Source organism: Equus asinus, chromosome 3, assembly GCF_041296235.1.
Source record: "Equus asinus isolate D_3611 breed Donkey chromosome 3, EquAss-T2T_v2, whole genome shotgun sequence".
Lineage (NCBI taxonomy): Eukaryota > Metazoa > Chordata > Mammalia > Perissodactyla > Equidae > Equus > Equus asinus.
The window spans coordinates 119,378,633-119,666,990 of NC_091792.1; the positions used below are offsets into that span (position 1 = coordinate 119,378,633).

Below are 288,358 nucleotides of genomic sequence, written 5' to 3' on the forward strand. Positions count from 1 at the left end.
TGAAATATTATGGCTGGTTCTGCAGCTTAAATACTTGGTTAATTTTTAAAAAATGTATATATATATTTTTTTAACTTTTAATTTTTTTCACATTTTATTATGAATATTTCAAACACACAGGATTAGAGAGAAAGGTTCAGTGAACACCCAGGCATTCATCCCTCAGCTATAAAGCCATCAATTCATGGCCTCTTGTTTCCTTTAACTCAACCTCACTCCCTGCCCCTCACCCCACTGGATTATTATGAATCGAATTCCAGATGACATTTAATTTCATTTATAAAAATTTCAGCATCATCTCTAAAATATAAGGACATCTAAAAAAATGTATAACTCCAATGCCATTATCACCTTAAAGAGTAATAATTTTAGGAAAGCTAAAATAAAAAAAGATTGATACTAAAAGTTGGTGAGAATGTGGAGCAACTGAAGTCTCATGCATTGCTGTTGAAAGTGTAAAATAGCATAATTACTTTACAGCTTCTTATAAAGTTAAATAGACATCTACACTATCACCTAGCAATTTCACTCCTAGGAGTTTACCCCGAAAGAAACCAAAATATACAGGCACAAAAAGACTTGTGCAAGAATGTTTATATGATTTATTAATAATGTCTCAGACTGGAAATTACTCAAGTGTTCATAAATAGGAGAATGGATTTTTAAAAAGTGGAATATTCTTAAATAGAATGCTAACGAGAAGTAAATAGGAAAGAACTACTAATATATGCAAGAACATAGATCTCAAAAACATTTTGATATATACCCATTAGAGTGGCTATAATCAAAAAGAAAATAACAAATGTTGGAAAAATTAAAACCCTCATACACTATTGGTGGGAATGTAAAATGATGTAGCCACTTTGGAAAATAATTTGTTTCTTAAAAAGTTAAACATAAATTTACAACATGACTTAGTAATTCATCTCCTACTTATCTACTCAAGAAAAATGAAAATATGTGAGGACAAAGACTCACATATGAATGTTCACAGAGGAATTTTCATACTAGCCAAAATATAGAAACAACGCAAAATGCTCATCAACAGATTAATGGATAAACAAATTGGTATATCCATACAATGGAATATTATTCAACCAATAAAAGGGAATATGGTAAAGATGTATGCTACAACATGGATAAGCCTCAAAAATATTATGCTAAGTGAAAGAAGTCAGACACAATAGGCCACATATTGTATGGTTCAATTTACATGAATTGTCCAGAAAAGGCAAATGTGTGGAGACAGAAAACAGATTAGTAATTGCCTAGCTTGGGCATGGGGATGGGGATTGCTTGAATATGAGCATGTGGGATTTTATTGGGGTGATGAAGATATTCTAAAACTGGATTATATGATCGTTGCACATCTTGGTAAACTTAACAAAATTCAATTGTACACTTAGAATGGATGAATTTAACAATATATAATGACATGTAAAAAAGACAGATACAAAAGAATACATTAGTGTATGATTCCTTTTATATGAAGTCTAAGAATAGGCAAAATTGGTCTATGGTGTTAGAAGCCAGAAATTGGTTGCCTTGAGGTAAGTGTAGGGGGTTACTGACTGGAAAGAAACAGGAGGGAACTTTCTGGGGTGATAGAAATGTTCTATATCTACAGCTATATCTATATCTTGTTTTGGGTGGTGGTTACCCAAATTGTTAAAGGGAATACAATTGTTAAAACTTGTCTTACTGAAAGAATGCTTAAGATCTGTGCATTTTATTGCATGCAAATTATCCAGTCATTAAAAATATAACAGTAATTTCTTAATACTCTCAAATATCCAGTTCTGAATCCCCTAATTGTTTATTTATATATAATTGACTTGCTTGAATAAGTATCTAAACAAATTCCACACATTGCCCTTAATGGATAAGTCTCTCAAGTCTTTTTTTTTCCTCAAGAAAAATAACAAAACTGATTTATAGGTAGCAAGTGTTTTGTGCATGCATTTCATTACTCCATTTTTTCAGTACTTTATTGAGAAACAATTTACATAAAATAAAATGAAAAGTGTTCCGTATATAGCTCGATGATCTTTTAAATATATACATGTATTTCTAACTAGAAAAGTAATTTAGCCACATTGCAAAACATGTGAAAATGAGAGAAAATAAAAACAACCACAATCACCATTTTGGTTTATTTCTTTTTCTCTTTTTTTTTGCAACTACCTCGTCTTCAGTGAAATAATATATGTAAAATATAGTATCTATTATTATTATTCCACAGGCATATATTGCTGAAGAAATGGTCATATTTGTAGCGATAAATCTTAGTAATGCAACCATATTGTTTTTGAAGCCCCCAGCACACTAGCTGATGCTGGTCTATCATGTCCACAGCTAAGTGATAAATGGGAAAAAGATTCATGTGTGCGTTAGCGTTATGTGCACTCACCTGTCTTCTGATGGATTTCTTTCTTTCTTGAGGGTATACACGAAGCTGCTTAAATTTTCCTGAGGATTGTAAAGGTCTTCCTGTTGAATTCAGGGGAAAAGATACTGTATCATTCCATCCACAGATCCACACTCCCTTTCCGGTATAGTTTTCCAGTTGACAGAAGGATCGCACAGGTCTTTGCTTTGACATGTCCAAGTTCAAAACTATGTTTTCTTGAAAATGAAGTCATGTCCTAGCATATGTTTCAGTTTACACTTGTTGTAAACTGACTTATACATGGGCTTTTGGGAAACAGTTTCCATGCAACACTTGAGGCATTGATTTTTCTGTGATCTCATTAACTCCCATGTAAATGCCAGGTTTTGTTGAGGAAGAAGAAACTATGGTAAATGATGGGGACATTGGCATTTGGACATTACTTTTACAAGCAGCACTTTTTTCTGGTCTGGAAAAGGTCACAGCATTTCTAAGAGTGTGCTCTTTTGAGGGGGGCTGCCATTCCTTCTCCTGAGATGTAATGAGATGCAATTGATCTGTCAACAAAGATGGCTTTCAGAGGCTGCAAATTCAGTAAAATCAAATCAATGCAAACAAGATTATCCTAAAGTGACTTTTGAATCAAAAGTGATTATCCTACTTTCTAAACAGCTTTGAAAATAATACCAAAAGGATGAAAGCACAATCCAAGTCCACTTAATATTCTTAAAGGTTTATCAGAGCCTTTTCATAAAATAGTACTGGAGCAATTGGACATCTATAGGCAAAACTTTGACTTAAACCTTATACCTTATGTAAAAATTAACTTAAAATTAAGCACAGACTTAAATAGAAAACATAAAAATATAAGACTTTTAGGAAAAAACATAGAAGAAAATCTTCAGAACCCAGGGGTAGGTGAAAAGCTTTCAGATGTGCTGAAAAAGCATAAGCCGAAAGGAAAAACTTGACATATTGGACCTCATCAAAATTAAAACTTTTGCTCTGTGAAAGATGTTGTGAAGAGGGTGAAAAGCCAAGCTACAGACTGGAAGAAAATATTTGTGAATCACATATTCAACATAAGACCTTGTGTCTAGAATATATAAACTCTCAAAAATCAACAGTAAAAAAGAACAATTAGAAAATGGGCAAAAGACATGAACATACATTTCACTGAAGAAGACATGCAGATGGCAACTAAGAAAATGAAAAGATGTCCAACATCAATAACCATTAGGGAAATGCACATTAAAATCACAACAAGATATCACTATACACCCATCAGAATGGCTAAAATAAAACATAATGATAACACCAAATTCTGGGGAGGATACAGAGAAACTGGATCACTCGTTGCTGATGGGAAAGTAATATGGTACAGCCAGTCTAGAAAATAGTTTGTCAATCTCTTATAAAATTAAATAAACACTTATGATATGACCCAGCAATTGCACTCTTGGGCATTTATCCCAGAGATGTGAAAACTTCTGTCAACACAAAAACCTGTACACAAAAGTTCACAGCAGCTTTATTCATAATAGCCAAAAACTGGATGCCTTTCAACAGGTGAATGGTTGAATGGAATGCAATAAAAAGGAACACGCTATTGATACACACAACTTAGATGGATCTCAAGGGAATTATCCTGAATGAAAAAAGCCATTCTCCAAAGGTAACACATTATATGATTCCACTTATATAACACTCTTAAAATAACAAAATAATAGAGAGGAAGAACAGATGGTTGCTAGGGTTAGGGCTGAGGAGAGGGGCCTGGGTATGGCTATAAAAAGAGTAATGTAAGTGAGCCTTGTGGTGATGGAATCGTTCTATGTCTTGTGGTGGTGGTTACAAGAATCTATGTATTTGATAAAATTGCATAGAACTATACGCATACACATAAGCACACATAAAACTAGTGAAATCTGAATAAGCTCTATGGATTGTACTAATGTGACTTTCGTGATTTTGATACTATACTGCAGTTATACAAGATACTATCTTTGGGGGAAAATAAGCAAAAGACACATAGGGCCTCTCTTTACATTTTTTGTGGCAACTTCTTGTGAGTCTATAATTATTTCAAAATAAAAAGTTTATGAGAGGTTGGGTTGTGTGCTTATTGAGAAGTCTGAATGATAAAGACCTCTGTAGTAATTTGTCCCATTTCCTCCCTCTCCCTTGCTGAAAAATTGGTGGGTCTAGGTCTTGAAAATTTCATGGAAGACAATGAATTCTCCTCTTTTTTATATCTGTTCTCCTGTTCCAGACATTGCCACTCCTCATTATGAAATACAAAAAAAAAAAAGGAGTAAAACTTTAGAAGTTTTCAAAACCCTCTCTTCTACCTGAAGACTTTTCTCCCTCCTTCATTTGCTTGTTATCATCACCAACCTAGTAAAACTTATTGTGCATTTATTTTGTGCCAATCGCTACTGCAAATTTCAGAAACTGAACTTAAAACAAAATAAAAATGGAAAATTTTGATTTACCTAACTCTGGACTCCAAAGGAGGGACCTGGCTTCAGGCATGGCTGAATGTCAGCACGTGTAACAATTTCAATCTCTTCTCTCTTTCTCTCTATCTCTCATTGCTACATGGTGTTATTGTAAGACAGCCTCCCTTCCTGTAACCCAAATGGTCCTTATATGTCAGACTCACAGAGAAAGAGGAAGCCTTCACCATGGCGCCTGCACAAATCAAAAGATTGATCCTTGAATTGTGTGAGATTCTTACAAAGGAGGGAAGGGTTGGTTTTCCAAAGGAAAGGGTGTTGTGCAGGCAAAAAACTATACATTCCCATTTCAAAATTAATCAAAACTGGATCTATCAAAGGTCAATTTTTATCCCAAGGTCTTCCATCTAGTAGATGGTGTTGCTATGACTCAAACCACATTGTGCAGCTCCACTGCTCAGGTTCTCAGTCGTGAGGTCATACTGCCTGCAAGAATTCTTGCTTTCTTGGTTGGATAATCCCAGTTCCTAACAATATTTCTTTCTTTCTTTTTTTTTAAAGATTGGCACCTGGGCTAACAACTGATGCCAATCTTTTTTTTTTTTTTTTCTGCTTTATTTCCCAACCCCCCCGGTGCATAGTTGTATATCTTAGTTGCAGATCCTTCTAGTTGTGGGATGTGGGACGCTGCCTCAACGTGGCCTGACGAGCGGTGCCATGTCCGCGCCCAGGATCCGAACCCTGGGCCACCGCAGCGGAGCGCGCGAACTTAACCACTCGGCCATGGAGCCGACCCCATTTTTTTTTTTTTTTTTTTAAAGATTGGCACCTGAGCTAACATCTGTTGCCAATCTTCTTTTTTTCTTCTTCTTCTCCCCAAAGCCCCTTGGTATACAGTAGTATAGTCTACCTGTGAGCACCTCTGGTTGTGCTATGTGGGACGCCACCTCAGCGTGGCCTGATAAGTGGTGCTAGGTGTGCGTCCAGGATCCAAACCAGCGAAACCCTGGGCCTCTGAAGCAGAGAGTGTGAACTTAAGCACTCGGCCAAGGGGCTGGCCCCAATATTTCTATATTTATTTCTATTTTCTACCATTTGGTTATTGATGCTCTTCTTTATCAATTCCAAGTTCTAAAAGTCTCCCAAACTGAGCAGAACAGAATAGGGAATAGAACCCAGGAAGATTCTAAGCAATGCTTTATACAGCAAAAGATCACTTCATCATTCACATATAATTTAAGGGTGTATCACCATTTATTAGTAGATATATGCTTAAAGGTTGTATATTATTATAAATGAAAGTTTTATAAAACAGGTTATTTATTTCCCTTATTCATTTGTATATACTTTTAGTGCCTGCTCTGTGCCAAGGACTCTTAACAACACCAAGAACTTGAAATACTAAAACAATATGAAAGTGAATATAAAATAAGTGTTTTTAAAATGATAAAAAAAAAAAGTCTGAAAACCTGACTTGGAGTTCTCTTTCTAGTAAAGGGAGGCAGATAATAAACAAAACAAGAACTATATAGATAGAGCTATCTAGCATGGGCTATCAGGTGGTAATAAGTGCTAAGGAGAAAAAATAAAGCTGTGTAAAGGAGACAGGAAGTGCTGAGAGGAAGAAAGGTGCAATTTATTATCAAGTGATCGGGGAAAGAAGATGTCATCTATAAAGTAACATATTATCTGCCTTGAATGCTTTGCCCAATATAGAATTAACTCAATACTTTTGAAGAGCTCTAGTATAAGATGGAATAGTAATGATGTGATGGGATAGGACAGGAGTTGGAGGCAATTCCTTAACATATTTTTAAAGAGAATAAACATACGGCAGGCTAAAAGGGTGAGTAAAAGAAGTTCAAGTTGATTTTGATACATCAATTACAATTGCCAGAAATCAGTTGTTGGCAGTTGAACCAACAGACATCAAACAAATGGATGTCATGATAGAGAGACCAGGAGTGAACTTGCTTGGGACCTGACTCAGTTAAGGCAGCAATTGCCTTAATTTTATTTTTCAGTTTTTTCTAAGAAGTAAACATGTTATCTTGTCTATTTCTACTTTTTCTCTTTAAGCTGTTTAAAAACTCTTAAATTAGGGTCAAAACTCAATAAGATTGAAAGTAGTTTACATCTGAAATTATACTAATGGGTGAAAACATAGAAAAAGGAGCTGATTAAGGAAAAGGAAGTGATTAATTTTTGAGAAAAAAGGGATTTAATTACTTTACAGATCAACAAAGACTCAACCTAAGCTAATTGTATTCTCAGAAATTTCTTAAATTTCTTAAAATAATATCACCTAGTATTTAATTTAGAGCAATATGACATACATATATACAACTTTCAGCATTTCATATTCGTATGGTCCACTTAAAAAAATCAGAGCTAAGATTATTTGAGACACTAGAGATAAAATGAGACATGATTACTCCTTTTACGATACTAACTGAATGTCGCTTATTTTTATATTCAGAAACTCATTCCAGGTCTCTTGATTATTTTAGCATTTTTAAAAGATCAAATTATACCAACTTTTTCTCATTTCTTCAATTACCTTTGACCAAATGCAATAAAAATTTTATCTCAATATGTCTATGTAAGGAAATTATGTATTTTTTCACAAATACCAGATGTCTTTAGAAAATATAGTGCTCTGACTCATTTTTAAATAGATTGAAAACCAGTCTAGCAATAAAAAATGGTTATGCAATTTACTGTGTAGAAATAATAAAATTTACTTTATCTGTCCTTGTGTTTTTATAGCTATCATTACATTTTAGGTTCTGTTTTTATAAAACCTCACACGTCTGGAAGTATTTGTTTTTCTGCCAGCTTTGCCCCAATGTGATTCATAAATATGTCAAGAAAATCTAATAAAACTTTCATTAGTATGTATCAATATTTTAATTGCGATTTAAAGAACAAAGAAAAGATTCCGCCTTCAGTGGACTGGAATTTTTTTAATGCCATGTTTCAAATTAGCTTTTCTATAATGGTTTTACCCTCAGAATATCTAACATGTGAAAATCTAGCCTTGCGGGCATTGATGTCACTGCAAAAAAGTTACTAACTTTTGCTTTTTAAAATATTCTCTTACTACTTTTCTCGAAAGGAATTTCTCTTGAAAGGCTCTCTGAGATAAACCTGTGCTGCTTTCAGGCTGCGTGTCAATCTTCCCTGGCCTGTGCTTAGAGAATTTACCGGCAGTATCTGCACTCACAGCGCCTCCTGACCTCAAGACATTGAAGGGATGAAACCTAGCTCCTTTTGCAAACACATTAGCAAGAATGTCTCTTGGACACACGAATCTTCTATTTGCCATCAGTCCTCATGACAGTCACTTTGTGCATTGGATGAACCTGAAAACAACCTCAAGGGCAAGGACTTTTAATCATGTTGATTTTATTCCCATAAATTGTTCAAAATTAATTTTATCAAGTAATTAGAGAAAATAAGAACAGCTTCCCTCTCCTGTAAAGGACGTTGTATTTCTTACAATTACATGAGCTGCTGTGTCATTATCAGGGCAAAGTTGATTGTCCTACAACAGGAAGTCCTAAGAAACATAGATGTATTTGATCTGTAGTCCTCCATCTCTTGTATTCATTGTTCTTTTGTTGTCTTTTAGAAGAGTATTTCTCCTGGGGTGATTTCTCAGTACGATGTAGTTCATCCAAAAGTTCTTCTGAGTCAAGAGATTTTCCAGAAGCAGAGAGATTGACATCTACATCATTTGAAAAGATAGGTGGGAAAAGGAAGAATTAGGATTATTGGAGTTACTATAAAACATAGGAAATAGTGTTCAAAGAGAAGGCAAACTCACTTATAAAACGGGAATTTCATCCAGATGCCAAAGATGTTTGTGGAGAGAGCTGACATGTATCCTTGTCACTAAATAATAGATACCCATTTTCTGAACTAACCAGACCCCTAGTCTTTTGGTCATTTTCCTGTAAGTGCCCCAAATGACCATCTCCTCTTGGGCCTCCGCTTGTAGCTCCACAACTAGCTTCCACCCTGGATTTTACTTAGAGACTATAGACTAAATTGGGTTGCTGGAGTAGTTTGCTTTTAACTTCCATAACCTCAGGAGAGCTTTTCAGTATTAGACGCTGTTAAGCAAAAACTTTTCTCTACATTTCAAGTTTGAAATTAGGGTGGTATTTCTAAATGCTTCATCCTGCATGAGCATAGGCAGTAAATAACAGGAAATTAAGAAGCTGCATGACAGGATGCAGGTGGTCTTAGAGAAGATAAAACAGGACAGAATTTTCAGCATTTTCTGAGTCTATAAATCTTACAGCTGATACTGGCTTAACAAATCCTCACTGAATGAATGAATGAGCATTGTATAAAGCATTTAGACATAACAGGTTATCATTATTCACAAATAGTATCTACTTTCCATTTTTTAGATAAGGATGCTATTCATAGTTATTTATATTAAAGAGACTATAAAGACCAACGTCCCCCATCTGGATTTTTATGAAGTATTTTCTGCCCTGAAAAAATTCAAGCTAGTGACTGTAGCATAGTCATTGGTACAGACATGTCTTAGGTGAATGCCTTCACAAAATAGGAGAGGAAGATTTCATGGTTACCAGGAACATCCAGGGACTAAATAGCAAAATTTGGATATTTCATGCCAAAAATAGACAAACTTTTCTTGCGCTAAATTGCAACGACTGCCACCCTCCAATCCCACAGGTTATCTTTGTCATATTGGACCCAGACTTCTTTCTTTTTTCTTAAATTGAGATGTAATTCACATAGTATAAAATTCATCCTATTAAAGTGTTGAATTCAATGGTTTTTAGTGTATTCACAAGAATGTGCAACCATCACCATTAAAGATTCCAGAACATTTTCATCATCCTAAAAGGAAACCTCTGTACTTATTAGCAATCACTCCCGCTCTTCCCCAGACCCTGGAAAACACTAACTTATTTTCTCTCTCTATAGAGTTGCCTATTCTGAGTATTACATATAGACAGAGTCATATAATATGCAGGCTTTTGTGTCTGGCTGCTTTCACTTAGCTTCGTGTTTTCAAGGTTCATCCATGTTGTAGCGTGTGTCAGTACTTTATTCCTTGTTATAGCTCTGATGTGGACTTCCACAACGTCCTCCCACCTGGTCTTCCCTGCATCTACTGGGGCCCCCCCATAGCTTGCTCACCAATGAAGCCAGAATGATCTTTTTCAACTGTAAATCAGATGATCTCACTCCTCTCCTTAAAATCCTCCCAAGGCTTCACATTCTATTTAGAGAAATATTTGAACTCCTTGCCATGGCCTCCAAGACCCTTCAGTGATCAGGACTCCACCTGTCTACTTCTCTGACCTCAGCTCCCCACATTCTACTCACTCTATGCCAGTTACACTGGCTTTCTTCTGCTCCTTGAACCTTTCAGGCTTGTTTCTACCTCAGGGCCTTTCCACTTGATGGTCCTCTTGCATGGGGCTCTTTTTTGACAGTTCTTCCCATGTCTGGTTTCTTCTCATCTTTCAGGCCTCCCATATCATCTCTTCAGGGAGGCAAGCCTAGATAATCCTGTGTCATGTATCACTCCCAGTCACTTTTTATTATTTCATTACCCTGTTTTAATTCCTTCATAGCATTTACTACTATCTGAAATTGTTTTATTTTGTTTACTTTTATTATCTGCCTCTCCTTAAAAATCTGTCAACTCCATGAAGGCAGAGTCTTTAACTGCCTGACTTGGTCACCGATGTACTCCAAGCTTCTAGAATGGAACCTAGAAAGTGCTCAATTAATATTTGAAGGGATGCATGACTATCTTGCCTAGAACTCCGAAATGTTCCAGATCTTGCCCCTATCCTCAGTTCCTAAAGCTGGGTCTCTTTACCTATTACTAGACTTTGCTATTGCCAAGTACTGCCTGACTGCATTGCTATCTATTGCTGACTCTCCCACTCTCCTGACATTCAACCATCCTCTCCTTCCTAAAGCCCTCCATGATGACTTTTCTGGGCCTCCCTATCACAAACTAGCGGGTCTTACTAATCCACAAGCCCATGATCTAACTGAGCCTTCATTTTTATAGGGTCTAAGCAGAAAGCAAAGTCCAGTTGCCAATTTACAGTCAGGAATGCAAGAGACAACAGGTGAGAGGCATCATCCAAGTCATATGATGGCACCACCATTAGTCCGTTAAGTCTTTTCTTAAGCATTTCTTCAAAAATAAAACTCATATACAGAGAGTAAAGGAAAAGCCATAAATAGTGAGGAAACATTTGCCACACACTTAGACAATAAGTTCTAGAATACATAAAGCATTCCTATAATGGGTGAGAAAAAAACCTAACAACACAATGGGGAAAAATGGGCAAAAGTGATAAATGGACATTCCACTGAAGAGAAAGCAATAATGGCCAATACATTTGTGAAAAGGCACTCAACGTCATTAGTACTGGGAAGTGCAAATTAAATCCACAATGAGATGCCACACCCACCAGATTAGCAAAGATTTTTGCAAGAATGTGCAGCAATGGAAATTTACGCACGGATGGTGGAGTGTAAATTGCTACAACACATGGGGAAACAAATAAGAGTTTAACTAGATTATCCCCTATGACCCAATAACTCTCTTCCTAGGTATATACCTCAGAAAACTCTTGCATATGTGCACCAAGGGACATGTAAAGAACATTCAGAGAAGGTTGGTTCATGCAGAAAAAAACTTGTAATGCATGAGTTGTCTCTTTTGCTGACCTGCTGGGGATGTAAAAAGCATTGAGCCCAGCATTTTCCAGGCTCCTCTGTTCTCACTGACATCTCACCCCACATAGCTGCTGAGACTAGCGATCTTTCAGTGCCCCTCCAGGAGACACAGGTAAGGCAATGGGGAACCAGAACCCCCTCTACCCACTGACATCCTTATTTCATTACATTCTTTGCACTAGTTTTTTACTACTTTGGGAATAAATCAAAGTACGAGCATTCTTGAATCAAATCTATTCCTTGACATCCTTGAACCTGAACCAGACTCTGTGATCTGGCCTTGCTCCCCGTGGTTCGGGTAGATAAAGAACTTAAAAATGGTAGCCATTATTTTCTCACTTGATCTGTCAGGGTTATCCTCCTGCCTCTCTCTGTATCTCTGACAGAGCACTATCCCAATCTACCTTGCAATACAGCTATTTGAGTATAACTTTGGGGTCCTTCACCAGATTGTAATTTCCCTTAGGAAACATCCTACAGTTACTAAATGTATCCTTAAGGGCATGCCTTGCCTACAATGGGTTGCACAATGCATGCCTGATACATTAAAAACCCCGATTTAGGGGAGAAGCATCTTCAAAGAGTAGGATAGTGAGTGGCTCTCTCACTTGCTGATATCCTTGGCCAGACTGTTTAATCTTTCTAAGCATCATCAAATGAGAATCATAAAACATTTGTTTACATCCCAGAGATGTCATGAATATTAAATGAAATAGCATAGGAAAAAGCGCCCAACTTAAAGGTGCTCCTTAAGAAATGTTAATGTACTTCTTTCCTATCTGTTCCTCAGCATGCCTTTCAAAAGGTGGTCCAATAAGATCAGTTTTCCCTCTTTTGAAGAAGGAAATTAAAACCGTATCAGCTAGTGTCTTAGAAGAGGCTGCTTCCAGGACGTTTCCACTTAGGAAGTAAGTATGGAGAGGGACAGTGGTCAGGTCACCCTCGAAATCAGAACGCAACAGCTAGGGTGTGACAGCAGCAGAAACGCACGGAAAAAGGAGTTACCTTAGGCTTGGAAATCCATAGGACAGCTAGAGGTCTTCTAGAGCCGTTAGACAAGCATGTGCGGTCAAGCCCCAGTAGTCCTTTCTTCTTGACCTTCATTAACAGACAAGTGCATTTCGCTAAATAGTCTCAGACCTTGTAGGAACGGGACGGGGAGGGGGGGCGACACACGGACATCACCATCACCGTTGACTCAGTACTGCTTTAACATTCACGGGGCGTTGAGCTAGGAGCTGGGGACAAACGAGTGAACAAACAGAGGTGCTTCGATAGAGGGGGCTCCTGGAGCTCCGGGAGAGGAGGCATCGCACAGTCCCGGGAGGGTGAAGAAGGCGGCGCGTCCCAGGCAGGCTTAAGATACAAAGGACCGTCGCCGCTACCGAGTTAAAAAACCTGGATCCCAGCCTCTTCGGACCGCCTGGTGTGCCATGCCCCCCTGGCTCCCACTCAAATCCTTCCAAAGAAAGAAATGGACCTGCATTGATTTAATTCCATTCTCCTTTATCCCAGAGCCCCTGGGAGAGGGAGAATGCGTGACAGCCTGAGTCAGAAACTCCGGCCAGGGGCGCGGGTCCCTCCGCGGGGAGGGACAGGGACGGGGACGGGGGCGGGGGCGAGCAGTGGGTCCCGAGTGACGCGAGGGAGGCCGGGGGCTGCGAGGTGACGCGCGCGGGCACCGCGCCGCCTCAGCCCACGTGTCCTCGAGATTTAAAAGTTGGTGGCGCGCGGGGCGGTCAGTTCGGCGGCTGGGCCCCGCGAGCGGCGCGCCAGGGACGCGAGGCACGGGCAGGGCACCGAGTGGAGCAGCGCAGAGCAGGGTCCCGAGCCCCGAGCCGCCCGTGGGCGCCGAGATGCTGCGAGCCGCGAGCCGGCGCCCCGGGCCGCCCCCCGGACAGGCGTCCCCGGCGTCCCCGCTCCTGCTGCTGCTGCTGCTCGCCTGTTGCGCGGGCGCCTGCCGAGGTAAGCCGGCCCCGCGCCCCCGGGCCCCCGCGCCGCTTCTCGCGCCTCCCCCGGCTCCACTCGCCGTGCTCTCGTCCCTCCCTTTCTCGCCTCGACTCTCGGCTCTGGCCGCGGGGCTCCCCAGGTCCTCGCCCTTGACTGCAGACGCGGGTTGTCGCCCCAGGGCAGCCGGCGGCACAGGTGCCAGTGGCCCGGCTCGAGCGCGTCCCCGGGCCGGCCGAATCTCCAGGCCTGGCGCGGGGCAGCCCGCCGTTGATGGAAATTTGCAGGGCTCCCCCAAGCTCAGGATGTCCAACCCGACTGGCCTGTGGGTAACGGGAGTGAAAACGGTGAGAATTAAAATGCTTTCCCTTTGATTGCAATTACTGGGGGGAATTGATGGCTGAAGCAAAACTAGAGTGAGTTTGATACATCACCTGCTGAGGCGAGGTAAACTTGGAGAGTGCTCAGTTTCTTTGGTGAGTGAGCTCTTGTTCTGTTCAGATAATCTCGAGCGGGAAAACAGGCCCCATTTTAGCCGTTCAGAAGGGTAAAAGGGTGGGCTCTGTGCCTTATAGGTTTTCAAGCCCCACGTCAGGAAAAGGAATAGAGACTTTTTGTTTATCATGAGAGTTGGCGAGGCAAGCGTGCAAACCGCGCTCTCTGAGTGCTCCTGCTAGAGCCAGTGAGGGCAGATGTGACATGATAGCAATAGGGACTTCCTGAGCTTGGCTTAGAGGAAAGAAGTGGGGCGGGCCAAGGCCAAGTCAGGGAGGGACGTCTGAAGCTTGGGAGATCAGGTAGAGCAGAGCACGACTCCTTGTAGTGGGGAGATCATGTCCTACTCTCTAAAGCTTACCTTTCCAGGTACTTTGAGGGGACTGTTCTTCATTCCCAGCTCTGAGGCAGGGGCCCTCTAGAGTCAGCCACTGCCCTGCTAAGACCACGAATTTTCCAGCTGGCAACAGGTTCTCTTAGCTTCCCTCTGCTCTCCGGTCAGTGAGATAAAGGTGGGCAGACTGTTTCACCATTGTTCAGAAGCTTGCAGACTTGAAACCATAACTGCAGGGACCTTTCAGAGCATAGCCCAGCCCTCAATTAGATGTGGGGGAACTGAAGCTGTTATTCTTTTCCTAATGTATTTATTTTTATTGCTGTCCTTTCATTGTTTTGATTTTCTCCTTTCCTTGAGGAATTGGAGATGCGGGGAGGGGTCCCCCTGCTTGAGAAGCAGGTAATTCGGCTTTGAAATCTAAGCAGGCAGAAGCCAGGAGACCTAAACCTTTTCCATCACACAGCCAGGAGTGATGGAACATGACTTATGCAAAGCAATGGTAATCGTTTTCAGTTTTCAATTTGTTACTGGTAAAGTTAGGATGGTAATCTTTATCTATCTTATTGAGGAAGGAGATAGTTTTAAAAATGGCTTTTACTCTGTAAAGCAAATGTACTTTGCGTGTATGTTATGTGCTATAGGCTGGCAGTGATTTTGGCATCAGTGGGAAATACCTCCTTTTTGGGGAGGCGGGGGAATTTTCAGGCTGCTGGTGATCGAGCAGAAACTATGGGAGGCAGCAGCTGGTTTCTAAAAAAGACAAGTCTTGGATTTTATTTCCAAAAGAGCATGTCTGCTGGCTGACCAGTCGTCTCATAAATATTCCCAATATTTCTCAAGTGAAGGGATGAGACCCCTCTCTTACTACACAGAGACCCCCCTAGGCTACCCTTCTGTGTCTTCTTTCCCCTTCAGACCTGCTTTTGGTACTAAAAATACTAATTTTATCTTTCTAAAAATGTGATGAGGTGAGGAGAGGGTGACTATACGGTGTGATCTGCCCCGGTCCTGAATCCCTAGAGATGGCACTGAAGGGGAAGCATGACGTACTTAAACAAAACTGGGAGATAATCTACCACGAGTAATCATTATGCAAGATGCATCTAAAAACAACAAAACAAATGTCACAAAGCCAGAGGAAAATAAATAGTGTCAATAAGTACAGCATCCTTGGTAAAAACGAGTTAGCAGAGCATGCAATAACAAGAAGAAGATAAAGGGCCAGCCACAGATTCAGCAGATGGAATCAGTTTACTATTCAGAGAACATTATTAAAATAAAGAAGGAAATTTCCTATAAGAGGGGAACATTTTAGATATCTGCAACAAACTGTCACTTGATTTGTCCCGTGACTATAAGTGATCAAGTGCCTAAGACTAAATTAAGAAGTGTCTTTTCCTACTCAGGCCCCTACTCACTGAATAAGGGTTAAAACTCACTCCTACTCCCAGCTCCAGGCAAGCACTAGTCTTTCTATCACTATAGATTTGCCTTTTCTGGACATTCCATATAAATGGAGTCATACAATATTTGGCCTTTTGCCTCTGGCTTATTTGACTTAGCATGTCTGAAGTTCATCAGTGTTGTAGCGTATATCAGTAGTTCATTCCTTTTTATGGCCGAATAGCATTCCATTCTGTGGATGTACCACATTTTGTTGATCTATTCACCAGATGATTGACATTCAGATTGTTTCTACCTTTGCATTCATCTACAGTTTCTTTTGTGTAGACGTGTAATTCATTCATTCTTGAAAGTAATGTCTTTGTAATGTTATTAAAATTGATTTAATAATTATGTCTCCTTATACTAAGTCAAATGCTGAAATAGGAGGGTAGAGATGTACAGTGAAAACTGAGAAATCATCCCCAAATGAACTATACATAAAGGTATAATTTTAGAAGAAATACTACAAAATTAACATGAGTATAACTTTACTTTTAGGTGCTCCAATATGGCCTCAAGGATTACGGCCTGAACAAGAACTACTGTTGTGGAATGAGGTAAAGAATTGTCCTCATAAAAATTCATGAAAACTCTACCCTTTTTCGAAATTATCGTGGTGAAATGAAATAATATAATTAAGCTTTGAGACAACTATGATTTTACTAACATTCTGACATCATAATATTCAGAATTATTATTTTTATCAAATGAAAGAAGGAAAGATGAAAAGAAAAAATGCAATAAATAGTAAAGTAAGATGTCAGAAATGAGCCCTAATAATAGAGTGATTACAATGAATGTGAATGTACTAAAATGCACCACTCAAAAGACAGGGATTCTCGGAATGGATTTTTAAAAAAGACCCAACATATGTTGTCTATAAGAGTCACACTTAAAACAGAAAACAAAAAAAGTCTAAGTGAAAGGAAGGAAAATGATGTACCAAGCAAATATGAACGGCAAAAGAATTGTGGTAGCCATCTTAAGATCTGACAAAGAGAATTCAAAGGAACCAACCATCATAACAAACAAAGTGGGATCTTATGTGCAAATAAAAGAACAAGCAAAAAGATACAAGCATCATTAATGTATGTTAACAAAACAACCTCAAAATTTATTTAACAATTGATAGAACTTCAGGAAAAAAAATAGGTAAAGGAACACCTGTAGCTGGAGATTTTAATACACCTCCCTCAAAACTAATAGTCAAAGCAGACAACACATAAGTAGATATATCAAAGATCTAACCATACAGTTAATAAATTTGAGCTACTAGAAATATTTTTAAAAACCTATACTAAATAGTATGCACATTCTTTTTGAGTATAATTGGAACATAAAAAAAATCATTGGAACATTAAAAAATTAGACCATGTGTAAGAATGCAAAGTTTCCATATGTTAGAGTCCATTAAAAATGTTTTCTGATCATAATGCAATAAAATTAGAAATTAATAGTAAAAGTTTAACTTGAATAGCCCATCTCTTTGGAAAGTAAATAGCATTTTGGTAAATAACCCTGGGCTAAAAAGGCAATTACAAAATACTTAGAACTGAATGACATAAAAACATTATAAATCAAAATTTGTAGGCTACAGCTAAAACCGTAGCTAGAGAGGAATTTTAGCTTCATACATATTTATCAGGAAAGAAGAAAATTTAAAAACAAGTAAGCTAAGCATTCAAATAAAAAAGGTGGGAAAAAGAATAACTGAGGAAATTCAAAGAAACATGAATGAAGTAAATATTAAAAATAAGGGCAGAAATGAATTTTAAAAAGAGAGAAGGGGAGAACAAGTCAACTATATCAACAAAACCATTTGTTTGTTCTCTCAAAATGTTAATAAGCACTGGCAGTACTGATTTTAAAAGGCAGAAGGAAGATAAAGATAAACAAGATATAGACTGAAGAAGAGTAGACCACCAAGAAAATGGGGTTTTAAAAATGTTTTTGAAACGTATTATGGACAATTCTATAAGTAACACTAAAAACCATTGAATTGTACACTTTAAATGGACCAATGGTGTGGTATATGAATTATATCTCAATAAAGCTGTTACCAAAAAAAAGTATTATGAACAGCTATATGGCAATAATTTTGAAAACTTAGATGAAATGGACAAATTCCTAGAAAAATATCTGATGCCGAAAAGGTGCAATAGTAACATAATAAGCACTGATGAAACAATTTCTTTTTTTCTTATATCATTGGCCAAGGCCTCCAGTACTATGTTGCACAGTAAATGTAACCAAAGTTTTTCCATAAAGTATATAAATTTGCTCTAGAATTTTGTTATATAGCCTTTACCTAGTTAAGGAATTTCTCTTCCTTTCCTATCATGCTAAAAGTTTTGTTAATCCTAACTTAAATTTGAACTTAATCAATACTTTATCTGCATCAATACTGAGATAAGCAATATGCCTTTTCTCCTTTAATCTATGATCATGGTGAATTACATTAATAAATCTCTTGCTCTTAAACTATTAGAGCTAAGATGAGAGTTCAGAAGATTTTTGGATGTAATATACAAGAATCAATAACATTTCTTTTCACTAGGAAAAAGTAACCTGAAAATAAAGTTAAAATATTATATCATTCACCATAGCAACAAAAACTATAAGTATTTAGGAACCAGCCTAACCAAAAATATGCCTTAGCTTTATGGAGAAAAATATTAAATTTAATAAAGGAAATCAAAGATGATGTGAATATGTGAAGAGACATTCTTTGCTCTTGGATGGAACTATTAATTTAATGTAATAAAAATGTCCATTATCTCCAAGTAAATCTCATAAAGCCAATGTAATCCTAATCAGAATTCCATTTAGTTTTTTTCAGAAACTTCATAAATCTAACCTAAAATTGATATGGAAAAACATAGGTCTGCAAATAGCTAAGGAAATTTTAAATATAAAGTGCTAAGAGTGAGAACTTGCTCTACCAAATATCAAGAAGTACTATAAAACTGTAGTAATAAAAAAGCTATGGTAATGGCACAAGGACAGATAAATGAACCCCTGGAACAGACACTTGAGTTCGGAGATTTTAGCAGACACTGTCAGAGTCCTGTCATATCCCTTTGTCACTCACCATTCCTGAGCACTCCAAACTTACTGTTTCTACTGCAGGCACCTGTGACTCTGCCTGCTTGGCTTGTGCTCAGGGCAGATCAGAAGTCCTTGAGAGTAAATGCCCTCACCACTGAGGACAGCCCTCAACTGGTGACCCAAGGGAGTTGGTGGGTAAATACCTTAGCTGCATCTCCCCTCTGCTCCCAGAGTTCTACACTGAGATAACTCTGAGTCCTACGTTGGCTCCCAGAGTTCCCCACTTCCCCATGGTGGTAATCTGCTTGATGACATCCCCTTTATTGGATTCCTTCTCTTCCCTGTTTTACCTCTCCACTCTTGTACTAGTGCTTCTTGGGTTGTCTCTCAAGTAATCCTCTTATATCCAAATCCTTATCTCCAGGGATGTTTCTGGGGGAATCTACCCTAAGACAGAAACACACATAGCCGTAAATTTAACTTACAATAAAAGTAACACTAAAGTTCAATGGGGAAAGGACAGCTTGTTTGGCAAATGAGGGTCGAGGAACTGGCTTGCTGTATGGAGAAAGATGACACTTAACACTCTATGCAAAGGTGGGCTCCAGGTGGATTAAAGATCTAAATATAAAGGGTAAAATTGTAGAGTTAATGGAAAATATTTTCTATTAGGAAAATGTCTTTGTGTGCTAGGAACAGGGAAAGACTTCTTCAATATAAATCATAAGGCCAAAAACACGATGAATTGGATTATTTGAAAAGTGAAGATTTCTTTCAACAAAAGACTCCATGGAAAAAGATAAGAGCCTTTGAAAGAAGATATTAACAATGTCTAAAACTGACAACAGATTAATTTCTAGAATACCCAAGAAAAACTATCAAATCCATTGGATAAAGACAGGAATCCAAAGTAAAAATAGTCAAAGGATAGAACAATTTAAAAGATGAAACCTAAAGGCCAACAAGCACCCAAAGAGATGCTTGAATTCGTTAGTAATAGTGAAGTGAAAGTTAAGATAACAGCAAACTGTCACTTTCCACTCATTAGACTGGCAAAAAATTGATATCTAGATAATGGCAAGTGTTAGCAAGGATGTGGGGTGTACAAACCCTCATGCCTTGCTGGTGAGAGTGTTAACTGGTAGAGCCATCTGGAAAGCAACCTAGATAGCCCCATGGTCTAGCATTCCCTCTCCTGGGTATATAGCCCAAAGATATTCTTCTACGGATCCATAGTGGAGGACAGATAGGAGGGAATGGAAGGAATCAGAGAGAACCTGGCTGTCCATTACTGGGGGGTGGGGGAGAATGGGTAAGCAACATGTGTTGGGTGCACATTATAGAGTACTCTACAGCCATTAGGAGCAACATACTAGATGTACCCATTAACATGGACAGATCTCAAAGTACAGAGTTAAGTAAAAAAAAAAGTGAAAATACCACACATGCACAGTCAACAGCAGTACAGATTTTACAAGAAGCTAAACAAATGGAAGATACACATCAAATACATTAGAAGAGTTGCCTATGGGAGGATGAAATAGGAGCAGGAAGCGGAAATATAAAAAGAATAAATAAGTAAAGCAAGTCCAATAATGATAGTGAGCTATGAATTGAGAACACCCTTTGTACCTAAGCCACCCCCAACAAAATACAGAAGGGAAAAGATAAATGATAAGTGCCAAGTACTGAACAGTCTTCAATAGCCCGGAAATCTATGAAGTCTATTCTGAGGGTCTCTGCCTTGGTATGCCAAAATACACACTAGAAATATATAAACAAGATGAAGAATAATTTAGACACAGATATTAATATATAATACAGAAACATTTATTTTAGCTTGAAATCATCTATATTGCGGTGGAAAATCTTTGAAAAAATATTTTAGATGATAATTCTGGGGAAAAGCTCACATAGAGTTGTAAAAGCACTATAAGTCCTTTTACAGAAAATGATATTTAAAGCAGTTGAGATACTCAGAACGTGTAGTTAAGTTTTCTTCTGGAGGTTTTACAAATTACAGAGCTATTCAGACACTGAAAGCACATAATTTTCAAACCGTATACGGAGACCTAATCATTTGCAAACAGCTTCATCAGTGGACGCTACACAGTTCTCAGAAGCAATTAGCGGCACTTAAAACCATTAGGGCCATAGCTGAGTAAAATGAACAAACGCTTACCCAAATAGAAAGTGGGTGAGCAATGTTGCTGGGCCTTTTAAGGAAAGACTGAAAAGCTTTGAAGTTATCTCCTGATTTGATTAGTTGGTGCTTTTTCTTATTCTGATGTTTTTATTCAAGCAATAATTGGTGCACTGATTTGTTAGCCCTGAGGTTCAAGGGCTCTCTGTTCTGGGACATGGCCACCTCACACAGGTGGGCAGCCTGGTTGGAGGGTAAACAGCTTTCCTCCTGAGCGTGGAATGTCTTCAGCTGTCTAAGCACCACAGAAATTTCAGGAGGACCCACTCCCTCCTGCCCTATGAAAGCATTTAACATTTGGAGGTGATATATTATGCTCTGGTCACAATGCACAGCTTAAAAGGGTATCTTTTGGCTTTCCCCTCACAACTGGCTTCTCTTTTTATTTTTTTCCCCACGTTTAATTTCTTTTAATTAAAGAATATTTATTGAACACTTATTCTGGGCAAGTTAGATATGGCACAGCCCCTGCCCTCAAGAAGTTTATCACTTATGTGTGTGTGTGTGTGTGTGTGTTTTCGTACCCATGATTCTGGGTTCATATGGCATGGAAGAGGGAGCAGGTGGGTGGGCACAAGGCACAAGTGGAATTAAGCAATTCCCCAAATATTTGTGATGTACAGAGAAGATGGCAAGTTCTGTGAGGATAAAAAGGAGAGAGACATAAACTTATACTTTTCTATAATATTGCCCACCTTTGTTATTCTCTAAATTAGAGAATCGTGTATTTTAGGACACGTTCAACTTGGAAGCAATAAGGAGCTTGAGAAATTATGACTGAAGAATATAACAATCCCCACTCAGTTTGATGTGAGAATGGAAATTGAATTAAATTGATCAACAAAGAATTTTGGGACTCGAAGGGGCCCCCTGAGATGTTATGCCATAAACAGGACTCAACCCAAATCATCCCAGACAGACAAGACTAGTACCATTTTTTCGAGTCTCATTTTAAAAGGCCACCAACGAAATAAATGCCATAAACAACTCCAGACATCTAGCTTAGTGCTTAACTTCTCAACACAGTTTTTTAATGATTAATATAAATCTCTTATACTACAGTGTAAAGTCTTTCAAGTTCTCTCTTTAGGATAAAGGCTGAGAACAGCTAGCTGCCAACTGTAGTTCAATGAGCCTTCATTGCAGAATAGAACCTTTTCTAACTAGCGATTTGCCCATGTTGTATAAGAGTTTTTACTGTATACTGTTTATCATTTAGCGCTTGTTATGCTATTATCCTGTTAACGTAGATGGTGTGATTAGACTTATATGTAATAAAGACAGACACAATAACAGGGTGCTCCTTGATTTCCAGGCCACTCTTTAGTCACCTCTCACCTTTCTCAGGCTGAATAATACTCGAAGTTCTTTCTCTCAATGTGTGAAGCATCTTTATACTCTCTGATGAGCCCTATCAACCATTCTTGGGGACGTACACTCCTGTGGCTGGGGGAAAATCCCAATTCTAGGACTTCCTCTCTCCCAGATCCAGAGTCCTAAGCTGTCACAGAACTTCAATTAATGTTACAAAGGTAACTTGACTTGGTAAAATCTGCTTTCCATTTTCTGCCCTTTTCTGTCTCTTTCCGAGATGTGACTGCCATTGTTGTTTTCTGCAGATAGATGCCGCTTGTTCTTCTCTCCTGTCCGTTGACTCCCAGCCTCAGGTAATTGCAGTTGTGGGTGTTTTGTAATGATGTAGACATTTGTGTAGTGCTGAGATACTCCATTTCTCCCTTTGGACCTGTCATCACTTTCTGGACTTGTAAAACTTGTCAACATATTAGAAATTATTACATTATCTGCAGGTAGTAATCAGTGCTGTGAACTTATGAGGTAAAGTGCTAGGACTTTTATCTCCTAAGTAAAATAGATTTGCAGATTATATATACACATTTTGGAAATTAAAATGTTAATTTCAAAATCAAATTCTGTGTCAGATTAAAAATAATGTCTCTTGCTGTATCTGGGGGCTAATATCCTGTACCCCAATTGAGTTTGAAACCCATGGAGAGAGAAACTTCGGAGTCAGACTTAACAGAGCTCGAAGTATCATCGTTAACTGAAAAGTTAATCTGTAAATGTGGCCTTAGATCTGATGCCAAGTGTATTTGCTAAAACTAGTCCCAAGAATTAAACAGGCTTAGACAGTGACTTGGGGACTTTGGCCAGAGTCAGGTTTTCTGCCACAAAGACCAGACAAGAACAGCTGACCAGAGAGCTGGTTCCAAAAGAGGAAAAGGCTGAAGGGAACATGCTAGATTTCCTCCTCCCAGTCATCTCTCGGGTAACTCGCTCCTCTTCCCATAGGAAAGACTTAAGAGAGAGTTGGGGAGAGAAGGGTGTTAGTCTAGCTCCTGCACATGGAAACGTGAGGAATGGGAAATAAGTGTGTCCTCCTTCCCGGGTTTCTCCTGGACGCTGCTGCTTGTGTCTGCAGCTCTATCTTTGAGTACAGGTATAGCGGAGTTAGCCTGAGTGTCTTGACTTTCTTAATCAGTGTCCCTAGTCTCCTGGACAGAAAAGAGGGCTCAGGAGAGGCTCTTGGCTCAACCTCTTTCGGAGCTATCAGCCGTGTGCCTGTGGTGTACCCCTATACGGTCTAGCCAAGGTGCCATGTCCTTCACCCAGTCCTTCCAGAATGTCATCCTGGCCAGGGTAGAGAAGCAGCCTTGCGTAGGGCTATTTCTCCTGCCTCAACCCATTCCTCAGTCTGCAGAGGATCACGTGAAAGAAGTTAGAGCATTAGATGGTAAAGCAAGACCAGGACCAAAATAGATGACATATATGAATAATATTTTAAATTACTGGAGGAGCATTGATGGATATGTAACGTGATGGATATTAATCAGCATACAATCTTTTGCATTGTATTTAAAATTCAGCAACACCCTCAGAATCACTTTTATTTCTGCAGTACTAAAAGGATGAATTTTCAAGTACTTATCTAAACACCATCGAGAAAAACTAAGCTTGGGGCCAGCCTGGTGGCGTCATCGTTAAGTTTGCCTGGTCCACTTTGGCGGCTCAGGGTTCACAGGTTCGGATCCTGGGCATGGACCTAGCATCACTCGTCAAGCCAGGCTGTGGTGGCATCCCACATAAAACAGAGGAAGACTGGCACAGATGTTAGCTCAGTGGCAATATTCCTCAAGCAAAAAGAGGAAGATTGGCAACAGATGTTAGCTGAGGGCCAATCTTCCTCAAAAAAAAAAAAAAAGAAGAAGAAGAAGAAAAAAGAAAGAAAGAAAAACTAAGCTTTTATTGGACTTGAATACTGTGTCCCTTTTGAGGAGAGTTTAGAATTTACTATGGAATCTTTTGTATTAACTGATACAATTTTTTTAACCTGTCAATTTCACATTAACTGTTATTTTATTATTTATGTGATTATCTGAACAGCACTTCAAAACATTTTTAGTAAATAGAAAATGAGGATCCTTAAGGTCCACAAATAAAATATTAAAATTTTAGTATGAAAAAATTCTTAAAGAATAGTTGTAGCTCACTGAATGATGGCTTTGTGTAAGGAATTACTGGAGAAAATGCAGTTTGTTTTGAAAATTTTTCTGTCGAACTTCAATCTTGTTGCCAGCCTCCTCCAGCTTAGCAGCTTTTTTCTGAGGAGACACTCATATATCTGAATTTCTTCTTCTTCGAGTTAAGAGCTACATCTTTGGCACATGGCATCACTAGCTATTTTCTTTTCATTGTTTTGTATTTTGCAGCATTTCTAGATGAGCCATAAAAGAAAGTTTCAGGGATTTCTTTCTAGATTTTTATGGAGTGACCTGTGTGCACTCATCCCTGAAGGGAAAAAGTGAGAAAGGATGTATTAGTGTCCACACTCTACTTTTTTTCTCATCTAGCTCCCAACCATAGGCGTAACAGTCAATACCAGTGTGACACAGGAATATCTAAAGGTCAGAAGACCTAGCTCCCAGGCAACAGTCTACAAACTACTAGCAATATGTGGTATTGGGCAACTGACAGTTTCTTAGAAGCTTACTTCCTTTATTCATGAGAATGACAGTTCCCGTTGTGTATACTACACAGCTATGTTTTAAGGACAGAATGTGAATTATATCTTTGAAAGTGTTCTGTAATTTATTGAAGCACTATATAAATATGAGCCATTAAATATTATTAATAAGTACCTCAACAATTTGCATGGCAGGCAAACACATGAAGGAGAACAAAGCAGACCTCTGATGCTAGGAAGGCTGCTCCAACTGTATCCTTAACTATAGTCAACCGTATTAAACACACACTGTTGTTCAAAGGTTGAGAATATTGCGGCCCCAAACGATTCTTTTGACATGTCTTCTAAATTAAAAGTAACTACAGCTGTAAATCAATGCTTTACACATTCTTTAATGCTACTATTAAATGTGTTTTTTAGTGCTACTATTTTTAAATGCTATTACTGTTAACTAATTGCTGTGTTCTGGCACTGTACTAAGACGTTTTATCTAAATTTAAGCCTTCCAAGAACTCTCTGCAGTGATGATGTCACCCTGATTCATGGCTGAAGAAACTGAAGTTTAGAGAGGTTAGGCAACCAGCCCAAGGTAACACAGCTAATAAAGAGTAGAAATGGAATTTGCACTGCTGTGGAATTGCAGGCTGCTCCACTCCATAGCCCATGTTTTTAACCACTAATTATATCACTCCCACCTCATACTGTTCCAGCTCCTCATTATTTCCAGTGTGCACATTTTCTTTTTAGTGAGGAAGATTTGCCCTGAGCTAACATCTGTTGCCAATCTTCCTCCTTTTGCTTGAGGAAGATTTGCCTTACACTAACATCTGTGCCAACCTTCCTCTCTTTTGTATGTGGGTAGCTGCCACAGCATGACCACCAATGAGTGGTGTAGGTCTGTGCCCGGGAACTGAACCCAGGCCACTGAAGTGGAGTGCACTGAACTTAACCACTAGGACATGGGGCCCGGCCCCCAGTGTGCATTTATTAAGTAATTAATTGTTAGTGGTACAACTGTGCTAAATTCTGTGCAAAGCAAGTTTTGCCCCAGCTTGTCCATTTGTGCTACTCCTCACCACACCCAGCTGGCTGCTCACCACAAGGAGCCCTGCCCTACTCCTGTGCTCAGATGCTTTGAAGAACCTGATCCTGGGTGTGCAGTCAGCAGCCTGGAAGGGTGGTAACTTGGATTAGGTGCACCACGCATGGCTTCTTCCCCTCCAACTCCCATTGTTTGAGAGCAATTACGGGATTTTTAAATTAGCCCATAATGAGTAATATTCAATGAGGTTCACAGCTTTGGCATGTAGAGTCAGACTTTGCTACCAGCTGGGAAGAATCCTCTCTCTTTTGGCACTGCCCTAATTACTCTCATAGAAGTCCGTGGAATCATAGCAAGTCCTGAGAACTATGAATCCAGACCACAGTGGAAGCCTCAATCAGTGCATATACACAATACATAACACTTTTTTTTTCCTGGTGGAAAGGAAGTTTTTACTTTTAGGAGACAAGTTTTATCATGAGAGAAATCGAGGGATTCCAAAAGAGTTTCAATGGGCCACAGGAAGGATTCTCTTCTGGATAGTTGAACTATCCTTGTGCTCCTAACCTTCTACAGTCTTATCTTCCATGCAAATGTTGTTAAAGCAGAAGCTTAGCCTGTACATCTTCGCATTTCCGTTAGGCATCGAATGCATTGGAGGAGCTTTGCTTCACAATTATGAGGAGTCTGCCAAAGGCCCAGGTAAGGTTGAAAGAGTGTTTTATTTGTAGGCAAAAAATTGCTCATTGGAATTCCTCCTGAAAGACAATATACCCGATTTAGGAAGCATGACAAGAGGAGTGAGAAGAGCATAAGCTGGTTTTGGATAAGAAACAAATACTTCAGTTTCTCTGATGTCTGAGAAGTTAGAATCTTATTAATGGAGTTTACAATCATCTAATTGGAAAATCATATGTCCCCCTCAGGTGTAAGATGTGTTCTAGTTCTGATGAGAGAAATCTGGGGTCATCTGGCTCTTGTTTTCTCCAACTCATACTACAATTGGAGAACACACGCATCTTTCTTTGTTAGAGAAAAAGACATTAAGAATGCCAAAAAAGCAAACTATATTGTCAATGTCAGCTTGAAAATTATATTCTTACTGTGATGTCTTGGTTTCATTTTAAAATTATTTGATTCTTCTGGGAGAACTTTTTGTCCTGAAGTGAGGATAGGTGGGAACTTGGAAAAATAGCAAGATGAATCATACTCATTGTATATTCTGTATCTTATAGATGAACTTATTTTAAAACTACCTTATCAAGGATAAGAGCCTCAGGTTTAGAATTACATTTTTCGTTAGCAGTTCTAATTTAATCTATGACCATTGGTACATTCTGACTTCTGTACCTTTCACATACAATAATTCAAAGAAATCTTGGTATTTTGAAAGGATAAATGTTTTCTGAAACTAATAAGTGTTCACAAACTAATAAGTTTATATCTTTCCAGTGTTTTTAATGGTGACATTTTCCAAAACACTTAATTGACTTTTTTTCCTAATTAACAGAAAAGAAATGTTTGTCCGTGAGTTTCCTTTTATATTAAAAGCAAATGAGAACAAAAGAGAACAACAAAAAAGGAATGATATGACTTGTTCTTGAAAAGATAGGTTTTTGGAGGGAGAGAGGAATATAAAGTTTATGGAAGAAAGCAAAAATAACACATATATAAAATAACTCACTTATTTAGTGATAATTACTAATATTTTGATCTGATTCCTTCTTGTCTTTTTCTCTGAAGATTTTCTCATGTGATCATGTCATAACTTCCCGTTCTACCACTGTTGAACATTTAGGATGTTTCCAGTTTTTTTCTCTTACGAATAATGCTGTAGTAAAGATCTTTATTCACACTTTTATTTATAAACAGTATTTAATTAATGTCTTGTTTATTTTTAGAGCAGTATTTGCTTAACCAATTTCAGTCGTATTTTGTATGTAACATATGTGTCATGTTTTTAAAAATTATATAATCTCATAATATATTGTAAATTTTGTACTACATATATTATAATAATATATACTATAATGATATTTATATAACTCTCTTGTCAATAGGAAACAGATGAAAAAGATAATACCAAAAGGGTAAGGTGATTTCCATAAATATATACATTAAAAAATAATAAAGAAACCACTAATTGTCTATAGTAAAGCTCACTACTTTTTTTTAACAGTTCTTATTTCATTATTCAAAGACACGGAAGTTGGGCAATTCAAATGTTGTGGTAAGTTTTAGAATGACTTTTTATTAGTAATCACTAGTATTTGCTTTTTTAGAAAAAACCTGTTTTTGCAGTTTATCTAATAAAGCTAGACCAAAATTCATGTTTTTTACTTTAAAAGTTTACATGTAGATGAACAAATGGAATTCAATATTTATTATACATTTAATTTCTTTTATATCTCAATAACTACATGTATATTAAATTCATTCATTCATTCATTCAACAGTTATTTACTGAATATCTACTATATGCCAAGCACAATTTTAGGTAGTAGAAATATAGCAGTAAATACAATAGGAAATTAAAAAAGAAATCCCTGCTCTCACGGAACTTACATTCAAAAGGCCAAAAAAGGAAATAAGTAAAACATATTGTTTTAGGTGGTGATTAATGCAAGGGAAAAACAGTTTTATCCAAAGGCATTTTAAGAATTACTTTAAAAGGTGAATGTCAAAAGTGTAATTAAATAGAACTAGAAATATCCACTTCTATTCCTAAGATCTTATGTATAATTAGGCATTTAATGGGAGAATTTACTCTCTAAGATTAGCTGGATACCAGTAACTTGAGTTCAGTTCACTTCTAAATTGTGTGGTTCTAGTGGTAGTTTTTCTTTTTCTATGCATGGATTTTAAAAATGCTAATTAACCTACCTTGGTGTTTCAATTTAGGATACTTAATAATTATTTGACTATCATATTCTTTCTAAGCTTGTGACTCACTACCATAGACCAGTTTAGGGAATGACGAGCACAGTGTATTTTAAACATCTGTGTACCTGGGGAAGGTAACTATAATCTTAAATTCAGTGTTAAACGTTTATGACACTGAATATTCTTACACATGAGGTGTTGAAAGTTAGGTTATACTGGCTTTAAACCAAATACAAGTTGAGTTGGTTAACAAATAACCACTATATAGGGCTTAAAGTAATCCATTTGATAAATGAATTTAATATTTGTGAGAAGGTTCAGTTCAAGCCATGCCTTTAAAATGAAACTTTGTCAGGTAGTCACATGTCTCAAGTGTGCTTTCATTTTCTTCTGCTTGGCATCTTTATATTTTGAGAAAATGTATCTTAGTCATGTTTTTCACGATCAACGACCTATTGCCATTTTTTTGGTGTCCCTTGTTGTCTTGTTCCATATGTTCAATTTTAAAAAATGTATTTTATAAAGGAGATTACTAGAGGCTGGCCCGGTGGCGCAGTGGTTAAGTTCACACGTTCTGCTTTGGTGGCCCGGGGTTCGCCAGTTTGGATCCCAGGTGTGGACCTACACACTGCTTGTCAAGCCATGCTGTGGCAGGCGTCCCACACATAAAGTAGAGGGAGATGGGCACGGGTGTTAGCTCAGGGCCAGTCGTCCTCAGCAAAAAGAGGAGGATTGGTGGCAGATGTTAGCTCAGGGCTAATCTTCCTCAAAAAATAAAATAAATAAATAAAGGGGATTACTAGATGTGTATGCAGTATAATCTTCCGGATAAACATTTTCATAATAGAAAACTTATTTTCACAGAGTTAGTTTCATCTGCCCCAAATCATTCTGAGTAAGTCTAGGAGCAGACGGCGTTTTGCCTCTCAAGGATGCAGGTGGGTGATGTACTTGTTGACAGCTGATGATGGAGCTGAGGCCCTCAGGAAAGTGCTTCTTCAACATAGTGACAAAGATCCTAGCATGGAGCTACCAAATTTAATCCCCTCTCTTGGCTTATCCTCTACAGTTCTTCGAAGTGCTCACAAAGGGCTGTCTTAGATAATGTCTTTCTTGTTCTGTTCTGTCTGGAGCAAGAATAGTGGGTAAAACCAAAACCAAAAACAAACCACTAGGAAACCATCTTTATGCCTAATGCCGAGAAGCCTTTGTGCTCATCATGTGTGTGTGTTCGTGTCTCTCAGTCGTCTGTCGTGCATCCGTTGCTGCAGCTCGTTCCTCAACTACATGAGAGAAGAATGAAGAGATTCAAAGTGGACGTACGTAACACGAACTGCATGCTGGCTTTGCCACTCTGTGTGGGGCAGCCCTTTCTGTTAATTTTCAGCTGTGCTGGTTTATAAAATACTCCTCTTCAGGATCAGCCCTACATAAACGCCCAGTTAGCCCACGGAAGAGCATCTGTTCACAGAAGTGTTTTCACAATCAGGAATAAGAGAAGGGTGCCCCCTTTGCATGTTATGTCCCTCCTAACTCAGGCTGTGGGCGATGAAGAAAGCTGAGAATAGGGTTTCCCTTCCAAGGCCATGACCCTCCCAGGAAGGAAGCCTGTTCTTGGTTTAAGAAAGGACATGACAAGTGCCTAGTTGTTAGGTAGGAATAGGAGAAAAGGTAAAGGACAGTTTACTGCCCCTCTGTATACACGTTGGCAGATGGCTAGGATGGCAAGCTTTCTATCGAAGTATTAAAATGTTGGTAAGAATAAGGCTCGTGAAATAAATACATCAGAAACTCAATGTAAGCATTTTGTTTTCTCCACAACTAACAAAAATATGGCCCAAATCCAGTGTCTATGTTTAAGATGAATATAAGGGAATTTTAACTAGAAGTTGTGGAGTTTTTATGTCATTAAAAAGAATCCTCAGTGACGAAAGTTTCTAGGTATTATCTTTAAGCATGCCTTATCTTCTTGTAATACATTACAGGGTTAAGTCTTATATTAGCTCACTTTATTCTTTTGGCAACTCTGATGGTACTTATACAAGTATTTTCATTCCCAGTTTAGAAAGGGGAAAACAACCCAGAATAGTTAAAGATGCTTTCCAAGATCATTCTAGTAAGTGATATTAGAGGTTACAACAGTATTCTGACTTCCGGTCTAGGCAAATATTTTGTTCACTGTGTTGTTCCTTTTATAATCTAATCTTGGATACTTCTATTATTTTAGTGTTAGGTTTTTCCTTAATTTAAATACCGTATTAATTTCACTCTTCTTAAAGTTCTACCAAAAGTCTTCAAATACTTTTTAAAATGCAAACAGCTTAGGCACATAAATTCCTCAAAATTTATTTTATGGTCACTATTTCCTCCCTAAATTCTTCACATGCTTAAACTAAGTTTCCATCAAGCGAGACAGCATCTGCTGCCAACCTAAATGAGAAATGTAAGAGGAACTGTAGTAGCCTCTTAAAAATTTTAGAATTTCCAGTATGAAAAAAAAATAAAGTCAGTTGTCATCAGGCTTTCTAGAAATAAGATATGCTTTTTCCGATTAACTTGTACTTTCTGGAGACTTTGCTTGACTTATGAATAGTATAAGATTTTGATGTAAAAATCCTGTTTCCTAAAATACACCAACAAATTATTAGTTTACTATATCACTTCAAGGTCATTATATATCAAAGCTAAGAACTCAGTATTGTGGCCAATTTGGTACTTTGTCTGAATCTTTCACCTTGAGTGAGACTATGTTTCCAGAAAACTAGCTGAATATGTGGACTCTGACATGGTAGTATATCCTGATGGACAAATGATAACTTCTAGAAGTACTTCGCAACAAGCCAAGTTTCCTAGGAACCTATGAAAGAAAAGAATATAAGACATGAATAGAAAAAAAAAATTACAGTAGAGTGTTAACTTTGCTGGCTTAAGTCACCTAATTTTAAAACATATTTTTGATAGCAAAATGTTTTGGGTTCTTAAAGAAAATGAGTTTTCAGACCTTAGTGCATTCAAATACTTTTCTTAAATTTTGTTTGCTAAACATCCTCACCTCCATCCCATCTTTTTTACCTCTACTTCCTAAATTCTTTTATCTTTCTGCAGTTCTATCTTCAATGATAAGACTAAAAAGACCTGTATGTTTGGGTTTGAAAGTTTTAAATTTTGGCACGTTTTAAGTAACATTTTGTCCTACATTTTTTTTCTGTTTAATATAATATACACACCTTCTTATATAAGCATATAAATATATAGTTTCTATGTGCACATTTTTAAATATTAAAATTTTCAATCTTCTAAGTAATTTGAGGGGTTTATGGTCAACATGAGAATTAGGTACAAAATATTGAGAATTTAAGGTATATTTCTTGTAAAGCAAGGATTTCAGAATTTTAATAGATATCAGAGCCATTTCTTAGAATTTAAAAATATGATTGTGGGGCCAGCCTGGTGGTGCAGCAGTTAAGTTCATACGTTCTGCTTTGGTGGCCCCCAGTTCACCGATTTGGATCCTGGGTGCAGACCTGCACACCTGTTGTCAAGCCATGCCGTGACAGGCATTCCACATACAAAGTAGAGGAAGATGGGCAAGGATGTTGGCTCAGGGCCAGGCTTCCTCAGCAAAAAGAGGAGGATTGGCAGCAGATGTTAGCTCAGGGCTAATCTTCCTCAAAAAAAGAAATATATATATATATATATATATATATATATATATATATATATAATTGTACTCATATTATGGAATAATTGAAAAAGGTTTTGATGACAAATGTCATAGTGATTGCCTTCCTGATACTTCTTTAAAAAGTAGTTGTTGAAAATAGGAAGCTACAAGAACCAATTTTATGGAAACCATAAAAAGTTATTTTTTTCCGTTATGTTTAAAATGAAATGTTTTAAGAAAACACTTCAAAATATATCCACTATGAATAATTGGTTTGTCCTACTTGGTATTTTTCATTAACATTCCTGTAAATATAATTATATTGGGAAAATCTCTTCTGAAGTCCCATTGAACAAATATAGTTTACCAAAGTTGTCCCTCAATTTCAATTTAAATTCCTATAGAAATATTGTGTATTTTAGCTCTGACACAATCCTGTTTTATATTTTTCCCAGGTCATGTGTTAACACATACAATATGTATTTTAAAGAAATTATTTCACTCTAACAAATGCTGAAAGGAGATTTTAAATATAGTTAATTATCTATGAAGTGTCTGTCTTTTCTTTCTACTTATTGATGACTATATGTACAACTGACAAACTTCCTGAAAATAGAATCTGTTATATTGATAAGAGAATTATTTTAAAATGCAACATTTTGATGATACTGCTAGTTATGGAAAATTCTTCAGGTATAAATACAAAGATTACTTATTGATATGAATTATATACTCAAGTCTTTGATTTCCATCTTTGTTTAATTATGATAGTTGAAAATAACTTTGAGCTTCACTATACCTTCAAGAAGAATTTGCACTTATTTTTACTGTTATTTGATTTGTAATACCCTCATTTTCTCTTCTAGGAAGAACTTCAAGGCCCTTTTGAAAGTCAAAGTCGAAGATATTTTCTATTCAGGGTATGCTCATTAAAAAAAATCATCAATATCAAAATTAAAAAATACTTTCACTGTGCATTTATTTATATTAGCTCATAAGTTTCAACTAAGTTTTGAAGTTTATTTATACATATTTGACATCAAGTGTTACAGTCTGAGATTCACTTCTTCTACTTCCTTATTGCTTTAATATTACGGCATCTCTGATCTCTTCTCTACTCCACTGCTTATGTTTGTAAATCCCCCTATGACATTCACCTTTTTCACAGTTGAGTTCCATACCATTTCATGTGCAGGCATTGAGTGTCTAAAAGATGCATTACTCCTTAAGTTCCAAAGAATCATTTACTAAATGTTTGATTCAGGAGATCGGAATAGGTATGACTATTTTCATAAGGTTTTAAAAATAAAAGAAGCAACTAAAAGAGAAGCTATGATAGACAAAGCTTTGTAATTGCATTTAGTATTTTGTATGTCCAAATTGTCTATGAAACGTGAATTTCTTTCTAAGCAACTATACTTTCTAAAATGTTTGTATCCTTAATACATTAGCAGAGACTTTTGTCTCAATTCATTGAGCAGCTATTTATTGAATTTCTACTGGGTGCTAGGCAATGTACCAAAGGCTGGGAATATAAAGACAGACAGGATTCCATTCTTACACTGTAGGTGTTTACAGCCAAAAACGGGAAATTGATACATTAACAAATACAAAATACTCTGGTAAATGCACCTTCAATCCAGGGGCTATGGTTTCTAGAAGTGAGGCACTTAACCAGGCCAGGGAGTGGACGAGGTACAGAGAAGGCTTTAAGGGCTGAATTTGAAGACTCAACAGGAATTAGCCAATGAAATATTTAGCTAAGGAATTTCAACTTTATTGTAAAGACTAAGGAGAACCACATGGTAATATTTGCATTTTCAAAACTATTGGAGAATGGGTTGAAGGAAGGAGGAAAACCAAAGGATGAAATAATACCACACATTGAGATCATTAGGCTGCTCTCTATGAAAATTAACTTCCCACCTTAGTTACACTGATTTGTTTCTAATTTATTTTTTCCAGCCACGCAATGGAAGAAGGTCGGAACGTTACCTTTAAAATGGTATGCGCTTCACAATTCAACCCAGTTTGAAAATTTTGTTTTCAGATATTCACAAATTAAACTGTGCTCAGTATATTTCCATTATTTGATTGCATGTGTACGTTAATGTTCTATATAAATACTACAATTATAGGGGCTGTGAAGGCTTTGTATGATGGGAAATGCCAGCATCATAGGGCCCGAATTGCATTGCCCATGTTGTGTGTCCCCCAATAGTCATCACTGATTTTGTAGACATTGACCTTATCATCGTTTATTGTGCAAGTAGTATATGGCAGGGATTGTGTTCTTATCATGGTAATCAGTGTCCACAATAATGGGCCAGAACTTAAAGACTGAATGCGTTGCTGTCTTCTAAATGACCTGTATTCCAAGATTCTTTATAAAAGCTATGGTTTACCATTTCTAGAGAACTAAGAAAATGTGGAAAGACATGATAGCATGACTTCTACTTTAGGACTCCCAGAGTTTCCACGTCAATGCTGGAGATGTGGTAGACACTTCATAGCTATTGAATGACCCTCCATGGTTTGTGTGTGTGTGTGTGTGTGTGTGTGTGTGTGAGGAAGATTGGCTCTGAGCTAACATCCGTGTCAGTCTTCCTCTATTTTTTTTTATGTGGGATGCCGCCAAGGTGTGGCTTGATGAGTGGTGCTAGGTCTGCACCCCGGATCCAAACCCATGAACTCCAGGCTGCCAAAGTGGAGCACATCAACCTAACCAGTATACCAGCAGGCGGGCCCCATGACTCTACATGTTTAATAAATATGTTAATCCTAATATCTTACTAGACTACGAATTTTGAAATTAAACCCAAATGAAGACTGATAAATTTACACCACAGAAATAAAAGTATGTTCTACTAACTTAAGGTAATCCTAAATCCTGTATGCTGAAAATATTTTTGCAAATATTTCATTCGTATCATTTATCTCAACCCTTACTTATTTAGCTTAAGAATGTTAAAATTCTTAATATTTTCTCATAGAAACAAAAATTAAAATGCACTATTTCTAACTAAAGAAGGTAACCGCAAAAGTATACAATATCTGGAAAATAAATATAATGAAAACACTGCATTATTAAAACTTAGGGGACTCTGCCAAAGCCATATTCAGTGGAAAATTCAAGGCTTTAAACACTGTGAAGCAAGAAAGAATGAGTGAATTAAGGATTTAACTTAATAAATTAAAAAAGAACAACAAGGTGAGCCTCAGGAAAGCAAAAGGAAGAAAATTATAAAATGAAAGATAAAATTCATGTTATAAATTAGTAATATAGAAGAATTGGTAAATAAAGCACAATCTGCTTCTTTGCAAAACATAAAATAAAATAGCCTAATTAGCCTACCCTAATCAAGAAAAAAGGGAGAAACCATAAATATACAAAAATACAAATGAAATGAGAATAGATATAGAAGAAATGGAAATCATAAAAAAGTACTTTGCAAATCTCTGTGCCTGTCAGTTTGAAACGGGGGTAAAATGGAGGATTGTCTAGGAAAGCAGGTGCTACCAAACTGACCTCAGAAGAAAGGAAAAAATTTAAACAGTCTAATAGCCATGGACAAAAATTAAAAATATTCTCTAGAAACTCTTCCCTCAAAAGTACTAGGCCAATAGATTTTGAATTTTTCCAGCTCAAAGAAGGAAGAAAATCTCAAAATACTTTTTATGAAGCCAACAAATATTAGTACCAAAACCTTATAAAAGTAGTGTAAAGAAGGAAACTGTAGGTCAATCCTATTTATAAATATCAATGCAGAAATTTTAAAGAAATATTAGTAAATTGTATTCAGCAGTATATTCAAAAAACTATATGACCCCATGAAATGAAGTGTATTCCAGCAACTCGGGATGGTTCAACATGAGGAAGGCTATTCAAATATTTTCATCGTTAGAAGAAAAATTATTTGATCATCTCAATAGATGCTTTTGCTAAAATTCCACATCAATTTCTGATGTTTTAAAAGAAGAGCCTGTAGAAAGAGATGAATCTTTATTAACGTCATTTATGGATGGTCTCAAAGTCAATAGCAGGCTTAATGGTGAAAAGCTTTGGAGCATTTCTATTAATGTCAGGAAGAAAACGAGGATGATCTGTCAACTTTTATTTAATGTAGTTTTATGCATTAGCCAATTCAGTTAGATAAGAAATAAATAAAAGATACAAATATTGAAAAAGTGAGGAAAAAAATTTAATATGCTCATGGGGCATAATTAGGAGCTTAAATTTTCACTCTGAGTTTGGCATTAACTCCTGTTTCAGCAAAAGCTTGTTATGTTCACATCAGGAATATGAGCAAACATATTCTTAATTTTTTCTTTTTTCAAGGAACTAAGAACAAAGAGTTAATGGAAAAGAAACTATCTTTTATAGTGTTAAAAATATAGAGTCATTTACAAAATGTAAACAAAAAATAGTTTAACCCTAAAATGGAAAAAATGTCTGCGATTGGAACACCAAACTGTGTTAGGGTCCTCACTAAAATGAAATGGAATTTAATTCATGATTTGATCAATTTAGTAAAAAATTCTCTTTGAAATTGAGAAAAATAGCTTTATTTGGATTATTTCCAAGATTAAGGGCTACATAGACTAATTCACTCAGGATTTCATTTTATTTTGTCAATAGAGAAATACTTAGTAATCATTTTTTTCTTTGTTTTTCTCATGTGGTTATCTGAGGTCTTACTCTGTCCAGATGACTTATATTTACTTAGAAAGTGGTTAGAGCTAAAATAGAATGATTTAATTGCAAATACACAGGAAATAAATACGTAAGGAATAACTGTGCAACTTTTGAAATATTTTATTTATAAAACTTACTGGCATTAATGAGCTTTAGGAAACTACTTTTTTGTAGGTAAATACAGTAAAATTTTGGAAAATACAGACAGAATAAGTGTTCCATCAGAGAGAAATTAAATGATAGCTAAAAATATACGGACTGAAGAATAGCTGAGAAATAGCTCCAATGTCAATTTTATCATCCATGACAAAGTATTTATAGAAATGTCTATATGCAAACATTATATACACATTCGCATACACATTTATACTTGAATCTAAATTCAATTTTTCTTTTTTTACAGGATACCAACTATTTTCCACAGAAACAACACCATGAAATACAAAATGTACTGATGTTTTGTTTTCTTCTCAAAAACAATCCTTGCTAAGTTTATCATGTTTGAGAATCCTTGTGTTGTAAACATTCTCAAAAAATTGACTGAGATTATAAATGTCTAATTTGTTGAAAATTTTTAAAAACCTTAAAATATTTTTTCCTAGTGTTGTAATGATAGTATGTAATAAAGCTGTAAATACTTATGTTCCTTAGATCTCCGAAGCTTTTGACAGTACTGGTCACTTGCTCTTTTATTTTTATTAAAGGCACTCAGTATAGAATTGAGTGTTAATGAACTATTTTAGTTTATCCTATTTGGATTTCATCAGTGACAAAATAACCAGCTCTTATAAATACCAGAATGTCCAGTAGCTAACAATCTTAGAATGTGAATACCAACTAAAACTACACTAGTTGGAGAATTTGGCCATGATCCATCCAGTAGTCCAGAAAGCAAGTTCTGATTTACATACTGTAAAATAGATGTCTGATTGCTACAAACATATCAGGAGGCTAGCTTTTTCTACCAACTGGTAGTATGCAGTTTATCTTAAAATAGGTTGGTTCACCCTGTAATAGCTAAAAGGCAACGAGTCTTGTCCGTTACCAGAAAAGAAACAGTATTACTAGTGGAGGATCATGAACACACTTAGAGAACTTTTTACATCAAATCAGTGTTTAGTGGACACAGAATTAAAGATGGATGTTGAGATGTCTTTCTTCAGGTTCCCCTGAGTTTTTTCCTTCTGACATCCCTCTTGGATAACCACCTGCTTACTCCACCAAGCAGGCTGCTGGCTGATTAGAGAAAGGCAGCTTTCTGGTAGGATTATGTCTTACATTCTTTATGGTATCTAACAAACTTTGTCTTACTAATGTTGATGACTGATTATAGCCTAAATTATGCCTTTTACTAACAAAGTCCCTGAATTTCACTTCTTGGCAACCATGTGAAGAACATAAGGAAAGAAGGAGCAGAAAAGGACAACAGGTACATTCTTCTTTAAAAAATGAATTGCCTTGACAAGATAAGGACTTGAGAGCAGACAGGACCTCCTACTCTAAAGCCACAGATGTATAGGGCAACATTAGCTAGTGTGACGTACAGTGATGCAACTAGCCTGGATTTTAAATTGTCGAAAAAAGAAAAGGGACCCAAATTCTAATTTAAGCAGTTCCCAGGGCCCCTCAGAAATCCAGAGACAGTTAGGCCACATACGTTTTTTAGGGCTCCCCATGATATTAAAAGAAGAAGAAGAAATACCCAAACATGGTTACAAAAATTGTGGGATATTTAAAAATATTTTATATTTAATGGATTAATATCTTATATGCAAACATAACAATATATAAGCTACTAAGAGTATAGCATTCATATCAAGTATTAACTGGGCACTAAAGATGGAGTGGTCCAATGCTGAACCCAAGTTTAAAATTGTGTCATTAAAACATTTTTTTCTTCTTTTCTAAATCCTATCAGTATATCTCTGTGACTATGTGTATAACTTTATTTGGCAGTAACGTCAAATGTTTTCCCCATGTTCCTGGCAGTTCTCAGTAAACATCCTTTCCTTAACCCAAACACCAAGGAAGCCAACTGTCTAGGTTTCCTACCTAAAGCCAGAGCTCCTGTCTCCTAAGGCAGTGGGTTTATAAGATGACAGTGGAAAGCCATTTGAAAATCTGATGAAAGCTCTGGTCCTTAACTTTCCCCCAAAATGTACACATCCAACAAAATTATGAGTAGAATTGAAGGCTTGGGCTAGGTATCCCCTAAAATCTATCCAAATACAGGCTATGGGCTCCAGGTTAAGAACTCCTCCTCTGAAAGGTTCTCTCCCCACTATTTTGTTATTTCTCCATGAAGACAGGACTCAGGGGTTGACGAGTGCCAGAGGCTCGGAAACAACGCGTTGATTTGGTGGTAGTGGAGGGAAAGATGGGAGGAACGCCAGCACCAGTACCACACGGCAAACCGGAATGGCACCGCTTGGGATAGATACCCCAAGACCTGGTGCGTCCGTGTTCACAGCCACGCCTCCGCGTTGCCTGGCAACAGAGCCGCGCCCGGTTCTTGTTCTCCCTCGCCCTCGGCGGGAGCGGTGGAAACCGCTAGGCTGGGCCAGGCTCCCTTCCCGGCTGGAGGAGGCCGGGTCAGAGTCGGGAGGCCCTCGCCAGGAGCCGGACGACGCAGGCGCGTGAGGGGCGAGGCGGGACAAACCATGCAGGTGGGGGTCGAGGCCCGCCGGCCACTCTGGGGTCCCCGCTGGGTTACCGGGCTGGGCCTGAGGGTGAGCACGAATGGGGAGGGCGGCCCACAGGAGTTGGGTTCTAACATCTTTTCGGGTTAAGAGCCAAATTTTGCGTGCGTCTCTGTCAAGATTTGAGAGAAATCCGAATTAACTGTAGGAGAACGCCATTTTTTCAACGCTCAAGACTTCGGTTTGTCGCCGGAGGAAGCGTTCAGAGTTGTTCGGGGTTGCGTTTCACGCCCGAATCCTGGAAATCTTATTGCTGCACCATTTCTGACTTAAGAAACAGACCAGCAACTTTAGCGCAAGTGTAATTCAATTTAAGTATCCTGCCCCACTACCTTAAAAAAAGAACAAAAGGGAAACCCTAGTAGTCGCATCTGTTGTGAGAAAGACCAGTTGTCCCTGGAGTGTCCCTACCTGATGGCAAAAGCTCTGTTAGACTTCCATTTATTGCTTTGAAGGTTGCTCCTCTGTCTAAAGCTACCTTATTAACCAGAGCCTTTTGTTTCTTTTTTTAGCAAGTAAAATGATCACTTTCCGACTTAGAGAAACAGCTTCTTCCCACTAGTTCTCCCAAATTAAAACCCCTGTGATTTTTCTTATTTTACATATTTAATTTTGGTATTCGTATACACTGTATAACTTATTAGGGTATTTTGAATGTAAGTTACATGTAATTTTTAATGGATGGACCTTTTGTATTAATAATAGGTTCCTAGGAAGTACATTTTATCCAGTGTGTAAAAACATTGCAGATTTGTCCCTGATTTGCACCTGCTTTTCAAGAAATTGGCCAAAATATAATTGAGAGTGAAGGCAACACCACATTAACATTTGCTCATTTGTTTATTCATTGATTTATTCAACAGCCAGTTACTCACTCAAGGCTTATATTTAGTTATGGACTTGTTCTAAAACAGCTTTAAAGAGATATAACTATTGATGGCATAATAAATACCATAATAGTTTTTACAAATAGATTGTGGTGCCTATTTCTGTTAGGTAAAATTTCTCAGATAATTTCTAAAAGTGAAGGGAAGAACAGAATATAGAGCGTTTACTCTTAAATCCCATTGCAGTGAATCAGTTAGGGAAGAGCAGTCAGAGAGATATGAATAAAACCATAAGAATGTGCTGCCATGAATATCAAGAAAGAGTATTTTAACAAGAAAAAAATGACAAACTCTCTCTAATTCTGCTTAAGGGATCAAATGCAATGACTATCCATTGATATTTGCAACATGGAGCTCATAGGTGACCTTAGCTAGAGCAGTTTTGAAAGGAATATTTGAGGCAGAAGCCACCTTTGGAGTGGTTTGAAGAGTGAATGGGAGGTGGCAGTGGTTACAGCATATATAGACAATTATTTTAAGAAGTTTGACTATGAGAGAAAAAAGAGAGAGAGGATGGTAGGGAGGGTTTTTTAAAAAGGTGATTGCTGGAATTTCTGATAATAGTGGGCTAGGTTATTTGGACCAGCTTTCCTGCTGAATACAAGTAAAAATGCTGGCTAGAGTGTAAAACTTCCGCCTTAAAAGCATCAAAGAGGTGACATGATAATAGTAACTATGAGACCAAAATTGAAGGAAAAATGGAAAACCAGGTGAATGGATTTCCAGAGCTCCAAAGCCACTTTTACCCTGAGGGCATTAGTAATTTGCATTTTGGTCTTAGGTATAATCTCCCGGTGAGGAGAAACCACAGCGTGTGGTCCACCAAAGGATGAGAGACTGATAGAAGTATGAACCAGAGATAAACTCATGTCTAGGGGAATTCAGGGAAGGTTGTCTTGATGTTTAGTGGAGCAGTGGAGAAAAAGAAGAGTAATAAAGCCTGTCCCCAAGAAGTAGTGGCCCAGGACAGCTCTTACATAGATTGCAACCTAGGCGTATTATCTGAGTGGTCCAGCAAACTTCAAACTACGAATTTGACATAAATTAGTTATATACCATGGTGCCCATAAATGCCTGGAAGAAATAACAAATCCTCCGTGGAGGAGGAAAATTTTATTTTAGGCTTCAAAGAATTCCCACAGATAAGTTCTCAAGGACAGCAAGCAGAAAGCAGTCAAAAGTAACCAAGCACACAAGGATACAGAGGGCCATGAGCATGAACCAACAAAAACAGACGTGCAGAGACTTCAGTTATCAGAATGATCAGAAACTGGTTATAAAATAACTACACTTAGTATGTTTGAAAAAATAAAAGACCAGATTGAAATTATCTGCAGGGAATAGGAGACTATAAAAAGTGACCTTAAAAATTTGATGAAGACATTTCTATACATTACAATAAATAATCCAAAAGGAAATTAAGAAAACAATTCCATATATAATAACATCAAAAAGAATAAAATACTTAGGAATAAATATAACCAAGGAGGCAAAAGACTTGTACACTGAAAACTACAAAACATTGCTGAAAGAAATTAAAGAAGACATAAACAGGTGTAAAACATCCAACATTCATGGATTGGAAGACTTAATATTGTTAAGATGTCAGTACTTCCCAAAGCAATGTACAGATTTAATGTAATCTCTATCAAAATCCCAGTGACATTTTCTGTAAAAATAGAAAAACTCATCCTAAAATTCATATGAAGTCTTGAGACCCCAATTAGCTAAAACTGTCTTGAAAAAGATGAACAAAGTTAGAGGACGCAAACTTTCCGATTTCAAAATATACCACAAAGCTGCAGTAATGAAAACAGTGTGGTGCTGACAGCCAGAACGCCCAAGGAAATAGAATGGAGAGCCCAGAAAGAAACAGTCATATGGTCAAATGACTTTCAGTAAGGGTGCTAAGACTGTTTAAGTGAAAGGATAGTCTTTTTGAAAATGGTTTTGGGAAAACTGGGTATCCGCATGCCAAAGAATGAAGTTGGACTCCTAACTCCAAAGGTAAACAAAAATTAACTGAAAAAGGATCAAAGACCTAGAAGAACTAAAACTATAAAACACTTAGAAGAAAACATAGGGGGAAATTGTCATGACATTCAGTTGGCAGTGATTTCTTGAATATGACACCAAAAACACAGGCAACAAGAAAAAAATAGATAAATTGGACTTTATCAAAATTTAAAACTTTTGTGCATCGAAGGTCACTATCAATAGAGTGAAAATGCAAACCACAGAATGGGAGAAAATATTTTCAGATTGCCTATTTGATAAAGGATTAATATCCAGAATATGTAAAGAACTCCTAAAATTTAACATTAAAAGACAAACCAATTAAAAATAAGCATATTAAAAGATGCTTCACATCTACATCAGAGAAATGCAAATTAAAACAAGAGACCACTACACGCCTTTGGAATGGCCATAATCTGGAACACTGACGACACTAAATACTGGAGAGGATGTAGAGCAATAGGAACTCTCATTCATTGCTAGTGGGAATGCAAAATGGTGCAGAACCTTTGGAAGATAACGTGGAAGTTTCTTATAAAACTAAACATACTCTTAGCATATAATCCAGCTATTGCTCTCCTTGGTATTTACCCAAGGGAGTTGAAAACAATGTCCACAGAAAAACTTGCACACAGGTGTCTATAGCAGCTTTATCCATCACTGCCAAAACTTGGAAGCAATCGAGATGTCCTTCCGTAGGTGTATGGATAAATAAACTTTGGTACATCCAGATAATGGAATATTATTCAGCACTAAAAAAGAAATGAACTATCAAGCTATGAAAAGACATGGAAGAACCTTAAATGCATATTACTAAGTGAAGGAAGCCAATCTGAGAATACTACATATTGTACAATCCCAAATATATGTCATTCTGGAAAAGGCAAAACTAAGGAGACAATAAAAAGATCAGTGGTTGGCAGGGGGAGGGCTGGCTGGCAGAGCATGGAGCATTTCTAGGGCAGTGAAAATACTCTGTATGATATCATAATGATGGATACATGCCATTATGCATTTTATTCAACTGGTAAAATGTGCATCGAGTTAACCATACTACACACTATGGACTTTGGATGATTATGATATGTCAGTGTACGTTCATCACTTGTAACATGTCATTCTGGTGGGGGATGTTGAAAATAGGGGAGGCTATGCATGTGTGGGGGCAGGTGGCATATTGGAAATCTCTGTATCTTCCCCTCAGTTTTGCTGGGAACCTAAAACTGCTTAAAACAATAAAGTCTTAATAAAAAAATTTTGCATTGTGGTTTTGTTTTGGCTTTAAATGAGGAGTTTGCTTTAAACAAAGGTATCACTCTGATGGGTGATGTTGATAATGGGGGAAGCTATTCATGTATGAGGACAGGGGTATATGGGACATCTCTGTACCCTCCCCTCAATTTTGCTGTGAACCTAAAACCACTCTAAAAAAAATGGGCAAAGAACTTGAATAGACATCTCTCCAAAGAAGATATACAAATGGCCAATAAGCACATAAAAAGATGCTCAATATCATCAATCATTACAGAAATATAAATCAAGATCACAATGAGAGACCACACTGATTATGATAACTATTATCAAAAACAGAAAATGACAAGTGTTGGTGAAGATGTGGAGAAAGTGGAACTTTCGTGCATTGGTGGGAATGTAAAATGGTGCAACTGTTGTGGAAAACATTAGGGCAGTTCCTCAAAAAGTTACATATAGAATTATCATATGATCTATCAATTCCCCTCCTAGGTGTATACTCAAAAGAATTGAAAGCAGGGACTCAAACACATATTTGTATACTTATTTTTGTGTGTGTGAGGAAGATCGGCCCTGAGCTAACATCTGTTGCCAATCTTCCTCTTTTTTTTCCCCCTAAGGCCCAGTACATAGTTGTGTATCCTCGTTGTAAGTCATTCCAGTTTCTCCATGTGAGATGCCACCACAGCATATCTTGATGAGCAGTGTATAGGTCTGTGCCCAGGATCCAAACTGGCAAACCCTGGGCCACTGAAGCAGAGCATGCAAACTTAACCACTTGGCCATAGGGCCAGCCCCTGTACACATATGTTCACAGCAGCATTATTCGCATCAGTCAGAAGGTGGAAACAACCCACAGTGGTTGAATGTCCAACAGTGGGTGAATGGACAAACAAACCATGGCATATACTTACAATGGTACATTATTCAGCTTTAAAATGGAAGGAAGTTCTAATCCATGCTTCAACATGGATGATCTTTGAAAACATTATGCCAAGTGAAATAAAGCAGTCACAAAAGGACAAATATTGTATGATTCTACTCACATGAGGTAGCTAGAATTGTCAAATACATAGAGACAGAAAGTAAAATAGTGGATACCAAGGCTAGGGGTACAGCTTGAGAATGAGGAGTTATTGTTTAATTGAGACAGAATTTCAGTTTGAGATGATAAAAAGTTCTGGAGATGGATGGTGGTGATGGTTGCACCACAGTGTGAACGTACTTAATGCCACTAGACTGTACACTTAAAAATGGTTAAAGTGGTAAATTTTATATTATTTTACCACAATAAAATTTTTCTTCTTTTTTTTATTAAGGTTATGAAAGTTAACATCCTTGTGAAATTACAGTTGTACATCATTATTAGTCATGTTGTAGGTACACCACTTCACCCCTAGTGCGCTCCCCTCACCCCCCTTTCCCCTGGCAACCACTGATCTGTTCTCTTTGTCCATATGTTAACTACCATCTATGAGTGGAGTCATACAGAGTTCGCCTTTCTCTGTCTGGCTTATTTCATTCAACATAATACTCTCAAGGTCTATCCATGTTGTTGTGAATGGGACAACTCTGTCCTTTTTTATGGCTGAGTAGTATTCCATTGTATATATATACCACATCTTCTTTATCCAATCATCAGTTGCTGGGCACTTAGGTTGGTTCCATGACTTGGCTATTGTGAATAATGCTGCGATGAACATAGGGGTGCATGGAACTTTTGGAATTGCTGATTTCAGGTTCTTAGGATAGATACCCAGTAGTGGGATGGCTGGGTCATAAGGTATTTCTATTCTTAACTTTTTGAGGAATCTCCATACTGTTTTCCATAGTGGCTGCACCAATTTGCATTCCCACCAACAGTGTATGAGGGTTCCCTTTTCTCCACAGCCTCTCCAACATTTGTCACTCTTGGTTTTGGATATTTTTGCCATTCTAACAGGTGTAACGTGATATCTTAGTGTAGTTTTGATTTGCATTTCCCTGATGATTAGTGATGATGAGCATCTTTTCATGTGTCTATTGGCCATCCGTATATCTTCTTTGGAGAAACATCTGTTCATGTCCCCTGCCCATTTTGTAATTGGGTTGTTTGATTTTTTTATTGTTGAGTTGTGTGAGTTCTTTGTATCACAATAAAATTTTTTGATAAAGAGCTAAATAGAACTTCTTGAAATGAAAAACTGCAATAAAAGAAACCAAAAATATCAATGGATAGGTTTATCAGGTAAATCAGTATGGAAATATGGAAAAATACCAAAAAGAGTAAGGAGAAATCTAGCATTTTAAGTTGGCATCTCAGATGCAGAGGTGAAAGAGAAAGAGATAAATGAATATTTGAAGAGATAATTGCTGTGAATTTTCCTGAACTGTTGAAAGGTACCATTTTACAGTTTCTAAAAGCCCAGTGAATCCACACAGGATAAATGAAAAGAAACACGCAGCTAAATTCATCATGCCAAAACTTCAGAAAGCTGCAGAGAAAAATCTCAAATACAGGTAGGCAAAAGACTGATTATCTTCAAAAGTCTAAGAGGTTGACAGCTGATTTCTCAACATTAACAGTGGATCCAAAAGGTAGTGAAACAATATAATCAATGTGTTGAAAGAAAAAAGCTATACTCAGAAAAATTATTTTTATAAAGAGAGCAAAATAAAAACATGCTTAAGGTAATTGAGAGAATAATGCCCTAGCAGGTCCTGACTAAGGAGAATTCTCAAGGTTGTACTCCAGGCTGAAAGATGTTTCCACATGGAAAATCTGAGATTCAATAAGGAATGAAGAAGAAAGTGGCAAATAATATGAGTAAATCTAAAGAAACATTGACTAAATATAATAACAATATTAATAATGATAATGTATTGCTGGGTTAAGAAAAAATATAGAAATAAAATATGAGTTACATAAGGGTAACTGTTATGGTCTGAATATTTGTTTCCCCCCCCAAATTCGTATGTTGAAATCTGATTCCCAATGTGATGGTATTTGGAGGTTGGGTCTTTGGGAGGTGATGAACTCATGAGGGTGGAGCCCTCATGAATGGGATTAGTGCTCTTTTAAGAAGAGGCCAGAGAGCTAGCTCACTCTCCTTCAGCCATGTAATGCTACAAGCAGAAGGCGGCCATTTGCAACTTAGAAGAGGCTTCTCCCTGGAACTCAACCATGCTGACACCCTGATCTCACTCTTCCAGCTTCCAGAACCGTGAGAAATAAATTTCTGGTTTTTTAAGCCACCCAGTCAGTGGTAATTTGTTACAGCATCCTGAACTGACAAAGATAGTAACATATAGTTGGAAACGGGGTAAATGGAGTTGATGTATTATAAACATAAAATAGGCAGGACGTACAGAGAGCACAAAATAAAAACGGTAGAATTAAATCTAATATGTCAGTATTTACATAGAATGTAAACGGACTATATGCTCTAGTTAAAAGACAAAGACTTTTAGACTGGATTAAAAACAAACAAAAACCCCTCTAACTATATGCTATTTATAAGATATGTCTAAAACATGTAGATACAGACAGTTGAACATAAGTGGATGGATAAACCACAAAAGAGAAAAGGAAGTTTTGCTTCTGAGTTACAAATAATTGTGAGCTTTGAGGAACTGTCATAATCTACAACAAATACTCACAATCCAAAAAAAAACAAACAAACACCTTCTGTGGAGCCTTGCTGGTTTCACAGAGGTCTTTGGGAGCACCCCCACCCCAACTCCAAACAAACAAATAAGAATTGAGCCCAGAATGGGAGACTGATCATGGTCTGGTTGGGAATATCCAGGGTCAGGATAAGGGATCACTAAGATCAGATGAACGGAAGCAGGACTCGTGGCTGGAGCAGCAAAGAGTTGAGGAGGTGGAGAGACCTTTCAGACACACAGGCAGCAAGGAAGGGTTCCCTGAGGCCTAAATACTAAGCAATACATTGACCTCTGGAAATGTATTAAGGAGTAGAAGTTGAGGGTGAAACTTTCTCTATAAGCAAAAGTCCTCTAGGGAGGCTTAAGAGGTTTGGTGACCGAGAAATAGTACTCCTGGCTGATAGCAGAGGCAAACCCTTTTTGGAGGAAATTCTCACTGCTTGACCCAGAAAACTCTCACATTTTAAAAGAAATAGGATCTTAAAAGGATTACACAAGAGGACTACTCTGAACGTTAAACAAAAGCAAGAAACAACAGATTTCGATTCCTAAGAATTGCGTAACTTGTGATTAACAAATACAGAATATAAAAATACCTGTTATGAAGTGTTCTAAGAAATAGAAATGACATTACAAAGATGAATTTATATAGGAAACCATCAAGAATGAACAGATAAAAAATGGAAAGGAACTTCTAGTAATGGAAACTATAAACACTGAAATAACAAACTGAATGGACTTCTAATTCCTTTGTTGAAACTAAAATTGTTTCTAAATTTTGCTATTATAAATACTGCTGCACTGAACATCTTTGAAGGGAAATATTTTTCTATATCTCTGATTATTTTTTTTAATAAAACTTCCTAAAAGAAAGAAAACACCTTGAATGGATAGGTATATTAGTTGTTTATTGCTATGTAACTAAATATCCTAAAATTTAGTAGCTTAATACAACAAATATTTATCATCTCATAGTTTCTGGGGTCAGGAATTTGTGAGAGGCTTAGCCAGGTGGTTCTGGTTCAGGGTCTCTAATGAGATTACAATCAAGGCATCAGCTGGGGCTGCAGGATTTACTTCCACCATGGCTCACTCACATGACTGTTGGCAAGAGGCTTCAGTTTACCACCACTTGGACTTTTCAATAGGGCTGTATTATGGAATGAATTTTGGTCCCCCTCCCCCCAAATGTGGCTATATTTGGATATAGGACATTTGAGAAGATAATTAAGGTTAAATGAGGTCATAAGGGTGGGATCCTAATCTGATAGGTCTGGTGTCCTTATAAGAAGAGGAAGAGACATTGGAGCATGCTCTTTCTCTGCACATGCACAGAGGAAAGGCCATATGAGGACATAGCAAGAAGGTGGCCACTTGCAACCCAGGAAAAGAGGTCTCACCAGAAACAAGCCCTGCTGGCACCTTGAGCTTGGACTTCCAGCCTCCAGAACGGTGAGAAGACAAATTTCTGTTTAAGCCACGCAGTCTGTGATATTCTGTTATGGCAGCCTCAGCAGACTAACATAGGCTTGAGTGTCCTAACAACGTGGCAACTGATTTCCCTCAGAGTAAGTGATGAGAGAGAGTAAGAGGAAGAAATAGCAGCAGTGCCTTTTATGACTTAGTCTCAGAAATCACAGTGTCACTTCCATCATATTTTCAGTTTATTAGAAGTGAGACACTGGGTCCAGTCTATACTCAATGAGAGGAAGACTAAGCTTCACCTCTCAAAAGAGTAGGGTGAAAGAATTTGTGAACATATTTTGAAACCATCACAATAGGTTAAAAGGAAGATTAGATGCAGTCGAGTGCCTGAGGGCATTTCACAATCACATGGTGCAAGGTGGCAGAAAACCATGTGCTAAAAGATAGAGATATTGGAGGGCAAAGTTCTGGCCTAGTAGAGTTGTGGGAGAATTGTGGGGAAGTCTCAGAAAGGAAAGTCATGCAGAAGGGATGATCCTTAAATTCTACTTATAAAATCCACTCAAATCCTTAATTGTCAGCTAAACTGCATATGTATATAGGAGACTCCAAGGAGCCTGGCAGAAAGCAGCCACTGGAAGGTGAAAGAACTGAGCTGACCTGAGATTTCAGCTGCTTCCCGTTTCAATAATAATAGTTTGGTGTTTGAACCTAGCCAAGTTAACTGCCTACAAGTATAAAAGTCAACACACTCCAGAGGAACATATAGAATCATGAATCTCTATGGTGTATCATCCTCAATATCTAGTATACAATAAAAAAATTAGACAAAGAGAAAAAAAGAGACAACACATGAAAATGTGACCCATATTCAAAAGCAAAGCAGTCAGTTGAAACTGATTCTAAGATTATCCAGATGTTGACACTAGCAAACAAAGAATTTAAAGCAGCTATTATAAATACATTCAAGGACTTAAAGGAAAATGAGCTAACAGATGGGGAAATCTTAGCAGAGAAATAGAAATGGTAATAATCAAATGGAAATCCTACAACCAAAAAGATCAGCAAATAAAAAAATTTAAAAATTCACTGAACAGGCTTGACAGCAGATTGGAGATGGCAGAAGAGTGAGGGAATTTGAAGATACCTCAGTAGAAAGTGTCCAATTTGAAGAACAGAGGAAAAACATTAAAGAAAAATGAATAGAGATTCAGGGAACTGGGGGGACATTATTAAATGGGTTAACATCCATGTAACTGGAATAGATGGTTAACACACATGCAACACGTGGTAACTGGAATCCTAGAAGGAGAGGAAGGATGGGGGCAGAAAAATTTGAAAGAAATAGTGCAAAAAATTGTCCAAATTTTGAGGGAAGACATAAACTAAGATCTAAGAAGTTCAGGGAACCCCAAACAGGATAAATACAAATAAAACCACACCAAGCACACATAGACAAACTGCTGAAATCCAAAGATAAAATTTTGAAAACATCCAGAGAAAAGATGTAATATTAAGATGTGTATATTATGTACATACATGAGAACAGTAATACGATTGATAGCTGACTTCTCATCAGAAATAATGGAGTCCAGGAGGCCTTTAAAATTCTTTAAATGCTGGAGGGGAAAACTGTCAAATGAACATTCTATATCCAGCTAAACTAACCATTAAAAAACTGGGGGGAAAAATAGGCATTTTCAGAAATATGAAAACTGAGAGAATTAGTTGTCAGCAAAAATGCTAAAGAGAGTTTCTTCAGGCTGAAGGGAAATGAGACCAGGTAGAAAATGATCTAAAGTAAGGAGTGAAGAGCACCATAAATGGTAAATATGTGGGTAAATACTAAACACTAAATATGCTTTATCTCTTAATTTCCTTTAAAACATAATTGCTTAAGCAGAAATTGTAACACTCTATTATGGGTATTTAAATATATGTGGATGTTAATACATATAACAGCAATAAGGCAAAGGATGGGATAGTGGTAAATGGAACTATTCTAGGCAAGGTTCCCATATTTTATGTAAAGTAGAACAATATTAATTCTAAGTAGACTGTAATTAATTAAAGAACCCACTATAATTTCTAGAGCAATTATTAAAACAATAATGCAAAGGTATATACCTAAAAAGCCAGTTGCAAAAAACGGACTTCTAAAAAATATTTAGTTTATCAAAAGAAGGCAAGAAAGGAACAGAGAAAAAAGTAAATGAGACTAATAGAAAACAGGAAAATAGTAGCTCAAAATCTAATATTAACAATTACATTAAATGCAAATGGACTAAACACTTCAATTAAAAAGTAGAGATTGTCAGAATAGATTAAAAAAGCAAGACAAAACAAAATATTGATAAAAGAGACACTTTAAATACAAAGACATAGATGGGTTAAAAGTAAAAGGATTAAAAAAGACATGCTATTTAAACTGTAGTTAGGAGTAAGCTAGAGAAACTGTATTAGTATCAAACAAAACACATCAAGTTGAGGATTACTACTAGAAATAAAAAGGAACGTTTTATAATGACAGAGAAATTCATCAGGAAGGTATCTATCACAAATATAGCTGTATTTGTGTATTCATGTATTTTCATAATAAGCTTCAAGCACATAAAGCAAAAACTGACAGAATTCAAGGGAGAAATAGACAAATCCACAATGATAATTTGAGATTTTAACACCCCTTCTCCTAGTAATTGGTAGAAAAACTAGGTACAAAAATCACTAACACAATAGGAGATCTGAACAAATCTGGTAACCGTCCATTGATTTGTACAGAAATATACCCATCAGTGGCAGAATACGCATTCTTTTCAAGCACACATGGGACAGTCAATAAGATAAACCATATGCTGGGTCATAAAACAAGTCAATACATTTCAAAAAATTGAAATTTTTAAAAAGTATGTTTCTGACCAAGCAGAATTAAATTAGAAATTATTAATAAGATATCTAGAAAGCCCAAATTATTTGAAAATTAAACAGCATCCTTCCAAGTAATAAAAATGTCAGTAAAAAATTACAAGTGAGAGGGTGGCCCAGTAGAGTAGTGGTTAAGTGTACATGCTCCACTTTGGCAGCCCAGGGGTCTCAGGTTTGGATCCCAGGTGCAGACCAATACGCCACTCATCCAGTCATGCTGTGGTGGCATCCCACGTACGAAACAGAGGAAGGTTGGCACAGATGTTAGCTCAGGGACAATTTTCCTCAAGCGAAAAAAGGAAGATTGGCAACAGATGTGAGCTCAGGGCCAATCTTCCTCACCAAAAAGAAAAAAAAAATTACAAGTGAGATTAGAAATATTTTGAATTGAATGATAATAAAAATACAGCATACCAAAATTTGTAGGATGCTGCTAAAGAATTTGTTAAAGGGAAATTTATAGCTTTAAGTGGTTATATTAGAGAAGAAAGGTTTATAGTCAATGATCTAAGCTTCCAACTTAAAGTAGAAAAAAATGAGCAAAATACAATAGAGAGGATCCTCTTTTTAAATGTTTGTATTACTTATCAGGAGCTCCTCTTTTTCATTTCTAATATTGGTTATTTGTGCCTTCTCACTCTTTTTTGGTCATTCTTGGCAAGTGTTCACCAATTTTATTAGTCTTCTCTAAGAACCAATTTGTGGCCTTGTTAAACCTCTCTGTTATATATTTATTTTTCATTTCATGAGTTTCTACCTTCACCTTTATTATTTCCTTACTTCTACCTTTGATTTATTTTGATATTCTTTTTCCAACTTTTTAGGTTGGATGCTTGTATCTTAATTTTTAACTGTTCTTCATTTTCTAATACGTTAAATTAGCATTATAAAATTCCTTTTATGAACTGCTTTAGTCGCAGCTCACGTATTTTTGATATGTGGCTTTATTGCTGTCATTCAATTCCTAATGCTTTTTAATTCCCATTATGATTTCTTCTTTGACCCATGGATTATTCAGAAAATTTTTTCTTTTCTTTTTTTGTGTGTTTGTTTTGTTTTTGCTGAGGAAGATTTGCCCTGAGCTAACGTCCATTGGCCATCTTCCTCTTTGTGTATGTGGGTCACCACCACAGCATGGCTGCTGACGAGTGGTGTAGGTCTGCACCTGGGAACTACACCTGGGCCACCAAAGCAGAGCACACCGAACTTAACCACTAGGCCACCGAGGCTGGCCCTAGAAAATTTTTTCTTAATTCCCAAATATATGATGATCTCCTAGTTACTGTTTTCTTATTGATTTCTGTCTTTGGTCACTGTGCTCAAATTTGTGGACTTTTATTCAATTTCTCAGCCTCTTGACCTCTTCCAGAGTTGGCAGTTGATCCAAGGGGGACAGCCCCAAATGCTCCTCTCTTTGGTTCTCCTTTTCATCCAGGATCTTCTCCCCATGATTCTCTTCACTGCCTTATTGATTCTCCACTTCCTTTAAATTGATTTTCATCCATTTCCTTCAGTTTTACTAGCTGTTCTCAGCAGGAGGCTTGATCCAAATTATCTAGTCTGCCATTATCAAGTGCAGAAGTCCTGCTGATGATAGTTTTTTAAATTGTTATAAGACATATAGAAAAAATGGGGACTGGAAGATCTCATGGATAGAGAGACCAGTAAAAAACTAGGTGTGGATAGAAAAACAAAAGTTTGGCCAAATAATAGAATGAAGAGGATAAATAAGATGATACTTGGGCCGGCCAGGTGGCTCAGTGGTTAAGTTTGCATGTTCCGCTTCTCGGCAGCCCAGGGTTCACTGGTTCAGATCCCAGGTGTGAATATGGCACCGCTTGGCAAAAGCCATGCTGTAGTAGGCGTCCCACATATAAAGTAGAGGAAGATGGGCATGGATGTTAGCTCAGGGCCAGTCTTCCTCAGCAAAAAGAGGAGGATTGGCAGTAGTTAGCTCAGGGCTAATCTTCCTCAAAAAAAAAAAAAAAAGATGATACTTACATTAGTTATCCGTTGTTGCATGACAAATTACCACAAACTTGGTGTCTTAAAACAACACATTTATTATCTCAGAATTTTTATGGATCAAGGATCCAGGCATTGCTTAGCTGGGCCCTCTGCTTCAGAGTCTCCCACAAGGTTGCAAGCAAAGTGTCAGCCAGAGTTGAGGTCTCATATGAAGGCACAACAGAGGAAGGATCCACTTCTAATTTCACTTACATGGTAGGGGGTGGAATTCAGTTCTTTTAAGGCTGTTTGGCTGAGGACTTCATTTCCTGGCTGATTGTTGGCTACATTTTCCTTGTCATGTAGTTCTTTCCATACAGCACCTCAGAATATGGCAGCTTGTTTCATCAATGCCTACAAATGAGAGAGAGTGCTGGCAAGATGGAAGTTACAAACGTACAGAATGTAATCACAGAAATTACATTCCTTCCCATTTGCCATATTCTGTTGGCTAGAGGCATGTCATAGTTCCCACTCATAAACAAGGAGAGGGGATTAAGAATGGATGTGAACACCAGAAAGTGCAGATCATTCAAGGCCATCTTATACTTTGCCACAGTATCCACTCGCGTATGCAATTAAGTTTTCCCTTCCTCTGGAAACGTCGGAGAAAGTGGATAGCAGGTTAGAAAGACAATAGTTAATATATGACAGACAACTTCTGGAAAAGCAGATACTAAAATATCAAAGTCTAAGTAACAAGGAAAACAAGGTTAACTTTCATAGAAAGAAATTATGATTAGATAGAAATTGAACTATGGAAAGATTCCTAACTTCTTCTAAGATTTAACCCGGGAGCAGGAGTCCTATGAAGCTAAATAGCTGGACAAGAAGCAAGCTCACCTGGAGGTCTTGGATACTTACGTAGAAAAAGCAACGAAACAGTATTTGTGCATGGTGTGAATTGGTTTTGTCTACTCTGGTCATCAGGGAATTTTCCATGACTTACGAGTTTATTTCATTAATATTTGATATATGTGTTCTAAATTGATTTTTATTAAATATCTCAGTGTAACTTTGAGGGTAGAGGGTGTATCCTGTTTATCAAAGTATGTAGTCCTGTTAGTGCTGGGAAATAGGGGAAAAGTAGACCACTTTGTTGTATTCTTTGAAACTAATCTATAGAGTTCATGAATAATTGCATAGTTAGAAATGCTATGTATCAATTTTACGCATACATGATAAAATGTACTACTATGTTAATAGATTTTCTATTTTTTATATAGGATCCAAATGAAGATACAGAATGGAATGAAATTTTAAGAAATTTTGGCATTCTTCCTCCAAAAGAAGAGCCAAAAGATGAAATTGAAGAAATGGTTTTACGTTTACAGAAAGAAGCAATGGGTACAGTTGTGCCCTTGGTGGGCTGGATGAAGGGGATAATACAGTTATAATAGTGATAGTGTATTTCATGAACTTAGAGGGAGAGGGGACGTTAGAAATCATTTAATATAAATCCCACCATACTTTTGAAATTAGCATGCTGACACCTAAAATTCCTAATTCGTGTGTTGAAAGTCACATACTAGTTAATAACAGAGCTGAAATGTCCTGGTATCTAACCTAGTGAGCTTTTCTTCTCTACCTTGTGATTACCTTCTATTTTGATCATTCTATATAGTATGTATTATTTGTCAAGATTTTGAGGTACTTGGAAAATCTACATTTATGGGGTCTAATTGATTTTCACATCTACTTTTAGTGGAGCCTGGTAATTCTGTGAACTCCGAGGGAGTAACAACGTTTTTAACAAACCTGAAGCATATCAGATCAGGCCACAAAATAGGTTTATATACTGGAGAAACTGCAACATTAAAGATATTCTTGAGCCAGCCCTGATAGCCTAGTGGTTAAAGTTTGGCGTGTTCTGCTTCAGCAGCCTGGGTTCACTTCCCAGGCACAGAACCACAACACTCATCTGTCAGTTGCCAAGCCATGGCAGCGTCTCACATAGAAGAACTAGAACAACTTCAACTAGGATATACAACTATGTTCTGGGGCTTTGGGGAGGAAAAAAAAGGATATTCTTGATCTCCATTTATCTAATATATTGGTTTTTTTAGACATGTGACTATAAAGTAAAAATAGTTTTTAAACAATTCAATTATCTATGATTTATTTTGTTTTAGTTAAACCATATGAAAAGATGACTCTTGCACAGTTGAAGGAAGCTGAAGATGAATTTGATGATGAAGATATGAAAGCTATTGAAATATATAGGTACAGTGATTCATTTGGGGAAATTAGGAGTTTTAGAACGAAGAAGTATTGTAAGGATGAATCTAAGAATAAGCCCTATTTTGTCTAAAGAATAGATTAAAAATAGAACACAACTAATTTTTAAACTAACTCACTTATATAAGATGGAATTTTTTTCCTGACTTTTTTGCATTTGCTTAAATAAAAAACTGTCCAATAATACGCAGCAAAACTTCATTAAGTTACATGTGAGTAAAGTGGAAAATATCAATAAAAGGCCATGCAAAAGAGGGCCATAAATTTCCTTCTAGCATGATGTCTGTCAAGGGTTTCTATCATTTAATGAATAATTACTAATTACAAACAAATTCTTTCAGAAATTAGAACAAGTGTATGTATTTCCCAACTTATCCTGATACTAAAATCAGACAAAGAAATTGAAAAAAAACAGAATGCTACAGAAAAATACCTTATATGAATGTAGGCACAAAAATTTTTCATAAAATATTAGCAAATGAAGTCCAGCAGTTTAAACAAAGAATACTACCACCTGATCAAGTAGGATTGGTCCCAGGAATGCCAGATTTTTTTTTAACATGAAAAAACAATGAGTTGGGGGGCTGGCCCCATGGTTGAGTGGTTAAGTTCACGCGCTCCGCTGCAGGCGGCCCAGTGTTTCTTTGGTTTGAATCCTGGGCGCGGACATGGCACTGCTCATCAAACCACGCTGAGGCAGCGTCCCACATGCCACAACTAGAAGGACCCACAACGAAGAATATGCAACTATGTACCGGGGGGCTTTGGGGAGAAAAAGGAAAAAATAAAATCTAAACAAACAAACAAACAAAAACCAATGCGTTGGGTTGGAAGCAGCAATACTCCAGAAGCAATGAGCACACTTAGCACTCAGCTCTTGTTTCATAAACACTATTCTCCAATAAAAGGAACCAGTGTTCCTTGGATAACCACTTTATTCCACACTGTGAGTTGAGAAAGTACAATATGAATCTGGAGCATCTTGTGGTTCCAGAAAGTAAGGAGCCAAACTATGAGACCTCACAAAGGCCAGAGTTGGAACAACTTGAACAACACAATAAATAATCATAATATTGGATTATAAAATAAATATCCATGAGGCCATAGTGATATAAATAAATAAATAGCTGAATACGTGAAGAAATTCAGAGGAAGCAACACCTCATCCTCACTGAAGAATTCCAATTAATAAGCGTAGATGGAATGAGGGAAATAGAAAAATAGAAAAGTCACCATCAGAACACCACAGTAATAATCCCCCATGGGCAAGATCTGCTGGTAGACGCTAAAGTAAGTGAGTGAAAATTTAAATGGAAACAGGATATTTGCGTAGTCTCAAAATATTTAGTAATCATAAAGGAGGAAATAGTAAGTTTACAGTGTAATTTTGGCAGACCCCATCTTCGGGAAGTGACCAAGGTTAACATCACCAATAATACATGTTGACATCAAGTATCTCCTGATATGATGCACTGAGGAAGACATATCACCTCTGTGGTCTCCTTCTCAATAGTGCATAACCTCAGTCTAATGATAAGAATATATTAGAGGAACTCAAATTTGAGGGACTTTCAAAAAACAACTGACTGGGTTGACATCAGGAAAGATGGCAGAGTAGAGAGCTCCAGGAATCCATCTCGCCATGTAGACAACAATTGTACTGGCAGAAACTGTCTAAAGTGACAACTTGGGAACTCTGGAGTCTCTCTGGACACTTGCAGCTTATAGAATAAAGCTTGACTGGTAAATTGCAGTTAGCATTGGTTGATTTCAGTCCTTGGTGTGTAACAGCTATCCATTTTCCACCTCCCAGCCCCACATCAGGCAGATGTTTGAAAAACCACCTTTGTTTCTGGCACAGCTTGCAGGAGCCATGGTGGGCAATAAAGACTTTGTCCTCAAATATCAAGGTTCTGTGTTCTGATTGCAGACTGCTACTTCTGAATGCAGAGGTACAGGCACAGAGACTGGCTGCCAGTGTGTCACCCCTCGCTGGCTCAGGTGGCTTCCAGGGGGTTTAAAGGAGTCACGTCTGGTTTGGTTTTGTTTTTGACCTTCAAAAACAACCATATATAAGGGAGAATTTAGAAAGCCTTGGAAAAGAAGAAGGCTCAGAAAAGACCTGAGAAGACTTCACACGTATACCTCAGGCTGATCTCTCGCACAGAGACCCTACAATAATAATAATAATTTAAAAAAACATGGAGAAGGAGGAGAATCTGATGTCCAGAGTTATCACATTATAAGAGTCACTTTTCAACAACAACAAAAAATCAAAAGGCATACAAAGAAATAGGAAAGTATAGCTCATTAAAAGGAACAAAATAAATCAATACAAAATATACCTAAGGAAGCTCAGATGTCAGACTTACTAGACAAAGATTTTAAGACAACTGAATTAAAGATGCTCAAAGAGGTAAATGAGGACATGGACAAAGACAGGAAAGCATCATATGAACAAAATGAGAACAGCAATAAAGAGATAGAAATTATAAAAAGAAACCCAAAAGATATTCTGAAACTAAAAAGTACAATAATTGAAGTAAAAAACATACTAGGAGCCTTTGAAAGCAGATTTGAACAAGCAGAAGAAAGAATTAGCAAATTTGAAGATAGGACAATTGAAATTATTGAGTCTGAGGAAGAGAAAAAGAATGAACAAAAGTGAACAGAGCCTAATTAGCCTTGAGGTATACTATTAGGTGAACCAACATATGTAGCATGTGAATCCCAGCAGAAAGAAAGAGAGAGAAAGGGGTAGAAAGAATATTTGAAGAAATAATGGCTGAAAACTTCCCAAATTTGACAAAATATATAAATCTACAAATCCGAGATGCTTAATGAACTCCAAGTAGGATAAATCAGAGAACCATACAAAGACACATGATAATCAACTAGCAAAAGACAAAGACAGAAGCTTGAAATCAGTGAGAGGGAAGCAATTTGTCACATACAAGGTACTCCTAATAAGACTTGTCAGCCCATTTCTCATTAGAAATCTTGGAGGCCAGAAGGCAGTGTGTTGATATATTTGAAGTGCTGCGAGAAAAAAAAAAACCTGTCAACCAAGAATTCTACATCTGGCAAAGCTGTGGTGCAAGAATGAAGGAGAAATTAAGACATTCCTAGATAAAAGCTAAGTGAGTTTCTTACTACTAGAATTGCCATTAAAAATTAGCTAAAGGAGTCCTTCAGGCTGAAATTAGAGGGCACTAGAGGGGCCAGCCTGGTGGCGTAGTGGTTAAGTTTATGCACTCCCCTTCAGTGGCCCAGGGTTTGCAGGTTTGGATCCTGGGTGTGGACCTATACACCATTCATCAGGCCATACTGTGACAGTGTCCCACATACAGAATAGAGGAAGATTGGCAATGAATGTTAGCTCAGGGCAAATCTTCCTCACCAAAAAAAAAAAAAAAAAAAGGGCACTAGACAGTAACTCAAAGCTATATGAAGAAATAAATAACATAGGTAAAGGTAACTACATAGGTAAATATAAAAGCCAGTTTCATTGTACTTTTGATTTTTAACTCCTTTTTTTCTGTATGATTCAAAAGGCAAATGCATAACACAATGATAAATTGGTGTTAATGGATGCACAGACAATGTAGTTTGTAACATTAACAACATAAAAGGCAAGGGATGAAGAGGTATAGGAGCAGTGTTGGTATGCTATTGAAACTACATTGGTATTATTCATAGTAGGTCATTAGAAGATATTAATTTTAATCCTTAAGGTAACCACTAAGAAAAAACTAAAAGAATACACAAAAGATGAGGGAAATCAAAATGGGACACCACAAAAATCAATGAAATAAAAAAGAAGCAGTGATGGAAAAATTGAGGAACAAAGAGCATATAAGAAATACAGAAAATAGCTAAATGGCAGAAGTGAGTCCTATTTTTTTGTTTTTGTTTTGTTTTTACTGAGGTTATGATAGTTTTCAACCTTGTGAAATTTCAGTTGTACGTTATTATTTGTCAGTCATATTATAGGTGCACCACTTCACCCTTTGTGCCCACCCCCCACCCCCTTTTCTCCTGGTAACCACTAATCTGTTCTCTTTGTCCATGTGTTTGTTTATCTTCCACATACAAGTGGAGTCATGCAGAGGTTGTCGTTCTCTAGCTGGCTTACTTCAGTTAACATAATGCCCTCAAGGTCCATCCATGTTGTTGTGAATGGGATGATTTTATCTTTTTTTATGGCTGAGTAGTATTCCAATGTGTGTGTGTGTATAGTATGTATATATATGTGTGTATATATATATATACACACACCATATCTTCTTTATCCAGTCATCAGTCAATGGGCACTTAGGTTGTTTCCACATCTTGGCTATTATGAATAAAGCCGCATTGAACATAGAGGTGCATGGGTCTCTTTGAATTACTGATTTCAATTTCTTTGAATATATACCCAGTAGTGGGATGGCTAGGTCATATGGTATTTCTATTTTTAACTTTTTGAGAAATCTCCATACTGTTTTCCATAGTGGCTGCACCAGTTTGCATTCCCACCAGCAGTGTATGCGGGGCCTTTTTCTCTACAACCTCTTCAACATTTGTTACTTTTTGTTTTGATTATTTTTGCCATTCTAATGGGTGTAAGGTGATATCTTGGTGTAGTTTTGATTTGCATTTCCCTGATGATCAGTGATGATGAGCATCTTTTCATGTGCCTATTGGCCATCTGTACATCTTCTTTGGAGAAATGTCTGTTCATGTCCCCTGCCCATTTTTTGATTGGGTTGTTTGATTTTTCATTGTTGAGTTGTGTGAGTTCTTGATATATTATGGAGATTAACCCTTTGTTGGATATATAATTTGCAAATATTTTTTCTCAGTTGGTGGGTTGTGTTTTTGTTTCAATCCTGTTTTCCCTTGCCTTGTAGAAGCTCTTTAGTCTGATGAAGTCCCATTTGTTTATTCTTCCTATTGTTTCCCCTGTCTGAGAAGACATGGTGTCCGAAAAGATCCTGTAAATACTGATGTCAAAGAGTGTACTGCCTACTTTTTCTTCCAGAAGTCTTGGTTTCAGGTCTCACCTTTAAGTCTTTGATCCATTTGGGGTTTATTTTTGTGAAAGGTGTAAAAGAATGGTCTATTTTCATTCTTTTACACGTGGCTGTCCAGTTTTCCCAACACCATTTGTTGAAGAGACTTTCTTTCTCCATTGTATGTTCTCAGCTCCTTTGTCAAAGATTAGCTGTCCATAGAGGTGTGGTTTTATTTCTGGGCTTTCAATTCTATTCCTTTGATCTTTGTACCTGTTTTTGTACCAGTACCATGCTGTTTTGATTATGATAGCTTTGTAGTATATTTTGAAGTCAGGGATTGTGATGCCTCCAGCTTTGTTCTTTTTTTCAGGATTGCTTTAGCAATTCGGGGTCTTTTGTTGCCCCCATATGAGTTTTAGGAGTCTTTGTTCTATTTCTGTGAAGAATATCATTGGGATTCTGATTGGGATTGCATTGAATCTGTAGATTGCTTTAGGTAGTATAGACATTCTAACTACGTTTATTCTTCCAATCCATGTGCATGGAATGTCTTTCCATCTCTTTATGTCATCAGCAATTTCTTTCAGGAAAGTCTTGTAGTTTTCATTGCATAGGTCTTTCACTTCCTTGGTTAAATTTATTCCTAGATATTTTATTCTTTTTGTTGTGATTGTGAATGGTATTGTGTTCTTGAGTTCTCTTTCTGTTAGTTCATTATTAGAGTATAGAAATGCTACTGATTTATGTAAGTTGATTTTGTATCCTGCAATTTTCCTGTAATTGTTGATTACTTCAAGTAGCTTTCCAATGGATTTTTTAGGGTTATCTATATATAAGATCATGTCATCCACAAACAAAGAGAGTTTCACTTCTTTATTGACTATTTGGCTTCCTTTTATTTCTTTTACCTGCCTAATTGCTCTGGCCAAAATCTCCAGTACTATATTGAATAAGAGTGGTGAGAGTGGGCACCCTTGTCTTGTTCTTGTTCTCAGAGGGATGGCTTTCAGTTTTTCCCCATTGAGTATGATGTTGGCTGTGGGTTTGTCATATATGGCCTTTATTATGCTGAGGTACTTTCCTTCTATACCCATTTTATTGAGAGTTTTTATCATAAATGATGTTGGATCTTGTTGAATGCTTTCTCTGCATCTATTGAGATGATCATGTGGTTTTTGTTTCTCATTTTGTTAATGTGGTGTATCACGTTGATTGACTTGTGGATGTTGAACCATCCCTGTGCCCCTGGTGTAAATCCCACTTGATGATGGTGTATGATCTTTCTAATGTATTGCTGTATTCGGTTTGACAATGTTTTGTTGAGGAGTTTTGCATCTATGTTCATCAGTGATATTGGCCTGTAGTTTTCCTACTTTGTGTTGTCCTTGACTGATTTTGGGATCAGGGTGATGTTGGCCTCATAGGATGCATTAGGAAGTGCTCCATGTTCCTCAATTTCCTGGAATAGTTTGAGAAAGATAGGTATTAAATCTTCTTTGAATGTTTGGTAGAATTCTCCAGAGAAGCTGTCTGGTCCTGGACTTTTGTTTTTGGGGAGGTTTTTGGTTACTGTTTCAATCTCTTTACTTGTGATTGGTCTATTCAGATTCTCTATTTCTTCCTGATTCAGTTTTGGGAGGTTTTAAGAGTCTAAGAATTTATCCATTTCTTCTGGGCTGTCCAATTTGTTGGCATATAGTTTTTCATAGTATTCTCTTGTAGTCTTTTGTATTTCTATGGTATCCATTGTGATTTATCCTCTTTCATTTCTTATTTTATTTATTTGAGTCTTCTCTCTTTTTTCCTTAGTGAGCCTGGCTAAGGGTTTGTCAATTTTGTTAATTTTCTCAAAGAGCCATCTCTTTGTTTCATTAATCCTTTCTACTGTCTTTTTTGTTTTGATTTCATTTATTTCTGCTCTAATTTTTATTATTTCCCTCCTTCTACTGACTTTGGGCTTTGTTAGTTCTTCTTTCTCTAATTCTTTTAGGTGTAGTTTGAGATTGCTTATTTGAGATTTTTCTTGTTTATTGAGGTGAGCCTGTATTGCAATGAATTTCCCTCTTAGGATGGCTTTTGCTGCATCCCAAATGAGTTGGTATGGTGTGTTTTCATTTTTGTTTGTCTCCAGATAATATTTGATTTCTCCTTTGATTTCTTCAATGATACATTGGTCATTCAGTAGCATGTTGTTTAATCTCCACGCCTTTGCCCCTTTCCCAGCTTTATTCTTGTAACTGATTTCTAGTTTCATAGCATTATGATTGGAAAAGGTGCTTGATATTATTTTCAATCCTTTTAAATTTGTTGAGGCTTTCTTTGTTTCCCAACATATGGTCTATCCTTGAGAATGTTCCATGCACGCTTGAGAAGAATGTGTAACCTGCGGTTTTTGGATGGAGTGTTCTATATATATCTATTAAGTTCATCTGGTCTAGTTTTTCATTTAATTCTACAATGTCCTTGTTGACTTTCTCTCTGGATGATCTATCCATTGGTGCTAGTACGGTGTTGAAGTTCCCTGCTGTTATTGTATTGTTGATATTTCCTTCTAGTTTTGTTAATAGTTGCTTTATGTACTTTGGTCCTCCTGTGTGGTCCTCCTATATATTTATAAGTATTGTGTCTTCTTGTTGGAGTGTCCCTTTTATCATTATAAACTGCCCCTCTTAGTCTCTCTTTACCTGTTTTGCCTTGAAGTCTACTTTGTCTGATATAAGTATGGTGACACTTGCTTTCTTATGTTCACTATTAGCTGGAGTACTGTCTTCCATCCCTTAACTCTGAGGCTATGTTTGTCTTTGGGGCTGAGGTGTGTTTCCTGGAGGCAGCATATTGTTGGGTCTTGTTTTTTAATCCATCCTGTCACTCTGTGCCTTTTGACTGGAGAATTCAATCCGTTTACATTTAGAGTGATTATTGAAATGTGGGGGCCTAATGCTGCCATTTTATCGCTCATTTTCCAGTTCTCTTGTTTTTCCTTGGTTTCTCGCCCCATGAATTTCAGACTACCAATTCAGTGAGGCAGTTTTCTATGTTGGTTCTCTTAGTTTTCTCCTTATTTGTAATTTGTGTCTCTGTTCTAATTATTTGTTTAGTGGTTACCACGTGGTTTGTATAGAACATGTCATAGATGAGATAGTCCATTTTCTGATAGCCTCTTATTTCCTTAGACTAAACTGGTTCCATCCTTTTCCTCTTCCCCTTCTAAGTTGTTATTGTCACATCTTTTTTTCTTCTTGTGTTGTGAGTTTGTGGTAAAATGACAAGATTATAGTTATTCCTGGTGTTGCCCTTCCCTTTCCCTTTAATGTTATGCTTAAGCGTTTGCTAACCTGTTCTGATGGAGAGCTGCAACTTTCTGATTTTGTCTTTCTACTTATCTCCTTTGCTCAGGGTTTTGTAACCTCTTTCCTTTTTAAATTTTTTTTCAGATATGAGTGCCTTCCTCATCATTTCTTGTAGGGGGCGGGTCTGTGGCAATGAACCCTCTTAACTTTGGTTTATCTGGGAAAGTTTTTATTTCTCCATCATATTTGAAAGATATTTTCAATGGATAGGGTATTCTTGGCTGAAAGTTTTTGTCTTTCAGAATTTTTAATATATCGTTCCATTCTCTCCTAGTCTGTAATGTATTTGCTGAGAAATCTGTTGACAGCCTGATAGGGGTTCCTTTGTAGATTATTTTCTTCTGCCTTGCTGCCCTTAATATTTTCTCTTTGTCATTGACTTTTCCAAGCTTCGCTGCTATATGCCTTTGGGTTGGCCTTTTTACATTGATAAAGTTTAGAGATCTATTGTCTTCTGTCACATGGATTTTCAGCTCTCTCCCCAGGTTTGGGAAATTCTCAGTTCTATTTCTTTGAACAAGCTTTCTGCTCCATTCTCCTTCTCTTCTCCCTCTGGGATACCTATAATCCTTATGTTGCATTTCTTAATGGCGTTGGATATTTCTTGGAGAGTTTCTTCATTTGTTTTTAGTCTTAGTTCTCTCCTCCTCCTCTATGTGAAACATTTCTATATTCCTATCCTCCTGACTGCAATTCTGTCCTCTGTGGATACTGAGGGACCACTGTATATTCATACAATGGAATATTATTCAGCCATGTAAACAAATTATATACTGATACATGCCACAACAGGATTGAATCTTGAAAATATTATGCTAAGTGACAGAAGCCAGTGACAAAAGGCCACATTTTATATGAAATGTCCAGAATAGGAAAATTCATAGAAACAGAAAGCAGATTATTAATTGACAGGGCCCGGGATGGGGGAATAAGGAATAACTGCCAATGGATATGAGGTTTCTTTGGGGCAATAAAAATAGTCTGGAATTAGATAGTGGTGATGGATGCCCAACTCTGTGAATATTTTAAAAGTCACTGAATTGTACACTTTAAATAGTTGACTTTCATTGTATATGAATTATATTACAATTAAAAACTAAAGATCTTAGAGGAACTGTAACTCACATATGACTACTTTGGAAAATAGTTTGGCAATTTCTTATAAAGTTACAAATACATTTAACATACAACCCAGCAATTACATTCCTGGATATTTACTTGAGAGAATTGAAGATACATGTCAATACAAAGACTTGTACATGAATATTCATAATAGCCAGAAACTGGTGACAACCCAAAAGTTCATCAATATGATGAATAAATGTGAGGTGAATGAATAAGCAAATTGTAATTCATTTATGAAATGGAATATTACTCTGTGAGAATAGTAAGCCCAGCCCTGGTGGTCTAGTGGTTAAGATTCAGTGCTCTCACTGCTGCTGCCTGGGTTTGTTTCCCAGTCAGGGAACCACACTACTTGTCTGTTGGTTATCATACTGTGGCTGCATGTTGCTCTGATGCTGAAAGCTATGCCACCAATATTTCAAATACTAGCAGGGTCACCCTCTGTGGATAGGTTTCAGTGGAGCTTCCAGACTCAGACAGACTAAAAAGAAGGACCTGGAGACTCACTTCCAAAAAAACTGGCCATGAAAACCCTATGCATCACAGAGGAGCATTGTCTGATATAGTTCTAGAAGGTGAGAGGATGGTGCAAAAAGACCAAAGACCAGGCAGAGTTCAGTTCTGATGTCCCCGGGGTAGCTAGGAGTCACTCAACTGGCACCAATAACAACAAGGAATAGTAAGCTACCTACTGATACACATGATCACCTTGGTGAAATTCATAAACATTATACTGTGTCTGAAGCCAGATGCAGGACATATGATCATATGCATCATTAAAAAAATATGATTTTAAATAAAAATATAAATTTCCAAAATTGACTCAATAAGGGATAGACAAGCATAATTGAGAAGATAGCCTGCTTCCTGAAATTTGTTCTACAGCGGATTTTCCTCTACTTTCAAGGCACAGATAATCCCTTTTTTATAGAGCTAGAAAGCTTACCAACTTATTGCAAAATTAGATTTCTTGTGTGAATTAACTTCCTAATAATGCAATCAGCAAAATTCAGACTGTGGGGAACTTTGGACAAGCGATCTAGTTTCCTTCAAGAAAGAAATTGCTAGGGGAAAGAATAGATGGAAAAGAATCTGTGGATTAAATGAGATTTAAGAGATATAACAACATTTGTATAAATCTAATTTGGATCCTCATTTGAATAAACAAACTTTAAAAAATGGAGACAGTACTGAATGACACAGAACTGTACATGTAAAAATGGTCAACATGATAAAGGTTCATGTATGTTTTACCACAATTAAATAAGTTTTTTAAATGGAGAGGATAGGATTATTTGAATAATATCTGAATATATTAAGGAATTATCATTGGTTTAGGTGTGATTATGCCATGTGAACTAAATTTTTTTTTTATGCTTTTCAGTGAGGAAGATTGGCCCTGAGCTAACGTCTGTTGCCAATCTTCCTCTTTTTTTTTTTCTCCCTAAAGCCCAAATATATAATTGTATATCCTAGTTGCAGGTCATTCTAGTTCCTCTATATGGGACGCTGCCACAGCATGGCCTGATGAGCAGTGTGTAGGTCCATGCCCAGGATCCGAACCGGCAAACCCTGGGCTGCCAAAGCAGAGCATGTGAACTTAACTGCTTGGCCATGGGCCTGGCCCTCAAACTAAATTTTTTAAAGTATTCTCATAGAGATATATAATGAAATATTTATAGATGAAATGACATGATGTCTTATATGCTTCAGAATAGCCTTTGAGATGGGGAGTTAATGGGGTTAGAGATGAAAGAAGATTGGCTATGAATAGAAATTATTGATGGAAGATGCAGACATCCGGGGCCTTTTTACTTTTGTACATATTAATTAGTGTCCATAATATAAAGTTAAAAATGCACATTCCTGAGGCCAGCACCAAGAGATAATATTCAGTAAATTTGAGTCAAGTCTCAGGAATATGCCCCTCTGTGGAACCCGCCATACCCAAGTGATGGATGTCTCATACAGGATGTCCACATGCCTCAACTTGAAAAATATTGCTTTAGACCAATCTCACTTTTAAAATGCAAATGCCAAAATCTTAAATAAAATGTTAGCAAATAAACCAGTGTACTAAAATAATCATATATAGTGAATAATTAGGGTTTATTCAAGGAATGCAGGGGTTGTTCAATGCTAGCAAACTTAATGTTATAATCATTTATGTCAGCAGAATTTATTAAGATAATTAATGCTAGCTCCTGTAACAAACAACTACAAAATCTCAGTGTTTTCACACAGGAAATTTCCTCACTCACAGATGGTGCACGTCCAGCTCTCCTCCAGGTGATGACTAGGGATCTGGGCTCTCTTCATTAGGGGCTCCATCATCTCAGAATCCTTTACCTCCAGGCTTGTGGACCAAGGAGACAGTGTGAAAAATGGCATGGGACATTTCAGAGATGAGTCATAGAAATGCACTTATCACTTTCACTCATGTTTCACTGGACATAATCCAGTCTTATGGCCCTAATCTAACTTCAAGGGAAGCTAGCAAATGCTGTCTTCCTGTAAGCCGTGGAAGAGGAAGCTATACTAATGACCACCCAATTAGTCTCTGCCACAGAGATAAAGAGATGCTATACATAGAAGTTCTTTTACTTGCATGCTCCACATCAAAAGTCCAAATCTAATGGCCACCAAATTATGGCATTATCTTCATATCTCTGCTGTCACTTTGGATGTAAGGAAAAAGGAAACTGTAGCCTTTCAAAATTTTACTTGTTCTTAAGAAAATAAAATTCTGTAGTCATCTTGATAGTGCTGATTTAAAGCAAATTCTTCATTTAAAGCCAAAGCAAAACAGCAGCTAAAAATTTAAGACTTTTTTTTCAAAAGCAGTTTTAGGTTCACAGCAAAATTGAGTGGCAAGTGTAGAGATTTCAAATATAGCTCCTGCTCCCACAAATGCAAAGCCTTCCCCATTATCAATATCTCCCACCAGAGTGATATATTTGTTGTAATTGATGAATCCACAGACATACATTATAATTGCCCAAAGTCAAGAGTGTACATTACAGTTCATTCTGGTGTTGTACATTCTACAGGTTTAGACAAATGAATAATGATATATATCCATCATTATAATATCATAAGAGTATTTTCACTGCCCTAAAAATCCTCTGTGCTCTGCCTATTCATCCTTCCCCCACTGCCAACCTCTGGCAACTACTGATCTTTTTATTGTCTCCATAGTTTGCCTTTTCCAGAATGTCATATAGTTGGAATCATACAGTATGTAGCCTTCTCAGATTGGCTTCTTTTACTTAGTAACATGCGTTTAAGGTTTCTCCATGTCTTTTCATGACTTGATAGCTCATTTCATTTTAGCACTGAGTAATATTCCGTTGTCTGGATGTACCACAGTTTATTTATCCATTCACCCACTGAAGGACATCTTGGTGGCTTCCAAGTTTTGGCAATGATGAATAAAGCTGCTATAAACACCCATGTGCAGTTTTTTACATGGACATGTTTTCGACTCCTTTGGGTAAATACCAAGGAGCCCGATAGCCAGATCATGTGGTAAGAGTATGTTTAGTTTTATAAGAAACCTCTAAACTTCCAAAAACCTTCCAAAAACCTTCCAAAAGCCTTCCAAAAAAAGCTGTGCCATTTTGCATGTCCACCAGCAGTGAGAGCTCCTATTGCTCCACATCCTCTCCAGCAGTTGGTGTTGTCAGTGTTCCAGATTTTGGTCATTCTAATAGATGTATAATGGTCTCTTGTTGTTTTAATTTGCATTTCCCTGATGATATATGTCGACGAAAGAACTGGCAATGAAAATAATCCATAACCAATCTATAAATGAAAATTTGGGAGAGTTTATTCTGAGCTGAAATCTGAGGACCATGGCCTGGGGCCTTTCTTCCCAAAGGAAGAAAGGGCACCAAAGAAGTGAGGTATACAGAGTGGTTATATACCCCCATACAGGACGTTTCACATATGATTGAAATGTCCCTCCCACAATAGTCACAAGATTGCCCTGTCAGCACAGCACTTGATGGACACAGCAGGTAGTGGGTCTGCTCTCTCAGAGGGTGTAGCAGGAGGCAAGCCTATTGTCTCGAGCTGGGCGGCCACAGGTGAGCGCAGCAATCGGTTTCTAGCCTAAGGAAAGATGCTTAATCCTTAAGGGAATACCAACATTGGGAGGGGGAGGGAAGTTGCACCTTTATCTCAAGGGCCTTTGTTCTTGCCGTAGGGAATATCTAAAGCAGATATACAAAGCATGCTCAACGGTCACGGTCAGGCCCTTTTGGGAAGACAAGGTCAGGCCAAATTAGGTTTACACCACATGGCTTCCTCATATTCTCTAATATATCCTATTACTTCCCATTTTTATTTGTCACATAGATGTGGGAGCATCTTTTCAGATGCTTATTTGTCACCTGTATATCTTCTTTGGTGAGGTGTCTGTTAAGGTCTTAGGTCCATTTTCTAATATAGTGATTTGTTTTCCTATGGTCGAGTTTTTACAGTTCTTTGTATAAATTTTGTATGACAGTCCTTTATCAGATGTGGGTTTTGCAAATATTTTCTCCCAGTCTTTGCTAAGGAGATAAGTTCCTAGAGACAAAAGTTGTTACAGCGGTTTTCTGATCTCCAGAGTAGTTTGATACTAGGGCATAAGTGCAACATTAGTTCCAGCTTCCCCAGTTTCTGGATTGCGGCAGATAAGGCTGTTTCGTTGGCAGACCAGTTTAGCAGTGTTGTTCTGGGAGTCGTTCCTGTTAGTTCGGTCTAGAGCCTCCTCCTTCCTCTTTCCACTGAGTTTGTAAAGGACTTAATTCCCCAGATTAAGTTTATTGCTGCTTAAAATAGCTAGAGGGCTTTCTGTTTATGCAACTGAATCTCAACTGATATGATTGTTAGGTGAAAAATGCAGGCCACTGAACACTATATCACTTCCTGATGGCAAAACTAATCCAGGTGTTTGTGTCTCTGCCTGCTCAATTCCTTTGAAATAACAAAGACAAATGAGGAGGAGAGGGTAGAGGAGGGGAGGAAGAAGAGAAGTAGTTGATAGTTGCACCATTAAGTGGGGCATGGTGCCCTCATCAGAACAAAAACTTTTTGAAACTTTTGAAAGATATTAAGCCAGTGAGATCAAATAGAGGGAAGTTAATGATGCTAAATACTCAAAGCAAGCAATATAGGGCTGAGAAAAGATCTTTGGAGTAACTGTAAATTCTGAATATCTGGGCCAGTAGAGGGAAAATTGAAGGACTTCAGTTTGAAAACTGTGGGGGTCCTAGACTTGGAGTACTATTCTTGGTGAAAAATAAAAATGGCAAGCAATAGGATATATTGGAGAATATGAGGAAGCCACTTGGTATAAACCTAATTCGGCCTGACCTTGTCTTTCCAAAAGGGCCTGACCGTGGCTGTTGAGCATGCATTGTATATCTGCTTTAGATATTCCTTCTGGCAAGAACAAAGGCCCTTGAGATTAAGGTGCAACTTCCCTCCCCATCCCAATGTTGGCTTCTCCTTAAGGATTAAGCATCTTTCCTTAGGCTAGAAACTGATTGCTGCGCTCACCTGTGGCCGCCCAGCTCGAGACAAATAGACTTGCCTCCTGCTACACCCTCAGAGATAGCAGATCCACTACCTGCTGTGTCCATCAAGTGCTGTGCTGACAGGGCAATCTTGTGACTATTGTGGGAGGGACATTTCAATCATATGTGAAACATCCTGTATGGGGGTATATAACCACTCTGTATACCTCACTTCTTTGGTGCCCTTTCTTCCTTTGGGAAGAAAGGCCCCAGGCCATGGTCCTCAGATTTCAGCTCAGAATAAACTCACCCAAATTTTCATTTGTAGATTGGTTATGGATTATTTTCGTCGACATTGGTCTTCCCCTCTAGGCTTCATTTTGCTTAGATTACTTGTTATGTAAAGTGATTGGTTTTACCCAACATGTTTCTAATAGGTGAAATAAGGACAAGGTGTTTTAAAATACACACAGGATTTTGTATTTATTCAGGTACAGTGAAGCCAACAGATCAGGAGATAATTGACTCTGAAAAGACTGTTTGTTACTCACAATTCTCAAGAGTAGGGGGCATGCCCCACAATGCAGGGCCACACGGGGAAGCACCAGAGCTGGCTAAGAGGCAGAAGGAGTGAGCGTATAGCATGGACATGAGCCTTTATTGCGGTTTCCACAGGAAATGCAAGCTAGGCAGAGTAAGGAGATTTAGGATTGGATAGTTTGAATAATTTTTCAGGCTCTGGATTATAGTGGCTGTCTCTAGTTGTCTGGTACCAGGCCCAGGGATGATTAAAGCAGGGGGATAATGGCTCAGCCCAGTAAAGGAGGTGGTTGAAGGATTGAGCTCTGGATCAGTTGGTTTGCATTTGAGGAATGTGCTCTTGGGCAAGTGTTTGCTATCTTTAGGAATTAGGTAACCCTGGGAGAAGCAGTCTCTCATGGATCAGCAAAGCCTCAGATGCCAGAGCATCCAAGAATACAGAAAATCAGAAAATATATTTAATACACAGACAAAGAAGGGGAGTAGGTTCTCCCAGATAACTTAGAGATATAGAATCAGTAACTTTAAAGAAATTTGCAGATGTGTCAGAAACCATTTGGATTTGCTTTATGAATCCAAGCATTCAACAATTAAAGTATGTAAATTTTGAGAGAGTTGTTTAACAAAGTTTTAAGGTTCTTATGGATGAATAACTAGGTAACATTTGCTGAATGCTCAGTTTGCTGGGCACCAGTCAAAGAAATTTACATGTGTTAGTTAATCCCCCACAATCCCATGCCAATAGGTATTAGTATTATTGCAGTTTGCACTTGGGGAAACTGAAGCTTAGAGAGATTAAATAACTTGCCCAAGTTCATGCTGCTAGTAAGTGGGAGCTGGCATTTAAAACCCAGTGCAGTCTGACCTTAGAGTCCAAACTCGTAATCATTCTTCTCTATGACCTCTCTGCCTGCAATAAATTTATAACAGGTAATTACACATACTTACAAAGGTTTTGGATTGAAGGTCAGTTTAGCATGATAGTTGAGGATGTAATGGGGATAATAACAGTACCAAGTTCATAATGTTTGTACAAGGAATAAATTAGTTAATGTAATGCATTTAAAATAGTGTCTGGCAATGTAGTAAGCACTCAAAAAATGTTAGCTATTATTATTATGCATATTCTCCCTTAATAAGTATTTAATCTTGTATGGAAATTTATTGGCCCAATGTCTAAATAAAGTCTCTATAATTATGATTAAGACCTAGTCGTTAATAAAAATAAATTTAAAAGTCAGTAGCTGACTTCTTACACTTTGTAATACCCACGATAACACAAATTCCCAAATAAAAAGAGAAATTTGCATTATAAGACCATTAATAATTATTTTAATATTCTTTAAAGTGTTTGACAGGCACAAGCATTACATTCATTGCCCTAAATTGTTACTGTATATGGGAATGAACTTAAGAATGTAATAATTTTCTTATGTGGTTTCATTTCATTTTTTTTTACTTAGAGAAAAACGGTTACAGGAATGGAAAGCTCTTAAGAAAAAACAAAAATTTGGGGAATTAAGAGAAATTTCTGGAAATCAGTATGTGAATGAAGTCACAAATGCAGAAAGAGATGTATGGGTTATAATTCATCTATACAGATCAAGGTAATTACCATAGCATTTTTATGAAATGTTAATATACTAATGTTTTAAGGTATGTATTTCTGGTGTTAAGGTTTTATAAAGCATAAAACAAAGACTACTCAAGAAAAATATGTGTATATATATGTACATGTATGTATAGAGTCATTTGGCTTCAGGGATTAAATAAAGTATTTTAATATATCTTCATGTCTAACTTAAAGGACTTGTCACACTTCTTAGAAAAATAAGTACTCTTTGGCAGTTAATTAAAAAAAAATACTTGTTATGGAAAATTTCAAAAATACAGAAAAGTAATGATAAAGTGAGTGTCCTAAATAGTGGCCAGGTAGATTGAACAATGAACATTTTGCCATATTTGTATCATTTTGTGTGTGTGTGTGAATTTGCAGAACCATTTCAAAGTAAATTACACACAGCATGATGCTTTACTTCTAAATATTTCAGCATGTATCATCAAAACATAAGGACTTTTTTCTACATAACCACTGTTAAAAACAAAACGCCACCGAGTAAACGTGAAGATCTAATTGGCTTTATTCAATGATTCAGGAATCGGGCAACATCTCCTCTAGCAAGCAGAGAGATACTCCTAGGAGTTAATGCAAAATGGAAGGGTTTTATAGGAAGGAGGGTGGGGCAAGGAAGTTATTAGCAAAAAAAAAGAAAGGATTATTTTGGGTCAGGACATCTCCTCTTTGAGGGGGAGGGAAAGTCAAGGATTTCATTGTGCAGATTACCTCTTCTTCGTCTGGGGCATGGAGAGGGCCCAAGCCACAGATTACCTCATTGGTACTTTCCAGAAAATTCCAGACTGGTTGATGAAGACTACATTTCTGGGGAAGGTCAAAACTGCTATTACGTAAAGATTTAAATCTAGGTTTGGTATCATGGGCTTTAGCACAAGTGTTGCCATTTTGGTCCTGCGGTTTTTCTTTTTAACATAATACCATTTTCTCACCTAAGAAAATTAACAATAATTCCTAATAGCATCTAATACCCATTCCTTACTCAAATTTCCCCAACTGACTTCAAAATGTCATTTATAAATACATATGTTTTTGAATAAGGATCCAGTCAAGCATTATGCTGTGGATTTGGATATATCATGCCACTTAAGTCTTTTTTAAGAGAATATTTCCCTCACAGCCTCTCCAACCCCCAAACAGTTAATTTTAGAGTGACAAGTTGTGCAAGGTATAACCCCAATCTCCCTAGGCCTCACCAGCCCGGTATAATAATTGGGAACAGTGGACCTTTCCCCAACTCTGTGCCATAAAGGAGCCGCGAGCTCCCAGAGTTTCGTAAATCCCTCATCGAAACAGCCCCTCTAGCTTTAGTTCCCAGCCCCTCTGCCTGGGCTCGAAGCCAAACCAGCAACAGAGGCCATGACAGCAGCCCTCAGTGTTCTTATCTCGTTCTCTGAATAAAGAATTTCTTTTCTCTTCGGGTCCTTAGAGAAATTCTGTACAGAGCAATTTATGCAAATTTGAGCCCTGCTGTTTATCAGCTTACCAGTTCCTCAGACAAATATTGATAGGCTACCATGCCCCATAAAAGAAGATATTACTAACCAAGAGTGACAAATGTTGGAGAGGTTGTGGAGGAAAAGGAACCCTCATACACGGTTGGTGGGAAAGCAAACTGGTGCAGCCACTGTGGAAAACAGTATGGAGATTTCTCAAAAAGTTAAAAGTAGAAATACCTTATGACCCAGCCATCCCACTACTGGGTATCTATCCAAAGAACTTGAAATCAGCAATTCCAAAAGTCCCATGCACCCCTATGTTCATTGCAGCATTATTTACAATAGCCAAGATGTGGAACCAACCTAAGTGCCCAGCAACTGATGATTGGATAAAGAAGATATGGTATACATATACAATGGAATACTACTCAGCCATAAAAAAGGACAAAATCGTCCCATTCACAACAACATGGATGGACCTTGAGGGTATTATGTTAAGTGAAATAAGCCAGACAGAGAAAGACGAACTCTGTATGACTCCACTCATAGGTGGAAGTTAACATATAGACAAAGAGAACTGATTGGTGGTTACTAGGGGAAAGGGTGGGGGGAGGGCACAAAGGGTGAAGTGGTGCACCTACAACGTGACTAACAATAATGTACAACTGAAATTTCACAAGGTTGTAAACTATCATAATCTTAATTAAAAAAAGACGTTACTTTTATTGTAATAAAATGCTTGGTAATTAATTTTTGAATAATTTAAAGCCTTAAAAAGAATCATTTCTCGTTTTTCCTATACCACTTATCTGGTTAAACCAGTTCGTAAATACTTCTGATTTGGGTTCTTCACAAACAAGTATGAGAAATCCAACATTTACACTCCCGGAATCTGTGTGTGACAAATGTTAAATACTGAAGTGGTTCACTGAATGTCTTTTCGGAGACTCATTATGATCAGCAGAATAGATGTTGGTTCTGAACGCCCACACCATGGTATAAAATTATTTACATTAATGGTTATTTCTAGGTAAATTACTAGTTTTGACAAATCGTTTTCAAAAATTCTTCAAAGAGGTTGAATGTGTTTTAGTCTCAGCTAGGCTGTTTTAAACTGTCATATGCTTTGATGGACTCAGAGTAAGGATCTGTTTTTATAACATGTTAGGTATTTGTTACCTTCTCAGAAGGCTTTTTGGGGGCAATCTACAATAGTTACATAAAATATTAGTTTTCTTGACATTAAGAAAATGCACTCATATGTCAATATAAAAGATACATTTTAAGAAAATTAATGGATATTTTTTGCAACTAGACTTTTGGTAGTGAACATGATACAGTCTATACAGAAGTTGAAATATAATGATGTACACCTGAAATTTATGTAATGTTATAAACCAATGTGATCTATTTTATTAGACTGACATGAGTAGTCTGTTTTTTAAAGATACTGTGTGTACTGTTTCTCTTTTTTAGCATCCCAATGTGTTTGTTGGTTAACCAGCATCTTAGTCTCCTAGCAAGAAAGTTTCCAGAAACTAAATTTGTTAAAGCCATCGTGAATAGCTGTATTCAACACTACCATGACAATTGTTTACCAACAATTTTTGCTTATAAAAATGGTCAGATAGAAGGCAAATTCATTGGAATTATAGAATGTGGAGGGATAAATCTCAAGCTAGAAGGTAATGACATTATTTTAAAAATTTGTTTATAAAAAAAATAGGTGAAAACTTCTACATGTTAACAAGTATTATGAAAGTCTATTTCCGTAAAACATAAGGTTTTCCCCCTTGATTCCAGTCTCTTCTTTTATGCCTCCAGATTAATTTTTTGACAATAATACTCTTATTATAACACCCACTTGCTTAAATCCTTAATGGTTCCTTGTCTCAAATAAGTTATTTATTTTATTTTGAGGAAGATAAGCCCTGAGCTAACTACTGCCAGTCCTCCTCTTTTTGCTGAGGAAGCCTGGCCCTGAGCTAACATCCGTGCCCATCTTCCTCTAGTTTATATGTGGGACGCCTACCACAGCATGGCGTGCCAAGCGGTGCCATGTCCGCACCCAGGATCCGAACCAGCGAACCCCGGGCCACCGAGAAGCCGAATGTGCGAACTTAACCGCTGCGCCACCGGGCCGGCCCCTCAATTAAGTTAACAATTCAGAATTTCTGCTTGAGAATTTCCGCCCATGTAGCCAAATATATTTCTGGATGCTTTCCAGTTTCTGCTCCAGCCAGGTTCGCCTTCAACCACTACCCCAGACATACATTACTCATTTGTGATTTTTTGTTTCATACTCTTTCCCTATACCCAAAATACCCTACCCTTCTCTACCCTCGCTTCCAAACCCGATTCCTTCATGGGTTTCCTAGATTTCCATTTATCCCATTATGTGATTCTGGACCAATTATAATCTATCTTCATCTTCTCTACTGAATTTCTATAGCATATATTCTCTATACAACTTATTTTTCACTTATCCATGTACAATCTGATTTTGTTGGTTAATCAATTCTCTTTGAGTTTTGTCTCCCTAACAAGTACAAGGACCATGCTTCCTATTATTTTTTTTCATAGTACATAGCACAGGACTTTGATAATTTTTACTTCCTAGCCTAATTCTAAGGCCATATCCTTGATCTAGTCATTTCCTGGAACTACTTTAATTCTATATTTTTTAAATCTTTTTCTCTTACCATTGTGTTAAAGCCATCGTGAATAGTTGTTTTTAACAGCCATTCTTTCACTCTATCATTCCGCTAAAGCTGTTTGTTCACTGAGACCTCCAATACTTTAATTGTTCCAGAATTACCCCCTTTTCCTTCTCCTAGTCTCTAAGGTTCCTCTTCGTTTTACCACCTTGTTTTTTCTGCTTGGATCTCATCCCTTTAACTAAAAAAAATTAACACGTAGGAGTACAACAATAATATAGCAAACATTCATGAAATCATTTACCAAAAATAACAAAGGTGAACATTTGTTCATGTTTGCTTCAGCTATTTCTTTGTTTATTGTTGAAATAAACATTACAGATATAGTTGAAGTTACTTATATTTCCATTTCTAGTCCCATTCCCCTCCCTGCCTCCTTAGAGGCAATCACTGTCATGAATAGCATGTTATCTGGTCCATGCTTTTTTCAAATTGATATATTAAAAAAATTTTTGTTTGTCGTAAAATACACATAACATGAAATTTACCATCTTAACCACGTTTTAAATATATAATACAGTATTTTTAACTATAGTTACTATGCTGTACATTACATACCTAGGACTTATTTATTTTATGTTACTTTATTTAACCATTTTTAATTATATAGTTCAGTGACATTAAGTACATTCACACCGTTGTGCTATCATCACCATTATCCATCTCTAAAACTCTTTTCATCTGGCGTAACTGCAACTCTCTACCCATTAAACAATAATTCCCCCATTCCTCTCTCCCTCCAGCCCCTGAAAATCACCATTCTAATTTCTGACTTTATACTACTCTCAGTACTTCATATAAGTGAATCATAATAGTGTTTGTCCTTTTGTGACTGACCTCTTTCACTTAGCATAATGTCCTCAAAGTTCATCCATGTTGTAGCATGTGTCAGAATTTCCTTCCTTTTTAAGACTGAATAATATTCCATTATATGTTTATACCACATTTCATTTACCCATTCATCTGTCGATGGACACTTGGGTTGCATCTACCTTTTAGCTATTGTGAACAATGCTCCTGTGAACATGGATGTACAAATAATCGTTCTAGTCCCTGTTTTCAATTTTTTTGGGTATATACTCAGATGTAGAATTGCTGTATCATATGGTAATTCTATTTTAATTTTTTGAGCAACACTATACTGTCTTCCATAGTGATTGCGCTGTTTCACATTCCCAATACTGCACAAGGGTTCCAATTTCTCCACATCCTCACCAACATCTGTTATTTTCTGTCTTTTTTTATAGTAACCATCCTGATGTGTGTGTGCGGTGTTTTCCCCATTGATTTTTGTTTCCTATGTCATTTTTCATGGTTCAAAAAATGCTTCAATTTGTTTCTGAAATCTCTATGTTCCACTGGTCTATTTGTCTGTCCCTGAATCAATATAGCACTATGTTAATCACTATAGCTTTATAACAATCTGTTGTCTCTAGTAGAGCAAGTTTTCAAAATTTCATATAAATGTTGGAATTAGTCAAATTCTGTGAAAAAGCCTGTTGATTATTTATTAGAATCCTATTTATAGATTAATTATTGGAGACTTGATATCTTAATAACAATGAATGTTCCTATCCATGAATGAGATATATTTTGTCATTTATTTTGGTCTTCTTTAATGGTTTTTGTAATTTTCCTCATAAATATAACATATATATTATGTTTTTTAATGTAATATATTTTGGAATTTTCCTCATAAAAGCATTTTGTAATTTTCTTCATAAATGTTCTATTCATCTATACCGTACTTAGGAATAAATTTAACAAAATGAATTTGCAGGCATGGGGAATTTTTGGTTATCAATTTAATTCTTTTTAGTTTCTCTCTTGGATATATTTTGGTAATTCATATTTTTGTTGAAATTTTTCCATTAAAGTTTTCAAATATACTGGGGTAAGTTTTTTCATACTATTCTCATAACTTTAAAATCTTTACCGTAGTTATGCCCCATGTAAATTCTGTGTCTTATTTGGTTTCTTTCGCTTACTTGTGATCATTTTTGCCTGAGGTATGTCTGCTAGCCTCTTCAAAGAACCAGCTTTTGATTTTGTTGGTCACCTCTTACTGATTTTGTTTTTCTCTTTTTGCTAAAGTCTTTTCTTCATTATAGCCCTCTTTCTGCTTTCCTTGGGTTTGCTTTATTGTTTTTTCCCAGCTTCTTGATTTGAACTTTTAAACCACTTATTTTCAGTCATTTTAAAATAAGCAGTTTAACCATAAAATTTCCCTTTAAGTATAACTTTGCTATGTCTAATGTGTATTTTGATGTTGTAGTACTTTCATTGTCATCCAGTTCTAAATACATCATCACTTCCACGTTAATTTTATTAGTCAACTTGTGTTTCATATAGATGAGAAATTCTTTTTCTCATTTTTCCGAGATTTTTATCTGATTTAATGATGGATTATTTATTGCAGAACTTGAATGGAAGCTAGCAGAAGTTGGAGCAATACAGACTGATTTGGAAGAAAACCCCAAAAAAGACATTGTAGATGTGATGGTATCTTCAATAAGAAACGCTTCTATTTATGATGACACTAACAGTTCAAACAGTGATAATGATGATACCAAATAGAAAGAACTATGTAATAAATAGCTTGAAAGTGTTTATATACTGAATGTTTTATTTGCCACTGCCTTTACAATCAGAGGTTAGAACATTTATAGATTTATTTTTATTTTTATATTAGAATTATAGCTTATATGTCATTTCAGAAACTTTTAAGCATTTCAGAATATTCATTGCCTCCAACAAAATCAGAATTTTTACTGAACCCTTAATATTTTTCTGTGGCTTATCCTTTTTCCGACCCATGTTGGACAAAAACACAAATATTACAAGTCCTCTGTGTTGCCAACTCACTTCCAGAGAGGCCTATGAATGAAAATGATGAAAGAGAACCATGAAATTTCATTTAATTTATGTCAATAGATTTTAAACTCTATTATTTAGAGGCCTTGAGTGAAAATACTTAAGTTTATGACCATAGGCTTTTTCTTTGAAATCTCTTATCTATTCAAAAAATTAACCACTCAATAGAAAAGTGCAATTTAAAGATTCTGAAAAGTACATAAGAAACATTTCCACTCTTTATTACTGTTTTTAATAGTTCTGTTATTAAGCTAGAAGATTATTACATACTCTTACTAATAGTCAGACCATAGAATCATTAGAACTGTATAACATAACATGAAAGTTTCTAAGTCACGAAGAGAAGTGAGAAAAATATATTGTGAAGCTTATCTATGTTTTAATAGTAATTGCAGAAGAATTCATCATGAGAAAACATACAATATTAGGACACTGCAAAAGACTTGCAGGATGTTTTCTCTTGGTTTAATAATGAATACCACTTTTAGAGAAAAGGGTGGTAAATCAGCATGTAATAGTTCAATTACAGATTTTATTCTTCTGCTTTGTATTGATGAGCCACCATTCTGACCATGGATATTCACTCATGTTTGTGAGAGAATCTAAACTAAATTTAAATGATTAGATTACAAAAATAAATTGGTGAGAATTGAGGAAGTTTAACATGGAGTCAGGAAAAGGCTCTTTGCCGCTCTTGGGAGTGGGGATCATAAAGCCTGCAGAGAATGATGACGTGGAAGGAAAGTTAAATATAGATTTGAGTAAGGTAGTGATAATTTATTTTATTAGACAAGGTAATATCAAATGATCTAACTTTGGAAAGGATTGGGAGGACTGTTTTCTTCTGAGAAAGCAAAGGGCTTCTGAAAATACACATCTTCAGACAAAGGGAAAGAAAGTCGGGAGTCGTGTACAATGGCTTTTATGATAGCACTATGTACACATCAAGAGAAATAATTACCTATACTGGTCCGAGTTCTGAAAGTCTCCTTAACAAATGGATGGATAAATTCCTACTTAGGATAAAACAGTTGTGGAAATGAAAGGAAAAGTCATATTATCATAAAGTTAAAATGTAACTTTAATGCCATCTAATGCATATAAATATGAACATTATTTTCCCCTCCAATTGAAACCAAATGTAAAAGGTTGCCCTAAATGTAATTTTTTTTAGTAAATACATATTTATCTTTTGTCCTTTTCAAGTTAAAATTAACAGAGGAAATACTAATAGTATTTAAGATATATAAATAAAAAGACATATTTTCCTTTTAACTTAACTCAGATCCACCAGGTGGCAGTAAGTTTTTATCCACAAGCACAGTTCCTGAAGACTTTAACATTTGTAAAAATCATAAAATTACAGCGTGTTAGAGGTAGCTGGTTGTGATTCTAGCCTCAATCTTTTTCAGATGCACACACACACACACATTCTTCTCGCCAGTGCTGATGCCTGCCAACACAGGTCGGTACTACTTCCACACGTTACTTCATTTATACATTCTCACTTATGTAGGGTATAAATATTTGTCAGAATGTGGGGAAATTATTTAATATTTAATACTGTTTCCCATTTTATTGAATGAATTTTATTTGATAGGATACAAACATAAAAAGTTTTTTGAAATTGTCAATATTTAACCATTTTTGACCCACAAAAAAGGATATTTCATATATTCTAACCTAATATTTTTCTCTATACCTTGCTGCGAACCGTGCTCTGTTGAAACTGCCTTCCCCACTTTATGGTGTCTTGTTTGTCAAAGTGTGGTCCTAAAATCGGCAGTATCCCCAGGGAGCTCGTTAGAAATGTGGAATCTCGGGCCCCATCTCAGACTAACTGAATTGGAATTTTTGTTTTAATGAGATCCTTAGGTGATTGAGCAACACTGGGTAGCAAATACCTTAAAGATGTCTTGAGGATATTTTTTAATTCTTCCTTCATACTCTTAGTTATTAAATGTGTGTCTGGTTTAAAACTCCAGTCTCAGTTCCAAGGCACGCGTTTTCTAGCTGAAGTTGTGACTCAGGAACTCTGAACATGGAAGTTGTTTAGTTTTCGACCAGTTCTTTCCTTTTCTTTTAAAGGCCCATTCCCTCTGGTATTGGGGACTGGAAGGGAAATTAGAGAAGAAAGGGATAAGTTTCTCTTGACTGGGTAAGTACAATCCAAGTTGCATCTACATGTTCACTCTTTCACGGGCACATTGAGTTCTCCTAGAAACCCTGAGGTCGCTTCGCCACTGCACAGTTCCTTGACATGGGAGATCAGTCTGCAACTTTCTCTCTTTTAATCTCTCTCAGTTCCCACTCCTAGAAGTATACTCAGCCTCTTGTTGCTAGAATTTCTTTCCCCTTATGTGTCAAGATGGTTCAAATCTGCATGGCACTTTCTTGTACTCAGCATCAATGGACCCAGCCATGCCAAATTGTAGGAGTGCACATTGTTTCACTTCAGCCCACTCCCTGGCCAGCTGTTTCTCTCCAAGTCTCTATCCTCCTGTTCATGTAGGTGCAGGGCACATCAACAAATCTGCCAATGGATGAGATGCCAGTCTCTCTCATTACAGTCACCTCCAGTTTCTCTAGCTGATTCTTGGAGCCTTGTTCACGTAATGTGAAGTGGGGTGGGGGATAAATAGGAAAGGAACAGAACACTCTAAGAACCCAATAAGACATGGCTCCGATGATTTGCGCATTCTCCTCTTCCCAAGTGTTCTGCTTATATGGCCTAAGAGTAAGGGTTGGAGATTTTGACTATGGCAGGCCCAGTTTTGTCAAGCTTTTATTCCTGATCCCAATGTTTAGTCTGGCCCCAAATGTTGGCAGCTATTTAGAAAGTGAGTACTTCATACTCTTTGTTCCCTATTTTGGACCTCACTCAGCATCCTCTTCTAAAGTGTTAGCTGTGTCTTATAGTGTTGCATATTCTTGTGGGTCCTCAAATATTGAACTACTAACACAGTATTAGTACATCATATTTCACTAACTGATTTCAGTTTTTATCTCCCATTTGTACTTTAATACACATTACAAGGTTACTTTTTGACAAGATTATAATCTGCCTACAATCATAATTTGGGATATAAGGATGATCCTCAAAATCTTCTGGCATGTTTTACCTTTCATCTCATTCATTTATTCAATCATTCATTTACCTCAGGCATTGAAATGGATGCTGCATATACAGTGGTGAACAACATACATGGTTCTTGCTTTCTGGAGTTTACCACATGGTGGTGGGGAAGATAGCTAATAGATAAGAAAACAAATTCAAACAAATATATGTGAAATTTAAACTTATAAGTATTATGAAGGAAATAGTGGACACAATAATAGAGACTAACTGTGGGTACTATGTGGGGGGACAGATGAGAGATGGGAAGGAGACCTCCTTAAATAGGGTAATTAGATCCTTGAGACATGACGACTGTGGAGGAGCCAGCCATGAGAAAAGGTAGGAGGGTGGTCCAGGCAAGGGCACAGCTTATGCCAAAGCCTGAGAACAGAGAGATTAGCAAGGAACTGAAAGAATTTTCTGGGTGGGAGTATTATGAGAAAAGGAGAAAATGGTAGGACATGAGTTTGGAGAGGTAGCAGGGGCTAGATCAAACAGGGTATTGTGGCCATGATTAGGAATTTGGATGTAATGGGAAACAATAAAATGGTTTTAAGTACGAACTGTGATTTCATTTATATTTTCAAAAGAAGAGTCTTACTGCTCCGTGGAGAATAGATTGAAGGGAGCATCCAAGATATTTGAGACTCAAGAGGAGGCATCAGGTAGGCAATTGGACATATGTGTATGGAGCCCAGTGGAGAAGTGTAGGCTTGAGTTACAGATTTGTGAGTCATTTCAACCATTCCTAGAGTTCCAACAACAAATTGTAAAAACCTAAAATCATCATCCTTACCATCCAACCTTTATCTAGTAGTTTATAATTTACTTTTGATTATCACAATTCTCTGAGATACTTATTCTTCTGACTTTACAGATAAATGCTCTGAAGCTTAGAGAAATTATTTAACTTGCTCAATGTCTCTTAGTGTTAGTCAGGATTTAAGTCTAGACTTTTGACTACAAGTCCATAACATGACCTCATATTATTGTACTTCCCCCTATTTTAAAGAGTCTAGAAAGAATATGAGTAATTGGCTAAACCATGAAGGTTTCTTTTGAAAAAAACTTACCTTATATTCTCTATTATACATATCTTAAACTTCCTGTGTTCCAATTCATCTTAAACTATGGTGGTAAAACTAGGAATGTCAATGAAAGGATAAATGAGAGAGATATTATGAAAGAACAGAAAGGACTTTGTGATTGATGGGCCATAGGGAACTAGGGGAAGAATTTGAGCAAAAGAGATGTAAGTACACAAAAAGGAAGACCATTAAATCATTAATAACAGCCAACACTAATATGGGATTTCTTATGTAGTAGGTACTATTATACACACACATCTGTATCAATTTATCTTTTATGTCTCCTCTCAATTATCATGTGAGAAGGGATTGTTATTATCCTCATTTTACAGATGAGGAAACTGAAAAACAGAGAAATAACTTGCTCAGTGATGGGGCTGAGATTTAAATCCAGGCAGTTTAGTTCCCGTTCTGTACTCTTAACCACTATGCTGTATTGCCTCTATCAAGACACCAGCTGGGGGAATTGGTTGGGAAGGGAGTGGGAAATGTTCAGTTTACTAGTAAGGCATACAAGAAGGAATGAACAGAATATTTGAATTACAATTGTGTTTAAGGAGAAGATTTAGGCTGGGGGAGAAATTTAGGATCTATGAAACTATGAAGCAGGATTTTTGTTTTAGGGAAAAGTGGAATCTGCAAGTTGGAAAAATTATTACAAATATCTGATACAGTTTTCTTCTTGGAGAGAATATGGGGAAGAAAGGATAAGTTGTGAACTGACTCTGGGAAATGTTCAAGCAGAGGCAGAGGACTGAGCAGAAAAACGGGATTATCAAGAGGTCTTGGTAAATGATTAAATACAGAAAGTGAGAGAGGAAGCAGTCAAAGATGAACATGATTTGATCCTGGTTACTAAGAGGACAATGGAACCATTAAAAAAGGGCAAAGGTATTTTTGAAGATATGTGTTCTAGATGATGTAGAATATGAGGAGGGATCCCTTCCTCTAGAATAAAGTCCAAACATCTACATCCTAGAAAAAGCATTCACACTCTCTTGTCTGGCTGCAACCTGCTATGGCATAAGTGAGGCTATTTTGTCAGGCTAAAGGGCCTCAGCCCCTCCTCTGTGAGACTACCCGCTGCTCTGCACATACTCTAAAAAATTCACATGCTCTCCTGATTTATGGCCTCTGCTTACGTATGTATTCCCCGATAGCTTAATAAGTTAAAACTTTGTTCTATGAGTTTGTTTCCAGGAACATGCTGACTACAGGTGGAAAACATACCTACAAGGTATCCATTACAGGTGACAGAAGAATGGAGCAATGTGATGCCTGGCGCCCTTCACACCTGGAGACCAACATCCCTGGACCACCTCCTCACTCCCCATTTTTCCTATATAACCACCTCAAGATTATGTAATTTTTGAAGATGGTTTTTTTTTTTTTTTAAAGATTTTATTATTTCCTTTTTCTCCCCAACACCCCCCGGTACATAGTTGTATATTCTTTGTTGTGGATTCTTCTAGTTGTGGTATGTGGGACGCTGCCTCAGCGTGGTCTGATGAGCAGTGCCATGTCCGCGCCCAGTATTCGAACCAACGAAACACTGGGCCGCCTGCAGCGGAGCGCGCGAACTTAACCACTCGGCCACGGGGCCAGCCCCTGAAGATGGTTTTTTTTGAGACATTAGTCTTGCCATCTTCCCGATTATGCTAGCTAATCAAAACTTTCTCGATCTCTAACTCATTGTGATTAATTGGCTCAGATCCTGGCGAGCAGAGCAAGCCCATTGCTTGGTAACACTACCTTATCAGTATTACATATTAACCTTACTTCCTCTTTTGCTACCAGTATCAGTTAGGATTCATGATCTCAAGTGACAGAAAACCTCTCATTAGTTTAAGCAATGAAACAAACACATGAAAGAATTTATTGACTAATTTAACTGAAATTTTCAGAATTATCTAGTCCACATTGGATTCGGGGCATCAAATATGTCTCCAAGCCAAATCTCCACCTTTGAATCTGCTTTTTTTCTATGTTGCCTTCCTTTGCAGAATTTGTGAGTGAGGAAAGATGGCTTCAGGCCTCCATTTTTCCAGATTAAATCCACTGGAAGAGAGAGCACCCTTCTTGGTAACTCCAGCCTAAGGGAGAGGATTAACTCAAATGTGCTTTCCCCCTGGAGTCTTGCCCCAGCCATATGGGCTGAGAGTGAAGAAAAGATAGTTCTCCAAAGGAAATTATCAGAATAGGGAATGAATGCTGAACAGGCAAAAACGTCTGCTAAAATCTCTTCTGCTACATGAAGTTAGCAAATCATGCTTTCGCTCTCGACAGAAAAATCCTCAAGTGAAGGATCAGGGATCTGAGTAAGTTCCTCAATTTTGACGTTCTGTTTTTCTGAGTATCCAGCGAGAATCTGAAATGTTTACTGAGGTGAACATGAGGTTACCTTGAAGGGAGGATTTTATAGCCAAAAGTTTACTTTTTGAAACAAGATGGCTTCTATTTCAAATCCGAAGGACATTAAAATATGACAACTACTAGGAATGAGGACGGTAAAGAGCTCTTTCCCAATAATTTACAAGTACTGAAATGTGCTTTCCCATGTGAGCTGCGTGTGTCTTAAGCATCAAGGGCAGTAATTTCCCAGAGATAATCAAGAAGTATTCACACTTTTTTTTTTTTGACAAGGGAAGCCACACAAATTAGGGTACTGGTCTATCCCCCCAGCTTCATCCCCTATCTTCCATCGATACACTGTCACCTGGCCTTTAAGGAAAACTCCAAATGAACACATCCTGACCTTCTTTTGCCTCCCTCCTCCCGCCAAGGGTGCATGTCTTATCTCTCCAGGCGCACCCACCAATAAGAAGCGACTCAAGCCGTGCTCCTCCAGGAGAGGGGGAAAAGATGTCCCCGGCGGTCCAGGCATCTTCGCAACCCCCCTCTCCCAGGCGCAGGAGAGGAAACGCGAGTGATGTCCCTAGAGCGGGGGAAAAAAGTCTTTCTCCCGCCAACACCCGAAAAATCCTCCCTGGCGTCGCAAAATGATTTGCTTTTCAAGGGAGAAAGGGGCCCCGTTTTGGCCTCCAGATCCCTCATCCGGCAGGAAGCTCTTCCTCCTCCTCGCTCCCTGCATCGAGGGTGAAAGCCAAAGCCATCGCGATCAAACGCTACCGCTCCCCGGACCAGCCGCGCGCTCCACCCGACCAGGCCCCGCCTCCCAGCTTTCCAGTAACCAGAGCGGGAAGGGGGCTCCGGGAAGATCCCTGTGTCCCTCAGCGCCGGGCGGCGGCCCAAGGAAGCGGAGGTCTCCTCGGACGCCCGGGATCCCCTCCGCGGCTCCGCGCTGCCTAACGGGGCAAGTCGCATGCGCACCGAGACGCGCCCGGGAAAGCGAGAGTGAGGGGAGGGGCGAACGCAGAGCGCCGGCCGTCGGAGCCCGCGGGGGTCACTGACGACGCATGCGCCGGGAGGGAGCGCAACCACAGAGTCGGCTTGCGGCTGCCGGCTTCGGAAAGGAAACCCCCGACAGCGAGAGCGCAAAGGAAATCTGGCCCCCGACGCGTGCGCGCTGCCGGTGAGTGGCGTCCCACCGGGTGGGCCCCGGGCCTGACGTCCGCCGGTAGGCTCGCCTCGGCGGCGCATGCGTGCTCCCGGTGCCGGTGGAGGAGGGGAAGGGAAGGGAGGGGGAGGAGGAGCCGGCGGCTGTAGCGGTGACTATTTTGGGGGTGGTGGGGGGCGCCACTCACTGGCCCAGGTGCTGCTTGTGCCGGGAGCCGCGGTGTCTTCGGGACGCGGCCGGGGTAGTGGTTCCGAGTCACCGCAGCTGGACTCCAAGGTGGGGGAGGGAAGAAGCCGGAGCCGCCGCAAGCCGCACGGTGAGGGCGCGGGGAAGGGGAGGGAGCGGGGGGCGGTGAGTGCGGGCCGGGGGCGGCGGCCAAGGGAGGGGAAGGCGGGAGCCGAAGCCCAAGTTTTGCCCGTCGCCCTGATGTGTCTGTTCCTGGGAGTTGGGGCGGAGGCCCGCCCTGGCTGAGGGGCCCTCCGGGGCAGCTGGGGTTACCTGCGGGGCAGGGGCGGGATTGGGGTGCGCGGCGGGGCGGGGTGGCCGGGGCTGGGGCCGATTCCCGCGTCAGGGCGGCCGGGAAAGCCGGAGACCTGGTGCCGGGAGGGCTTTCGCTGGGGACCCGCTAGGCCTTGTGACCCACTTTATTCCTGTCACAACTCGGGCACGTTTGGAGCGGCGCCCAATGGGGCGCCGGGGCGGCCAGCTCCTCCGGGGAACCCCCGCCCTCCCGGCGCCCGGCCCGCGCGCCTCCGTCCGCAGTCCGAGCGGCCGCCGCCGCCGCCGTGGGCTGGTTCCGTTAGTGGTCGTGGTTCCGGGGCTCGGTCCACAGGGAGCGCGCGGCCCCGCGCGCCCGGCTCGAGCGACGGCGCTGGTTCGAGGGCTCCCCGCGCGGCGCCGGGGCTTTGCTTCCTGCGATCGCCCCCCGCCTCCCCGCTCCCTGTCAGCGCCGCCGCTGGCTTTTCCAGACCCCTTGCGCCGGCGAAGCCCGAGTCTCCGGACCTGGTCCTGGCGCTCTGGCCCCCGGTGTGTCACTGGCGGCACGTTGCGTCGCAGGGCTCACATTCTTGAGCGTGTTTTCCCTGGTGTGAAAGTCGTCCTGTTAATAGTGGGGAGCAGCATCCTGAAAGATCAAAGCCTCGGCCTCGACCTGGCGGATGAGAGATCGAATCAGGTGGCCGTGTCTTGCCATAAGAGTGCCATGCTGTACGACTTTAAGGCTTTCTAGCCTTTTTTTTTTTTTTTAAAAAAACAATGTTTTCTTTTACAGTGAAAGAAAAGCACAAGAAGTAAAGAAACTTTCACAGTGGTTGTTGATTTGACTGTTACGCGGATCCCCCCCGAATCGGAAAAAAGGTAATTTCACTTGAAGATTTCCTTCTGTTTTAAGTGATCAGGAGAAAATTGTGGAATGTTTTCCTTCTACCTGCTTGAGAAACAAACGTCCTGAAAAGGATATAATTTAGAGAATGAGTCGCTTCTGAAAGTTGTCCCTTGGGGTACTTCAAATCTGGTTTGTTTTGAAGTCTTGTTGGAGGAAGGAAGCTGCCAGGTGTTCAGGAGTCGACGGAGCAGAGTGTCGTTCAAGGTTAGCCTGAAGAAGATAGATGAAAGTTGTGGTCGAACTAGTCGTGATCAGCTATGAGAAAAAGGAGGAGGAAGCTTTCTGTGCACTGACATGGAAAGATCTCCGAAATCTGTCACAAAGTGAAAGAAACAAGGTGTAGGACAGTGTGAATAACGTGCTACTTTCTGCGTCAAGCGGGGAGGTGGAATAAGAACGCAAACTTGTGTTTGCTCTGCTACGTATAAAGAAGCTCTGGGAGGATGCTGGAAAACTAATCGCGATGGCGGGGGGAGAAGGGAGAGGTAGCCTGGTGAGGGGAGGATGGGAAATGAGATGTACCCTGTGTATGTCTTTATCTTTAAAAAGGTTTGTGACCATCTAATGGATTCATAAACCAGATTAAACAAAAATCCTCCTTTCCAAAATAATTTGCTGGGTGGTTTTTGTCTGCTTGTCTCTCTTCCCTAATTTTTGTTGATTTTGGCCATTTTCAATATGATTTCTCTTAATATTTTTTAGAAAAATGAACTAACATTGAAAGAAGGTTAGGATGTTTTAATTTTTAAGATGCTGAAGTCACAGATAAATTTAACTTTTAAAGATGTTTAGTCATGTTGTGCTTTGCTAAAATATATAGTGACATTGTTTGCATTGGGTATTATGGCTGGATTATGCTTTTCAGAGTATAGTTTGTGTCCCCCCCCCGCCTTTTTTCGGGAGTCATAGTTGCATAAAATTTTGCTTTTGCGTTTTTAATCCCACAGTTGTCATGACAGACAATTGGAGAATATGAACACTCCATTAAAATGATGATAAAATTAATTGTCCAGGTAGTTTGCTCTTTGGGAAACTGTTTCTCTTAAGGGAATCAGACATGAACCTCAGTGAAATGTAAATTTATCTGTGTATATATAGTTACTTCTTATGAAAAATTTAAAACTGAGAGGCAATGTTCTATTGGTGCAAAAAACTAAAAATTTTTTATGACTTATGAATTGCTGTAAACATTGTATTAAGATTTTTTAGCTCTGCCAGCCTAACCTTTTTAATTAGGTTACAATTGAAAAGGGGATTGTTAGAGTGGATATAATTTTGAGGGGAGGGTACTCAAACTCCCTCTGGTGGTTAATATTATATAATCAGAGTAGTGAATGTTGAGTAGTGGGTGACAGTTGCTGTGGGCATTTTATGTTACCAGTATTCCTTTTTATTTTGTAGGCTAGGATAATTGTATTATTTCTCTTTCTTCTGTAGATCTCTAGTACCCAGACTTTTGCAAAATGACCTTTATTTTTCATTTTCATTCCATGTGGGTCTATTCAATCTTTTTGAAAAAATAAAATCACGTTTTAAAATTTCACTTAAAATTTTGTTCTTAAAATTACAGAATTGATGCCCATGAAAAATTAAAACAATACAAGGTATATATAGTAAGTGAAAACCCACTTTGCACTCTTTCATTTCTATCTCACATCCCTCCCCAGAGATAACTGCTGTTAACGTTCTAGATCTTTTTCTGTGCATTTATAAACATATTTCAATCTTGAAAATTGAGTTGCCTTGATTGATTCTCTGATATGCCAGTTTGCCTCTACCGTGCGCTCTGTTACTAGCCACAGGACAGGGAAATGACTTGGAGTATGTCAGAAAGTTTAACATATGGTATACACCTTAGGACATACTCATCTTTTGACTTGTGAGGGGCCAGTCGGTTTGGGGTGCATTTATAGAGTTTGCAGTGAGGTCTTACTGGTGTGAGCTTTATCTCGTGTAGATTGAATTCAGCTGAAAGACTTGGATTCCATGGCTTCTAGAGGATTCCTTAGGGTCCACATTCTAGAGTTTTCTTTGGGTTTTGACCTGGTCAGTTGCTCACAGGTGAAAGGTTGATTTTATTCTCCTGTAGTCGCAGACCACTAGAAAGCCACCTAGATTACCTCAGCCTCTCCAGGTCCTCTGAAGAGAACATAGGCGGACTGTGTCCTTAACCAAGAGAGACTGATTGACTTGGATGGAATCATCCTTGAAGGGGAAAAGGGAGAATGTGCCTTTTGGTCTGGTTTGTGCTTAACTGACAGCAGACAAGTTGTGTGCACACTCCCAGCCACCCCCATCCTCCCCTGAGTAGAGAACACTACCTTTCTAATAGTTCCAGAGGGTGGTTTTGTTTTTTTAACCAAGCTGCAAAGAATTAGCAAGCTTAATTCTTGTTAGCTGATAGAGTCTGCAGAAAGTTCACACTATTAATCAAGACTGTTTACTAAGCTATGCGTGATGCATAGAAAGATGCAGTGTGAATGACACTGCCCTCAGTGGATTTGATATCTAGTATAGCTAAAAGAGCATTTACGTAACGATTATAACATAAGATAGTAAATGATAGGTTCCAGAAGGAAAACATACATAAGATTTGCAAGGGTGAGACTGTTTCCAGCTTTTTATTTTTTTGGTCATGGGGTTTTGAGGGAGATTATATATCTCAACCTTTTAAATAGTTAAGAAAGGATGGAACAAACTTAGAAAGCTCAAATCTCAGCCCTTAAGAAGTAAGGAGGTAAGGAGTTAAGTTGCAGCCTTACAGCAGGCATTTATGAGACTAATTGATAGTTGCTTTTTTGTTTGTTTTTATTCTATTCTGCAGGAAAGAGCCATTTGATGTTTTATTTGATAATTATAATACAACCTCTCTTAGATTTTAGGATTGTTAGAAGGATTAAATTAGGAAATTTAATTCTCAGTTAGCTATTGTCTACCATCTAATGTGTCAGGCAGTGTTAGTATTAAAAGTAAATTGTTTCTTCTTATCTCATTTCCTTTCCTGAAAGCACATATTTAATGTACGATCTCCCCCACATTTGTACTTCTGGTGCTGTGTCAAATATTTATTTGCTGCAAATATTTTGAACTATGAAAGCAAACAACATTGTGAAAAATCAAAGTTCTGCCTTATAGCAAAACTACCTTTTGTTGTGTGTGTGTGTGTTTCCTTCCATGTCTTTGCAGATGCATAAAGTAAAATATTTTTTTACGTGTAGTTTCTTGTGGGCATTGTACCAGTAGACATTGCATTTTGTCCTTTTCTGAGTCTAAAATTCTAGAGGCAGTTGTATGAGTTATTTATAGAAGACTTTTAAGTGTCAGAGCAATTTAATCTTGCTAATTGACTGTAATTATCATGATGGCATTTATATTTGTAGGTTGCTTTACAACCATTTGTTAGGCATTTTTTATAGCTTTGTTAGATGTAGCTTCTGTGAAATAGGTGGATAAGAGATTCCTGTAGTTCTCTATATTTTCAATTATGTAAATGTTATATTACCTGAACTCCTCCTCGTAAGTGTATTGTTGACTCTGAGTTATCACTTGTTTTAGGTGTTTATTTCACAAAGGTGTAATTCTGCTTATTTTAAGTCTTAGAAGTCTATAGAAAAGAAATCACTTCTAAAAGAAAAGGACAAATCAAATTTTTATGAATTGCTTTTGACTTTTATAGTATACTGTTTAGGATGTAATTTACTTTTTATTTTTCAGAAATATTTTCATAAATAAAATATTTTCCTTTCTCCATTAATAAGATCAAATAGTAAGACAAAAATTCCCATCTTTTCCAGAGTGCACATTTAATCAGATATTTAAATTTTTAGTTCTCACCCAAAATAGTGGAAAATGAAAATACAGGTTGATTCATCTTTAAAGGTTTTGTATTTTTAAAAAACCCTGCAAAGGGGAGTGCTACCAATGAGGGATAAACCATATGTCTAGCTAAGAACTTATCATTTGTATTAAAATATAGATTTAGTGTAAATAGTTGCGTTTCTTTCTTAATCTCTTTCCCCTCAGTTGTAAAAATAGAGCATCCCTAATGTAGCAAATTTGGGAAACATGAAGAAAAGCGTGAATTAAAATTTTAAAATATCACTGGAAGTCTCCATCACCAGGAGATGCGATTGTTAACCTTCTGGCATGTCTTCTTCCTGCATTTTGTTTAGCCATTATATATGTGCATGTCCACTTATAGCCTCGTGATGTTTACAGATGGGCTCATAATGCATCCACTGTAGTGCAACTGTTCACTTAACAGTGAATCTTGAACATTTTTATGTCAGTATTTTTCTATAACATTATTTTTAATAGCGATGTAGTATTCTTATCTATGTTTGTGTGGTTTACCTAGTGGTCTTTTTCTGTTGGACACTTAAGTTTTCAATTTTTAAAATAATAAATAATGGTGTCACTTTTAGAAATGGCAGCATTAGTAAGCAGGTAGAGTTGTTACTTGAAAAAAATTTCAATAGAGTAGTCTCAGTATCAAGTAGAATGATACTGAGTTTGAGTTAATATCCAGATTAAACAAATTTTGTGCTTTATGTTGAAAAAATGTGCTATAAGTGTATAATAAATTATGTAATAATGGTCCATAATAAAGTGAATCCAAATTTTTATAATGGCATATTTTTTAAAAATATGTTTTACTTTGAAGGTATTTAACAACCTTTGCATTTCCCGAGCATAAATCATTTGGATGGCAATGCTTTTGAACTAGCCTTCTAAGTAGGGTGGGAATCTATGAAGCAGTCCACACACACATTTAAAACTTGAGCTATAACATTTTTATTTTTACAGTGGATTAAGTTCAACAGAGTTTTTTTGATTGCTCCAAACCACGTCCTTAAAAGGAAAGTCTAGATGTCAAGAAGGAATCCTTTATCACACAAAGAATTGCGTTCACTTCATCTAGGGTTTCTGTGACATTGTATTCAACTCCTAGATATCTGTATCCTCCAGTTTAAACTGGGGAGAAAAACTGTTATGTTAAACTGTTTTCAAGAGAAAATAGATATGATCTTTATGGTTTAATGCAGTGGTTTTAATGTGTCTTCTGTTGTCTGTTTTTGGAAGTTACACATTTTCTCAGGTTTTTATGAATACCACTTTTGATAGTGACTGTCTTTTATTTATTTCTCTTTTGTCATGAAAATAGGAAGTTTTTTTTTTTTTAAGATTTTATTTTCTTCCTTTTTTTCTCCCCAAAGCCCCCCGGTACATAGTTGTATATTCTTCGTTGTGGGTCCTTCTAGTTGTGGCATGTGGGACGCTGCCTCAGCGTGGTTTGATGAGCAGTGCCATGTCTGCGCCCAGGATTCGAACCAATGAAACACCAGGCCGCCTGCAGCAGAGTGTGCAAGCTTAACCACTCGGCCACGGGGCCAGCCCCCAAAATAGGAAGTTTTTACATGGTTGTTATTTCTTCTATTTAATTATTCTCAGTGACATGACCGATTCTTAAAGTATCTGGTTTTATTCTAATAAAGCTTCTTGTTATTTGTTGACTGAAGCTTAATAACAAAGACAGCAAACTACTTTAACAAGGTTTCAGTTAGTTATAAGTATAGCATGGTGTAGCGATTAAGAGTGCAGGGCTCTATAGCTAGCCTGCTTGGCATTCAAATCCTGACAATTGCTAGCTGGTTGTATCACCTTGGACAAGCGTTACTTCAATTTCTCACTGTAAAATGAGGATAGTACTACTTCATAATATTATGTAAGGATTAAATGAGACAATAAATACAAATTACTTAGAACAATGACTGTCACATAGTTAAGTGTTCAATAAATGGTAGATGTTATTATTCCTGTTGTTTTGTTACTTTCGTAGTGTGTACCAAACATGGCTCATCTTTTTTTTTGGTGGGTGGCGGTGCTCCCAAATTAAATATATTTAAGTCAGTTGCTTAGAGTTTTGTATTTGCATAGAGAGTTTGAGAGTATTTGGCTTTTTAATGTGACTTAGAATAATAAAAATGGTACTAGAACATGTTTCCAAGATGCATGGTATTGTATGTCTCTTTGAAATCCCTTTGCCATGTAAAGTTTTGATTCATGAAACTGATGACTGGTTTCTTCTTGTTGAAATTTAAATTTTTGTTGAAACAATTTTAGAAGAAATTATTTAGGAAAAAATCCACAAATTAAAATGAAAAATGTTGACTTAAATTTTATTTTACAACTTTAGCTTATCATATACTTCAATGAAATTTCACAGATTTTTTATTAGAAGCAAGAAGGGAAATGAGAGAACCGTTAGTTATTGGAAAAAGCTATTTCTCTTTGCAACTCTTACCTGCTACTTTTTGTCTCCATCAGAAATAGTGATGATATAATGTATTTGTAATTATAAAGGTGTCTTAGTTTCACCAGTAGAGTTTATTGTGTGAAATAAGTTTACATTGTTTAGCTTCCTTTTAGACTGGATCATGTTCTTATGTTTTTTGTAAGTTTGTTACTTTGTTTCATTATTAAAATTTATAATCTGATTTTTTTTATTTTGAAAATAGTTCTGTGGTTTTTATAAAAATGAGTCTTGCCCCTTAGGAAAGAGTTAAAGTACCAAAAGCACAAAGAACATCTATGATGAAAAAAAATCACCTAAAATCTCAAAGATAAGCCCTTTTAATTTTTTTTTCAGCATTTGCTGAGGCATTTCTGTGTGTGTGTGTGTGTGTACATGCATGTTACAGTTTTTTATCATGGTGTTTTTCTGGATGTCTGTGCTTGTAAATAAATACAGATTTTCCTTAATTTATCTAGTGTTAGTCTTTTACTTTGAGTATTTATTAGTTCATTTACATTTTTGCTGATAATAGTTGAGTCTAACTACCATCACCTTTGACTTCTCTGAGTTATGTGTCTTGTATTCTTTTTTATCCCTCCTATTTTGCTTGCTTTTGTGTTAATCAAATTATTTTTATCCCATTTTTCCCACTATTAACTTGTTGGTTATATATTCTTTCACTGTATCTTTAGTGGTTATACTAGAGATTACAACAGGCATACTTGACTTAATTAGCATAATACAAATTACTACTTTTAGCATCCCCCAAAAATGCCAGTTTCTTACACTTTAACTCTTACTCCAACCTTATTGCCTTACTATAATTCTGCATTTTATTTGTACATATTTTAAACTTGGGAAGACATTATTAATAGGGTTTTAGACAGTCTGTTTTTGTTCATATTTACCCTTTCCAGGTCTCTTCCTGCTTTTCTGTGTTTCTGTCTGGGATCATTTTCCTTGTGTGAATAGCTTCCTTTAGTATATATTTTAATACTAGCCTATCCACTAACAATGAATTTTTTCATTTTTGTTTGTCTGAAAATTCCTTAACTTCACCTTCCTTTTTGAAGAATGTTTTTTACTGGGTATGTAATTCTAAGTTGGTGGTTATTTTCTTTCTGCATTTAAAAAACGTTTCATTGTCTTCTGGCTTTTTGTTGAAGTCAGCTACCAGTCTTATTGAAGGTAATGTTATCAGCTTGTTTATAGTCTTGCTGAGAAAAATGTCTCTTTTTTTTTTTACCTCTTTTAAGATTTTCTCTTCTGTCTTAGTTTTTTCGCCATTTGACTATGTTTTGTTGAATTGTGGTTTCTGTAAGTATTTTGCTTTATATTCATAGAGCTTTTTGAATCTGTAGCTTGATGCCTTTTAGTTTTGGGAAGTTCTCTGTCATTACCTCTTCAAATATTGCTTCTGCTCCTCTCTTCTTTTTGGATTCTAATGTAAATATATGATCGTATTCCATGTATCTGAAAATTTTTTTTCTTTCTGTATTTCAATTTGGATATCTTATATTGACCCAACTTCAGTACACCAGTGCCATCTTCTCTTTTGTCAAAACCAATCTGTTGTGTTCTTAATTTTACGTTGTAACTTTGAGTGCTAGAACATCCATTTAACTCTATTTTATAGATTTTTAATGGGCTCCAGTTCTCTTGAACATATTGATTATAGTTATTTAAGTGCTTGTCTATTAAATTCAATACCTCTCTCATCTATTGGTCTGCTTTTATTGTTTGTTTTTCTGTTGGTTATTGGTCATGTGGTTGTGTGGTTCTGTCTCTGCATGCTTGCCAAGTTTTTCAAGGAACTTGTCCATTTCATCTAAGTTGTTAAATTTATTGGTAAAGTTGTTTGTAATATTCTCCTTATCCTTTAAATATCTCTAGAATCTTTAGTGAGTCAAATATCTATATAATCTGTAGAGATTCAGTATCATTCCTGATATTGTAATTTGTGTCTTCTTTTGTTTTCCCTGATGAATCTGGCGAGAGACTTATTTTATTGAAGTTTTCAAAGAGTCAGCTTTTCATTAACCAGTTTCCTCTAGTTTTCTTGTTTTTTATTTCCTTATTTGTGCTCTGATCTTTTATTTTTTTTTTTTCTTAACTTACTTTGGGTTTAGTTTGTTTTCTTTTTCTAGTTTCTTAGGGAAGACACAGAGGTCATTAATTTGTGACTTCTTTCCCCGGTATAGGTGTGCTATAAACTTCTAAGTACTGCTTACAAATTTTGATATGTATATATATTTTTTCATTTTCATCTAGCTCAAAAGACTTTCTGATATCCTTTTTGATGTCTTCTTTGACCCATAGATTTTTTATTTTTTTAATTTTTTAATTAAAAATTTTTTTGGTGAGGAAGATTGACCCTGATCTAACAGCTGTTCCAGTCTTCCTTTATTTTGTATATGGGACACCATCACAGCATGGCTGACAAGCAGGGTGTAGGTCCATGCCCTGGATGTGAACCCATAAACCCTGGGCCGCTGAAGTGGAGCATGTGAACTTAACCACCACATGAAGAGGCTGGCTCTTGACCCATAGATTGTTTAGAAGTTTGTTACTTAGTTTCCAAATAATTGAGGATTTTCCAGAGATCTTTCTGTTATTTGTAAGTTAATTTCATTGTGATGAAAGACATTCTTTTTTTTTTGCTTGAAGAAGATTAGCCCTGAGCTAACATCTTTGCTAATCTTCCTCTATTTTGTATGTGGGTTGCCACCTCAGCATGGCTGACGAGGGGTGTAGGTCTGTGCCTGGGATCTGAACCCAGGTCATTGAGCAGAGTGTGCTGAACCTACCCACCTATGCCATGGGGCCGGCCCCAGAAGAACATTCTGTATATGTCTTAGATCCTTTTACATTTATTGACATTTATTTTATGGCCCAGAATATGGTCTGTCTTGGTAAATGTTCCATGTACACTTGAAAAATAATATGTATTCTGTTGGTTGTGGGGTGGAATGTTCTATAAATGTTAATTAGGTCAAGTTAGTTGATTGTTTTGTTTATGCCTTGTAATTTTTGGTTGAATGCCAGATGTTGTGAATTTAAAAGCAAAATAAAGCCAGCATTACCACGTATATTTTGCCAGATGGGATTTACCTTTTCTTCTAGGCAGATAGAATAGGGAGCCAGTCATCTTTGTTTATATGGATTGCTATGTTAGTGGTTTGATGATACTCTTCCTCTTTTTTCTTCTTGTTTTTATTAAAAAATTTTTGTTTTGCTGAGGAAGATTCACCCCGAGCTAACATCTTTACTGATCTTCCTCTATTTCATATGTGGGTTGCTGCAACAGTATGGTTGCCAATGAGTGGTATATATCTGTGCCCGGGAACTGAACCCAGGCTGCTGAAGCAGAGTGCACCGAACTTAACCACTCGGCCTCGGGGCCAGCCCCTATACTCTTCCTGTTATTTGTCTTATTTGTAGAGTATGGTCTTCTAGGATTTTCAATTCAAAGCCTGGTGGTCTTTGTCCTCTTAGTAGTGCCCAAGGTGGGAAATTTCACTTTACTTTTCAAAATTTTCCAGTAAACTATTTAGCCTCTTACCCCGCACAGTTTTAAAATTAAACAAATGTCCTGGGAGAGAAAGTAGCCTTGAGCTTGAGCTCCCTGTACAGTCTCCCAGTTTTGTTACTGCAGCCCTTTGTGAACACCAAAAGCTCTCTTGGCTTCTTGGTTCCTCAACATCAATTTTCTGCACAGACCAAGTCTCAGTTTTCAGCCTCCAGCCCATGCTCTTAATCAGGAAATGCCCAAAGACAGCTGCATATCATCTAAACACTCCTAAAAGATTCCCCCTTCTCTGGAATTTTAGACCTTCTTGTCCTCCATTCTTCCACATCTCTTTGCTGCCTTTAAAAATATGTTTTGTAGTTTATTTTGCTTTTCTTGTTGTTCTCAGCAAGAATATTGGCCTACTGCAAACTATTCCATCCTTCCTGGATGTGGACAATTCCCTATTATTTTTTAAAGCTGCACAGAATACTCAATTTTCATGAGCTATTTTGTATTAAGTATTCTTCTTTTAGGTATTTGGTAGTTGGATTTTACATTTTGACCTAGTATACTTCTTAAAAATTGGATTTATTGAGGTATAATATATATGTTAAAATTCACCCAATGTAAGTATACAGATTGAGTTTTACAGGCATATACATTCTTGTAACCACCACCACAATCAAGATAGAGAAAATTCCTGTCACCCTGAAAAATTCTTTCTTCCCCGGCAACCACTAATCTGTTTTCTGTTAACACAGTTTTGCCTTTTCTGCAATGTAATATAAAAGTAGTCATGCTGTATGTGGTATGTGGTCTTCTGGGTCTGGCTTGCACTTAGCATAATGCTTTTGATGCTCCTCTGTGTCAGTAGTTTGTCTCTTTTTATTGCTGAATTCTGTTCCATTGTGTGAGATATGACCTAGTTTATTTATAACTATCAATTGTTGGACATTTGGATTGCTTCCAGTTTTTGGCTGTTATGAACAAAACTGCTAAACATTTGTGGACATGTGTTTTCATTTTACTTGGGCAAACCTCTGGGAGTAGAATTGCTGGGTTGTATGGTAATTGTATGTTTAACTTTATAAGATACTGACAAACTGTTTTCTAAAGTGGCTATACCACTTTTCATTCCTTTCAGCAATGTATGAGAGTTTCAGTTGCGCTACATTCTTGCCAACACTTGGTAGTGTCAGAGTTTTTGAATTTCAACATTCTAGCAGTTTGTAATAGTATATCTCATTGTGGTTTTAATTTGTGTTTTTCTAGTGACTAATGATATTGTGCATGTTTTCATATCCTTATTGATCATTCATGTATTTTCTTTTGTGAAGTATCTGCTCACATCTTTTGCCCATTTGAAAAAAATGGGTTACTTATTGAGATGTAAGAGGGTTTTTTCTTTAATATGTATGTAAACAAATAATATATTCTTTATTGGATATTGGAATTATGAAAATTATCTCCTGATCTATGGCTTCTCTTTTTATTTTCTTAGTGGTGTCTTTGAAGAGAAATTTAAAATTTGATTAAATCCAGTTTATCAGTTCATTCTTTTATGCTTCGAATTTTTTGTGTTTTATCTTTGAAATATTTATCTACCTTAAAGCTTTCCTCTCATATTTTCTTATGGAAGTGTTACAGTTTTAGCTTTTGTGTTTAAGTTTATGATTCATTTCAAATTAATTTTTATATATGGTATGAAGAAATGGTTGAGATTCTTTAAAAAAATTTTTTTCCCCACATAGATATACAGTTGTTCTAGTACCATTTGTTGAAAAAAAGACTAGCCCTTGTCCACTGAATTACCTTGCCACTTTTGTCAAAATCAATTAACATATATGTGTGGGTCACTTTTTGAGCTATTTTATGTAGTGAACTGTATGTCTGTCCTTAGATCAATACCTTAATGTGTTGATTATTGTAGCTTTAAATCCAGTAATGGAAGTCCTCCAACGTTGTGCTTCTTTTTCAGAATTGTTTTGGCTTTTTAAGGTTCTTTTTATTTCATATGAATTTTAAAATTAACTTGTCACTTTATATAAAAATGGCTACTGAGATTGTAGATTGATTGTATTGAATCTTAGGTCCTTTTAGAGAGAATTGACATCTTAACAATACTGTATTTTTTGATCCACAACCACAGTATACCTCTCTGTTCATGTAGGCTTATAATTTCTCTCAGTAATGCTTTTATAGTTTCTGATTATACTTTTACTAGTGAACTTTATCCTGTTCATTCAGCAAGTACTTATTGAGCATCTACTGTGTGTCAGGCACCATTCTAGTTGCTGGTGTTACAGCAGTGAACAAAGTAGGCAAAAAGCCCTTCTCTTGGGGAGCTTCATTTCCAACCGGTAGAAACCAGGGGAGAAACTAATAAGTTGAATATATGTTAGATGGTCGTTAGTACTCTGGAGAAAAATCAGGGTGTAGCGGGTTGGAGTATATGAATGTAGTGGGGTGGGTAGGGCAAGGTTTACAATTTTAAATTAGGCAGACAGAGAAGTCTTTGTTGAGAAGTCAATGTTTAAGCAGACCCTAGTCTGCTATGTACACTAATAATGAAACGATAAACATGTTCAGAAGGAAAAGGGGAAAGAATGTGGGAGCTTGAATAAATGTGCTAAGTATGCTAGTTGCCTCCTGTGTGATAACCAGGAGTGAATAGCACTTAAAATCAGCAAGTGTAGTAACAGAAACAGACCTAACAGCAGAAAGGTAAACACTAAGGAAGATAGTGTTTTTGGTTGAAATCTAGTGATGAGAAAGAGAGGAGGAAAGATAAGCATATCTTCTCATGACTTATAGTAGAGAACTAATAGGTAACGTGAAGAAATGGAGGACTAAGTTTATTATGTATGGATGTGATTATAAAGGTGTCCACTAGTGCAATAGTAGAAAACTTACTAAAATAACAGAACCATCTGTGAAATATAAAGAGAAGATAGAGTTAAATGACACAGATGGGTGCTTTATTATTTACAGTGAAGAAATACCAGATATCTGTGTAAAAATAATAAAATTTTTTTGAAAAATTAATATTCAAAAGGCAAAAAAGACACTTGGGAGTTATTCACAAAAACCGTACTGGTAGAAGACTTCAGTGGTTCTCTCTTAGACTATTGTGTATCAAATGAACAAAAGACTAAAGCTATAGAACAGCTAAATACCGCAATTAATAAGCAAAATTTAATGGATAAACTGAATTCTACCTTGAAGATAGAGGCTATACCTTCTTTCCAAAAGCTATAAAACATATACAAAATTTGATTCTAATACTACATCATAAAGAAAACTTTAATACGTTCCAAAAGTGGGAATAATATAGAGTTGCCCATGTAATATGGTAGCCACTAGCCACATCTAGCAGTTTAATTAAAGTTAAATGAAATTCAGTTTCTCAGTGTCATATGACACATATCATGTGCTCAATAGGATAGATTGCCTTTGGAATGAGGAGAAAAGAGACCAGATTGAAGTATCGGTGAACTAAATCTTCCTCTTTCATAGCAAGAGGTCAATAGACAAAATTTGAAGTCAATCAAGAGATAAAGACGGACACATATTATGCGTAATTATGGAGAGAAATAGAAAAACCACAAACAAATAGATGAAAGTGATGGCTTCTAGGAAGCGGGATTGCAGGTAGGGACACTTGGGCAGCCTGCCTTTTTATTTTAAGCCTTTTCATACTATTTGGGTTTTTTTTTTGTTTTTTGTTTTCTTTTGAGGAAGATTAGCCCTGAGCTAACATCCGCCGCCAGTCCTCCTCTCTCTGCTGAGGAAGACTGGCCCTGAGCTAAGATCTGTGCCCATCTTCCTCTACCTTATATGTGGGACACCTGGCACAGCATGGCTTGATAAGTGGTGCATGTGTCCGCACCTGGGATGTGAACCGGCTAACCCCAGGTCGCTGAGGTGGAGCATGCGAACTTAACCGCTGCACCTCCGTGCCAGCCCCTACTATTTGTTTTTTTAAAACTGTGTGTGTGTATTACACCAATGATATGTAAGTTTTAAGAAACTGATAGGATAAAGCAGCCTAGAAACTGTCCTTGCACAATAGTTTCTTATGCAATAAATGATAAGTGTAATTTCATGCCTTTGTATAAACTGAAAAACACTCAAGTTCTGTTTAGATTATTTTATTACAATTAATTTATACTGAAAGTGTTAAAAAAATTTTTTCAGGCACCAGTAGCCAAGTCTTCTCTTTCATTTGTAAGTGAGGATAGCAAATATTTCTGTGACGTTGGGCATATGTTACTTATCTTTAATTGACAAAATATTTAATTTTGGGGGCTAGCCCGGTGGCATAGTAGTTATGTTTGCTCACTCTGCTTTGGCGCCCCGGGATCACGGATTTGAATCCCAGGTGTGGACCTGCGCACGGCTTATCAAGCCATGCTGTGGCAGGCATGCCACATGTATATTGGAGGAAGATGGGCACAGATCTTAGCTCACGGCCAATCTTTCTCAGCAAAAAGAGGAGCGTTGGTGGCAGATGTTAGCTCAAGGCTAATCTTCCTCAAAAGAAAAATGAAAACAAAACAACAAAAAAATATGGGAGGGAGAAGTAAGAGTAGAGTTTTTGTATGTGGTTGAAATTGTTAGCTTAAAGCAGACTCTTCTGTTTATAAGATAGTTTATGTAAGCCTCATGGTAACCACAAAGCAAAACCTGCAGTAGATTTACAAAAGATAAAAGAGAAGGGAATGAAAGCATACCACTTGATGATAGAAAATCATCAATTCACAAAGAAAGACAGCAAAAGAGGAAGAGAGCAAAAGGGAAGAGAACAAAACATCCAGAAAACAAAAAAGATGGCATTAGTACTTACCTATCTGTAATTACTTTAAATGTAAATGGATTAAATTTTCCAATAGAAAATGGCCGACTGGATTAAAAAACAAGATCCAACTTTATGCTGCCTACAAGAGACTCGCTTCACCTTTAAGAATGTAGGCTCAAAGTGAAGAGATGGAAAAAGATATTCTATGCAAATGGAAACCAAGGAGAGTAGGAGTAGCTATACTACATCAGACAAGATAGACTTTAGGTCAAAAACTGTAATGAGACAAAGAAGGTCTTTATATAATGAACAAGAGGTGGTTCAAGAGGATATAATGATTGTAAATATATATGCACCCAACATTGGAGCACCTAAATATATTAAGCAAATATTAACAAATCTTAAGGAAGAAATAGACAGCAATACAATAATAGTTGAGGACTTTCAACAGTACCCCACTTTCAACAATTGGTAGATCAACTAGATATAGTCAGTAAGGAAACACTGGACATGACATACCTTAGACCAAATTAACTTAACAGATGTATACAGAACATTCCATCCAACAGCAGCAGAATACACATTCTTCTCCAGGACACGAATACTCTCCAGGATAGATCATATGTTAGGTCACAAAACAAGCCTTACATTTAGAGGATTCTAAATCTTACAATTAGGAGATTGGTACCGTATCGAGTATCTTTTCCAACCACAATAGTATGAAACTAGAAATAACAGGAGGAAAACTGGAAAATTCACAGATGTGTGGAAATTAAATACACTCTTGAACAATGAGTGGTTTAAAGAAGAAAGCAAAAAGGAAATCAAATCAAATAGGATGCAGCAAAAGCAGTTTTAAGAGGAAAGTTTTTAGCAGAAAACACCTAGATTAAGAAAAAAAACTACAAATAAACACTTTAAGGAAGTAGAAAAAGAACATAGTAAGCCTCAAGTTAGCAGAAGGAAGGAAATAACAAAGATTGGAGCGGAAATACATGAAATAGAGACCAAGGAAACAATATAAAAGATCAGTGAAATAGCTGGTTTTTTGAAAAGATAAAATTGGCAGACCTTTAGCTACACTAAGGAAAAAAAAGACTCAGATAAAATCAGAAATGAGATAGGAAACATTACACCTGATAGAACAGAAATATGAAGGATCGTAAGAGAGTACTGTAAAAAATTATATGCCAGGAAATTGGTCAACCTAGAAGAAATGGATAAATTCTTAGAAACATGTATACAGCCTACCAAGGCTGCATCATGAAGAAATAGAAAATTCAAACAGATGAATAATGGGTAAGGAGATTGAAAATAGTAATCAGAAACCTCCCAACAAAGAAAAACCCAGGACCAGATGGTTTCACTGGTGAATTCTACCAAACATTTAAAGAATAATTAACACTAATCTTTATCAAACTCTTCCAAAAAATTGAAGAGGAAGGAACATGCTCAAACTCATTTTACGAGACCAGCATTACCCTGATACCAAAGCCAGGTTAGGATACTACAAGAAAACTACAGCCTAATATTCCTGATGAATATAGATACAAAAATTCTCAACAAAATACAGGCAAATTGAATTCAACAGCACATTCAAAGAATCATACACCATGACCAAGTGGGATTTATCTTTGGGGTGCAAGGATGGTTCAATACACAAGTCAATAAATGTGATACACCACATTAATAGAATGAAAGATAAAAATCATATGATCATTATTGAATAGATGCAGAAAAAGTATTTGGTTAAATACTTTTCCAAAGGTTAAAACCTATATTATTATACCTAGTTCTTTTATTAGTGTCTTAGCAACTATAAATAAAATATTTAAATTTCTTTGGTGTTATATTTTTACATCCCTGCTGTGTGAGATAAGGATGCTAAGACCTTTATCCATTTCTCCATTCTTGTCTCTTCTATGTCTTTACTTCCATTCCTACCTTTTCTTTTGTATTTGACCAGGTTGATAACATAACGTTTACATTCTGTTCTGTAATGAGAATTAAGACATTCAGCCTTGTCAGTAGGTTGGTTCTAAAAGCTGAACATGATAAACTGCAGTTAATCGTTGAGTTAGGATTATTTTCTTCTCAGCAGGTTGAAAGTCATGATGCTAATGGAACCCAAAGAATAAAATATTTAACATCAAGGTAAGGTTGCTTATGTTTACTTACAGTTAATAAGTTTTTCAGTATCATGCCACTAGTTTGCTTCATATTCTGACTAGTTTGCTTTATATTGTTCATCTTCCTCCACTACAGGCTGTAATTACCATTTTTTTCCTTGATAGAGAAAAAGGTACCTTCACATATCCTCAAATATTTCCTGCTTGAGTCATAATATCTAGTATTTGTTGGATGGAATCCTTTGTTTTCCTGGAGACATCCCTCTTAGAGCCCTCCTACTTCCTGCGTCAGTCTTGATTTGGAAGCGTGCTCTATATCTTTCATTCTGAGTTATGCCTTCAGGCATTTCTGGGCTAGATTTACTATTTTTTAGATCCCACATCTTCCTCTCATGACATTCTCCCTCTTTCCTGGAATATATTTTAAATTAACTTCAGTGTACAGGGTACTTAAGATGTAAGTGTTCTAAATTCTTACATGTCTGAAAATAGGTTTGGCTTTGCTCATAATTGCTTGATAGTTTGGGTGTAGAAATTTAGATTCAAATTAATTTCCCCTTAGTACTTTCATGTTTTGCTCTTTTCTGTTTGCATCAAGATGGTAAGAAATGTGATGTTACTCTGAGTCTTGATACTTTCTAAATGACACTTTCCCTCTCTCCTTGGAAGCTCTGGTATTTTTATCTTGTAGTTCTAGAATTTTATATTTACGTGTGTTAAGTTTGAGTTGTTTTTGTCATTCTGTCTGAAGTCAGTAGGCAATTTTGGTTGAAATGTAATGTCTTCCTTCAGGTGTAGGAAATGTTCTTCTATTATTTCTTTGGTAATACTTCCTGGTTTTCTGTGTTCTCCCATTTTGGAATGCTCGCTACCAGAATATTGGCTTTCTGGATTGATTCTTATGTCTTTTATTTCTTCTCTCATGTTTTTCTTCTCTGCCTTTTTATTCTGTGTTCTGATAGATTTCTTGAACAGTATGTTCCTGCCTTTTCTTAATGTCTGTAAGCACATGATTAATATTCCAGTCGCTTTGCTTATTTTCTGCTTGTATCATTTCAAAAGGTAACATGGTGTAATAGCTTGTATGATGGAACCAGACTGCTGGACTGTGTGGGTTTAGATCCCAGCTTCACCACATAATGTGACCTGGGGCAGGTTATTTAGCTTCTCTCTGCTCAGTTTCTAATCTACAAGATGAAGATAATAACTAGTTTGTGGATAGAGGAGTTTGTATTTATAAAGCATTTATAATAGTTCTTGGTGTAATAAAATCAATATTACTGTTACATATATGGCATCCTGTTTTTGTTTTATTGAATGCAGTTTCTTCAGGATTGTCTTGAGGATATTTTGTTTTGTTTTTGAGTTTTTCTTCTGTGCCCTGAACAACCTATGATTCTTCTGAAGTTAGTTAATCTGCTTATTTATCTTGGTCATTTTTAGCTGCTGTTTTTTCTAGTATGTCTGGTGATCGTTACCATTGCTTCATGTTTATTTCTGAAGGACTATCTTGATTATTTTAGGTATTGGCTGTGGGTTTCCTTTCTTGTTGTATAGGTAGATTTGTTTTCTAGTTGCCATCTCAATGAAAAGACTAGTTGGTAACTCTGTGTACCTAGCTGAAGCATCTTGTGTGCTGGCAAGTTTAGGCTTAGAGCAAAAGAGCAGGGAACCTGTTGTTAGTCTCAAGGAGCTTTCCAATTGTCTTGTTGACTTGGGCTATATGGATACTAACATTCAAGCCAGAAGACCTGGTTTCTTTCTGAGCAGTTTGTTAGATTTCTTTAGAAAAGAATATTGCAGTTTTGAGCCTAGGGGTGACACTGGGCTTTGCTTAGACAGGGAAGAGTTGTGGAGAAAAGAGAGGTGAAGCTTTTTTGTAGGTCGCCTGTTTTCAGCCTCTTTACTTGCTAACTTGGAGCCTAGACTCTTGGGACCATTGGCTCAGACCTTCACTGTAGTCCCTTTGTGTGTAAATTTTGGGCTGTGATTTCTTTAGTTCTGTTTAACCTATTAATACATTTAGATCTGCTTTCTGTTCTTCAGAAATCTACTGTGGCGTTTCATGTCTTCATAACTTTCTTCTCCATTTTTTTCATTGTTTTATAGATTTATTTCTTTTTGTACTTCTGTATTGTCTTACCAGTAGGCTTTGCAAAGGGAGGCGAGGCAAATATAGTGTTGTCATTTTCTCTTTCTCTCTCCAAGTTTTCTTTAAAAAAAAAAAGGAGTGAAAGAAATTGTTATTTCACTCTAAATACTTTTATGTTTCTTTAAAAAGTAAGGATGTTTTCTTACATAACGTCACCGTCATTACCACATGTAACCAAATTAACGGTAATTCTTAATATCATATAATGCCTAGTCCATATTCAGATTTTTCCAGTTGTTCCAAAAATGCCTTTTTGTTGTTGATTTGTTTGAATCAGGATTCAAATGAGGTACATACATCCCAATTGATTATGTTTCTTGAGCCTTTTTTTTGTTTTTTTGAGGAAGATTAGCCCTGAGCTAACATCTGCTGCCAATCCTCCTCTTTTTGCTGAGGAAGACTGGCCCTGAGCTAACATCTGTACCCATCTTCCTCTACTTCGTATGTGGGATGCCCACCACAGCATGGCTTGCCAAGCGGTGCCATGTCTGCACCCGGGATCTGAACCGGCAAACCCTGGGCTGCCGAAGCGGAATGTGCACACTTAACCGCTGCGCCACCTTGCCGGCCCCTCGAATCGTTTTTTTAAGAGTACAATTTGTTTGGAAGAGGAGTGGCATCAGTTTGTAGATCACTTCTGATAGAAAATGTTTGAGCAAGCTATGTGTTAATGTAGTTCTGCTCTAATTTCTTAAGAAAGCAAAGTCTTCCCCAAATAGCACATGCTTTTATCTTAATGGAATATTATAAATCTATGCACCAGGATACAGTGTGGAATAAAGAACTTCCGTCTACCTGTCACCAGTTTTAATAACTGTTAACTCAGGATCTGTCGTCTTTCATTTATACCCTCACACATTTACGTTCTCCTAATATTATTTTGAAGCATATTCCACATATCATTCATATGTAAATATTTTAAGGTATATTTCTAAAACTAAAAGCTCTGAGTCTTTAAAATTTAGAACAGTTGATAAACTTTCTCCCTTTCCCTTTTTGCCCTCCATATTGAAGGAACTGGGTCACTTGTTCTATAGAATGTTTGACATTGTGGATTTGTCTGATTACTTCCTCCTGTTTAAGATCTTTTCACTCCTTGGGTGTGACATTGCTCCTGTTAAGAGTGTATGATCTAAAGGTTTGATCGATTCCAGTTTGATTCTTTTTTAACAAGAATATTTTATAAGTAGTACTGTGTACCACGTATTTCATTATATCAGAAGGTACATAATATCTGGTTGTCTCACTTTTGGAGATGCTAAGATTGATCACTGTATTCAGTTGGTGACAGTATGACCCATTGTGAAATTTACTATCGCTTTTTCTCCTAATGGTTTTATTTTATTTATTTTTATTTGAGGAAGATTAGCCCTGAGCTAACATCTGCCACCAAGCCTCCTCTTTTTGCTGAGGAAGACTGGCTCTGAGCTAACATCCGTGCCCATCTTCCTCCACTTTATATGTAGGATGTCTATTACAGCATGGCTTGCCAAGCAGTGCCATGTCTGCACCTGGGATCTGAACCGGCAAACCCTGGGCCGCTGAAGCGGAACGTGCAAACTTAACTGCTGTGCCACCAGCCTGGCCCCTCTGCTAATGGTTTTAAAATCCATCGATGATGTTGCCCATCTATTTATGTCATTTCTTTTGTTCTTATTAGCTGAAATTCTTTGGAGGACTAGCCCTCACTAATTAGGTCTCTTTGGCTACCTTGAAATACAGTTTGACAGGAGAGGCAAGAAAAATGCTTTATTAGTTCCCTTTTACTTAATAATTTTTGATTAACCCTTAGTGTACCATCAGTGTCCATTGGATTTAGTTATATATATATATATATATATTTGTAACATTTCTAACTATCTTTAGGGACTAGTAATTCATGATTGTTTTTCTTTCTTCGAGGTCTTCCAAAGAACAAAAGCAAAACTTACTGCTTTTAAATCGAATGAAACTTATCCTATCTTTCATGTCTTTGTTTGCCTTTAAGCATTGTGCTGTTTCATCATGCTAAGGTTTATTTCATCATGACTCATCAGTTATTTCCATCTCTCCTAAAAAGATGATATGAAAATACAAGAATGATGGAATCACGTAGAAAGGTGATAGAATGTGGAAAAATATTGTCACTGTTGCATCATGGTTTTTTTAGTTTTTATTTTAATTTTTTTGTATTGCAGTTATTGCATTATATTTCAAGAAGTTATAAAAGAAGCCTGGAGACCTTATTTTTGTAGGCTGCTTTTAGTTTTCATTGAATGCAGTTGAGACTTCAGATTTTTTCGTTTCAGTCCATAATGACAAAGAGGAAAAAAATGACAGATGTTAAAGAGATGTTTCACATTTCTTTAACAAGTCAGTAAATGAATACAAAGGGAAAAATAGTACTCCAGGTCCAAACCAGCATTGTTTAGTAGGCATATAATGTGAATCACAAATGTAAACCACATATATAATTTTAAATTTACTTTAAAAAGTAAGTGAAGAAAATAGTGTCATTGAGGAAAACAAGAAATATTTAGAATTCCTTTTAGGAGCTAACACCCTGTGGGACAAACTTTGCTCCATCTCTTCTGTCTCTTTTTTGGCACTGGTTGGATAAATACCCTCCCTTCCTCTTCTCCCCTGCATTCACCCCAAATAGGCTGTGTTTTCTTGTGGCTCTTTGTAGCTTGGTAATGTACTAGCTTGTGTTTGCTTTGTCTCTTTATATGCCTTGCTTCCCTTTCACTTTTTCACTCTGGCATTGAACTCTTCCTTCCCAAACTGTCAACTTGTCCTTTTGCCTCAGACTGCCTTTTCGAGCTGAAACAATGGCTTCTAGACTTCTTTGACCACGACCTATAGTAAGAAATATATTTTATGTTGTGACCCAGTACACACATACGCACTCATAAACACATATCTAAAACAACAGCTTTGGGAAGCACCCTTATCATTACTAGGCGTCTTGTACTCTGAATTTTTCTTTTTCCTCTCCAGTTTCATTTTAAAAATGCTGGTTATAACCCACTATATTGCTTGGCCAAAGAGTAAGAACATTTGTAATTGTGTTAGGATATTGGTATTTTGTTTTCTATAAGTTTGTACCAATCTGTATTCCCCCCCAGCAATGTATGAGAGTAATGTCAAAGCTGATATTATAAGTGCTTTGAAAATTCTGTTCCTAGAGCTTGTGACTCATAGTGTCCTCAAACTTCAGCAACACCTGTCCTGCCTTGGGAACAGAGTATCTGTGCTTTAACTCAACTCCTTTTATGGTAGTATCTGGAGAGGGAGAAAGAAGCCTGTGGGTTAGTTGAACATTTGTGGGACTCCATCTTGATTTGTCTATAATGTTTTGGTTATATCTCTTTGAAGAGGTTTTTTGTGGTTGCTTTAAGTATTATGTTATGTATACATAACTCTTTACAGTCTACTGATTGTCAAGTCCCTGTACTCAACCTCTCATTTCTAATATAATTGCCTTTTATATTTTCTCTATATACATTTAGAAGCATATCACATGGTGTTATTTTTGCTTAGACTATCAAAAATGATATAGGAGACTTGAGAAGAGAAGAGAAGTCTGTTGTGTTTACCCATATTCTGTCTCCATTCTTCCTGATTTTCTAGTGTTCCTTCTTTTATCATTTCCTTTTTGTTTGAAGAATTTCCTATAGCCATTCTTTTAGGGTAGGTCTCCTGGTGACAAATCTCTTAGTTTTCCTTCATCTGCAGATGTTTTAATTTCCCTCTTTCCTAAAGGATATTTTGTCTGTATATGGGATTCTGGGTTGGCAGTTCTCTCAGCACCTGAAAAATGCTTCTAGGCATCAAAAGTATGAATATGAATTGACATTTAAAATGTTTATTAGCTGTGACCATAGTGTTCTAAGTGTTAAAGAAAAAATTTTCTTCTAAATTATAATTACTGAGTTCTACATAAATATATTATTGATTTCATTTATTAAATGATTATAAACGTAAAGGCATCTCTTCACAGGGGACTGCTCTTTTCATGGAATTATGTACCCATGGATGAATATTATTTACGTTAGAATGAGACTGATTTCAGTGGAAATTAATAGTAAAAAGGAAAGATATTGGGTCATTAGTAATTGTGAGATTTACAAATGATTTATTGATAATTTTTGTTAGGCCTATCATTTATAGTAGAATTTATAGTATATTCCTGTTAAATTAATCTATATCTAATAAGTCCATGTAGGAATGAAACGCTGAGCAGAAAATGGATATGGGACAGCATGAAGACTTGTCCAGGTTAACAAATACATAGATATATGGATTTACTGTATCCAGTAATTTTTTGACAAAAGTTAATAAAAATGTTTCTCCATAAATGTTCAAGAAAGTATAAAACCTTAACTTTGGTGTATGTTACTTTTACTTGAAGATATGACATTGATTTGACATAACTAAGGGCTGTTTTCAGCTCCTTGAAATCATGCAAAATATCTTCAGGTTACAGACACACAGTTGATTGATAGAATGTACTAATTTCTTTCTCATTTCTCAGAGAATAATGAAAGTACAGATCTTGAATTCTAAATAATTCTAGATAAATTATGTAAGGAGTCTGGCCATGAGCCTTTTGCCTGGAGGAACTAAGATGTAGCTATCTTCAATATTTATTGTCACTGTTGTCATTGGATTCTGTCTCAGGTGAGCTTTTAATGTCAGGTATTGTCCTTAACAGAAGTGTTTGGGACAGAGAGAGACAAGATCACCTTGGATATATGGTGCCTCCATTAAGGGATACTCCCCTGATATCAGTATATCAAATTATTCCTTTGATTGGTGTTTTGGATGTTTCTGCAACTCAGGGAAATACATTGTAGTGAGACGTTAGATGTGTGAGATATATATCCTTCTCTTACAAACTGGAAGAAGGAAGATTATAAAGTAGAGTGTAGGAAAGGAGAAACTAGCATGGTGTCTGACCTTGTTATTAATTCAACTAACTGGTTGGTAACTACGGAAATTAAGAATCTGGAAATTGATTCTCTTAAAACCATCTCGTCCTCAGTGTGAAGACTGCTGGATTAATTTTTCATCACTAGATTATAGTTTTGAATCTTTTGCTGTATAATATTCATCTATTTTTTATTTTCACAACTGTTTTAATTCCTTAAGGACCTTCATCATTCTGCCGTGAGTACTGCTACTTCTCTGTGCTCTCTTTGAGCAAGGATTCTTTTCCCTTCTTCTTGCATATGCTCCTCAGTGGAGCAGTTTTTTTATTCTCCCTCTTCCTCCTTTAACATGAATATTTTTTATTCACAATCCACTCCCTGCTGAGGTTTTGATTTTATTCTGTTGCCTCAGATTTTGTGTGGTTGTTGGTTCTTCATTCATTTGAAAAACTTAGGCTATGTCTCAAAAATATAATTGCCAAGGGGTATCAATCTTCATTATATTTCCGTGACTAAAACTCCATGAGGGCAGAAATCTAGTGTGTTTTCCTCACCATTGGATATGTAGAACCTATCCTAGTGAGTGAATGAATGAGCAAGGAACAGAATTTTCCCAACTCTTTCCTTAATAGAACTGCTAGTTAAAAAAGAAATAACCAAATTAATGTTGTAAAGTCTTTTTTTGTTAATTGATATTTAAAATAGTACCTTTCTGGTAGAATGGTAATTAAAATGCTTTTAATATTGTGGTAAGAAGTATTGTTAACATTTCTGATCATTTATATTTTAATTGTTAATAAAAATTAATGGCCATGATTGGACTGTTTCATAAAATCATATTGGAAATATAGGGTAATAAAAGCCCCTACCTTGTAAGGATGTTGTGAGGATTGAATTAGTTAATACATGTAAAGCATTTTAAACAGGGCTTCATATATACTCAAGTGCTTGGTAACTATTAATTGGTAATTGAGAATGGTGCTGAGACTGACTTCTTCCCCATCATTCTGCAGAGGGCCCCTGATGGTAAGTTATCAGTTTATCTATCCATAAGGAAGCTGGCTATTGGCACAGGGCAGTCTTCCCCTCAGGTCCTTGCCGAAGCCCCCTGAAAGGATCATCCTCCACAGGGACTTTGCCTCAGGTTCTTTCCCAAGGGTCCTCCTCTCAGACCTTTGAGAGCAGGGGGCTGGGAAGAGCTTCAGAATGGGTGATATGTTGCAGTCAGGTGATGAGGGTTTAAAATGAACTCTGCCTTTTAGGCCTCTGTGACTCAGGGCAAGTTGCTTCACCTCTCACTTTCCTCCCTTGCCCATCTCATCTCAGAGAATGATCTTCTCATCCCTTTTCTTACTGTGAGCAGCTACACTGGGCTTCTTTTACTTCCACAAAATGCCATATTCTCTCCTACATCTGGCCCTTTGAACATGCTCTTCCCTTTGGATGAAACATATTCTTTCTCTTCCCTCCCCCTTTGCTTTATTTTGCCAGATCCTGCTCATGCTTGCATTAAATGCCTCTCCCTTAGAAGGCCTTTCCTAACCAGTTCCCACCAGACTGGTTTGTATCTCTGCCATGCTTTCCTTTTACACCATCATGATTCTTAAAGCCTTTCTTCCCATTTGGAGTTGCCTTACATGCTGAGCTCCCAGAGGGGTTGATGGAATCTGACATGTTCTTTGCTGCATCCCCAATTCCTGGCACATAGGAGGCCACATTAATGATGTATAGATGGATGGGAAAAAAATGTTGGAGATATTGTTACTTAGAATTTGGTTAACATTATTTCTACAGCTGCCCTTGTTTTACAGAATTTTTGTTTTGTTTTTTCTTGTAAAGCTGCCGAAATGTAGAAGCTGATTCTGTCACAATGTCAGATGCCTTTGGAAAATTCTACATTCCTCTTAGATGAATCTTTAGAACTTGGTGAGTTTCACTAGATACCTTCAGTCTTCATTTTGAGCTCAGAGGTATGCCACCTTTTTTTCTTCCTTTTTTGCATAATTAACAAGTACGGTGAGGTTTGGAATCTCCTGGCAAGGAGCATGGGACCAAGTATTATAAAAAGATTTAGGGCATGATCTCCTACCTTCCTTGATAGCTTTTGTTTATCTTTAGAATTTTCATTCTTATGAGGAGTGAAAAGATATTCATTGGTAAGACAATTGATATCCAGATGTAAAGTATTTTCTTTTCAGCAACTCATGAAGTTTTTCAAAGTTACTGCGCAGAAGTAAGAATTATACTTGTTTTTTTTCTGAGATAAAGGAAGATGATTTTCAAGTGACTGAAAGTAGAATAGGAATTGTTTATTTCCTGTCAGATTTTAGATTTAAAGATAATCAGTTGAATGAGGTAGAGAAGGGCCAGTCACCTACTGCAGCTCCACCTTACAAGCAAGTCTCTCCATCAGGGGTCTGCGCACTACCAAATCCAGCCTACTGCCCGTTTTTCTATGACCCGTGAACTAAGAATAGTGTGTATATTTTTAAATGGTTGGGGGAAAAATCTCAAAAGAATACTATTTTGTGACATGTGAAAATTATGTGAAATTCAAAATCAGCATCTATAAATAAAGCTTTATTGGAACACAGCCACTCTTATTTTTTACATATTGTGTATAGCTATTTTCAAGCTATTGTAGTGGAGTTAAGTAGTTGCATCAGAGACCTTAGGGCCTAGAAAGCCAAAAATATTTACAACCATTTAAAAATATACACACTATTCTTAGTTCACGGGTCATAGAAAAACTCAAAAGAATACTATTTTGTGACATGTGAAAATTATGTGAAATTCAAAATCAGCATCTATAAATAAAGCTTTATTGGAACACAGCCACTCTTATTTTTTACATATTGTGTATAGCTATTTTCAAGCTATTGTAGTGGAGTTAAGTAGTTGCATCAGAGACCTTAGGGCCTAGAAAGCCAAAAATATTTACCATGTGACCCTTTACTGAATAAGGTACCTGACCTGTGCTCTAGGTCATGGTTGGACCTAGGACGTGGTTGGAGAACTATTTATAGATTGAGTTCTAAGGTTTAAGAGATGAGTAGGTGGAAAATAGCGGGACGTGATTGTCAGTACCAAGTCTTAGTGACTCATTTATACTTTTTTCTATCCTGCAAAGTGTAACCCCTATTCTAATTAAACTGACCATGTTGTTGTTTTAAAATAGGAAATAAATCAAGAGAAATCATTCTTCTATTACTTTTCTTCTAAAATGAATGTATATGGGAATTTGTAGAAAGAAAATTAGTATAGTACTCTTAGTTTTTACCTGGTTTTGACATTACTATAATATCTTAAGCATTTAACAGATTGTGTATACCTTATGTGCAGTCTCTGTTTTTTCCTGATGTGCAGGGATTACTTGTTATTTTTATTTTTTAAGTGAAAGTACTAGTCTAATATTTGGAAACTAGTTGGTGACTGACTCAATGGAACTCAATACATTGAGGATGAAGGTACACAGTCCCTTTTGGAATCAGTGGATAGGCTTGGAGGGTATTCTTAAGGAGCTCTTTTGTAGTCTGACACAGGTTAAGTCCTATATTAGATAAAAGACCACGATTTTAGTATCTCCCTTTCTTGGCCCTCTAGAACACTTAATAGTTTTGTGACTTTGGACACATTTACCACTCTAAATCCTAATTGCTTCATTTCCAAATAGGGAAAAATAATACCTTTCCTGTCTGAAAGCAGGAATCTTGGATTTACTAAATTATAAGTTTTCTAAGGGTAGGTACCATGCCTGTTTTTTAAACAGTGGATCCCCTGTAGGCCTGGCACATAGAGTGAAAGAACAAGATCTATTATAGCTCCAATAACTATTATATCTATGCATGATCACAATAATTCCAGTTTCTTCGAAGTTTTGCTTATTGCGATTGGGTGTTTTTTGTTAACTGTAAAAGAGAATTTTGATGAAAACAGTTATTTTCTCTGGATTCATTCTTTAAGATAGCCGTCAAATCATTGGCCAGATTATTTGGCCAGACTTATTTGTCTAAGTTGATTGTTTATTGTTAATTTTTGAAATCTTAAGAGCCCAGATAAACTACTAATGCAAGAATTACCAATCTTAAAGAAACCTAGAACCGTTCTCATTATAAAGCTTTAAAATGTATATATACTAAAAGCCACTCTTGGATAGGAAGACATATATTCTCATCTAAGTCTTCTGAAATTTTCCCCAACTCTTCCACTGAACCTCTTTTTTTTTAATGAAACTTCCCTATATAGTTTGCTTAAGAAACCAATTTTTAAAATACTACCTTGCAGTATACCTTGTAAAGATAAGATAGTTTAAAAGGTATTTAGCTGAGGAAAATTGTACCAGATTTAAGGAGTCTAGGGAGATGTGACAGCTAAATGCAATATATGACTCTGGACTGGATCCTGTACTGGAGGAGGAAGAAAGCCCTAAAGTACTTTATTTGGTCAGTTAAGAAAATTGGAAAATAGACATTATATTAAAATATTGTGTAATTATTAAGTTTTCTGAGGTTAGTAACTATACTATGGTTATTTAAGAGAATGTCCTTGTTCTTAGGAAGTATACATTTAAGTATTTAGAGCTAAAAGGTCGTGATTTATACAACTTACTCTCAGTTTAGAAAACGTTTATATTTTAAAGAAAATGATGCAAATGTTAACAATTGGTGAATCTGGAGTAAGTATACATAGGAGTTCTTTTAAATATTCATATAGTTTTTTGGAAGTTTGAAATTATTTCCAAGTAAAAGTGTAAAGAAATGTCTTTAGCAGTTACCAAAAAACCTGGAAATTATGTCCAAATACTGTTACTTTTAGATTATCATTTACTTCCATTAAAAATATACTTATAGTCCTTGTATTTTTTTCAAAGTGCTTTTACACATCCTCTGTTCACATGGTGGTACTGTTATTGAACAGTACTTTTTTGTTGAGTGGTTTATGATTAACTATATGGTCATCAATGCAGATGCTCTGTTCTGTGATTATTTAATAAGTTTATGACAAGTACTTTATAAAATAGGTTTAGTTGTTTTATAGTAATGTGGAGATAAAATGAAAAAAGCTTTGAAATGTAAAATCTGCTTGGCAAAGAGAAGGTCTTTGTATTAATAGTATTCTTGATGATTATCTCATCAGTTATTTTAATCATAAGATCATAGTGAAATATCAATTAGTATAATTTAGAACTTTAAAAAAACTTAGGTATAATCTGTTAAGTTTTCATCTATCCTGTAGTTTACTTTAATATAATGTTCACTTCAGCTAGTTTCATTAAAAGTCTATCATATTCCCTTAGCTCCATAAATATGCTTTGTTTGTTTTTAAAAGTGGGTCTGGTTTTATCATCTCAAATTTATTATATTTTGAAGGAAATTCAAGAATAAGTATCTATTATAGTGTTTCTCAAAATAGTATTAGTAATTGCAGACATTTTTTGAGTGTTTGTGCCAGGCATTATATTGTAAGCACTTTTCACTTAATGATTTATTTCATTTTCACAACCTTATGCTAACGCCTTGTCTTGATTTGCTGTTTTCAATTCTAGCTAAAACTGAGCTTAGAAGCTAAGCTTCAGAACCCTCAAGTTTTCTTACCTCTTTTTGCCAAATACAAACTGTAGGAACTAGTGATCTGGAACTTAATACAGTAAAATTGATCAATTATATTTACATTAAGAAAAAAAATGCCATCTGACAATTTTTTAGTTTATAAATTTTGGATAGGTCTAACTTCAAGCTAGACTTCCTGTTGCCCTCATAATATGGGAAGGATCCACCCATCAAAACAGTTCTTCAGTAATTATACTGAAAAAGGAAGTAAATATGACTTTTAGTACCCAAGTAAGAGACAGACTGATGCAGAAACCTGGTTCTACTAGACTTCAATTTGACCAAGTAAAGTAACTAAAAATAGTAAAAATTTAAAAATCAAGGCACTGATAGAGTATTGCTAACTTTTTTTTTTAACTTTTCCTATTGAATTAAAACATGCTTATTATAAAGTCCATCAATCCTGAGTGTCATTTTGATGAAATTTTATGAAGTCAACACTTGTTTAACCAATATCAAGATCAAGATATAGAACATTTTCATGAACCCAGGAGCCTCCTTCATGCCCCCTAACAGTCATCACATACTCCGGAGGTAACTATTATTCTGACTTCATTCACTATTCATTAGTTCTGTCTATTTTTGACCTTCTGTTGTCTATCATTTTTTAATCAACATCTTCTTTATGTGAGTCATCCAGGTTGATTCATGTAGTGATAGTTCACCCTTTTTCGTTGCTTTATAATAAATAATATCTATATACCACAGTTTATTTATCCATTCTGCTGTTGATGAACATTTGGAGCATCGTCAGCTTTTGGCTATTATGAACAGTGCTGCTGTGAACATTCTTGAGCATGTCTTTTGATGTACATATGTATGCATTTCTGTGAGTAAATTTCTGGGAGTGAAATTGCTGGGTCAGGGTATTTGGCTGTTTAGGTTTAGTAGATGCTCATAGTTTTCCAAAGTGGTTGAATCAGTTTGCACTCTCACCAACAGTGTACAAGAGTTCTTGTTGCTCTACATCCTCACTAATACTTGATTTTCATTAGTGTTTTCAATATTAGCTCTTTTGCTATTTTTGTAGTGAAAATTTACTGTAATTTTAGTTCATAATTCCATGATAACTTTAAAAGGTTAGCACATGTGTTTATATGCCATTGACCATTTGGATGTTCTCTTTGGAGAAATGCCTATTCATGTCGTTTGCCCATTTTTTTTTTATTGGGTTGTCTTATGGATTTTTAGGAGTTCTTTAACTATTTCTAGGATGCTAGGATGTTTTTTGTTGGATTGGGTATTGAAGATATCTTCCCTACTTATTCACTCTTTTAATAGTATGTCTTAAGATAATTTCTTAATTTTAATAAATTCAGTTTTATCGAACTGTTCTTTTGTGATTAGTGCTTTTTGTGTTATAAGAAATGTTTGCCTATCCCAAAGCCAAGAAGATATTCTCGTTTATTTTCTTAAGTAAACTTGGTTGTTTTAACTTTTACATTTAGGTTTATGCATGGTATGTGGTGGGATTCATGGTTCATTTTATTTTCCATGTGGAAATCCATTAAGGTTAAGCATTATTTATTGAAAAGACTATCCTTTCTCTACTGTAACACAGTAGTGCCTTTGTTGTGATTCAGATAACTGTTTATTTGTGGGTCTATTTTTGGACTCTATTCTGTTCCATTGGTCTAGTTGTTGGTGTGCCAGTGCCATAGTTCCTTAATTATTGTAGCTGTAAATCCTCTGACTTCATTCTTCAGAATTGCCTTGGTTCTTTGAATTTCAATAAAAATTTTATACTCAGCCTGTCAGCTTCCTATATAAATAAATAATAAATTCCCTGCTTAATATTAAGCAAGTTAAATATTATTTAATATTATTCTCGACTAGCTTAATATTGAATCTATAGATCAATTTGACTACAATGGACATCTTTCAGTATTGACACTTTCAATACATTTACTGTGGTATATGCCTTTATATATTTAGGTCTTTTAAAATTTCTCTTAGAAATCGGTTTTGTTGTTTTGTGTGTAGAGGTCTTACACATCTTTTTAATGTATGATAATGAGATTGTGGTTATGTTTTTAAATAGTCCTTGTAATTTATAGATTCATAGTGGAGTATTTACAGATGAAATCATACAGTGTTTTGGATTTGCTTCTAATAATACAAAGGAGGATGGGAAGGCATGGGGAAGGGTCAGAACAGATAGAATAAGATTGATCATGATTTGATAATTGTTGGAAATGGGTGACGGATAGATGGGTTAATAATTATAGTATTCTTTTTTACTTTTGTGTGTGTAAGCCTATTTCTCTGACTGATTAGAACTAAATGGAGTAAGCCTATTTCTCTGACTGATTAGAACTAAAAACTCTCAATAGAATATAAAAAGCAACTATCTGAAAACTAAAATTTAATAATAGCAGGTGGATTGAGAAAGGAAGTCATAACTTGAAGAATAGTCTGTATAATGGTGAGTTTACCTTTTTTTCTTTCTTTCCATGACCCAGCTTTGACCAAATGGTAGGCTGTATTATGGAACTGCACAGTGGGTGTAGCAATTAGCAAAAACTCCAAGGGAAACCCCTATTTCTAGCCAGAGGACGAGGAAAGGGGGTCCCCTATTTTTTCTTTTTCTCTCTCAAGCCTGCCATAAGATGATCTCTACCTGTAAAGTTGCATTATCCTGGTGGCAAAAGGACTTAAAACCCTGAGGAAAAACGATTTCTCTGGCCAGAGGAATTGGGAAAGAGGGCCCTGCAAACTGGAGCACGCTGGGGAAATCTCAGAAAGGGGAGAGCTGATGTGACAGGAGATTTCCTGATTGTGAGTATGAACCCACAAAGTCCCACCTCACTCATGAGTTACACATGCATGGAACAGACCCAAAGAAACACATCAAAGACTTAGAGAACTGAACTACGATATAAATCACTGTTAATATCTCAGACTTGCCCCTCAGTGATGCATGCAGAGGATAAACCGAAATAACATAGTAAAGGCTTTGAAAACTAAACTGATATTGGAGCTATCACTCACAGAAGACAATATAAGCTTGTAGTCTAAACTTAAATCAAAAATCAAATTCTCCAGAAGATGTTATTGGAATCTAGAGTTTCATAACTAATATCAGAACATCTAGGATATAATCCAGAATTACTTGACATAGAAAGAAATGGGAGAATCTGACAATTTTTTAAGGGAAAATACAACAAAAAAATGCCAACCCAGATGATGGATTTGTCAGAAAAAGACTTTAAAGCAACTATTACATCCATGCTTCATGAGATAAAAGTGAATATTCTTGAAAGAATGGACAGTCCTCTGAAAAATAGAAACCATATAAAAGAATCAAATGGAAATTTTAGAACTGGAAAATACAATATATGAAATACAGATTTAGTGCATGGGCTCAGTAGAAGACTTGAAGATAAATCAGTATAAATCTCACATCTTGTGTCTTCTGTGTCAAGGGTATGTCTCTGTTCTATAATACTTGTTTAGTCCAAATTGCCCCTTGTGAAACCTGGTCATAGGCCTCAGGCTCTGAATTAGCATGCTATTTACACATCCTCTCTTAAATCCTTAATTACTCCTATTTCATGCTACAAAGAAAGATGTGTCTGTGTGATTTGAGCCCCATCTCCTTTCCTCCTCCACAGATTCAGACAGGGTCTTGGCCTGCTATTTTCCCAGACCTTGTCATTTCTGGTAAGGATCAAGCCATCAGTGGGTTTAAAAAAATAATAGTCAACTAAGGAACTAAATAGACCCATGTGTGTTTATGTTTATATGTTTGAAAGCTTTGAGAGTAAGTAGGGATAGAGAGAAATGTGGAGATGGATAGCAAATGTATATCATTATCATATATTGCAATATTACAATTCAAAGGGAATACATTTTATCTTAAATATCAAGTGTAGGTATAATGATTATTTTAGTGAAGAAAAAATGTGTTAAGGTAGTTGTTTTCTGAATACTCTGTGGTTCAGGATGTGTCCACACTTATTTGAACTATTTTCAGATGGTTGTGAACTTGCTTGGCCTACTTGGCTGCACAAAGGCAGCCTAGCAGTTTACCCAAGTTTTAATAGGTCAAAACAACTATCTTTTTTATAAAGTGATTACACTGCACAAAGTTAGAGGAATACTTGTGGCCTTGAGAACTGATATATTTTTAGTGATATTTTACATGAGTTTGGTGGCCTCATTGGTAAAGTATATGTCAAAACATTGTCATTATATTTATACGTATTGGTTGTAAGTTGTTAAACTATCTCATGAGCTAGCCGTAAGCCTAGTATTTACATAATGCTATATTGTCAGTTTAAAAAAATGCTTGTGTTTTTATTTTTGTGGTTTTGAATCAAGCAGATCACATGCTATCCCAGCTTATGTGAGATCTAGAGGGATAAGGTGCTTGAAATTGAGAATATGGAGGGATGTGTGCTGCTTTGTAATGGTGAGTTCTAGAGTAACTTCAGGGGAGTGAGAAGGAGGTAGGATGGAGCACATATTGTTGGAGGAGAGGAGATCAAGGAACTGACTGGCCAGGGGATTGGGAGGATCATTTATGTAGATATTAAAATCCAAAAACAATGACAAAAGAGGTGTCAGAATAACAGCCCTCAAGGAATGAGAGGGCTTGTTCTGGTGGTTTATGAATGGTTGCAGCAAGGAGAGGATAAGAGCTGATGTAGTCTGGAGACATGAGATTCAAAGCTGGGGATTTTAGGGAGGGGAGAAAAGGGAATATGTGAAAGAACAGCCACCGTTTGAAAGAACTGGCGCTACAGCAGAACTAGAGGAGTGAGGTTTCAGTTGGTGCAAGGAAGGTTAAGAGAGTGTGCAACAGTAGTGAGGAAACAGGATATTTTGCTAATGATATACTGTCAGTTCCAGAGGACACAGTTAAAAGATTTTGGAAATTGGGAAAGGGAAAAGGGATCAATGTAGGGATACGTAGAGTATATGGACAAAAGTATGTATATAGGGATGTATATGATGGGGGAGGACCTGGGAGTTTTGGGCCTCTTCTGGTGACTGATATAAAAGGAAAGTAGGGCATGATGGGATTAGTCTTGATTATTTCCTGGGCAGATTACTGTAAATATTGAGGGCGAAAGGGTTTGGGAAAGGCAAATTTCTCAAGAGCAGCCAGAGATTTTGGACTTGTATTAAATTTCTGTTGCTGCCATACAAATTACCATAAACTTAATGGCTTAAAACAGTATGAATATATTGTCTTATAGTCCCTGCAGGTCAGAAGTTCCACATGGGTCTCACTGGGCTAAAATCAAGGTGTCAGTAGGGCTCTATTCCTTTCTGGAGGCTTTGGGGGAGAATTTGTTCCCTTGTGTTTTCAAGCTTCTGAAGGTAATCCACATTCCTTGACTTGTGGCCACCTTCTTCCACCTTCAAAACCAGCAACATTGCATCTTTTTGTCACTTCTTCTGTCTCGTATTTCTCTGACCACAGCCAGGAAAAGTCCTCTGCTTTTAAAGACTCATATGATTACATTGTACCCACCCAGATAATCTAGAATGGTCTCCCTATCTCGAGATCTTTAATCTTAATCACTTCTACACTGTCCCTTTTTGCCATGTAAGGTAGCATATTCGCAGGTTCCAGGGATTAGGGCACAGTCCTTTTCATGGGGCCATTATTCTGCCTTCCACAGGGCCCTCTCTTTCTTCCCGCTGATATTAGTGAAGAGTCCTGGTGCAGGGTGGTGTAGGTTCAGGGTTATGGTACCTGGTTCAGTTTGAGCTCACTTTGAGTCTCAGACTTGGGATCTTAGTGTACCTTCACATCTTCTGTGGGACTCATTTAAGGCTGAGGACAGGCTCAGACCTCAGTCTCATCTCTGAAAAAGGAATAAGTTGCTTGTATATTTGTGGACCAGAGCAGTCCATTACATGAATAGGGAGCTCAGACGTTATTTGTAGAAGTATATTAGTTGAATCATTGGAATAGTCTTTGTGTCCCACTAAGAGAGCTATATTAGTTTTTTAGTTTTTGTTTATTTAATGAGGCTTCAAAAATGCCTCATGTCTAGACATTGGACAGGCTAGAATTCTGAGATCATATGGTGTTTGTCTTGAGCCAGAATCTTCTCTGGTTTTAAGAGAGGTCTGGTTCATGAGAGTTTGGTTTGGGGTGTGTTTCTTGTTCTTACTGACAATTTTTAATTTAAGAATTAAAATATTTTTCATTTTCAAGAATTTTCATTTTCGAGAATGTTTTTCATCTTGCTAATATTTTATATCATTGTAGAGATAGGCTAATGTTCCCATTAAGTATTAAATAAATTGAGAACTGTTTAATTTCATCTTTAGTCATGCATTGAACAATTAATTTAAAAAGTATTAAAGTTGTTCTCTTAGAAATAATTATCTTTTTGGCTATAGTGGAAACACAGTTATCTGCAGAAGCAAGTTAGAATCACAAATAGTGATAAACGTAGTTAAGGATTATTGCTTGGGTTTTGTGTATACCAGTCGATTGAATTTCAGCACTACTTTTAATTAATGTTAATAGATCCATCAGTCCCAGAATATCAGATTTAACTAACCCACATTCTAAAGTAGGTCAGTGGGTTATTAGGTTAGAAAAAGCTTTATTGTAGTTTCCACTTTTTAAACCAGGTTCTTGAGTTAACCATTTTTAATTAATAATTTTAAAATTATTAGTAATTAGATGAAATTAAAAGTTTTTCTTTAAATTATGTGAACAGTAAATAGGGAAATAGTCTCTGTTACTCTTGTTTTGTAACAGTAACGTGTTACTCTGTTACTGATGTTTTGTTCTTTGGAATGGATAACGTGTATGTTATGTTTCTCATGTATAGCCAGGGCTCTAGTATTGGACAATTAAAAGAACAAAGGCAGCACTTAAGTTTAAGTTTTTCTGATTATAAAAATAATGCATGTTTATGGGAGAAGTTTTAGAAAGTACTAAACAAAAAGTAAAAAAAGAAATATCCATAAGCTAATATCCACAGTTGGTACTTTTGACATATTTGGATTTGTGTTTGATTTTTGTATGTGTGTGAGGAAGATTGACCCGAACTAACACCTGTGCAGGTCTTCCTCAATTCTATATGTGGGACACCACCATAGCATGGCTTAATGAGCAGTGCATAAGTCCATGCCCGGGATCAGAACCTGCAAACCCTGGGCTACCGAAGGGGAGTGGGTGAACCTAAGCACTACACCGCCAGGCCAGCCCTTATGTTTGATATATTTTGATGCCACCATTACTGCTCTTCGATGCTTAAATTCTTTCTAGCTTTACTTTTTAAAATAATAGTGCAAGAAATATAAAATTTTGAATACATCTCTATTTCCTTTTTTCTCAAAGTGAAATTACTTGGTCAAAGGACATAAATATTTTCAGCTATTGATACATCTCACCAAACTTTTTTTAAGAAAGGGAGCCCTAATTTACTATTTTAAAGCAGAATTCAGTGTCTATTTCATATCTCCCTCACCAAAGTTATCAGACTCCTTGTTATTAAATAATATAATGGACACATTAGAGTCATTATCTTGTCCACATAGCAGTATTGACATTGTCAACTTCTCAAAAATTTTCCTTTAATTTTAGTGACAGCTGATCCTACTTGGCTTTCTTCTCTTTGACTGTTCGTTTTCTGTCTAGCTGATAATATTATTAACACCAACCATACTTAAAATTGATTGAGCATTTGCTATTTTCTATTTACTGTCCCAAACAGGTAATATTTAATTTAATCCTCAAAACAACTGTATGTGGTAGGTACTACTATCATGTCTGTTTTAGAAATGAAAAAAATGATGCATAGAGATGAAGTGACTAGTCTTCAGACCCACGGCTAATAAAGGGGCTGATCGGTAATTCATACCCAGGAAATCTGTTTCCAGAGCCCATTTCTTTAAGTTCTTTGCTTTGCCCCCTCCCCATTTTACTAGCTAGTCTTCTCCCTGTCGCTAAAATAGTAATTTTTCATCAGGTTTCAATCTTAGCCTTTTTTGCCCCCTCATTTTTTATATGTTCTTCCTAGAGAAACCCATCAATCATTGTCTTAAATTTACATATTTTATGTGGATGACTCCAAATTTACATCTTCACCCAGTGTGAATGCCAAACTCTCATTTCCACTTGCATACTGGGCATTTTTCCTCTTGCATGTCCTGTAGATATCCTAAACACAGCATGTCTAAAACCGAATCCGTCATCTAAAGTATTTCTGAGGTATCTGTAACAGTGATTAAGAGCATAGTTCAAGCTAAACTGTCAGAGTTTATATCTCAGGTTTTCTGCTGACCTTGGCCAGCTTACCTATTCTCTTTGTGTTTGTTTCCTTATCTGTAAAGTGGAGATAATAATAGAGCTTACTTCATATGATTGTTGAGAGACTTAAATGAGAGAAAACTTGGAAGAATACCTGGCACATAGTAAATGTTCAATATATGTTAGTCTCTGCTTTCAACATCATTCCCTCCCATTCCCCTCCAACATATTCCTCCTATGTTCCCTATCCAACCCACAGAGCTGTCCGAGCCAAAATTTGGGTGATACTCTTGACTGTTCCCTGCCCCCTACTTCTGATTATTAATCAGTCACGAGGTTCTGTCTAGTCATCTTAGTATCTATTAAACTTCCTATGTTTCTTTATATAACCTCGGCCTCTATATTATTGTGCCTGAACTATTGTAATACCCTATTTCTACTGTTCTCCCTAACTCTAGTCCTGTCTCTATCCCGTTCTCTATATTGTAGCCAGAATGATCTTTCAAAAGAACAAATCTATTAATATCACTTCTCTGCTTAAAGCCTTCACCGTCTTCTTGTTGCCATTGGTGGGGAGGGTTTACCTTCATGTGGGCTTTTATGATCTGCTCACCTCATCATCCTCATCTCTTACCACCACTTCTGTTACCCCACCCCTGTCCCTAGGTTTTTGCCCTAATCATGCTGAACTACTTGTGGCACCCTAAAATCACAGTTCTTTTGTATGTTTCCAGACCTGTGCGTAGACTGTTCTTTTGGCATCAAATTTCTCTGTCTCTTAGCCTGGTGAACTTTTATTGATCCTTCAGATCTCAGCTTAGGTATTACTTCTTCCAGGAGGCTTCCTTAACTTCTCTGCTCCTCCTGTGTCTTCACAGAGCATTTTGTGCATATCTCTGGGAAGAGTCGGAAATGCAAGAGCTATGTCTGTTTCATCATTTTAAAACTACCATTAGCATAATGTTGAACACTTATAGTGGTGCTCAGTAAATATTTGCTGAAAGATAAATATATGAAGTATAAATTTTAAGGAATCACTAATATTTCATTATAACGTGTTTTTGCTTAAGTTTCTTTGATTTATAGCCAGGAATAATTTTTACATTTATTAGCCATTTGTTTTCTTCCTGGCTCATTTATTTTTCCTTTCTGCTCATTTTTTTTTGGTTGGGTTTTAACCTTTTTCTCAATAACTTTTAGAAACGCTTATACGGTAAAGACATTAATCTTTTGTCATGCTGGAAATGTTTAAGCCTTTTATTGTGTTTTGTAAAGTCGCCATTTGTGCTTATTTTTTTAATAAATAATAAGTATCCCTATATATCTTTTTTTCACAACAACCTCCTTAGGTAAGAATTCTGAGGCTTAGAATGATTAAGCAAATTATCCGAAGATTTCCATCCATGCCGTTCTCTCTCTAAGCTCCATGGGTCTTCACTTCTGTACTTACTCCTTCTCCAGCAGTAAGAAACCTGTTACTAGGACCTGTCTGAATATTTGGCAAATATTAAATACTCAAAAAGCAATGGTGAATAATTGAATTAACTGAAACCAACCCAACGTTGGGTTTATTTACTTCTTTAATTCTGACGAACTCCATCCCAAAGTAGTTAAAACCGCAAAGGACGCTGGTCTCTGGCTTCTGAATTTTGCTTCATGCACATTTTTGGAATTCAATCCCATTGCTCTGGTGTTCTTGACTCAGACCTCTGATTTTTGTTTGTTTCCTTCAATTTCCAGGGGTATTTTTTGTTGTTGCTATCAAAAAAATCTTTTTTTGTTCTCAACAATGCTCTTTTTTTGCTATCAAAAGTATCCCCTTTTGTTGCTGTCATATTGCATGTACAGTATATTCTTGATTAAAAAAAAATTTAGAATGGACATTGGATGAGTCAGAAGCAAAGTTTTGCCCTAATTTTGGTGTGGCAACCTTAGGTTGGTTTCAGTTAATTCAATTATTCACCATTGCTTTTTGAGTATTTAATATTTGCCAAATATTCAGACAGGTCCTAGTAATAGATGAGTAAGTAAAGTATCACCCTTGCTTTGAAGGAATTCAAGATTTAGAGGAATATTAACACTGAGAATGTTATAGTGACGTCCTTCTGCAATTAAAAATAGTAAGAACACAGTAATTCCTAATTTTTCCTTATTTTTGTTTTTGGGGAAGATTGGCCCTGAGTGAACATCAGCTGCCAATCTTCCTATTTTTGCTGAGGAAGATTGGCCCTGAGCTAACATCTGTGCCCATCTTCCTTTGTTTTATATATGGGATGCCTGCCACAGCATGACTTGGTAAACGGCGCGTAGGTCTGTGTCTGGGATCCAAACCGACGAACCCTGGGCTGCCAAAGCAGAGCTTGCGAATTTAACTGCCACGCCACTGGGCTGGCCCCATCCTAATTTTTCTTGTGAGTAAAAGAACATTGCTAATTGAAATTGACAGACTTCTGAAGTTTTCCACACCCAAAATTTTTAGTAAAATTCACCCTAATTTTTCTTCTTGAGGGAGAAAATGAAAACTAGAGACACACACAGAGTGAGGGGATGTGGGAAGAAACAAAACATGAACCAGCCGTACTCTGAGTAGTCGGCTCCTTAATAAATACTATGTAAAGAGGATCATCAATCACTATTGGGTCATGACCTTTTCTGTATTATACAAGCTGATACAGAGGCTTCAATGAAAGTAATTCATATACATTCATTAGCATTTTAAAGCAATCATTTGATTAAACTTTTATCAAACTTTCTAGATACTTTCTTCATTACAGTGAATGTATGTTTGGAACTATTGAGAGTTAATTCATAAGAGAATTAGTAAATACTATGGCAGCGCCTATGCAGTTGCTCTCATTATGCTTTGGGTCATGTCATTAGTCTGTATCATGGTCTCTTTTATAGGAGAGGCCTAAGAAATTCTTTATTGTTGACCAGTTCCTTCAGTTTAAGTACATATAATCTCTACCCTAGAGCTTGAATTTATTTGATCTTTAAATATTTACTGTCTTGAAATGAGTATTTGACATTCTTTTTTTTTATCTTATTGATGTTAGAGGCTTATAACATTGTGTAAATTTCAGGTGTACATTATTATGTTTCAGTTTCTATATAGACTGCATTGTGTTCACCACCAAAAATCTAGTTTTTATTTGTCACCATACATATGTGCCCCTTTCGCCCTTCTGCCACTCCCTTCTCCTTTGGTAACCACTAACCTGTTCTCCTTGTTTATGTCTTTATCATCCACATATGAGTGAAATCATATGGTATTTGTCTTTCTCTCTCTGACTTATATTGCTTACCATAATACCCTTAAGGTCCATCCATATTGTCACAAATGGCACGATTTTGTCTTTTTTTTTTAGGAAGATTAGCCCTGAGCTAACTGCTGCCAATCCTCCTCTTTTTGCTGAGGAAGACTGGCCCTGAGCTAGCATCCGTGCCCATCTTCCTCTGCTTTATATGTGGGACGCCTGCCACAGCATGGCTTGCCAAGCAGTGCCGTGTCCGCACCTGGGATCCGAACCGGTGAACCCTGGGCCGTCGAAGTGGAACGTGGGAACTTAACTGCTGTGCCACCTGGCTGGCCCCACGATTTTGTCTTTTTTTATGCCTGAGTGGCATTCCATTGTGTGTGTGTAATATACTACATTTTTATCCATTCATCAGTTGATGGGCACTTGGGTTGCTTCCACGTCTTGGCTATTGTGAATAATGCTACGATGAACATAGCGATGCATAAGTCTTTCTGAACTGTTGATTTCATGTTCTCTGGATAAATATCCAGTAGTGGGATAGCTGGATCATATCGTATTTCTATTTTTAAGTTTTTGAGAATAGAATTTTTTTGAAAACTTCATCCTTTTTTCCATAGTAGCTGCGTCAGTTTGCATTCCTACCAGCAGTGTATGAGGGTTCCCTTTTCTCCACCACCTCTCAACACTTGTTATTTCTTGTCTTATTAATTATAGACATTCTGATGGGTGTGACTTGATAGCTCTTTGTAGTTTTTGATTTGTATTTCCCTAATAATTAGTGATATTGAACATCTTTTCATGTGCCTGTTGGCCTTCTGTGTATCTTCTTTGGGAAAATGTCTGTTCATATTCTCTGCTCATCTTTTGATTGGATGATTCATTTTTTTATTGTTGAGTTGTTGAGTTCTTTATATATTTTGGAAATTAACCCCTTTTTGGATATGTGATTTGCAAATATTTTTTCCAAGTTGGTGGGTTGTCTTTTCATTTTGTTGACAGTTTCCTTTGCTGCTCAGAAGCTTTTTAGTCTGATGTAGATCTGTTTGTTTATTTTTTCTTGTATTTCCCTTGCCTGGCTGGAATTTGAAAAGATACTGCTAAGACCAACGTCAAAGAGTGTACTGCCTGTATTTTCTTCTAAGAGTTTTATGGTTTCAGGTCTTACATTCAAGTCTTTAATCCATTTTGAGTTAATTTTTGTGTGTGGTGTAAGATAATAGTATACTTTCATTCTTTTGTGTGTAGCTGTCCTGTTTTCCCAGCACCACTTATTGGAGAGACTTTCCTTTCTCCATTGTATGTTCTTGGTTCCTTTGTCAAAGATTGGCTTTCCATAGATTTGTGGTTTTATTTCTGGGCTCTCAGTTCGGTTCTGTTGATCTGTGTGTGTGTTTTTCTACCAGCGCCATGCTATTTTGATTACTATAGGTTTGTAGTATATTTTGAATTCAGGGAGTGTGATACCTCCAGTTTTGTTTGTTTTTCTCAGGATTGTTTTGGCAAGTAATTGTCATTCTTAATCTAATATATTGTACCTTTACTTTTCTGTCATTTTTTACTGTAATAAAAATGTACATTTAAAAAATTGAAAGTCTACCCTAAGTTTGTTTACTTTAAACACTTTGAGGTACAAATACACTTTATGATTTAAACATTAAAAATTATTTTTTATTAAAGTGACAGTAACTTTTAGTTTTAGATTTTTTTATTTGTGCCAAAAAAAAAAAAAAAAGGACACCAAACAACAAAGTAACCACTCCATCCTAACAGCAAGTAAAAAGTTGAACATCTCAGGACTGAAAAATCAACAACTCTTCTTAGATCCGTAAGAGAGAGGAGGACACAAGGCAAACTGCTGCCCCAAGATTGGAGAGTCAGATAAATGGAAGGAGTTATGCCTTCCCAGAACAGAGACTCACAAGGTGAAACCGTCTTAGGAACCACTGCTGGTTAGGAAACCTGAACTGTAATTGATATATTGCTGGAGGCTCACTGTGAATAATTTCGACAGTTAAAAGCTCTAGGTGGGGTGGGGCTGGCTCCGTGGCCAAGTAGTTAAGTTCATGCGCTCTGCTTTTGTGGGCCAGGGTTTTGCTGGTTCGGATCCTGGGCGTGGACATGGCACCGCTTGTCAGGCCACACTGAGGTGGTGTCCCACATGCCAGAACTAGAAGGACCCACAACTGAAATATACAACTGTGTACTGGGGGGGGCATTTGGGGAGAAAAAGCAGAAAAAGGAAAAAAAAAAGATTGTCAGCAGTTGTTAGCTCAGGTACCAATCTTTAGGGGGAAAAAACCAAATCTCTAGGGGGGACTCAGTCATAGGGACTTCCACAATATTGTGAGATTTACCTCCAGGAGCTCAACCAGGTTCCCACAGTACATATCAGAGGAAAATCTCCTCTTGCTTCCATCAGGGGAAGGGAAAAAGGAATCATTTTGAAATATAGAAGATTCTGTTCTTTTTAACAAGGCTTGCCCTTGGAGGAAACTAGTTAACCAGAGCCTAACCTTCTGGAATATTATCAGAGCTTAACTGACCTGGAGGAAGTGAAATACCCACTCACTTCATCCTATCCCACTTAAAGAGGGAGGAAAAAAACTGAGAAACTCTTGTGAAGTTCACAGTTCAGAGGCATAGGCTCACTAAAAGAATGAGACCTAATCACAGGACTGTAGAATGCTTCCCCTCCCCTCACACCTTGCCACATTACTAAAAGCTTGTTTACAGCAGTTCCTTTTACCTAGTACATCATGTCTAGCAATCAAGAAAAAATTAGAAGGCATACCAAAAGGCAAAAAACACAATTTGGAGAGACAGAGCAAGCATCAGAACCAGACATGGCAGGAGTATTGGAATTATCAGACTAGGAATTTAAAACACCTATGATTAATATGCTGAGGGCTGTAATGGGTAAAGTAGACAGCATACAAGAGCAAATGGGCAATATAAGCAGAGAGATGGAAATCTTAAGAAAGAACCAGAAAGGAATTTTAGAGATAAACACCCTGACAGAAATGAAGAATGCCTTTGATGGGCTTGTTAGTAGATTGGACATGTGAGGAAAGAATCTCTGAACTAAAGTATATCTCAATAGAATCCTCGAAAACCAAAAAGCAAAGAGAACAAAGACTGAAAAAAAGCAGAATAGAATATCTAGGGACTGTGAGACAACTACAAAAGGTGTAACATGCATGTAATGGGAATACCAGAAGGAGAAGAAAGAGAGAATGGAACAGAAGAAATATTTGAAACAGTAATGACTGAGAATTTCCCCAATTAATGTAAGACACCAAACCACAGATCTAGGAAGCTCAGAGAACACCAAGCAGGATAAAAGCCCCCCTAAAATGACACCTAGGCCTATCATTTTCAAATTACAGAAAATCAAATCTAACAAAAAAAATCTTGAAGCCAGAGGAAAAAATCACCTTACCTGTAAAGGAACAACAAAAAAATTTATTCCGTCTAATTTCTCCTCAGAAACCATCCAAGTCAAAAGAGTGGAGTGGAATATTTAAAGTGTTGGGAGCAAACCTCACCAACCTAGAATTTTGTACCCTGTGATTATCCTTCACAAATGAAGGAGAGAGAGACTTTCTCAGACATACAGAAATTGAGGGAATTTGTTGGCAGTAGACCTGCCTTAAAAGAAATTCTTTAGAGAGATGGAAAATGATATAGATCAGAAGCTTGGAAACCCATAAAGAAAGAGCATTGAAGAAGGAATAAGTAAGGTAGAATAAAAAAACTCTTATTGTTTTTATTCTTAATTGATCTACCATAACAATTTGTTCAAAATAATAATAGCAATGGTGAATTTGATTGTGTATGCTTATGTATATATCTTATGTGTATGTGTATATGTATATATACATATATGCTTACATATAAGTGAAATGAATAACAGCAATAATACGAGGGATGGGATGGGAGGGAGGAATTAGAATTATTTGGTTATAAGGTGTTCGCACTACCTGTCAAGTGGTACACTGTTATTTGAAAGTGAACTTGGATTAGCTGTACATCTATATTGCAAACTGTAGGCTAACCACTAAAAAAGGAAAAAAAAGTATAACTGATATGTTAAGAAAGGAGAGAATAGGAATCAGGTAAACTGCTCAAAAAATTATAAAATGCCTAAAACCACAAACAGCAGAAAAAGAGTGGAAGACAAAAATAAGAATAAAGAACAAGGACAATAAATAGTAACAGTAACCAATATGGTAGTTATTAATCCAACTATGTCAATAATCACTTTGAATATTGATGGTCTAAATGCACCAATTAAATGACAGATTATCAGAGTGGATCAAAAACCAAGATCCTAGTTGTCTACAAGAGATCTACTGTAAATATAAGGACACGTAAAGTAAATGGACAGAGAAAAAAAACAACAAAAAACCACATAATATGTAATCTACCCTGTTAAATTTTTAAGTGTGTACAGTACAGTATGTTAACAATATGCACATTGTTGTATAGCAGATCTCTAGAACTTTTCATCTTGCATGACTGTGAAGGTCTCTATCCGTCGAACAGCAGTTCCTTGTTTCTCCCTCCCCCAAGTCCCTGGCAACCATCTTCTACTTTCTGCTTCTATGAATTTGACCACTTTAGATACCTCATGTAAGTGGAATCATGCAGTATTTGTCCTTCTATAACTGGTTTATTTCACTTAGCATAATGTCCTCAAGGTTCGTCTATGTTGTCAAGTATGAAAAGATTTCCTTCTTTTTTAAGGCTGAATAATGGTTGTATACATATACCTCATTTTCTTGATCCATTCATCTGTCGATGTACATTTAGGTTGTTTCCATCTCTGGGTATTGTGAGTATGCTGCAGTGAGCATGAGAGTGTAATTACTCTTCAAGATCCTGTTCTCAGTTCTTTTGGATAAATACCCAGAAATGGGATTCCTGGATCATATGTTAGTTCTATTTTTAAATTTTTTGAGAAACCTCCATACTATTTTCCATGGTGGCTGCATCACTTTACATTTCCACCAACAGTGGACAAGGTTCCAATTTCTCCACATCCTTGCCAATACTTGTTAATTTCTGTTTTTTGTGTTTTTGTTGTTGTTCTATAATAGCCATGCTAACAGGTGTTTAGTGATATCTCATTGTGGTTTTTATTGACGTTTCTCTTATGATTGAGCATCCTTTCATATACCAGTTGGTCATTTGTATGTCTTCTTCGGAGAAATGTCCGAGTTGTTTGCCCATTTTTAAAATCAGGTTACTTGTTTTTTGTTGAGTTGTAAGAGTTCTTTATGTATTTTGGGTATTAACCCCTTATCACATATATGATTTGCAGATATTTTCTCCTGTTGCATAGGTTGCCTTTTCACTCTGTTGATTGTTTCTTTTGCTGTGCAGTTGTTTTTTAGTTTGATATGGTCCCACTTGTCTGTTTTTGCTTTTGTTTCCTGTGCTATTGGTGTCATATCCAAGAAATCATTTCCAAATCCAATGTCCTGAAACTTTTCCCTTGTATTTTCTTCTAGGAGTTTCATAGTTTCAGGTGTTACATTTAAGTCTTTAATCCATTTTGATTTAACTTTTGAGTATGGTGTAAGATAAGAGTTCAATTTCATTCTTCTGCTGTGGATATCCTGTTTTCTCAGCACAATTTGTTGAAGAGACTGTCCTTTCCATCATGTAGTCTTGGTACCCTTGTTGCAGATCATTTGATCAGATGTGCATGGGTTTATTCTGGGCTTTCTGTTCTGTTCCATTGGTATCTATGTCTGTCTTTATGCCTCTTCTATACCGATGACTGTAGCTTTGTAATATGTTTCCAAGTCATGAATCATGTGGCCTCTAGCTTTGTTCTTTCTCAAGATTGTTCTGGCTATTTGAGATCCTTTGTAGTTCCATGTGAATTTTACGATTTTTTTTTTCTATTTCTGCAAAGAATGCCATTGGGATTTTGATAGAGATTATGTTGAATCTGTAGATCACATTGGGAAGTATGGACATTTTAACAGTATTAAGTCTTCAGTCAACAAATATGGGATATCTTTCCATTTATTTGTGTCTTATTTAATTTCTTTCAGAAGTGTTTTATAGTTCTCAGTATACAAGACTTTTGCCTTTTTGGTTAAGTTTATTCCTAAGTATTTTATTCTTTTTGATGCTACTGTAAATGGCATTGTTTTGTTAATTCCCCTTTCAGATTGTTTGTTATTATGCTTCAAATATTTTGATGCTCTTATGTTGGGTGTTTATATATTTATAATTGTTATATCTTCCTGATGAATTGACCCTTTTATCATTATACAATGTCCCTTGTCTCTTGTGACAGTTTTTGACTTAATATTTATTTTGTTTGATGTAAATGTGATCACTTCTGTGCTCTTTTGGTTACTATTTGCATGGAATATCTTTCTCCAGTCTTTCACTTTCATCCCATGTGTGTCCTTAAATCTAAAGTGAGTATCTTGTAGACAGCATATAGTAGGATCTTGTTTTTTTAAAATCCGTTTAGCCACTCTCTTTTGATTGGTGACTTTAATCCGTCTGCATTTAAAGTAATTACTGATAGGGAAAGACTTACTCTGTTGATTGTTAATCGTTTTTGTCTTCTTATCACTTTTTGTCACTTTTTCTCTCTCTTTTCTTCACTTGTGTTACATTGTTTTTTTTCTTTTTTGGTAGTGGCTTGTTTTGATTCCTTTCTCATTTCCTCTTGTGTATCCTCTATAGGTGTTCTCTTTGTGGTTACCAGTGGTCTTACATAAAACATCTTACAGTTTTAACAATGTATTTTAAACTTAACTTCAAAAACTCTGCTCTTTTACTTCTCTCCCTCCCTGCCACACTTTGTTATCAGTGTCACAAATTACATCTATTTATATTGTGTATCCATTAACCTATTTTTGTAGTTATTTTCATGCTTTTGTCTTCTAACTTCTATAGTAGAATTAAAAGTGATTGTTTTAGTTTCTTTTTATTTTTAAGTTGTATTTAGAAAGCATTTGTAGAGTTTAACATTTGTTATATATGTTTTTGTGATAAAATTCTGAATTTTGTTATGTTTAAAAATTATTGAAAATCTTTTTCGTGATAAACTTGTATGTAAGTTGAATAAATCTAATAAACTTTTTCTTATTTAAACAGAATTCTGAGACTGATGGTCAGCCATATAGAAGAATACATTGAACCTGTAGTTTTCTGAAGAAACAGTTCAAAAGAACCAAAAAATACAAAAGGTAATGAGAAAGTTGTACCTTAGAACCACACTTTGGAATGACATTTTTCCAGAAGAATATATAAAGGAATCCATAAACTATTTTGACACACTAGGTTGAGGAAAGTTTCATTAAAAAATTTTTCCTGTTGTATTAATTTACCTGAAAACATTTATTGTGCCAGCTATATTCAGATACTATTTTAGATACTAGGAATAAGACACAAGCTATCTCTGCTTTCATGAAGATTGCATTCTAAAGTGAGGGAGGACAAAAAATAAACAAACAAATGAAAAATTTGTGGTTAGTTCTATGCAGAGAATTAAAATAGATAATGTGATAGAGACTGGTGACTGCAGAAAAGCCCTCGTTGAAGAAGGGTATTGCACTTGAGATCTGAGTGGCAAGAATGTGCCAGTCCTGTGAAGATCTGAGAGGGGAGATTTATAGGCAGTGAAACAAAAAATGACCATGGAATGCTTGAGGAACACAAAGAGAAAATGTGGCTGGAATATAATAAGTGAGGAGAAGAGTTTATGGAGTTTAGATTGGAGACGAAAACTGGGAGAGGAACAAATTTACAAAGTCAAGTGTTCTGTTTTGCTATATTTTAGACACCTGTAAAGTCTGTAGAAATATCAAGAAGGTAGTTGGATATATGACTCTGAAGTTAAGAATCTGGTCAAGGGGAGTGGATTTGGGAGTTACTGGCATAGAGAGATACTTAGAATTATGTCTGGATGAAATTATCTAGGAAGTGTACATAGTTTGAGAAGGATTTGGTCCTGGGACATGGCAATATTAATTAGAGGAGAAGGAGCAGCCAGCGAGTTGGGTGGAAAAGCAGGAAAGCGTTCTGTTACAGAAGTCAAGAAAAGAGAAATATGTTATAAATGCAGAATGTGGTCACTTCCATCACATGTTACTAAGAGGTCAAATAGAGAGTAGAGTAAAGCAGCCATTAGATTTGACAACATGAATGTCACCAATAACTCTAATAATAGTGAACAATCTCAGTGGGAGTAGGTGAGGATGAAAGCCTAATTAAAATTGATGAAGAGAGAATGGGAACTTCCAATTAAGATGGCAAAAAATACAATTAAATTCTATTTCCTCTCAAAACTCCATTAAAGCTAAAGTGAAAAGATTTTTTCACAAAAGACATAGCTTCATAAGAACAAATAGAGTGGGAGAGGAAACAATTGCAACAAAATTTTGGAACCTGAAAAGCAAAAGGAAGTGTGGTAACTGTCTTGTGGCATCTAGAATCCTGAGAAACAAACTTCACGGCACTGTGAAACCTCTAAAATGTTCGGGAATTGACAGCACTCTCTACTTCTGCCTGAAGACTGAGGATGGGACAAAAAAGAGGATGATTTGTTGCACACCTGTTTAAGAGGTGATTATACGCCATAGATCCTTTTCCTGACTTTGGAATCCCAGGCAACTAACTTCCCCTTCCCTGTCTCAGCAGAAGACTGGAAATTTATTCTCTAGCAAGGATAAAAGTAGAGGGGCACCAAACACAGTTTATAATGGGGGCACATACTGAAAATAGGGGGTTTAAGAACCTAGGCTACCAGATTTTTATAATTTTCAGTCAATGGTTTAGAAGATTCTTCTCTGGAAATTATAACCAGCCAAAGAGAAAAGATCTGAAAATACTGACATTAAGAATTCCTCCAAAGAAGTATTCCAGCATGAGATTCCTGCAGTAAAGTTCTTGGTCAGCAAGCCCTATCACATAGAGCCTCAGTGATGTTTATGAGCCTGTGGCCAGAGATCACTAGATATTTTAGGAAAGCCTGTTACGTGAGAGTCAAAGACCAAACCCAAAGAGAAAATACCAAGTGAGAGGAAATGGAGACCAAGTAGGCAGGTAAAAATGGAAACAAACACAAACTGTCATTTAATAGTTTCAGAGAGGTAGGAGGAGATGCTAAATCCGTGAAACATGAAAGAGAAACAATAAGAGATGAAATTAGCAATGAAAAACTCATTGGAAGAGTTGAAAAATAAAACTGATCTATTGAAAGTAAAGCAAATAGAAAATGGGAGAGAAAATTGGAGCAACTGCTCAGGATCTCCAGTGTTGAAATCACAGGAGGTCCAGAAAGGGAGAATAGAGGAAATAGAGAGGAGAAATAGAGAATAATTCAACAAAACTCTTCAGAATTAGAGGACACAAGTTTTCAGGTAGAAAGTACCTGTAGAGTGACCAATAGATATGAAAGTAAGTCCAAAATAGGACATATGACTGTTAAATTTTAAAACATAGGGAAGCTTCCAGAACTAGAGAAATAGCAGGGCAAATATAAAGGATCAGTAATCAGAATGACTTTGGACTTCTTGATACCATACTGGAAAATAAACAATGGAGCCTTCATAATTCTGAGTGAAAAATGATGTCCAACCCAGTATTCAGTATCTAGCTAAACTGTTAAGGATTAAGGATAGACTAATGACAGTTTCAGACTTGTGATGTCACAAAAAAATTTATCTGCCATGTCCCCTTTCTTGGTCAGTTATTGTAGGAGGTACTCAACAAAAATAAAGAAGTAAACTAAAAAAGGTAAAACCATAGGATACAAGAAAGAGGGAATGCAACTTAAGTAGAGACCCAGGAAATCACCAAGAAGATAGTGTATAGTGATCACAGATGGCAGCTTGTCACCAGTTATAGAGAGTGTCCACTCCCAATAGAAGGTGCCAAGAAAAATACCTGTGAGAAGATTAAATTGGTAGAATGTGTACTGTTTTTAGAAAATATTGAGAGTAGATTTAGCCTGGGAAGAGTTTGGGGCTAAATTGGTGATAGGTATATAGACAACTAGATAAATAATAAAATAATTATTAACTACTCAGAAAAGGAAGGTAATTGTATATGGCTCGGCTGTGAATTACATTTACAGTCATAATAATGTTAACTCTGAATATAATCACTTAGCCAAAATTATGATTTTGGGAATTGGGCAAGTCTGCATGTGTATGAGGTAAGGATGAGTAAATCAAAGAGAGCTAAATTCTTATTTTTCTTAGAATTAGAAACTTTTTTTTTTTTAAAGATTTTGTTTTTTCCTTTTTCTCCCCAAAGCCCCCCAGTACATAGTTGTATATTCTTCGTTGTGGGTCCTTCTAGTTGTGGTATGTGGGACGCTGCCTCAGCGTGGTTTGATGAGTAGTGCCATGTCCATGCCCAGGATTCGAACCAACGAAACACTGGGCCGCCTGCAGCGGAGCGCACAGACTTAACCACTTGGCCACGGGGCCAGCTCCAGAATTAGAAACTTTTGAGAGCAAAAGGAGACAATTTTAATAGTTACCCTGGGACAACTCAGATGCATTGGGACTGTGTAGGCAGCCTGCCAAAAACAGAAACAATCAGGTAACAAAATAAAGGATGTTAGAGATAGGGTGTTAACTACCAAAAGAAAGAGTTAAAGAGATGAAAGTGGTGGAAAATGGGAAATGAGCATCAGAGGCCTTCTGATTTTTTAATGAGTCTTATAAAACTATTTGGACACTTTAAACTTTGAATATGTACTACATTGGTGAAAATAAACACCAAATTTTAAAATGAGAGTGAATGGTATTAAAGACATTGAAACAGCAACTATACTCAACTCTGACAAGCAGTTTTCCTGTGAAAGGGAGCAGAAAAGGAGGGCAGTACCTGAAGCAGGTTGATAGGTCAAGGGAGGGTTTGTTTTGTTTGTTTTTTAAGGTAAAATCCTGAACTGTTGGTCGGAATAGTCCAGTTTAGAGGGAGAAATTTGTGATGTAGGAATGGAAAGCCTTGAGAGGTGACAGCAGATGGAATTCACAGGAGAAGTAGTATCATGTCGTTAGATACAGCACAGTTTATTTTTAATGCAGAATGTGTTGTTTTATGTATAAGGGTTCTTTTCTAAAGATGGACTGCAGGCACTGAGATTTTCTGTTAATTATGTGTAATGTTGCATGCTGAATTAAAAACATATCGGCTTCTGTATTTGGCTAGTTTGAGCTGTTTATAAAGTTTCTTAGTGGCAATATCTTCCCGTTTAATAAATATTTTTTAAAGCTTGTTTTTAAAATATTTATAGAAGACTTATGCCCTCTGCTGTCATAAAATACTAATGTGGTGCTCACCCGCTGGGAAGTCATATCACTGAATGACTTTGAGCCCAAGTTGCTTATGCAAAGGAGCATTTGATTCCCAGCTGTAACTCGATCCTTTATAGTTTAAATTGTGAACTTTGGACTCCAGTGACAGTAACTGATCCTTTCAAAGATTATTGCATGCCATACTGGCCTAGTAATATCAATATTTAAAAATAAGAGACTTTTAATAATAAGATTTAATCTATATTAGATTATATACTTGAAATCCCTTGCTGTGTGTAGGGACATTGCGTGTCTTCTAAAACTGAATCCTTAGAATCCATAGCACGAGCAAGTGTGATTCTGGCTAATCTTTTTTATACTGAAAGCGTGAATCCTAGGGTAGTCCCCAAACAAGATCTTTTGGCTGTTCCCCCATTACCGCTTTGTTTTGTTAAAATTAATTAGACACTAAAGAAGTTAAGAGGAATCTTCTCACAATTACTCTAGAGGACATAGTTGGGCCTATTTCACTTCTTCTCTTGTCTGTCCCTTAAATATGGCAAACCTGTCAGTTGGCTGGAAGAGTAGAGAAAAGGTCTTGACTAGACTATTAGAGATACAGTCTTCTGTTGTCCAGTTATCTGGACAAAAAATAATGTTTGGGAAAATATTGTTAACAACAGTAATAAAATAGGCTGTCAGTCTGTATCTTCTGAATCATTTTGGATTCACTCTTCTTAGAGTCAGGATGGCCCTTCCTGTAGTCTAAGCCCTAATTCTTGGGGTCCTCTTTTTTTTTTTTGCTTTTTTACCCTACCTCTTGATAATTAAACAAGCATATACTTGGTGCCTTATAAGGCTCAGATCTGGCCTTTTAACTTTAAGCTGAAACTATTCTTTCTAAATTCACCCTAATTGGCTCTGTTACCTTTGCACTGTTCTTTTTGTTCTAGTGATAGAACCAACCTGTTATTACCATGATGATAAGTATGTCTTTTGGACCAGAGGGTTGTACTTAGCTGATCTTTAAAGTCTCTTCTAACTCTAAAGTACTGTAATTGTGTGTTTCATCTGCTAATGTTGACCCAGACACTTAAAATCAGTATTTTATCCTAGTGCTAGTTCTTTTTATTTTTCCCTCTGACTCCCCTGCTCATTTTCTTTTAAGAATTCTTAGCCCTTCACACTCCCACTTCTGCAGCCATAACCTCAAGGCAATGTAGCATCATTTATCAAGGGTTACTCTCTCTCCCTCTCATGAATGTACATTTGAAAACAATGATAGAATATTTTAGAATCTCGGGTTGTGAGAACACCTTTACTCTTCTCTGGTTTAGTTAGAGTTATACATTATACTATTTTCTAAATTTTAAATCAAAATTATAACAGTTAAAGTAGAATGTCTTGTGCCTCAAAACTGTTGGATACTTACTAGACTTAAGGTGGTTTTTAATATTTAACTCATAACTATAGAACATAAGTATATTGTGTGGATAAAACCTGCCTTATACTTTAGAAAAACTGTATAGAATATAGACGAGACAAATATTAGGCTTTTGATTTAGTTTTAAAGTAGTAAATTTTAATTCCTTGATGTAGGTATGAGACTCTTTTTAATAAGGCTGTTCTATACTTGACTTGCCTTCACTCCTCTACCATTCTTATTCTCACTTTATGCTCTAGTAGTTAAAACTTTTAAGTTGTAACCTGCCTAGATTTTTCTCTAAAGAACATGCTGAACTCACTCTTAAGTTTCTCACATATGTTGCTCTCTTATCTTATTGTGGTTTAGAATCCTTTCAGCTATTACCTGTCTTGTCCTCTAGTCTGTTATTTCTCAAACTTAAATGATCATACAAATCACATGGGGACCTTGTTAAAATGTAGGTTCTGATTCAGTAGGACTGGGGTGGGGCCCAGGAATCTCTGTTTTAACAAGCTATCATTGATGCCAGTGCTGATGGTGTCTGGACCATATTTTCAGTAACAACAATCTAGATTACCTGACAACTCATTGTCATCGAGAATATTTCCTGTGACTCCTCCCTGTATACCTTTGTTACCACTTTTATTATAATTATTTAGGTATCTATCTCCCTATTCAATTGTGGTTTTTTGCCTTCAGAGACTGTCTTTCATCCTTTTATCCCCAAACTTAGCATACTGTTTAACAGAAAATAGGATTTCAACAAATGTTTGTTGCTGATTAGATGGTATTATTACAGCCTGTTTACAGTTACATAGTCTAATACATATACTGAATATTAAGAGTAGCTTTTAATTTTGATTATTCTATAATAGAAAGAAAATGAATTACGGACTTGAATTTTTTTTCCCCGTAGTCCTTTTTTTAGAAGGAAAGAAAGCCTCAAATGTGCCCCAACTAAAGGTATTTGCTTGAAAATAATGTTCCAGCCTTTGGTACAAAGAAAACCATTTTGAAGTCTCTATACTAACATAGAGTATTTCCCAAGATTACTGTGTTTGTAGAAATAAGTTTTTTAGACAACTAATGACCATTTATTTTTTTTTCCACCCAAGGAGAAGTACAAATGTCTACCACAAGACGAAAACGTAGTATGTTATGTTGTTTACCGTAAGCTGTAGTAAAATGAGCTCGATGATTGACAGGTATGTTTTTAGAGACTCTTTATTTGGAACTATATAAAGCTATTTTAAAATTCACTATTAGAGTAATGGTCTATATCACACTGATAAAAGGAGTTTTATGCTTAAGTTACTCTTATATTTAATTTCTGTGTTGAGCAAACATAGTGTAATAGTAAGAAAGATATATTATCTATAGCCACAGTCAACAGCAGATGACTTGTTTTCTAAAGAAGTTTTGACTATAATTTTCAGTGATTTGGTCAGAGCTGTTCTGAAAGAAATTTGTGCCAGTTGTCAATGTTTCCTTGGTACCTCATAGAATCTTCTATCTCCTTATCTCTTGTCTTTTTTCTCCTTATCTTTTGGTGCTAACTTCATCCCTTTAAGCGTTTTAGCATTTGTGACTGATAAGAGGTAACTGTACCATCATGTGCTGCATAATGGTGTTTTGGTCAATGACAGTGGTCCCATAAGGTTAGTACTTTATAGCCTAGGTGTGTAGCAGGCTGTACTATCTCCGTTTGTATACTACACTCTGTGATGCTTGCACAAGGATGAAATCACCTAAGGACACATCTCTCAGAATATATCCCCATTGTTAAGTCACACATGGCTGTAATTAGGATTTCATTAGTTGAAAGTATGATCTTTAAATCTTACTGTTGGGAAGAAGGTAAAAGCTTTGTCTTTCTTTGTTAAGGCTTTTTTTTTTTTTTTTAACATTTTAACATCTCTGACATTGGGATTCATCTTACAGTTGGCTTATCATAGTTTAATTGGTAGCTTTTTTTTCTTTCTTAGTGGCATATAAAATACTAAGTCTTATAGTCAATGATGTCCTAAATTTGATGAAATACAGTAACAGATTTTAAGCATCTACTCTTTGACAGCTAATGTGCAGAATGCTTTTTATATGTTGCTTAACCTCACAATAATTCCATGAGATTTTTACACATGCTCTTGATTTTATTTGTTAGAATGCTCTTCATCTATATCTTCCCCAAACCAACCCCTTACTGTTACTTAGATCTCAGCTCCAATGTCCCCACTTCAACAAGTCCTTCCCTAACCACTTAGACTAAAGTAACTACCCAGTAACTAAAACATCGTCCCTTTTTTGAAGAATAAAACTTATCATACTTTTTAGTGTTGATTTGTTTCTTTCTACAAGAAAATTAGCTGTAGGAGAGCAGGGACCTCTGTGTCGGGTAACTATGTCCAGAACAGAGCCTGGCACATGAGTGTTAATAAATATTTGTCAGATGACTCAGTAATCAGTGAAAATGTAACAATGTGCTACATATTGTGATGTTTATGAGTGATTTGTGGTCTTATAAAGTGAATGTCTCCGAAAATATATTTTTTAAACTATGTTATTATAATTAAAAATAATTTCAAATGAATCATTTTATGTAATGGCAAATACACTGACTTTCTATAAGTTTTCACTGGTTACTAAAAATTTGAAACGATACTTAACCTCTAATTAAATTAAATTCTAGTTTACCATGGTTGTATATATGGACATACCTCGGAGATATTGTGGGTTCTGTTCCAGACCACCACAATTAAGTGAATATTGCCATAAAATGAGTCACATGAATTTTTTTGGTTTCCTAGTGCATATAGAAGTTATGTTTATACTATACTGTAGTCTATTAAGTGTGCAATAGCATTATATCTAATAAAGCACTATATATACCTTAATTTGAAAATACTTTATTGCTAAAAAATGCTAACCATCATCTGAACCTTCAGCAAGTTGTAATCTTTTTTATTGGTGGAGAGTCTTGTTAAAAAACATGATATTTGCAAAGTGCAGTAAAGTGAGGCACAGTAAAATTTGGTATGCCTGTATAGTACAGTTGAGTAAGTAGTTTTAAAATTCACATTTGTAATAAACTTTTAAAAATGGAATTAAATATGTCTAAACTTTAATTTTCTAGTATTTATTAGAAAACAGGTTAGTAGTTACTAAGTTTGCAGTTGTACAGTCCATTGATTCTACAATAATCCTAGGATATAACTGATTTGATTCACGTGTCATTTTAGCATTACCGTTGCTTAGTGAAACTGCTCTTATATTTTCTCTATCTACTTTCTTTTTTCTTTTAGAGATGATGGTAGTATTTTTGATGGGTTGGTGGAAGAAGATGACAAGGACAAAGCAAAAAGGTAGTTCAACTTAAGACATAAAATAGTAAATAAATGAATAGTAAGTATAGTCATGCACCGCCTAATGTTTCAGTCAACGATGGACCTCATATATGACAATGTTCCCATAGGGTTAATACCACGTAGCCTTAGTGCATAGTAGGCTATACCCTCTAGGTTTGTGTAAGTATGCTCTACAATGTTTGTACAATGACAAGGTCACCTAATGATGCATTTCTCAAGACATATCCCTGTCCTTAAATGATGCATGACTGTAAATGTAAAAGTAAATAGTAAATCAGTGATTTCCAAAAGCTGTGTGCCTTAAGAACTTAGATATATTAGCAAAGTGGAAGAGCTTAGACTATCAGAATACTCTTTATAAATTAAATAAAATTATCCTCTAGAGGTGTCCTTCTCATCACATGATATTATGGGTACATAATATGTATATGATATCACTAGACATGTTAACCTTCATCACGTAGCTAAGGTAGAGTTTTCCTGGATTCACCATTATAGTTACTATTTTTCCCTTAACCTACTCTATACTTTGGAAGCAAATTATTAAGTGCAGCTCATCTTCAGAGTAGGGATGAGGAGAATTAAGCTCCTCTTTCCATAGAAGGGGATATCTACACATATTTGGAATTCTTCTGTAAAAAAATTGTCTCCCATTTATTTATATCTGTATGGTCTCGTGTATATTTATTTTATACTTTGATATACTCTAGTACTGTTTTGTTTATTTTGTTCCTCAAATTGTTCCAGCTTTGGTCATTGGCAGGGGGCATCTTTTACGGTTGGTTCCTGTGCCCTTTGACATGCCTCCATTTTCTAATAGAAGGGAAAGTAGATGATGGAGAGAGGAGGGAGGAAAGAATTGTTGAAGAGGTATTATCAAGTAGGTGAGGGACTGGGATATAGAGCCTTGGTGGTGATGACCTTATGTGGGCTTCAACCTTGAATAGGATCCTTGACAGTTAATTACAGTATCAGGAGGGTGGGTCCAGGTAGCATCGCAGTCAAGTTTGTGGTCCTTGAGAGTGAGTGGTAAACACTGTTTTTTCCCCAGCCATGTTGAATTTGTGGGTGCTTAGACAGGGGCAGAGGGTGTTGTAGCATTATACACAGATACTAAAGATAAGCATATAATAATTCCTCACTGTCTGTATTTAGTAAAATGAAAGGTACTGGGATGAGAAAAATATTCACAGTAACCAGGTAAATTGCTAAATATTTTAATGATTAAAATACATCTGAGAAGAAGATTTTGAGGAAAGCTATATAACTTTATTCAAGGAAATAAAAAGACTTGAATTTGAAGCTAACACTATATAGGATAACCCCTATCCCTTAACCTCAATCTAGTGGAGGAAATTTCTTACAAAATGCTTCAGGGTAGAGATAGAATCTCTGATAAGTTGGGAATAATCAGGCCTGCCCTAATGAAGAGGCAGAACTCTAAGGAATGGACTTGGACAGTCTTAAAGGCCAGGTTAATAGATGGATAAGGTGAGTCAAGGGTATTTTATTTGCAGAGGCTCTGAAGGTTTGATCATGTTTTTAGGGAACCAAAAAGACTGTGGCTGTGGGAAAGCTTGGAGAAAGAGAAGGAACTTTATAATAATGCTGTCAGATTAAACAGGACCACATTGAATTCTTACTGAAAACAATGATGAGTTAAAGACCTTAGCATTAAACTAAGATGAAAGGGAGTTTTATACCTGCCCCCAAAATGAAACATCTGTGGCCTGTTATCAGTGAAGTCATCACAAGGGCTGAGTACTTCCAACCTGAATATAATATGAAGTAAAGTTTGCGTTAATGGGTGTGATCCAGTGGTAGAGTTGGCAGTGATACTTGATTTCTATATATTTTCTTCCTCTGGAGTCAAAATGGCTGATTTGGATTATTACTTCATGGTATCTGTATGACCCTGGGCATGTTCTTCTTTATGCCTGAGTTGTCACACCTGTAAAAATGAAAAATAGGGGCTGGCCCGCTGTTGTAGTGGTTAAGTTTGTACACTCTGCTTCAGCGGGCTGGGATTTGCCAGTTCAGATCCTGGGTGCAGACCTGCACACTGCTTATCAAGCCATGCTGTGGTGGCATCCCATGTAGAACTAGAAGGGCTTACAACTATGATATACAACTATGTACTGGGGCTTTGGGGAGAAAAAAAGAAGAAAGAAAGAAAAGAAAAATAATAATAAAGTCTACCTAGTAGGAATAAATGATGTTTCATAAATGTTTACAGTAGTGCTTGGCACTTTAATTATACAATAAGTATTGGCTGTTATTTTTACCTCAAACCCATGTGTTCAGATATTTCATATATACTGATTCTCAGATGCTTATTTCATGCTTACTCTTTTCTAGAGGAACATAGCTAGGTCCATCTGTCTAAGCCTGTTGTGTATGACCTTTAAAATGTCAAACAGGCAATTTCACAATATCTGAATTCTCCCCAAATCATCTGTTCACCAAAACCAGTATCACATGTTATATTTCACATTGGTAATCAGCACTATCAGTAACTTGGGGATCCCCTTAGATTTCCCTTTTGCGTTCCCCCTCCCAACCAAACCTGAATTACCTAGAGTTGATAGTTCTGCCTCTTAACCCTCAAACCCACACTGCTCTGTTAACGCTGCCATGGTTTATAGGCTAGAATATTGCACTTGCCTCCTAAATGGTCATCTACCCTCCAGTCTACTGGCATACAGTAATTTTTCAATAGTATTTGCTAAATGAATGTGTTTTGCCAAGCACTGATCCTTTCATCATTGATGCCAGAATGGTCTTATTGACAAGCAATTCTGTTCATATCATTTCTTTGCTTAAAACCTTTCACTGCCTTCCCATGGCTTTCAGGATTAAACTAAAATGCTTCTATGTAGCATAAAAACTTCTTGAATTATTTTCAGTACTTATTACTCTCACCCACCTCTAACTCTAGCATAGTTGGGAACAGAAAGCCTGTGCACTAGCCACATTAGCCATGCTTACTTGTGATGGATTTTCATCTTTATACAAGTTTCCTATGCCTGGAATGCCCTGTGCACACCTCACTACTATCCTTTTCTCACTCAGCCTTCATGACTCAATTTAGCACACTAGGATGCCATCCCTGATTCCTCTGAGTTTCCATAGGAATTAGGTGAATTTCTTGAAAGGGCTTGTCTTTGCCCAGTATCCTTAATCCTTCTTAGCACAGTCTCTGTCATTATAGCAAGCACACAATGTTTGATGAGGGAGTCAGTTAATATCTATTATGTCTCTGAAGAGGTTTAAACAATTACATTTTTTTCCAGTACTAATATAGAGTAAATACTTATTCTTTACTGGAAAACAAAAAATAAGTAAAATTATCCTCTGACTTTTTGGGAAAGTAGTATACTTTGCTTAAACAAAAACTGAATTTGAAAATCTGACTTCACAAAGCAGGTAATTAGAGGTATTATAGAGGTTAATTGCTCTATAAATAATTGCATTTACTTGTCTCAAGGTCTCAGTGCAATCAAATATTTGTTGACTGGTTACTGCTTCACATAGAACATTAGTAATTATTCATTTAGCACATATATTTTGAGTGCATAAAGTTTTTTAGGTGTTATGCTTACAGGCTTAGATGAAAACATTTGGGCTATATTATCAAGGAGCCTATAGCTTAATGGAGAGCCAGATATGCAAATGGCTACAGCTCTGAGGCCTGGTGTGGGACAGAGAGAGAGAGCGTAGGGTTAGCCTGATGGCAGGGGGAGTTTCATGCTTAGATTTCTGTTTGTGATTTAAAACTTAAAGGAAATGGATAACTTTCTCCTCTTTGATAATTTTTAATAATTTTATTTACACATTATATGTGCTTTCACAAAATGTATCTCAGTAATATTCATAATCACCTAATAAGGAAAATACAAATTCTTTTTTTTTTTAAAGATTTTATTTTTCCTTTTTCTCCCCAAAGTCCCCCAGTACACAGTTGTATATTTTTAGTTGTGAGTCCTTCCAGTTGTGGGATGTGGGACACCACCTCAGCATGGCCTGATGAGTGGTACCATGTCCGCGCCCAGGATCCGAACCAGGAAAACCCTGGGCCGCCGAAGCAGAGCGCGCAAACTTAACCACTCGGCCGTGGGGCCGGCCCTCGAAAATACAAATTCTTGTAGTTAATATTAGATTAAATAAATCCTGAAATTTGAATGTTTGTCTTATAGGCATTTTCATAAAAACATATATATGCCAAATGCTTACTATACTATTCTTTAGTGATAAACTGAGAAGACAAATTATTGCCCAAATTAACTGTATATTGTTGGTAACCTAGGAGATAAATATTTATTACCATGTATATTGACAGAGTCTATGCTATGTAGTTGTATCCAAATTGAGCATTGTAGTAAACTGTTTGTGTAATTAAATGGTTTGAAAACTGCTTATTTAATTTTTTATTTCATCAGAGTATCTAGAAACAAATCTGAAAAGAAACGTAGAGATCAATTTAATGTTCTCATTAAAGAACTGGGATCCATGCTTCCTGGTAATGCTAGAAAGATGGACAAATCTACTGTTCTACAGAAGAGCATCGATTTTTTACGAAAACATAAAGGTAAATTTTAACTTTGTAAAATGGAGTTTTTTAGTAACAAACTCTCCTTTAAAGCATAATGTGGTAGAATCTTGGCAGTCATGCTTAAGATTGGATGCTTCTTAATCTTTTTTAAGAGAGAGAAATCAATTGCCTTTTTAAAGATTTCCTGGTATGTTCATTCTTTCATTCAACAAACACTCATTTAGTGCCTATTATATCTTAGATTCTTGTGGTACAGGGTAGCCATCCTTGCCCTTAAGTAACTCAAGCCGAGGGAGACAGGCATGTGGACAGCTAATTACAATGCAGATAATTATAATGTGAGTAGTGTTTGTAAACCGTAAACTTGCTGTGAGAACACAGAGGAAAGAATGTGTCGGGGAGGCTTAAAAATAGTTGGTTTTTCAACTGAGTCTTCCTTTCAGGTTGAGTCAGGAAAAACAGCATTTCACATGGAGGATATAGGAAATAGCATATGCAAAAGCCTAGAAGCAGGGAACGTTCAATGAGTTGGAAGGTTATGGGTATATTTGAAAGAAGAGCAAGAGCCAGATTGTGAGGGCCTCATAAAGATTGTTTCAGTGTTTATCTAGGAAATAAACACTATGTTTTAAAATAAAGTGATTATCTGTTAATTGAAGAAAATCATTTTGATTAAATGAATCATGAAAAGAAAACTCAAAGAATATTAAGTATTTTTGGTAACAGAGATAATAGATGAAACACTTGAATAAGGACTTTTCCTTTTTCAGACGCAAATGAAACTGCAAAACTTCTCAGAAGGAAAATTTATAAATAGTGCCTCTATATACATCTGCCTAGCTCACTCAGTAATGCATTACTTGCTTGGTTTATGCTCCACCACTCTGAAATTATTTTTGTTAATTTCACTAATGCCACTACCCCCACCCCCTCTGCCTCTAGTAAAACAATAGCTTTTTCTTATACCTCATCCTCTTCTGCATCTCTGAAGCAGTGGAAATTTTCATCCATCCTCCACTGGCTTTCTTTTCTCTTGGCCTGTGTTATACTGCACTTCTTCATTCGCCTCCCTCTTCCTAACTGAAACTAACTGCTTGCTTCTTTCTTTTTCTGCCCTCTAAATTTGACATTTCTCAAGATTTTATCTCTTATGCTCTTGCTTTCCCTACACTCTTTCCTTTGATTATCTCATTCTATAGCTTCAGCTATTGCTTGTCTATTAAACGGCTAAATCTATACTTTTAGATGCAAACTTTTCAGTCTTTTATTACCAGATAACTTCTGGATCTTTCTTTTGCATGTCCTCAAACTCGATGCATCCAAAACTGAATTCATTTTCATTTTGTCAAGTCACCTCTTTCTCTCAACTTTCCTTTTCCATTTGTCCTTTTTCCATTTCCATTTCCTAACTCTTTTCAGTCCCCCAAGGACTCAAACCTGAAAAGACTATTGGATTTTTTTCATCTTCCTTATTAGTTCTATATCACAGTTGCCAAATTCTGCTGATTCTTCTGTAAATGTGTCAAAATTGCTGGTCTTCATTTTTATTGCCACCGTTATCATTACATTTTACCTCTACACATAGCATTTCCACTAACCTTAGTGTCCCTTGTTAGATAGCACACTCAGTCCCTCAGACGTTGTGGTTCAGTAAGTGATTGTTGAATGAAATGAAATAGAGTATTAATTTTGGCATTAAGTAAATCAGCTTTTTTTTTTCAAAATTGGATATATAATTCTCACAAAAGTAAAATTTTCCTTAAATTGAAAGGGAATTCTTATATGCTTATTACTCTAAAAGAAGTCTATGTTTAACTGAACTTGATGGGATTTGCTTGTGGATTTAAATCTCTTGTTTCAGAGTATATGTAATTCTTGTGAATTTGAAAAGCATGACTATGTTCCACAGAATTAGTAGCTGGACTTCTTAAGTTACTCTTCATATTCTAGTACAGGCATTTCCAGTATGCCCAATTTGGGGTGTCAATTTAATATGCTATATTTGTATATCTCTATATTTATATAGAAAAATTAAAATAACTTAGTCTGTACTTTTCACTGTACATTAGAGTATATTTTGTAGAGTAAAATCTATGACATGGATTTTTATTTTGCCTAGTTGTTTTAGTATGTCTGCATTTAAAAATGGAAAAGCATTTATTACCTAAATAGTTCAGGTTTCATCATTTATGAATAGCTCTCTCATAACTAAGTCCATTAGAAGTATATTGTAAAATAAACTGTAGTAATAGTGTTAAAATGTGTGCCCCAAGCCAGGGATCTCCAAATTTTTGACCAGTCACTACCACTAAGAAAACATGCGAGAGGATACTAAGCAAAACCACTCTGGGATTATTACTATAAAGGTTTTGCCTGAAATCTTAATTTAGTTTCCTTGATTAATTAAGAATAGTATACCTCTGTCTGGGAGGAATCTTTCTGCCAGGCAATAGGCAGGCCTAAAGTCTTTGTTAAAGCAGACTGGCTGACCTCCTTGGCTCTTTTCCTCCAGGCTCATGTCCTTATGTCTGCTCTAGATTCTGCCATTTAAATGTCAAGGAAAGGAAGAGGAAGAGAATTTCTTCATAACGCTTGATCTAATCTGCTTGTTCTGATTTGGTTTTGGTTGTTCTGTCAAGCAGGAAACAATCTCAGGCCTATCAGCAACACAGGCTATCAAAGCTCCCTGGAAAAGCCAGAGACTAGTATTTCCAAGACACTAAATCCAAGGAGATAACTTGCCACATTAGCTCAAATATTTCATCATACCAAAACCTGGACCTCCTGATACTTACCTAGACCAACAAATGTTATTGCCTATGCTTCCCGTCTTTCCTTAGAGTGGGAGGAGAGAAGGCAACTTGTAGGACTTTTGCACCACCCTCCTCCCCTTCCCCCGTGTTTGGAGTATGTCACTAATGTGTCAAATAATCTGTTTACAGAAATTACTGCACAGTCAGATGCTAGTGAAATTCGACAAGACTGGAAACCTACATTCCTTAGTAATGAAGAGTTTACACAATTAATGTTAGAGGTACGTCCAGATTTACTTTTTGAGGTTTTATTTTCCTTACAAAAGAAATCACAGGGGTGACTAATTTTAGTATAGTTTTAACAGTTTAATATTGAAAAGTCTTAATTCATTGTAAATCAGTAAATTGTATCTTCAATTAAAATTAATTGGTTTTAAGTATTGTAAGGAAATAGCACCAAGTGGTAAAGTAATACCAAATTTTCATATTTTCAGTATTATCTAAAGTTGTGAGAGGCTTGATAAAAGTCAGAAACGCATAGCTACCAAGTTTCTCTACCTGAGACCACATTAACAACGTTCAAATGAAGAATAATATGTATTATTCATCACATGAAATTTATCTTACCAGACAGTAGGATTTTTTTTAACAAATTAAAATCCCCCTAACACAACATAAAATGATAAGTGAAATACTCTGAAAATATTAAAACAATGAAACATACATTGAAAGGCAACTCTTCTTACTCAAGTAGAAACTTTTAAAAGTAAATAAGTAAATGTTATTCTGTGAAAAAATTATTTTTGAAAACAATTCAGAGTATATTTGCTTGTAATTGAAAAATTTAATACCTCATATAATCAATTGTAAAATCCACAAAAATTTTGTCACTCATACCTATCAATTTTATTTTTCTACTTTTTGTTTCATATGTAGAATAATATAGGTAACTGCTATGCACACAAAGTACACAGAGTTGATTGTCAAATTTCCATAAAAATTTATAGTAAATGGGAAACAGGCAGGAACGGCTAAGGATAAGAAAAATACATAACAGAAAGTAGACATAGAAAGAGTACAGGAAAGCAATTGAAATGGGGATGTAGAGGTTGTTAAATAATTTACATTTCTTGTCTTGTTTGCTTGGGTCTATTATTTTAGACCTTAAGCTTTGTCTGTGTCATGTATGTGTATGTAATGACCATGTCTCAAGTGTCTTTGTATATTGACTGAGTCTGAAGCAACATAGAGTATTTTGCAAATTGAGTTATTTTTTTACTTATACTTTAGATGGAACAGTTAATCACTGAATTAATTAAGTCTTTGTATAGTCAGCAAAAACGTTACCATATGAAAATTTGTTGGGGTATATATATATATTGCATATATTTAAACCTGTGTTTAAAATCTGAAAAATAACTGAGTGCTTTTTACATATTAACTCAGTGCATCTTCACAAGAATCTTATGAAGTAGATACTATTAGTGTCCCTTTCTTACTTTTGAGGAAATTGAGGAACAAAGGGATTATGAAACTTGCCCAAAGTAACACAGTAAGTAGCTCACCTAGGATTCATTGAAGGTAGACTGGCCTCTGATCCCCATGGCCTCAACCCCTGTGCACAGTGGCGCTCGTGAAACTTTTCAGTAAAAGCTAGCCATGGCATAGAACTTAGCTCAGTAATCAGCAATTAGCTCTTTAAGTTAGTGTACACTTAAGTTGTAAACCGAATAATAGTTCCTGATTTGTTAAAATGTTTTTCCTCTAAAAAGTAGTTTGACATTGTCCAAAATTCTCTGTTTAGATATAAGTAATGTGTTTATGAACGGGTACAGAAATGCTATTGTCTACAACAAAGAAAGGAAATAACTCATTTAATCGCTCTATAATTTTTATTGTATGATTATATTTTCAGTGCAATGGTTTAATAAGATCTGTGTCAATCATAAACTATTTACTTACCCTGCTTTATTGGTATGAAAAATTTTTTATAAATTCCTAAATTGGTATAATATCTATACTCATTTATTAATAACTTTAATTAAGGTAAATTACCTATTCACTAATGAGCTAAACAGAAAAGCATTGGCTTCAAATTTTTCTTAACAATTGGCAGATTTTTTTTTTATTTGCCAAGGTACTTGTAGTACATACTAAGGTAAGTATAAAAAATAAAGATTCTAGAGATTATAATATACAACAGAGAAAACTTAAACATATTAAAATTTTTGAAAATAAAAAATTAGTTTTCTCATGATTATCCTCACAGCTTTTAAGGTTACATTTCTAAAAAAGTTTACATTTATTTATTTTTAATATGTCAAGCATATTTTTGATTTTTAGTGAGTATTTACAACTACCAAGAAAATATACATTCTAACATTAATATGCCAAGATATGTGCAAGATACAAGAATATGTTCAAGTGTATGTATATATTGCAACCTAGGTCCAATTAACCCAGTTGTGTTACTCTTGTGTAGTCATGTTGATCAGATTACGGATAGGCAGTCCAGATAACATTTTCAGCAGAATTTCAGATGAAGGCTCTATCTTGGAATGTTAGAGCTACTAGTAGAAGAGATTAGATCATTCAGTTCAGCCTCTTCATTTTATGGATGAGGCTCAGAGAAGTTGCAGCTTGTCCAAAGTCAGATAGCTAGTTAATGGAAGAACTAGGACTGAAATCTTAAAATTCATTTATTCACTTAAAATTCACTTAAAGCTTCACAGTCTTCATTGGGAGGAGGATTTCCTTCTCTCTTGCTCTCTCTTCTATCTCTCCCAAACCTTCCTCCTCAAGGCCCCTTTAGTTTTTGGTGTAACCAACTACCTTCTTGGAAAATTACATCCTTTCACTCAAAAGAAGTCTGGGCCCTGGGTCCTTTCTTGTATTAAGACTTTGGTGAAATGCTGGTGGAAGCTTTTCTGTGCTTAGGCTTTGCCTGTTTTGAAAGAGGAAAGGACGGGCTCTGGTCGTAGGAGTGAAATTAAGTCATTAAGAGTTCTGATTTCAGTTCATTCTCTTCACAGAAGAGAGTTGCACCCAACTTCCTAGCAAATATCCTAAAAGGAAATACAGATCATCATAGTAAATATTAATTAGCTTTCAAAGATGACACAATCTATCTTCACGTGAAAAAAGCATGTTCCTCTTAACATCATTTTGACCCTCTCCCTTATGAAATAATAATAATGACATTATTGTACTAAGGAGTTTTGTAAAAAATAATTTAATGAATTTGCTTAAATTACAAAGTTTTCATCGCCTTCCCCTACATTAGCTAAGACTGAGTTTGTCTAGCCATTCTAGAAGATAGGCGTCTATTCAAAATAAGTTCTTTCTGATATCCAGATCTCTCCCCCGATAGAAGCGGAGGGGAAGGGTGCTTTTTTCCATACGTTCAACATATACTTCAACAATGACTTAGAATTAGAGAGAGATTGCTCTAACTCCCACGTCCGTAAATTATATACAAGTATTTTTTACCTGCCGTGTGCCATACGTATGCTAGGTGCTGCAGATACGATGTTGAAGAAGATAGGTATGGTTCTTACCAGAGATTACTATTCTTTGAGAGAGCCCTATAATTAAACAAGAAATCTGAATTTAGTATGATAACTTGTGATATGAGAAGAGAAATTCCTCTTATGGTATATCTTTCTTTCTATATATCTTCAACATCCGTTCCACTGGATCTTCCTTTCTTCAGCCTGTAAATATGCTTCAGTTACTTTTTTAAAATGCCTTCCTCTGATACTTGATCTCCTTAAAACTTGTCCTTTCTCCTTTCTTCTCTTCTAAAGTTCATAAAAAACGTGGTTTATAATAGCCTTCTGATCATCCACTTATCTCTTAAACTCATTATAGTTTGACTCACCTTCCTGTTGACATAACTCTTTTGAAAGTCACCAAAATTCATTTCCCATTTTCTTACTCCATATCCTATTTAATTTCGTTTTACATTGAACCATCCCTCTTCCTCCTCACTCACCTTGTCATTCTCTCTTTCCTTGACTTCCTTGATCAACAGTGTGTCTTTCTTCTCTGTCATTTTCTCTGGCACTTTCCTCCTCCTCATCTCCACGTGTAGATAATTCCTCCAAGTATTTATCTTTGGTATGCTTCTCTCTTTTGCAGATCTCATTTCTTCAGCTGTCACTTCTGTGCCTAGGACTCTCAAATGAAAATACTTTGTAATATGTAATTTACAGGATTGCTTTATTATTAAGTATTGTATCCCCTGTACTGGCTTCTCTCCTGAACTCTAACTTCACATTTCTCAATGCTTGCCTGCATTCTTTGTTCTCTAGTCTTACTGCTACTAATTTCTTCAGATCCTCATTAACTCCCCTGACTATTCCAAAAGCCACTGAGATTTTCCTAACTTAATTCTCTTTCTCCTCTAAACGCATTTTAACACTACTTCCAGACTACTCGTGAGCAAAGTCCTTATTAACCTGGTATTCAAGGCCTTTCATGATCTGACAGCCTACTTTTTCAGCTTAATTTCCCTTTCACTTTCTTCCCTATGTATCTTCCTACACTTCAGTCATACACCTCTCTGTTAATGTAATCAAAAGGTGATAATGTGTTCTTTTGTGTGCCAGACATATTATTTATGGCATATGTGCTTCCGAGGTATTGGCATCTTCCAATAAGGCCATCTTAATATGATATACATATGATAAAGATAGAACATTGTCTCTATCTTTTAGAAGCCAACTGTCCAATAGATGGCCATAGAGTGATTTTTTTCCAGAAGCATTTTAAAATGCACAAAGATAAATACTAAGGTATTGTACAGGGGGAAAAGCTAGCCTTCTGACAATGCTCTGGAAATTTCCACATTAAGTCCCTTGTCATTTATCTTAGATTTTTATTTCTGTTCTGTGAAATACTTTTTTCTTTTCATTTAACTGACCATTATGTTTAATTTCAGGCTCTTGATGGTTTTTTTTTAGCAATCATGACAGATGGAAGCATAATATATGTGTCTGAGAGTGTAACTTCATTACTTGAACATTTACCAGTGAGTATAAAAATGCTGTGATCTCTTTCTTATTTAATGCCTATTTAAACATTCTAAAGCACTTGGAGGTGGATCTCCAGAGCAGTGTTGAACCGTGTTTAGAGTGGCGATGAGAGCTCCAGATATGTCTGTTTTAGCGTGGCTATGATTTCTCAGGTCAGTCGACTCTCTACAGTGAGTAGTCAACAACCACTTTATCTAACCTCTGTTCTTCCTGCCCTCTTTATTCTGATGCTAAATTTTCAGCGTTTCCTTTTTAATCAGCCTGGTGAAGATGTTGCTAAATCAGTAAGAATATCTTGAGAATAAGTAATTTTCTACTGAGATAATTTGTTGCAGCTGGAGGAACTCATAAATAATTTTCTCTAAAGAATCATTTAGAAGAACACTAAAAGTAATAGATAAAAACATTCATGCTCTGTGATGTGAATTGATAGTGTTATAATGGCCATTTTCAATTTATCGATATGACCAAAAGGCTAGATAATTAGTAAAGAATTGTATAATTTGATTAGGATGGTAAATATATGAATTATGTTTTTGCTATTTTACTCAACATGTATTTATGAGAGAACATCTACTCTGTGCCAGACACTGTGCTAGGTGCTCTGCTGCAATTGACAGTTTTTATGAATTTGAAGTTTTTATTTAATATGTAATGTTCCTATTTAAGATGAGGCTTGTGGTATAAATATTCTGACATTACTTATAAATTACTCTTCCAATGCTCATCTCTTGAAAATTTATGACAATACAAAGTAAACTGTTCTGTAAAGGTCTCTTTCAAGAGGTATTGAAAAGCAGCATCTCCCTCTCATTACTCTGCTCCTTTATACTTTATAAAAATAATGGACTCCACACTTAAAAGCCCAGATTCTAAAAGGGTAATTTCTTACCGAAAGCCAGACAATAAGTAATTTGCTAATTTCTTTGGTCACACAGAAAATGACTTGGTTTTCCTGCTTTTCTAGGGGCTTTATTTTCAAGTAAGCTCAAGTAGTAGGTGATTAGCCCAACATCTAAAAATTGTTTGAAAGTGAACAATGAGATTATACCAACATGTAAGTAGCAAAGGACAGACTGATTAAACTGAATTTTCTGGGCAGCTCTATTTTAAAAAATAGTTGCATATTAAAAACAGCCAGGGAAAGAAATTCTTTATAGGATTAAGATAGAATTAAGATAAGATTAAGTAATTTAAACAAAGGTATAATTATATGTTTTTAAACCACATACAATTGTTTGTATACAATTGAATTGGTTTTTCTTTCAGTTATGTATTTATAGAGACTATGTAATCTTTAATTTAGTCATAATTAGAGCATCATTTGCAATGTGGTCACACTTTTTAAAAGCCTGCTTCTTGGGCGCTTTCCTTGAACTCCATTCAGAATTGGATGCCCTTCCTCTCTGTTCTCATGTTACCTTATACATACTGCCATCAGTCATCATGACACTTACAGTGAATTGTAACTTGCTGTTTATTTTTTATAATTATGGTAGGTGTAAGCTTCTTAAGTACAGAGACTTTATCTCTGTATCCACATGGACTAGCTAGTTTCTCAGAGAGAGACACAATTTATTGAATATATGAAAATTATTAGACTATTTGATGTGAGTGTTTTAAAAATTCCTTCATAATGGCACACTGGTGTTGGATCTTTAATTGTGAGGGAATGTTTAATTGCGTTTTGAAATAAACAGCATGTCCATAACAGATCTAGTTGGGATCCAAGTGGTCATTAACATCCCCCCTCAATGAAAACCCTCTTTGCCTTCCCATTCCCTCTTGGATTTTTTTTTTTAATTTTTTATTTTAGAACTGTTTTTATATTTACAGAAAAATCAAGAAGATAATGTAGAGAGTTCTCATATACCCTATACTGTTTCCTCTGTTACTTACATCTTCTAATCTTTTTAATTGCCTATGTCAGCCAAAGCTTGTAGACAGGCAGGTGGATTTGGGCACAGAGGAGATTGCTGCCAATCCAGTAAACCCATTTCATTTCAGATTGAGTTAGTAGTATCCTTTATTAAAACAATTTTTTGCTGCTCTCCAGTTACTGTGGATACTTTCCTTCACATCACTGACATTGCTGAATTATATGTTACTTGATGGTTTGAAAACATAAACACAGGTGTGTTTTGAGAAAATAATACTGGTATAGGATCAAACACAATAAGGAAAAAATACGTGATTTTCTCTTTTGGGTTATCATTAATAATTAAACTGTAATAGATGCTAAGCAAAAGGCTTAAAGCAATGGTGTTCCTTCCTTTGTATTTTAATATACACACCTTTTTTCTAAAATAGAATTATGGCTGTTGCCCAGAAGGGAAGAAACATTACCAAATCCTTAACTTAGGATTTAGTGTTTATAATTCAGTTCTGTTAAGAAATTAAAACTTGCCATCTCAATTAGTGGGTCAGTATAATTTAAAATTTTTAAATTTAAATTTTAAATCTGACTATCAAATTATAAAACTGATTCTATAGGTCCTGCAAAAAACAAAACAACAACAAAAGTTTTCTTAACTTTGTCACTTCATACTTAGAAAATTAATTTAGGCACATTTTAACATATTTGTGGCTAATAATCAGGAAAGGGAATTTATGGATTTTTTTTCCTCCTGATCTGGCTTTCCATGACAAAGTTATAGATCATACCACCTCAGTACCAGAAGAGATTTTAGACATCCTGAGCCCAGCCCCTTTATGTTATCAGCAAATATGAAACCCAGAAAAATTAGACTTAATTGTGGAACAATTTAGAGGAAGTGCCAAGACATACAGTTGGGTCTCTTACTGTACTGAGAACTTAAAATTTGTAAAATTTTACAACTTTAGAGTGATTTCCTCACACTTGCTTAAATGTTTTCCTGAGAAAGAATATATTAAATTTGTAACCATGTAATATAGGGAACATGATTAGCCACATTACAGCCTAACAGGGCCCAGTACTAAAAGTGCCACTGTTAAAAAACTTGGTGAGCCTTTCCTTTTTTCTCTCCGTAACTTGGGAATTTGGAAATTTAAACACAAGTGTGTTTCAAGAAAGTCAGTATAGTCTTTGCCTGGTATAAATGTAGTATACAGAAATATTGGATTTAGACTTTTTTGAATAGTTATCTAATGATTATGAAAGCTTATTTGAAGGGGCCAGAATTTTTGTTCCTTATGCCTGTACTTAAGGACACAGTTTTTAAAAATGTGTTATATCCAACATATATTTGACATTTTTGGAGAGGAGCTTCTCTACAGCAGGTTTGTGTAACGGTTGGTTGTCTACCTGAGGGAAAAGATAATAGTTAATAATTTCCACTAAATGGTCACATTGACCTAATGTAGGAAAAACAGAAAGGCTGTTGATTTGTGTCATATGATAATCAACAGGATTCACATTTCTTCTTCATGAAAATGATTGAGGGAGATATAAGGTCCAGATAGCTGCCATTTTCTTTTCTTTCCTACAAATTGTCTTTGGGAACTGATTGAATGGTATGGCAACATCAAGTATGATCAGCTTCATTTAGAGATTTTAAATGTAGTGGTTAATGGAAAGTTTGACACATTAGTTAATTAGTTGCCTGCTAACTCTAATCCTCAAGATTTATCAAGTGTCAGGGGAAGAGGAGCAGTGCTTGTGACCATACTGTTCTCTGTACTAGCCATTTATATGCTTTTCTCTGGATATAAATTTATAGATGGAAAAGCCAGGGTAACATGGATCAAACCATAACTTACTGAAATAGTAGAAGAAATTGTCAGTAAGGATAAATAATAGTAGAAAGCTATAATCATTTCCAAAATGAAAGAGTTAGTTCTCACTTCAAATTACTGTCCTGTTTTTCTGTCATGACTATTTATCACATTAATATCAATGCCTAATTTTAAAACTTTGTCAATACAAGGCAATTTTCTAGCCTTTTTTGTTATTCCTGCCTGAATTTTCAGTTTATTCTTTCTGTTCTAGAGGCTTTTCAGACTTTCAGAAAAATCCCTTATTAAAATACAGATATATTTTTGGTGTGGTTACCCCTTAAGTTTTATCAAATAGTTCCTTAATCCAAAATCATTTACTCTACTGGTAACTGTTATATGCAAAGCACAGTGTTAATGTGCCTTGATTTGAAGGGAGGGAGATGTAAGAGATAGGGACCTTTTATTCACTTATGGGGCAGCAGGACATAGACATTAAAATATAATTAACAAATATTTTTTATGGTAAATGAATGATATGAGTAATAAGTACTAAAGGAATTTTATTGTGGATTGTGGTGTTAAGAGAGTGCTTTTTTGAAGGAAATAATTTGAACTGGTCTTTGAAAGATGGAGGGTACAAATATGTGGAGAGAGAGGGGAAGGATATTCCACTTCATGGGGTGGACTTTGAGGGCTAGAGAAAAAACAGAAGAAAGAATGCGAATGGATGCCTCCTACGGAGAGTAGTAAAACACCCCTTTCCCACCTCCCACCATCCCTGTTGGTCTCTTTTTTTGTTGTTGTTTGAGGGGTTTTTTTTGGTCTTGGTTTTTTTTTCTTTAAAGGTTGCCACCTGAGCTAACTGTTGCCAATCTCTTTTTTTTCCCTTCCTGCTTTTTCTCCCCAAATCCCCCAGTACATAGTTGTATATTTTAGCTGTGGGTCCTTCTAGTTGTGGCATGTGGGATGCCACTTCAGCATGGCCTGATGAGCAGTGCTATGTCCACGCCCAGGATCCAAACCGGCGAAACCCTGGGCCGCCGAAGCGGAGTGCGAGAACTTAACCACTTGGCTTACAGGGCTGGCCCCTCTTATTTTGTATTTAACAAAAATCTTTACGATATTTAAAAGTGGAACTGCTTTGGTTGAATGCAGGGGGAAAGACCATTAGCCCTGCCTCCACATCTCTTTTCGCTTCCCTTACCCTCCACCCCTACTTCCACAGTCCTTCAGATATCACTATCCCTGGGATTCCACAGAGCAGTTTGAAAACGTAGAGATAGCAAGTAGAATGGACTGGATTTGGTAGGAAATGTGAAGTCACTGAAGTTTTGTTGTCAGTGGTTCTTAAGGATAGGAACTATCTTACAGTTTTGATTCCACAGCCGTGGCAAATTGTAGGCAACCTGATGTTTGTCAAATTACTCTTGACTAATGAATCGTAATTAAAGCCATATTTTTATGGGGCCGGCCTGGTGAAACAGCGGTTAAGTGTGCATGTTCCGCTTCGGCGGCCCAGGGTTCGCTGGTTTGGATCCTGGGTGGGGACGTGGCACCGCTTGGCAAGCCATGCTGTGGTAGGCATCCCACATGTAAAGTAGAGGAAAATGGGCATGGATGTTAGCTCAGGGCCAGTCTTCCTCAGCAAAAAGAGGAGGATTGGCGGTAGCTCAGGGCTAATCTTCCTCCAAAAAAAAAAAAAAACATATTTTAGCAAGGATTATAATGCTTAACATATTACTTGCCTTTTTTTTTTTTTGGCTAGCTAACATCACTGCTTTTTGACAATGGGATACAGGGTAGATGGCTAGAAAACATGAAATCAAAAAGAAAGGACACATTGGACAACTGAAATAACACCAAAGTCAGATCTTTTCATGTGTTCTTTGTTGTGGTCTGTATCGGCATAATTTACCAGAGATTTGAATGTATAAGGCTACAGCTTGTAGCCAAAGATTTTTCTAATCAGCTTTCTTAGTCCTGTTATATTTTAAGTGTTCAAATTTGGTGAACTCACCTTTGCAAATAATTTATCAGACTTTCAGAGTCTCACATTGGTGATGGATCTGATGACCCTAGTATCAGAGGCGTGGAGGTCGTGCTAACCTTCTTTCACCTTGTTTCCTGAGTTGTGCTCTGTAACTTGACATTTGTCAGTTTTTACAGATAATCGAAAGTTAACCATATGCTCATCTGATGCCTTAAGAGTAATTATATACTTTTAAAATAAAGGTTTCTTGAATTACTAAAATTATTTTATTTTTATAAATTTCTTTTTCAGTCTGATCTTGTGGATCAAAGTATATTTAATTTTATCCCAGAGGGGGAACATTCAGAGGTTTATAAAATACTCTCTACCCATCTGCTGGAAAGTGATTCATTAACCCCCGAATATTTAAAATGTAAGTAGTAGCTGTTAAGCAAAACGTTAAATGTGTTTGGTTGCGCTATCCTTTACTTTATAAGTTTGTGACAAACACAGACATGTTTAGCTAAGTTAACACAAAGCATCATTCCATATATCCTATTAGATCCTTTTTAAATATTAAAAAAAAATAAAATGGAATTATGACCATATTAAAAGTCTAAACTCTATTCCAGAGTATATTGAAATCCCTTCTTTTTTGTTATAATAGTTATGCCATAAAACTGTATTTTACACAAAAATGGAACTTGGCAATATGTTCTTATTAATTTTTTAAATAATTTTTAAATCTTTATTTTCTATAGTAATATATTTCATGTGTCCAAACTTAAAATTTACAAAATAATACTCTGTAAAAGTCTAGTTCACATCTTTGTGCCCAGAATTATTAGTCCTCTATCTAGATGTAGATTAAAAAAGAAACGTAGTGTTTTGAAGAAAATGCTGAAAATATTTTACAAATATTCAAGGCAACACATGTACTCTTTCTTCTTTACATTAATGGCATTACATTATTAGCAATATTCAGTACTTTGGCTTTTTATATCTGCATTTGTTTAATATATATTCATTTTATTGAGGTAACTGATTTATAACATATAAATTTCAGGTGCACATCATAATATTTTTATTTGTGTGTAGAGTACATCATGTTCGCCACCCAAAGGCTAATTACCATCCGTCACCGTACACATATGCCCTATCACCTTTTGCCCTCCTCCCTGCCGCCTTACCCCTCTGGTAACCACCAATCTAATCTCTGTATCTATGTGTTTGTTTGTTGTTGTTTTTATCTTCTACTTATGAGTGAAATCATATGGTATTTGACTTTCTCTATCTGACGTATTTCACTTAGCATAATACCTTCAAGGTCCATCCATATTGTCACAAATGGCAATTTTTTATCTTTTTTTTAATAGCAGAGTAGTATTCCGTTGTGTATATATGCCACATCTTTAGCCATTCATCCATTGATGGGCAGTTAGGTTGTTCCCAAGTCTTGGCTATTGGGAATAATGCTGCAATGAACATAGGGGTGCGTATATCTTTACGCATTTGTGTTTTCGTGTTCTTTGGATAAATACCCAGAAGCTGAATAGCTGGATCATATGGTAGTTCTACTTGTAATTTTTTGAGGAATCTCCATAGTATTTTCCATAGTGGCTGCACCAATTTGCATTCCCACCAGCAGTCTATGAGGATTCCCTTTTCTCTACATCCTCTCGAACACTTGTTATTTCTTGTCTTGTTAATTATAGCCATTCTGACAGGTGTAAGGCGATAGCTCATTGTAGTTTTGATTTGCATTTCCCTAATAACTGGTGGTGTTGAAAATCTTTTCATATGCCTGTTGGCCATCTGTATATCTTCTTTGGAAAAATGTCTGTTCAGATCCTTTGCTCATTTTTTGATTGGGTTGTTTGTTTGTTTGTTGAAATTATTAATTTTTAGATAAAATCTTATATTTAATGAGAGGGAATTAAACATTCTCATTTTCACCATCATTAACCAATTGAACACTGAAACTGGAAAAAAATAACTTGTGTATTTTTTTAAATTATTAAATAAAGGAAATTGCTTTATTAATTGAACAGAATTAAACAGTGACTTATTGGATGTATCTAATGTGCCAGGCACTTGTGCTATATAATAAAAGTGCCAAGAATAGTGAAAAACAGTCCCCGCCTTTTTAAGAAGTATAAAAATATGGTATAATCAGACATTTCTCCTAGATTCATTGGACAAATTAATTTGATCAGAATACTTAATTTTCTTTACTAAATTACGCTGTGTAAAATCTTAAATTACAACACTGTATTTGACCATTAGTTATTAGATATCTTCTTTAATCACTTTTTTAACGATTTTTAAATTTTGACTTTTCTGGTAATACTGACATTAATCATTTTAAAGATTTTATTTCTTCTTTTCTCCCCAAAGCCCCCCAGTACATAGTTGTGTATTTTTAGCTGTGGGTCCTTCTAGTTGTGGCATATGGGACTCCGCCTCAGCGTGGCCTGATGAGTGGTGCCATGTCCGCGCCCAGGATTCGAACCAGCGAAACCCTGGACCCTGAAGTGGAGCATGTGAACTTAACCACTCGGCCACAGGGCCCGCCCTGACATTAATCACTTTAAAGGTTCTTTGTATTTTGAACCTTCAAATTCTATAGTACATTAACTGTCCAAGAATTGGGATACACATACATATAGACACACACACACATCCAAATACATATATGAGTAAGTACGTGTGCATGTATATCTTTGATAAGAAAGGATAAACTGTCAGAAGGAGTTGAGAAGAACTAGAGACCAGGAGAATCCATTTCAAGCCTATTTATAATTGTTTTAAAATCAGGTTCTTATGATATCAACAAATAGACCACTCTAGTCTTTCACCTAAGAGAAATATTTGGGCTGGATATATTGATGTAGAGGCCAGTTATATGCCTGTAAATGGTATTTGAAGTCCTGGATCGAATGACATTGCTTGAGGTAACTGTATAGAGCAGGGAGAAAAGAATTAGAAAGCTGGAATCCTGGAACATAGCAAGAGGTGGACAAAGAAGGAGTCCGTGTTAGGAACGTTCATAAGCCAGAAGTGGCTGGAGAACTGAATGAAAGCCTCTGGCAGAAAGACATACCTGAGGCTTCTGCTTCTAGGATCAGAGGTATGGATGGCAACAAAACATTTTGATAGAAAAAGCCTTAATTAAATGACTTGCTGACCCCCTTGTTAAACAACTGATATATAAAAAATTATTTCCCCAGTAAAAAAAGTGTTTCATGCCAAAGGAGTAAACATGATTTAAAACAGAGGAGAAATTGCTTGGAAAAAGTCAGGATTCTGCAAGTAGCTCATTTGGGGCATAATGAAGGTAGGATAGTTCAGGTCGTGTGATTTGTGTCTAAAGAAGGAAATAGGGCCTAATATTTTATCCTAAGGAGTTTGATTTTTTGCATAGCAAGGATCCAATGAAAGGGGATTTGGGTGGTTTTGTGGTCTGAAAAAAAACTCTCAAGTGGAAAATTTTGAAAAGGACCAAACTGAAGATGAAGAAGATAGCAATAGAAGAAAAGATGAAGAGGAAAGCAGTAGGAGTAGGGATAGAGAGGAAAGTGTGTATATGAGTGTTGAGTAGATAAACTCAATATGACTTGGTGTTAGGCACAGCTGACAGAGTGGCTAGGGATCATCAGTGGGGAAGGTTTTAGGAAGAAGGTGGTTAGATTTTGAACCTGTTGAGTTTGGTGATAAAGCCATTCATGATGATGACAAGGAGTATGAGTTTGATGCTGTGAGCAAAGAGAGGTGTCACTGGTCCTTGATTACTGAAATAATAATGATGAGAGTAATGTTAGTCTAAGAGTAGTAGGCAAGGTTGAATCCAAGTGGGAAGGGTGTGGAGGCATAAAGAATACATTTTTGCAGTTACCTAGATGCAGGGTAATTTGTGTCTTTACTAAATTGGTGGTACTGGATGCTCAGTTGGAAAAAAAGACTAATGAGAACTTTCTTGATAAAATAAATAGTAGGTCCAGGTGATAGATTGGTTTGGGAGCTGCATGATAGGAAGAGAAAGGATGAAATTGATATGGTTTCTAACTTGGGAGATAAGCACACATAGGAGAAAGAGGGAGGACACCTGGCTTAGGAGGAAAGAGGGATAAATTCACTTTCACATATTTTGAGTTTAAGTTACTGATGGGACAATCAAGTAGAAATGTCCTGAAAGCAAATAGTGATATGAGACTTTGTCTTCTATAAAATATTAGAGTTGGTGAGAGAGATTTAGGAGTAAATAAGTTTACCAGTGCCAATAAGTTTATGAAAGATAGTAGGAGATCAACATTAAAAGAACTTTTGTGAATGCCCATGGTCTGAAGACTGATTAGCGGAAGAGACAGACATAGAAAGGAGTAAGGCAAGTTTCATGCTATTGGAATGAAGACATACGAGTTTTAAGAAGAAGTAGAAACAGTGAGGAAAGACTATTGAAGTTAACGATATAAATCTTGGTGATCTTTAGAAGAGCAATTTTTGTCAAGATGTGAGGATGAAAGCCACAGTGCATGAAGTTAAGTGAAATGAATATATAGAAAGTAGAGCACATAATGAAAAAGGAGGAGGAGATCTATAATACTAAAAAGAGTAGCATGAAAAACCCTTTATTTTTTTGAGATGGAAAGACCTGAACAAGTTTAAAAGTAGAAAGTAAGGACCCAAAGAAGGGAATGTATGGATGTGAAAGGAATGAATAACAGTGGTATGGCCCTGGTCCTAGAGAAGATAGAAAAGACACTGTTCAAGGTAGAGATAGAAGCATTAGCTTTAGAATGAGAAGCAAAACCTTTTTTTGAAATCAGAGTGAAGAATGAGAAGGAAGGACGGATAAAAATGGGGAAATCATGGAGTTGCTTATGTCAGAAGATTTGTTTTCTCTGTTAAGGACAAGGTGAGATCGTCTCCTGAAGATATTATTATGGACTAAATAAAATGTCATTGAAGACTTCTGTTCGAGAAAATAATGATTGTAAACTTACACAACTCTTATAATCTTATTTTATGTGATATCTTGTTCATTATGATAAATCACAAATATATCCTATTTTTTCTTTTATTTCAGCAAAAAATCAGTTAGAATTCTGTTGTCATATGCTTCGAGGAACAATAGACCCAAAGGAGCCGTCCACCTATGAATATGTGAAATTTATAGGAAATTTCAAATCTTTAAACAGTGGTGAGTTAAAATGCTTCTCTTACAATGTATTTTAACTTGGTATTCTTTTAAACTCTTAAAGATGTAGATATTTGAACATGAATAAAAACTAGATTTTCCTGGAGTAACTGAAGATTCATATTTCCTTATTGTTTTAGTATCCACTTCAGCACACAATGGTTTTGAAGGAACTATACAACGCACACACAGGCCTTCTTATGAAGATAGAGTTTGTTTTGTAGCTACTGTCAGATTAGCTACACCTCAGTTCATCAAGGTACGTTTCTAATTTTATTTCCAAAAGGAGATTTCACTTCACAGTGTGAGAACTATTTTTATGTAATTTTTTGTTGTTTCCAGAATGACTGAAACTTCCTGCAAACATTGAAGTAGTAATGGCCACTAGTTGTTAAATATACATGAGTATGGTAATTTTGAAACAAATAATGAGTTATCAAGGTATTTATTAAATTATATAACTAATTTTTAAGTATATATCCTTGCAGTTAACCGATGGCTATATATCACCATTGTCCTGCCTTTGTGCAAAATTTTAGGGTGCTGTTTTGTATAGTCCAGAATCTACATTAAAGGGGAAAGGCCAAAAGTCTAGTTTTAAAAGATCGTTTTTGAAATTTTCTTTGGAAATATATAAGTGGCTTTTTACTGCATATAATCTACCTTTTCATTTAAAAAATTCTATTAAATAATTTATTTTTATTTCCTGGCCCCAAGAAGTAGGTGATCAGTAGGAAAGTGGGGAAATGAAAGAGTTCAACCGTTAGAAAGTGTCTGGAAATAAGTCAGACTAAGATTTTAAATTTTAGAGAGACACAGTATTATAGGGCAAAGTACTGAACTAGAAGTTAGAGGATCTTAAACCAGTCTTGCTCTGCTTGTTTTGCTCTTAGGAAATAACAGCAGTGGCTAACATTTATTAAGTGCTTACTACATGCTGTATATTCTATGTGCATTATGTCATTTAATTCTTGTAACAAACCTATAAGATAGATGCTAGTATGATCCTATTTTGTATATAAGGAAACTGGTGCTTAGGGAAGTTAAGTTACTGGCTCAAAGTCACAGCTATTAAGTGGTAGAACTAGGATTGATTCTCAAAGCCCAAGCTCTTAATCACTACATTGGGCTATTGAAGGTTATTCAAGGACACAGAGGCAGAAGGAATACATTGTTGAGTTACTGTGTCAGGAATGGGCAGGGATGGTGGGAGACGACGCTTGAAAAGTAAGGAGAGGCCAGAAATGAAGTGTGTTTCTTTCTTTGTTGTGTCTTTCTCCATGCTGAAGAATTTAAACTTTATCTTAACAGAATGAGAAACTATTAAGGTTTTTAAGCAGGGAAGTTATAAAATCACATTAGAGTGTTAGTAAGGTAATTATGGCCAGCACAGAAGATGAATTGAAGGACAGGGAGACTTTTTGGGGGAGATGCTGTGGCAATAATGTGAGCTGATGATGGCAAGGGTCTAGAGTCTAAACTAAGACCCTGAAGATGCATGGGAGTGAATAGATTTTTTTAAAAACTTAGAAGGTAAAATTCACAGGATTTAGTAGTGCCCATTAAAATGGTGAAAGTGAAAATGAAAAAGTGTGTTGTGACTACCACATTTCTAGACTAATGGCACACAGCACAGGTATTGCCTCCATTAGTGAGATGGAAGACTCTGTAACTGGGTGTGAGGAGTTAAGGCAGTTAGTTCATTTTAGGACATACTGAGTTTTTAATGTGTAGGGACATCCATACAGTTGGAAATATAGAACTGTAATTCAGGAGAGAGATCTGAATTCAGAATTAGGGTTTATAGGCATGTGAGTGAATAGAGAAATGTGTAGAAGGAGAAGTACTCCCCCAGAAGCCTACATATATTTATTTACTTATCATTTAGTACTGTTATTCTTTAATACCAGAAAATAAAAATGTGTTAAAAAATTGTTCGGGAAAAAGTTATCTAATAATGACTTATAGCTAACAATATCTAGGATTGTTCTAAGGACACAGAAATGTATTTCTAAATTCTAATTATTAATTTATTTGTAGGAAATGTGCACTGTTGAAGAACCTAATGAAGAGTTTACATCTAGACATAGTTTAGAATGGAAGTTCCTATTTCTAGATCACAGGTAACTCTATTTTTAAGTTCCATAAAAAGTAATTGTCATATTATATAATTCTTGAAATTAATGGATTTCAAGGACAAACTTTTTCTAATCAGGACATTCAGATCCATTATCCATTTTTTCAGAAAATAAAAGTTCCCCCCCAAGTTGATTTCTAGTTGGAGTATTTCTTCTTATGGAAAAAGTTATAATATTAATTGTTTTATATGTAATTTAGGGCACCACCCATAATAGGATATTTGCCATTTGAAGTTCTGGGAACGTCAGGCTATGATTACTATCATGTGGATGACCTAGAAAATTTGGCAAAATGTCATGAGCACTGTAAGTAGATTTTGTTATTTCTGGTAATAATAACTATCTTTAATCATATAAATAACTGTTGTATTAATAGAAGGTGATAAAATACAAACTTATAACCATTTTTGTATTTTTGAAATATACAAGATTTTACTTTATGTGTATAACCAATCCAAGAGGAATCCTAGATCAAGTTTAAATTAAAGTTGTTCCTATTTTACATATTTCAGTTTGTAATAGGAAGTGCAGTTTTATAACAGGCATCTAATAAACCTTATTCTGAAGTCTATAAGCTCTACATCTGGAGTAAAAGAAGTAGATTCCTTTGAAAATTGTAATAGTATGCTAAACTATTAGAAGACTATTTTATACATTCTGATTTCTAGGCATGTAAGTCTGCCCAGGAGGTAGGTACACATTTAAAGAATCTCTTTTAGAAAGCTCATAGTGAGTGCTTAATGTTACCTGCTGTTATTTTTACTAGCAGCAGAAACATTATCACCTCATTGTGCCTGCACTCTTCTAAAACAGTTTATGTACATTATCTCCATTATTCATCACCACAGTTCTAGAAATTAGATACTATTATTATCTCCATGAGTAAACTGAGCACAGTAAGGCTAAGTAATTTACTCACAATCTCGTAACTCATTGGTGGCAGAGACAGGATTAGTCTAGACCTACCATTTTACCACATGCTGTTCCTGCTTTGTTTCAGAAGTTTGTTTTAATGATAGGTTTTATTTGCTTTTCTGATCCTCCTCCCCAAATCCTACCCTCTTGGGTGCCCTCTAAAGCTTCATTAGATATTTAAGATACTTTCATGATGTCTTAGGCTGGTCTAATAAACCCCTCTATATGAAAATAAAGCATGTTATATAATAGCATCAACTATATGGAAGATTTTCAGAGTAAAGTCATTTCAGCACAAAAGAAAACATAATTCACTCCAAGTGATATTGGCTCTATGCTCCATGATGTATTGAAAAGATCTGACACTTCTGTTAACTAGCTGGGTAATTTTGGACAAGCAATTTAAATTTTATAGACTTTCATTTCCTCATTAAAAGTGAGAGAGTGAGTGGGGGGCTGGCCCCGTGGCCGAGTGGTTAAGTTCGCGCGCTCCGCTGCAGGCGGCCCAGTGTTTCGTTGGTTCGAATCCTGGGCGCGGACATGGCACTGCTCATCAGACCACGCTGAGGCAGCGTCCCACATGCCACAACTAGAAGAACCCACAACGAAGAATACACAACTATGTACCGGGGGGGCTTTGGGGAGAAAAGGAAAAAATAAAATCTTTAAAAAAAATAAAAAAATAAAAAAAAAGTGAGAGAGTGAGATTCCTGACCAGCATTTCCTAAGGTTTGTTCCACTAAATACCCGTCCATTAAAAACAGATTTTGTGGTCAAGGAAGACTGAGAAACACTTCATAATCAATCCCCACCCCTGTTCTCCCAGACTCTTGACATGCGTTAGCATACTCAAGGTTTTGAGAAGACTAAATAAACATATTTAACAAAGTTTCCCAAATTAATTTAACCACAAAACCTACTTTTTGCTTAATCTCTGTCAAAAGGCTTCAGAACTTACAATCTACAGAGAATATTTTGAGAAATACTGTACTAATCAGTTCTTCACTCAATTAAGTTATTCTCATTTTGGTTTGTTAAGGTGTAGAATTAAATCCCTCAAAGATGCTGTACATGCCAGGGTACCCATGGGAAGAAAACTCAGGGGTGATTGCTTACCGCTATTATCTTCAGTAAATCTTGGCAGGAGGAAGTCAATAGTGAATAAGCTTGAGTATTTGAAAATGTGTTTTGTATGAAAGTATCTAAGACCAGCAATAACAGGCTATAAATTGGGCACTGTGGAAGGTGTGTTCATTGCTTGGGACCTTAAGCTGTCTCTGCAGAATAGCATTTTCCTATAATTGATATATGTGTTATTGAAAAGCCAGAAGAATAATTATATATATAAATTTAGATGTAAATGATAACTTTGGCTAAAAAACAGATTCATAACTAATAGTATGAATCAAAAAACATTTTTCTCTTTTCTTCTTAGTAATGCAATACGGGAAAGGCAAATCATGTTATTATAGGTTCCTGACCAAAGGACAACAGTGGATTTGGCTTCAGACTCATTATTATATCACTTATCATCAGTGGAATTCAAGGCCAGAGTTTATTGTTTGTACTCACACCGTAGTAAGGTAGTAATTCTTTTATAGAGTTTCTGAATTATAGAAACATTCATAGTGGTTTCCGCAACGTAATTTTTATGCATGACTTTTTAATGAACTACAAAGTGATTTTATTCCCCATTTTTGATATATATTTTCAATATAATATTAAATTTGCTTACAAGCATTATATAGAAATAGAATACAGGGATATATAGATATGTAATTCTTGACATAAATTTTATGGTTTAGAGCAAAGTTGTAACTATCTTTCATGTACCAAAGTCAATCATGTAAAAGGAAAACTGGAGTACATAAGCATACTCTTCCTTTATTTAATTCCTCTTAGTTTAAGTACTTTGTAGTTATGGATCATTTACAGTAGCATAAAACACTTTTGAGATAATTAGAAAAATGCAATTTGAATTAATATAGTACACTATAGATATGTTTTACATTTGTGTAGCATATAGAAAATAGTCTGAAACTAGTGATGAATAAGACACGTAACCAACACTGAATGATTGCACCTCTGCAGTATTTTAAATGAATGATGAAACACTAAAATTCTGTTCTATTTGTAGTTATGCAGAAGTTAGGGCTGAAAGACGACGAGAACTTGGCATTGAAGAGTCTCTTCCTGAGACAGCTGCTGACAAAGTATGTATCTTACAGTTTTTAAAAAATTATTTAATTTCTTCCCAATGAAAGACAAGGCTCAGTAATTTACAGGAAAATTAGTTTTCAAATATTTCATTTCTTCACTTGTGACAAGGTTATAATTATACTTTACTGTTTATTTTTATTTTAAATTTAATATTTTAAACCTTCATCTGCTTCTAAAAAGAGATTTGAAGGGCCTGCTATTTAGTGATAATTGGGTGAGAGACATGTATGATCTCAGATTTAAATTACCATTTATTAATTGCCTAGGATGTGATAGACTCTGGCTAGAGTCTTTATATAAATTATGAAATGTCATTTATTCTTCAGACATTGTTATCTGGTAGGTAATATCCCCACTTTGAAAATACTGAAACTGAGGTTTTAAGAGGGTGCAAAAAACCTCCCCTAAAGACACATGGCTGGAAACTCTGGTTTCTCTTTTCATTCCATCAGGTAGAAGTGTAGTGTATTAGTTATCTATTGCTGTGTAACAAAACTTGGTGTAAAGTAACACACATTTATGATCTCAAAGTTTCTGTGGGTCAAGGATCCAGGCACAGTTTAGTTGGGCCCTCTGCTTCAGAATTGGTCATGAGGCTACAGTCAAAGTGTCAGCCCAGGGTCTCTCACAGGCTGAAATCAAGGTGTCAGTGGGGGTCATAGTCATCTCAAGGTTCAGCTAGGGCAGAAGCTATTTCCAAGCTGGCTCAGTGGTTTTTAGAAGGATAAGGTTCCTCTTGGGCAGTTGGACTAAGGGCCTTTAGTTCCTTGCTGACTGATTGCCAGAGGCAACCCTCAGTTTCCAGGTGGCCCTTTCCATCAGAGCAAGTATGGAAGAAGATCCAGGGAGAGAAAAAAACCAGCAAGATGAAAGCCAGGGTCTTTTGTAACCTAATCGCAGAGTGGTATCCCATCACTGTTGTCTGTTCTTTTTATTAGAAGCAAATCATTAGGTCCAGCCTACACTAAAGGGGAGGGATTATATAAGGTTATGAATAGCACGAGGTGGAAATCATTGTAAGCCATGTTAGAAGTTGCCTATAACAGGTATTTTTGACATATGGAGAATAAGTGGAATGAGAAGAGTCAATCTATTAAAAAGTGAGTTAAGTAGGCAGCATGCCAAGGGACAATATGGGAGGTATTGTTCAGTCATTCAACAAACCTTAAGTACCTTCCATGTGCCAGGAAGTACTGGATATGGCTCTAGATGCTGAGAATACAGCAGTGAATAACACAGGCAAATTCTCTACTCTCATGGATCCTATGTGAAAGAGTTTTCCCAAAGAGGCTTTGTATGATTAGAGGAAGAAGATCCAGTATGTTTTAGTAAAAGAAATTTTCTGAGAAAAATGCTTAAATCTAGGGTTCCTTGAAATGAGGACGATTATAGAAACTGAAGTATATAGAGATTGTTGCTCCTTGCTGCTTTTTCCCTCATGCCGGTATCTAGTCCTACTAAATTTAACTAGCCCTACTTCCAAAATATACTCCAACTATGTCCACTTTCTCGCCATGTTTACTATTACCACTGTGATCCTCTTGGAGTTTAGGAAAGAGGTCCCATTGAGATATATTTTTGAGAAACTTCAGTGTGTAGATGGTTTTAAAGTCATGAATCTAAGTGTGATCACCAAGGGAATGAGTGTAGAGAGAGAAAATGAGCAATGACTAAGCAGTGGGGCACTCCAACATTGAGAGATTAGGGAGAACCAATCACAGAGGAGACCAAGGGGAAATATCCAGTGAAGCAGGAATAAAACCAGGAAACTAAGCTGTCCTAGAAGCCAAGAAAAGAAAGTGTATTAGTGAGGAGTGAATAGTCAGCTTTGTCAGATTAAGCTGAAATAGGTTAAATAGACAAGCACTGAGAATTGAGCACTAGGTTTAACAACATCTAGTCATTGATCAGGAAGAACAGATTGGGTGGAATAGTAATATGGATGAAAGCCTGATTAGAGTGGGTTTAAAAGAGAATTTTCTGGGACAAGGGGAATTAGAGATAGTGAATAAGGAGAGGTTTTACTACAAAGAGGAGAGAAATGGGGCAGTATTAGGAAGAAGTGGACTTAAAAGAAGTTTTTGCTTTTTAAGGTGGGAGAAATAATAGCATGTTTGTATACTGGTGAGAATGGTCTTATGGAGAGAGAAAAATTGGTGATAGGAGAGAGAGAGGTAGAAATGCTAGCACAACGTTCTTAAGTAGGTGAGAGAAGATGAGATCTAGTCCATAAGTGGGCAGATTGGGTTTAAGGGGGACAGATTATTCAGCTATACAGCAGGAGCTGGCAACTGTAGCCTTTAGGCCAGATCTGGCCCTCTGCCTAGTTTTGTAACACCCACAAGCTACAAATGTTTTTTACATGTTTTTTTTTCTTTACAGATTGGCACCTGAGCTAGCATCTGTTGCCAATCTTCTTTGGTTTTTTGTTTTCCTTCTTACCCTGAAAGCCCCCCAGTACATAGTTGTATATTCTTAGTTTTAGGTCCTTCTGGTTGTGCTATGTGGAAAGCCACCTCAACGTGGCTTGATGAGCGGTGCCAGTGCCACACCCAGGATCTCAACTGGTGAAACCCTGGGCCGCCGAAGCAGAGCATGCGAACTTAACCACTCGGTCACAGGGCCAGCCCCCTTACATGTTTTTAAGTGATTAAAAAAAAAAAGAAGAAGAATAGTGTTTTGTGACACATGAAAATTATATCAAATTCCACAGCCCCACTCAATTGTTTATATACTGTTGCCAATGGCTGCTTTTGTGCTACAACAGCAGAGTTGCATAGTTGGAACAGAGACTGTATGGCCCACAAAGCCTAAAAGTTTGCTGATCCCTGATCTGTAGTAACAGGAAGAAAAGTAGAATATGTGAGTACGGATGCTGGTAGGTAAGTTGATGGAGTGGTGGGAGCTTGTAGCAGTACTCTTCACTAAAATAGGAACAGAGTTACCAGCTAAGAGTGAGGTTAGGAGAGGAGCTGTTGGAGGTTTGAGAAGAGAGGAAAAGGCATTAAATGGTTTTCTAGGACAGCAGGAAAGTGAACGGACAGAGAATTTTAGTCTGTTTGGCAGGCAGAATTAAGGAACCACTTGAGGTTCTTGGTCATTAATTTAGAGAGAGAACAGTCATCATATTGTGTTTCTTCAACCATGGTCAGCTATGCAGGAAAAGATGTAGAACAGGTTAAAAATTGGGTTTAACCAGCTTTGGGATTTTTCTAAGGGAGTGTGGTGAAGGGAACTAGGAGCAAGGGAGTTGATGATACATGCAAGGCCGTGGTTATGATGATTAATCATGAATTTAAGCTGGGTAAAGAGGGGAGAGAAAACAAAGTAAGAGAGTGATTGTGAAAATATGGTAGAATAAATGTATTTTAGGCTCCACCAAAGGATTACTGGAGTTGAGATATTAAAGAGAATGAGTAGGAAATATGGAAAATGGTCGTCAAAGAATAGGATGTTTGAAATTTAGATAATGGAAGGTTTATTCTTGTTGGTAATGACTGTGGTCTTACCACAGTCTCACAGTCTACGGTATGAATATATGAATATTGATAATCTTGGAATTAAGAATTATTGAGGGTAATACTGAGCCAGAAGTGAAAATTTTAATTCAGGTACTTAGGAGTGACCACACGGTCAGTGGATGACTGCAACAATGAGAGAGAGTGAGTTACATGGCGTAGTAATGTGAGATTCAAAGCTGTGAGTTTTAGGAAAAGAAGAAGGGAAAATTTTCTGAAAAGAGCAGTAGGAGTACTTCTATTTCACCTTCAGAGCAGAGGTCTGAGGGTTGTGAGAGAGAAAACAGCCACCACTTGAGACCTACAAGGAAAATTGTATCCTCCAGGGAGATCTGGGTTTTAGTTAGAACAAGCCAGTGAAGGAATGCTCAGAGATGAGGTTGAGAATACAGAACATTTTGCTGATTTTGGATACTCAAGGCAGGCAGAAGGTTTCAGGAGCTGGGAGGCAGTGGGAGATGGAGACAAAAATAGAGGGTGTGAAGAGCAGTGAGAGTGCAGGACATAAGGCCTTGTGTCACATCACCCTTTTTTTTCCCTTTATGGTATGAGTAACTTTGAAATCATATTGTTTATTTATGTGTGTGTATGTATGTGTACTCATGCTCCCCCTTCTCTGTAGCTTCCTAGAATAAGAACAGGGAATTGTTTCTCATTCACTGCTGCATGTGGAAGGCCTGTGATAGGCCCTCTCCTTGACACTTCCCTCTATCATAATGAGGAGGAAAGGGAAGATGAGTATATTGGTATACCTGGTGTATTAGCAGGTAGAGTTATAAATTTGGCAGTGGCAAGTATTCTCATCTATATAAGGCGAGTCTATCAGTTCAGAGAGGAGACAGAAGTTTCAGAACAGTGGGAAAGATAGAGAATAATTGTGAAGAGTAAGAAAGTGAGCCTGCCCAAAAAACTTAATGTTTCTGCCTAGTGCTGAGTGTCCATTTTAGTTTGGTGATCATTTTTGGTTGACCATAATTGTTGCCAAAGGAAAATTTGAGAAGTGAGCTGGAAGGATGGGATAGGAAAGTATGGTTTAAAGTGGGATTCAGTTTGTGCTTTTAGAGGTGCTACAGTATCTGGTAATGACAGGTGTAGAGATGGAATGATTGAGGTAGAGTGGAGGAGAAAGGTTTATTAGAGATGAGGAGTTCCTAGAAAGCTGAGAGGCCAGGACAGGATATTGGATGAGTCATCCATATAGATATTGAAGTTCTGGAGAAAGGTCAGAGGTGGAGGGAAGAGGGAGATTTTCAGCAGTCCAATGCTGAGTCCCAAAGATGCTTACAGTACTTTGTCTGTAAACTAAAATGTCATCTTTATTCTGTTTCTTTTTTTTCCTATACTTTCTTTTTTTTTACTGTGGTGAAATACGAAATAACATTTACCACTTTTACCAATTTTAATTGTACAATTCAGTGGCATTAAATACATCCACACTGTTATGCAACCATCACCACCATCCATCACCAAAATTTTTTCATCTTCCCAAACTGAAACTCTATACCATTAAACAGTAACTCCCCATTCCCTCCTTCCTCCAGCCCCTGGCAGCTACCAATCTACTTTCTGACTCTATGAATTTGACCCTATAGGTATTGCATATAAATGGAATCATACAGTATTTTTCCTATTGTAACTGGCTTATTTCACTTGGCATAATGTCCTCAAGTTTCGTCCATGTTGTAGCATGAGTCAGAATTTCCTTCCTTTTTAAGGCTGAATAATCTTTCATTGTATGTATATGCCACGTGTTGTTTATCCATTCATCTGTTGATAGACACTTGGGTTGCATTTATCTTTTGGCTATTGTGAATAATGGTGCTATGAACATGTATGTACAAATACCTGTTTGAGTCCCCGCTTTCAATTCTTTTGAGTACATACCCAGAAATGGAATTGTTGGATCATATGGGAATTCTATGTATTTAATTTTTTGAGGAAGTGTCATACTGTTTTCTATAGTAGCTGCACTATTTTACATTCCCATTAATAGTGCACGAGGGTTCCAATTTTTCCATATCCTTGCCAACACTGGTTATTGTCTATTTTTTTTTTGATAATTGCCATCCTGATGGGTGTGAAGTGCTATTTCATTGTGCTTTTGATTTGCATTTCCCTAATGATTAGTGATGTTGAGCATCTTTTCATGTGTTTATTGACCATTTATCTATCTTCTTTGGAGAAATATCTATGTAAGACCTTTGTCCGTTTTTTAATTGAATTTTTTAATTTATTTTTTATTTTTTTTGCTGTTGAGTTTTATGAGTTCTTCATACTGGGTATTAATTCTTTATCAGATAAATGATTTGCAAATGTTTTCTCCCTTCAGTGGGTTGCCTTCCTACTCTGTTCATAGTGTCCTTTGATGCACTTTTGTTGCCTGTGCTTTTAGTGTTATATCCACGAATTCATTGCTCAATCCACTGTCATAAAGCTTCTCCCCTTTTCTTCTATAAGTCTTATAGTTTTAGCTCTTATGTTTACGTCTTTGAAACATTTTGAGTTAATTTTTATGTATGGTATAAGGTAAGAGTCCAACATCATTCTTTTGCATCTCGTTTCTTTAAATAGAGAATGAAGCCAAAACTTTGTTGCTATAGAAAATAAATGTTCATTTCTTTACCTACTATTACACGGGTACCTTTGCCTTGTTGTGGGTAAAAATTTGATTTGGGGGAGGAGGGGTAAGCAAACAGTATTGCTAATTTGGGATCTCTGAACTGAACCACAAGAAAACATTTATTTTACTCTGTCTCCTTAGGGCCAAGATTCTGGGTCTGATAATCGTATAAACACAGTCAGTCTCAAGGAGGCATTGGAAAGATTTGATCACAGCCCAACCCCTTCTGCTTCCTCCCGGAGTTCAAGAAAATCATCTCACACAGCAGTCTCGGACCCTTCCTGTGAGTACTGTAGCTTGAAAGCAGACTTCTTTAGAGAGAGTGCTTCTAAATTGTGTTACTGGTACCAGCATTTTTCATTACAGGCTGCTTTAAAATGATAAGTTTTTACATTTCTGAAATATATTAACCTTTACAGTGAGCAAGAAGCCCATTGCTCACATTTAGTAAAGAATTAAGTTTATGAAGTAGCCTATAAAATATGTAGGTAGTAATGTTGGTATTAAGTTTTTTATCATCCCTCAAAAAGAAAGCAAAACTATTTTTTTCTTTTCTACTGGTAGAGCCAGTAAGTGTTCCTTAAGCTTGCTTTTTGAAAGGTATTTTTTAGTGCCTTGTCTTTATGAAAACTCGCATAATTGTCATTTAAATTAGTAAACTTTTTTTTTTTTAAAGAGTTTAGCACTTTTATTTCTTAGGATATTAAAACTATATATAATAAGGAAAAAGGGGGTTGTTTGAACTGCTCAGCATCTGGGTAGAACATCAAAGAGGTTAAACACAGAAGTTCTAAAATCTTAGGAAGGAAATTTTCCCGTTAGAGCTATTTCTCTTTTTAAAAACATTTTATTTAGTTGTTAAGGACACTTAAAATGAGATCTGTCCTCTTGAATTTTTAAGTGTATAACACTTGATTGTTGACTGCACAGCAGATCTCTAGAGCCTATTCATAGTGCTTAACTGAAACTTCATGCCCATTGATTAGTTAACTCCCTATTTCCCCCTCCCCCAAGCCCTTTGATTCAATGAATTTGACTATTTTACCTCATATAATGGAGTCATGCAGTACTTGTCTTTCTACCATTGGCTTATTTCACCCAGCATAATGTCTTAAGGGTTCATCCATGTTGTTGCATTTTGCAGAATTTCCTTCTTTTTTAAGGTTGAATATAGATGTATTCCATTGTATGTATATACCACATTTTGTTTATCCATTCATCTGTCAATAGACATTTAGATTATTTCCACATCTTGGCTGTTGTGAATAGTGCTGCAGTGAACACAAGAGTGCTAATATCTCTTCGAGATCCTGATTTTAATTCTTTTGGATAAACACCCAGAAGTGGGATTCCTGGATCATATATGGTAGTTCTATGTTTAATTTTTTTGAGAAACCTCCATACTGTTTTCCACAGTGGCTGCACCATTTTGCATCCCCACCAAGAGTGTGCAAGGATTCCAGTTTCTCTACATTCTTGCCAATACTTACTTTTTGGTTTTTTGGTAATAGCCATCCTGACAGCTATGAGGAGATATCTCATTGTGGTTTTGATTTGCATTTCCATGATGATTAGTGACTTTGAGCATTTTTTCATATACCGCTTGGCCATTTGTATGTCTTCTTTTGAAAAATGTCTATTCAAGTTCTAAGGCCATTTTTTAATTGAGTTATTAGGTTTTTTACTATTGAGTTATAGACATAGTAAACATTTTTATGTTTCAAGTTTTCCTATTTCAAATATTTTCTTTATCTTAAAAAAGAAATAATTAAAATGAATCATCTTATTGTCACAGACTTCACTTTTATTGAATGATTCAGAAAAATTTTCATCGAAATGCATTTTGAGACTAATCTTTGAAAACTGTATTTTATAAAGTACTAATGCTATTCTGTTTTTGTTGACTAATCTCAGCAACACCAACAAAGATCCCAACGGATACTAGCACTCCTCCCAGACAGCATTTACCAGCTCATGAAAAGATGGCACAAAGGAGGTCATCATTTAGTAGTCAGGTAAACTTTTTTAGTTAGTATTCTTTTGAATAAAGATATAGTAAAAGGGGAAAAAATCATCTAAATCTTCAGAAATTCATTGATTCATTATCCCTTTCTATAAAGATCAAAGTAGTTGTTGATAACACTCAAGATCTTTCCTTTTTTGAGAATTAGTTGTCAACATATCAATCCTTTTGATTGTCTCTCAGGTAAAATGTCAGATTTTTTTTCACTTATGAAAAGCTGGTAATTTAGAGCTATTTTATATCTAATTTCAAATGCTAATCACTTTCAGTTAAGTCCAGTCAGCTTTTATTTGAGAGCCCACGCAAGGTAATGTGGCAGAAACCTTGGAAAATAAAAAGATAAATAGTGTTTATCTATGAACTGATGTTTCCAGTGTAGAAAGGGAGAAGTGCCTGTGCTCAGCTTGAAAAGTCTGAGGCAGATTGTAATCCAGTTATAAAGATACCATGGTGATAATTTTGGTGGAAGTTCTCATGTATGGGAACAATCATTACTCCAGTGTTATTTTTTATTTTGCTTCTAGTCCATAAATTCCCAGTCTGTTGGTCAGTCATTGACACAGCCAGTGATGTCTCAAGCTGCAAATTTACCAATTCCACAAGGCATGTCCCAGGTATTTTTTGTTTGTTTGTTTCAGTTGAGTATTTTAAAATAAATTGTTTTTAAGCTAATGTAGATTTTTAAAAATATATACTTATAGATGCAGTAACTCTCAACAGTGGGCATTTAGAATATATGGGGATATTTTTGATTGTCAATAATTGTGGGGTACCACTAGCCCATAGTAGGCAAGGACAAGAGATGCTAATTGTCTTTCCGAATGCATGACAGTTTTGTACAACAAAGAATTGTCCTGCTTAATATGCTGTAACACCCCTATTGAGAAACACTATAGACAGAAAGATATTAAAGATGAAATATAGGTGTTTATTTTGTTCTTCCTATGGATATTGGAAGAATTGAGTAATTTTATTCATATATTCATTCATATATTGAGTTTCTTGTTAGATATTGCTGGTGCTGGCAGTATAAATATTTAATATCTATACTAAAAGATTTTATTACATCTAGGGGGAATGACAGATAACTACAATACAATATTATGTAGTCTGTGCTCAAGGTGTATAGGTTGATATGTAAGAACATTACATGGGCCCTTAGTGCAGCCTGAGAAAGTGAAGGATTGAAAGAATTGTTGCTTGAGCTGAGTCCCAAAGGAGGCCTAAATATAGAAATTAGCAACACAAAGGAGAGATAATACAAAAATGACACAAAGTTACTTTTGATCATAACTTCCAAACCTGTAACTTATGACTCTGTACTCATTCAGTGCCTCAAACACGTTAAAAATACTACTAAGTAGTGGTAAAAATAATCCAAAATTTTCTGACTGTTTTGTTTGGCATTAAATATACCTTGACTTAACAGTATCTTAATTTCAAATAATGTTAGTTAACAGTGGGTAAAAAAAATCTTTTTCTAAAAATACCTTTATCTTATATAGTTATTATTTAAATTATACATATATAATTATAGCTGTTATATGACACTTGAACAAATATGCTCTACATTACCTAAATGTCAAAATCTTGCAACATATGATCATGTAAGGTGTTTATGACAGCACAGTATTACTAAATATTATCTGTAACTGCCATAGTTTTTATCAGCATTGAGTCCTCAAATGCTTTTTATTCTGAAGGTTAACAGAATTTTTATGCAAATATTTAGACATACTTTCAATATTATTAATTTATTAGTTTCAAGATACTGAGTAAGCATATCTTAACATTTTAAAGGGATATTTTCATGCAATAAATAATATCTACTATGTTAATAAGTATTTAAATCTCATTTCATTCAGTGATAAAGCCAAACACTTTGCCTCTTAGGTCTGTGACTTTATTTCCTGTCATTCTGCCTTCTGTGTTTGCTTCTATTTTCTTATTTGTACTTAACAGAAATCCTTTAAGTGGTGACAATGTAATGTTTACCTGAAGGTATAAATAACTTTAGTTAGGATAAAATATATTTGTATGACATCAATATAACATTTTGAATAATATAAAAAAGTGAAGGCAAATGACAGCATCTTGGTGGAGTGAGCTCTCCCTGTGAACTCTCCCCTCCACAATACAATGAAAAGAACATTCATATTCCAACAGAGGACATCCACAGAACACAAAAGATGTCTTAGAGACCCACACAGCCATACATTGGAAGGTGGAGGTGCTGGAACTGCCCTCAGAGGAGGTGGAACAGGCCTAGGGGAAAGTCCCCTACTGAGGTGACTATCATGGGAGTGACTTCATCAAGCCAACACCCTAGGAGAACAGATAGCGAGGACATAGAAATAAGCCCCCAAGAACACGTAGGAGAAAGAAAGCACCCCTCCTCCCACCTGCCCCAGCACCCAACTCCAGCACCTGAGCAGAATGCAGAGGGCTCAGAACATACAGCTCTTGAACCCCACCCAGTGGTGGTAGGTGGAAACGGCAATCAAATAATACCACAATGTGGAAGAACAAAGCCATGCCCTCTAGCAGTATCAAAAATTATATTAAATCTCCAGCCCAGAAGGAAAATGACAAGTACTCAGAAATCAATCCTGAAGACACAGAAATATATAATCTAAATGACGGAGACTTCAAAATAGCTTTCATAAAAAAACTCAACGAGTTAAAAGAGAATGTAGAGAAACACGTCAGTGAGTTCAGGAGCTACTTCACAAAAGAGATTAAAGCTATAAAGAATTAGAACCAATCAGAAATATTGGAGATGAAAGACACAATGGATGAGATAAAACAAAATATGGATTCCCTAAATTCTAGAGCTGATATCATTGAGGAACGAATCAGTCTAATTGAGGACAGATGTTGAAATGTTCCAGGTAGACGAGGAGAGAGGACTAAGACTAAAAAGAAATTAAGAAAGTCTCTGAGAAATATCCAACTCAATTAGGAAATGTAACATAGGAATTATAGGTATTCAAGAGGGAGAAGATAAGGAGAATGGAGCAGAAACCTTGTTCAAAGAAATAAGAGCAGAGAACTTCCCACACCTGGGGAAGGAGATGGAAATCCACATGAGAGAGGCAGGTTTCCTAATTATGTCAATGTAAAAAGACCTAGTACAAGGCATATAGCAGTGAAACTGGCAAAAGTGAATGACAAAGAAAGAATACTAAGGGAAGCACGGCAGGAGAAAATAACCTACAAAGGAACTCTTATCAGGCTCTGAGTGGATTTCTCTGCAGAAAGCTTACAGGCTAGGAGAGACTGGAATGACATATTCAAACCTTTGAAGGACAAAAACTTTCAGCCCAGAATACTCTATCCAGTGAAAATAATCCTTCAGATATGAGGAGAAATAAAAACTTTCCCAGATAGATAAAAGCTAAGAGAGTTTGTAGCTACAAAACCATGCCTACAAGAAATCCTCAAGAAGGCCCTCATACCTGAAAAAAAAAAAAAGGAAGAAAGGGGTTACAAAGTACAGAATAAGGATATAAATAGGTAGACAAAATCAAAAAATCGTAGCTGTACTTCAGAACAGGTTAGCAAATACTCAAGTATAACACTAAAGATAAAGGGAAGGAAAAAACAAAGATAATCTTGTCATTTTAACCACAAACTCACAACACAACATGGAGTAAGAGGTAACCAAAACAACATAGAAGAGGAAGAGGAGGGGACTGAATTAGTTTAATATAAGGAAATAAGAGGCCATCAGAAAATGGGTTATCTTATCTACTAGATTTTGCATACAAACCTCATGGTAACCACTAAATAAAAAAGCAGAACAGAGACACAAATAATAAATAAGGAGAAAACTAAGAAACCCCGCATAAAGAACTATGTAACCCAATTGGTAGGCTGAAATACATGGGACGCGAAACACAGGAAATGCAGGAGAATTGGAAAACAAGTGATAAAATGGCAGCATTAAGCCCTCATATATCAATAATCACCCTAAATGTAAATAGATTGAATTCTCCAATAAAAAGACACAGAGTGGTGAGATGGATTAAAGAACAAGACCCAACAATATGCTGCCTCCAGGAAACAAATCTTGGCTCCAATGACAAACAGAGGCTCAGAGTGAAGAGATGGAAGACGATGCTCCAAGCTAATGGCAAACAAAAGAAAGCAGGTGTTATAATACTTTTATCAAAGTAGACTTCAAGATAAGAGAGATGAAGAGAGACAAAGGGGCAGTATGTAATGATCAAAGGCACACTTCACCAAGAAGAAATAACACTTATAAATATCTATGCACCCAATACAGGAGCACCAAAGTACATAAAACAACTATTAACAACCTAAAAGGAGATATTAACAATAACACAATAATAGTAGGAGACCTCAGCACTCCACTCATATCAATGGATAGATTATCCAGACAGAAAGTCAACAAGGAAACAGTGGAATTAAATGAAAACCTAGACCAGTTGGACTTAATAGACATATATAGAACATTCCATCCAAAAACAGCAGAATACACATTCTTCTCAAGTGTGCATGGAACAGTATCAAGGGTAGACCATATGTTGGGAAACAAGGCAAGCCTCAATAAATTTAAGAAGATTGAAATAATAACAAGCATCTTTTCCAACTACAAGGCTATAAAGCTAGAAATTAATTACAAGAAAAAAGCTGAGAAAGGGACAAAGATGTGGAGACTAAACAACATGCTGTTGAACAACCAATGGATCATTGAAGAAATTAAAGGATAAGTCAAAAAATATCTGGAGACAAATGAAAATGTAAACATATCATACCAACTCATATGGGATGCAGCAAAAGCGGTACTAAGAGGGAAATTCATCACAATACAGGCTCCCTGTAACAAACAAGAAAAATCCCAAATAAAGAATCTCTAACTACACCTAACTGAATTAGAAAAAGAAAGACAAACAAAGCCCAAAGTCAGCAGAAGGAGAGAAATAAAAATCAGAGCAGAAATAAATGCAATTGAAACAAAAAAGGCAGTAGAAAGGATCAATGCAACAAAGAGCTGGTTCATTGAAAAGATACACAAAAGTGACAAACCCCCAGCCAGACTTACAAAGAAAAAAAGAGAGAAAGCTCAGATAAATAAAATTAGAAGTGAAAGAGGAGAGATTACAATGGATACCACAGAAATACAAAGGATTATAAGAGAATACTACAGAAAGCTATATGCCAACAAAATGGACAATCTCTAAGAAATGGATAAATTGTTAGACTCTTAGAACCTCCCAAAGCTGAATCAAGAAGAAGTAGATAATCTGAATAGGCCAATCACAAGTAAAGAGATTGAAACAATAATCAAAAAATCCCTAAAAATAAAAGTCCAGGACCAGATGGCTACCCTGGAGAATTCTACCAAACTTTCAAAGAGCATTTAATACTTATCCTTCTTAAGCTATTCCAAAAAGTTAGGGAAGATGGAATGCTTCCTAAGACATTGTATGAGGGCAACATCACTCTGATACCAAAGCCTGACAATGACAACACAAAAAAGGAAAACTACAGGCCAATATTGCTGGTGAACATAGATGCAGAAGTCCTCAACAAAATATTGGCAACCTGAATACAGCAATACATCAAAAAGATCATACATCATGATTAAGTGGGATTTATACCAGGGACACAGGGATGGTTCAACATTTGCAAATCAATCAGTGTGATATACGACATTAACAAAATGAGGAATAAAAACCACATGATCATCTCAGTAGATACAGAGCAAGGATTTGACAAGAGCCAACATCCATTTATGATAAAAACTCTTTAACAAAATGGGACTAGAAGGAAATTACCTCAACATAATAAAGGGCAAATGTGACAAACCCACAGCCAACATCATACTCAACGGGGAAAAACTAAATCCATCCCTCATAACAGGAACAACACAAGTGTGCTCACTGTCACCACTCTTATGCAACAGAGTACTGGAGGTTTGGGCCAGAGCAGAACTTACAGAAAGAGAACTCAAGAATACAATCCCATTTACAGTTGCAACAAAAAGAGTAAAATATTTAGGAATAAATTTAACCAAGGATGTAAAGGACTTATACAATGAAAACTATAAGACATTATTGAAGAAAATAGATGACGACATAAAGAAATGGAAAGATATTCCATGCACATGGATTGGAAGAATAAACATGTTGAAAAGTCCATACTACCTAAAGCAATCTACAGATTCAATGCAATCCCAATCAGAATTCCAATAACATTCTTCACGGAAATAGAACAGAGAATCCTAAAATTCGTAAGGGGCAACAAAAGACCCCAAATAGCTAAAGCAATCCTGAGAAAAAAGAACAAAACTGGAGGCATCACAATCTCTGACTTCAAAATGTCCTACAAAGCCATAGCAGTCAAAACAGCATGGTACTGGCACAAAAACAGACACACAGATCAATGGAGCAGAACGTGAAAGCCCAGAAATAAAACCACATATCTACAGACACCTAATCTTTGACAAAGCTGCCAAGAACATACAATGAGGAAAAGATAGTCTCTTCAATAAATGGTGTTGGGAAATCTGGACAACCACTTGCAAAAGATTGAAAGTAGACCATTATCTCACGCCATACACAAAAGTAAACTCAAAATGGATCAAAGGCTTGAAGATAAGACCTGAAACCATAAAATTCCTGGAGGATAATAGAGGTCGTATGCTCTTTGACATCGAACGTAAAAGGATCTTTTGGAATACCATGTCTTCTCAGGCAAGGGAAACAAAAGAAAAAATAAACAAGTGGGACTTCATCAGACTAAAGAGCTTCTGCAAAGCAAAGGAAACCAGGAACAAAACAAAAAGAACCCACCAACTGGGAGAAAATATTTGCAAACCATATATCTGATAAGGGGTTAACCTCCAAAATACATAAAGAACTCACACAACTCAACAACAAAAAAACAAACAACCCGATCAAAAAATGGGCAGAGGATATGAACAGACATTTTTCCAAAGAAGATATATAGATGGCCAATAAGCATATGAAAAGATGTTCAACATCACTAATCATCAGGGAAATGCAAATCAAAGCTACACTAAGATATCACCTTACACCTGTTAAAATGGCGATAATCACCAAGACTAAAAGTAACAAATGTTGGAGAGGGTGTGGAGAAAAGGGAGCCCTCATACTCTGCTGGTGGGAATGCAAACTGGTACAGACACCATGGAAAACAGTATGGAGATTCCTCAAAAAAGTGAAAATAGAACTACCATATGACCTATCCCACTACTGGGTATTTATCCAAACAACTTGAAATCAACAACCCAAAGTGACCTTTGTGCCCCTATGTTTGTTGCAGCACTATTCACAATAGCCAAGACATGGAAGCAATCCAAGTGCCCATCAACTGATGATTGGATAACAAAGATGTGGTATATATGAATACTACTCAGCCATAAAAAAAGACAAAATCGTCCCATTTGCAACAACATGGGTGGACCTGGAGAGTATTATGTTAAGCGAAATAAACCAGACTGAGAAAGACAAATGTATGACTCCACTCATATGTGGAAGAGAAACAAACACATGGACAAAGAGAACAGTTCAATGGTTACCAGGGGAAGGGGACTGGGGGGTGGGTACAGTGGGTGAAGGGGAGCACTGATAATAGTGCTGGATAAGAAATAGTGTACAACTGAAATGTCACAGTGATGTAAACTATTATGAACTCAATAAGAAAAAAAAGACAAAGGCATGAAGGAGTTGAGATACTAAATTTGTAATATTTTATCACACTTAGTGTAATCTCATGTATGATATGATCTGGTTATTGTCAACTTCAGAAGTCAGAGTTGTACGTTTTGAAAAGTAGTAATCAGTATCTTCCATATAAACTTCTCAAGCTAGAGTAAAAGTTTTGGGGGGCATTTGTCACATTTAGATGCAGTTCACTGTAGGAGACTATTTTAAAATTAAGACAGATTTCCAATAAAGTGAAATTCTTTCTGCTCTTATACTATCTTTGCTGAATATTCATGGAAATAATTAAATGAGCCTGTATACACTGGAGTGGTGAGTTACCAAATGTGACTAAATTTCAAGCAGTAGTAAATAGAATCTGCTTGTGACTCAGGTAAAACATAGAGAAATAAGTAAGATTGAAAACCCTGGAAGTACAAAAACTATGTTTCCATTCCTGTATGCATTCATTCATTCATTCATAATTGCTTAGTCTCTTAAAGGTTATATTTTGTACTTGTCTGAGAACAGTTTCAGTTGAAAATACGAGTAACAATATCATGGTTGGTTATCATTCAGACTTTTGTAACATTCTGAAGATGTGCACAAAGAGGACATTCTAGGGATGACAGAATTTGATATGAACAATTCTAGGTGCAGGCTACTTTTTCATTTGTCAAAGGGTAGAAATGAAGTTAAGTAACTTGTTGTAGCAAGTGGTAGAGCCACAACATGAGCTCAGGTCTTCTAATGCCAGTGTGTACTTGTAATTAGTCAAGATCCAGTCAGAAGCCATACTAGAAATTTGAAGAGGGATAGTATAAAAAGTTATTAACTGATAACAGGGATTAACTACTAAAAGTAGTTAAGAGAATTCTAACGAATACAGGGATAACAGATTTAGAGAGCAGCCAATAACCGTAAGTGACAGGAAGAAGACCCAAGGAAGGAACAACTTGGAAGACCCCCTGACCGTCCTAAATGCCTCCTCCTCCAGGCCAGGCTGAAATTCAAGTGGTAAGTTTGGCTGTAGCCACAGGATGGTAGAGAAGTTCATTGAGGTGCCACAGACTAAGGCTGGAGAGCAGGAAGCCACCTGTTGAGGTACCAGTGAAATTTGCTGGAGAGCTGCCCACTACGATGCCAGTGAGACTTGCTGCAAAGCCACCTGCTGGGGTGCTGAGGTGACTCACTAGGAAGCTATCCACTGACCTAAGAGAAACAAGGAAAAGAACCAGAACCAGAAAGATAAGCACCTCCCTTTGCAGTATCCCTCCAGCGTCATCTACAGACGTGACTGAGTTTGTGACTGCTGACAAAGGAGAAATATTTATAGGGTCCAGCTCCAGTATCACAAAGCTGAGCAAAGATGGGTGAATTAGGAGCTGAGAGGTAATACACTAACTGACATAAAATTCTTAGCTCATGATATACTATATGTCTGCTTACTTTTCACATTATACAGTTATGAAGAATAAGTGATTGTAAAATATGTTACGCTGGGTCCAGCCCAGTGGTGTATTGGTTAAGTTTGCACACTGCTTCAGTGGTCCAGAGTTCACAATTTGGATCTGAGGTGCAGACCTAGCACCACTCGTCAAGGCATGCTGAGGTGGCGTCCAACATACACAATAGAGGAAGATTGGTACTGATGTTAGTTCACTGACAGTCTTCCTCACAAATAAATAAATAAATAACTGTGTTACACTTTTTCTACACATGGTACTTCAGTTTCAGTTTTCAGCTCAATTGGGAGCCATGCAGCATCTGAAAGACCAACTGGAGCAACGGACACGGATGATAGAGGCAAATATTCATCGGCAACAAGAAGAACTAAGAAAAATTCAAGAACAACTTCAAATGGTCCATGGTCAAGGTCTGCAGGTAAGTTATTATCATATTTGAACACAAACAAACCATAGTATTCACATTTTGGTTTCTTAGGACGATTGACTTTTCTTAAAAGTGAGATGCAGGAGAGATGTTTCATCAGTTTAGTTCAATAAATACTCATTGGTTACCTACTCAATATGGTTGCATTTACAGTCTCTAAAGATAATTCATTCCTGAGAGCATTTTCATCAACAGCTTGTTTCTCCAGATTAGAGTCATCATTTAGTAGTCCAATTTTTAGTGAGCTTAAATTCATAATCTAAAAATGATATTTTACAAAGACTTTTAGGTACATGTAGGTACAGAATTTATAAATCAATCATCAGTCATTATTTTAATAAAATACCAGTAGGTGTGATTCATATTAGTCTTATTTGGTCAACCAACAGGCCACTCTAAAGTTATGTCTGTCAGAGGAGATTAAGACTTTGGTAAAGGGAAACTTTAAGTGAAAACTACTATCTAATGCTGCAAATTATAGATGATAAGTGGTGCAGAGCTGCCAGTTCGCAGACCTGTGAGTAGCACTGACTTAGGGTAATGCTAGCTGATGTAACAAATAATCCTCCACACATAAAATGTTCAAACAAGCAGAGGTTTTAAAATTTATAACACTTTTTCTGACATGGAAACGTTATAGGGTTAGGATGACTGAAAGAAGAAATGTGAAGTATCATGTTTTATCCAGTAATTATTGCTCATTGTTCATTCAAAGTGATGTCGTCTTCTTGTTACTTGCTTTTTTTCTTTTTATTTTATTGAGGTCATAATAGTTTATAACATTGTGAAATTTCAGTTGTACATTATTGTCAGTCAACATATAAGTGTGCCCCTTCACCCCTTATGCTGGGTGACCCACTTCCCCCCTTCCCCTCTGGTAACCACTGAACTATTCTCTTTGTGTGTTAGTTTATCTTCCACATATGAGTAAAATCGTATGGTGTTTGTCTTTCTCTGTCTGTCTTTTTTGCTTAACATAATACCCTCAAGGTCCATCCATGTTGTTGCAAATGGGACAGTTTTGTCTTTTTTATGGCTGAATAGTATTCCATTGTGTATATATACACACACACCACATCTTTATCCAGTCATCGGTCAGTGGGCACTTAGGTTGCTTCCACTTCTTGACTATTGTGAATAATGCTGCAAAGAACATAGGGGTGCATAAGTCTCTTTGAATTGTTGATTTCATGTTCTTTGCATAAATACCCAGTAGTGGGATAGCTGGGTCGTATAGTATTTCTATTTTTAATTTTTTGAGAAATCTCCATATTGTTTTCCATAGTGTCTACACAAGTTTGCATTCCCACCAGCAGTGTATGAGGGTTCCCTTTTCTCCATATCATCTCCAACATTTTTTATTTTTTGTGTTGGTGATTATAGCCATTCTAACAGGCGTAAGGTGATATCTTAGTGTAGTTTTGATTTGTATTTCCCTGATGATTAGTGATGCTGAATATCTTTTCATGTGTCTCTTGGCCATCTGCATATCTTTGGAAAAATGTCTGTTCATGTCCTCTGCCCATTTTTTGATCAGGTTGTTTGTGGGGTTTTTTGGTGAGTTGTGTGAGTTCTTTCTTTATTTTGGAGATTAACCCCTTATCAGATATATGATTTGCAAATATTTTCTCCCAGTTGGTGGGTTGTCTTTTTGTTTTGTTCCTGGTTTCCTTTGCCTTGCAGAAGCTCTTTAGTCTGATGAAGTCCCACTTGTTTGTTTTTTCTTTTGTTTCCCTTGTCTGAGAAGACATGTAGTCAAAAAGATCCTTCTAAGACTGGTGTCAGAGAGTATACTGCCTATATTTTCTTATAGGAGTTTTATGGTTTCAGATCTTACTTTGAAGTCTTTGATCCACTTTGCATTAATTTTTGTGTATAGTGAAAGATAAATGGTCTGCTTTCATACTTTTGCATGTGGCTGTCCAGTTTCCCCAACACCATTTATTGAAGAGACTTTCCTTTCTCCATTGTATGTTCTTACCTCCTTTGTCAAAGATTAGCTGTCCGTAGATGTGTGTGTTTATTTCTGGGCTTTCAGTTCTGTTCCATTGATCTGTGTGCCTATGTTTGTACCAGTACCATGCTGATTTTATGACTATAGCTTTGTAGTACATTTTGAAGTCAGAGATTGTGATCCCTCCAGCTTTGTTCTCTTTTCTCAGGATTGCTTTAGCTATCTGGGGTCTTTTGTTGTCCCAACTGAATTTTAGGATTCCTATTCTATTTCCGTGAAGAATGTCATTGGGATTCTGATTGGGATTGCATTAAATCGGTAGATTGCTTTAGGTAGTATGGACATTTTAACTGTATTTATTCTTCCAATCCATGTGCATGGAATATCTTTCTTTATGTCCTCATCAATTTCTTTCAATAATGTCTTATAGTTTTCATTGTATAGGTCTTTCACCTCCTTAGTTAAATTTGTTCCTAGATATTTTATTCTTTTTGTTCTGATTGTAAATGGAATTGTATTTTTGAGTTCTCTTTCTTTAGTTTGTTATTAGAGTATAGAAATTTGTTACTTGCTTTTTAAGCTTAATTCGTTGCTTGTTTTTGCTTTCTTTTTTTCTTTTTTGATGCACTTATTCCTCTTTGTTTTTTATCTGCAAAGCTCATTTTAATGTAATCTTTATTTTTAAAGATGTTTTTACAACAGTCAACCCCTGGATTGAATTTTGGTTCTGTTCAACTTTCTTCTGGAAATTCATCTAACATCCAGCAACTCGCGCCTATAAGTATGCAAGGCCAGGTTGTTCAAACTAACCAAATTCAAAGTGGAATGAATACTGGACACATTGGCACAACTCAGCATGTGATACAACAGCAGACTTTACAAAGTACATCAAGTCAGGTAATGTTATCGAACAAAATGGCCTATAGAGTGTTCTGTGATTGAAATAGATGCTATTGCTGAAACAAAGCTCTATCTTGAGCAATGCCATATTTAAAACTTGTAATAGTAATAATTAGTGTAATATTGAGAGTGATCATTAAACTATTTTATGCAAAATTGTTAAATTATTGAATGTTATATGCTTTCAATATTTTGACATTTAAAAAATTTTGAAATTTGTTTAAAAGGAACTTATAGACTACTTCTGTATGAGGCTTGACTTGCAAAAGAGGCTGACCAGGAAACATGTTACTACTATACATGAAGAATATATTGTTAGGGCAGTGATGAATCAATATTCCAGGAAGTCTTGGTAATTGGTGTACATCTGTGACTGTAAATCCCAAGGCTTCAAATGAAATATATAAAAATGTCTAATGTCAGTCACTCACCATGGGCATTTAACAGAAATTCTGTTTGTTTTATATCACCCCTGTTAAGATCATGCTCCTTTTTAAAGTCATAGCTTACCTTCCAGAAAGATATTGAAGACTACTTCATTCTTAGTTACTGTAAGTCATTCCTTTATGGCTCGATTCCTCCCAGAGTAATATGTCCTGCCACTTACTTTTCTGTCATGTCAACTATTGTTAGAATGATGACTAGTAGAAGCATACTTCCAAAAGAAATTTTTTCAGTTAATCTGTCTGTAAAATCTTCTCTTTTCTAGCAGAGTCAACAGAATGTACTGAGTGGGCACAATCAACAAACATCTCTTCCCAGTCAGACACAGAGCACTCTTACAGCCCCACTGTATAACACTATGGTGATTTCTCAGCCGGCAGCTGGAAGCATGGTCCAGATTCCATCTAGTGTGCCACCAAACAGTACCCAGAGTGCAGCAGTAACTACATTCACTCAGGACAGACAGATAAGGTAGGTGTCATATTTCATTAGTCATTCCAAAATTTTAAAGTGATTGATTAAAAAACAATAATTTGACTTTTAAAAACATGATTTTAGTTGGTTGCTCACTCCAGCAAGCATTCTTGAATTTGAAGTAAAACACAGGATGTATCCATTGTTTAAGGACTTTATAATAAAAGAATGACAGCAAATTTTGTTTCCTGTCCAAAAATGTGCTACCAAATATTGTTGAATCCAAATTCTATAACACGCTGTTATACGAGTTTCATGACAGGCTTTGTAAGACTGTGAAACTTTCATTGTTTCAGTACAGATGCTGGTGAGTTTTTGTCTAGTAACGATGGTTAGGGTGTGTACTACCATAGTTTGTATATGTTGTGGAATAGAAGTAGCTTACCTTTCTGGAGCTTAAGTATTTACTAAGTGCTCAAAATGTATTATCTCATTTAATTCTTATTTTTTAAAAAATGAGCATTAGGGTCTTTTATTTCCCAGGTAAAAGTGAGTTTTTAGTAGTTTGGTCAAGGGCCTATAGCTAGTTAAGGGAGTGAAGGGCTTCTGAATTCAAGCCTGGGTGTCTGATTTCAAAGCTCAAGTGCTTAAACATAACTACACTGAACTTTATGGGCCATTCTAGAAAAAACACCCTTCTACGACTTATTTTAGTGGGAAGTCCAAATAGCTGACTTAGAAGCAAATTTTTTGAAGAAATGCCATTTTCATATATAGGATCTCCATAGTCTTAAAACTTGTATCTTAAATCCATTTTATTTTTTACTTATTTTACTGCACTACAAGTAGGCTGCTGCTTTTATAATACAATTTTGCTGTTGAATTAGAGTATGTAATAGATTTTATTAAAATCCTGTTAATAATTTCCAGAGAGTAAAGAAGCTGCAGGATCATAGAGGCAATGAGAGCAGGGAGAACTCATTGCTTCTCTTTGGAACTCAGTTCCTTCAAGGTAAAAAGTCCAACCTTTAGCTCTAGCATTCTGAAAGGAAGTATTATGAATGTGCTCTGTAGAAATGTAGAGGACTAGTTTCAAAGCCTGAGGAAAAATCTAGTAATCTGGAATGCTGACGTGCATTTTGGGAGACTGTTTGTAGTCCCCCAAACTGTTTGTAGACATCTATTTATATCAGCAAGCATTTGAGTGCATATTTAGATGAGTATGGCACATTCCTTGTCTCAAAGGAAAGATCAGACTAGTAAAAGCCATAGAAAGGTAAACAAACCAGTATTATGTGGTGTGATAAATACTTAGGTCTTTAGAAAGGAGGAAGTGAGCAGTTTATGAGTTGAGGCAAGCAGGTAAAGAGAGGAATGTGGTCAGAGAAAGCTTCACAGAGGATACTTGCCCTGAGTCTTAAAGGACTTGGCTTTGGGTGTGCCTGTGGTAGGGAGTCTATGGAGAAATTCTAGGCATAGGGAGCGGTATAGGCAAATCCACAAAAATGGGAATTAAGCAAAAGTAGACTGAAAAATGTCTTTTGGTGCCAGAGACAGATGAAGTATTCACATCACATTTTATCAGTAAGCCGTTGGACAATTCAGATACTAATTAAGATTACAGAGAAGTTAGCACTTAGCACTTCTGTGACTAAGCCACTTTGTAAATGTTACTTGCTGCTTTGAGCTTTCTTTATATGTTGATTTTTTTATTCTTTTATATATGTTTTTCATATTAAATAATGCATTTGGTCCTAAAGTAGATAAAATACAGCATTTTATTTTCAAGATTTGGCATGGATTTAAAATAGATTTATTTTGCCTCCTGGAACATAAATGATAAAGTGTGTGTCTGTACTAAGTTTAATGCTGTTGTGCACTCTGAACAGTTTGTAGTTGCAGTTATGTCATGCTGCATCTGCAGTAGGTCCTCTCTCAATTTCCTCGCTGCACTAGCCAGTGTTAGAAACTAACTTCATCTCACAGAAAAGGCAAATAGAAATAATATTGTTCCCTGATGAGGCATCATTTTTTGTTGTTGTTCTTTTATTACAGGAAATAGAAGAAGGAAGGTGAGGAGGGAGGGAATATTAGTGAATCCTAAACACAGTGGGTACTATGCTGCATTAATGACTTTATAAATTGAGGGTACCTTTATTCATTGTTAGAATTCAGTTAGTTTTGAATTATGTTTATAAGATACAATTTGCAGTATAAATATCTCATTTAAACCTAGAGAGTTTTAGATTCCCATAGGATAGCTTTAACTTTGGTGATGATTAGCAAAATGAACCATGTGCCACATATATCTGACTCCCAAGAACCTAGTAATTTTATAAAAAGAAAAAGGTTGATATTTTTTAACAGGTTTAAAATTTTTTATATTGTGGAAATATACACATAAAATTTACCATGTTAACCATTTTTACATGTATAGTTCATTGGCATTGAGTACATTCACAACGTTGTGACCATCACTACCATCAGTCTGCAGAACTTTCTTCTCCTTCCCAAACTGAAACTCTGTGCCCATTGAACAGTAACTCCTCATTCCTCCTCCCCACTAGCTCCTGGAAACCACCATTCTACTTTCTAAGCACATAAGTCTGTGAGTTTGCTTACTCTAGGTACCTCATATACATGGAATCATACAATATGTTTTCTGTGTCTGGTTTATTTTCACTTGGCATAATGTCCTCAAGGTTCATCCACGTGGTAGCATGTGTCAGAATCTCATTCCTTTTTAAGGCTGAACAATCTTCCATTGTATGTATATGCCACATGTCGTTTATCCATTCATGTCAACGGACACTTGGGTTGCATCTGTCTTTTGGCTATTGTAAATAATGCTGCTATGAACATCAGGGTACAAATATCTGTTTGAGTCCTTGCTTTCAATTCTTTTGAGTATATACCCAGAAATGGAATTGCTGGATCATATAGTAATTCTCTATTTAACTTTTTGAGGAATAGTCATACTGTTTTCCATAGTAGCTGCACTATTTTACATTCCCACTAGCAGTGCACAAGGGTTCCAGTTTCTCCATATCCTCACCAACACTGGTTATTATCTGTTTTTTTGGTAATAGCCATCCTGTTAGTTGTGAAGTGGTATCTCGTGTTTTTGATTTGCATTTCCCTAATGATTAGTGATGTTGAGCATCTTTTCATGTGTTTATTGGCCATTTGCATATCATCTTTGGAGAAATGTCTATGCAAGACCCTTGCCCATCTTTTAATCAGATTGTTTGTTGTTGAACTGTCGGATTGCCTTATATGTTCTAGTTATTAACCTCTTAGCAGATAGATGATTTGCAAATACTTTCTCCCGTTCTTTGGGTTGCCCTTCGACTGTGTTGATAGTGTCCTTTGATGCATAGAAGTTTTTAATTTTGATGTCCAGTTCATCTGTTTTCTCTTTTGTTGTCTGTGCTTTTAGTGTCATATCCAAAAAAATCATTGCCCAATCCAATGTCATGAAACTTTTCCCTATGTTTTTCTCTAAGAGGTTTATAGTTTTACCTCTTACATTTAGGTCTTTAATCCAATTTTAGTTAATTTTTCTATATGGTGTAAAGTAAGGGTCCAACTTCATTCTTTGCATCTGGATATCCAAAAAAAGTTTGTATTTTTGTTTGTGATCATTTCATTTTGCTATATACTTTTTTTTTTTTTTGAGGAAGATTAGCCCTGAGCTAACTACTGCCAATTCTCCTCTTTTTGCTGAGGAAGCCTGGCCCTGAGCTAACATCGTGCCCATCTTCCTCTACTTTATATGTGGGACGCCTACCACAGCATGGCGTGCCAAGCGGTGCCATGTCCGCACCTAGGGTCCGAACCAGCGAACCCTGGGCTGCTGAGAAGTGGAACGTGCGAACTTAAACGCTGGGCCACCGGGCCGGCCCCTCATTTTGCTATATACATTTTTGTTTTACTGGTATCCCAAAGGGAATTTTTAGAAGTATAAAACAAAATTGGAACATACAGCTTTTTAAAAACTAAATTGGCAGTATCATCAGATATTATCTTAGAGAGAAGTATTCAGCCCACTGCCTTTTATAACGTATACCTTGTACTTCTGACTCTCCTTCTTCTCTCTTTCTTCTTAACAGATTTTCTCAAGGTCAGCAACTTGTGACCAAATTAGTAACTGCTCCTGTGGCTTGTGGGGCGGTCATGGTACCTAGTGCTATGCTTATGGGTCAGGTGGTGACCGCCTACCCTACCTTTGCTACACAACAGCAGTCACAGACATTGTCAGTCACACAGCAGCAGCAGCAGCAGCAGAGTGGCCAGGAACAGCAGCTTGCTTCAGTTCAGCAACCGTCTCAGGCTCAGCTGACCCAACCACCACAGCAGTTTTTACAGGTAATTCTCCCATGGGGAAGCTGTCCCGAACCTATTTACTTTTATATAATGAAATTAGGCATTAAATGAACAGTCTTGTAAATGATCTAAAAAATCCATAAAAGCTTACTGTACAAGTTAAATTTCTGTGAAGACAGAAGGCTTGTCCTGGTTAGCTATTTTGTCTTCCCTTGTTCAGTCTTTGGAAGGCTTTTAGCCTTGCCCTGGACATATCCAGTTATCTGAACTGCTGGATAGAATAAGTGGCTACTTCCTGCCCACATCAAGGCACTTTGTGTAGAGCTCTCTCCAGCTAGAGTTTCTGAAATTCAAGCAAAGGCAACTTTCTTCTCTTCCTTTATCTAGTGGTCTTTCAAACTCTACTCTCTACTGGGAAGGATAGCAAAAGGGATTTTTTTAAAAATTATAGGCATTATCTGAAATTATTTTGTTGGGTTGAATTTTTAAATAATTTTTTGGTTATAAATTAATAGAGGAGAAATACTCTGGAGGCAGTATATGTCGTAGTTAAGAACTTAAGTTCTAAAGTCAGGCAGCCCTGAGATTGAGTCTGCTGCACCACATACTGTGTGACCTTTGGCAGGTTACTTAACTTGCCAAAACTCAGTTTCCCCATCTATAATATGGAGGCTCTAATAGTTCATATCTCATGGGTAAAAGATGCATGTAAATTACTGAACATAGTATAAGGCACATAACTAACTGTCATTTATGACCACTGTCTTGCTAAGTGTAATAGACACTCGGATTAACCACAAAGCAGGCACAGATATCAGGTGAGTGAGTATATCAGACATGATCTGCTCATCTAAAGGATATAGAAGAAAGGCACATAGGTACAGGTCCTCAGCAGGACAAATTCCTGAATTTCAGTACCCTCACTCTGGGTGCAAAGTAGATTATGACATCTGGAAATCCAGCTTTTTTCCTTCTGGCCTAGGAGGAGCAATTTTGAGAGTAGGCTAGCCTAGATTTGTGCTGAAGACCATTCCATGTAGGCCACACACATATCATCAATTTTAGAGTTATACAACACATGGTATGACTAGAAGATTCAGTATTGTACTGCATACTCGGACATAAATACAGTGTTATCACCATTGGTGTTCTGGTGCAAATATAATTCTTAACTTGGTGTTGTGGAAAACTAGAACAGGTTAGTTGCCTAAATAACCTCTGAGAATCATACAGTCCCTTAGACCTTAAGCCTAACTGTAGCCATTAATGACTGGGTTAGCTATTGTTATAAATGAATTAGTAACAGGAATTTATATCAAGTTGTAAACTATTACCTGGGGGAAATATATTCAATGAGAAGTAAGCAAGAGCTTAAAAAAGGAAAGGACTTGCCTTAAGGTCTCAGTCTTCGAAGTCTCTCAGGGAATGTGAACCCTTAAAACAATGAACATTCTCTTCTCCCCTACTTCAAAAGAAGCTATTCCAAAGACATAAGACCCCTAAAGAATAAGATTGGAATACCCTTCAGAAATATACTCATATGTAGATAGTAAATACACAATTTGGCTTTTCTGATTATATGACACCTAGTTCCAAATGTACCTCTCTTGTAACCTGTAAGGCTCATAAATATCCTGAGTTCTTTATCTTACAAAAGCTCTTCCTAATAAAGAGAGAGAAAATTCTCCAGGTTCTGGGCAAAGCTTAATAGTCTTTCAAGTTCAAGGATCTGTCCTTTGTGTGCAGGTGTCCTTCATATACATTTGCAAAAATCACCCATTACAGTTCCGTTTTAAAATTAGGAACCCTGCATCAAGTTGTATAGTTAGTAGTAAGGAAGGACTTTCAGTTTAAAAATTCATTTCGTTTTGGCTAGTTTCCTTTGTGTCTCCAGAAGTAGAAATTAGGTGAAAGAAACTGAGGCTTGTAAGTGTTGAGACTTGCCCAAGTTCACACAGCTAATAATGGCAGAGCAAAACTCAAATCTAGGGCTTCTGACTTCAGATCCTGTGCTTATTTATTGTTTGAGTTTGTTTTTTTGTTATACCACACTGCTAAATACAGGACTTAGATCTCTAACCTTGCCTTCATTTTCATGGTACTTTTAAATAATAACACTGTTAATACTTAATCTTCATAAAAACCCAATATGGGAGGCACTGTGATTGTCCTTATTTTATAAATGAAGACACTGAGGCCCACAGAGGTAAATAGCTTGACCAAGTCACATGTCTGGTAAACAGGGCAGCCAGAATTTGAACCCAGACAGTGTCACTTCAGGGCCCATGTTCTTGGCCACTAAACTGCTGCTCTAACCAACCAAACAAACCTCATAAGCATTTTCTAAAATACTATTTTTAAATGAGAAAGCAAGAATTACGTAGAAGGATTTTGTCCCAATGGACAGCGGAAAACTTGAGTAAATCTTAACGTAGACAGTGTGATAGGAGTAAAGCAATGTTGCATAATCCATTTGTTTTTTAGACTTCTAGGTTGCTCCATGGGAATCCTTCAACTCAGCTTATCCTCTCTGCTGCATTTCCACTACAACAGAGCACTTTCCCTCAATCACATCACCAGCAGCACCAGTCTCAGCAACAGCAGCAACTGAGTCGGCACAGGACTGACAGTCTGACTGATCCTTCCAAGGTTCAACCACAGTAGCACACATGCCTCCTCTCTGACCTCAAGGGAGGAAGGGTTGGCCCATAAAGAGTTGCTCAGATGATCTGAGGACAGGAGGAAAAGTTGCAGCAGTCCATGAGATGCAGTATTGAGTGTTCAAGTTCCTGGAATTAGTTAATGCTGCCTAGTGCTACAGATGTCCATTAAATACCAGCCAGCAGGAGATGATCATAGGGCCATAGCCAATTCTGACAGTGTTTTACTTGCCCAGAAATTTTTTGATGGAAAAAGAGTATATTGCCAAATGTTTAGAAGCTCAGCTATGAAACGTGACCTCCAGTGAATCAGAAAGGCACTAACAATGATGTTAGTAACTTTTAGTGGTTCTGTGCCTGTTTTCAAGTGTTACAGAGGACACACCACTGCCATGTCAGGGGTTTGCTTACAATGATGCCATGAAGACAGTCCAGTAGACTCAGTAGGCCCCCTTCCCCACCCCCTCTCCCTTTTCAGATGATGGAACAGTAATGAATTTCAGAATGTTATATGGGTTTTAATTCTCTATGTACAGATGCTGTAAAAATATTATGTATATGTCTGGATAAAAGGAGAGAAAGCAAAACATTTTGTATGCTGCATGAAAGCATTATCTACTCCTCATAGGTATGAGTACATTTCCTTAGATCTTGATGCCGTGTGCAAACTAATGCATCCTCCGTTTCCCCTTTTGTTTACAAATGATAGTGTTCACTTTTCCGGGGCACAAGTCTTTTTGTTCATACTTTGGCTGTGATGTCACAGTTGGTTCAGTGAGGTATGATGTGCTGCTGGGAATGGATTTTTTTTTTTTCAGGTTAAATTATTGAAACAACAGGATTTACTCAGAAATATATCCCTCATTTCATTATTTTTCAATTATGTTTGAAAATAGGATTTGCACTGCTTTATTTTAGATGGTTGGGAGTTTTGATCACATATTTTGATATAGTTTGTAGTTGGAAATAGTTGCGTAAATGGTTTTCAACAAGCCTGAAAGTAATTTCAAGAATGTTTCAGTTACAGGAGTAAAATTTGCACACAAAACATTTTAGGCACTTTTTAACATTCTCACTGGTGGGAATTTTAACTTTTAGGATTTGTTGGAATCTTTTTATTATCCTTCACAATTTCAATGCTTCTTTTAGTCAGAAATGATTCAGGGTTATTTGAGGGGAAAAAAAAAAACCCATAGTGCCTTGATTTTGATTCAGGTGATAACTCACCATCTTGAATTCATTTTCTGGTTTCAGTAGCAGTTTTGAAACCTTAGTACATTTTTAATTAGCATGTGGGTATCAGTGCCATTATTATTCTCCTAAGTTCCTATGAAGGCTGCTGTGAGTCTTTTGGACTGGAGGTACAAATAATTTAGAAACAAAAGGTGACATCCTAACACTATCAGAGTTACTAATGTGGTTACAAAATTGTTCTCCTAAATCAGCATCTTCCTTTAAAGCTAAGTAGTCATTTAAGAATTACCAGTTAATATTTGCTCAATATGATCTTGATATTCCTACAGAGAAAAAAGGAGGAGTAGGAATTGGCTTTACCTTCACTACAACGCTAGAATATTGTAACTCACATGCTTTTTAAACATGAACTAAGATTTCATTTGGCAATATCATTCTAAAGGTAATAAATTCCAACAGAAATTGCATACATAAAAAAAGCATTTTATAGATTTTTATGGTACTAATAATTAAATTTGAAACTATAGAGCAAAGGAAGATTAATGGAAAATATCTGATTAGAATATCAAAAATTATTACTGAGGAAAGGGAAGACAACAAGCTGTAATAAATCAGAATTGACCTTAAAAGAAAATGTGTAACAGAATTGAGGTTGTTAAACAGAAAAGGTTTTGAGCAGTGAAAATACCCTAATACAGAATTGCTAGATGAAGGAGTCAAAGAACTCTAAGTCAGTTCTTAAGACTTTTCTGTCCTCAGCTTTGCTATCATCGTTAAAGGATATCCTTTGTCTTTCTGTAGAAAACTACACCTAGCCACACTTAAATTAGAACATTAATGTTGAAAGAGAAAACAACCAAAGAAAGTTGGTACCTACCCTTCTACAAAAGAAGTGTCACTAGATACCAATCAATAATTAACATATCAAGGAGCTCCTCCTCTAGCTAAATGATCATCCAGAAGAGATTTCTGACTTTCTCATGAATGTCAAGATTAGTTGTCAGAATGTGTGTACTTGAGCATACATACACATACACAAAGATAAAATTGATGTAGAATATGGCAACAGTGTTAATTTTCTCCCCTTTCAAATTGCCTTTCTTAACCTTCCCATGCCATTCCATATATATCTGAGTTGTGCCTCATTTATGTGTTGGTGATATCTAGTGATGGGATTTAGCTAACAAACAATAGGAAGAACTGTTATATTAAGGTTTATCCTCTAAGTACCATACTTACAAATGGTGAACCCCGTGAGTACTGTGTACTTAAAGTGGTTAACAAAGGCAAAGCATAAGACAAGCCACAGGGCAAATCTGTACTCTATGTTTATTCACATACTGCTCTACCAGTTTCTTCAAGTATTTTCCATCCTCACAAATATTTGGGAAAGAAAATTAGACAAAATTTTGCTTTATAACTCCTGTTGTCCCTCACAGCTCATTGTTTTTCCCGCTTAGAACTGATTGCGAAAATTTTAAAGGAGCAGCTGGCTGCTTTTCCTTTGCTATCAATATCAAGCATTGTGGCGGCAGAGCTCGTCAGCACCAACTGCCTCTTAGCTCCTTCTTTAACTTTGTTTTCCTCCTGCTTCCCTTGAACCAGGACTGCAAAGCTGTCCCTGCCCCTCCCCCATGAATGGGGACTTGGGCGTCTGGTGAAGATTCAGCAGGTGCCTGTTCTTCATTTCTGTAGCCAAAGCTGTTAATTAAAATCCCAAATCTAAGTCATGAAAAAATACCAAATAAGAACACCTTTCAGCTACTTAAAAATCATATCTTCCCTCTGCTTTATTCTCACAGATACTCAGTTTTTCTTAAAAACATTTATTCTGGGTGGCACTTCTTAGATAAGAAACTGTTGAAGATAAGGAAAAATGTTAGCAGTTAGTTATCTTGATTTGGACTGCTGTGGGACTGGGTGAGTCAGTGTTATTTTAACAACTACATGCGGACTACAAGGATTAATAAAGTTGCTGCTGGGAATAGTATTAAAGCAGAACCGAGACACTCCTGTTTTTTGAGTGGAAAATATTAGTGGAAAAGCAAATATGGACGATGGGGGTAGCATGTAGGTAAATATTACACTTCAGTCTCCAAAGTCTGTCCTAAATTGAGGGGATAATTTGAGTCCTGTGCTCTGCTTTGTCAGTTAAATCTGGTTTCAGAATGTACTAGTAATAAAAGGATGCCAATGACTTGTGCTAGTTTGCTGTGGAATCCGCAGTGCAGAGTAGTGACAATGTTGCTTGGGTTCTCCGTTAGGGCTGTGGTTGTGGGCCATTGCCTTAAAGAGGTCTGCCCGCGGTTGGTTAAGGGCAGCGCAGCAGCACAGCTCTGTAAAGGGCACTGCACGTGAGGGAAGATGAACCCTTGTTCAAGAAGCCTTAGAAAGGGGCCCCTTAAAATACTACTCTATTTGCCTGCAGTACACAGACAGGTAAAAATTATTTTAAACTGGATATTACTCAGCGTGTTTTAAAATGTTTCCACTACACTGAGGTAAACTTTTTTTAAGTGGAATGCAAATAGCATTTTATTCTAGTATTGCTCATTTCTACTTTTTTCTTTTTCTGTATTTCTTTAGTGATTGAAAGGTCATTGATGAACATTTGTGTAAAACTCATTCAAGTCTATAACCTTTCCAATATCTGTGACCCTGTTCTGAGTCCCTCAGGAGTCAGCGTTGGAAGGTATGAACACTGGATATTACTATTGCTGAGTGAGTCTAGCCAGGAGTAAACTGTTGGGAATTTTTCAATGGTGGAAAAGAAGGAGCACAAAGGCGCTTGCCATTTTAATAGTGACTGGAGAAAGAGAAGAGAAGATTTTTAAATTTGTTTGGGTTGGGTGAGCATTCTTCTAAAAGGAGCTTCTGAAGTAATTGCAAAGGAAAAGAGTCGACTATTTTTATAGCATATTTAATATATTTGTATATAACTATGAATATATAGTAGGAACCCTCCACATGCCTCCCACTTTTCTAATTTACTCCCCTTTTGCCATACATAGCACTAGTATAGCCTCATCCGCATGGGTAACGTGCCTATTGTCAGCCTACCAAAAGATAGTGCTGCTGCTTCCTGAGACAGGTGAGAAGACCCGACTCTCATGCCTGGGGATCCTTTACGTAGGAATAGCACACTTTTACAACATACCACAGTCTAAAAGCATCATTTTGAAATGTAACAAGCACTTTATTGCAATTATTCATTTTGATAAAGTTTATTATCTTAGGCATTACCATTTCTAAAGGATCCCCAAATCATCACTTAGGTGAAATTTAAAATGACACATTTCTGAGAAATGTTTAGATCCAGTGAACCGTAGTAGGTTTATGGGAGTGATTTCAAGGTAGCCAAATGAACTTTGACTTTTGTTTTGAATGTGGTGGAGTCAAGAGATTGTAGATGCCTAGTTCCATTTAGACACTATTGTAAACCTATCTTGCCTATTGTATGAACACCAAAAGAGACCAATGAGCCTGTTTATTTTCAGAGGTCTAGGAAAACTGCATCAGTGTGAATAGATGTATAGAACTAACCTAAAAGTGATTGGTAATAATATTTTAGTATACAATAATTTCAAGAATTATTCTGGGTGTTTTAAATGTGCTCTGAAATGTTGGCATGTCATTTCAGCGTTTCCGTTTGAACTGCTCTTGTAATATTTTTGCACAAAAAGGACTGAGAAAAAGACTACTTTGGTTGAAGAAAAAATATATATAATTTGGTCTTATTTTAATGTCTCGTGGAAACACTGGGGATGAATTTTGTTGGTATAGTCATTAATTCAGGATATTTAAAACAGTATTGAACAGCTCACAAGAAATTAAGCAAACGTGGATATTTAAAAATTAAAACTTTCTTTCCATGTGACTGTTTTGCATATTTTTCCCCATGTCATAATTTAACACTACATTCCTTGTTTTTCTTAAATAAAATAATACTTTGCAGGTTCTGTTTTTGAGTATTTAACAATATTTTGTAAGCTGCCTGAGTTTTCCTAGGGAAAAGTTCTTTAGTGAAATAGGACCTCGTTTATGAAGAGACTGTTGAGTGAAATTCCATCACCACCACCAGCAAACACTGAGGTGCTGCATTAAGTGACAATCAAAATAGTGAGTATTTATGGAAGAATTTAGAATGTGGTTTTAAAGAAGCAATTGCTTTGAAAGCAGTTCTCTGGGTTTCTTGAATAAAAATAGCTAAATGTATTTATTTATATTTTTAAATATCTTTGTGTTCTGTTTTCTCATCAAAGTGACTTCACAGTGTCATGTATTTAATTTGTGATTTGTTTTGTTTTGCCTCGTAATCTTCTTAGAGAACTGTAAGTATCTGGGTGCAGTCTCCAGCCCTCACGACAACTTTTCATGGGCAATCCAAATCTGGTTTACTTCAGGACAGCAGTGGAGGGCCCAAATCCAGATGCCCCTGCCTTTCCTTCCTATTCTCAACTCATTTAAGAAAAAATAAAGGTAACTCCGTTCACATCTGTTTCCTGTAGCTCCAACCTTTTTCTAGTTTCACTTGCTGCCTTTTCTATTTTATGGGCACTTTTTATATGATTACTTCCCCAGCACAGCCAAAGGCCAGTATGACAGAACCAGTGGCACACATTGCCTGTTTTGCCCATTTGGGTGAATGCTAGTAAAAATGATTTGCAACTTCTGATGGCTGTCACTATCATATCCATATTAAAATCCATTTAAAGTCCTTAAGCATAGGTGAAACAACATATACACACTGCAAACTCTTCTACAAAAATGTTTGCTGTCTTTATATTGTGCAATGTCGCTTGATCCTTTAAAAACAAAACCAAACCTCCATACACAGCACTGTCCAGTAAAGTAGTGTTTGAGTATCTGAAGCCTAGAAATTTGAGGACACGTTTTATTAGTATGCACTGGAACAGAATTCTCCACTTTAGGGCTCCCAGAGTTGCCCTTGAGTCCCACAGGCCAGGTACAGGGCACGCTGTCTAGCTTTTGGGATACTTTAGAGAATGGTAATGAAAGCACGTCAACCACAAGTTGGATTTAATGATATAAGAAATGTTTAACTCGGAGGTTTAAATTGAAGATGTGATGTTTTCAAATGTATACTTTTAAATTTCTGAGGAAGCAAACTGTGACATCGCTTTAAAAATGACATTGAAATGTTTTATAATGTGTGTTTTTGAGTTGGCCTGTACTGGTGCGGATTCACTGCTGGCACTGATTGTGCCAGTACTAGAGTTTAAATGTAGGAAAAGCTCTGTTACCTTCACATTGATGTACTATGTAACTAGACAATCATTATCAAGCAAAAAAGAAATCGCCAGGAAATGTCCTTTTTCTTTTTGGATATGTCAGCCAGAACAGCTGTAAGTCAGACCATTCTAGAATTATTTTGAAATCTATTTTACTATGATGTAAGATGGGGAAAGGCCTCAGGATGGCACTTGCACATTCACTCTGTGTAAAGATTGAAGCCCAAAGATGAGTTAAATTCAGTGCTGTATTGAAACCAGTTAGTGCAAAAAAAATGTTTTATCTTTGTAAATTTTTAATTGTTAACATCAATTAGTAGCTGTGAAAACATACACCAAATTCTTTCTAATGTTCTGTGTGGTTCTTAGTGTGCTACTTACTCTTGACATTGCTGTCCTTACTGCTTGGTTCTTGGTTTTAATTAAAAATTAGATGTAGCCCGATCATTCTTCCAAAAGGGTGGAGCTATAAATGGCTAACGGATCTTGTGATAAGAATACTTATTTTTCCTAAAGCAGACATTTAATTGTAATCTAAATTGATTTACAAAAATGAGACTGGCATTTCCTGGGTATTCTATTCGGCCTAAATCCTAAACTGCACAGAAGCACGAAGGAATAATGAGTGGTTTCATCGGTGCTATATTAGGTTCTCTGCTGAATTTCATGGAGCTGTGTTTGAAAATATAGTATAAAATGTGGATCATTTTGTTACCAATTTAATATTGCCATTTTAATTTGGTGTTACAATTGTTTCTCAGCTATGTTCTGAGAAGAGGTAAAATGTGTTATTAGCCTACCTCCACTCGGGCCTCTTGCTATATGATCATTTTCCAGGTTATGATGTGCATAGATTTTAAAACTACATGCTCTTTCCCATAGATAGACTCTTGTATTCAGAACCTAAAATTATACCAAAAGAGCCAAGCAGTAGCATTGTTTTTTTTGTAAATGTAAAAATAGATCCAGACTTTGTTTCCTTATTCAATTTTAAAAATAAAAAATACCTCAGTGCTGTTTTTCAGTATCACCTGCATTTCTCAAAAAATAACACCTGCTTTATGTGGCACATAACTTGTAAGAATCACACTATTTTGGATTTTAAAGACAGACTATTAAATATTTTAAAATCACTACCAATGACATTTTCTTTTCTTTTATTCAGCAACTGCGTTAGTGATTTTTACCTTGTAGCTTAAGTCCAAGCTACCAAATTCTCTCAGAGTAGTTATGTCCTGTTACAAGATTGTGGTGCCTCAGAAAGCTATGCTGTTATTCACATATGAAGCTGGTAATGGGACTGGCTGCCTGCACTGGCAAGTCTGGGCTGTGATGGTACCAGCTATTTTCTAACGAGGAATTATCCTTTCTGTTCTTGGAAAAGAAAAACGTAATTCCTTGCTTGTTCTGTTTACAGTAATCTAAGGCAGTGTTAGGGGTATCTAACTGCAGAGAATGATAGTGTAATCTGGGGATTTAACCTGGAATTTCTATGGAGTGCTTTATCTTCATTCATGAACATTGTGTTTTTTCTACCCTGTAATATACACTTCTTATGGTAGTTAGAGAACTCCTTAAAAGTTTCCAAAAACAACTTTTCATCAGTATGTGCTACTGCTACTTTTAAACTGATAACCCCTTTTAGATCTCTTCACAATAGTGGTTAGCTGTCTTTCCCCAGCAGAGTTGCTACTGCAGAAGCATTCTGCTGCATTGACAGTGCTGGGTGATTAACTAGATTCTTTCATAATCTCTTCAAATTACAAATTACTGTACGTTGTGAACCTTTCTAGTAGCTCAGTAAACCTCACTTGCCGTGTGTCTCACAAGGAACATGGGAGTTTCTATAGAACTGTCCTTTGGGCTAAAGAGGCCACTAATGGCAGTATTACTGCATGTGGTAAGAGAACACATCAGGCTGGGAGAAAGCAGTTATGCTGCTTGCATGGAATATAATTAGCAGTCAAGTTAGAATATACTTAAATAACAGTGATTACTGAAGGTGCTGTGATAAAACGAGGTAGCCTTGCCATAACCAATGATTACAGGCTCTAGAATTAAACTGTCTGGTTTGACTCCCTGCTCTCCCACATTACCTTGGACGAATTAACTTTTTTCTTTAAACCTTGTATTAGTATCTGCCACCTTATAGAACTGTGTGAGGGTTGAGTAAGACAGTGTTTTAGAATAATGCTTGGCTCCTGTTTTTGCTTCAGCTTTAGAAACTGCTCTGTAAGTATTTAATACTACCTTGATAAATGGGATAGCTGTGATCCTGTATAACACACAAGGGAAAACAAGCACTGGTCATACCACTTTTATTTATACTTTATCTGTTACATTGTTTATTCAATATAGAAAAAATATGAATACACTCACAGTATTCTCTTTTAATTTGGTAATTCCCCATTGTCAAATATTGACTGTTTTTATATTGGGTTTCCTACCCAATTAAAAAAAAAACAGGAAGAATGGACCTGGCAAACAATTCTTGTCATGTTACCGATATAACAGTAATACATTTCTCTTGCTCTTTTTCTTTTTTTAAACAAAGAACCTAATTTTAAAAAAGACTTCTGATTAACCTACTACTTAGTGGCTTAGGGAAACGTTTTAAAAGACAGAAATTATTTCATTCTTCTCCTAGGAAAAATTTTAAGGTAAACATCTTAAAATGTATCAGTGATCCAGGAGAAAATTTATATTCCTTATAAAGGGGTCAGTGCTGAAAGAAAATCAAGTGGTAGACCCCACTGCACAATGGTTCTGTATATACCCCCCTTAAAAAAGCCAAAAAACCCTCAAAAACAGAGACCATATTAACATAATTATGCTGAAGAAAAGAAAAATTCACACTTAGACATCAGGTTTCTTTTAAAAATCCATGTTGCAAATAGAATCAATGATTATTTCTTTTGGACATACTTTCCTTAAATGGGTCAAACTTGCAAATCAGTGCTACAAAATACAGTATTTTCCATCACTTTTAGTTATAATGTACACTATGTACATAAAGACAAGAGTTACCTATCTTAAATACAAATGAACAAACAGCTTGTTAAAAACCAGAATCGGGACTTATAAATAGTGCCGAAAATGCAAATGCCAAAAATACGACGCCTCCTATGATTGTCACTGTAAGAGAAGAGAAAAAGTTAAATAAGGCAAAATTCCTCTATGAGGGAGCCAAGACATTGCCCATTATTTTTCCAATCTAGTAAACTAACTAAAAAACAAATTAGAAACAGTCAAACCCCATTTCCACAGCAAAGAACACTTAACATGCCTGACTCTGAACAGGAAGGGTAAGTTTCTTCTCCAGAACGGTTTTGAAAAATAACAAAATTATATTGAGACAGTGCTGACAGGCAATAATAGAACTATAACTCATCTTAAAACTCAGTTATTAAAAAGAATGTTCAACAATTCCTGGCTATTTTTATTCCATTTTTAGGACCTACCAGCCACATAGGAAATTTCCAGGAGAATCAGTAAATAATATGGTCACCACCTAAGATTCCCAATCTTGTAAGACATATTTTTAAGGCCAAAGCATTATCATCTTTCCACATGATGATGTTTATACTAAAATATGTTGACAAAAAGCTACTATAAATCCAGTAATACTTTTAGATGAATTTGTATTTTACTAACATCTACACATGTGAAAACAGCCTGTTTGCAATAGTAGGGGCAATACATTGAACCTGTCAGAGATTATCATTACAAAGACCAAGTCTTCAGAAGTAAAGACTTCATTAAAACAAACAGTATTTTCTTTGTACAGTCATGTGTGGCTTAACGACGGGGATATGTTCTGAGAAATGCATCATTCCGCGATTTCATCGCTGTGTGAACAGCAGAGTGCACTTAGACGAACCTAGATGGCACAGTCTACTACACACCTAGGCCATATGGGACTAATCTTACGGGACCACTGTTATAAAAGCGGTCTGTCATTGAGCAAAATGTCATTATGCAGTGCATAACTGAAAAGAATAAACAACTTACCAGTTCTGACAGAGATTTTTTGTGCTATCATTCTTCCTCCAATTACTGCCAAACCGGTGCATAAGCAGTGTCCCACTGTTCCACCCACTGCCACCCCATAGGGGTCCTGGAAACAAGTGTAACTAACATTAATTTAAAACCAAGGTTGAAACTGCTACCTGAGAAATAACTATTAAGTACTGAAAATGAAGGTCAACAACAACAAAAAAGCATAAAATAGTTCTAAAAATTCAGGTGTATAATTTATGAAAAGTGTAATAGCTGCTTGAAGGAATTTGTCCCAGTTATACCTAGGACTAGAGACAAAAGTAGGGAAAAAAAATGTGTAAGATCAAAATAACCCTAATTCAGCCTTTCAGCAGTTGTTAAACTTAATTCACAGGCAATATTTAGCTCTTAGGTGACAAGTGCTAAGGAGACTTACCCTAGACATCTTTCCCTCAGGCAGTATTTGATGCTGTGAGGAAACTAAGAAAGCCTTTAGCGTATAGTCTGACTGTAACTTCCCCAAAACAGAGACCTGGCCTTCTTTATTCTCCACTGTGTCCTCAGTGCTTTAGCTCTGCGCCAGGAACATAGTATTCATTCAGTAAACACTTATTACCCAGAGCAAACTGGAAGCACTCAGATTGGGAAAACAGTGAAAGTTTGCGAGATAGCCCTGAAGAACGAGCGGGAGGATTTGACTTTGTTTTGTGGAGGAGAGAATACACTAGTAGATGACAACAGGCCAGCAGTAAGAGAAAACTGCGGAGTACTTTAGCAATTCTAGAGAGAAGTCCATCAGAGTAGGAGGGGGCCGGGTCATAAAGGACCCTGTAAGCTTAATGGAGAGTTTATAGACTTTTAGGCACTGGTTGGTTTTTAGCTGGGGAGTGACAGAACAGATTTATACCTTAAAAGTCTAGCATAGAGAATGAACTGGAGGAGAGGAAACAAGACTGAAGGCAAGGTGACCAATCAGGAGGCTACTGCAATAGCCCTGGTAAGGAACAATGTTGGCCTGGATTGGCGAGGGAGACTGTGGACAGAGAAAAGCGGATGCATTTGAGAGAATCTGAGGCATAACTGATATACCATAGTGATAAGTGAATGATAGTTGTTAGGAAAGAGAAAAGTCAGGCATGACACCAAGTTTCTCACCCATAATTCTCTGGATGCATTATGATAATACCAGTGTGATTACAAAGGTAGAGGAAGCACTGGAGAAAGAGTTCATGGATGCCGACAGGAGTTAAAAGTGGAGAAGTTCAAGAATCAGTTGAGTTCAATGGTGAATCAGCTACAGGACTGAATACAATAACCCTGGGAGAGAAGGCAGGAGGATGCTGACAACACAATCTCAAGGAAAGCAACACTGAAGGAATGACAGAGAAAGCAGAGCCCAAAGGAGACTGGAAAGGTGGCCAGGCAATTAGCTTCCCAAGATGACCTCAGCAGGACCTGTCAGGGGCTGCAGTGAACTCAAAGTACCTCAGCAACATCACCAGTGAGGTCAGAAACTAGAGTTCAATGGGTCTAGTCAGCAAGGAAATAGAGCCAACTCCTGTTCCCATCACAGCCAAGCCCTCTGAGACTGGGGAAAGGGAAGGGAGAGGGCTGTATTTGGAAGAAAGCTAGAACTGAGGAAGGGGTAAAACATTTTTACATGAGAAAAACTTGTGCATGCTAAAATACTCACAAAATTGGGCTGGCAGAAAGACAAAGATTTACCCTACCAGTGGGGGCCTTGGGAGCTGGAATCCAGAATACAGGAGGGAAAGGACTGCCACCGTGATGGGTGGGAATGAAGAAAAGATGACTTCTGCTTCTCTCTGTGAAGTAGGAGGTGAGGCTGTTCGCTGTAGAGTGGGCAGTGTATGTGTATGGGGACAGTCTGAAACATCTACTGTGAAGAACAGAAGAGTGGGACTACATTTCCCAAATTCCGTTTGTGTATTGTAACGTCTAAAACTGGTATCCAGAAGATGGTTTCATTCTATTTGAAAGTGATACTTGAAAAATCACTGGATTAAATAGTTCCTTTCATGCAGGATTCCTCAGAGTCTTTGTTATTTTGTATACTCAATCTACAAAACAAACCAGGATATATTATTTGACCCTGGAACCTTTCCCCCCAACTTTTTTTTTTTTTTTGCTTAGTACCCATGAACATCTCAAGGGACACTAGGATTCTGTGAAATCCAATGTGGGAACAATCAGTTATGCTGGAAACAGAAATGAAGTTCAGACTAAAATGGACTGAACTAGACTTACTGCATGGTTTATACAAAAAAATTACCAAAATAAAATTAGGAATATTAAGGGAACAGAGACAGATAACCACATTTCTGCCCTTGAGCACCTCATTACACATCCCCAAGGTGCTGGTAGTGTGGAAGGTGGCTGACACTGAGTGCTCACTGGTCAGGGACCTACAGGCATCATCTTGTTTCATCCATAGAACCACCCACGAAGCAGGTCGCAGGGAGGTGCTGCAGTAATGTGGCCACGCAGAAAGAGACTCCGACCCAGGCAGCAGGTGCCATGCTGCTGGAATGCAGGGGACCCAGCTAGTGCACACAGACAGGGAGTCCTGAGCCTGTCACCAGTCACTCTGCCATTCAGATGATAGCATTAAGAAAAATGCAATGATTCTGCCATCATGGTAGCAATGGGCAGAACCGCCACCACCACAAAATGGTTGGTCACTTTCAAGTCCCAATTCTGGCAATCTAAGCCAAAAAAGGGGGCTAGAATTCAAGAAAAATACAGCGCAAAGTCATTAAAGTGACAATTTTAAAGAAAGTTTACTTTAAAATTATGGTAATCCAATGAAAAATCGAGTTCCATTTTTTTCCAAATTACAGCATTCTTGAGGCCTGACAAAACAGCCCTGCCCCGAGTATCTTAGCTCTGGCCTTCAACTCTCGATTCCTGTTTTAAACTGAAGCCTATCTTAAGGAACTTGTTCTTTTACAGTACGTATTTCCTAGGAGTTAAAAACAAATTCAGATGAAGCCTGTTCTCTAAACCCTACCATCTGATAAAAACAATGTAAGTTAGTAGATATAAAAACAGATAAGAAATAGTATTAGTTAAGATCAACAAGAGCCTGAAAAGTAGCAGAACCATTCTATTCCACAACCATCTCCTCCATAAATCTTAATAAATCTGTGTGAATAATTACAGACACCTCATGTAAAACTTTACTAATCTCCTCAAAAGAAATAAAGATTTGGGGCCAGCCTGTGCTATAGTGGTTAAGTTGATGTGCTCAGCTTTCAGCCCAGGGTTCACAGTTTCAGATCCTGGGTGTGGACCTCGCAGTGTTCATCAAGCCACACTGTGGTGGCATCCCACATAAAATAGCGGAAGACTGGCACAGATATTAGCTCAGGGACAATATTCCTCAGGCAAAAAGAGGAAGACTGACAACAGATGTTAGGGCAGGGCCAATCTTCCTTACAAAAAAAAAAAAAAAGGTTAAAATTTTTTTAAAAACAGGTACTTTTATGTAAGAGGTATTTGAAAACTATGAACAAAATATAGAAAAGGTTAGAAGGCAGATTGCCTTGGCTCTAGTCCTTGCCCCTGCTACCGACTAGCTGATGTCCTCAGAAAAGTCACCCAATCTCTCTGGGCCTCAGTTCTTTATCTGTAGAGCAAAGGCTAGAATGAATGAGATGATCTGAGGTCTCTTCGCCTTAACATCGTAGGCCTTAGTTCTGGGGTTAAGACTTAAATTTTCCAACTAACCTATGCAACAGTCCATTGTTTCTTTAGCACAAGGAACAGAAAAACCCAAAGATAACCACTTTAAGGCTTTAGATATTTATTGCCAAACTGGCCTTCAATGATAATATACCAATTTAAATTCTCAGCAAGTATACAAAGGAAAGTTCTGAGAAGAAAAGAAAACCAAGCCAAGACAACTGCCCCAGCATCATTTCAGCAAAACCGAAGTTCCAGAAGAAGGGTCAAAAGAGAGCAATTAAGTTTGAACACAAGAATACCATCTGAGTGACTGTAGAAACTGGGAGAAGGTCAAATTTAAGGAGCAGCAGGATTATTAGATCTACAACAGTTTAGCATATGAAATAATCCCTTGGCCCACCTTGACTGTGTCTAGTGTCCTCTGGGACAAAGTAACATTAGTTATGCTGAGTTAACACAGAAGCAGTTGGGGGCCAGCATGGTGGTGCAGCAGTCACGTTTGCATGTTCTGCTTTGGCACCCCGGGGTTAGCCAGTTCGGATCCCGGGTGTGGACCTACACACTGCTTGGCAAGCCATGCTGTGGCAGGCATCCCACATATAAAGGAGAGGAAGATGGGCACGGATGTTAGCTCAGGGCCAGTCTTCCTCAGCAAAAAGAGGAGGATTGGTGGGAGATGTTAGCTCAGGGCTAATATTCCTCAAAAAAAAAAAAAAAAAAATACAGAAGCAGTCATCTCTCAAGTACCACTCACCTCTCTTGCCGCCAAAACAATTGTAGTTAGTTGAGAGCGATCACCCCATTCTGCCAAGAATGTTAATGTAAGAGCCTGAACAAAGATAGGTGAAATGAAATGCAGCCATTTTTTCTGAGGTATTGTTGTGCTTGTACCCGTTTCAACGTCTCCTGGTCCATTTAAGAGCTTGGTTCGTTGAAACTAAATTAAAAAAAAAAAAAGAAATCCCAGGAAGCAAATCAAAATAGCACAATATTACTAATCTTTAAGTAATATGCTCCAAGAAACTAAAGTTATGTGACCTCAGACTTCTCTTTTGACCCACTGGACATAGCAACAAATGCTATATTCTCAATTCTACCATTCCACCCTAGTAAATCAAACAATATATACTGATCACTTGCTATCCTAGATGCTATGGGAAGAAATATGTAAAATTATAAACTACAGTTTCCATGTTCTTAAGATCAACGTAATTAAGGAATCTGATTACATGTGTTCAGTATTTAGCCCCACATCCTTTCTACCACATTTACACTAACCCAGAGAGTCATATCACAGCCAGGTGCAGGAATGGAAACTAAGCAAAATAAGCTATTTTTGTGTAGCCTACACATATCACACAGATATGATGACCACTAAAAAACCTCTGGATAGTGTTTATTTTTAGTTGAATGCCTCTTTGGTCCACGTATTTAACAGTGCTATGACTTACTTCTTCATCTTTTTTCTTTAATTCTGCTTGAACTTCTTCCAGTTCCTCTTGACCTTCATCTGGACTCATCTTTAAACCTTCCCGAAGCATTCTAATGCCAAAAATGGCAAATAATGCAGTTGAAACATAGTATGTATACACCCTGGGGATGACTGTGGTGGCATAGCCAAACAAAACTGGAAGAAAATGCAACAATGTAGCTGGTTAACTAGCATGCATCACAACCAACCAAAGGAACAGTTAACTTCAGAAATCATAATTTATCACTGTTTTAAAGGAAAAATGGTTCATATGAGAAGTTAATCTACTATGTAATAACCCTAAATAATGCCACTTCTTTCCCTCCACCAATACTGAGCCCTTAGGTCTAGCCAATGACTTAACATAGTTTATCAAGAAATCAATGGCCCAGTTGAAGATGGCGCATGTTCCATAAGGCCCTCTCATGAGATAATGAACTCCTCTCCAGACACGCTCAGCCAGGGGCTGGGCTGCCACATGTCCTGCAGGCATACTACTTTAGGGAGAAGTGTGAACTCTCATGCCCTCCAAGGACCCTGAAATCTTAGAACCTGGAAGCTACACCATTTTCCTAGGTAAACGATATTTCTTCATCACAAACCTTTAAATTACAAACTTCTATAGTGAAGAATCATGACTAGATTCTCACGTGGCACAATTCAAACTCTGCTCCTTTATAACTATTTAAGTATACCTTATGAACGAAAACTAATAATTCCGTAATATATATTAAAATAACATTTACAACAGACTTACTTATTTAGTACCATTCTTTTCCTATCATTAAGGAAAGAGGACAATTATATAAGCTATACAAAAAACTATACCTGGAACTACATCAAGAACCCAAATCCTAACTGTGAAACACATTTAGCTCAGTAATATCAGTTCAATAATTAAAATTGAAAACCTATGGCAGGGCCAGAGGATATTTCCATGAATGTAATAAATGCAATTACTCTTTACTTCACAAGCTCTTTTTATAAATGGGTACAACACTTACAAATTTACCTGAACATCAAATGTATAACCACATTGGTAAACTACTCCCTACTTTGTTATATTACAAAATTGAAAAGATTTTAAAATCATGTTTAGAAATGTACCAAACCTATGCTTATGTGCGCATCTATATTTCCATTACATATGTGTGTATATTTGTGTATATGTGTCTATGCGTGTGCGATACAGACGTATTTTCTAGCTCTGTCCACTGAAAAGGCCAAGAAGCAAAGACATCTCAGTAACAATGAGCCAACTTTACACCCATATCTGGGTTTCTAATACCATTCCCCACTAAAGTCTCCTTCAGAGAAATGATTAACTCCAGGACTGGGCAGAGTAGGTACAAGATGAACTTGTATTATCTTGTTATAACTAGAAAGGAAGGAAGGACAAAAACCAACAATGGGAGCATGTCACAAGGACACAGGAGCCAGCTTGGAGGGGCTCCCAGCCACCAAATCTGGGACAATTTAAGCAACAATGTAGTTAACTAATTAATTATAAACCACTGAAAAAAGGAATTCATGAGTTTATACTGATAATAAACAGACAAACCAATAGGAAAGGAAGGAGAGCTCTTTCTTAAGAGTAGTATGCCGGGGCTCACTGGTAAATGTGGATGGGGCACTAGAGTTAGAAAGCCAGCATTTTGCAAGCATCAAAGTTTACATCATGTGAGAGGCATCAACTGATGCTACACTATGGGAAACAGGTATTTGTATTGTCTTAAAGTATCTCCCTAAAGATGGCATATTAGTTGCCAGGGAAGAGAAAAAGACAGTATACAAGAGAAATCTCGACCAGGTGATCAAAACTAACATCATCAGTGAAGGACAAATGGACATCATGTGCTTCCAGATGTGGTATCTTAGAACAACAAACATCACCACCTATGCAGTGTTCTAGTCAAAAATGCATAATCTCAAGCTAATCGTGAGGAAACATCAGACAAATACAAAATGAGGAACAGTGCATTAAATGGGGGAGAGCTGTATTCTTAAAAAATGTTAATATTGTAAAACATATAAGAAAAGGCTGTGGAAACATTTCAGATTAAAAGACTATATGGATGGCAGATTAAAGTAATGAATCTATTATGTATATAAAGATATATATTATGTGTATATGTACACATATCTACAGATATATAAATCGGGTACATGTTCACATACATATCTAAATAAATGTGTGCACATACACATAATTTTATCTAGATATAGATAAATGGATAGGTCACAAATGCTAAAGCAAATAGGTAAAATGTTAACAACAGGTGAACCTGGATAAAAGGTATATAGGTATTCTTTGTACTACTTTATTTTTGTAAATTTGTAAATTTAAAATATTCTGCATAAAGTTTTAAAAATTTAAAAATGAAATGTAGCAAACCTTTTTAAATCTCCTAAACTTAGTTTTCCTTTTATCTTCAGATAATCTAAAAAATTGTTACTACTTACTGACACTTATAATTCCACCTTTTTTGCCTTGACAGCTCCTTAGAGAGCAAAAAAGTACTTGGCATAACTTTTTCTCCCCCTGGTTATTGTCCCTTTATTTCCTCCTTCCTCGGAAACCTGTCCTCAGACACTCAAGCACGTTTGCCCTGGGAACAAGAGGTTATTTTCTCTTTAAGCAAGTGCTTTGCATCCAGTCAGAATGGAGCTACAAATGTACGGGTCCCTCCACACCCTGGCAATGCTGAAGTTCCAAGAAAAATATCTCGAGTGAAGATATAGATTTGGGAATCACTGACTTACAGGTAACTAAACTGAGAACACTCGGCACAAGAACGTTAGCGTGAAGGGAAAAAAATGGGCCAAGGATAAAGTTGTGGGGAATATCAATACTTATGGTACAAAAATTTTTTTTAGCGAGATAGAAATATAACGAGAAGCACATGGTATCATAGAAGCCAAAAGCATGAAAAGGCAGGAATGCCTGTGAGTGTGGTCTAAGGGGCTCATTAAAATCAAAACTGAACTCTGTAGTAAGAAAAGCTGATTACTGAAGCCTTTACAACAGTGTTAGAAGCAGAAATCAGGGTGCAAGAAGATAAGGAGTGAAATGGGAGGAAGGCCTTGAGAAGGAGAGAGAACAGTAGTAATAATAAAATCCTGAAGTAGGCATGATATCATCCCTGTCGTCAGATGGCAGAGGCTAGGTCAATCCCCAGCGAAGTGAGGGCCCGAGCCTGGATCCACCCCAGGCAGCCTCCCTAGCTCGCTTAGCCCTCTGCGAAGTATAAAAGAGACAGGAGGTGCGCAGGAGCAATTTAGAAACTAGGACTGACATCCCCCAGGGGTACACAAAGACTTTACAAGGGGACACGGATTAATAGTTTGTGAAAGAATCGATTTCCAGAAGTTCAGCTTTCATGTGTACTCTTTCCTAAAACTCATCTGCCTGAAAACATGCTGGTAGTCAAAGGAGTCATGGGTGTTTCTCCTTTCTCACACCTTTCTTCACAGTTGCCCTCTGCCCACTTTACAAAGAAGCCTTTTACCCAGCTTCCTATGTGCATTTCCCCAAGTATGGAGGTGCCAAAAAGGGGGTGTGAAACACTGGTGTCCTAAACCAAGGCATCATAAACCAAAGATAGAGCTTTGGGCCTTCCCTGTCTTAATACAAGTTTCGGATAAGGTCATGGCATTAGAAATAAGGGCATTATGGGCCCTGGAAAGAATGGTCATGGTTTTAGAAATAGGGTATTTTGGCCTTGGTAGGAATGATTTTCACTTAGAAATTATGCCTCTTTCATCCAGCCAACGAGTGTAAACAAATGCATTTTCCCTAAGGCAGAGTCTTGTTATAGCAAAGCAAAGAGAGCATGAGACAGAAACACCAAAGCCCTACAGTGTCCGATTTCCCCCAAGCGGCCCACTCAAGGCTGAATTCCATGCCTAATCCATCCACCCATCCTTTCACAATTAGAATTCTAAGGTGGATAGTTGTAATGGGGATGTATATGATGTTTATTTAAATTAAAAAACCAAGTCAAATGATTTCTAACAGAAAATAAGGCTGACTTAGATGATTTTCCATGAACTTACTAGAACTGCCATGGCAATTAGGGAATGTGGTAAACATGTTCCATAAATTGAATGACCTAAAGCTGCAGTCCCAAGGTTCCAGAAAAATATTATTTAAAACATGTGATATAATTTTTAAAATGAAATCCTTTCTTGGCAAAAGTACTCTGAAATTAACAGTATTTCAATTTTCTCAATCACTTCTGAATATATCCAGTTAAACAAGTTAGTTCTAAGTAACAGACTAACATGCATAAGAATAGTCATTTGATAAATTTCAGAAAAACTTATTTTGGTATACCTGATAGTTCCAATCCTCTGCTTTCAACAAAATCAACAGAAGACCTTATTAAGCTGTCAGCTGGTAAATCGTTAAAAATCCTTTTTGATGACAGACCAGGGTGTGATTTTTAGCATATAACCCAGTAATTCAATGACCTGAATGTCATGCCTATAACAAAATTCCTTCCTATCTACTTATTTAGATGAATAAGATTTCTCAGCCCTTAAATCTACTTAAAAAAAAAAAAGGATCAGTATTGATTCTAATTTTTTTTTTTTTTTTTTTTGAGGAAGACTAGCCCTGAGCTAACATCTGCCAATCCTCCTCTTTCTGCTGAGGAAGACTGGCCCTGAGTTAACATCCGTGCCCTTCTTCCTCTACTCTTCTTCCTCTACTTTATATGTGGGACGCCTGCCACAACATGGCTTGACAAGCAGTGCGTAGGTCCGCACCCAGGATCCAAACCAGCGAACCCTGGGCCACCAAAGCGGAACATGTGAACTTAACCGCTGTACCACTGGGCCGGCCCCCAGTATTGATTCTAAACCTTGCTTCACTCTAGCAATAAGTATCATGCATGGTCATATAAACTAATTTGAATAGTTCTATCATGTCATTAAGAGATGCATTTCTAGTTTAAAAATGTTTATTTAAATTTGTGATATATTTTGTTTTGATCAACTGAGTATTAATAACTATAACTCAGTCCATAAAAAATGTTAACATTTAGAGACGTAACAAAGGAAATATTCAGCATCTTTTAAAATTCAATTTATATGCATATTTTTGCTCAAGATAAATATGACAGTGTGATCCACAAAAGATTTTCAAGCAAAAACTTATAGAGTAAAATTCTATGAGGAAAGTAAATGAAAATAAGAATTAAAGGAGAAAAAAGAACAATGTAAATCCCAAATGTTAAAGAAGAGTTTGTTCACTTTTTTTAAAGGAATGATGGTTATAGTGGGTATCAAATTGCTAATGATATTTGGATTTCACTGGGTATATTTTAAAATATACTTAAAAAAATACTTTTACACAATATGCCTATTTCTAATATGTCAGATATAAATAAGCTTATCTGAACAGAAAAGAAAAAAGCAAGGATATACACAACAAAAGCAAGGATTAAAAAACTAGTGAATAAATGAGTATGTATCTTGACTGAATAGCTGAAAATTTAATTTTATAAGTGCAATATGGTTTTTAGGAGTTTACGTACTGAAACTGTTTTCTATTTACTAACTCCTGGAATGTGCACCACATTCCAACATAACTAGCTGAATGATTCAGTGACTCAATGCCACACACCATGCTTTCTCCTTAGGTCAATAAACTCATTAGGAAGAAAAAGCACACTCACCTGATAAGCAAGTCATTAGGCCCAAGGCAAGCATAGCACCAGCCATCACTGTCAAACGGTTATAACGCATTGCCATGATAGCTGCTATAAAAAATGTCTTATCACCCAGCTCAGATACAATGATAACTGATATGGCAGCAACAAACGCATGGATGAATCCCAAATTAGTTTGGGCAGCTGGATCTTCTTTATTGGTATGAACTGGGGCAGCTGGTGTAAAACCTTTCTGAAATAAAAAAACATAAATATCAGCTATTTTTTGAAAAGCATCATTACTTAATAGTCTCTTATTTTGTATGTGAATTAAGATCGTTTTCCTGTCTTAGTCATTAGATTTATTTACTGTTAATCACTTTGAAAGCCATTAGTAACGACAGCAACCTCTAAGCTGAGATTTAGTTCTTAGCTACGTGTTATTCAAATTTTTATTCATAACTTGGGTAGAAGACCAACATATGTTTATCAAACATTTAAATAACAGGAAGCTGAAAGAAATCATTAACACTTTAGAGGACCAAGTAGGATCCAGAAAGTGCTCAAGAGGCTAGAGCAGGAGTTGGCTCTAGCAAAGATGAGGCCTAATATAGTTGGATATATGGATGGTCCTACAGTAAGTCTAAAAATATCCTAGGCAGTAATGGGGCCTAATAAAAAAGACAAACTACAGACTTGGTTAGCATTAAGGTCATTTTAAGTTAGAAAGGTGACAAAGCTCCAAAAAGGCCGCCCTTTCCATAAGTCCCGTGCTGGCTCCGAGGCACCACATTTTAAGAAGGCACTGCCCTCTGAAGCTCACCTCAGACAGGAGAGACTCGAAAACCAGGGATGGCACCCTGCTGAGGCCAAGTCCAGCTAAGAAGGTTGTTTACATTTTTAAGGGCTTACAGAAAATAAAGAGGGAGGGAGGAAAAGAAAATTCTGCAACAGAGACCTTAAGTAGCTTGTAAATATAAGGCCAAACCTAAAAGTATTATCCGGCCATTACAAAAAAACGTCTGCCAACTTAGGCTCTAAGTCAATCACTGAGGGACCAGGAAGGGCTGGATGCCTACGTTCCAATAACCGAGAAAGTCTATATGTGAGGCTGTATGGTCCCCAGAGGTAGAACTACAAAGTTACAGGTGGCAGGCTTTCGCTTAACACAGAGCAAAGACGGCTACGCTGAGAGCAGCTGAAGCTGAAATGGACCACCAGAGGAGGGAGACTCCTCCACTGCAGAGTTCCGAGACGGGAACCGCCGCTGACGGGAAACCTGCTTTACCAGCGGTCCTCAACCAGAGCAATTTTGTCTCCCAGGTGTCTTCTGGCAATGTCCAGAGACATTTTTGGTTGTCACAACTGAAGGGGAACCAGTATACTGGCATCTAGTGGGTAGAGGCCAGAGATGCAGCTGTGGTCAGGACATAACGCACAGGACAGCCTCCCAGACACACATAACAATTATCTAATCCAAAATGTCAATACTTCCCAGTGTGAGAAACCCTGGACTAGATAAATCACTTCTAAAGGTCTCTTCTAATCCTATAGCCTATCTTTAATTAATTTTTAAAGCCTATCTCCAGAAACCTAAGAGATAAAAAAGAAAAAGAAACCCAAGAACGTATGTGATTTTTGACAGGGTAAAAATCCCCAGCCAGAGAATATTCTATATTCCTATAAGAATAAGATCCTAAATTCTTAGTGTGCATGTCATTCCTTAAAACACGACATAATCTTGACTCCCAAATTCCACGGTAAAGATCAGATAAATTTAAGCATTAGTCAGACTAGACCTCTGAGCTAAAAATTGGGGAAATTTAGTATTTTAGGTAACATTGGGTGTCAGGGCTAAATCAAAGGGCAGCTTGGAAGCGAGCTCTGGATCAAGCAGGTACCCTCTGAAGGGGCTCCAGCTCTCTCTCCATCACCACATTAGTTCAGCTGTGCTGAGGCTCCCGTAAAAATGAGCTTCCTTTCTCCTCCAATACCCTATCAACATTAAGCATCATAAAAAACCTAAGCATTTTCATTTGGCTTTCCCTAATGCAACATTTTCCTCTTGGATATCCCTTTCGTATGAAGAAATCTCACTGTAAAATATTTAGGATATGAAATCCAAGAAATTTTTTAGGAATAAATATACACCATTTACAACCAATTAGCTCCAAGCTCAAACAAAAAATATTTACTTTTAAAAACAAACAATACAAATCAAAACTACATATACATGTGGTTTTATAATACCCAGCCATAAAACCTTGGCTACAATACTTAGCCTCTCTGTTCCTCTGTGAAATGAAGAGGATAAAATAAAACTTATATAAATAAATGTAAATAAAATGAAAACTTGCCTTACAAGTACAACAAAACAAAACAAAACATGTTCTTAAAATCTTTCTATATATAAAAAACAAGAAAAACCAACTTATAGCTTTTGCTATATATTGAGCTGGTCCCGGATAGCCAAAATCATAGTGTTAAACCACCACCAACCATAGTGATAAGAATTTCAAACAAAAGGATCAAGGTAATATGAAGATAGATGATTTTTAAAACTTAAAATGTTAATAAATAGGGTCAGAAAATGATCAGTTACCATTCATTCATTTGCTGTCAATCAAACACCTAAGTGCTTACTGTGTGCAAGGATCACCTCCTTTTTCTAAGTCACCTGCAGAGTGACATAATGTTTAACACGTTGGCTCTAGAATCAGACTGCCGGGGTTCACAGTTACTGCATGAGCTTGGGCCAGTCAGTGTACCTCCTTGTGACTCAAGTTCCATCTGTAAGATGAGGGGTACCTACAGCTCATAGGGCTGTTGTGAGGATTACATGAGTTAACATACATAAAGCCCTCAGGTGGTGCCTAGTACACAGTAAGTGCTCAAAGTTAGTTATTGTAGCACACTGCAACATAACCAGTTTAATCTTCCTAAAACTAATTCCATCACTTCACATCACTGTCTAAGAAACTACAATGGCCTTCTTATGCCTAGAACATAAAATGCAAGTACTTAATTCTGGTAACCATCCAACACCTCCCAACTAATCACATACCAGTCCTCCAAATGTGCCTTATACTCCGTACTCAAGGATGGGCCAGAGCAGCACTGTCCAAAAAAATCATGCAAGCCACATATTGTAATTCTTATTTGTCTGGTAGCCACATTTAAAAAAGTAAAAACAGATAAAATTATTTTTAATAATATTTTGTTTAACCAAATATATCCAAAATACTACTCTAGGAATATTTTTTAAGTTACTAATGAGATATTTAACATTCTTTTTTCCATTCCAAGTCTTTAAACTCCAGTGTGTTTCCACTCACCACACACATCTCATGCGCATCTCAGTTTGGACCAGCCACATCTCAAGGGCTCAGGAATCACCACATGGCTCATGGCTATAGTACTGGGCAGGGCCGCTCAAGAGCATGGCAAGTTTCTGGTAACCACAGCCTTCAATCAATCAGTCCTACTTCGCTTCCTACCCTCTTTTCATTATCCCCCTATTCATCTAGATTCCTCAAGATTCAACTTACAGAGAAGCTCTTGAGCAAGACCTACCCCAACAACTCCAGCCCCCAATGATCCTGCTCCCATTAAATAAAACTGAATGCATACTGTGGGCAATGAGTTTTGTCAGGTATGTGACTGAAACAAAGTTTAAGACAGGAACGCTTAAGGAGTTAATCTTTTGTATAAACATAATGTTATCATTTGTAATAACAAAGAAAGACAAAATAACTAAATGTCCGTCAATAGGGAACTGATTAACCAAATGGTAGCTTTACTTACTGCAATATTATTATGGGGTAACAAGTTAAGAGTAGCCCCATAATACTAATATGTGCTAATGTATATTAGTACATATAAAACATAAAACATTCTGTTTTATATGTACTAACAAAGAAAAATTGCTAAGATACTTTGAAGTTGAAAAATTTATGTATTACGTATGTAGTCATTAGATGTATATGTGTGTTGGCGGGGGGAGTTAGGTAGGTAGATAAAGTCTACACACAGTTGTTAATGCACACCAAATCTCAGGAAACAGTTTATAGTGGGTGTTTCCAGAGAAGGAACCAGATGACCAGAACAGGGGCCAGCAAACTTTTTTTAAAGGGCCAAATATTTAACCTCATGGGTCATAAAGTCTCTTTGGTAACTACCCAACTCTGATGCTGTGGCTTGAGATCAGCCATAGATAATACTTAAATGAAGGGGCATGGCTCTGTTCCAATAAAACTTTATTTTAAAAACAGGCAGTCAGTGGTAAACTGCAGTTTGCTCACCCCTGAACTAGAATACAAGAGGAGGAGGAGACGTATTTTTCACTCTACACTCTTCTGTACCTTTTGGATTTTTTACCGTGCACATGATTATAGACACCTGTTGTGTACCACTTGCAAAATCTCTTGACCCAGTCTGTTACTCCAGCTATGGAGGACCAATTCCTTACAGTCTGTAACTGGCTATAGGTCCAACCAGAAAGCAAGTGCTCTGCCCTTACTCATTCACTACCCAGAAGTATGGAGGAGTTAACTCCTGCAGGACAACCTTGGACCAATGGGGAAAGTTAGTTCAGAGGTTCATTTCATAAGGCTCCTTGAAAGTCTCAGTGGGATTCAGCACTACTCACTCATGGAGCGGCTAACTTGAAGATGCACTGGTGTACATGCAATACCTACTTCCCTGGACTAACAGTTTAAAAGTATACAGGCATGTTCTGAGAACAGAGTAAACCAGATGAATGGTTAGGGTAAGGTGAGAAAGATAAATTGGGCCTAGACGGAAAATCCTGTATGTTTATGGACCAGCTTAGATGCAAGAGAGAAGCCTTAAAAGTTTTCGAGTAGAAGACACGAACATGATTAAGGCACTGTGACTAACAGATCAGGGCGGAAAGCAGAGAATACCAGTCACTGGACCAATTAATTAGGAGGTCAGCTGCACAAGACCAATGTTGAAGATAAAACAGATAAGGAAAAAATTCTGCACATGATAGAAAGGAAAAATCAACATAACTTTAAAAAGCGGGGAGAATCAAAGATGATGCCAAGGTTTTCTGCCTAGCTGACTAGGAGAAATATTCGTATTCCTACAAGGTATGTGGCAAAGAGGAATAAAAATAAGGGTTTGGTTTCAGTTGTGTTCAATTTGAGGTGATAAAAAGCATTTCAAATGAAGGTTTCCAAGAGATCATCAGAAATGAGACACCTGAGTTTAGGCCAGCACAGCCTCAAGGTATGTGTCTGGTTGCTGGCAGCCTAACCTTATCAGCTAGAGCTTTGCAAGTAGAGGAGATTTCCAAGGAAAAAGGCAGAGATGAAGGTGAAAAAATGAGCCCTAGAGAATGTCTATATTTAGGGAAGTGGGAGGAGGGGGGAATAAAAGAGGAAACAAAACTGTCTTCAATATTTAGAGAGCTGGGCAGGCGAGCATCACAGATGATCGATCAAGTTAGGGACAATCACCTTTCACCAAGCTATTAACGAGATGCCAGCTACTTCCATATACCTTGTTTTATTTGACACTCAAAAACCTTAAGAGCTGTTATCCCAACTTCACACGAGAGGAAAAACTGAGGACCAACAGGGTTAAATAATTTTCCCAAGTTCATACAGCCAAGATGGGGTAGGACGCCTTAAAGGTGTGGAGAGTTAAGACTTTCAAATGAGAACTGAAAAAGACCCCTGAATTTAGCAATAAGGCAGGATCAAAAATGGAATTTCAATAAAAAGGGGCTAAAGCCAGATAATGGAAGACTAAGGCAAAGTGGAAAAGCAGCTAATTACCTGGTTAGAAATTTGGTTTACAAAACTGAAGAGAAACTAATGTAGTCAAGTACAGTTAAATTAATGGCCTTTTTTTCCCTTTGCCCAAATAGGAGAAACCTGTGAGCATGTGTAAGCAGACAGAAAGGAACCAATTTTGAAAAGGGGAGAATAAAGACACAGGAAGGAAAGCACCGGAGGTCAGAGAACAGGCACAAGGACAGAGAAGAGGGATGGAGGGCATGACGGCTTTGTCCAATACCTGAAGAAAGGCAGAGGTACGGGCAGAGAAGCAAGTATCCATATGTGTACAGGAGGGTCAGAGGCAGTAACTACAATTCCAATTTTGGTATCCCACTGTTCAGTTACACAGTGCTATACCATATTAAGTAATGAAATAGTGTTCTCCTTGGTACAAATACCACTATTTCAGTATTTTAATTTGGGACTGAAACCCAAATTACTTAGCTTGGGTCTGAAACAAGTTATTTACATCTTGAGAGCAGGGTCAACAACTTATAATTTAAAAAAAAAATTGCCGAGTAAAACTCTTCTTTACTCAATGCTAAAATTAGTTCCAAATTGAAAAATTGTGGGGGAAAAAAGTACCCCCGTTTAGAAAGTATTCTTTTATGCTTTCATGATCTTCAAGTGAAGGAAGAAAAAAACAATCAACAATGAAAAAATAGTTCCTATTCTAGTTCTAGAGTTCAAATGAGCACATGTAACTGGATGGACATTGATACAGGTACCTGCATCGGAATCTCCATCTACACAGGATGAAACTAGAAGATGAAGATGCTTTCTTTGAAACAAAATCTACAGCCTGTTACCAAGAAAAAGACTGATGTCCCTGCAAAAAAAAAAAAACAAAAACAAAGTTGCTCAACAAAAGTTATCACACAAGAGGGGAGATGATTCGAAGCTAAAGGAATCGGAGGAAAACTGGCTCCGAACTATGTCCTCACCATTACTTTATTGCATGAAATCAGAAGAATCTTTTCAGAAGTTGGTAAAACGTGCACAAAAATACGTGCAACTTAAACAATGACACCAAGGATAAACCTGGTTTTAAAAGACTGCATTAAAATAAAAGATAAAATGATATTTTATTATAAATTTTCATTATTATGTCTTTTTATCTATGGGTAGTTTAGTTTGTTGTACTTTAAATAATATTTTTTTATTAATGTTATTTGCTAATTCGTATTAAAATAGATATTTAACAATTACATTTTTATAAATACATTTTTATTTAATGAATGTTTAACGTTATTTTTATGAATGTTATTTTGTGTTGTATTTATAAATTTTGACATTTGAAATGTCTTAAATCTATTTAGTTTCACTTTTTTTTTTAATGAATTACTTTGATGGTAGAATATCAACAAATTCAGTCACATAATGATCATTTCACTCTGACAAAGCAATCAAGAGTGAGACAAGAGTCCTCACACCTGACGGCCTCAAGCTTAGCTGTAAAGAAGCTAGAATGGGGAGTCTGCACTGGACAGGGCAGGACTGCAACTTAATGAAAATGGAAACAAGTTTAAAATATTGTGTGGAGGGCCTTCTCACAGTTGAAAGACATTAAATAAAAGAAATGCCAAGAAACAGTAAAGCAGAAATACAATAACAAGAATTTGTACGGGAGCAGGTAATAGGCTTCTGTGGCTTTATCGACAGTGTTATGCAAGCCGAGCAGTTCTTCTGTGGACTTCCAGAATATGCAGCAAATCATAAATTACCTTTATTACATCTATCTGATCTCCCCCAAATGAAGGGACTTCAGGCTTCTTGTATTACATACTCTGCCCAGGGAAGGAATAAGAAAAGAACCGAGTGAGTGGCTAGAAGCATAAACTGCATAAATGAAAGGATCCAAGTGATCAAAACTCTGAACTCCTCAACTTTTTTTTTGACCTGATTGTAGAGGAAAAAACATACTCAATGTAGAAAGCCCTATTAGAAGTTCAGTTATCTTGCTCCAAAGCACCCTCTAAGTAAGAAACAACTACATTTTTATAACACATCTTACACATGAATGCCTACCAATGAAGGAGAGATTTTTTTTCCCCCTCCACTTTCAGAAATCCACTTTCACATAATGGCACGAAAAGGAGAAGTTTAAATATCCTACCCTTTTAAAAGACCTACTGCATGTGGTTGCAAAGCAAAACACTTGAAAGTTTCAGATGCTCAGCAATGCTGAGCCCTTGCTTACAGGGCTATTAAATTGAACTCTGACCACATTTTACCTCCACCACGGACAAAAAAAGCAAATGATACTTATATATTACATAGTTTAGAAAACATACGAAAGGAAAATCTCGTCCAACATGCTGTAGTACTGTAGGTAGAGAAAAAAAATCACTTGAGCCATAACAAAAAGTTACATGAAAATATAATTAAAACAAGACAACTACATTCCACCACAATATGGAAGAAATTTGAATAAATTCCTACCTAAAAAGAACTACCAAGAATGTATCAAAATATTACAGTCAAAAATCCTACTATACTGTGCCTGCCCCTTCCCTCCACATGCCCAGTTTTAAAGACAAGGATCCTTAAGATCATTTAAATATGATCACTGAACACTGTTGCCTTTCTTTTACATGGCTAGATTTACCCTAGCTGTCTAAAGGGGCATAAATAGCCATATCTAGCACTATTTGTACACTCAAAATCACCACATGACTAAAACTCTGATGAAAGGCCTGGAAAGTTACATTCATAATCTCTTTCTCGCTCACTCACAAAGCTACTTAATCCAAAACAGTTAGTTTTAAAATAAACTTCTGATAATGATGACAGAAGAAGGCTAAATGATGAACACTAAAAGTAAATTTCATGAATCAGCATTTCAGTTAAATTTCAGAAGTGGAAATGGCTAGCAGAGTCACCTGAGCCCAGGAGGGACAAGGAAGAGAGAAACTGCTTTTAACCAGAGAATTTTAGGAAAATCTCCACAGAGAGGAGGTATCTGCTGGTTCCTGAAAGGTGGGACGGTTGGGACCAGTGGGCTTCAAGCTCACTGAGGCCCTTTTTTTAGGAAGGCCTTTTGTTAGAGAGACTAACAACAGAGCACATGGCACGTCTCCGGTTGGAAGATAGTAGTCCCCTCTTGTCCGCGGTTTCGCTTTCCGCGGTTTCAGTTACCCTCGGTCAACCGCGGTCCAAAAATATTAAATGGAAAATTCCAGCAATAAGCAACTCATACTGTTCGGCTGCACGCGGTTCTGAGAAGAGTGATGAAATCTTGCTCGGTGCCCCCCTGGACGACTGTCTCAGTATTGCAGTGCTTGCGTTCAAATAACTATTTTACTTAATAATGACCCCAAAGTGCAAGAGTAGTGATGCTGGCAATTCGGATATGCCAAAGGGAAGTTACTGCAGTTAATCTCTTACTGTGCCTAACTTATGAAATAAACTTTTACCACAGGTATGTATAGGAAAAAACACAGTATACACAGGGTTAGGAACTTTCCCCGGTTTCAGGCACCCACTGGGGGACTTGGAATGTATCCCCCAGGGTAAGGGTGGGGACTGCTGTACAGCGCACGAGCACGGGAGTGGTGGCTGACAAACCTGAAGGTTGACTGCAGCCACATCAGGAAGAAGCCAGACCAGGCTGCTGACGAGGCTGGACTGAAATCAGTATGCAGGGGAAACTAACGCAGGATTTCCGAGAAGTCAAACAGAATTCACTGTTCAGGAAGATTAGTCGGGTGGCCACAGGCTGAATGCAGCCTGGGGTGGGACTGCGGGGGTTGAGGGCCAAACCGACCCCTACTAGAAGAGGCTACAGAGGGCCTGAACTCTGATTGGAAAAGAGGAGAAAGGCAGGACTGGTAGAGGGAAGAAGTCTGAAAATGCTGCGGAGATTCTGAATCCAAGCGCCTAAGTGATTCTATTAACATAAGCTAAGACGTTATTAATATGTTTAGTGAAGGCCAAAGAAGAGGGTTCTAGTTCACTTAAAAATTTAGTTTCGGCATCGCATACCGCTGCGGCACTCTGGACTGACTGTCAAGGATGGAGAATTCCTCTGCCTTCCTAAGTGCTGCTTCCCACAAGCCAGGACACGTCCTTAAAAAGTGAGAGTCACGCTTCATAATCCATACACATTTGGCAAAAAGCACAGGTCGTGCACAGCTGAAGGTGGGTAAGCAGTTTGGGATAAGCTGTTTCCACAGTGAAATGGCCGATGTGATCATCCTCAGAGAATAGGAAAAGCCTCCCAGCCGCCCTCTGTGAAAAACTTTCTACCCGGGATGAGTATTTCCAGCTCTTGGATACATCAGATCAACAGGACGCCCGCGCGCGGCTCAGCGCATCCCCGTCCTCCCAAACTGAAGGGATCCAGCGGGCTCCCTGCTGCTCTCCCGTCCCCTCCCCCATAAGGAGCGGGCGAGGCCAGGCCTGACCGGGAAAAACCGCACTCCGCCGTCCTCCACCCCGGGGAGCGGGGCCGGGCTCCCCTCCCCCGCCCGCAGCTCCGGCCCGAGGGCCGCGCTCAGGGCGCCCGCGAGCCTGGTACCCGGCGCGCCGGCTCCGCAGCCTCGCCCGCCCCGGCGCGGCCCGCTCACCTCGGCCCGGGCTGGCTCGGGGCCCTGCCCGGCCGCGGGCTGCGGCTGCAGCTGCTGGGCAGGCGCCGGCGGCTCCTTGTTCCGGTGGCTAAGGTCTTCTTCGGGGACGGCCCGGACCCCCGCCGGGGCCCACAACAGCGGAAACAGCAGGAGCAGAAGCAGCCGGGGCGCAGATGCGCGGCCGCTGCCCCGGGCCGCCGCCATCCCGCCCGCCGCGACGGCCGCGCACGGACACTGCAGGAGGAAGTGCGGGCGACGGGAAGCCTCGAGCCCGGGCCGCCTCCGCGGCGCGTCCCTCACGCCTCGCCGCCGCCGCTTAGAGAGGAGCCGGCACCATGCGGGAGGGGCAGGGGCGGACGGGAGGCTCAGGCAGGCCGGCTTCCGCAGCCGCCGGCTCGGTCCTCCCTCTCTCCCGCGGCGGCCACACGGCTCTGCCAACTGTCTCAGGGCGGCCCAGCCCAATCCTCCGGACCCCGCCCCTGCCCGTGACGGCCTCCCATTGGCCCGACGTCCGCCTCGGCGTCGTGACGTCCGCGGGCAGGTTGAGGTGCGGCTCGCGCCCTCCTCCCATTGGACCTGGCACTCCCGGCCTGTGCTGGGCGCCACGTGACCGTCCTCTCCTCGCATCCTTCTGGCGCCCCACCCGGGACCCTCTTGTGGACCCTCTTCTGTTCTCTCTCTGCCCGCGGTCCCGGGACCGCACGGCTCTTTACTTCTACTCCCTCCTGAGTCTTCTGCCCTAATATCTATGCCGGCCTTTCGCTTCTCTTCGCCTTTTCTGGAGGTCAAATTAGTTGGAGCGTCCTGGTTACGTGGCACTTGCGGGAACCGCCACGCCTAGCCGGATTCCACACTCCCTCACCGATTCTTGCTGCCACCTCCGATGAGGCGATCTACTGAGGACAGTGTTCTTTAAGGGTCAAGATACGATTATTTAAAATAAACCTCTGAAATAAGACTTCGGAAATAACAGGCAAAATTTTTCAAGCCTTATTTTTGATATTGTTTGTTTGCCTATAATCACCCCAGACCAAAAACATCTAACATGGCCCCTATCCGGCAGCGCCTTTCCGTGTTGGCTGTTTTGTGCTGCAGCTATCTTAGACTGGCCTCTCGAAATGTTTGGCTTTTGAAATTGAGTGTTTGGGATTTTTGAAGAAGGGGGATTGGCCTGGGTAAGGAAAGGATGGTTGGTTGGGCTGGAGAATACTTTTACATCTTGTGTAAAAAGTTGAGCTGTTTAGTTATCAGAAGTTTGACTAAGATGGTGCTATCCATGTGCCAGGCACTATTCCAAATACTTTACATATATTTACATGTATTAAACTTGTACTTTGTGAAGAGCTAAGGAAGGTTGTCACCAAATATTGAGAAAAGACATGAATCCACCAAAATGATCTGTGGCAAAGTGGACAAACCTACTTTGAGTTCACTGAAGATACCGTGTTTTGTCATGCGTTAAGCTTTTGTCCATGCTGTTCTTCCTGTCTGTAATTAGCTTCCTCCATTCTGTCACTGTAGACTGCCACTCATGCTTCCAAAACTTGTTCAGGCCTGACCTCAGAAGTTTCCCTGCAACAACTCCTCTTACAGAATTCATCCCTACTGTAGCTTGTAGGTGCTTCTATTGTGTAAGTAACCAGGATGCCTCCTACACAGTTTGGGGTACAACTATTGTGCTCCCCAGTTCATCCTTAAGGTGCAAATATTTGAGCACTCATAAACCAGTAATAGAAGCCCAGAAGTACAGACTGTGCTCTCTCCAACCCCGCCTCCTTTATGCATACAAGGTTTGCTGTGCTTACGAGACACCTGAAAGGGAGTGTAGTGGCTGAGTCTCGTGGCAGAGGCAGAGGGTAAATGCAGCAAAACTGGCCACGTGTCCCTGATTCTTGGAAGGTGCTTGGCTTTTTCTGGGGTGGGCCGCCCACACTCCAGAGCTCTCTAACAGGAAGTGCTCCTGGCCAAATTCCCAGTCACCTCAGCAGATGAGGCGGCGAGGACTTATGGGTTACAGCTGCAGGATGCCTATGCACTGGCTGCTGAGTGAGGTGGCTCAGGAGCAAGGCCGGAAAGCTCTTTAGCAGAAGATATAAAGTGAACAGAGATAAAGCCTTGACCCCATGGGGAACCCGCAGAGTGGAGTCAGTGCAGTGTCAGAATCTGGGCCAGAATGGGGCCCTTCCAGCCTGCCCCAGAGTCAGCCTGATCCGAGGGCCCTCAGGCTCTCCCAGTCTAGGCTCTAGGTGTCAGATTCCAAAATGATCAGGTTTCTTCATGCTCCCGAGTCCTAAATCAGGGCTGGTTCTAGCTTTCCCTACCTTGAGGATTTAGAGCCATCATCATTCTCTTCCTCAGTGGTGACTAACTCCTATTTAGGAAAAAACAATAAAATAAAAACATAAGAGATTTCCTGAGACCTTTCTTGGTGAACAATTGGAGCTCCTTACTCAACCTCTATCTGATAAGGATGTGGAAGGCTCAACAAATCCGAGATGATTTTTTTTTTGTCCTGGGCAGCATAGATAGAGTCTTACTAAAATGTAATCGCTGGCAGGCACACTTCTAGTAAGAAAACCTACTACATGTGCATTACACTGCATTTTAGTGTTTTTTATTCCTACCTTCTTCCTGAGCCTTAACCTTCTAGATGGTAAGATTGTGTCTTTTATCTTTATATCCGCAGCCCTAGCAGATTTCCTAACTTGGTAATGGTAATAGCTATCATTACAGTAGTAACAGTAGCAGTAAATCTTTACTGAGTGCTCATTCTGATCTAGGCAGCGCACTGAATGTTTTGCCTGAATGATCTTACAATGTGGGTCCTCTTACCCTCATTTTTACCAATGAGAAATTTGAGACTTAGGTCAAGTAACTTCCCCAAAATTTTACAACTAGGAAGGGGCAGAATTGTGTTTGATATCTGTTTGTTGAACTTGACTATGCCCTACTTACTGAAAATCCAAACATATAAAACCAGCCAATTAATAGTGAACATTTCTATTATGTGTTAGAGAACAATGCCCTTGCTCGCTCTCAGTTTCCATGAGGAGGACTGGTTCCCAGCCTTTCTCAGAGCCTCAACCGTTTCGCCTGAGATGATGTAAAGTAAATCTGAGCAGAGTAACGGAGCATCCTGGGCTCAGCTCTGCCACCATTCTCGTTTTTGGAGGGGCAGCCCGCAGAGAGAAATAGCCTCTTCGGCTCTCCCCAGGTCCTGCCTGCTCCCAGCCTGGGCTGCTTGCAACTGGGTGGGGACAGCTCTTGATTTTGGAATTCAGTATGAGCCCAGCACACCTGGCTAGCAGACCTAAAGTCACTCCTTCCTACCTGGCCACCTGTCTGTCTCACTCTTTGTTTTCTTCCTCAACTTTCCAGAACTAGGGAAGAGGCAAGCCGTTTCCTGAGTTCTCTTGGAGACCTGTCCCTGCACCCAGAATCCTCAAAGGGTGGATTAAAGCTTTTTATTTTAAACAGTCCACAGAGCAAAGGCTGGCTAGGGAAAGGAGAAGGACAAGGAGTGATGAGAAAGGAGAGGGGGACGCAGAAACCAGCAACTTCACGGTAAGAGTCAACTGAAGTTCATTCAAAGTTAAAGAGAAGGTGCTTGGCAAATTGAAACGTAAGGTAATGACAAATAGCCATTTGTAACTTGCTTGACCTTCACTACTCTCTAAAGCACTTCTCCTATGTGAAATGAGGCATACGGCTACCCACAAGCATGCTAAAACCCTTTAGGTGATGGGATCTGGACCCTGGTAGGAGACCTCTGCTGGTCCTGAGCAATGGGGGAACTACTCTTTCAGGCCCATCTTAGACTTGCCTAGGTTGCCACAAGGGGGCTGAAAATTCAAAAAAGGATGCTAAATATGCGCTCATTTATGCAACTATATGCTTGCCATCTCCATCTGGATGTTTCACAGGCATTTCAAATAAATCATAGGCAAAACAAGTCTTGATTTCCCTCCAAAAACCTGGCTTCCCATCTCAGTAAATGGAACTCACATCCCCCTATTAGATGCCTCATTTCCTCCTACCCCACATCCAATCCATCAGCGAGTTCTGCTGTCTCTACCTCTAAAATAGATCCTGAATCTGTTCACCTCTCTCTTTCTCCACCGTCACCGCCTTGTGCAAATGAAGTATCATTTCTCACCTGCACTGTTAAAATAATCTCCTAATTAGCCTCCCTGCTCCCACTCTTGCCAATCTATAATCTAACCAGCAGCCAGGGTGAGCTTTCCAAATTAAAATAAATCATTTATTCCCCTGCTTTACATTATCTGGTGGCTTCGAAATGCCCTTAGAATAAAGTCCAACGTCCCTATCTCTGAATTAAAGTTCCCTGTGATCTAACCTCTACCTTCTGTGTGACTTCATCTCTTGGCTTTCTCTACCTCATGTGCCCTGTCCAAGCGAGCTTGTTTCCACCTCAGGACCTTTGTACTTGCTCTTTCTCTTCTTAGAACACTCGTTTTTCAGATTTTCTTCTGGTCATTTAGGGTAAATATCACCTCCTCAAGAGAGACTTTCCTGCCTATCCATCTAAAGTAGACCCCCTCACCCTTGTCTCTCTCTGTCTCACCCTTTCTTCTTCTTCTTCTTCTTTTTTTTTTTTTGCTGAAGAAGATTAGCCCTGAGCTAACAGCTGTGCCAGTCTTCCTCTATTTTATATGTGGGTCACCATCACAGCATGGCTGATGAGTGGCGTAGGTCTGCACCTGGGATCTGAACCTGTAAACCCTGGCTGCCAAAGTGAAGCATGCCGAAATTAACCACTACACCACAGTGGCCAGCCCGTCACCCTTTCTTTTTTAAGTGGGTTTTTTTTTTTTAAGTTTTTCATTGCACTTTTCACTACCTGAAATTTCCTTATCTCATTGTTCACTGGTTATATTTATTATCTGTATCCCTCAACTCAAACGCCAGCTCCACCAGCAGGAATTCTACCTGTTTTGCTTGCTGTATTCTCAGGGTCCAAAACAATGCCTGGCTGGAGAAGACACTCAGCTATGAACAAATCATTAGTTTAATGAGGTTCTGAGAACAAAAAGACAAAGACAAACCTAGACATAGTCTGGCTCAAAAACACAGGCTTCTGACCTTGTCACAGCTTCCCCTTTGAAGGTCAGTCTCATTCCACACCCATACATTCCTCCCAGAAGGCCTGAGCAGCTCTGAAGAGTCTTGTCTGCCTTCTTTGTCCTTGGCCTGATTCTGAGTGATGGAGTTCATCCTACTTTCTGTTTACATCCTAGTGACCTTGAGTTCATTCACAGCCCAAGACAAGAATCGGTCTTTAACTCACCAAGAACCCTTCAACCCAGAACATCTCTCCTCCCCAAATCATTGCCAGGTCCATTTAAGCCCGGTAGCAACTGAGACTCCAACCTCGGTCCGCTCAGCCCGTCCCTCAGATTAGGGAAAATGCTCTCAGGCCACTCTCTCCACTGTCAAGTCAACGCAAGAAGTTTGGTTAGGCTATTCAGGGCAGAGAGCTGCTTGGAAATTGGGTGGGAGCTGCACTCTTTCATTGAAATAAAACTTGAGTATTAGTGAGAAATTGGGTCAAAATTATGCAGACTAGAAAAATACGAAGTCATTAGACTAGATGAAGGTGTTTAAAATGAGAAAAAGGTTGTAGCCATAGAGTAGAAGATGCTCAGTTTCCTCCCTGCCTTCCCCACCACAAGCAGTCTGTGGAGACTGGGACCTGCCCACCCTCCTCCCACGGGCAGGCCTCCAGAGCTGTGACTGACGTGGTGTTTCAAAGGATAGAGGAACACCCCACTTCCACCAGCATCAGAAACCTCTTGCTTTGTGGACCACACCAATTTGGGAATGCTCTCAGGGAAAATGATGCAGAGAGAAAGATCGTAAATTACAAGGATGGCATCCACAGTTTTTCCATCCTGCTCCACTCCCCAAAAAAAGTAGCTGGAGAAACAACCTAAGAGGACAAAATAAGTTTGTACAAGGACCTATCACACTGTTTGTAGAAGTAAAACCCCAACATGCATGACAGGAATGGCAAACTCAAATGCCTCCAGGACCTTAGACAAAGAAAAACAACCTGGTGGGATCTCAAGTCCAATCTAAAGCAAGTGAGCACCCATTATCCTGCCCTAGGCAATTGCTACAAGGGGGAGCATGACCCCAAGTTTACCTAATACTCCAAATTGTCAAGAGAGAAGCCAGAGATCTTAATTTTTATGTGAAACTTCCTATTTTTTAAATTGGGATTATATTCCACTAAATATAACAGAAAATCCAAAACACCATCCAGCATGGATATATTTTTCTCTTTTATGAGGCAGTTCAGAACCAATCCAGCAGCAACTCAGTGATCAGGGGTCCAACTTTCTGCTCTGTCATTCCTAGGGCGTGGCCTTTATCTTCCTGATCCAGTGTGGCTGTGAGAGCTCTAACAGCTTGTTCCAGGAAGCAGGATGGAGGACTGGCTGGAAAAGGAGGGGACAGTGTATGTGCCTTTCAAGGAAGCTGCCACAAAGCACATGTGATTACATCTTATCGGCTAGAACTTAGCCACATGGCCACAGTTAACTGCAAGGGAGGTTGGGAAATATATATGTATATGTATATATGTGTGTGTATTTGTATATATACAAAGAGAGAGATTTATTTTGATGCATTGGCTCAGGCAACTATGGAGGCTGGCAGGTCTCAAATACTTAGGGCAGGCCAGCAGGCTGGAAACTCAGGCAATTTTGTTTTTTTGAGTTCAAAATAGTTTACATCATTGTGAAATTTCAGTTGTACATTATTTCCTGTCTGTCACCACGTAAGTGCTCCCCTTCTCCCCCTGTGCTCACCCCCAACTCCCCTGCTCCTGGTGACCACTGAACTGGCTTTTTTTGTCCATGTGTTTGTTTACATTCCACATATGAGCGAAGTCATCTGGTGTTTGTCTTTCTCAGTCTGGCTTATTTCGCTTATCATAATACCCTCCAGGTCCTTCCATGTTATTGCAAATGGGATGATTTTGTCTTTTTTTCTGGCTAAGTAGTATTCCATTGTATATATATACCACATCTTCTTTATCCAGTCATCAGTGGATGGGCACTTGGGTTGCTTCTATGTCTTGGCTATTGTAAATAATGCTGCAATGAACATAGGCGTGCATATGTTACTTTGGATTGTTGATTTCCAGTTGTTTGGGTAAATACCCAGTAGTGGGATAGCTGGGTCATATGGTAGTTCTATTTTTAGTTTTTCGAGGAGTCTCCATACTGTTTTCCATGGTGGCTGCACCAGTTTGCATTCCCACCAGGAGTGTATGAGGGTTCCCTCTTCTCCACACCCTCTCCAACATTTGTTATTTTTAGTCTTAGTGATTATAACCATTTTAACAGGCAGAAGGTGATATCTTAGTGTAGTTTTGATTTGCATTCCCCTGATGATTAGTGATGTTGAACATCTTTTCATGTGTTTATTGGCCATCTGTATATCTTCTTTGGAAAAATGTCTGTTCATATCCTCTGCCCATTGTTTTCATCGGCTATTTGTTTTGTTGTTGTTGAGTTGTGTGAGTTCCTTATATATTATGGAGATTAACCCCTTATCGGATATATGATTTGCAAATATTTTCTCCCAATTGGTGGGTTGTCTTTTTGCTTTGATCTTAGTTTCTTTTGCCTTGCAGAACTCTTTAGTCTGGTGAAGTCCTGCTTGTGTGTTTTTTCTTTTGTTTCCCTTGTCTGAGAAGACATGGCATTCGAAAAGATCCTTTTAAGTTAGATGTTAAAGAGTGTACTACCTATATTATCTTCCAGGAGTTTTATGGTTTTGGGACTTAGCCTCAAGTCTGTGATCCATTTTGAGTTTATTTATTTATTTTTTTAAAGATTTTATTTTTTTCCTTTTTCTCCCCAAAGCCCCGCAGTACATAGTTGTATGTATGAAAGTACAAGGCTTTCCTTGTTTCCCAACATGTGGTCTACCCTTGAGGATGTTCGGTGTGCACTTGAGAAGAATGTGTATTCTGCTGTTTTTGGATGGAGTGTTCTATATATGTCTATTAAGTCCAACTGGTCTAGCTTTTCATTTAATTCCACTGTTTCCTTGTTCACTTTCTGTCTGGATGATCTATCTGTTGATGTGAGTGCAGTGCTGAGTTCCCCTACTATTATTGTGTTATTATTAATATCTTGTTTTAGGTTTGTTAATAGTTGCTTTATGTACTTTGGTGCTCCTGTGTTGGCTGCATAGATATTTATAAGTGTTATTTCTTCTTGATGGAATGTCCCTTCGATCATTCTATACTGCCACTCTTTGTCTCTCTTTACCTGTCTTATCTTTTTTTTTTTTAAGATTGGCATCTTCTTTTTTTTTCTCCCGAAATCCCCCCAGTACATAGTTGTATATTTTAGTTGTGGGTCCTTCTAGTTGTGGCATGTGGGACACTGCCTCAGCATGTCCTGATGAATGGTGCCATGTCTGCGCCCAGGATCCAAACCAGTGAAACCCTGGGCCACAGAAGCGGAGCGTGCCAACTTAACCACTTGGCCACAGGGCCAGCCCTTACCTGTCTTATCTTGAAGTCTACTTTGTCTGATATAAGTATTACAACACCTGCTTTCTTTTGTTTGCCATTCGCTTGGAGTATCATCATCCATCCCTTCACTCTGAGACTGTGTTTGTCATTGGAGCTGAGATGTGTTTCCTGGAGGCAGCACATTGTTGGGTCTTGTTCTTTAATCCATCTCACCACTCTGGGTCTTTTTATTGGAGAATTCAACCCATTTACATTTAGGGTGATTATCGATATATGAGGGCTTAATGCTGCCAATTTATCATTCGTTTTCTGGTCTCCTGCATTGCCTTTGTTTCTCGTTCTGTGTATTTTGGTCTACCAGTCAACTTATGTAGTTTTTTATGTTGTGTTTCTTTGCTTTCTCCTTATTTATTGTTTGTGTCTCTGTTCTGCTTTTTTGTTTAGTGGTTACCCTGAGGTTTGTATTCAAAATCTCGTGGATAAGATAGTCCCTTTTCTGATGGCCTCTTATTTCCTTAGACTAAACCGATTCAGTCCCTTGCCTCTTCCCCTCCTAAGTTATTTTTCTCACATCTTATTCCATCTTGTGTTATGAGTTTGTGCTTAAAATGACAAGATTATCTTTGTTTTTGGTATTTTCCTTCTCTTTGTCTTTAATACTGTACTTGAGTATTAGCTATCCTGCTCTTATTCTGTCTACCTATTTATCTCTTTACTCTGTGCTTTGTAACCCTTTTCTCTTTTTTTTTTTCAGGTATGAGGGCCTCCTTGAGAATTTCTTGTAGGGGGAGTCTCATGGCTACAAACTCCCTTAACTTATGTTTACCTGGGAAAGTTTTTATTTCTCCTCATATCTGAAGGATATTTTCACTGGATAGAGTATTCTTGGCTGAAAGTTTTTGTCCTTCAAAGGTTTGAATATGGCATTCCAGTCTCTCCTAGCCTGTAAGGTTTCTGCAGAGAAATCTGCTCAGAGCCTGATAAGGGTTCCTTTGTAGGTTATTTTCTCCTGCTTTGCTGCCCTTAGTATTCTTTCTTTGTCATTCACTTTTGCCAGTTTCACTGCTATATGCCTTGCAGTAGGTCTTTTTACATTGACATAATTAGGAAATCTTATAGCCTTTTCCACATGGATTTTTGTCTCCTTCCCTAGGTTTGAGAAGTTCTGTTGTTATTTCTTTGAACAAGCTTTCTGCTCCATTCTCCCTTTCTTCTCCTTCTTGAATACCTATCATTCTTACGTTGCATTTCCTAGTTGAGTTGGATATTTCTCAGAGACTTTCTTCATTTCTTTTTAGTCTTAGTTGTCTCTCCTCTTCTTCCTGGAGCATTTCAATATGTCTATCTTCGATTATGCTGATACGCTCCTCTATGACATCTGCTTGAGCATTCAGGGAACCCATATTTTGTTTTATTTCTTCCATTGTGTCTTTCATCTCTAATATTTCTAATTGATTCTTCTTTATAGTTTCAATCTCTTTTGTGAAGTAGCTCCTGAACTCATTGAATTGTTTCTCTACATTCTCTTTTAACTCATTGAGTTTTTTGATGATAGACATTTTGAATTCTTTGTCATTTAGATTACATATTTCTGCATCCTCAGGACTGATTTCTGGTTACTTGTCATTTTCTCTCTGGTCTGGAAATCTAACATAATGTTTGATATTGCTGGAGGAAGTGGCTCTGCTTTTTTGCATACTGGTGTTATTTGGTCACAGTTACTACCTGTCACCACTGGGTAGGGGTCAAGAGCCACGTATTCTGAGCCCTCTGCCTTACACCAAGATCCTAGGCACTGGAGCCGTTGCTGAGCGGGTCAGGGAGGGGTGCTTTCTCCTGCATACCCTTGGGGTTTTCTCTCTCTGCTCTCACTATCTGCTCTCCTGGGATGTTGGCTTGATAAGGCCACCCCCTGTGAAAGCTTTTGCCCTGGTAGAAGGCTTCCCTCTAGGCTGCAAGGGCCCTCAGGGGTCCTTGATGTTCCCATGAACAAACGTCCCCTTTCCCATTCCTTCCCTCTCAGAGGCCTCCTGTGGTCCCAGATTGCAGTCTGTAGGGGAGAGAGCGAAGTTTTCTCTTACCTGGTTCCACCCCCTCCGAGGGGGGCTCCAGCCTCTCTGCCCTCTGTCATATGGCTGCATGGGTTTCTCTGATGTTTTTGTGTTGTGTTTGGATGTCCTCTGTTGGAGTATGAATGACCTATTCCTTGTATGTTGGAAGGGAGAGATTACTGGGAATGCTTACTCTGCCATGATGCTGATGTCCTCCTGAGGCAATATTTTTATATTGTGGTCCTGAGGCAGAATTCCTTCTTCTCCAGGAAACCTCAGATTTTGCTCTCAAGGCCTTCAACTTATTAGATGATGCCTACCCACATTATGGAGGGTAACCCCCTTACTTAAACTCATGGTAGATGCTAATCACATCTACACAATGTCTTCACAGCAATATCTAGATTGGTGTTTGAACCAACAATTGAGCACCATAATCTAGCCAAGGTGACACATAAAATTAACCATCACAGTAACCAATTCAAAATTTTTAAAAAGTGTGTTGGCAAAACAACACTTATCTATGAGCCAGGTTTGGCCTGTAGCCTGCCATTTTACAATGCTGCTGCACATGCTGGAGCAAGGAGCTTGGTCCTTTATAGATCAACAATATAACAATGCACTAACCAGACACTCTCCACACAGCTGGAATCACACTGCACGAACATGCCATGGTCCCACCCTTTCTGGGAGACTATACCCAGATAAATAGCTAATCTTCTGGGGGCGGGGTGTTAACCACTGTGCTGATGAGATGCTCTCTGATACACAATGTACTTTTTTCTTTGACCCCATTCTAACTCATTAAGTTATTTTCACTGTAAAATACAAGCTTCTGGTGCTAGGTAGTGATTTCCAGAGGTACAGGACTGAGGGGGAAGGGGGAAGGAAGGGAGTTTTGGCTAATAAAAACCCCCAGGTGTTTTCAGCCCATAATCACCAGTCACTCCTTTCACCAACTCAGAGTGCCACTCAGACAGAGGAATGCCATTCTTTTCCACGCTCTCTCCAGACAGTTCTTTTTAACTTCTTTTTCTCTTTCAAAGTTAATACTTTGATGCAGTCAGTCTAGAAAATGGAAGCATGCTTCAGTCATTTTGTCACTGATTTGTAGGACAGCTTTATATGTTATGAATATTTATTTTCTTTCTTATATGTATTGCAATTGTCTTTCTAATTTTCAAAACATTGTTTATGATGTCTTTCACTGTAATTTTGTACATGCTTGCAGCTTTTCTCAGTCTATTTTAATGATATAAGTACTAGAAATGTGGCAAAAATGGGCCCATTAAAAAGCATTGAGACGCAAGTTATACTACTTAGAAATCTATAATTTTATTAAAAGTTAAGGATATAGAACTGAAGTTGTTTTGGGGAAATATGAAGCTTCTTTATGTTTCTTAATTTCTGTAATAAATTAGTTTTATAAAACAATCACTATACAGGAATAAAAACAGTTATAATTAAGTAGATCTGTTTTAGCTTCATAGGAGGCAAATTTGGTTCATCTGGTCTAAGTTCTTTTCCCTGCTGTTTCATTTTCAAATGTAAGTCATCTCTGCTGTGATTTTGTTTTATGGGGACATCATTGGAAGTTGTCAGTTCTGGAGAAACCAAGAATAGCGGGCGGGGCCATATTGTGGTGGCCTCTGATCTTCGGAGAAATGGCTCTCTCTTCTTGGAAATCACTGAATGCTGAGAGAAGGACAATCTGATAGGCTTTCTGTTTATAAAGGACCCGAGTTTACCCTCATTTAAATGAATGTTTATCCCTCTTAAACACATGCTTTGGATGGCAAAAACCGTAATTTCAATGAGGATGCCAACCCATTGGAGGCATTGTCCCAAACTGTTCTTTTGTGCGTCAGTCTTAGATCAAATACAGATTTTTCCTTATGCCAAATTCTGCACAATAGCCCATAGTGTTACATTGTTTTACTCCTAATATAGATTAAATGCCTACTAGCTGATAGATTTTGTAGGGAACTCATTGAGTACACGCATTTTCTTGTATTTCTTGCTCTTTTCTACACTTAAGTTTCTTTTTTTTTTTTGAGGAAGATTAGCCCTGAGCTAACTACTGCCAATCTTCCTCTTTTTGCTGAGGAAGACTGGCCCTGAGCTAACATCCATGCCCATCTTCTTCTGCTTTATATGTGGGACGCCTGCCACAGCATGGCTTTTGACAAGCAGTGCCATGTCCGCACCCGGGATCCGAACCGGTGAACCCCGGGCCGCCGAGAAAGAGAACGTGCGAACTTAACCGCTGCACCACCAGGCCGGCCCCCTACACTTAAATTTCATAGCCACGAACTAGCTTCAATAACGGCTTATAACAAAAACCTGTCATACTCTTACTTGCGATCAGGGCTGGCTCCATAATTTGCTGGGCGCAGTGCAAAATGAAAATGTGGAAGTTCTGTTCAAAAAGCAGGAAAAAAGTGTAGTTAAAGGTTCTGATGTAATAGGGATAATAGTGATACCTGAGTACCTCAATGAACTTAAAAATTGCAAAAATAATATTTTTGGTGTCATAATTTTATTTAATAGAATATACAATAATGGTTTATTAAGGTGATATCTTGATCGATTACGAAAACTTTCTGGCTCACTTGTCTACAAATTCACCAAGATTTACAACTGTTGTTTTATTTTCATTCTCAATAGATAAGAAATTCATTGCTTGTGGTTTCTTTTTCAATAGCTGTGACTGAAAGCAACATCAGTCACTCAGCAAATGCAAAATCACAGAAACATTTTGGTCGTGTACATTTTGAAAAGGATCTTTCTGCTGCTGCAACTGTTAAGAATATTTTATAGGCTGTGACAACACTAGGTTAAATTTCTAATAAATTATTCTGAAATATAAATGTTACTACTTCTAGAGTGTTGATTCTTGTGGAGCAATTTTTATAAACAGATTTGATTCTTCAGATGAGTTCGCTTTATGTAAGTCTGAATTTAATTTTAAGCATAAATTTATGCAATGACATTTTACTATTCCTCAGATATGAGGAATTGTTCCTAAAACTTGTGAAGGTCATACAAACAACTGAAAGTGGCTTCATTCAAAAGGTCTGTTCATACCTTCTGTCATGGCATCTTCAATTACAAGGGAAAAAAATTTTTTTTTAAAGATTGGCACCTGAGCTAACATCTGTTGGCAATCTTTTTTTTCCCTCCTTCTCCCCAAAGCCCCCCAGTACATAGTTGTATATTCTAGTTGTAGGTCCTTCTAGTTGTGCGATGTGGGATGCCACCTCAGCATGGCTTGATGAGCAGTGCCATGTCCGCACCCAGGATCTGAACAGGTGAAACCCTGGGCTGCCAAAGCGGAGCACGTGAATTTAACCATTCAGCCACGGGCCGGCCCCCAAAGAAAAAGTTTTTAATTGTCTTCCTCGTTAACAATTGGTTCATTCGAACTTTCATCTGAAAATAGTGTTCTTTTCTATAGAAAGCGATAATCTTTACATATAATTTCTGTTTCTATATGTGGGGTTATTCCTTAGCAAAGTTGCAGCAGTTTTTCAGAATTAGACATTCTAAACTCTTTAATAAATTCTAATAATTCCTTGATATGCTTTGTTGCAATGCTCCTTCCCTGATATGCTCTTATTTTGTACTCGTTTACTGATAAAGTTTGCTGCCTGAATGCCAGCAGTTCCTGTCCCAGTGTCGGACTGGAGAGTTGATATTTGTGCCGATGACACAGGGGTTGGCACACTGGCCTCCCACCATGGGACCTGGCACTGTCCCCATGCAGAGCCACTTCCCATCTCTGGAGCCAGGGCTGCCACAGCTGTTGCCTCTGCTTCTGCTGCCCCCACCCTCACCACTGCCATGTGGGCCCAGGCACGCACCCAGCCGCACCCTGAACTGCTCTGAGGCATGTGCGTGCATGCTGGGGTGCCGGCACTGCCTGAGCCCTCTGCACACATGCATGCATTACCTCCAGTAGTGTTTCCACTGCTCACATGCATGCTCCACGCTCCCGCTGGACTTCACTTACCAAACACAAGTTCAAAAATAAAATTATTAAGACTTTCAAGACAGCAACAGCAGAGGATTAAACCTAGCATGGGACCCTTCTGAGAAGGGCCCTGTGCAGCTGTGCAGGTCACATGCTCATAAAGGCGGCCCCACATATGGTCCTACAGGTATCAAAGGGTTAGGATTTGAGCTGTATATATAAGAGAACATGAGGTGGTGAGGAAGTGATGGCACTGACAGATTTCATCCATGACCTTAACTTAAAGCAATAGGTTGTTGAGAAATCTGTATCATCTTCATCCTGACGTGTGCTCTCTGAGAGCAGGAATCTCGTCTTATATAACCCTGTGTTCACCACAGCGCCTACCTCCATACCTTGCATATAGTAGACGTTAAATAAATTTGGTTGAACAAATTACTATTCTTCTGTTTTCAGAGGAGCAACATGTACAGAGCTGGAAATAGATAGGTGCTCTTTTTATATAAGGCTCTGAACTGATCAAAGTCGGTGCAAAAAAATCTGGTGTGCCTGATCCAGGAGGAATATCGCTAGTAAGCATTGCATTGGCTGTACCCACTCCACAAATGTGTCTGTAGGTAAACTTCCTGAGTTTAGTAGGAGTCTTTTGGACTTTGCCTGTACTGACAGAGAAATTCATGATTGACTTCCACTTTTTTCCCTTTGTTTCTTAAGAGGACTTAGTTCATTCCAAGATCCAAAATTAAAATGGCATTATTATTTACCAAGAGTTTCTAAAGTAACTTTGTAAATATCAGCTTAGACCAAACTATGACTTGGGGATTCTAGTCAGAATACAGTGTGCAAGTGGGACAGGATGAAGGGAAGGGGCAAGGTGCATAACTGAGCCTATAACTTTGAATTAAATACTGTCCCCTTTAGTAGGCAAATCAGGGTGTCATTGCTCCATCAAGGAGCAGAAGTACTTGCCTTGGGGTCTTTCTTGGTTCACTCACTATATAAAAGTTTGAATTTTATGGTAATGAAGACAGACCTTGTCGAGTCATGAAAATGAAAGGTAGGCCGGGATGTTGCAAGGCAATTATGTTGATTGCTCCATCTGGAGGTGGCCACACCCTTTGCAAACTCTACAGGCCAGTTTTAAGGTCTATCCATATCCCAAAATGCCTTTTGATCTTGGTGATGTCTACACCCTACGGATAAGTAAAATTTATTAGTACACATGCCAGAAACAGCCTACTGACTTATTAATTCTGACACACCCTCATATTATCAGGCACTTCCGCATCTAAATTACCACACCCTGACATTCCAGAGAAGGCCATCCAAGGAATGCAAATAAAATCCATCTGCGTTAAGATCCTATGTCCCTCTTATATCAAACGACAAGAACAATAACAAAGCTTAACAATTTGACAATCTGGAAAGTTGCTTTGAGAAGAGAAAACTATTAAAGCATATGAAATCTGATTGCGGGTAGGGTAAACTCTGACTTGTTCAACACATTCTGGAATTCTAGAATGGAAAATCAAAACTCTTTAAGAATGAAAGAGAGAATTTTATAAAAGAGAAAAGTTGTGTAAATAACTTAGAGGCTACCAGGTCACTAAAGATGTTACTAACTGAGATCAAGAACAAGAGGCCCAAAATGGATTTAGGTAAATTTATAATAGATTAATAAATTATTTAGAAAAATCTGGAATTTTGACCTCTCCTCCATCTCTAAGTTTTTGAGCCTGATTTCACGGAAGGCACGCGTCCCCTATCAGATTTTACTCTCAGAATTATAGACTCTGGAGTATAGGAGAGAAGAAAGGTAATCCATTGCTATTTCATTGTCCTTCACCAAAGGCTGTAATCTTGAATTGCATTATTATCTGGAAATCTAAATTTTGCCTCCCTGTCTTAAAAGCTAAATCAATGGAAGGAGACGATTTCAGATGGAAAAGGAGAAAGATGAATTGGAAATACAATTTGGCCATGACGATTAGGTGGGAAGGAGAGATGGAATACGGATTAAGCCTGATAAAGTCGTTCCTTTCCCACTCATGACTACGAGCCACACTTTGCACTGAAAATGACTTACTCTCATGATTTCATAAGCACAGAATTGAAGGAGGACTATTATAGAGGAACAAGTTAAGTTCTTTCCCATTTACTGGATTACATGGTTCCTCTCACATGGGCTTTTTTTAAAACCTCAAAGATTTTAGACAATCCACACGCTGAAAAGTCATGGTCAGAGTGAGTTAATAACAGGCCACAGGGTAATAGGCCTAGAGGTCAGGAAGCAAGAAATCTCAAAGTGCTGAGTTTTTTTCAGGTTGAGGAGAGGAACAAGAAGTAAAGATAGGCTTCAAGCTGGAGAGTAATCACTGTCCTCTTCATCTTAATATTTTGAAGAATAAATGCATTTATTCTAATTTCTCACAAATGCTGCATTTCTCTTAAAAAACGTGATACAAAAAATATGTGGGTGGGATTGTTACAGTTTATGGATTCCCATGCATTTCTCTTGACTGAGTTTCATTTTATTTCCCCCTTACCTTAATGTTACTGGTTTGTTGGTGGTATAAATGCGCAATTGGATCATTATTTTTCATACATGTCGATATAAACTATGCTGAATCTTTGTAAGGTAGATATTGCAATTCTGCAACAAAGTGAAGTAAGGCAGGAGACCAGTGATTTATGCAGGTAACAGTGACAATAAAAGCATTTATTTAATAAATATTTATTGAGTATCTATTATGTACCAGACACTCTTCTAGTGCTGGGGATACATCTGTGAACAAAACAATAAAAAAAATCCTGCCCTCATGTGGCTTACATTCCAGTGAGGGGAGACAGACAAAAAGTAATAAGCATAAAGTGAAAAGGCACATTGTAGAGTTTTTTTAGAAGATAGTGCATCAGTTAGCTATTGCTACAGAACAAACCAGCTCAAAACTAGGTGGCTCAAAACAATAAGTATTTATTACTGTTCACAAGAGCAAAGGGAGATGGAAATGAGAGAGGGGGGTTAGGTTGCAACTTTAAAGAAAGGAGATCACCTTATTGAGAAGGTGACCATGATAGGCAGGCTCTTAGTTGGGCCCCAATGATCCACACCTGTCTTGTGTAAGGTCCTTCCTTTAAGTATGGGCTAGACCTGGCGACTCCCTTCTAACAAGTAGAATATGGAAAAAGTGGTGGGATGTCACTTCCAAGATTAGGTTACAAAGAGACGTGTCTTCCGTCTTGCTTGCTTCCTGTGATGGAACCTGGGTACCATGCTATGAGCTGTTCTATGGAGACACCCACATGGCTGGGAACTAAGTGGGGGGCTCCTGGCTCTTAGTTCAATAGCCCATGAGGTACTAAATTGTGCTAACAATCATCTGAGTGAGCTTGGAGGTGGGTCCTCCCTCAGTGGGTCTCACTGATGAGATCTGAGCCCTGGTGACACCTTGATGGCAGTGAATCCTTGAGGCAGAGACACCAAGTTAAGCTGTACCTGAAATTCTGACCCACAGAAACTATGAGACAGTAGATGTTTGCTGTCTTAAGCTGCTAAGATTTGCAGTGCTTTGTTACACAGCAATAGAAACTAATACAGTGACTTGAAGGAGGTGAGGGAGTTAACCATGTGGCTACCTGGGAGAAGAGCATTTCAGGCAGAGGGAACAGCCAGTGCAAAGGCCCTAAAATAGGATCATGACTGATAATGTATAAGGAACAGCAAGGAGGCCAGTGTGTAGGAAGACTGAATGAGGGTAAGAAGGAGATGAGCTGACTGGAGGCCAGCCTCATATGGGAGGCTAGTACGTTATTGTGAGAACTTTGGCCTTAATCTGAGAGAAATTGGGAGCTGTTGCAGCGTTTTAAGAGAGTAGTGACACGATCCAGGTTTTCAAAGGATCATTCTGGCTTGTGTTGAGAATCGACTGTAGGGAATAAGGCAGAAAGCAAGGAGACCAATTAGGAGTCTATTGAGGTAAGTTAGCCAAGAAATGATGGTGGCTCAGATCAAGACGGTAGTAGAGTTATGGCAACAAGGATGAATTCTGGATGTATTTTGAAGGTAGAACCACTGATCGGTTTGTGGGGTGTGAGAGAAAGAGAAGAGCCCAGGAAGACTCCATCATTTTTGGTTTGAGTAAGTAAAAAAATGGGAAGACTGTAGGTGGGTCAGGTTTGGGGGATGAGGAAAATCAGAAATCACTTTTAATCATGTCAAACTTGAGATATCTATTACACATCAAGCGGAAATGTTATGTAGGCAATTGGATATGAGTCTAGAGTTCAGGAGTGATGTTTAGGCTGGATAGATAAATGTAGTTGTCGTCGGCATACAAATAGTATTTGGTCATGAGGCTGGATGATAGCACCAAGTATGGATAGAGAAAGGGACCAAGAACTGAGAATTGGCGCACTCCGGCATAAGTCAGGAAAAAGAGAAGGAATCAGTAGAGGAAACTGGGAAGGAGCAGCCGGGGAGGAAGGAGGAAAATCCAAAGGTGTGGGGTCTTGGAGTCACTGAAGGAAAGCATCTCCAGGTGAAGGAACCACCTGCTGCCGCTGTGTTGGTGTGACACCAAGGCGCAAGCACTGGGTTTGGGATGGTCGGCGGAGACCTTTTCAAGAGCAGTGTCACTGGAGCCGTGAGGTCGAAAGAGTGGCCGGAGTGCATTTAGCAGTGAAACAAAAAGAACTGAAGCTAGAAGGAATCAAATAAAGCTTTCTAGTTTTGCTGCAAAGGAACCAGAGAAATCAGACTATCTGGTGAGGGAAATGGGGTTAGAAGGTTTTAAAAAGGGATTTGTCTGCCGATGGGAGTGTTGAGCAAACGACACAAATTTGATGATCTAGTAGGAGGGGGAATGGCCAAGCAATGTCCTTAGGTAGACTCTAGTGTTCAAGTAGAGGGGCTGGATTTGGGTGGAAATCCAGAGAGCTTATTTATCGTTTCAGGAAAAAACTGTAAATGACTTTGAAATGAGCAAAAACTGTGGCTGTGCCCTGTCTAGCCCACTCTTCGGGCTATCTGCACCTTTCATTGTCTTTGAGCTATTTTACAACTCTAAGTCCTAGACAATTGATAGGAATGCAAATAATTCTTTTGCATAAACATACAAATGAATTTTGTCCAATGAAGGCACAATTGATTTCCCTCCCCAGCTACAGAAGCCAGTTTTGCATCTATTAGGCAAATTCATTTTGGCATTCCTCATTATCCATATATGTGTCTGCTTTTAGGATGCTTCTCTGAACTGGTTCTAACGTCTTACTGGTTCCTTCATTACTTAATGAGCTAAATAAAATCTTTGGCACAAGTTCATTTTACATTTGTGCGAGAATCATGATTTTACATTATTTTAAAAAACAGTATCCTTCAACAATTCTAACTAGGAAAGGGAGTGTATGCGGGCACAGGTGCTTAGGGGGATGGCGGTGGTGGTCACCTGTGGAAGTTCTCTTCCAATAGCTTCGTTTTCCTGAGGACAGAGAAGCTGTAACAGCCAGCAGAGTGTGGGAGTGAATGGACGAGGGAACATTAGCATGACTGCAGCATTAAAGATCACTTGAGGTTGGTGGTCATGAATGTGAAGTGGGCTGTCAGTGGATTGTATTTCTCCAGCCAGTTTGGTTGCACAGGTGCACACACAAAGGAGGGAAAGTTGAATTTAACCAGGGTTGTGACTTTGCTAAATCAGTAGGAAAAAGCGACATAGGGAGGCAGGAGAGTTGAGGATATATGCAAAGGAATGATTATAGTGATTTACTTGGAATTTAAGCACGGTAAGCAGATAAGAGAAGACTACTGAGAGGAAAAGGACAATAAAAATGCCATGAGATCAATAGATTGGAGGTCCCAATAGGGTGGAAAGATTGTTTAAATTTCAGTACTACAACAATGAGCTGGGAAGACAGGAGTTCGTACGCAGCAAGGAAGCAAAATATTCCCTCTCCTAGTTTCATTTTCACGGTCTTTCTCAATGAGATGATTCGATGAAATCAAGTTTTGCTTTTTTCAAGAGTGAACAGAATCTGCAGACGGGCAGGGCAGCATGATGAGCAGAGTCTCTATGGAAGGTTGTGCAATTTGTCCACTGCACAGAGGACACCAGCCTGAAAGGGTGAGTCGGGCTGAGATCCAGCCTGAACTCTGCTCATTGACATGCAGCTCCAGCACCAGTGGCCTTCTGTGCCCAAAGGTTCATGTTCCGCTATCATGGGGATGTTCCTAGAGTGATGTGTTTTCTAATTCACAGAAAGGTGCTGTGTAGGCCAGGCAGCCCTGATAAGAACCACACACGTGCTATGAGGTTTTACCCAGACGGCTGGAACCAGGCTGCAGATGGTCTTTCTGCTGAGAAATCCCTTGTGCTCTTTTGTCCTCTAAGCGCTTCAAGTGTTCAGTCTTTTTGAAGGGAGAGATCCAATATTATACTTTCTCATTATGTGCAGAGAGTAGCTCTTTATAATAGCTTTCATTTGGACAATTAAATTTTGCTTTCCCCAAACCCAACAGACGGTTTTCCAGATCATGGGTGTTTGAGAAAAACGATGCTGTGTGCGTCACGTGAATTATTTACGGATCACTGCCACCTCCACTGTTTCTTGTTCATTTATCAGAAAAATCTTAGAAGGTTAGGCTAATACAAGACATTTATAAAAACCAGTTGAATGATTTTTGTTTCTAACAAGCAATGTGAAAGAGTGGGCAGACATTGCTTAGCTGGGTGTAAAAAATTTCTACTTGCTCATTTACTATTTTAAGGTCTTCTTTATCTATCAGTTCATTTTGAGATACATCACTTGTCAATGGACCTTGAGTTTTCAGGTACCTTTAGTGATGCAGACGTTTACAGTCTCCTTAAACTGTCTATTAAGCTTCATATAAAAATATCTGCAAAGGCTCTTTTTGTTTTATTGTAGGAATTCTAGCAATAACCACTCATTGAATTAAAACATAATACAGAAAACAGCATTGTGGAGACAAAATAATTCACGCTCACCGAAGGCAAGCGTCAGTATAGAGCGTGAGCTACAAGTCAGGAACTTAACAAGAACAAAGGCTAATTTCAGCCCATTCATACAGTCAGCAGTTAACCCAGGGCATGCTGTTTGGATGTGGTTCAGCATCACCTCCCCTAACTTCATAGAAACTGAGAATGAAAGGTTAAGACTATTCAACCAAACCAGTGGGAAAAGCAAGACTCTAGCCCCAAGTCATTTCTGGATTATCCACGTGAGGAATGTGCACACTGGCTGTGCAGCTCTCCCTTTGGGCACATGGAATGCTGTCACGAACACAAAGAGCAATGCTGACCGTGATCTTGCAAGCACAGCACATTTCTCAATTATTCTCCATTGGTTCAGCGCTCATCACAGACCACGCTACTGTGTTCTGAACCCCTCTGAGAACATCACTACTTCCTCTTTTTGATCTTCACCTAAAAATGCAATGTTTGGGCAAAGAACAGCAGAGGAAAGTAAGAGAGATGAGGAGTGTGCTGGGGACAGCGAGGATGCTAGCGGGACCGGAACAAGGCGAGTGGGCCTGCGGACGCTTTCTCACAGCCCGATAGGGCTCTTCACAGGGGACGCCCATGACTTCAAAGTGCAATGAAATTCTACAACGTCAGTCAAATTCCTACTCTAACCTAGGTATAAAATTGCACGCTAATGCAAAATACATTTTTCCCCCAAATAATTTGCTGTTAAAAATTATTCATGCCATTTGTGTGGAAATTGGGAACAAACTGCACTATGCTTTACATTTCCAGTGCAGAAAGTTTTGTACCTGAGTCCTGGTCCTGAGGATGGCAAATCTCAATGATAAAGGGAATGAATACGCCATTTGTCTGAACAGACTGAGCAAGTGACTGAAGTGGCATTTGATTGATGGGAGAGAAAATGCTCCATCAGAATTATTGTAAGAACTTTAGAATACGCTTTGATATGCACGCGTTGACAGTTAGATTAAAACGAGTGTGAGTTTAACAGCTTTGGCTTACCACTCCAGGGATGGGGGTCAGGAGGATATTTGTAGACTGTGCGTTTGATACGTATCTTGTTAATAATGAGGTTCTTTGCCCCACTGCGTGCTGTATACTAGTGCAAAACTTTAGTACCTAGTAGACCATAATGTGACATCTGCATAAAAGCAAAAAAGTTAATACCTCAGTCAATAAGCCAGTAAATCTCACGCCGCACGAATGTGCAGTGGTTACTGTCTTGTCAGGCTATGGTATTGTTTTTCAAGTTTTTGTTTTTCTTTCATACCGTGCACTTATCTCCCTTTGATTTAATCACGGCTGTTGTCTTTAACATAAGCTATTTCAGGTGTAAACTTTATTCCTAAATGCCTTCAGATTCTATTAGCTGAAACAAACTCAGGCAGGCATTAATCCAACTTGAATAACCGCAACGAATGAGGCTGCAGCACGACCCCGTCCAGAGGGTCAGTCATTTCCACTCAGGAAGGCTTTTTAGGCATAAATATAAAAATATTTTATTTCCAAATGTTTTCACTTTTAAGGTACTCCCTTGAAAGGGATGTTAAATAAGTATCAAATAAAAGAGGTTTCAAACTTTCCGTTTGGCTGTGAGTTGAGGGGGAGACGAGTGGAAACGACCATGGATGGGTACATAACTAGAAATCTTGGTGGTCAAATGTGAAAGTATCAACTAACTCCAACAACTCATTTTCCCTGAACCCACTGGTGTGAGATTATATATTGATGGTATTTTCAAAGGCTATTCTGCTTTTACTGAAACGCCACAGTTAGGGAGCACCTACTCTCTTGCTGATTATGTAGTCAAGTGAATTAATTTGTCCCTAAGAAGAACAAAGCCCCTGATGGCCTGATGTCTTCCTTTGGGCATGTATGAGCAGGTCTGAAGCCATCCGTATATTCCAGGTTAGTGTGCTTTCGAAGCAGCTTGGAGCAGTCTCACCTACGTTTTAGCAGTGGGTTGGTTTCATAAAGCCTCTTAGAGAGCAGACACGGCATCCCCAGGTCTGCCAGAAGTATTTCTTCTTTGGAGATTCATTTTCTTGAGGGGTACTGCTTTGCTCGTTCAGTGAAGACTCCGGGGTATAAAAAAGGAGCAGAGGGTTTCAAACAGTTCCGCAGAAACTGTACTCTGGTCTCTACACTTCGTTGTCCTTAGGAACTGAACCTGTCACCAGGTTTGCATTCTCCATGACTGAGGTGGTCTTAAAACAGAAATGGTAGGAAAGCTTTCCTATGCTTCGGGTAGGAGACAAATTTGCTTTTGTAGAATTTGTGGCTGAGGAAAGCAGACAGGGCCTGGCTGAAGAAGACGTAAGTCACCACTAGCCACCAGGTTAAGTTGTGGAGTCCAAAGGTGACGGCCATGGAAACGTAGATCATCAGCTCTGCTAAGTAGTTGGGAGAAGACACGTATTCAAACCAGTCTCCGAAGGGGATCCGGTGGTTACAGTGGATGACCACTCCTGAAACGGGAAAAGGAGACTCCGGAACAAGGGAAGTTGTGGAAACAAACTTCCACCACTTCACTCCTCAAATAACTTACAAAAACTCTTATGGAGAAAAGAGTGTCACAGACCTGTGTGTGGGCCACCATCCTGTCACACTTCCATTGCCAATCTACTACTATTTAATAAAGTCACCAGCTTTAGCTTACACTATCAACTGTAAATAAACACAATAGGAAAGCCCATTTCTCCAGCAATCCTCCGAGCTGGTAATGAAGAGCTCAGACGCCAGAGTCAGACTGCACGAGTTCAAATCCTGGCCCTACTGCTTATAAGCTGTGTAACTTCAGTTAAGTTGCTTGACCTCTCTGTGCTTCAGTTTCCTTATCTGTAAAATGAGGATAAGACTGTATCCACCTCAAGTGAGTATTGTGAAGCTATACGTAAAGTACTTAGAACAGGGCCCGGCACAAAATAAGCACTGGATAAATGTTGCATAGCACTATTCCATTTTTAATATTTCAAAAAGCCCAGTAGAAGCTGCACCTGTATAAGCCAACACAAGCTAACTAGAAAGTCCAGTGTTTTTGCTTTGGCTGGAATGATACTACTCAGCCTGGTAATACTAGTGCTCACGTGCTCGTTAGACACACAAATGCAGTGCAGGCCCCCAAAACATGGGCACAGATTAGAATCAGAGAGTGTCAGGGCTAGATGGGGATGGAGAGATCTGTGAGAACAATGCTCTCATTTTACCAACAGGAAGCTCAAGACCCAGAGAGGTGTCTTGTCAAAAGTGAGTGTTTGACAGATTAGTCAACCAATTAGGGCAGGAAGGAAGAGAATGAAGGAACAAGGACAACTAACATCGGAAGGTTAAAATCCACATGCAGTGGCTCTAAGCGAAGTCTCACCTGCTTTATTTTTCCTGAGATTGCCGAGAATGACGTGGCACTTATACTGATGGGCAGACGACCAGATGAACATCATCGTCCCGAGGATATGGAACCACCGAGCTTGCATCAAGAGATTTTTCCCTATCACATAGACTACAGAAATAAGAATTATCTTATTAGCCAACTCTGCAAAATTTCAGAGGCACAGGGAATTAAAAAATCATACAGTCAGTAGAACACAATTATCCACTTATTCTGTTCCTTGTGACTAGAAAAATTATCCCGATATAATTTCCCAAGCACAGAGAAAACACCATCTCTCTGGAGGCAAGACATACGCTCCTCAGCCGGGGTGCTTCGGTGGCTCCTGGCATGGACTCCCATAATGGACTCTCTTTCCCCTTCTTCAAATGCTTCCAGCAGAGTTCAGCTTTGTCTCCCACTCTTGTGACGTACTCTTGCATGGTGGGACGACCTTGCATTTCTGTTCCTAAGCCTGGTTTTATGTCTTCTTTCTTATATTCTGCTGTCAGGAAAATACTTCCTAAAGCAAACTCTCCCAAGCTGCCACCCTAAGCCATTGCTAGGGAGACCCCGAATGCAGAACGCTGACTCGACTGGCTCGAGCCACTGAAGAAAATCATGAGAAGAAAAGGCTGAGGGTGGGGCTTCTCAAAAAGAGGAGGAATGTCAATTGCAAGATGAAAAACAAAACAGGAGCCTTGCTGATTAGAGAGAACCCAGTCAGAGAGATTTAGTTTTAGGAGAAGAAACCCTCCAAGTGTCATCTTCCTCTTTCTTTTCCAGTTACCAGGCAGAAGGGGAGAATGCAGGTCTTCTAAGGACCTGAAGAACAGCCCCTGGCATCAGAAAAGCAAATGAAAGACTTCCTTATGATTGGCAGGAGGCACGCAGGCTAGTCAGGGACTCAGTGGAAGAAACAAATTGTCCACTCACAACAGGGAAGAGCCTGAGGCTCTGGAACCGAGAGGGAGCCCTTACAAAGCTGGTTCAGGTAAGAGAAGCAAGGAACACGCTCATCCATGTGGGTCCCTGGTGGCAGGGCTCAGCTGATGACAAACCAGAGTCCAGCACTCTCCACCTGTGTTAATTTCTTTTAAAAACTTTGCTCTATATAAACAATCTACTGTAGTCTCTTAATGTTGACTAGGTTTAGCCATTTAACTAAAAAGCTATGTTTTTACAAGTCAAGAATAAACCAAATATGAAAAATACGGTTTTAAATTGCAAGGGCTTTAAGAGCAAGTCACTGTTGAATTAAAAGTTGAAGCAAGTGTCTGGGAGTTCACAGGGAAAAAGATCTGTAAGAAGAAGTCGGAGCTAAAATGCGGGAAAGGAGGCAGGTGGAAGGCTAGTATTTACTGAGCGTCTGATCTGCATGGTGTTCAATGATTCATTTATCCATCAGTTACTTGTTGAGCGTCTGCTGAGCCTGGCACTCTCGTGGGCATGAGGGATAAACCAGTGAATATGTCAGGCAAGCTCCCAGTCCTTGCGAACTCACGTCCTAGTGGCAGGAGACAGATGGAAACAAGTAGACCAAGAACCAAGATAGTTTCAGGTAAAGATGGTCCTCTGAAGAAAACAGAACAATGTGATGGAGAGTGACTGGGGCAAGACCCAGAAGACTCCGAAGAAAAGGACACATGAAGATCTGGGGAGTCTACAGATATTCTTTCTTTTCACCTTCACAAGGACTCCCCTGAAATCAGCAGACGTCCCTAATTATACATGAAGGTTCTAGGTTCAGAGAAGTTCAATGAGCCTGAGTTCAGACTCAGGCCCACCTGAGCCCATTGTTATTTCTATCAGACCCTGAAGTTGGCAGATGCCTCAGTGTTCTCTCCCAATGGATTCCTGAAACCAGTTCTTCCCATATTGTTCCAAATGACCACAGACGACCTCTTGAAGGACAAGTAAGTGAAACAGAAGACAGCTTCAGAAAGGACTATCTAGAAAGTTCTTTTTGTGGGTGCCTCAGCTGCCTTTCCTTGGCTAATTACACAGGAGGGAGGGCAGAAGTCGGGGTCCAGCCAGTAGTGGAATCTCCAGAAGAGACACATAAATGCCAATGGAACTAACAGACCGACAGCTGGTGGGTTAACAAAGAGCTTTGGAAAGTTCCTTTGGGTGGAAAACCCGGTACTGTCGACCAGGAATGACAACTCAAACCATGACATGGGCTGCACATGAAGACCACAGCAGAAAGATCAGGAAGGAAAGCTGACTTGATGAAGTTCAGAGGAATCAGATGGAGAGAATGCTGCCTGAGAGGCTGGAACCAACAAATAATTCATGAATTGAGAAAGATCGTCAATGAGTTGTACTCTAAAATCAGGCCTCAGGTCATCAGGCCTTGAGTTGTTCTACAGCCACAGAGAGAGGACCTTCAAGGGACACTCTGACACTGAAATCGAACCTGAGGAGAAAGCTTGTTCACTGAGGACCGGAAATATCTAGACCTCGGACTCAATTTACTAGGGTGGACAGGAGGACAGCTTTAGGAAATATGGAGCCTTTGACTCAGAGAAAAGTCACAGAATGATCTACCCTACAGTGTCTGGGCTGTGGATACCCAGGCCACAAGGTGAAGTTAACCTCAGCACTAAAAACTCATTTCATTCACCCAAAATGACCTGAATTTTTTATAATTAAGCATACCCTGTTTTTACAAAAATGACAGTCATATATGTTAGACATTCATCCCCTCCCCCACAAACCCACTTCATTTCCTCCTCATAAACCAAGGTCATGACTTTGCTTCCCTCTTCCTGGCCAGTGAGAGCTCAGACAAGTTAAGACACAATTTTGATTTACCACAATACTTTTTTTTTACTCAGGCTGCCTCACTTGAAGAAAAGCTTTCTTATCATGGGAACAATCACAAGAACTAAGCAGCAAGAAAATGGCTCCCTACTCCTTCTTCAAATCACAGCTATTCACCACAAGCCCGGGCACCCCTGCCTCCTCTGATTTTCTATGATTTAACGTCTCCTTCCCCTGCCCTCACCCCTCACCCTTCCACACACGCACCCCAGCGTGACTGAGGCTTTGGTGAGGCAACTTTCCTTGCTGACCTTTTCTCCTGTTCTCAACTGTCTCCTGCTTCCTGTTCACCTCTTGACCACTAACTCTCTCTCTCTCCAGACTAACTCCACACGGGTTCACTGACTTCAATCTCACTGAGGGAACCTCACATCCCATTTCTTCATTCTTAACTGAAGCCTCCTGGATACTTTGCACTTTGCTCTCTTTACTGAAGGCATTACTGCTTATGTTGGTGTCTTTCAGGTTTTAGCAGTTATGGTTAATGTGTATACCCCTGGGAATGTTGACTTCTTAAATCCACTGTTAGAGACCGCACTCCTCAAATGCCAAGTGGACTGAGCAGGTCTCTTCCTTTCAAACTTTCATAATGCTGGGTGGAGCGCTTCACCTGGAGAGTACCTCATACAGCCAGTGACTCAGCTAGCAGACCCCAGGGACCACTCACCATTCCCGCCGTCCATTGGCACTTGGCTCAGCACAGTCAGGCCAACGAGGACATAGTAGACAAGTCCGAAACAGTACTGCACGACGTGAATCATGACATTGGAGAAGACACTGACATAGAAGCACTCGAAGAGTCTTCGCAAGCTGTGTAGCCACAGAAATACTAATACCAAGAATGCAGACAGCGCCAGCTCGCCTTCTGCAATTCAGAAGGCAACACGTTCAGCAACTCTCTTCTGGGATTAATCCAAAGTTATGTTTTTCCCTACTGTTAAACAGAGTATTAAACAAGATGAGAGCTAGGAAAGAGCCCTAGAAATCATCCAGTCTAACACCTTTCCTTTTTAGCAACGAGGAAAGGGGCCAAGTGAAGTCAAGGAACTTGGCTCAAGGTTACATGGTAAGCTAGTGAGAGCCGGGACAAACTCAGGTCTCTTGACTCTGCCTCGTCATGTGGAGGGTTTCCAGGCCACGTGGCCAACACTGTGAAGCGGTCTGTGGACTCAGAACCCAGGGCCTGTGGATGTCTGGTCCCTGGCTCTAATGGCCAGATGAAAATGACTTCTGAGCAAGCCCACCTGGGGGGATGCCTCGGCTCAGGGGTGACCAAATACACAAGCACCCACAGAGGCAGAAAAGGGGGCAGGAACACTTATGCATGTAACTCTTTTTCCCATGTTAAAAAAAAAGAAACTATACTTTTAGGGGACTGTGGCCTTGAGATCTATCTTCCTACCTGTGTCTCACCCCTCTGCCCCAAAAGAAGTCAGAAGAGATGCTAGTTTTCAAAATGACAGAAAACTTAGTTGTTTTTTTAAATGACTGTCTCTCTCTCACACAGACACACACATGTTGTAAGGATACAGCTTAATGAAGTCTTACAAACTAAACCAACACATCCCACCCATAGAACCAGCACCTGGATTAAGAACCAGAACAGGACGGGCACCTCGTTGTGTTCCCTTCCAGGCACTGCCCCTCCCACGACCCCCACGGGCAAGATGTTTCCTGGTTTCCATCAGCCTAGATTAGCTTTGCCTGTTTTTGTATTTTAAATATAGTAAAACCTAGTTTAACTCTTTAGGAATAGGTTAAAACAAACAACCAAATAAAACTCACAATCAACCCTCCACATACCAGAACCCCAGCCAGGCCCCCAGCAAACAGACGAAGAAAGTTTTAACCCACGTAGTAGAATTTGCTAAGTACCCTCCCCTCCCAATTAGGATTTGCAGAGTTTTCCCTTCTGACTGTCATCTTTTACAAGTTCCTCTGGTTAAACAGAAAAGGATTGTCCTAGGGAGCCAGTGGTGTGGCTGCTGGAACAGAGCATGGAGAAAGCACCAGAACGCCCTGTTTCTAATTCTGCCCCTCAGTCTCTGCCTGACATCAACTGAGGCCACTTCAGGATTTTCAGCTTTAATTCCTTATTTCAAAAATTGTTCTATGTATCCTTTCTCTGAGGCAGATTTAAAGGCTACTTTGTAATCATCTGGTCAACAATTGCAGTCAATTTTATTACATAACCCAAGCCTTAGAGCCTAACAAACATTTTAAACTGGTGATCAAAAAGTTAATTTGCTATCAAATTTCTGGAGTTCTGAGACATGACTTTGGTTGGAACTATATAAATGATAAATGTTTCAGGGCAAACCTGAAGGATCCTAAAAGCTTTTTCCCCTTAAGTGTAAAGACTTCTGTATGAATGCATCAACAGTACTAAAAACATTGGAGGGAGATCAGCCCTTCCTGTATGCAGCCCAGCACTCGCGGGACAGGCAGGGATGCAGAGTTAACTCTGGGCTCTGCCATGATCTCAGCGAAGGCCTGGGGACACCCTCTGGGATGGCTATGAACCACAGAGAACTCTCTTCGCCCCACCTTCCACTTCCCAGGCCGCACGGAGGAGGAGCCTGAGCGTGGCTGGGAGACATGGAGAACAGCCCCCTGCAGGCAGAAAAGACAGGAGGACGACGCAAGGGTCTAATTAGCTGGGGGAGTCCTTACCCTGGAATTGCGCAGCCCCAAGAATTCTGAGCAAGCCATGAAGCCAGTTTGGAAAAGGCGCTCCCAGGAACAGAGATTGTGTAAGGTGCCAAAGCAGGAAGCCGTTCCACAGCACGGAGATGATATAGAAGTGACAAAAATACCTGCGCAGGGAACAAATCAGGTCACAGTCAGGGCGGATCCACTGTAAGCCAGTATGCAGGAAGGCAATTTTTAGTTTCTCTAGCCTCTTCGCCCCATTCCCCTGGTACAGTGCTGCTCTTTAAGACAACCCAAATCCTGCGGATGTTCAGATTTTTAAAATTTCCTTTCAGATGATGGGACTGGTTAACTCATTGGAAAAAGAGGCCTCCTGAGGTTAAAAACATGCCTGACCTTGTTAAAGTTAGATTGAGAGTCAATTAGCAATCTCTCTTACCTCTGGCTAAGGGGATCAGGCACAAGTTCCAAGACAGGGGGCCCCAGGCCCTGGCAGAGAGAGCTGAGACGGTGCTAACACCAGCCAAATCTGTAGAAGATTTCTAAATCTAGAGCAATATTGCTGCAATAGCCACACAAGTGTTACACAAGATTTGCACAATCACAGGCTCTCAGAGCTGTACGAAATCTGTGAGGTTTTCTGATTCAGGGTTTTTCTAAATTGTGTTGACCGAAATTACTTTTATAATAAGATGACAAATAACTCATAAACCTAGGTATCCACTCCTGATGGTTACAGCTCTCATACTACAAGTACAGTGCCTATTTTGCAATCAACAGTTACAAATGAAATACAAATAAAACCAAAAGCAATAAAAAAATTGCAATTAGCATCTTGCAACGTTAATTTCATGTGAATGATGTTGGTTTGCTGAAACGAAATCACCTAATACGGCACAAGGGCCTAACCCAGGTTCTTTTGAGGTCTGTTTACCTATGCTTCTCCTACTCTTTTTCTCTGTTTAAACCAATTCGAAACCTTTCTGCCTCTGCAAGGGGCCCGGTCATCTGGCCTTCCCCGGCCTTCGATGCATCATGTGCCTATATTAAGTACCCCTCTGTCGTCTCATTGTGACAAAGTAAGACGACCTGGAGTCAAGAGATTAAACATAAACTCAGGGACTCCTCTTCCAGATGACCCAGAATGAGCTGAGACCAGAACTCACAGCCCCCCAGACCAAGCCCACAACCCAGTCCGACAAACGCTGATCTAATCTGATCATTCCAGAGCAACTCACTTAATTCTCCCAACTACTGTTACAGATTCTCTCACTGGGTCTGCCCTCTCTGAGTCATCGTCTTATTCCCGGATCTTCTCCAGGCTCAAGAGATTAGTTTTCTCAAAAGTTCATGCATCAGCGTCAACTCCACCCCCTCCTTCCCACCCACAGGCTGCTCGCCTTTGGTTTTGCCTTCCAGGGTCTTCCTTAAGACACACTTCCTAGACCTGAGCCCAGGTACGGCCTGAGCCACAGGAGCAGAGCAGAGTGTCAGAGCACTTGGCTCTGGGGGTCCCACGGAAAAGGGAGGGGCTGGCTTCTGAAGACCAACTTCTGGGCCAGCCACTTTACCTACTCCATTTTTTCACAAATATTTATTGAGCACTTAGAACTTGCCAGACAATGTTCTTGGAGGAAGGAGCAAAGACCAGGTCCCGGCCTTGATGAATTTCCCTTTCAGTGGATAGTCAACAAAGGAACCTGGAGACATGGTGGTGTGTAACACTGGGTGAGGGGCAGAGAGGGGGCAGGGGGCAGGCCATTCTGGATGGGTGGTCAAGGACGGCCTCTCTGGAACTGACATTTGGCCAGAATGAGTAACCCCTGTGAATTTCTGGGGAAGAATTTTCCAGGCAGAGGAACTGACGACCACAAAGCCCCTGAGGAACAATGAAGGACGCCTGTCTGGAGAGGGGTGAGGTGAGGTGGGGGGCAGTGCCTGTATGGAGAGGGGTGAGGTGGGGGGCAGCGCCTGTATGGAGAGGGGTGAGGTGAGGTGGGGGGCAGCGGCTATAGGGGCTGGTAAGGACACTGGCTTTTATTAAGTGTGATGGGAAGCCCTTTGAGCAGACTGCCTTGAAGGAATAATTTATGTTTTAAAAATCCTCCTGGCTGATGGAGAAGTTCTAGAGATGGATAGTGGTGATGGCTGCACAACAATGTGAATGTACTTAAAGCCACTGAGCCGTGCACTCCAAGACTGTTAAAACGGTAAATGTTATGTCATGCATATTTTAACAAACATAAAAAGAGCATTCCTCATTCATTTCACTCTTCTTTAAGTGGAAAAAAAAGAAATCCCTCTGCTAACTAGGTGGAGAACAGTCTAGTTGCGGGGAGACCAGTTCAGATGATTTCACTTTCATCTTCACAATCCTGCAGTTTCTGTGGTTAGCTTCATGTGGCAGATGAGAAAACTAAGGTTCAGAAAAAACATCTTATTCAAGGTCACACAGTAAGTGGCAGACTTGATCTGATGACTCTGAGGTTAAAATCACACCGCTGAGCCCCTACTCACACAATCAGGCTGCCTGAACCTGCTTTTCCAGCCCTATGTTACACACGCCAATCTATACCACACCTAGAGGCAACCCGGTCGCTCAAGATACCACATCTTGGTGGGTGCTACTCGGGCCATGGTGTTTTCCTTTTTTTGAGGAAGATTGGCTCTGAACTAATATCCGCTGCCAATCCTCCTCTTTTTGCTGAGGAAGCCTGGCCCTGAGCTGACATCCATGCCCATCCTCCTCCACTTCATATGTGGGACGCCTACCACAGCATGGCTTGATAAGCGGTGCCACGTCCACACCTGGGATCAGAACCAGCAAACCCCGGGCTGCCGAAGTGGAGCATGCAAACTTAACCACTACGCCCCTGGGCCAGCCCCAAGGGCTGTGGTGTTTTGATTCACAGGCAGACTGCTATTCTTTTTTGTACTTTTTGTACATTCTCTTGTCCTGCTTGCCTCATTTCCCTCTACAGGAAACATGCTCTACTCTTTATAAATTTCTCGCTTTTTAAAAAGACCCAGCTTTAGCTTCAAACTAGAGATCTAAAAACTCCACTTGTTTCTGTTGTAGATACTCTTCCTCTCTTGCCTTCCTGGGCCCTGTGCTTCACTGTGGCACCATTTGCCGAGCCCCTGGGGACAGGAATACAGTGATCCTTACGTAACACAGGGCTCGGCACCGAGCAAGCACTCCTTTGATTCAACAAACATTTTTTGTTTTTCTTATAAGCCAACGACTGCTCTAGGCTCTGGGCATACAGCACTGAACACGACAGACAATTCCTGCCCTCATGGAGTTTCTACTCACGCGCAAAAGTAAATTTCACAGCATGTGAGTAGGATATAATTGCTACTGAGAAAACTACAGCTGGGAAGAGAAGGAATGCCAGGGATGGTAGAATCATACTTCTAAACAGAGTGGATAGGGCACGTCTCAATGAGAAAGTAATATATGAGCAGAATTATAGGAAGTGACGGCATAAACCATGTGACTATTGTGGGAAGAGCTCTCCAGGCAGCAGGAACAGGCAGTGCAAAGGCCCTGAGGTGGGAGAGAGGACTAGCAGAGAGGCCCGGGAGACCAGACTAGAACCATACAGGAGGCAAATTACAGGAGACAAAGTCAGGGAGATGGTGGGGACAAGACTGTGTAGGGTCTCGGGGCCTTCCTGTGAGTGAGTTGTAAGCCACTGGATAGTTCTGAGCCAGGAGGCATGATCTGACTTAATATGTATTTGCTGATTGCCAGAACTGATCCCAGGCCCAGTTAGGGAACAAACGTTTGTCGAGTTCTGACCAGGGTCTGCCAGGTGCTAAGTGCTTTAATGTCATCACCGCCTATATGACAAGCAGGTGCTGTTATGCTCACACAGTCCATACCACCACCTCCGGCCTGGACCACCACCACAGCCTCTTTTCCAGCCTTCTCCGCACACAGGCTAGTCATCCTTTCAAAACATAAACCACAGAAACCCACGCCCGCCCCGTTCCCATCCTAAAGCCAGCAGCGGTTTTCTACACACTCAGAACAAAGCCTTATCTCCACCCTGGCCTGTGAGCTGTGCCCCACCCCTCCCTGACTAGCCTTCGTGTTGCCACCCCCACCCCCATCTTGCTCATGATCCAGGAACCTGGCTGGATTTCCTCTGAGGCACTTATCACCATCTGAAACTATCTCGTATGTTTTACAAGTCTTGTTTACATATTCACACATAATATCAGATGGAACATAAGCTCCGAGAAGCCTAGAGCAGCTCCTGGCACATGGTAGGTACTCTCTGGCTAAATATGAATGAAAAAGAGGGTATCTCATCTGAAGCTACTCTCAGAGTAAGCGGTCAAGTTTATCAACAAAGCAATTAAACCTAATACTTCTTTTTTAAAAATTCCTTCAAAACATATTGATCCAGGACCTTATTGTTAATCCTGAGGCATTGAGCCAGAAATATGGTAACAAACAAGACAAATGTAAATGCATGGAAAGTTTATAGTCTAAAACAGGAGTTCTTTTCTTTTTTTTTTGCTGAGGAAGATTTGCCTGAGCTAACATCCACTGCCAGTCTCCTTTTTGTATGTGAGCCGCTGCCACAGCATGGCCACTGACAGACAGTGGTGTAGGTCCGCATCCAGAAACTGGGCCTGGGATACTGAAGGGGAGCATGCCAAATTTAACCACTAGGCCACCAGGGCTGGCCCTAGAGCAGCAGTTCTTAACATTTTTCTTCCATGGACCCCTTTGGCAGTCTGGTGAAAGCTATAGGCCACATCTCAAAATGTTACTATAAGCATAAAATATACAGGGATTACAAAAGAAACCAATTATACTGAAATATAGGTAACAACTCTAACGCACAAATTTGTGATATAGTAATAGATGTGCTTCTTAACTGATGTATCAAATAACAAGATCTAGTGGTGAATAACTACAATATTCTTGTAGGGATGGAAATAACATTTTGAGGTCTTGTCAATATTTTTTTTTTGAGGAAGATTAGCCCTTAGCTAACTACTGCCAATCCTCCTCTTTTGCTGAGGAAGACTGGCCCTGAGCGAACATCCATGCCCATCTTCCTCTACTTTATACGTGGGACGCCTACCATAGCATGGCTTTTGCCAAGTGGTGCCATGTCCGCACCCGGGATCCAAACTGGCGAACCCTAGGCCGCAGAGAAGCAGAATGTGTGAACTTAACCATTGTGCCACCAGGCCAGACCCTCGTCAATATTTTTAATGTACTACAAAAAAAATCTGTCACAAAATTGCAAGTACTGCTACTTCTACTGTGCTTTGTTGATTACATACATCATTAAGGAAATACTGGATTTCAGGTAGAGGTTAGTGAAATAAAGATGCAATTTTCTTCCAATCCGGGCTTGCCCTGAATTCTATCCATGGATCCCCTGGGCCTCCGGTTAGGACTCCTGAACCCCAGTGGGGAAAGTCCAGACGGCTCTCTTTGCCTCTAGAACTCAATGCAACTGCAATGTTTTGATATCATTTTCAAATTTTAGAAACAGGAGAAGTACTTCCATACAGCCTATGCAAGTCAAGAGCGTCATGACTCACGTTCGAGGTCTCGTATTTATTCAGACTTTCTGGGAAATTAAAACTCTAGGAACCAAAAAGAAAACAAGAAAAGCAACCATTGCCTTAAAATCTACCAGATAGAGGTAATGGAATCAAACATTCCATGAACTGAGTTGAGGTTTTATTCTTGCCTCCTTGGGAAAAAATAATCCCAAACAAAATTACCTAAGTACTGTCTTAGGTGCAGAACATGACTTACAGCTGCCTGTTTCCACGTGTAAAACGTACACGCTTATTTTCACTCTTATGAGTACTACTGAATTTTGTACCAAAAAAACATTTAAATATAGCATCTAGACATTTTTGCCTTTCATTATGGGCCTGGATTTGCTGTACCTTCTCCAGCAGTAAAAGAAAGGTTTAATTTAGAAAAAAAAGCAAAACAAAACACCATGGGAGGTTCTACTCCAGAATTCTGGAAGAAGAAAAAGGCATAAATTATTTCATAATATAGTAGAAATCACAAGAAACCCCAAGAGTACCAACTGTGGTAGTAATGAAAAAGAAAGGTACCAAGAGTGTTTCTTAGCAGTCACATAATGACAGACCTGAGTAGTAACAGGTGGGGTATGAGAGCCAGAGAAACCACCTGAAACGTGTCCTTTAATCCACGGACACTAGCGTCTTTTCCAAAATTCAGAAAATAAATTGTTAGAATTCACACTAAAAGAAATAATTTTTTTCTTCACTTTCTAACACTAAAAAAATGACTATCTAGAAATGCCACTGCTATAAAATAGAAAAGGACTTACTGCAATCAAACCTGATTAAAAATAGGATGACAGGTGATTTTTGCTTAAAAATAGCCTCTAAGAAATAGGAGATTTGGGCTGGCCTAATGGCTTAGCGGTTAAGTTTGCAGATTCTCGGCGGCCCGGGGTTCACCAGTTTGGATCCTTGGTGTGGACCTACGCACCACTTGGCAAGCCATGCTGTGGCAGGTGTCCTACATATAAAAAAATAGAGGGAGATGGGCACAGATGTTAGCTCAGGGCCAGCCTTCCTCAGCAAAAAGAGGATTGGCGGCAGATGTTAGCTCAGGGCTAATCTTCCTCAAAAAAAAAAAGAAATAGATTTAATCATCTTGTCTTGAAGACTTCTTCTTCCTCCCAGGGCCTCATTCCCTTTACCCTTCCTCAGAATGACCTGATGCTCCCTTCTCAGTGTTAACACCTGATGGATCTTTCTCCAAAAGTCAAAGTGGGGGATTACTCACGTCTCAGAAGCCAAGTTATACTTAGCCCATCTTTTTGTTTTTCCACTGGGAAACATTGGCCTAAGCTAACATCTGTTGCCAATCTTCCTCTTCTTTTGGCCTCCCCAAGACCCCAGTACAGGGTTGGGTATTCTAGTTGTAAGTCCTTCTAGTTCTGTGTGAGCCGTGACCACAGCATGGCTACTGAAAGACCAGTGGTGTGTGGTTCCCTGCCCAGAACCCGGCGATGGCCCCCTAAGTGGAGCCAGCAAAACTTTGACCACTAGGTCATTGGGGCTGGCTGTACTTAGTCGCTGTCTTGTCTGCAGACCTGTGCACTGCCCATGGGAGGTTTAAGCCATATCCCAGGCATTTTAATACATCAGAAACCCTATCACATTCCTCCAGATTCCTTCCTAAATACCAACTTAAGCTGCATCTTAGGGGCTGGCCCGGTGGCTCTGCAGTTAAGTGCACATGTTCCACTTCGGCAGCCCGGGATTCGCCGGTTCAGATCCTGGGTAAGAACATGGCACCGCTTGGCACATCACACTGTGGTAGGTGTTCCACATATAAAGTAGAGGAAGATGGGCACAGATGTTAGCTCAGAGCTGGTCTTCCTCAGCAAAAAGAGGAGGATTGGCAGCAGTTAGCTCAGAGCTAAGCTTCCTCAAAAAAAAAAAAAAGAATATACAACTATGTACTGGGGCGCTTTGGGGAGAAAAAGGAAATAAATAAAACCTTTTAAAAAAAAAGATGCATCTTAAAGATAGAAAAGCCACTGCTACAAGTGTTTGCCTGACTCTTCCCAGCTATATTCTTAATTCAAAGTAAAAAACAAAACCCAACTATAACAAGCCTTACAATTTCTCAAAGAATTCTATTTAAGCCCTAACGATTTAATCTTTCGTTGAAGTAGGTTACGAAATTTGTTGAAAGTCAAACGAAGCTTCCGGATCAAGTTTGCCTAAAACGTGCCATTTTAGGCCACATTTTCCAGAGGCACCTGCCAAGGTGCGGATTAGGAGGATCGGTGCGGCCGGAGGTGGCCCCAGTGTGGTGACCAGCGTCTCACCCTTCGTCCTAACAGTGAGGGTTGGGGGTACAAATAGGGGAAACCGAGGCGCGAAGGGGAGGGGGCGGGGGGAGGGAAGGGCTGCCTTCATTTCTACTGAATTCCGGTGACCTCAGGTTAGATTATGAGCCCCCAGAATGCAGGGGAAGGGCAAAGAGGGAATTGGGGGACAAGGGAGACTTTAATTTGCCGCCTGGAGACCAGGCCTAAATTAGGAATTGCTGCCATTAAAAGACTCCGTGCGGCCACAAGTTCACGATCCTGCGACCTGGGCTGGTGCGCGGCTCAGCTTGCTCGGTGGCGGCCGCCACTCCGCCCCCAGGGCCACGCTGCGGACGCGGGACCCGTCTGGGCCTCGCGGGCCGGTCCGCGCCGGGCCTTCCCCCGGCTCTCTGCGCCTTGGCAACCGGGGCACGCGCCCGGGGGTGCGGTTACCTCTTGGGGACATCAAAGGCCCGGCAGGCGGCGGGGCGCGGCGGGCCCCCGAGCTTGGTTTTCCCATAACGGATCAGGTCCTGGAAGAGCGCGCAGCCCGGGAGCAGGCCGTGTGGCACGAGCTGCAGGAGCAGGGTCAGCAGGAAGGCGGCGGCCAGCGTGAGCCACACAGCGCGCAGCGGGCTCAGCGCCGCGAGCTCCGCCCCCGCCCAGGGAGCCATGGCCCGCGCGTCCCGCTGCCTCGCTTCCGGGCCCCACGGCCGCCGGCGCAGCAGCCGGCACTCGCGCGCCTCACGCCGCTCGCAGCCGGGCGGGACGTCTGTGACGCGGCGGGGGGCGGGGCCGCTCGGCTCCAACCGGGACTCGCCCCCGAGGCGGATGCGCCGGCCGGACCAGCGGATTCGCGGGTCGGGGTCACGCTGGTCACTCTGTGTCCCTGATCTAACCCAGGGATGCCTAGTGATTCAACAGTGTACGTCCCAGAAGCGAAACTAACAAGAGCACGTGTAAGTCTGCGCCGCGGCATTGTTTTCTATGGAAAAATGAAAACAACCCTGAATGTTCCTGTTATTTAGCTAAATTATGGTACGGTAACGCGTTGGAATATCATGCCGCTGCTAACATGATAATTATGAAGACTGTAGAAACACGGAAAGCTATTTATGATAACTGAAACAGGTTAAGTGAAAAAAACCCGACTATAAAATGCATAGCTGTTATTGCAAACACCTATATTAATATCGAAGTGTGGATGTATGGATTCACAAGTAAAAATGGCAAGTAATAGGATATATTGGGGTATATGAGGAAACCATGTGGTGTAAACCTAATTCGGCCTGACCTTGTCTTTCCAAAAGGGCCTGACCAAGGCCCTTGAGCATGCATTGTATATCTGCTTTAGATACTCCCTATGGCACGAACAAAGGCCCTTGAGATAAAGGTGCAACTTCCCTCCCCCTCCCAATGTTGGCGTTTCTTTAAGGATTAGCATCTTTCCTTAGGCTAGAAACTGATTGCTGGGCTCACCTGTGACCACCCAGCTCGAGACAATAGACTTGCTTCCTGCTACCCCTCCAAGAGAGCAGACCCACTACCTGCTGTGTCCATCAAGCGCTGTGCTGACAGGGCAATCTTGTGACTATTGTGGGAGGGACATTTCAATCATATGTGAAACGTCCTGTATGGAGGTATATAACGACTCTGTAGACCTCACTTCTTTGGTGCCCTTTCTTCCTTAGCGAAGAAAGGCCCCAGGCCATGGTCCTCAGATTTCAGCTCAGAATAAACTCTCCCAAATTTTCATTTATAGATTGGTTATGGATTATTTTCGTCCACAGGATAAAGAAGGCGGGTCATACACGAAAATGAATACTTGTGTTAGGATGTTGCAAATGTGGATAATTTAAACACATAAACTAGAAAATCATCAAGGCCATTGCAAACAACACTAGAATAAAAGTGGTACAAGTTGTATTTTAAAAACAGCAGTCTCCTCCCCACCAGAGTTCCACTCCTTGGAGGTGACAAGAGATTTTCACGTGTTGAGGTGGGGGGTAACTGTTTGGGTTCACAACTGATTGGGCTTGAGCTAAAAAGCCTAACATTTCCTATCAAACATACACTGTACATGTGCTTAACCATTAAGGAATGCCTCCTTCCCCATCCTCCGCCTACTGTAATGCCCTGTTGGTAACCTCCCTGTTAGTCCCTTTCCTGGCTTCAGGGTCAAGCTGACCTGCTAGGTTGCAACTGAATACCTCTTTGAAACTTTGATGAAAATGTGTCCTGGGTGTGTTTAATGTGTGTTCTTTGTTCTAACAGGATATAAGGATGTACTGAAAACCGTGCTTCTCCCGGAGCTTTCTAAGGCCTTCCCGGGTTATAATCCTCACTCTGGCTCAAGTAAAACTCTCCTTATTTCTCTTGTCTATAGAATGGGTATTGGTTCTTTTTCATCCACAGGGGCAAAGTTTTTAACTCCACCAGCTGTTTCTCCTGACACTTGCCTCCATGTAGTGACAATGCTGTTTCTTGACTTAGCAATTTTAAACTATTGATTTTCAGTTATGATTAATGAAAATTTAACTTTTTAGGTTATTTTTTATAACCTTTAAAATGTCAATTCCAAAAAATATTATCGTATGCCTCTAATATGACGGGTAGTGTTTTGGACACTGAGGACAGACAGTTTACAGGACAATGTTGCTGCCTTTTTAGAGTTGACATTCTTGAGATTGGGAGGCAGGTGAGAGAAGGGGGAGTCGTAGCCCTTACCCAAGTGAGATACCTTACGTGTGTGTTGAATAAACATCAGGGAACCACGAGTAGTTTCAGCAATCCTTTGGATTGTTAAATGTGCCAGCTTTTTAGAGTTTTGCTTCTTTGTGTAGGGACACATAAGGCTTTACCAGTGACTTGAGAGCCATGTGACAAAGGACGGTTAAATTGGCCTTTCAGCGAGGACAATGAGGCCTTTTTGTATGACCCAGGATCTCTTCTGCAGGAGTCACCCTGTCACTGTTTCTTCATTGTCCTTAGGTTAACCCCACAGAAATGCAGCTGACCTTTCTAGGACATCTTTCCAGACAAGCTGCGTGTAAGTGCATTGCAGGGACCAAGTGTCCTGGGTGGGAGGTTCTCTTGTAGTTATTTCATCTGGGGAAAGATTGTAAAACAAGACAGGGGAGTGTGTGTGTGTGCAGTGGAAACCGGAAAGATTGAGGCTGGAGAGAAAAAATTGTCCCATACTTTTTAATGTGGATTTTAATCAGAGTGCACAGCTCCTGTTCAGACAAGCCCCCTGTAGAGGGCAGTGGCTGAACAGGAAGCCCCAAGTCAAACCCAGCTGAGAGCATTTGTAAATGTTTAAATCCTTACAGGAATGAGTTATTTCAAAAGTGGAAAACCAGGCTAAAGTCTGTTAGAGAGATCATTGCCAATAAGTATCCGTCAGTTTTTGTCTTGCTTCATTTAATTACCAGTGGTATGCGATCCACAAACCTCTGGCCTTGCCTACAGTAAATGACAATGCCATTTTTCCAATTGTTCAGGCCAAAAACATTGAACTTAGCCTTGATTCCTCTCTTCCTCTCACAGCCTAAGTACAATCTGTCAGCAAATTTTATTGGCTCTACTTTCAAAATATGAATCCAAAATTCAATCACCTTTGGAGTCAGTGCTTTACTGAAGGTCCTAGCCAGCTCAATAAATAAGAAAGAAATAAAAGGTCTAAGGACTTCAAAGTAAGAAACAAACTGTCATTATCTGAAGACAATATAAACTCCAATAGAGTCCGTAGATAAGATATTAGAACTAATAGGAGAGTTTGGTAAGGTTGCTGGATACAAAAATCAATTTGTAAATATCGATCATTTCTATTTCCCAGCAACAAACAGAAAAGAAATGTTTTAAAGATACCATTTTCAATGGTTTAAAATATTATGTGTCCAGGAATAAATCTAATAAAAGATGCATAAATCTTCAAAGAAAATAAGATGTTATTGATATTAAAGAAGACATTTAAAGATATTTAAAAGGAGAGACATACTAAGCTCACAGATTGGAAGACTCCATATGGTTAAGATGACAATTCTCCCCAAACTGATTTATAGAATAAATGTAATCCCAATGAAACTCCAACTTTTTGTGGCACTTAACAAGCTGATTTTCAAATTTGTACAGAAGTTTGTTGTTAGTGCCATCGAGTTAATTCCCACTCCTAGCGTCCCTGTGCACAGCAGAGTGGAACCCTGCTGGGTCTTTCTATGCTATTGGCTCACCTTCCAGCACTGTATCAGACAATGCTCCACTGCTATTCACAGGGTTTTCATGGCCAATTTTTTTGGAAGTGGGTGTCCAGGTCCTTCTCCCTAGTCTGTCTTAGTTTGGAAGCTCTCCTGAAACCTGTCCTCCATGGGTGATCCTGCTGGTATTTGAAATACTGGTGGCTTAGCTTTCAGCATCACAGCCACATGCAGCTGCCACAGTATGACAACCGACACATGGGTGGTGTGGTTCCCTGACCTTCTCTTCATCAAAAGACACTATTGAGTAAAATACAAGGCACAGAACAGGGAAAGGTATTGGCTACACGTATAACCAATAAAGGCTTAATATCCTGCAAATTAGTAATTAAAAAAGACAAGACACTGTCAAGAGCTTTTCAAATACTGAAGGATATGGAGTAACTACTCAGGTTTAAAACTGATTCGACTTGAACTAAAAAAATCCTGATTTATGGCCTGTCAAACGTACATTGTACATTAGCTTTAACCATTAAAGTAAAGAATGCACTCTCTTAAGATAAGAATGCATACTTCCCCTCCTATACCCTATTGGTAACGCCTGGATTAGTCCCTTTCGTGACATCAGGGTCGTGTTGACCTGCTAATTTGCAACTGAATACCTCTTTGAAACTTTGAAATATATCTTGGGTGTGTTTAATGTACGTTCTTTGTTCTAAAAATATATAAGACTGTCCTGAAAACCACACTTCTTCAGAATACTTTCTAAGGCCTTCCAGGGTTATAATCCTCACTCTGGCTCATAATAAACTCGCCTTATTTCTCTTATCTATAGAATGGTTGTTGGTTATTTTGCGTAGACACAACTGGATAGAAAAATGGGCAAAAGACTTGAACAGGCACTTCCCCAAAGAGATATTCAGATTACCAACAAACGTACAAAGAAGTGACCAATCACATTAATAATCAGGGAATTGCAAATTGAAACCATAATGGAATACAATCTTACATCAGAATGGCTACAACTGAAAAGACTAGAATACCAAGTGTTAAAGTTCTAGAGCAACTGGAACCATTGAACTCTGCAGAGGCAGGATAAATCATTCCAATCGCTTTGGAAAACAGGTTGGCATTGTCTAGGCAAGTGGAAGACCCAAGTTCTATGACCTCCAGTTCCACTCCTGGGTGTATGTTAGAGAAATGCACATGCGTGTGTACAAGAACACATAGACAAGAATATTCAAAGGACATTCATAGTAGTTCAAAATTGGAAACAACCCAAACGTCTGTTGACAAAAGTAAATGCAGTGAGCTGGTCAGACCATCCAATACTCTAGAATGATTAAGATGAACCCGCTACAGCTCCATATGACATGGATGAAGCTCACAAACATAGTCCTGGGTGAGAAAAGTCAAGACACAAGAGTACACACTGTATAATTCTACTTACATAAGGTTCAAAAGCAGGAAAGAGTAGCAAGAAAATGATTATTTTTAAAGGCAGGTCACTGACAAGGGAAAGAAGTTTGTGTTTGTAAGAGATTCTATATGAGAGACTTCTGGGGTCCTGGCCATGTTCTATTTATCGACCTGTGTCATGCTACATAGGCGTTTACTTTATAATCAATGTTATGCTGTACATTTATGTTTTATGCACTTTTATGTATGTTTATTGTATTTCACAATAAAAAATGTTAGAAAAGTATATTCATAATCCAGCCATTTCTTAACACCTCATTCCTACCACCCTGGTCCAAGACTCTCTTATCTCTCTACTGTGTTATTGCCATAACCTCCTAACTAGTGTCCCTACTTCTATCCCTTGTCCCCCTTACAGTCTATTCCCAACACGGTAGCCAGAGTAATCCTGTTAAAAACTTAGGTAAATCATGTTACTTGTCTGCTCAAAACTCCCCACTGGAAGCCGCTTCACTCTGAGTGAAAGCCAGATCACTGCAGTGACCTACGAGGCGCCAGCTACACGTTCTGCGAACCAAGTAACACCCCTTCCCACTCCATCTCTCTGAGTCCCTCTCCTCTTTTTTGCTCATCTCCCTCTTTGCTACATTGGCTGTATTAGTCTGCTGGGGCTGCCATAACAAAATACCGCAGACTGGCTGAACCAACAGAAATTCACTTTCTCACCATTCTGGAGGCACAAAGTTCCAGATCAAGATCCAGGAGGATCGGTTTCTGATGAGATCTCTCTTCTTGGCTTATAGACAGCTGCCTTCTCGCTGTGTCCTCAAATAACTTTTCCTTTTTTGTGTACTGGGGAGAGAGGGCTCAAGCAATTGAGCTCTCCGATGTCTCTTTTTATAAGGACACTAATCTTATCAGATTCAGGGCCCCGCCTTTATGACTTTGTTGAAGCTTAATTACTCCCTTACTCCAAATATGGCCACACTGGAGGGTTACAGCTTCAACCTATGAATTTAGGCGGGGTGCATACACTAGTCCATAACACTGGCCTAGTGATTACTCAGACACACCACCTCCCATGCCTTCTGTATGGACTGTTTCCTCCACGGGCCATGTTCTTCCTCTAGATAAGTGAATGGCTCCCTCCTTCATTGTTGTGAGGATTTTCCCAATCTTTCAATTTACAGTAGCAACCTCCTCCCACTTCCCACACTCCCTTTCTATTTCTCCATCACCCTGGCCACTACGTGCTATGCCATATGCATTCATTTTTTGTTTTATTGTCCCTATGAGAGTGTAAATACCATAAAGGCCAAGATTTGTGCCATTTTGCTTTCTAGTCTATCTGCAGCTCCTAGAACAGTGCCTCGTTACATAGGAGGTGCCCAGTAAATATCTGTGGAATGATTGAATGAAAGTGTGAATGAGTGAACAAACTTACTGAGCGTCCACCATGTATAAGGTGTTATAGGATTAGCTATGGGGAGGGGTCCATGGGGCCAAGATCATAGGCTCCTAGGGTAGCATATCAGAGTGGAAAGCCCAGGGGCTTTGGAGGTTGACTCATTTTGGTTAGACTGGCTGCTCTACCACTTACAGTGAACTGCGTGACCCTATCTGGGTTTAGTTTCACCTCTAAAATAGAAGCCATCTCGCAGGGATGCTGTGCCGGTTGAGGGATGTTACATACAGAAAGCTCTGTGCACAGATACATCCTTGATAAGCCCCCTGCTTTCTCCTCCTCTGTACCCTGCACCTGATATAATCTTCCTAAAGGAGATCCAATACAACTCATCTAAATGAGTGCACCTTACACATCACGTGTCATACAGGTGTTCAAAAATGCTGATTTCAGGTACATTTGAAAAAATAACCACAATGAAGTAGAGAATAAAGGCTAAATGGAGAGTACGGAGGGGTCGTTTCTAACTGGTGTGGTCAGGGAAGACTTCCTGAAGGAAGCTGGATCTTGAAGGATGGTGGGAGTCCCTAAAAGAGGAAGAGCTAAAAGGGAAAGAGAACCCTCTAGATTAAGGGAATGGCACCAACAAAGTCCTATTTTGATGGTGGTGCATGGAATCCCACTCTGAAAGAAGTTGCTTTGTCGAGCCTTTATAAGCAGATGGAGTGTTAACAGCAGCTGCGAGCATCTCTGATTTGACATCACTGCTTCTTGGTCTCCATGATTTGTGTTCCCCTGCTGAGCAGATACCTTGGTGTACAGCACATTGCGTCTGCTCTGTTTAGGCCGTGGGGCAGGTGGACAGTGAGTGAATTTAAACAGGGGAGTAGCGTGGTTAGACCTTTCAGCTCATTTTGGCAGCAGAGTGGAGAATGGATGGGGACAGGGTGAGCAAGAGGAAAGACAGGAGAGCAGTTAGAAGCTTTTGGAAAGGTTTAGTTGTGGGCCTAATTGAAACCTGTGGCAGCAGAGAGTGACAAGTGAATGCTTTTGAGATGTATGCTTTGCTGCTTTTCCTTCCCAGCCTGAATTCATGCTCTATCGTTGCTTTTCTCTACTTTCCATTCCACACTCACCAGTTCTCATTCCCTCCTTTCTCTTGCAGTGGCCCTGCAAATCCTCAACCCTGTGTGAATCCAGCCATCTACTTCCTAGCAGAGCCACTGTGCAAGAGTGGCTTACTACCGGGTTATGCCTGCTGAACTCAGCTGGACAACACAAGCCCCACGACAGTCCTCTAATTTGCTTCCAGTCAAATACTAAGCCCATCACTCTGCTTTAGGTCTTCGCAACTTTCTCCATCCAAATCACCTGGCACTTTGCCCAATCACCCTTCACTTTCAGCAGGTGATCTGAATACCTGCTTCACAGAAAAGATCACTGGGGTGCCCTCAATGCACTTGTGGTCACGCTGATGGCTGCACCTGTCCTTACTTCTTTTCTGCTAGTCAAGCCTGAGCAGGTGACTTTAATCTGACTGTCCCAGCCCTGGCATAAAGCTCGGCACAGCTGTTGGGCCTGGTCCTCCTCAGCTAGGTCTTGTCAGCATTCTGCCTGAGTCTTCTGAAGGCCCACTTTAGCTTTATTTCCCTGTAACTGAGACTGGGGCCCATGGCTTCCCACCCTCTCCCCTTGGCCTCTTTGCTTTCAGCTGCTCTAGGTCAATGCCTTTCCTGACCTAAGTCCAGCTTTGCCATATGCCCACCATTCCTTCTTCCATGTCATGGGTTGAATTGTGTCCCATAAAAATTCATACGTTGGAGTCCTAACCCCCAATATCTCAGAATGTGACCTTATTTGGAGATAGTACTTATTCATTCAATAGATTATTCAAGTACCAGCACTTTTTGTTACCATATGCCCTATTCCCCATTCATCAAGAAGAATCTCCTTCCGCCCACCCTTCCACTCTCAACCCTGCCAATAGGACATGTCTCTGGTTTTTTAAAAAAATGAATAGATAATTTTTTTTAGAGCAGCTTTAGGTTTACAGAGAAATGATCAGAAAGTCTAGAGAGCTCTCATATACTCCTTTATCATCCTTTTAATGTCCCGTTTAATGGGATCTGAAGTGAGGTACCTTCTTTAATTTCTGATATTAGCAATTTGTGTTCTCTCTTTTTTTCTTAGCTTGGCTAGAGAATTATTGGTTTTATTAATCTTTTCAAAGAACCAACTTTTGGCTTTGTTGATTTTCTCTATTAATTTCTTGTTTTCAATTTCTTATAATTTATTTTCTTCTCCCTACCTGGAGTTTAATTTGCTCTTCTTTGTCCAGTTTTCTTAGGTGAAAGCTTAGATGATTGATTTTAGGTCTTTCTTGTTTCCTAATATATGCATTCAAGCCTATAAATTTCCCTCTAAGCACTGCTTTTGCTGGGTCCCACAAATTTTAAGTTGTGTTTTCATTTTCATTTAGTTCAAAATATTTAAAAATTTCCCTTGAGATTTCTTCCTTGGCCCATGTGTTATTTATTTAGATGTGTGTTGTTTAATCTCCACATATTTTTGGATTTTTCCAGTAATCTTTCTGTTGTTGATTTCTAGCTTAATTCCCTTGTGGAATTAAGGTGACAGGAGAGAAACGACTGCCAATTTCCTAGGAAGGACTTTCCTTCTCTGAAATTTAACTCCCTTAGACTTTGTTTCTACAGTCTTTCAGTGTCTTAAAATATGATTTTTGTTTTTGCTTCTATTTTTCTATTTGTTATGGAAGGAGTGACAGCCTGATGCTACCGTCTACATCCCACATGAACAATAAGTAGTTTATAAAATTTCTCTATAGCCTTCTATGGTGAAAATGTATAAAGATGGATTCGAAAATAAAAAATCTACACACTGGCAAAGGCAGATGAAAAAAAGCCTTGTCTGTGGAAGGTTGGTATTTAGGTGGGGGGAAAATACCAACCTGTCTGCTTTCTAGTGTTTACTTCAGATCCAATGTCCGGGTCACTGCTTCTATCTTTATCTTTAGTTGTCTTTCTCAGCTGAGAAAATAGCATAAACATCAGTCTAAGCTTTTGATACTTCTGCCTGGTGCAAGCCAATGCCAAACCACTTGGAAGCGATTGTCAGAGAAAAAGAACTAGCACTAAAGATGAGTTCTTAGAAAGGTATAGAACTCATATAGCACCCATCTATTATGAGTGACAAAAATCAGGAATACAGAACACTAAGAAATTGAGATAATTGAATCAGTCTGAGAGAGATAAAATAAGTATGATCAAAAGCACAATAGAAGGAATCAAAACTCTAGAAAGAGTGCATTATTAGGAAAAGACCAGGCAAGTTTTAGAGAACCAAATAGAACTTTTAGAAAAGGAAAAATGTAGTTGAATAGCCAGTTAGAAATGGCTGAAAAGACACTTGGAAGCTAAATCTATGGTAGATATCCAGAAAGCAGCAAAAATTGATAAAAATGGAAAATGAGAGAAGACAAGACACAAAGAGGAGGAAGGGAGAGAGTCAGCATATAACCAATAGGATGCCAGAAGGAAAGAAAAGAAAATGCAGAACAAATAAAGTTTGAAAAGGTAGCGTTTGGGAATTTTTCCAATCTGATTAAAATTGTGAATCTTCATATTTAAGAAACATAATGAAACTTGAGCAGAATAAGTAAAAATAGACATCTAGACACAGAAGTAAAAATAAACAATGGAGACAAAACACACACACAAATCTTAAATGCAGCCAGAAAAGAAAGACAAATTACCTAGAAGAGTAATAATTAGACCAACAATGGCAATAATAGAATCCAGAAATCGATAGAATCATATTTCAAAATATTAAAGCAAATGTCAATTAGAATCTATACAAAAGCAACCATCATTCAAGAATAAGAAAATTTACAAAAATCAAAGAAATATAATTTATCATGCATAGGGTCTTATTGAAAAAGATTTTTGAGATTGTCCTTTAGGAAGAAAGAAATTGAACCCAGAAGGAAAGAGTGAGATGCAGTGAATAATGGTAAACACTGTAACTGGCAAATGTGAGTGTTTGCTTAGATTACTAAGTAAGCACTGACTTCATAAAATAATAATAATGATAAACTTGTAAGGTATAAAAAATGAAAGTTGAAATAAAATACTAGATGATAGTCTAGATGAGATGAAGTGGTAAATTCTTTTAAGGTCTGTGTGTTTGGGAGAAGGATAAGAAGTATCCTGTTTGATGTAAGGCCTCAAGTTAATGTTAAAAATGTAAGGTGAGCCAGTACAATAGAAATGGGACCCAAACCAGTCTGTGGCGGGACAAGGAATAAAGAAAAATATACAAATGGCCAATAAGTACGTCAAAAGATCCTCAACATTGTTATCCATCAGGGAAATGCAAATCAAAACCTCAATGAGATACAACTTCACACCCAGTAGGACGACTATAATCAAACAGTAACAAGTGTTGTGGCGAAATCAGAACCCTCATACACTACTGGTGGGAATATAAAATGGTGCATCTACCTTGAAAAACAGCCTGGAAGTTCCTCAAAAAGTTAAACATTGAGGTACAATTTGACCTAGCAATTCCACTCCTAGATGTGTAACCACAAGAATTGAAAACACCTCCACACAAAAACTTGTACGTGAATGTTCATAGCATCATTATTCATATAGCCAATGGTGGAAACCATGCAAATGTCTATCACCTGACAAATGGATAAACAAAACGTGGTATACACAATGGAATGGTATATACAATGGTATATACAATGGAATAATATTAGGCCATAAGAAGGAATGAAGGACCAACATGTGCTACAACACGGATGAACCTTGAAAATAGTATGCTAAGTGAAATAATCCAGTCACAAAAGACCACATAACAATACACTGAGATGTGAGGAAGGATAATTGATCACCCTCTCTCCCTCTCCTAGCCCCCAAATGGCAATCTTACTTAGAATTCCAGACCTCTCCTCTGGGAAAAGCAAGATCCCAGAATCTGCTGAGCCTGCCATCTCAGTTTCCTTTCACAAATTCATCAAGCGATAAGTCATTCTTTCTTGCATGGGGAGGAGTGAGGGATGGGACTGGAGAGGGATGCCAGATATGTTCCCCCATACTTTTTCTTCCTTTATCTTGGTAACTCCTTCAATGAATACCTGGTACATTCATTTATTCACCCCTTCACCAAATGTTTATTGAGCACCTACCATGGGCAAAGTGAGTAGTGAGGAATGCAAAGACTAGGCCGTAGCCTCAAGGAGCTAGCGTTTTGGTTGGGGGATGACAACACTAAACATCTAAACAGTTAAACAACAATCAGCCCCTTTCAGTGTTGGATATTCCAAGGCTCAGTCCTGAAACTCTTCTTGATTCCATTTCCTCCACTCACTTCTTTGGTTATCTCATGTCTTGGGGACTGAAACAATGCCAAGGACTCCAGCCTCAACCTTTCCCTTGAATCTGTTCTAGTGTATCTAATTTTAAAAAGTGAGTATTTAAAAGCCATCTTAAATTCATCTCTAAAAGCAATCTCTGATCTTCCCTCCCTCCCTCTCCCCTAAACCAGATCTACTCATGTTTCAGTTTTCCCAGGAACTGGTGTCTCCCTTGCTCAAAACACTTGAAGTCTTATCTTGTCTTCTCATATACCACATTTAATCCACCTGAAAATCCTGCTAGTGTTACCTTCAATATATGCCTAGAATTTTATACCATTTCGTTATCTCCACCTCTATCATCCTGGTCCAAGTCATCGTCATTTCTTGCCTGGACTATTATAATAATCTTCTAACTGCCGCTTCTGCCTTGGTCCCTAAGGTCTATTTCAAACACAGTGGCTTGACTGGTTCTTTCTAAAGGTTAGGTCAGATCACACCACGTCTCTGCTAAACCCTCTAAAGGCTTTTCCTCCTATTTAGAGGAACATCCGAAGTCTGAACACGGTCCTCCTACCTGATCTGACCCCTGCTCCCTCTCTCCTCCTAGTCTTGCCCATGTTCACTCCACTCTCCACACTGACCTCCAAGTTGCTCCTTAACACACTAAGCATGCTCCTACGTTATGGCCTTTGTCCTTTGACCAGCAGCTCTCCCCGAGCTATCTGCATGACCTCCCCCATCGCTTCTTTCAGGTTCCCACTGAAAATTAAGAGAGATCACCCTTTATAAAATAGTACCCCTCCCCTTTGCATTTCCCCCCTAATAGTCTCCACATCACTCTTTACAATCGGACCTACCATGTATTTCACCATTTATGTGTTTATTGTTTCTCTCTTCCATGAGAATCTATGCTCCCTGCTGTTTTCCTAGTGACTGTGTCAGTGTCTGGCTTACAGGTACTCAATGAATATTGTTGAATGAATGATTGAATCATTCCATATTTATTCAAGACCTCAGTAGAAGAAATGTTATAAGGCAGTGCATAGTTCATTGCCAAATTAATGATATATAAATTAATATTGTTGCCTATGATTTCTATTATTATTACCATTCCAATAATTATATGCAACAGCCATCTATGCATTATTGTATATAACAAGCAGGATTGATGTCCTATTATTTTATTTAGGTTAATAACAAAACCTGACATGAGTAATGGATAAAACATGAGGAAATGGGACAATCGAAAGGAAGAGAGTGGGAGTTAAACTTTCCTTCCTATATGACTTACATCATTTGAAAAAATCCTTTCATTAATGTGCTTCCTATTCTACTTGGTATATTCAATTCATATAACACAGAAATTACTTTCCTAAGTTAAATCTACATTTTCCAGTTGGCATACAAAAAAAGTGATCTTTTGTGAGAGAAACATTTGGGTCATAGGCACAGTACTCTGGATATTGATTAGGCTCAATTAATGTCTTAGTAAAAATTTTTACAAAAATGAGAGAAGATATTTTAACAACTTCTCCTCCTTGGAATTACTTGGAATAATTAAAATATTATCTTATTTTACCTGGAACCTCCTCTTCCTATGCAATGGATTATATTCTCATGACCAAAGTTAGTACATATTTGAATTTTCTCATAACAATGTGCTTAATTACAAAGGGATTTTGACATAAAAGTATGACTAATTTTAGCTATGGCTCCTACTTAAGCGTTTTCCTGAATTTCTTTACATTGTTACCAGACAATGTAAAGAAGGGAACATTTCCTGAGATATAGAATCTAATCAACAGAAACCGATCTGTTCATTCAACACATATTTATTCAAAGCCCTCTATGTGCTAAACATATTGTGAGAAACTGGACGTTCAAAGAATGAATAAGACCCTCCCTCTAGGAACTGGGTTACAAAACTGAAATTCCTTCTTTCACCTTCTTCCTTATCCTAAAGGAATTAGTTTCCTTTAAATTGTTTTCACTGACTCAGTGATTGGAATGCACACTATTGGCTCCAAACTCCAGGCTTTTTTCATGGTCCAAGGATGTTATTTGTGGGAATAGTTTCAAAAGCACAGGTTTTCTGTGTTTTTATGGAGTGACTTACTTGCACAAGTGTTAAAGAATACCCTAGAATTCTGTTATAAATATCCCTGAGGACATATTTCCTTATATATTTACAATGATATGTTTTGCTCTTTGCTAGTGAAGCAGCGGGCTGTTTTATTTTTACTCTAAGAGATGGAAGGGTCTGTGGGAGGATGCAGTGTGGGGCGGGGTACTGGGCAGTTTCAAGACCACTGGGGAGCCAGGCTTCGGGGCAACCAGCTAGATAACCATGAACAAGCCACGTTACTGCTGTGGGTCTCAGTTTGCCCTTTTTTAAAACAAAGGGCTTGGATTACATGAGCAAGTCTCAAACTTCATATCCATACCAGTCACCTGGGGA

At 38.0% G+C, this 288,358-nt stretch overlaps 5 protein-coding genes and 1 long non-coding RNA gene across 55 annotated transcripts; 3 read left to right on the top strand and 3 right to left on the bottom strand.

Moving 5' to 3' along the window:
- Nucleotides 1-13,257: 13,257 nt before the first annotated feature.
- On the top strand, nt 13,258-37,990 carry NMU (neuromedin U). The gene is made up of 10 exons (XM_014850161.3): nt 13,258-13,563; nt 16,322-16,380; nt 22,694-22,741; nt 26,741-26,800; nt 28,159-28,188; nt 28,278-28,328; nt 30,226-30,300; nt 33,512-33,565; nt 34,611-34,650; nt 37,745-37,990. Exons 1-9 carry the CDS (start codon nt 13,455-13,457, stop codon nt 34,644-34,646), a joined length of 522 nt encoding a protein of 173 aa, XP_014705647.1. The 5' UTR covers nt 13,258-13,454; the 3' UTR covers nt 34,647-34,650; nt 37,745-37,990.
- A 1,739-nt stretch (nt 37,991-39,729) lies between these two features.
- On the top strand, nt 39,730-80,440 carry PDCL2 (phosducin like 2). 3 transcript variants are annotated; one of them, XM_070505863.1, is made up of 7 exons: nt 39,869-40,007; nt 49,178-49,294; nt 55,423-55,543; nt 56,329-56,419; nt 73,414-73,557; nt 76,499-76,707; nt 80,159-80,440. In XM_070505863.1, the coding sequence occupies exons 3-7, from the start codon at nt 55,513-55,515 to the stop codon at nt 80,314-80,316; spliced, it is 633 nt and encodes a 210-aa protein (XP_070361964.1). In that variant the 5' UTR covers nt 39,869-40,007; nt 49,178-49,294; nt 55,423-55,512; the 3' UTR covers nt 80,317-80,440. The 3 variants fall into 3 exon arrangements, 2 of the variants coding, with proteins under 2 accessions (XP_014705648.1, XP_070361964.1); XM_014850162.3 differs by lacking the exon at nt 49,178-49,294 and having other exon boundaries at nt 39,730-40,007; XR_011502228.1 differs by lacking the exons at nt 56,329-56,419; nt 73,414-73,557; nt 76,499-76,707; nt 80,159-80,440 and having other exon boundaries at nt 39,873-40,007; nt 55,423-55,551.
- A 7,493-nt stretch (nt 80,441-87,933) lies between these two features.
- Nucleotides 87,934-211,191, top strand: CLOCK (clock circadian regulator). 48 transcript variants are annotated; one of them, XM_070505854.1, is made up of 27 exons: nt 88,218-88,351; nt 89,607-89,692; nt 115,358-115,444; nt 119,521-119,661; nt 129,641-129,765; nt 137,743-137,834; nt 139,080-139,212; nt 144,441-144,530; nt 146,625-146,684; nt 151,127-151,275; nt 154,182-154,273; nt 158,935-159,024; nt 165,009-165,129; nt 169,783-169,896; nt 170,034-170,152; nt 171,934-172,016; nt 172,231-172,337; nt 174,382-174,529; nt 175,084-175,159; nt 181,446-181,587; nt 183,219-183,319; nt 183,852-183,941; nt 192,753-192,905; nt 195,556-195,765; nt 196,478-196,683; nt 200,739-200,994; nt 203,437-211,191. In XM_070505854.1, the coding sequence occupies exons 8-27, from the start codon at nt 144,484-144,486 to the stop codon at nt 203,614-203,616; spliced, it is 2,544 nt and encodes an 847-aa protein (XP_070361955.1). In that variant the 5' UTR covers nt 88,218-88,351; nt 89,607-89,692; nt 115,358-115,444; nt 119,521-119,661; nt 129,641-129,765; nt 137,743-137,834; nt 139,080-139,212; nt 144,441-144,483; the 3' UTR covers nt 203,617-211,191. The 48 variants fall into 48 exon arrangements, with proteins under 48 accessions (XP_070361948.1, XP_044621940.1, XP_044621938.1 ...); XM_070505837.1 differs by lacking the exons at nt 88,218-88,351; nt 129,641-129,765 and adding exons at nt 88,416-88,652; nt 106,423-106,478; XM_070505832.1 differs by lacking the exons at nt 88,218-88,351; nt 139,080-139,212 and adding exons at nt 88,439-88,652; nt 106,423-106,478 and having other exon boundaries at nt 115,358-115,488.
- LOC123283776 (uncharacterized) lies at nt 155,873-158,366 on the bottom strand. The gene is made up of 3 exons (XR_006524457.2): nt 157,987-158,366; nt 157,482-157,576; nt 155,873-157,057 (listed from the first exon to the last, which is right to left on the bottom strand). It is a non-coding gene; the product is annotated as an uncharacterized lncRNA (long non-coding RNA).
- Nucleotides 211,192-212,359: 1,168 nt separating the features above from the next.
- TMEM165 (transmembrane protein 165) lies at nt 212,360-236,038 on the bottom strand. The gene is made up of 6 exons (XM_014850174.3): nt 235,266-236,038; nt 224,918-225,143; nt 219,217-219,392; nt 218,520-218,702; nt 214,070-214,175; nt 212,360-213,193 (listed from the first exon to the last, which is right to left on the bottom strand). The coding sequence occupies exons 1-6, from the start codon at nt 235,890-235,892 to the stop codon at nt 213,117-213,119; spliced, it is 1,395 nt and encodes a 464-aa protein (XP_014705660.3). The 5' UTR covers nt 235,893-236,038; the 3' UTR covers nt 212,360-213,116.
- A 20,659-nt stretch (nt 236,039-256,697) lies between these two features.
- SRD5A3 (steroid 5 alpha-reductase 3) lies at nt 256,698-274,280 on the bottom strand. The gene is made up of 5 exons (XM_014850175.3): nt 273,951-274,280; nt 265,672-265,814; nt 263,666-263,863; nt 260,170-260,304; nt 256,698-259,273 (listed from the first exon to the last, which is right to left on the bottom strand). The coding sequence occupies exons 1-5, from the start codon at nt 274,169-274,171 to the stop codon at nt 259,014-259,016; spliced, it is 957 nt and encodes a 318-aa protein (XP_014705661.1). The 5' UTR covers nt 274,172-274,280; the 3' UTR covers nt 256,698-259,013.
- Between the last annotated feature and the right edge of the window lie 14,078 nt (nt 274,281-288,358).

Excerpts from the sequence above, each read along its gene's own strand:
- SRD5A3 (XM_014850175.3), bottom strand. The coding sequence starts at position 274,171 with ATGGCTCCCTGGGCGGGGGCGGAGCTCGCGGCGCTGAGCCCGCTGCGC. Across the intron at positions 263,864-265,671 it reads TGGGGCTGCGCAATTCCAGG|AAGGCGAGCTGGCGCTGTCT; the intron begins GTAAGGACTCCC and ends TCTGAATTGCAG. Across the intron at positions 260,305-263,665 it reads GCCAATGGACGGCGGGAATG|TCTATGTGATAGGGAAAAAT; the intron begins GTGAGTGGTCCC and ends TTATTTCTGTAG.
- PDCL2 (XM_014850162.3), top strand. Across the intron at positions 55,544-56,328 it reads TTTACAGAAAGAAGCAATGG|TTAAACCATATGAAAAGATG; the intron begins GTACAGTTGTGC and ends ATTTTGTTTTAG. Across the intron at positions 56,420-73,413 it reads AAAGCTATTGAAATATATAG|AGAAAAACGGTTACAGGAAT; the intron begins GTACAGTGATTC and ends TTTTTTACTTAG.
- TMEM165 (XM_014850174.3), bottom strand. The coding sequence starts at position 235,892 with ATGCGAGGAGAGGACGGTCACGTGGCGCCCAGCACAGGCCGGGAGTGC. Across the intron at positions 219,393-224,917 it reads CCTAATGACTTGCTTATCAG|TTTTGTTTGGCTATGCCACC; the intron begins GTGAGTGTGCTT and ends ATTTTCTTCCAG. Across the intron at positions 214,176-218,519 it reads TTGTTTTGGCGGCAAGAGAG|GACCCCTATGGGGTGGCAGT; the intron begins GTGAGTGGTACT and ends ACTTGTTTCCAG.
- CLOCK (XM_070505847.1), top strand. The coding sequence starts at position 144,484 with ATGTTGTTTACCGTAAGCTGTAGTAAAATGAGCTCGATGATTGACAG. Across the intron at positions 175,160-181,445 it reads CTGAGACAGCTGCTGACAAA|GGCCAAGATTCTGGGTCTGA; the intron begins GTATGTATCTTA and ends CTGTCTCCTTAG. Across the intron at positions 195,766-196,477 it reads TACAAAGTACATCAAGTCAG|CAGAGTCAACAGAATGTACT; the intron begins GTAATGTTATCG and ends TCTCTTTTCTAG.
- NMU (XM_014850161.3), top strand. The coding sequence starts at position 13,455 with ATGCTGCGAGCCGCGAGCCGGCGCCCCGGGCCGCCCCCCGGACAGGCG. Across the intron at positions 28,189-28,277 it reads AAAAAGATAATACCAAAAGG|TTCTTATTTCATTATTCAAA; the intron begins GTAAGGTGATTT and ends TTTTTTTAACAG. Across the intron at positions 33,566-34,610 it reads GAAGATATTTTCTATTCAGG|CCACGCAATGGAAGAAGGTC; the intron begins GTATGCTCATTA and ends TATTTTTTCCAG.